The sequence below is a fragment of the Leptosomus discolor genome, chromosome 7 (assembly GCF_034619465.1).
Source record: "Leptosomus discolor isolate bLepDis1 chromosome 7, bLepDis1.hap2, whole genome shotgun sequence".
Lineage (NCBI taxonomy): Eukaryota > Metazoa > Chordata > Aves > Leptosomiformes > Leptosomidae > Leptosomus > Leptosomus discolor.
The window spans coordinates 15,749,140-16,037,497 of record NC_141397.1 but is presented as its reverse complement, the minus strand read 5'-3'; the positions used below and the strand labels follow the sequence as shown (position 1 = coordinate 16,037,497).

The 288,358-nt window shown below is 39.5% G+C and overlaps 1 protein-coding gene across 2 annotated transcripts; it reads right to left on the bottom strand.

Annotated features, from left to right (window-relative positions):
• Positions 1–50,477: 50,477 nt before the first annotated feature.
• Positions 50,478–260,547, bottom strand: LOC104354111 (ubiquitin-conjugating enzyme E2 E2). Of its 2 annotated transcripts, XM_086467885.1 has the most exons (6): positions 260,372–260,547; positions 252,220–252,270; positions 128,605–128,652; positions 87,709–87,841; positions 74,092–74,239; positions 50,478–50,575 (listed from the first exon to the last, which is right to left on the bottom strand). In XM_086467885.1, exons 1-6 carry the CDS (start codon positions 260,545–260,547, stop codon positions 50,478–50,480), a joined length of 654 nt encoding a protein of 217 aa, XP_086324011.1. The 2 variants fall into 2 exon arrangements, with proteins under 2 accessions (XP_086324011.1, XP_086324012.1); XM_086467886.1 differs by lacking the exon at positions 128,605–128,652.
• Positions 260,548–288,358: the final 27,811 nt, after the last annotated feature.

Here is a 288,358-nt window from a genome sequence, read left to right as displayed (position 1 = left end):
AAAAGCATCAACTACCAGTCCCATCATAAAATCACAAGACCAAAGGATCGAGCTCTCTTCTTCAGTATAAATTCAGGATAAGGATATTCAAGTCTGTGCTGTTACACAGAGCAATAGGGGCAGAATTTGGCCTCATGCACAAACTTTCTGCCACACCTTTAGGACTGATGCAAGGCTCAGGCCAAGTTAACATCGAACTTCACGAAGTTAGGATGCTTCCTGAAAAGTTCCTCTTGAACTTGGAGTCACCATGCTTTTTTTTTTTTTTTTTCTTTCACTTTTTTTTTTTACTCTTTTCTCTAAGAAGTCAACTAAGGGCAGAATCTGGGAAAAATTCCCAACCCATCAAAGCACCTTCCTGAAGTCATTTCTCCCTAAGGATGCAGAGGAAATTGCGGCTTTCAGATTGCATTCGTCAAGACAAAACTAACATCAACTTTTATGGAACTAAGCCACAAGGAAAACTTGTATTGATTTCACAGCAGTAGTGAGAGCAGGTTTTCATGACAGAATAAGACGAAGTCCTGCCTATTCTTGCGCACAGTGTACTGGTGCAGTACTGCAGCTGAGCTAGTCTTTAAAATGGACGTTATTTTTCCTACTGCAGACAGCCCTGTAGAGAGCTAATCTCCTAATATTGTAGTGATACATTTGAGAGAGATTTATTTTACCGTCCCCTAAGTGCTTGCATAATTCCCCTGTATTAATTCCATGAAAATTCCCAAATTTGCAATCCAACAATCTCTCATGAGATACTAAGGTAAAATATCCTTCTCCTTATGTGTGAGCTTGTGACCCTCATTATTAGAGCAAGCTGGGCCTATGATTAGAAGAAAAAAAGAGCCTACCACTTGAGCTAGAGGAGAAAGAATCTAGATTGGATTCAAAATCTGTAGTGCCAAATTAAAGAATTTCCCGAGAAGCTCTCCCAGATAGAGGGCTGTATCTTCACTTGCTATGGAATAAGAGCAGGGCTCTCTGCAGGCACAGAAAGCTTTCTACGGATACAGCCCTGTGATACATTTAAAGAGAATGAACCTCATTCTTAAACCTATCTAAAAATGTTAGTGGAATCATGAACACTGACCTTAAAATGAAAAATGATTTGCAACCTTTGCAGAGGTGTCTTTATCATAGTGCCATAATTTAAAGTATTTTATCCACTCAGCTACACAATCTTACCATTCATTTGCAGTTGTCATTTTACCTACAAAAGAGTTCACCTAATATCCCCCAAAGCAAGAGAAACCTACCGAGTATTACAAGGGGAAAGTTATTACTAGTATATTATATAGAAAGGCTGTAAAGTTCAAACAGAGGGAGTTGTGTGTGCACACCACATTTCATGCAAATTACACTTAATAGTTTAACACTGCATTATATTTTGCCTCCTGAATAAAAATGCTTCTTTAGTTATTTTTCTAATAATCTATGTAACTTAGGGGAACTAATTAAGGCAAACCATTTCCAGTGTGACTATTTAGCTGCCTAAATCAAGTGGCCTGATTTTCAAAACTGCTGAGTACTGAAGCTACAGTAGATACTTAGTGTCTCTTACTACCCGTTCATTTTTATGTGGTAAATTTAGGAGCCCTACGTGAACTATCTATGTGATATTTTTTAATTGTTTTAAATGTAAGTCCGTAGCTCATAGTAAGAAAATTAAATCTGAGAAGCATTTGTAGTAAGTTTATTTCTCCTCTCCCTTCCCCCCACCTTTCCAACTTAGCTATAGGAAAAGATGTCGACCTACAAGACTTTCAGCGTGAAGGTGTTTCTGTAGCTGCAGGGAAATGCTGATATTACTTCTTGATTGCAAAATGAACATGTGAAGCATAATTAATCCACATACGGATAAGGATGTCTTCCAAGACTGGAAATGGAAAACTAATCAAGAGTACATATGACACACTGGATCCAATACACATGCTTCACTAGGACTTCTTGGCTGCCTCACATCTGGCCGGCTTGGAGCGCAGGCAGAGCCGCACATGACTGCCTGCCCTCTTTCATGGAGACAGACGCTGAATTGAAGCCTGACTGTGGCTGTAAGGCTTCAGTTTCATCAGCTTAGTGAGTGCTAAAGTATGGTTTATCTTGCCTGGACTAGAGTTTTTGAATATATTAATTTGCTTCCAGAGAAGTAACACCATCCAGTAGGAATATTTTCAATTCTAAACTTTTGGCTTGGTCTGTACACAGATTTTGTACTGATGTAACTAACAAAAGTGCTAGCATGACATTTTTTTTTTTCACCCAGGGACATCTCCCACAGAAGCAAATCCCTGCTGGCAACTGACTTAAAAACCTCATACTAATACCTTACTTTGAAGGGCCAAACTGACTGCTGATACAGATGCCATTCTCATTGACTTTAGCAGGGGATCTGCTTTGGAAAGGATGGAGGTGTCATGTTTTATACCACTGCATTGGCTACTGGAAGCAGCTGTGTTTTCCAGTCACATAGAGAATTACTGCAGTCTCAAAGAGGGTGTTGAGGTTACCATGGCTAGGCACCTCCAGAAAGGTTTAGACCTGGTTCCCCAGGAGCCTATTTATCTCATCAAAATGTAGATGAACACGATGACAAACTATTTCTTCCATGCTGGATGCCATACCTTATAGAAAGATTTACAGAGCTGGTTGTAGCAGGTGCTTTGGCTGTGCTGTTTACTGCTTCAATGAGAGACCAAGTAAGATTTTTATATTCCTCTCCCATAATATTTAATGAGCAATATTTATGCTTATGTCAGAGATATCCTTTGAGCCATGATTATTGGCTGCAATTTTACAGTCTAATGCAATGTCCAACTTCAATATTCACTGTTATGAAGCACTGTTACTAGGCAGTGGTCCTTGTCGACTGATCTTACAAAATGTAGAGAGCAGTTATGGTTTAGGAGGCTGGAAATGTCTGTGAATGTTAATAGTGAATTATGAAACTGTTGACTTTTCGTGTTCTGAATCTGAAGAGCAGCCAACCAAAGCGATGTGCCTACTATATATATATATGTATAAAAATACACACATGCACATAAACAATACAGGTATGGAAACAAAATTCAACTCTGTAAGTATGTGCTGAATCAAATATACTAAAATAAATCTCAGTTACGTTGTCTCAAAAGTGTTGCATAAATAGAAAAGTGCTCAGACATATTTGACCCTGCTGGCAAGGTACCATGCATCAGCTGCTCTGTAATACCTCACTTGAAGTATCTGACTCATCAGTCATGCTACTTCCCTTTTACAATGGGCCAAGGGATGGGTATAATCTTCCATCTCATGGGTGGCTATTTGTTGGGCCCCATAATGCAGGCAGGAGTTTGAGCTCTGTTTCTGAGGGAAAGAGCTGACATGAGGCTAATTCAAAGGAAACATAAAGGACAAGACCCTGGTGGGTCCAAATCACTGTAAGTATCTTAAAATAGAAATTTGCATTAGCTTAAGATGAGGGCTGATGTACTTTGAGAATGCAGAGCCTTAGTGGAGCAGGGGGTCTTTTCTCTTTAAATGTCTGTTACCTGTTGCACGTCAGATCCAATGAGCACTTCAAGATGCAACTGAGGGACAAAGATTGCAAAAGTACTTCAGGCTTCCCCTGAATAATCATCTTGGTAGGACTGTGTTCGAGGTACAAAACTTCCAGAGATCTTTGCAGAGAGAATTTTAATTCTTCCCATGGAAAGACAGTGAAAAGAGAGTAGGGAGTGAGCAATACTCGTGCATGGTTTGTGAGAGGGTGAAGGAGGGGATCTCGCGCCAAGGAAATTGTCAAATCTGGAAAAAACTGTCAAAAAGGGCTTTCACACTAGCTTTCTTTGGGAGCACTATTCTTCAAGCAAGGTCTCTTGAGGCTGTATCACATGATTCATTAGAAAGAATTGGAGGTAAAGTAGTGGCAATGATCTTTGAAAAAAGAAGTCAAATTTCCACTTCCCATTTTGTCATAAGCTGTCAGAAATTGTTACACAGTGCTATTAAACAGCTGTTGCCATTCTCCTTAATGATGGATGAGGTAATGCTGGTAGAGAGCCTTGCGCTCAGTAGATCTGTGAGGTGTGATGGAAGTCCCCCTAACCCTCACCTCACAATACTGTGAAAACTTCCCCCTGGAAGTTTTTTCTTCCTGAATTCAAGGAATTACAATTTTATTCCCTGGGATATTCCTGGGCTGGATTTTAACACTTTTCTTGCAGAGATGGGTGCTGTCACCAACAGCTGTCACTTTGGATGCTTCCAGGTCTGGGTGAGGAGGCAGTAGAGAAACAGGAAAGATGATGGTGGGAGAGGAGGGCACTTGGACTAGTGGAAGAAGTTTTTTAATAGCTGGTCCTAGCAACTACTTCCAGCATGATTTTCTTTGGCTTTTGAAAGCAACAGTTCTGTAGTGGCATCTACACTCTGTTAGGAGACTTGGAGAGGAATTAAGACTGTACTTTAAACCAGATCTCACTGGCCTTTGTTGACATCCTCTTGATGCCAGCATAGATCAGAAGAGAATCTGATCTTAGGGCTTATAAAAAGCCCCCACATTTCTAAACAATTTTTTTTTTTTCGGGTAGTTAAAGCTGGCAGAGTGCTGGTGCTACCTCAGAGAGAACTGAATCAGTACATAGTCACTTGGCTCCACATTCCTTCTGCTCCTCAGGCAGCCAAATGACAGTGAGAGCGGGAGGGAGGAGATATGATGAATGTGTTGCAAAAGCACCAGAGTGCAAGAAGATGGGAGAAGAGGCAGGAAATTCCCTGCTTCAAAGCACTACCCAGCAAGGACTTATAGCTCACACAAAGTTGTGCAGCTGGGGCTGTTAGGCCACATCTGACAGAGGCAGTTTGGAGGGCTACACAGAGTTGCTCAGCGCTCACCCCATTACATGAGCCCAGCTGATGCTACAAGGCTTGTATACCTGAGGTGTCATCAGTGCTGTCATCCCACCGACAAATGGTCCCAGCCAGCAGAACCATCCTCCCACTTCGGTTGTCCTCCCTGCGGTAGCTGAAGGACATCTTTTGTTGTAAGGCATTGCTAGATATGTGTGGGGCAAGCATCTCTCACTGCACATGGCCCTTGTGGTGGGAAAATGCAGTGGACAGCTGAGTTCTTTAACAAACTCGGCATCTCCTGGGTTTGTGTACTGTGAGGACATTTTTATACCTGAAGGCAAATATTAAGTATTACTTTCCAAGAGTTTATATTCAAAAGATTCACAGTCATTAGTTTATATGGACTACCAGCTCTGCATTTCAGATGCTCCCTTCATCACATGGCTGCATAGGAGCAATTGTTAGGACACCTCCACTGCTGATCCACAGCAAAGGTGGTCCAGCAGAGCAGTGGACTATGCAAGCTGAGACTCTTGAGAGGAGCCAGACTCACCCATGCTGCCATTGAGGACAACCTCTACTTGCACAGTGCAAGGGACCAAATGCTGGTGGGAAGAATCAAGTGTTTTGAGGCGTCTCAGAGGAATATTATAAACAAAGCAGAGTAAAAAGAAAGGTGTATAAAATGTCTCAACAGTGCCTTTTAAGTGAGTTGCCATGTGTTATTTTAGCCAAGTCTTTATTCATTTCTACTTAATGCTGTATGCTAAAGGTCTCAAAGCTGCTGGCAATACTCAGTGGAATAATTTTAAAGCAACCTTAATAGAACAAGCAGAATAAAGGATTGTTCAAATACATTCTAGCAAGATAGCTTTTTAATAGAATATGTTATCCGAAACACCAATGGCTGGGGCTTGTGAATGGAAAAAATCTTCCCTGTGTTTAATTACCCCAGCCTGTCTTTATTTCCTTCTCATAATTCTAAATACTGTTTGCTTGTGCTGGACATAGTCCAGTCGGAAAGTTGGTATTTGATCAATGATGTGTCCTATTCACAGGCTGGAGGTCCAAACAGGATGACTACAACCAACCATCCTGTCTGACCTCCTGCATAATGTAGGTTATGACATTCCACCCTGCAAGGCCTGCAGTGGAAGGAATTACTCTTTGCTGCTATTCTGGATTCAGGAAAGCATTTCTATTTAGAGCAGTACTTAAGCATGCACTTAACTTTAATAATATGCTTAATTCCCATTAAAACGTGTGGTTAAGTGTGACTCTCAATCTTTGTAAGCAAACACTATGGGGTCCAGTAACTTGGTCATACTGAAAACTGACTACCAGTGCAAAGTGAAATCATAAGAGTTTATTCAAAAAAGTCAGATGGCTTGCTATTGTATCTCCAGTCAGCAAGTGACCTCCAGAGACTTCCGATTTGCTTGGGGATTTTCAGGTCTATGAGCATTCAATGGTGTCGCCAGTTGCAGTATGAAACTGCTGCAGGAAACGCAAGTGATATCCCCTTCCATTTCACTTATTAGAAAGGCTACATGAATCAATAGTATTTCATTAATTCAGTAACAACCTCTGCTAAACCTCTCAAAAGACAAGAAAGAAAAGAAGCTGATTTTGTCTTAATTTCCAGGGTTTTTTTTTTTTTCACTTGCTTGGAGAATGGAGAAAATCTCTGCTGCACCATAATACTTTACCTAATTGAGCTCTTAGATTAATGTTTAAACTTCATTTGCAAGTCCATTACCAAATCTAATCAGTTACAAAGGTACCATTAAGGAAGGGATTTTTTTTTTTCCAATCCACTTTTAATTCACATTCCCCCCACAACTGTCCAAGGCCCTGGCAGTGACTGCAAGCACTGCGTTATAGATATTGTACTTATACCAGGAGGGGAAAAGAAACCACAGAATATTATCAGTGGATATAATATACAAAACTACAAGGAGTTCATGTGCTGGTATGAGCCAAACAGGGATTGGTTAAATCTTGGATCTACTGAAACTCAGTTATCAAAGGAAAATAATACTAATGTTCAGCCTTTTTTAAAGTGATGATTTAAAAGAGAAGGTGCTGGATTCATTGCAATGAAGGCTTTATCCTAGATCTATTACCTGCAATAGATGTGCAGTACAGTCAGCATTATCCACAGCATCTTCCAGTGTACTGAAATCCTGGCACAGCCCAGAAGTTTCATGTCTGCTTAATTTTCCATGCTCATTTTCTCCTCAGCCTTGTTGCTAATAAATCCCCTTCATGTTGCAAGTAAAATATTCCTTTTGAGCTACACATCAGAATAAGACCACCAACTTCTCAGTACATGGGATAGCGGACAATATAAATGCTAGCACACAGCTGACCTGACCACAGTTGAATGGGTGACTTCAAGCCAAAGACTGTCTCTCCCATTACCTAATCCTTGAGACATCCAGACTCCCATCTTCATCAGCACTTAAAAAAAATAAAAATCTGGATTTTATTTTTGTAACTGTTCTCAGAAGATAAACAAAGCTGAAACTGAGACATAAAAATCAGCAGTGTGATATTCTGCAGACATCACTACTTTCAGGGAAACAAAATTTTTGCTGCTCTGTCCATGTAATTGGGGAAAGCTCTGCCTACCCAAGGTGGTTGGACCCTGGCTTTGGGAGGGAGGAGTGTTTAGACATAGTTGCTAATAATCAGGTATTTAGTCACCTCTTCTAAAATCTCCAATTTACCCAGCCAGCCTAGTAATCTCTGCGGGAAGCAGTGGTTGGGAAGGCATTTTGCTGAGTCCTGAGGCGAAAGTAACTGTTGCTACAGTGCAGATAATATTGTGCTGCGCTGGTTTGTACACTAAAATGTGCAGTGCGGCAGCTCTCAGAATTGCTGTTTAAAAGGACGTCTTCTGCTGGTCAAAGTGTCTTTGATTAAGACCAAGAGAGGCATTTCCACCAGGCTACTTGGCTTAAGAAGCACGTAGCATAACACCCAACATGCTGTATGGAAGGTGTGAGGTCTCTTCCACCATGTATCACTGGCCTGCTGTGCACCCTTGGGTACCTCTCTTAGCCTCACTTCTCTGATTTGACAAACAGCAATGGTAATTGTTATACTAGCACTTACCTTTGTAGAGCACTTTGAGATCTGTGAATAAAAGAAGTGCTGTGTAAGTGCTTCTGCTATGATATGCTACTGCCTTTCTGATTCCCTATATAGAAAAGAACGAGAGCAAAGAACAAAAAAAAAAAAAAAAAAAAGAGAAGCAGGTAAGAATGATTAATAAATATGCAGCCTATGATGGCCTCTCTCCCAAGATAAATGTAATAGTGACAATGAATGCAGAGGAGGAGAGGGGCCAGCATACGGCAGAAATGAAAGTGTAGACAATACTGGCATTATATCCACAGATCCTTGTCTCCACGGACTTCAGTCACCGCTGTGTGTGTGAAGCTGGTCAGAAGAATCCCCAGCAGAGGTATCTGACTACACACCCTTAACATAGGATCACTCTACCTGTTTTAAATGTGAAGAAAAATAAGGAGGGAGAAAGAGCCTCCGGGTTCAACATCAACAAGATCTAAACTGCTTGACATTCTTGTTCTGAAACAACAGCTCTTAAATTATCAAAGCCGCTTTTTTTCTCCCCAGCCCCCGCCCCCCCCAAGTGCCCTGCATTTTCCCGTGTAACAGTGTGCAAATATTTTAAAAGCAAATACCAGGGTGTGGGGCAGTGTGTGTGTGTGTGTGTAAATTGGCTACCTGAAACTGATAAATCAATTTGGCACAGAGGCAGCAGCTATCACTTCTAAATGGGTATGAGCTTTCTGAGGTTTAACAAGTTGCAGGGGTAAAATTCTGGGGATTGACTGCTCCAAGGGTGAACAGGAAGCTGTGCTCACTCACCCCGTGACATTTCTACCTGCTCCACTGCCCACATTACTGGGACTGTGCCCTAATGGAGGGAGTTATACTACGCTGCTGTATAGCAACAGTCCATGACAGTCTGCTAACAGTATGTTTGGGGCCATTACTTAAGTGATAATCTCACTGCTTCTTTGTTTTATGAGGCAATAATCTGATTCCCATGTGCATAAAATGAGGCCAAAGGGTAAATAGTTTGTTATAATGAGGGAACAACATTAAGACTGATGAAAACTAGAGGTCAGTGTTATTATTTCTGTTATGACACCCATTCATTTAATAATCCTTGTGTTATATCCTAACGGCAGGAATCCATGTCCTGGCTTTTCAAGGCAGTATCTGTCCCCTAATAAAGGCAGATATTATCCTGCTGTCTCTCCTATCTAACTCAGCTCGCTCTCAATATGGTTCCTCATTACCATCAGATCTGAGAGACTCACAACATGGCTTTGTGGTGAAGAACTGCTGGAGAGGGACGAGAGACACTGAAGAGGTATTCTCTGCATGGCCTCAAGGCACAGAGCTATCAATGGCAGGACAACCAACTCATCACAGGTTTTCTAATTCATGATGAGCTTCCCACTTTGTGGACTCTCCTTCCTTTCTGCTGCATATTTTTTCCCTCCAAAGTATCTACTCTCTGCTGACAGTTTGTCATTCCCGTCTGAGAAAATATTCCCAGTAGGAGTTAATGCATCAGTGATGCATTTCTGTAGGTCATGTTTTGGTTCCACCCCCCGAGAGACACAACAAAAGCCTAGCTAGTTTACTTAGAATGGGCATGAACATAGCAGTATTACAGGGTTGTCTTAATTACAGAGTAAAATAAGTAGTGTCAGGCTTTCTGAATGGGCAAAGTTTCCATGTGTAATAAATACACATAGGTAAGTATAACTTCATAAGGCAGTTAAATAAAAATATTTTTATCTAGAGAATTTATTATAATATACAGTCTTCAAGTGCCCTGGATCCACCTGTTCTCATCTTATTCTCTTGTCTTGTCACCCAGTTAACCTCCTGTTAGGTAAATCCCTTTTTCATTTTAATACTGGTACATAATTTCCTGCCTGTGGAATATATTAAGTATTATTATTAATGCAATTATCTTAATAATTATTATTGATGCTTTGCTGGCTAGGAGAGGTAAGTATGAACTACTCCAACGCTATGGTGGAGTAATGTACATAGAACAGTAGATACAACTTTTTACATATCAGCTATAGGCAAGAACATTATAATAAAACCAGCCAGGTAATAGAAAACAACTGCTGAAGAATAGGGGCCTTATTATATGTTTTCCAACTCATTTAATGTACAGTATTCAGTACTACTGCTACTAACATAAAAAAAGTTCTTACTGTTACTAATAGTGAGAAAATTTGATTTACATTTCCCAGTGAAATCAGCAGTAGAGCTGGCTCTAACATTCCACATCTTTACTTTGCTTAAATACATTTTTTTTCAAGTACACCTAAAGGCCAAGTTTTCAAGGAGATTTGATGAAGCAGAGAAGCAGGTATGACAGACTGTCTATACTTAGCCTGTACTCAGGGCTAAACTGTAACAGTCACTCTATCACCCAACAACCCCTCACCAGCCAGGAATGAGAATCAGGAAAAGGAGTGAAGATCCATGGGTAGAAGTGAAACAGGTTTAATGAAACAGCACCAATACCAACAGAGACATACAGAGTTATACTTAACCAAATGAATATCCAGTCATCAAAAGTGACCAGGGAGCAGTCCTTAGGAGAAGTCAGAGGAGGTGGAACCCCAGCAGGAAGCCCACAGGAGCTCCCCTTCCTCAGCAAACCTTCTCCCTTTATAATGACCATGACATTATGGTGTGGGCTACCCCTGTAGCTAACTCAGGTCAGCTGCCCTGGCTGACTTGAGTCTGCCTAGCATGGCTGGGCTGTGATTCTAGCCCAGTCAAACCAGGACACAAACAAAAACGAATATTTCAGAAAAGTGTGTTTTTATTGTAGGAGTTAAATGAAAACTACAGGGATGAATTCCCTTCCGGTCTTCTAGAATACTGTCCCTTGCTTTTGGGGAAAACAGGGAAGTTCAAAAACCAAATTGTTTGGTAATGATACTATGAAACTGAACCTTATGATGGAAGTCACTCCCCTCCTAGTTGTGGAAAAGATACTATAACTACAGAATAACTTGAACCTCAGCAAAATATAATTTGCTCCAGAAATGGGTAACAGAATTTTAATGTAATTTTAAGAAGCTTCTGGGTGGTTTATAAAAAAAAAAAAAGGGAAAAGCCTACAGAGTGCAAAATCTGAACCAATGCAGCCAGGCTCCCCAGCTGTGCATCCAGATCTACACCAATGTAGTGAAGTCTATTCTGCTGTCTGAATGTGAATAACAGAAAGCTGCATAATGACTGTCTGAATGTCAGTGAACCTGATAAAACTTCCACTGGAAAAACTCTGTGAAGACTCCCTTTAATTTCAATGGTCTTGGAACTGGGCTTAGTATTTACTATTTATCACAGATAATAATAGGAACCTTCAGCTGATTTGCTTCATTTGCTTAGCAAATGAAGATATTAATTTGCTTAAATGACTGTATTGAAAGCACAAATTTAGAGGGAAGGAAATAAAGAAAATGTGTTTTTCGAGCCTGCTGGTAGGAAAGAATTTAGCAATGGGAATCCCCACAAAAATAAATCAATTTCTTGCCCTCTAACAGTGTTACTAAGGAGGAAAGTCATAACTAAAGTAACAAACTTCTCATTTTTAGAAGCACCCTCCGCTCCTCTCTGGATGCCAAAAGCACGAGTTCATCCTTTCCCAGTTGACAGTATCTCTCTGTAGTACCAGAATTCATTCCTTTTATTCACTGATACCCAGAGGTTAAGGTGAAAAAAGATCATTAGATCATCTGATATAACCTCCCATGCATCACAGGCCATTAAATTCCTTGCAGTTATGTCTGTAATGAAGCCAATAATTTGCATTTGGCTAAGGCACAGCCTGATTTGAAGATGCCATGAGATGGAGAATGTCTTGTTTCTTTGGTCATGTGTTCCAGTGGTTGATCACCTTCACTAAAAAAAAAAAAAAGAAATCCTCAGTTTTCTAATTTGAATTTGCCTGGCCTCAGTTTCCAGCCATTAGTCCTCATTACAGTTTTCTCCACTAGGCTGGGGAACCCTTCTATCTTCTGCCTACAACAAAGGTACTTCTGTGCTATAATTCAGTCCCTTCAATATGCTTTTTGATAAGCTAAAGCACTATCCTCTTGCATCTCTTGCTGCAAGGATTTCTCTCCTTTTGGTGTCCCTTTCCTATTTCAAATATCCTTTAAACATGTGGACACCAAAACCAGATGTTGTATTCCAATATAACTTGCCCCAGTGTTCTACCCAGTAAAATCGCTTCCTTAGTCCTACTTACTAATCATCAGTTTAGAAGTCCCAGGGTAAGACTGCTCATGTTTTATCACAGAATCGCCTTTAGAGTCCATGTTGAATTGCTTTTCTGCTATAATGTTTTTCAGATCCGTTCTTCAACAAGATGAAGTCTGTGACTTTGGCTTGATTCCATGCTACTAAATGAATTACTTTACATTTCGCTGCATAAAACCACATTTTGTTAGAATGATCCAGGATTGCTATGCTCTTGGTCAGTTTGTATGATTGCTCTGTCCTCATCATTGTCTTTATGTCATCTGTGGAATTTATTTGCAGTGATTTTATATTAATTTCCAGGGCATTCATTTGAGATGTTGAATGCCCTCCATCCTAGTGTTGATGCTTGCAGAAACATTGTAGAAGCCCCCCAATACCATGTTATACAGTTACTACTACTTTTTGAAAGCTTAGTAATGTGTTTCCCAGTCCACTGTAGGCATATTCTGTGGAAATTTTATAGTGCTAAATTTAAACAAAACAGCATGAAGTACTATGTCAAAAATATCAGCTGGTAAAAATAACTATATAGATGTAATATATTCAGACATAATACATTCAGGTTTGTTTGACCTGTTTTCCACAACATCTGTTGACTGGCAATAATTATATTTTGGTCCTCTAATTCATTATTAATTGAGCCTCGTGTCATTATTTTCTTTTTCTCTTTACTTTTTTCCCCTGGGATTGAAATCGGCCCAGCCAATCTGTACATCATGTGGTGACCCTGGAACCTTAGGGAGACATCTGCTAACGGCCAGCACAGCAGCTATGCAATTTATTGTCTGATGCATGTGCAAATGTAATACAGGGCAAATCTCATTTATAAAATGAGTTCATAAAACTTCTGTAAAATTTAGCTTTGTAGCAATTGAACTTACAGATGCTCCTGAAGATCAGGCACAGCTTACCATAAAATACCTGAGGACACAAGCTATTGATCCAAATGTATAGGAAGCCAGCCAGGACTGTGGCTTATATGGTCTTGGGATGCTTGCAGTAGCTAGCACAGGCCCATGCTGCGACTGAGGATAGCCTCTCCTATATCACACTAGGACTCTTTCCAGCATCCAAAGCAGACAAGACCAGGGCAGCATTCAGGTAGCACTCTCTTCCCATAGGCAAGAAGTCTTGCACAGCTCCTCTCAGTACACCTTGGGTGGGCTTTTCCTGCCTCTGTACTGCTTGACACAGAGATGTATTAAGAACTTGTTTTCAAGGCTGTCAGTCTGGCACTGTTCACGAGGACTAATATGATGTTTGCTCTCTCTTCTTCATCCCAAAAACAAGCGACACAAAAAGTTAGCATTGAAAATTACAAGGTGGCCAAAGACATTAATGCCTTCATAAAACTTTATACACATCATAAAACATACAAGCAGTACTTATAGGCAACTGACAATATCTTTTGCCCTGTCCTCCTGATAAACAGGCGTTAGCATCTGAGGTATTTTTACTCTGTGCTTGAGAACAAAAATGTAGTGATAAAACCAGAAAATCCACACTAGGAAATAAACACTAATGTTCTTTAGTATATTGAATAAAAACAGAACTCGTTGAAGCCCTATACAATATGGATAGCTGGTGTACCAAGAGTACAGGGTTTTCCTGGTCTAGCTGGAAAGAGCAAAGTTTCCTTTTTTCTTGTTACTTACCTTTATTCCCATGAGTATCCAATTAAAATTGCTTGGATCAGGACTCTGGTTTGTTTGTGGTGACACTGATAGAGAAACTCTAACTTACAATTGGGCCTGAAGCATGGTAGTAGGGAACCACCAAAAAGGTGGGCATGGTACACCTCCTGAGAGCCTATGTGATGGCATGAGTGTTGCATAGTACTGTACGTAGCTCCACAGATGAAGCAAAAGAAAGCCCAGTGGTTCGGGCCAGGGGATTAGAAAACTATGTGGATAAAGATGAAGGGCCATATTTTGCCTTGAAATGACATAGACGGTATGTGCTCCAGATGATGATGGACAACAGGAAGACAAGAGGAGAGAAGTGGCTGAAAGGTGCTACTCCAGTCATTGGCCTTGCTGCCGGAGGTGCTGTGAGCTTGTTTCTCCACCACCAGTCTCATTTGCATTAGACAACAAAGCTTTTTGTACTTAAAAAAAAAAAAACCCTATTAGCAATACGGTATCACAAGGTCAGCTGCAATCATATATGTTATCGGTGGTTATCTGGCAACCACATGAAACAACAATCTCTTTCCTCACACCAGCTCTGCACTGCCTTCTTGTGTAGCAACTGTTTGCAGATGAGGAGCTGAGAGTGGTTTTATTTTTCTTTCCCTCTGTGCAACTCTTTTATGACTTGCACAGCCTTATATCTTGAAAAGTAGCTACAAAGTTGGTCCATTCCCATGAACACTTCTGAAGGCAATAGGAGTGGAAGTGCTGCTGTGGGAAGCCCAGCCATCCCTGCACCCTCTGCAGGCTTTAAACAAGATGTTGGGCCAACAGTTACATAGGGGTCAGAGAAAGGAGTGGTGATGGCCTTCCCTAGTTCTTTCGTGACTCCTCCAAGACACACTCAAGTTCCTACCAGGCAAGATGTGGGCCAGACCTACCTAGTGTTGGTCTAAGATTGTCTCCAAACAGCAGAAACACCCTCCTGGCTCAGCTTCCCTGCTCCAGTGTGGAGACAAATCAATTCTTTGCAACAGATTAAAAAAAAAAAGATGTAATGTAGGCCAGTCTTCCTTCTTCAGCAGGCAGTACACGGAGCATCACAGGTGTTGCAGCTCCAGCTTCTGCTGACCTGCGGCTGTCCCTGGAGGTGAGGTGGGTGGCGGGGGCCAGTGCTGCCGGTGTGGGCAGCCCCCCCGTGGTTTCTGTAGGTGTGCAGTCTGTGCTGGGACTGCAGCAGCAAATTCTTTTCATGGGAGGGGCAGGAAACGACACAGTGGAAAGCAAACCATTCACTGCCGTCAGGGTTTCATCTCCTTACAAATAAGATCTTTGTTTATAAATGTGGCTTCATAGTTCTGTGAGAACTGGTAGAGTTCCACTTTCAGGAAAATATTAGTGATTAATCATGAATACGTAAAGGAGGATGAGACCTCTGTGGTGTCTGCTGAAAGACAGCAGTGTTTTGCCATAGCTGACAAAAAACCCCAAGCCCACAGCCTGTGGATGCTTACTCCAAAATTCCACTTACCCACAAACAAGGAACACACCACATAGCTCCTGTCCAAACTTACCCAGAAAATTGCCTCCCCCCCAGTACACAACCCTGGGGATTCTTACCCCAAACCTCCCTTGTCTCCCTGGCAAATCAAGGGGTAAGGGCTCAAGAGATTTGCCCAGTTTCAGTGAAACTGCACAGTAAACTTTATTAATTTTTCCAAGGTAGGAATTAGTATCTGTTCTTCCTCCTCCTTCCTCCTCCGTCAGCACCAGCTGCTACAATGCATATTGCCCTATAAAACACTTTCAGTTGGATTCTGGTGCCCTCAGGTGCCCTTCTCCTCCCCCCTCCTCCCAGATGAACACCTGTGAGAGGCAGATGGTACAGATAATCCAGAATATATTTCTTGAGTCCATGTAGAGAAGCTGCCAAGCTGCTGATTTTTTGGCACCATGCCTTGCGGCATCCATAGCTGGTGAGAGACGCAGATGCCGCCTGAAAATAGCTGAAGAGGAAATTCTCCCAGTGTCTCCGGAGGTCCGGGGAAGGCGGCTGCTGCTGCAGGGTTTGCGGGCAGACGTCCCGCCGGCACCCCTGCCAGGAACGCCTCACGAGCAGAGCTTCCTCGCTCACATCTTAATCAGTCCTTCCTCCGGCTCTTCTGCAGCGGGCTTCATGGGCCCTGCCTTGCCTTCGCGTAGTTGAGGGGGAGAGGCTGTTTTCAGTCGGACATGGCCTGGCAAAGGGAGGAAACACGTCTGCAGGGAGCTAGGAGCTGTTGTTTCTGCCAGCAGATTTCACCTCCATGCACACTCAGAGGCTGCAGCAACAGATATCTCTGTTCATTTGTTTTCATAAAAGATAAGCACATATTTATGTCTGCCAGAGGTACAATATGCACCCTCTTAACCGCTGAGCTTTGTCTGAGTGGTTGCACAGGGAGGTTGAGTCGGCGTCCAGCCATGCAGGTGAGAGAGGGCTCCCAGCACGACCCCACACCATGCTGCATCCTTCAACAGGCACCATCAGCAGCCCTCTGAACTTCGGCAAAGGGGTCCCCAGGACAAACCACCACCATTAGCGGCTCAGCTCTTTCCTGACAACAGAAGTGCTTTTCTAACATGTGATTGTGCCTGGGAAGAAGCCTGGTTCACAAATGAAGAAATTAACTCTGAGGTAGGAGTCATGTCCAGGCCCAGCCACAGCAGGCCCCCCTGGAATTCAGATATTTGTCGGGGCCTATCACAGCTGAAGCTGGATTATTCCACAGCAATCATCAGGAAAAGGAGCTGAGACCAGCTTACCAGCCCATAAGACCAACAAATACCAAAGAGTAAACACACTGTGCTCTTCTTATTGTGTGGGGCTTCAGGGCAGCGTAAATCCTTGCACTGACTGGCCAGTTCTGAAAGGCATGTTCTTATTACCCAGGGTCTGCCAAACACTTTCTGGACATGGAGGAGAGCGCAGTCCTTGCCTGAAGGGGCTGATGGACAGTGGCAGACTAGCAGTGAGGAAAAGGAACAAGTAAGACAGAAGAAAAAGGTTTGTGAGTGTTGGAAAGTTGTGGTTTCCCTCAGTATGTTTTGAGAAGCTGGAAGAAATGTCGAAACATTAATTTTCTTTCCACTATTTATTCTTTGTTAATTCTATAACCTTCAGATCTGTCATTCAGGGTCTAACATCATTTATTTCCAGTATTCAGTCCTTTTATGCACATTTTGCAGAAAAATGCCTCTTACTCCTCGTCTCCTCTTCCTCCTCCCCCAAAACCAGGACACTACACACAGCTCTGTAAAAACACAGGGGTACCTAAACCCACTGGGGTCAAATAGGCTTAACCAGATTTAGGTGCCTAAATACCTTTGAGGATCTAGGCTTTAATCAGCTCATTTAATGAGCTCCTATAGACAAAATGAACAAACAAGGTCTTAAATCCAGTGGCTCTGAGATCCAGTGGCTCTGAGATCTGGTGCAGAACAGGCCCTCCAAATGCATGCACCAAGACAAAGGGTCAGGGAACGTCCCAGAAAGCAGTGCTGAGATGGAGACAGGTATCATGCTCCTCAGGCAGCAATGCTGTGTCTGCATCAGGTGATGTAGTGGTCAAAAGTGAGCCATGCAGTATTTGCAGCAGACCTGCTTTCTGAATTCCCTGTAAGACAGTTCCTCCTGCTCCTGTTTTCTGAAGGAACCTGTTTTCTCGCTGAAGGCCAGGTGATCCAAAAGCAATAAGGCATCATGGAGAATGTCAGCTATGTCAACAGTTTTGGGGAGGATACTTCTTCCTGTTAAAGGGCACAAGTGACAAATCAACTAACTTCAGTCATAAGCAACTTAGCATAGAGACATGAAAGAACTCATAGCTGTGGCTGCTCTTGCTGCCTTACCACAGAATGAAAAAGAAGCTCCCTCTAAAAAAATAATAACACTATTCTCATTACCACAGAGCTTGCGTGCCAAGCCATGGTATAGGGCTGGGAAACTGTGGGTCCATGCCTTTTAAAATAGTCCTGGAGCATGATGACAATTTTCACTGTGAGGTCACCTAGGAAAAGCCATTTCTTGGTATGATTATGTAAAAGGGAGCCGTGTTACTAAGTTATGTGTGTGAGTTTGGAAAATGAAGAGCAGATTAACAATGTCTAATGTAGGAGCTGGTTTCTACAATAATCAAGAAAGATAGTAGATATGGAGGACCTAGATGATAGTAATAGTTATCTGTGGTGAGTCAGTCCTGTGGATTAACTTGCCCAAAGCAATGGCCAACAAGCTGAAGATATGAATGGAGGCAAAGAGTCAGATCCACAGCTGGCAGAGAGGTCTGGTGCTTCTCCATGCTCCTCAGACAGGTCTGGACTGTAGAAACTATTTGGATAATGACTGCAGCATTACATGATGCGAGAGAGGGTCTGTCTTCTCACCACAATATGACCCTTCAGCATTGCCTGCTGCACTGAACACGCTTCACTTTAACTCACTACGGGGCATAGTCCACCTGTTTCGCTGTTTATCTCATAGCAATGGGCCTTGATACTATAGCAGTGTCTGAAATATAGATTAGAAAGGGGCAGAGGGAGTTGGGGTAATGACTGCTCTACTAATGGTAGTTCTTGGATGAGCTGCCATTTCTGGTTTATTCAAGTTGCAATCCCCAGGCCTAGGGCTGTACTGGGTTTCAGCAGTGGGCCTCCTTCAAGGCAGCTGTTTCAGAAATCCTTGCAGATTTCTTAGATTGCTCTCCATTCAAGTCAGCACACCAGTACTCATTCCAGCCCTTCTCTTGCTCTAAATGATGCAAAGATGCTCAGACCAACAGAGATGGAAAAGACTAAATGGCAGCAAGCATCTTTTCCTGCGCTCTTGCAGAAACACCACTATACCTGATGGTACTCTAGGCTACCACTCTCTGTCAAGGACCTGCTCATTTCTATCCTTCTAGCCCAATCCTCAACCCTCCTGATGCACAGCTTTAGCAAGAACCACCTATTCCTTAGGATGCAGACAAATCCTGCTGGACGAAGGATCCCCTGCTTGCCTGGGAGGCAGGATTTCTCAAGTTACGAAGTTACCTGAACACCAGTTAGGCACTTCTACAAATTCTGCAAAGTGTCAGTGTAGGAGCAATGCATAATTCTTGATGAAATCAAGGAGAGCTGAGGACTTAGCCCGAAAAAATATTTTTAGAGTGGAGATACCTTAAAAATGTGTCTGCATTTTCGGTCAACTATCCGTCTTTCAAAATCTGCCTGCATGGATTCTTTATTGTGCTCAGGTTGTTAGGTAAATGTTGCAGCATTTCCAGTGAAAAGAGGCCTTAGTACAAATCATAATCAGGCCTGAGGATTCAAATCCTCCCTCCAGGTACGTTGGTGTGACCCTGGCTCCAGGGGGGCATCGCTCCAAGCATAAAACGGGGAGTTCTCTGACCTGTCAGGGTCAAGATGGATTAGAAATTCAACTCGAGCCCTGCACAGCTGCACTGTAACCAACAGAGGAATCCCTGCATATGTGTTCAGCTTTTAGGTTAGCTTTCACTGTTATTAATTTCCTTTTATAATCTCCATTTCATGTTTACCAACACAGCACCAGATTCTCAGCTGATGTAAATCAGCAGTGATCCATTGCTGTTAAGTGAGCGGCATTATTTTACAGTGGTTATGGAGATGGCCTCTAGCTATTAATTTTGCTTTGCTCCTCTTTCCTGACAGGAATAATCTCTTTTAGAATTTGAGTCTAAATAAAAAATCACCCCTTGGATAGCTGACTCCTGTAATTCCCTCTTGGCCTCCACTCTCCTTGCTGCCAATGGAAATGAAAAGCACTGAGCACCTGGCAGGATCAGGCCCTCCGGCAGCTCAGTGGCTGTGCCAGCCCTCTAATTCTGGGGTAATGATAATAATCAGGCTTGCACCGAGTGTTGACACATATTTATTAATTGCAAGGTGCGGCTGGCTCTGCAGTTTGCTAAGACAAACACTTGCAGAACAATGTGCACAGAGGAGGCTGGAAACCACCCAGCCATGTGTCAGCGGCAGCTGAAAGGGTAGGAAATTGCTAACTGTCCTAGGCAAGGAGGCAGAGAGATGAAAATCTGGCTGGTGAAGGAAGGATCTCCTATTCTTGGGTTCAGTTTTCCTTTTGGAAAAACCTTTCCTGTTTCATCAGAAAGTCCCAGACTTTGCTGCGGCCCCAGCGGCTTGTGACACAAGACCAAGATGACACAATTGGAGCCAGGCTTCATGCCAGGGCTGGCAGTGATTTAGTGACGTTCCTAGAGAGCAGGGGGAGGCAGGCCCTGGCCCACAAGCCGAAGGTTATTCGTGCAGAGTCATATATTTAAGGCAGCAATCATGTGAGTCCCAGAGTGGTAGGAAGGGAAGGGGAGCCTCCCTGCCTCCCTGCCTGCCTGACTGCGAGGTAGCTGGTCCTGCAGAAGTGAACTGCCAGGTGCTCAAGGGAGAAACCACCAATGAGACCAGGACATAGAAGGACTTTCATTCTTACTTTTGATACTAAAAAAATTATTAACAAGTGACTACACTGTATTTATTTACTGTGCTGTAAACAGTGCCCAGTGACTCATTCCTTTTAGTGCTTTCCTTTATCAGTGATGAAATTACTCTCTCCTATGAGCAGATTCTTTCCTTTCTTTTCCTTCAGCCTGAGGATTTACATAGGGTGATACCAGATATGTGGAGACAGTGCAAGACAGCTCACTGACTTCATACCTCAGCTTTGGTTGAGTTATGCCTGGCAAAACTGCAGCTAGCTTGAATGTGTCTGTAGGCTCTTCTTTGCTGTGCCTCTGCTTGCTTTCCCACACAGCTGAGAGCACTTCGAAGCTGCACTAACTCATGTCACTTAGAGCGATTTTCAAAGCCCACTTAACTTATCTGCCCTGTCATAGCTGTGACCAGCCTCGCACTAATAGGGATGTTCAAGAAATATCAGCCAGTTACACACAGTCCTCTGAATCAGTGAAGAGGAGAAACTTCCTTTCTCATTTTAAGTAGTTTCGATATGTCTAGAGATGTCTTACAGAAACAGAAACGATACCTGATAAAGTGCCAGCATTAATCCATTTGATGTATTTAAGTGTGGCTGTTTAACAGCAACATATCAAGTTAATGTAATACTGATGGAATAAGAAATGGCATCAGAGAGTTTCAAAAGATTTCTTATCACAAGGAAAAAAAAGGATTTTGACTTCCCATTTCATTTCTCTGTGAATGAGAACACCTTTGCTATTTACATTATTTACTGTTTACCGTAGTAGAGTCACTACTAAAAATCAAAGTGATTTGCAGAACCCTGCCAGCTCTTTTTATATCTCCTTTGCTGACTCAATAAACATCTGACACTCCAGTATTGTAACTAAGTACTGTACTGATTCTGCCCTCATTGAAAACATCTTTCTAAGAGAAAGGAATTGTTCTGCTTCTGCTAAAAATGTGATTTGTCTGGTGAAGCATTTGTAAAAGCTTTTTTTCCCCAATGTTACTGTGGCAATTGGAAGCAGTTAGGCATGTACAGTAACTTGAGAAGCTATGTGAAATCTTCTGATATGCAAATATACTGCTGTATACATGGCAAAGAGCTTTGGGCATGCTTACATGAAACAGAGTTAACAAACAATTCCGTTATATGTTATTTTGAGATACAACTTTGTCCTGAAAAATGTTGTGAAGTAAATATTCCAAAAAGTCTGTGCTGGTAGGAGACTGGTTCTGAATTCAGCCCAGTTCTGCCCAAGGCTAGTTCTGTTTCTCCCAGTACAGTCACCTTTAAATAAAACAGAGCAGGATTGAAGCCAAGGAGCCTGGGCAAGGTGCAGCAAGGGAAGACACTCTGGTAGCAGCTGAGGAGGACACGGTATTTCACTTCTTGACCATCACCTGGCAGAATTGAACTGGATGGATGTCCCTATGGGAAAAGATAGCCTTCCAGTCTGAAGAAGACACGTTGCATCTGGTCCGTTTCTGCTCTTGGATCCAAATTCAGGCGAGGAAGAGACAATGGGAAACCAGAAAGAACATCCTAACACGACCACTGTGGTGTTCTTGGATGCCAGCCACAGGCGAGTCTTCCAGGTAAGCACAGAACACAAAGGAATTTATGAGCACATAAATCATAGGAGCTGAAGATGGGAAAGGCCACTGGGGGACTAGTCAATGCAGGCCTGTTTTCTACAGGGAATTTCCCAGTTGACAGCTTTAAGAATTTCAAACAATAGGGCTTTAACTTTCCTCTGGAAGGAATTCAAGGTGGTTAGGCACCTATCTGAACCTTTCAGCATCTCAGTGCATTTCACAGGACTGGCCCTATGCAGATTCCTAGCAGCTCTTGCTGCAGGTCATTACATTCAGGTTTCTTTTTGCTGTTTTTTCCAAGCTTATTCTATTATGAAGCAAAGACAGAAGTGGAGACAGTCCCTTTAGGCTTGCCTACGCTGTGCGTTTCCCCAGACTTCCTCCCAGGGAAACTGAGTCAACAGGAAGAGTAGTTGTGAAAAGCTCCCTGGGTGGACGATCTGGGTTTGGGTTACAGTGAACAGGGAAAACCAATTAAAATCATGGAACAAGGAAGCCTGCATGTGGCTTTCTTGTGGGACAGCTGCAGTGCCTTGCAGTTACACTCTACCATACAGCAGAATGTCCTCCGTGCAGTCAGGTCCCTAAAATTTGAGCCACTTCCACAAATTGCTCCTAGAAACTAGGCTGAGTTTCAACAATGCAGACCACATCTTCAAATGCCTTTGCACTAGGACAGGCTGTGCATCAGCACCTACTCCACAACAGGTTCCTGAAGAAAATGTGAGAAAGAAAGGTCACACAGAAAGATTGAGGAAACCACTTCTGTCCCTAACATCTGAGAGTTAAGGCTGCTAGAGCAAGAACAGAGACCTGCTTGAGCATAAATTCCACTTTATATTCAGATGAACAGAGTATCTTGGCATTTTGCAACGATCGCAAGGAACTTTAGTGGTTAATTATATCCTCTGTTTCTTGCCTCGCTATCTCTGTGCACATTTATGTGAGTCCTAAAAGGAGTTTACTGTTCAAATGCTTAGGCTCTAGGCCAGGAGCAGTGCCTAGATAGAATACTGTGAAACATCTCCTCACGTACCGTGATAAAATGCTCGGGGACATACTATACAGAGCTATGAGTACGTCCACAAAGTCATGAAACGTTATGTCATCAGACCTACAAGAGCTACAAGGTTGTAATCTCAGACCAGTCTATTGGCTAAAGTAGGAAAGTAACAAATCTAAACGGCACTCAGCATTCAAGGACTGTGACACTATTAGATGGTGTCACTTTTCAACCCGGTGCACCAAGAGCTGTAAGGAGGTGGATGGCCAAAATGTGAAGGTTAGTGCAGTGAGAGAAGTGCGGGAGTAAAATAATAGGTACGAAGGAAGGAAAGGGTGAAAAGCAGGTGAGAGTGGTGGTGGCAGGGCTGTGGGAGCCAACAGAAGGCTCCTGAGGCAGTGATGTGCTTAACCATTTCATCTTGCCCTGGGCTGGATGCTTGCTTTTGTCATGTGAAAGGGGAAGATGGTGGTGTGCCAGGTGAGAGTCGGGAAGGGAGGAGCAGAGGGGACTGGGGGTGGGTGATCGTTTAGCCCCAGCTGGAGGAAGATGGTTTGTGTTAGCCTATAGCTTGTCCGAATTGATTACCACTCTTCTCCGTCCCTTTCACTTCGATCTCACCACCATTTAAATCACATTGCTAATAAAATGTAAAGAGGGACAGACACTTTCTACTGAGGTCCCTTGCCCTGGACTGCCAGTCTGCGCATCCGTGCTCAAGCGCAGCCTGCCCTCTCCATGTGCCTTTCCCTCCTGTGTTACAGAGGGATCCTTGCTTGCAAGCAGAGGTGTTCTTGGGGCCCAGCCACTATGGCAGCTCCCTGGGATCCAGGCCAAGTGAAGGGAGAAGGGCAATATACTTAGCTAAGACAGAAAGCGGTAAACACATCCAATGCTGAAATGGAAGAAGAAGAGGGCTTCCCTCCTAGCTTCCCCCCGCATACTAGAATTCCATGGTTAGGCCTTCCTTACCAGATACCCCGCCAGTCCCAAAGTATTCAGCAGTCTTGAGCAACGTGAGGCAATCATAATAAAACATAGTTTAATAGGAATGACCCATGACAAAACCCTCTCTCACCCATCAGAATTTAGCAGGTAGCACAAACCCTGCCAGAGTCTGACTTCTTTGCTTACAAAGCACTTCAGCTCCAAGCTCTTGATTGAGAGCTATGAGGTGCTCTGACACGTTCCTGCTCCAAATATTTATTAGCTGTGGCTTTTTGCAATGATTGCCGTATTGCAGTATTTCTTCCAGGCTTCCTGGCTCTCCCCAGGAGACAAGGAGATGCAGGATCAGTGGCAGGGTGGTGCATCAGGCAGTGCAGTCATGTCCACAGCAGAGCTTTGCTGATGATTCCAGCAGTTTGCAGTGGTGAGCGAGATGAATTTGAGTGCAAGCCTGCACTGAAACAGACTTGGCCGTCTGGCCAACATGATCGCAAATGGGTGGAAGATGTGCAGGTACTGATCAGTTTTGGCATGACACAAAACAGAGTAGGAGGGCAACTGGAGGCCAGTCAAACCAGCAGAGAAGCATTAATCCTCGCATAGTCTGCGTTAGTAGTGAGCAGAGCACAGATTGTCTCCGGCATTAATACCCACTGGAAGTTGTGCTGTGTGGGTGCAGGGCATTTCACTGAGAATGCAGCTGGGCTTGGTGGGAGTCTTGTGTCAACAAGCTCGGAGAGCAATAGCAGGCTTGGGGGTTGGGAGGCATGGGTTTGATTTCCGTGGGTTCCTGGGGCAAGGTCCTTCCTCTTGGCCTTTTGCCCTCCTCCCTGGCACTGGGAAGTGGTGAGTCCTTTGGAGCAGGAGCTGTCCCTTCAAATGGATGCGGACACAGTGGATCAAAGACCTGGTTTGAGTACCTTCATCTGCACACAAGTGAAGTTCAAATAATCATAGTGAGGTCCTCCCTTGCTTGTCTGTCCACCTTTACTAAACCATCTGCCTGTGTATCTGTGTCACGCTGTCAGAGAAAAGTGTGGCAGGAAAGGGTTAATTTGTGGGGTGGGGGAGGTTTGCAGGCAGAAGGGAGGAGCAGGAGAGTACTTCTGTATTAACATGCAGCTGGTTAATGCAGCTGAATAGCCCTGGCTCAGCTGTTACCTTTCTCAAAGCCAATGGCAAATGATGAAAAACCGTGGTAATATCTATTAAAAGTTTGTGGAAGGGGCCTGCTCAGTGGGAGCTTTTCCATCTCACATACAAGTGATGATTTAGAACAGAGAAAGATCCCCCCGAGGGGATTTTGTGAACCATGCAATGCTAATTAACTCCATTGTTGTATTTTGTTTTGAACATAAGAGTCCCTCTGGGATTGCAGCACTCTTTCCTCCTGCAATAGATTTCCATTTTGCACCACTGTATAAAATCTCCTCCACATCCCATCAGCAAAAGGGATTAACAATAGGGAGAAGCATATGTGCATAGTTTTATGGGGTTCTAGGGAGGAATGTGTCTCCCTTCACCTCCCAGATGCATTCTCAAGAGGGGCCATTCTGTACATCCTTGCTTTTGCTGTTTCTTTAACCTTGAATTAAAAACAAGTGTACATCAAACACTGGGCAGCATCTCCCTTTGATCTTCAGCTTATTCAAACTACTTCCGAACATGCTGTGCTGGAGTTTGTTTTAGTGGTTGGGTTGTTTGGGCACAAATGCCAAAAAAAAAAAAAAAAGAAAGAAAAAAAAGGAAAAAAAAAAGAAAAACAAACCCAAACACCCAACAAAATCAACAAAAGCCTTCAATGCCAGGAGTGGAAGCACTGGTGAAAGACTGGTGATTTGCTCATCTACAGTTCATCCGGAAAGGAAAGCAAGAGAATGAAAGCTCCCGTCTGTTTGAAGCCCTTACTGTCTTGAGCCACCAATGTTAGGAAGAAACTTGACTCCCTCTGCGCTGGATCTGCTCTTCATTTTCTGGACTTCTGGTGTCCCACTTTGGCTTGCCCAGACACCCTCCTCTCTGCTCACTCCTTTGTGTTGAACAAAGTGAATCCTCACTCACCCTCCTGCTCTGGCTATCACAATGTAGCATCAACTTCAGTGAGGTTAGAACAAGGACAGGAGCAAGGAGCATCAGGTCTTTCACGTGAATCAAATGGCTGCTTAATTCTTCAGCTTTGGTCTCTGGCCTCCATCAGCTCTGAGAAAGCCCAGATCTCCATGTCTTGGATATTTTCTGCGCTGCCTTAAGTTCTAGCTCTGCACAGGCCAATATTTACAGTGTTGATGTCCATCCTCCTGCTTTAGGCAATTCGTTTGTTTCATGGTAAGAAATATTTAGCAAGCTGTCCTAAGGGAGCAGCTAGTGTACTGGCGTCAGACTGACAATTTCTGAATGAAACTGGAACTGCACTGGGAACTACCTGCCACCAGTTAATGGGATTCTGCATGAACTTGACCAACAGGAGCAGGGATTTGCAAATAAGATACTTTCTCGTGTATGTCATAACACTGTAAATTCTTAAGTTTTGATTCTTAATTCATACTGGAATATATTTAATTATGATCTGGGCAATTTTTGAGTTCTCTGAATGAACAACAGGAAGACATTCAACATCATCTTCAGGAGTGTAAACAACACAAGTCATAGAGGAGCCCAAGCTCCTTTGTACTCAGGCTCCTGGGGGCATGGCTGTGCCACCTCCAGACCCAGGCAGAGCTGCTGCCCATCAGAGACACTGCAGCTCATCAGAAACCCTACCCCCCTGCTGTCTTCAGTCAGCTAAGCAGAATACTGGGTATATTAAACAGGTTTGTCAGGGATCCAGTGGGGATGCTCATTGAGGCAACAGCCTCTGTGGCATCGCTACTAGACTGATGAAATAAAATTTGTCATGTAAAGCCTCCCATTCTCCACACAATATCCCTCGCTTACTGCAAACTCTTCTTTTCCTTTCCAAAAGGAGCAGAATCAATTCCAAAATATTCATACTGCCTCTACCTCAAACCTTCCTGCACCACCATGACTGGAGGGATTTTTCCCTGGGAGTAGTACATTCAGTGATCCCAGCAAAGAGTGCTCCTGAGACCCCTCATGTTAAAAGCTATGACATTATCTTATGCTGTAGGGTCTTGAGGGCTATTACTACAACAGCTGAACTTGTAGTTGCCTGTCTCAAGAGTGGCCTACAGAGTATGCTAGTGTATACAAAGCAACATACTGGAAGGATGTTCAGAGTCATTCTTTCTGAAAATGCTGCTAAATCTTTTCTGCTTGAGTGTTACCGGTCCATGTAAATACAATATTTTTCTTCTTTTCTTTGCAGTCCCTTTATAGCAAATGACAGAACTAAAAAGGTAAAACTCAAGGGGAGGGAGTTCCCATTCTAAAATCCTTAGCTTACTTCAAACACACATGGTGATGTAGTGTCCTTAACATCTTCTTGCTCACATCTGTATATCACCAGAGCATCTCCATAGGTTTACCCCACTCAACATCCTGAGAGGGAAAGGTAGGAGCCAGCCTGTTTACAAAAAGCATTTCCAGTGCAGTGTTCTCAGCAGGAGCACATTTGCCAAGTCTTGCTGTTTTTTTCACCTTTTAATGTATATAGCTACAAGAGAAGATTTCTCTGAACAGAACAAGCCCACAAGTTATTTTTTCCATTCCTTTCTGTAAGCTCATCTTCCTTTAGTGTCACTGACACTGGCTTGTTAATGTGCAGGTATAGAGAGTCAGCAAAAGTGCTATCAGCGTGGTCTTCATCACGTCAGCCAGGATCACCCTCTCTGCTTTTGTGTAGCTCAACACGTTAGCCCTTTATTGAGCTGCCACAGATAGCCATTGCCCCGAGCAGCTCAGGCTTGTGTCCGAAAGCTGACGAACAGTTTCCTGACGAGAGTGCGATGGGGACTCCAAATACCATGTGAGAAAGTGAGCCCTTTTATGACTGCTGAGATCACAGCGAGCCAACGTGCAGCAAAGGTTTTCCACTGAGACTGAGAGCAGGTTTTTCTTGAAGCCGCTCCTGGTCCTGGCACCGCAGAGGCATCGCTCCCCTTGCCCCCTCTCTCCTGGGCTGAGTATAGAAGACACTTGAATTCCCAGGAGTTTCATTCCCACTCTGAGTTCTGCAGTGCAGCTCTCGCCAAGCAAGAGCTCTGCCCAGAGAGGTCCTTGCTGACTCCTCTGGGGCTCTGCAAGGGATTGCACATCCCCAGTGTGCAACCCACTGCCAGGCCTGCCCATCTCTGGTTTCCTTGCTTCAGCAGCAACGTGGAGATATTTTTGTAGCTTCCATGATATAGATGCTTAATGCCAATATCCGTTTGTCCTCTGCGACCTATGATTTTCCACATCCTGCTAGAACGAGTGAGAAGCTACTCTTCTGCAATTTGAGCAGCTTTCACATACTGTTAGGAAGAGGCTGAACATGGGGAAGGGGGGCACAAAGAAGGGTGGGAGCTGCTTTCACAGCTGCTGAGCTTTCTTCCAGCCAGTTTCTGAGCTTTGCATTATCACATGAATATTTTTCCCTGTCAGACAGAAATGAGTGGAAGGGTAGCTAGCCCTGCTCATCACAGAGAGCACACGCTACTTGCAAATATTATTTTAGCGTGTCCCTGCTCTTCTCTGTGTTGGCCTAATATTTGCAGTGGATAATTTCTAAAGTCTAAATAACATAAGCTTGTGATTGAACATGCTTTTCCTGAGCTAAACTCCACCTTGTTCCTAAGTAATTGCTTCCTCTCAGCGCCCCTTGTTAAATCCTCAGGAGAACAGGCAAAAGGTTCAACCTCCGAGTTTTGCAGCCAAACCACCGAGCCCAGTAGTCACCATCACATGTCTGGGGGCTCCAGGGGGATCCTGGATCACACCTCAATCCATCCCTCTTCCTTCCCCTGTCCCTCTCTGCTCCACTGTCAAGAGTCAAGCCCAGCTCTTTTCCTGGAGAATAGGGTTCCCCTGCCTGGGGCTGGCAACCATGCATAGCTCCTACAGGTCAGGTCCCTGAACTGCCCGAAATCTGCCGCTCGCCTGCCAGCTGTGTGACAGGAGGCAGAGGCGGGTGTCAAGCCGGGATGCATTTCAAAGCCAAAGAACCCTTGTTTTAAGTCTGTCGCAAGCTTTGTGCAATAACCTTTCTCCCAGAAGACTGGCGATAAAGCTTTTAAAATTAATTTGCATAATTGGATCTTTAATTCTTTTTAAATGGAAACCAAAATGGCACTGTTCTCAACAAAAAAAGACTTTCACAAAAGCCAAAGGACTGGTTGCAAGGTGGAGATGTGTCACTGAGCTGAAACTAAGCCCAGATAAAAGATAATTAGGCAAACTGTACCAAATTCTGGTTGTGGATAGAACAGGGAAAGTCTGAGGTAACAGCACAGACTTCAATAAAATTACTTCATGCTTGTGTCAGCATAACAGAGACTCGGTCTGCAGTAACTACTTTAACTTTTCAGCTCTGTGGTTAATTAGCAACCCTTTTAGTTCATGATTCTTTTTTTATTCAAAAATTTATTAGATTAATAAGCACTGCAGATATTTTTATAACAGCGGGGCAAAAGTTCCATTTGTGTAAAAGAGCAAGACACTATTTGAGTCATTCTAATGGTGATCATTTAATTCAGCAGAAATTTTGGCCCACTGAGATACTATTAGGAGACCTGTGCATAGAAACCCAGACTTCAGCTAGTGAAAAACTGTTGTCATGTGCTTGTAAACGAAAAGCAAGATTTCTAATGAAGTGCAACATATGTTACCCCCCACCCCTCCCTGAATTACATGTGTGGCTTTATACGGTGTTTTTACCTAAAAATAAAAAAAACCCCATTTTAGTAGGTACAATCCACCACATTTGTTTCTAAAATGCTCTTTTTATTCTTAAAAATATCAAATGGCAAGGTATGAACCTGTTCTACAAGACAGCTTGGTTTTCTCCCCCTGCTTGCAACAATTCATTCTTTAATCAAATATAAAGAAACTCCATCAGTGCCCTCTACTCGCCAGAGCTGTTAGTTACCCAAAGCAGCCTGAATACCAGCTAGAGGCTTATGGCCATAACCTTGTTAGCCTTTGCTTTAAAACAGTAGTGAAATAGAAACATCAGAGCTGGGGCGAGCTAGCAGAATACAAATAGAAGATTTCTGCAACTTGTCAGTCCTCCTGGGTACTCCATCACTGCTTGTGCCATGGAAACACAGCCCAGGCGGCAGGAGCATGCAGGAAGCCCACAGTTAAATTCTGCTCATGGGTACCCTGGTGTAAATCCAGAACAATGCCACCAGAGCCACTGGGTTTAATTGGGATTTTCACCTGGGCAACGAAAATGCCTGAAGAAGTAAGGCATAGCTGGGCTGCGGCAGACCTGCCAGGAATAAAGCTGAGTGGTCAAGGTCAGATGCAAGTACTGCTGCTCAGATCAATTTTAGGCAGTTTAGAGTTCCTGCAGATATCAAAATTGCCAGTATTTTTTTGAAGGGGGGTATTTTTTTGGTACTTTTTCAAGAATCCTTGTAAGAATAAAAACTGTGCTGGTATAAATTAAAAAACCCTCATGAAATACAGTGAGAGCAACACATACCACACCGTGGCACCAGGGATGTGATCTGTTTTAAGAAACACATGGCTTTATGTTTAATGAAGGGAGCCTGTTGAAGGATTGCAGACTAGGAGGGCACACTAGATTTGTTGTTTTATTAGGTTCTGGGTTATGTACTTCTCCTTTTGCTGGGTATCTGACAACATATGCCGTTCTACTCACAACTGAATGAGCTGGAGGAAGAAGGGCATAAAAAAAGCATTTATGAAGGACTGGAACATTTTATTTTCTACCTTTTGAGAAAAGTGTTAAGGAAAAAAAAATGTATCATTTTGTCTAAACTAGAAACAGAAACAGATGGAAAGAGAGATGGAATTTAAGTAGACAGAGAAAAATAATCATTCTCCGCAAGCACACAGAAGGAATTGTTAGAAATACATAAAATACACTCACCAACATCCAGTTCATTGAAATCATGCACTTAAGATGCAGCAAAAACCCTCCAGTATATCAGGGCCAGATCTTGAAAATACTTCACTGCCTGCAAGATGAATTGAAGGCACTTTCCATCACACATGGGATAATTTGAACTTTATGGGGTCAGGAACTACATGGCTATGATCAGACTGCGCTTGCAGGTATATGCTCCATGCTCCATCTTTGGAACTGCCTGAAACGAGTGGGCACTGCTGAGGCTGGTGGTTGCTGCCCCACCTCATCCAGCATCACTGTAGGCCACTGCCAGAAGGGTCAGTTCTGAATTCCTCTGTAACCCTGTCCATCTTCAGCGAGGTGTCCCCACCACTTTATTTTGGACTTTGTGATCCTGCAACCAGCGCTGCTCCCATTTCAAGTCCGCCCAGGTTCATTGCTGATAAAACTCTTCTTTCCACACATGCCTTGGAAACCTCTTGACATCAGGTTAGCAAGCTGTGCTAGTTTGCCCCAAAGACTGAGGTTTGAGGCAAAAAGAGATGAACTGGAATCTGTGGCTGAGGCAGAGGGAAGGGCTGGATCATCTCTTCCAGCAGCAGCCTACACAGCCACACATCTAAAATGTGATCCAAAACACCCCTCAAGAAATCCAGGCCTCCTGCCAGTACACCATGGAGCTGCCAGAATGATCCAACTGAAAATCTGAACAACAGAGGTGGTCTCCAAAGTCCTTCCCCACTCCCAAACTTTAGCAGTGGAGGAGGGCTGCAGGAAGGTTCACTTCTGCTTGTTTGAGTTTCACAGCCCCAAGTCAACTCCTGAAGGACATAGAAACTCTTCTGCAGCCTTTAACATGGTAGCCTTCTATTTAAGACATTGATTCAAGACAATGGGCTCAACTCTGTTCGAACTCAGAAAAGAATTAGACCCACACCTCCTAGAAATTTAAGGAATAGGAGGAAGTGAGAAATCCTCCTCTTGGTAGGTGTGTGGAAATGAATGCATACTCACAGGGCTGCAACTAAGCAGAAGGGAGCATTAACCCCCCTCTCCTCTCCTAGGTCACTGGTTAGGGCAGTGAGTACGAGTGTAACTCAGCTCTTCGCCACAACAAAGATGAACACCTGGATCTGCTCACCTCTTCACAGTAACACGGATTTCATGCATTTGGCACTTGGGTGCTAGCAAAGCACTTAACACTGGCATGATTTTGCCTAGTAATGGCTTCATTAGAGTACTTCAAGCTTGTTGCACAATGAAATCATCATTACGGTACACTGGTTCCATGACACCACCCCCTCAGGTGGCAACTCTGCACGCTTTCCACTCTCAACTCAAGCCCCTTGGAGACCACTTTTTGAACAGTTTGGTATAAGTATTTTGCACAGGATAGTAACAGCTGGAATTTTGAACTCCTACACAATGCAAACAGCCTTTTATTAGATCCTGGAGCTACTGGATACACTGGTGACAATGGAGGCTCTGGTGCTAGTTCAGTTAACACACCTCATATTTACAGTCTTCTGTCTTGGATATATAGATAAACTAAGGCTCTGGGAACAGATGATTTCCCCGTCCCTGCCTCTGCCAAAGAGAAACAGGTGAAGAAGCTGGCCAGGCAGAAGGGCTGGGTGTGATGTTCCCCACTGGGACAGCCTGGGCTCTACTCTGGCGGGGAGCACGGGCACCTCCCTGCTCAAGAGCTCCACACAGCAGCCCTGCGGAGACAGGCACCCATCCCATGGGATCACCCCTGTGGGAACACCCTTCACTTTTAGTGGTAAAGGGAGATTTCAGTTTAAATTCCCTGGCCACTTTTTCCTTGCGAGCTCAGAATAACGAGCTGTGACTCTTCAGCGAGAAAACCAACACATTTTAACATTTCTCTGAAAACATTCGGAGGAATTCCCAAACCCATGGGGGTTTGTTTATAATTGCTGCCAGGCTGATAAATCCTGGAGAGAGGAGTCTATATAAACAAAAAGATTTCCAGTAGCACAGGAAAACTGTGCAATACCAAGCTATCATCACCTTCTGATAGACAAAACATTTATAGTTCATTGTCAGGAGGACTCTGGCTGAAAAGTGTTTCCCTGAGCCAGAATGGACTGACCTTTTGCAGTAGGCACAATAAGGCAGCGAACACCACTGAGCTGTCAGAACTTCCGCAATAAACCCAAATCCCTTTTGATAAGGGGAATCAAAAGCACACAGCTCCCCACCACCTCCTAATAATGCCCGTGACCTCAGTGGTGCCTTACAAATCTGCTACATAGTTTGAGAACTAGATGCACCACTTGCTTCCTGGCAGCAGCCTTTTGTTTTCCTCTGGATAGGTGCTTAGCAATTTCAAATCAAGTTTCCCAAGCGACAGCTTCAGAGCCGTAAGAGAGTTTTCATTTCCTATCATGCCATCCTAACGCAACCTGTCCAAGAAGCCTCATCAGTATTACAGCAGCAAACAGCTTGACAAGTTCCTTGTGTGTAACATGCTCCTACTCTGCTTTGTGCTCTGTGTTTAGTACCGTACTGGATATTTTAGAAATACCAGGAATCTAGTTGAAAGCATGTTTTGCCCATCAAGAGTCAAAGTGCAGGTTGTGTACTCCTAGCACCTTGTGAGTCACTGCTTAATAGAGAAATAACCCAGAGAAGGCTTTAAAGTGTGGGTGTATATAAATATAAATTAAAAAAAAAAACCAAAACAAACCCACTGTATCACATTATGTAGTTTAATAGCTGGTCCTTGCACATACCTAGACTATTGCAGCATCAAAAGCAGCAATCCATTCAAATCTCTTGCTCGATTTGCATTGAAAGAAAACAATTATTTTTATTTCATAAAGAGTCATTGAAAAGGGAGGGAGGGGGAAAAAAAAAGAACATAAGGAAAAAATGAAACAAAGCCAAATAATGTCAGCCTGGTGAGAAGTCACCAGCCTTGGGTGATAGACTTGAAATACAAGTCCACATTCAGAATTAGGGTCTTGGCACCTAAGCCACAGCACACGTGTTCAGGTGTCAGCTCTAAGGGAGTTTAAAATCAAAAGGAGCTTTTTGGGTTTAACTGCTATTTTTTATGGATTTAAATAGTTATTTAGATATTAGGATTCTGCAGACACTCAAGAGCACCTCAGTGCTCACTGTGTCAGGCTGCTCGGTGTCTTGCTTACACTCAAACCCCTTCCTGTGCTTCTTCAGTCATTCCTCCACCTAGGTGGAGGTCATTTGTAAGGCCACCCTGAGCCCAAATAATTTAGTTGAATAACTGGATATGACTCCTCTCCTGACAAAATGAATACAAACTCTGGATCCAAAGAGGACGAGGGTTCTTCCATGTGTCTTCAATTCAGGCAGTGAAATCCTAAGTAGAAGGCAGGCCTCTCTGTTTCACTTTTTTTGCTGGCAAAGTAAAAAATTGTTCACTCAGCACACAGATTTGCTCCAGTTTGCTTACACACGAAGACTCCATCTGCTCTGTCAGGGTTGTAAACCTCTTGCCTTGGGCCTGGGTTCTGCTAGTCCTTTCCTCTCTTGCCTTCTTTCCTTATCTAAGGGTAAGAAATGAAGTGAGGATAATAGCATTTTATTGCTTCACAGCAGGGCTGCGAAGGTAATTAAAGATTCTGAGGTGGGAGTAAAGGGAGATGTATATGTTTCCTAGGTAGATGCATTTATTTTCATTTAAAAATGTAAAACCAAAGATGACTTAACAGTACATGTTTCCCTCCTCCACCCTGAACAACTAAATCCATTTACCTAGAGTTTGATAAAGTTACAGCACAGCAAATCCTGTTTAAAAACAGGGCCCTCCTCTCTCCCTTTTTACTCTTGTCTTAACGCTTTACAAAGCAAAACTCCAGACACTTTGTGAGTCACATATCACTACCAAATAAGAAGCAGTCAGTGAATGGTGCCTCATAAAGGAGGCAGGAAACAGGAAAAGCTCAAAATAAAGCTGTTTGTAAATTAAAGAACTAAGGGGAAGAATGGATAGGAAATGAGCCCTTTATTTTTTCTTCAAAATTATTCTGATTAATGAGGAGAAAGATCAATAGCCTATCTGCAGCTGCCATGAGGAAGACAGGGTGAAGAGTGAATCCAGGCCTAAGTATCCCTGTGGTGCCAACACATCACATTCTGCACAAGCTCGATATAATGAGCTGTAGAGTGAGATCTCATGCGACTGCACTACTTACCTGTCTGTCCATTCAGTTCCTCATTATGGCTTGATGTGATCAGTTATAGGGTACCAAAAGGAGAAATGTATGGGATATATTTGTGAGTAGTCAGAAAAAGGACTGCTTTCCTTCCCGCAATGCTGCTTTCCTCCTGCTGTAACAAGAACCCCAAATACTCCAGATTTCTCTGTGCACTGCATCCAGCTCTGAAGTCATGTGCATCTTTTCCACAAGACACGGCAACACCTGGGCCCATGGCCTGATGCAAAGCATACTGAAAGCAGGAAAACATTCCCACTGACATTTTTTGATTTTGTTTTTTAATCAGCCCCTAAATGAAGTGCCTCAGATACTACTGCTTCCTTTATCAATGTTTGGTTTGAGGACTTCATAATTATGTTTAGCAGCTTTTGTGGGCCAGCAGATTCCGAGGCAAAATGACCTGGCAGGCTGCTGAGGCCATTTCCACTGGTTTTGGAGTGCTGTGTAAGGAGACAATGACTGCTATTTGGACGGAGACCCTGGATGAAACAAGACAAGGCATCATGCTCCCATCCTCTTTGGCTTGCCCCAGCAACAGGGAGAAAGTGCCCAGCACTGTTTCATTAAGGTCTTGGCATGTTCCTTAATGGCACTTGTGGTAGTTACAGGCACAAAGAAAGCACTTATCCCCAGCTTTTCCCATCTGCGGCCATTCATTTGCAGATCTGCCCAGAGATCAATCCACACTGGCATGAGAGATAAGAGGGGACCCTGATGCTGGGTTTCAGAGATTACAGCAGCTAGGCATGCTCCAAGGGCCAATACAGAGCCACAGAAGGGTGCTGTATTTCTGAGCATCCCCTGGTACATGCAGCCCAGAAATGCTGTCACAGTGGACCTGCTCCAGGCTGTGCAGAGAGCCGATGGAGACCAGCACTCAAATGTGGTTAGGGAGTGATTCCTCCTTTCTACAGCAACTGGGAACATACAAAGCAACACACAGAGCAAGCCTAGCGCCAAAAAATATTACCGATACACATTTGTAAGAGAAAACTCTGCTTCCATTGCCAGCTCTCCAGAAGACAGTCTCCTTTCTGGCATTACCCTGCTCCAAACAGGGAAGCAATCAAAGGGCTTTTAGCAGAAACCTCTTAGCAAGAGGCACTGCTCCCGCAGCCGCAGGAGTGACTAGCAGATAATGGGATACAGTTCGTAAAGAGCTGCCTCCTTGGCTATAAATACACACCACATTTAAAACTGCTTCATGTGAGTGTTTGTGAAATCAAGAAAAACAGCTATACAGTGCTCATATTTAGACTTACTGAGGAAAATGCTTTCATTTGGTAGAGTACTTAACTGTATCCCTACACTTGGGCTTAAGCCGCCCCTAAAATTGGCTCAGGCTGCCACAAAACAACAGCTTAAACTAATTTAATTGCTGTCTGCTGCAATCCCACCCGCTTTCCCACCCCTGGTTGCACATTCCCTGTCTCCTTCCTTACACCAGCTCTTGTGCTCGTCTAACCCTGCTCTGAGCCATTTGGGAATGCAAGGCAGACACACACACCCAACACCCCAAACCCCATCCTCTTTCTGCCAATTGAGCATGCTGGAGTGACTCATCACCAGGTCAGGTGCACACTAGAGCCGATGTAAAGAAAGGGCTGGAATTGCTCAGCTGAGGTGGGACCATGAGCTTCAGACGTGAGTTCAGAAACCTGGCAGCTGTCACTGTGGTCCTGCTCCCTCCACCTCCGTCCACACCATTTAACCCCATGCCTTGCTGAGTTATCCAAAACTTAATCTGACCTTCCTCCCTACACACACACACACACACACTTGGTTTCTGCAAGGCCAGTAAATGGAATCAGTTCAGCAAGAGCCCTTACCAGCATGGAAAAGCACGACGAGATGAGAAGGGCTGCTCCGTTTCGAGACCAGGGAGCCATTAAATCAGCTAAGTGGTGGTGTGAAGCCGTACCCTCAGGCTTCTGCATGTATCTGAGTCCCTGTTACCCTAAAGCCGGGGCTACAGGATTGGAGACAAAGCTTTACACCGAAGAGAGCAAGGCACCTGCTGCAGCGAGGAGCTGAGCGATAATCACACTTCCCTGCACAGGCTCCAGCAACCTTGGCTACTCCTCCTTGTAGCAGCTGTCCTAACGGGTCATTCTAATAGCTCTGTTTTAAGATACCATGGATTAAGTCAGATATTTCAGGAAGAGGTGTAGGTCAATTTAAAGGAAATTCAAAGACACTGAAGTAGCCAGAACCTAGTAAAAATAAATGGAAAGGGGGAAAAAGAAACCAAAGAAGAAACAAAGCAAAGCCCCACAGCAGAAGACAGCTGAGGTTTCTGACAGGATACCCTTCACTCAGTGTCTATTTGCTGGTGTTTTGTGACATAGACAGACCCTTAAATATGAGGACAAGTGGTCATCTATAATGAAGTTTTCTGCACACATTATGTAGCACCATCTCTTCCACACTTCACATATAGCTGTCTGTACCTATAAATAGAAACGATGCCTCAGTGCATTATCATATATTACAACCTCTGACGATGTGGTGAAGGAGAGGAAATGAGCAAAGGAAGTGGTGTGCTCTGCCAGAGCATACAAACTTCACAGGGCCTTGGTAAGTCAGCTTCAGGCAAACCAGTGCTGTGAAATTTTTCAAAAACAAGTGGAAAAGCAAAATTATGATCGAAGAGACAGTAAACTGGGGTTTGTTGCATGACAGAACAAAAGACCAAATAATCTTGTGGAGAGCCTAAGAGACCAAAAAGAATCCTTGAATGCCTAGAACCAGAGTATTGCACAAGGTGGCACAGCAAAAGGAGGGAGAAGCAGAATAAACAGGCCAAAGCAGGTCTGCTGGGCAGTGCAGGGAGGAAGATGACAGATGGGATTGCAGCCATGCTGAGGCCAAAGCAGGAGTTGAGCCCTGACTCTGCAAGAGATGGGAGGTTGGGGCTAGAATTGCTGATCTCTTTCTTTTTTCAGAATGTGTCACCTTTGCATTGTGCCCCCCCCCCCCTTTATTTTTCCCTTCAAAAAAGAAGAAAATTCTTCATTCTCACACATTTTATGAACTAATGAAATATCTTCATGACTTGTTCTCATCAGTTTTTTCTTGTTTAGTATTTCAGCCTGACCACTGTGCCTATGGGGATAATGAGCTGTGACTGGCAACACAATTAAAGATAGATTTGATGGCGTCCTAGCAGACAAAAGTCTTTTAATTAAACTGAAAGAAAATTGTTGTTTATCATAGAGTAAGCGAGGAGCACATACTGAAGAGACAAAAGTAAGCCTTTTGATAGGAAAAATCAGTGCCACATCTAAGGGACAGGGAAATTGAGGTTTAATTCTTGGCTTTAGCAGATTTCCAACAGAGCCCATTACTTTGGGCCAAGAGCATGTTTTTACTCGCCTTTTGGAAGACGTGGACAGTTCAGTCTCAGCCTTCTGGGAACTTTCTGGCTATTTTCACTAGGGAGGGCTGAGCAAAGCCCAAAGGAGGGTCTACACTGCTTAGCATCAGGGCCACTTCCTAGTTCTCCCCATTTAATAGCACAACTCAGAAGTCAGTCATGAAAAGGCCAAGCTAGATTTGAGCTAGCCAGGGTTACATTGAAAACCACAAGATTTATAAAAACCAGTTCCTTTCCTCACTCCCTGAAGGCTCAAACAAATAGCAAAACTTTCTTTGACTTTAGAAGAGTAAAGTTAAAGCCTCCAAGTTTGCTATTTAATCAACTTCAGTTAATTCTCATCAGCTTTGAAAGTAGTATAATTTTGAGTAATGCCTGATTCATTGTAGAAACAGTAAATGGAGAGTGAAAGAATGGTAATGAATCAGTTCCTCCAAGATAGAAATATCACATATTTCAAGGCCAGGTAGGCAGCATCCCCTATTGCAGTTGTGCAACAGTTTTCATTTTAATACTATATCATTACCTGCTTCACTTTGTCAGCTTTTACTCCTTGGTCTGAAAGCTCTCACTGGATGCCACAAGTTGATCGAGAAGATACTTTTTCTGGTTTTATCCAAAGCATTTATCTTTTTTTTTTTTTTTTTTTCCAGACTTGTCAGGAAAAAAAAGAAAAAATCTTTAACATTAGCAATTTATATCCCTCCACAGCTGTGATGGTGTGCTTTATTTTCAGAGTCCAATAAAACAATTACGTATGACCTTTATGAAAGATCAGAAAATGAAAGCTGTTATGACTGACAGTGTAGGCCATCTGTTAATGAGATCACCATAATTGAGTGGGAAGTGTCAAAGCAGAGGATCATTTACAGAAGTACTGAAGTTGATTCAAGGCCACCACTGTCTCTCAATGGTCATCTCTTTTTAATTCAGATTTAAAAGCTGTGGTGCTTTACAGGTCTCTCACTTTCTGGGGGTGTCCTTTAAGTTGCACATAAATCCCTCCCATTTACCATCAGTTTTCACCTGAAACAGAAAATACATCCTCCAGTTTTATGAACTGTCATCTAAGAATAGAGGGACCTCCAGAGCCTTGGTTGGTGTAACAAACCAGCTTTTTAATTTGCAAAAAGGCTGATACATAGAAATATTCATAATCCTTTCTTTTTTTTTTTTTTTTCCACTCCACCACATGAGAGGTCAGAAACATTGGTAAGGTTAGGGTTAGGACTAAGTCACCTCCCAGACAAGTGTAGGAGGAAGGTAAGAGTGGGGCAAACCTGGCTGCCCCTCCTGCAGCCACCTCCCAGCAGGAAGACACCGCCCAGCAGCTGTGCAGCTGCAGCATCTCCCAAGTGGCAAAAGACACCCCTCCTTCAGCACAATGCCCTCTAAGGTGGGCTGAGCCACAAGTCCACAACCTCTGGCGACTGGCACCTAAATACACATTGAGAATACATGGTTTTAATTGGAGCCAACTCTGGAAGAACAAGGACTCATCTAAGCTCAGAGAACCAGTTTAAAGAAATTAAAAAAATATAAAAGGATTTCTTACAGCCAAACTTCAATAAATAGAAAGGGAATCATGCCATTAGGCAGCTTTCCTTAACTTCAAGTAAAAGTCCTACTTACCCTGGCTCTAGCTGTTACTCCAGCATCCAACTTTTTTTGGTAGTCTCCTATGCATACCCGGTTGGCAAACGATACCTTCACCCCCTGCCTGCTACCCACCCTTCCACCTCCCACCTCAGGGGCTGCTTGTGGTGGCCATCAGCCCTCGGAGACAAGCCACTGAAAATCTATGCAGCTCACTCCTCTGCTTCCAGGTTCCTTCCTCCTGGCAGAGCAGAGTTGCTTAGAGCACCAGAGCCAGGCTGAACACAACACATAGTAAATCAAAACCTCTCTTTGCTTAAGCTGCTAATGACACCTCAGATTACTAGCACTTAATTGAATTTACTTTTCAGTATGCTTTTTATGTTTTGTTTTTCTATCAGCTGAGACAATAAAAATCAATTCCTGTAGGGCAATTTCATTTAGGTTTATACAGTGTTTTATATTCAGATTTTCAATGCTGCAATATTTGAGTGGCAAATCCATGGAGGACTATTTTTTAAGTAATTCTATGAAATTAAAGCAGACTCATACTGAGGGTAGGCACTTTAACAAGCAAAATACTTTAAAAACAAGTAAATAGAACAATATCCTGGAGAAAAATTACTTGGGCAACTGAAGTAGATTCATTAGAGAGCTCATATATGTGAAGAAATGCAGTTACATGTATAACTACTTGGTGGATTGGTGACACGACACAGATAAATAGTTATTTAATATTTTTTTTTTTTTTTCTGCTGAACTTTACACTAGATTTGATACCAAATACTGCTGAAATCTTTCCCCAGGGCAAAGCTACCTGCCACATAGAAGGTCTTGATCCTGAAAAAATGTCTTCACATGCTCAGCTTCATGGACCAAGGGCAGTCATGCAGATCTGCAAAGCGTGTATAACTCACAGTGCATGAGTTTAACCATGGGACAGGTTGGCTGAGACTCTGCCCGAGTCTTGTGGACTGTCCCTCCAGCTCAGGCAGCGTGGAGCAGTGAAAGGCCTACTGTAGGGAGTACAAGAAGACATCTCAACCACAAGATAGCACCTTACCACTTCCCTGGAAAGTTATTGACTTCAACATATTCTACTTTTCCCAAAGGATTCAGTAAAGATCTGGAGATATTTTTTCTCCCTTGCTGATGCTTTGCTGCTTTCTGGGAGCAGGAATGCTTATTTGGAAGAACAGGCCTTTAAAAGACAAATATTTAATGTTAAGGAGTTCAGCATTAGGAGTGATTTTGCTTTAGCAGCTTTAAATATTCCTAATAATTTTAATAGTTCTAATTAGGCTGTGTAACTGATAGTGCCTCACTATCAGTTCCTGTCAGTGTTATTTTCTTTATTTTGCCTTCTGCAGTGCTGGAACCACCCTCACAGACAGCACTGCAGGCAGCTGCACTTCCACCCACCACCACACTGTTGGGGGCACTTGAAGGTTGAACCAAACCCTCTTTGGTCCTGGAGGTGCCAGCACGTGTCCAAAGCAGGCACATGTATATGTATACAAAACATGCCTCAATACACATATATACACTCTCACATGGGACGGGGAAGCAGCAGGCTGACACCTGGTTTTAAGCTGGGTCTCACAACTGTGAGATTTTTTCTCCTTGGTACCTCTGCCCTGGCTCTCTGCATTGCCTCTCCTCTGGCCCCGCGTTGCTCTGCATGCAGGTCCTGGAGGCAGGGGTGAGCTGAATAATGGCCTGGGCTGAGAGTCACAGGGCTGTGGCCAGCAGCTGTCCCCTCACCCATCACCCCAAGCCTGACTTACAATATAGGAGAAGATTTTACAAATAAGAACACATGCAGCATTACCCTTCAAAACACATTGGCTTGATATAACTGTCTACATTTAGCCTGTACCCAGGGCTAAACCATAACAGTCACACTATCACCCGACAACCCCTCACCAGCCAGGGAGGGGAACCAGGAAAAAGAAGAGTAGACCTGTGGGAAGAAATGAAACAGATTTAATGAAAACACCACCAATACCAACAGGGTTATACAGAGTTATAATCAGCCAAATGAATATCCAGCCATCACAATCCACAGGAGAGGAGTCCTCAGGAGAAGCCAGAAGAGAAGCAGAAGGAACCCCACAAACCCCTCCTTTCCTCAGCAAACCTTCCCCCTTTATAATGACCATGACATTATGGGATGGGCTACCCCTGTACCTAACCCAGGTCAGCTGCCCTGGCTGACTCAAAACTGCTGATGGCCTGCCTGTCCCAGCCAAACCAGGTCAATAACCTAAGAAAAGGCAATGTACGTTCTCCGCAAATAAGGTCCAGCTGTTCGGATAAGCATTGCATTGCCTCAGCTCTGCACACATTTGGCAGGCTCTGGAGGGAAGAAACTTCCTTCTTAATACTTTTCTCACTACTGATTACATCTTTCCCCACTTTTCAAAAAAAATCACTTCTAGAGCCACGCGCCGGCTCTCAGGCCCAGCCTGCCGAGAAATAAGCACCTCAGGTCATTCCTCATTGGATGAGAGGAAAGGACACACGCACAGAGACTGCCCAACATATTTTTTTTTTTAAAAAAAGACAAGAAAACTCTTTGCACCAAAAAAACCGCCACAGAGAGTGTCCTAACATTGCATCTCATGGCTTGCAATGGCCAAAGCTGTGCCATGAACACTAAGTGATGCTGCCAGGGCAGAGGGGTGATAGTCCTGTCCTTGCATGAAGATCTGTTTTACAGGAGAGCCTTACCTGCTGGCAGTTTTGGCTTTACATGTGGCTTCTGGATCCTGGAAAAAAATCCTTTTGGTTCTGCATTAGGTTGAATTTGCCTAGAGGCATGGTGGTACCTCCCTGGGGTCTGAGCAGTGGCAGGGGGGCTGGATGCAAGTGGGGAAAGAGAGGATGGAGGGCTGATCCCTGGGGGCAGCGGTTTCTGCAGGGGGGATAGGGGACTCTGCCCTAAGTGAGCTGCAAGCTGGAATTAAAGCAGGCACCTCAGCTGCAGAGGGAGAACAGAATCACCCAGCCAGGCACAACACCGTGTCCTCCTCCAGCTAGTTTTTCATTACTGCAGTGTCAGCAGAACTGCTGCCAAATTTTGCTGGGCAGGCGCAGGCCCAACAGCATCTGATGAGCGGGATTAGGAGGAAGAGGGAAGCTCCCTTGTTAGGGGCTTGACCTTGTGAGACCAGGAGCAAGGAAGAAGGCACAACTCCCTTGGCTTTGACATTTAACATGCTGACTTCCCAGGGTTACCTGTTCCCATTCACAACCAGGAGTTCGGTATGCAGCAAAACCAGCATGAAGCTGTTGGACCTGGGTGAGGTGCAGCAGTATGTTTGCTCAAATGGTTCAGCATCCTGCAGCTAGCAGAGTTCGTTTTGACCTAAGGGGGATGCTGCAGTGTGTATACATCACCGGAGGACATTTGTAATGCATGAGTGCAGTGTTTATTTCTGTAATTATTTTTCTTTTCATTTCTTCATGAGGTTTGACTGCATCTCTTGTCCTTCTGCCTCCAGTTTCAGTGCCACTCTTTGAAAATTAGACAGAGTTATTATGCCTAACAACTCCAGCCAGCACATCAGCAGGGCTCAAGTGACTGCTGTCATTTTTTGTTTGCAGACTTTGCTCAACCTTTTCTACAAATTGAAAGAAAGAAATTACAAATAGGATTATGTTTTTTAAGACAAGTAAGTCCACACAATACTACACTACACAAGTAACAGTCGTCATCTTCTTCCACTAGAAAACTATTGATTGAAGTTATTCAAATCTGTATTTACTTTAAATAGATAAAATGGCAAATGTACACAGTAATGAAATATAGTATTTCATGATGTATATTATGAAATAGAGGAGAATGAGATTATTTCTTTAAGCCTATCAATTATTAAATTATCATAAAAATGTATGTATATAAATAATTCCATGAGCCTTTCTGATTAGATTATCTTGATATGACAAAGCACGTTTTGATTACTCTTTGATGCTTTGCAATAAGGATTTAAATTCTAAGTAGATTTCAGGAAGATTTTCTTTTAAAACTGCAGCAAGAGGTAGTGGGTGGACAATACATAATGAAGCAGAACAGGAAACAGGAGAGACTTTTTAATTCACACAATTATTTTCTTGTGTAAAAGATGATAAATTTCCCACGAGACACAGATTTTTTTGAAAGTTTCATTGTATTTATTAGATATGTAACATTCAGGGCACTTAATACAAACCATTTTGCTACTACGCTCAATACTCCTAGAAGACCAATGGAGAGTGCTGTCGTGAACTTTGAGACCAGGAGATCTGCAGAGAGTATTGTTCCTTAGTCTAAGTGCTGAGCACTGGGAGCATTACCTCCTCATTCACATGAAGGAGAATAAAGCAGGTTTTCATCCCTCTTTTTGCAAAGAGGGCAGAGATCTCAGGTGCTGGGGTGGGCTTTCCCTTCCTCAGTGAGACATCGGTGCACCGTGGTGACAGTGATGGGCTGTGAGGAGCCTGAAGCAGAGGTGACTTTGGTGTCTAGTGTGTTGGTGGGCTTAGCAAGGGGTTTGGGTCCCTGAAGCCTGAGTGAAGAAGCAGTTTTAGGAACTGGGGAGCAGAGGAGAAGGAGCAGGGATGAAGGTCGCATGTAAAACCAAGGAAGAAGGAAGTAGGATTTTTGCAGGTCCTTGGTGTTGAGGAGTGATTGCTAGGGACTGGCTCTTACAATTGAGAGGTGTCTGAGAAATGTCAACGGGAAGAGTTTGAAGATAGGCAAGAGCACAGTTAAGCTTTGCGAGAGCAAGGTGTTTCCAAAGTGTGGTGGGCGAAAGCACTTTCTTTGCCCCCTTTATGACCAGGGGAGAAAGGAGCAGGGCTGTATTGAAATCTGTGTGGTAGGAGCTCCATTCATGTGAAGAGACTCCATTCAGGGCCTTACAAAGGGTATGAGTCAACTGCAAAGAAAGGAGGCATTTCACAGAAACTGAAGTGTGACCCTTTGTTTTTCCTGACCCCAAGGTCCTCAGTGACACAAAAGGGGACTCCAGCACTGATTCTGCAGCAACAAATGCCTGTTGTGAGTGAGTGTATTTGAGAAGCAGTGACAATAAGGAATGACCCGAGGTGCTTGTTTCCAGTCCTTGTTTCCCAAGGGACTGCCAAGGGGAGAGTCTTGCCTGCAGCCCCACAGAGGTGGAGGAGATGAGGGGGCAGGGAAGCTCTTCCTAGTTGAAGCATTTCTCTAGAAAACCTCTCCTGAAATACATGATCTGACCATCCACGTTTACTATTGGGACAACTGGATAGTGGGTTTTTTGGATTAAGTTCTGAAAAATCCATAGAAGTAAATTCAGCTTTTATTTAGGCATTACGCGAAGTAGGATTTTTCTAATTTAGGACTGGCAAGGGATTAGGAGGGTTTAGTAGCCTTGTCTTTATTTCAGCCTTCCATTAGCTTGTGACTACTTTCTTTCATAATCGAAGTAGACATGAAAGGGATGTTTTGCTTTGGCCTTTTCATTATCCTGAAGTGCTCTATGTCCCTATTAAAGTTCATGATGGAATTAGGGTGCAGAATGATGGATTTAAAGGTATCATAGAACTCTTCCTGATAAAGAGTAGTTCCCAAATATATTCCAGTTGTGACCTAAGAGAGGCTGCTGGAGGCATCCCAAGCAGCCATGCCTTGGCTCTGCAGATCAATTGAGCTGAGGAAATGCATTTGCATATGGATGTTATGCTAAGGAGGCAGGCCAGCCCAGATTTCATTACTGCTAATGACGTGTGTGGGAGAAGTGATTTAGTTTATAGCCAGTGCCAGGCATGCCACAACGAGGAAGTACTTAATTCATACAAAGGTCTTTCTTGCCTCTGAGACCTAAGAGTCAGGGGGTTTCAAGCAGCTCTGGGAGGCCCAGTGTTACGTGACATGTTCTCGTTAGCATTGGGGGAAGAACAGAGCCATCACTGAAGAGATGGAAAAGGGGAGAAGGAATCTTCAAGATTTAGTATTGATGTCGTGGAGGAAAGGATAGGAGGAGAAATTAAAGGGAATGAAAAAGAGAACAGAAGAAGAAGCAACTGAGGATGGAAAACCAGCAGGCAGAGCTGGCTCTGCAGGAATCGTGGCTGCCAAGGCTGGACTGTAGGACTTTGGAGGTGCCAGAATTTTTGTTCTAAGTCCTTGCTTTAGTCTGCCCTACTCAAAATGCAGGCAAGTGCATTGGGCCTGGGGCAAGGTGTCTAACTTCAGAGACAAGAGAAGTTTCTGAGAACTGGAAAGGAGAAAAGGGACGCCAGGATAATGCTGAGGTTGGAGTAACTGGTAGTTGCTGCACTGTCTTGAATCATCTCATGGCCCCTGCTTTGCCTGCTGCAGTAGGCACTGCCTCAGGCAAAGGGGAGCAGAGAGGGGCCTAGGGGCACATTCTGGGCATGTACTTCGAGGGATAAAGGAATTACTATGCTCAGGCAACTTCAGGAAGACCTGTTTGAACTGGGATGAGTATCTTGGGTGGCCTCTCAGCTCAGAATAATGAGTCAGTCAAGCAGAAGAAAGCAGCCAGAGAGAAGGAAAGGGTGAATGAGAAGGAGAAGTAAGTCAGAGGGATTAATGAGGGAGATAAGACAGCCAGCGAGAGGTAGCATGCCTAACAGCAGGCTGAAAGAGCAGCTCAGAGCATGCACCGCACCCAGAGCGTGCGTTGGGCCAAAATTTAAAAGGCTGAGAGGGCCTTGAAGAGGGGCCCTGTTTTGGGGTTTATGGGGCTGGACACCTCTGGTGTTTCATACTTGCACGGTATCATTGCACAGGGTAGCAGGGAAGAAGGGCTGTGAGCTGCTGCCCATTGTCTGGGCATGGGATATGACTGTGTATCCATCTGCAGCTCTCAATATGAAAGACTGAAGAAAGGTCTTTCAAGAGGAATTATTCCTGCCTTATTCATGGCACAGCAGCTGGTTTTAATGCATTTTAACTGTTTGGCTGCAATCACCCACAATGCATGTAATCAGAAGAGTTATGAGCTGCTAAAACTCACTCCTGGAGCAGTCTGGAAATGCTGTCTCCGGAAATATAGGATGGTTCTGCATACCTTAATTTAAGCTATATCATTCTGTGATTTTCTGGAGAGGGAAATCAGCTGGATGGGGAATGTGAAGGCCACTTCAGTAATTCGTGAATGGGTAAACACAGTTCGGAGAGTTCCCTGATTTCTGCTTCAACTGAGTTGAACTCCAATGATATGGGACAGCAACATTTAGCTGGAGTTACTGGAAATCAAATATTGTTTACTTGATATTGCAATCAAATTCAGAAAAGCTGTAAGATACCTTTAAAGAACAAACACCTGTTTTAGCATTTGTGTGTCTCTGAGAACATACTGAGATTTGCTGAAGTGATGGCCTTTATAAGCTGCTTTAGGACAACTGTGTGCTATTGAATGTTTTACTATGTGCGAGCCATTTGAATGATCTCCATACCCAGTTGTAGGAGGGCAGCACACGTGGACTTAACCATCTAGAAGAAATTAGATGATTTGTCATAAAAGAGGAAGCAGGACTCAGCTGAATTTGCAGAGGATCTGAAGAGCAAAGGTGAGACAGAATAACACGCAATATTTTCTAGATGTCAGAAAAAGAAAAGCAGAAAGAGACTAAGCCAATACATTACTGTTCAGTGGGGCTCTGCTGGCAGACAATTCTGTTGAGGATGGCTCATTTCTCCTCAGTGACAACAGCAGGTTTCAAATAACGCTTCATATTTCCCAGGTTTAGCAGATGAAGAAAAAAATTACTTGGGAGGCAAATAGAGCAGATTTGCAAATAGAGGAGAATGTTTTATGGTCAGACTTGCAAACATTTGGCTCCTGCAGATGCCAGAAGACTCTGCATCTGCTTTAATCACCGTGCGTTGATCCTTTCTGATTATTTCTTCTAGATCCCTGTGGCTCTTAAGGCAGTAGTTTTATATTATCTAGGGCAAAGTGACTGTTCAGCTTCACACAGAGGGCAACTTACCTGCAAATTCAAACTGCACAGCGTTTGATTGGTAGGAAAGGCACGTGAGAGCTGATCAACTGAGTAGACATTTATTAAGAATTCTGTGATACCCCCTCCAAGGTATCTCAGCTGTCTTTCAGTTACAGCTTCATTAGAGATACCATAGGCTCTTCTGTTTATAATGTCTTCTTCATATTTTGGAAAGAAAAAAAAAAAGATGATAGTAGGAATTAAAGGCTTCTTTTTCAAGCAGGTTTAAAATATACCTAGGAAACTACTGCATTATGCTCAGGTGAGTGTAAACAAAGGCTGCGGAGTGGCAGATGCTTAAAGTGATTCATAAGAAATCTGAAATTGCCTATTAATTGCTGTCTCAGGGGATACAGGTCTTTTATGGCAGGGATCTCTTCAGCAGATGGGATAAGAGAAGTAATGCAGTTACTGTACTGGGCAACATGCAGTCATTCTTTTTAATCCTTTTACCCCTTTGTTGTATTTTTACTGCAGGAAGGTTCCCTTAAGACATGGAGGTGCTTCGTGGCAAGTTACACGGTGGAAGCAACTTCCCAGGGAAGCACATATAACAGTTGTCCTGAGAAGGTAATCTGGCTCAGAGAAGTCTGGTTTTTGTTTTATTTTTGAACTGTTATTGTTCTTTCCTGCCTGTATTTAGCATCTGTTGGCCTCAAAATGTTTTGTGTCCAGGCCTGTAAACAATTGGCTTTTGCAGACACCAGAAGACTCTGTTTGCTTTGCTCAAAAGAGACATTATTTCTTTTGAGGTCCCTGAGGTGCTTGGGGGGGGGTGTAGTTATATACCACCTACCACAAAGTCAACGTTCAGCTTCTCTTCACACAGAGGACAACTCACCAGTAGATTCAGGCTGTATGTCTGTTCAGTTATTAGCAAATAGCTGAAAGAAAAACAAAACAGCCTGGAAATGCTGAGCAGCGCAGTGGTTGGCGTAGACGCCCTATGGTGTCACCTTGCCTGCTTTAGTTTTCAGGGCAGTTGGATTGGGTTGGAGTGTAATGGGACTGGGTCTCCCTGTATGTTTACACTGTCCCTATTGTAATGTATCTTCTTTAAGATAAGATCTTCTTTAAAGGTCAAGAGAGAGAGGGGAGAGGGCAGGCAAGCACTGTATATAGCATCTGTAACATATAATTATACGAGGCAGGGATTTTCCGATATGCCTTGCAACACAAAGAACATTTAGATATCAGCATCACAGTATATATTTTCTAAATCACAACACCCACACATTTCCTTAGCCAAGTAGAAGTTTTCCTTCTATGGCTGCATATCTAAAATTAGCCTGAAGGTCAAATCTGAATGGAAATACCCTTGCCATTGAACGTGCTGGGGAATGATTGGTGCAATGGGCTTAATTTTCCCATCGAAAACCTTCATTTATTTTTTTAAATAACAAACAGTTGCTTTTACAATTAAAGAGCTTGGAGAAAGGCAAAATGAGGCCTGCTGTATAAAATCATCATCAATATTCTGCTTTCACTGCAAGGCTATTTTTATAGCCAACTATTTTAAATGTAACAAGATGGATATAGTGAAGCCATAGTATAAAAGATGCAGCAAGAGGCTTCTGAATAGCTGAGCAGAGCACCGGCATGTCAAAGAAAGGCCTTAAAATTTGGAACATGTTTGTATATGAAAGACATACACAAAGAAGAATTCTAAGTTATGAAATGCATTGTTGAGAAGAAATGAATAGTTTAGGTCTAAAAATAACCCGCAGTTATATTATGTGAGGACTGTGCAGCCTACACTGCACAAACGCAAAAGCACCGTCTTGCAAGAAGTGCATTTATCAGCCACAGTGTTTTATTGAGTGCTTTAATAATACAAGTGTACATCAACTGATCCACAGTCAAAAGTGGCAGGTCCCTAAGAAATTTACAAGCACTTTTTTTTTAAGTAAATCAAAATACATATTAATTTGTTCAACGCAATAGCCTTTTGTGTGGGAAACAGAAGGCTAGTGATAAACACAGTCTTAGTAATGCACAGTGATTCTTGATTTTAAGCTTTTATACAAAACTTGTTCCCAGTAGCATGCACCCACCATTAAAGACTTCAGTACAAAAAAATAACCCTAAACACTACATTTAAGTAGAAACGAGATATAATTCTGAATTTGTTTGTTTTCCCAAAAACCACATAAAAGAAAAAAAAATCCCACACATTAATACAAAGCTTTGTGACAAAGCTCTATACTATTACAGATCCAACATTCTTTGCACTGATAACCAAAATTCCCTGTCTACATTTGAGGGAAACAACTTTCAAGTTAACAGAACAAAAAACCCCAAAACAAATAAAAATAAAAATAAAACCAAAAAGAAAGTAAAGACAACCTTTTGTCACAAAATGGTTTAAAATTTAATAAAAAATAAGAATGAAGGGAAGGGCTATTGATGCACTTAGTGAATGTGCTTGCACAGGTCCAGCAAATCCTAGAGTAGGTTCCTATGTGGCATACCGCTTGGTCCACTGTCTGGCCATTCTGTCGTGCTCTGCTCTGTTAGTCATATACTGAGTGGCAATACTTCCAACCAGGGGGTCAGCTGAAAAGGAAACACAAACTGTGAAATACTCATCAGCCTCGGTGGGATCAAAAAGCTATTCTTAGATCCACATCCATACACTGCTCTTAGGTTTAACTGTAAGAACAAGGTGCCTACATATACTAGTCCCATTTTGGAAGCACGCGTGCATACAGGAAGAAAGGAGGAAGATGGGGAGGAGCTGGCTAGCATTGACTATACATTTCTGGTGAACATATAACTAAACCCACTTTCTAAAATTCTGCCTCACAAACAGATGTTCCAACGATGTAATTTTGAGCTAAAAGCTGCTTTCAGATGATATGAATAAACACACACTGCCATTTATTTATGGTATTAAGACTCCCAGAAATATCTGTACTATCACCTAAGAAGAGGATGGGCTCTAATTCTACTATCAGCTTCAATGTTGGGGTTTTCTTAAGTACTTTTAGTTACAATGCATAAAAAAAGATAAGGAATGAGGACAGTAAGTACTATTTTCAAAGCAACAAAAGTTAATTCCAAACTTTGGGAACTGGTGTTTAATTTACGGGATCTTTCTGAACATTGATGTGGCCAGAACGCTGCATGATATGGTCTGGATCTACAAATTACTTTACAAATAACTAATCAAAACCAATCAGTCCTCTAAGAAAAACAAACCAAGACAAGACTTTCCCAGAATTGACTGTATGTAATCAATATTTTTCTCTTTCAGACAACATTGTTCTCTTCTCAGTTTAAAGCAGACAAAACATATAGATATTTTCCCTTTTTTGGGGGAACTCGTATTCTTGATATTTCTACTGCAACAGTAAATTTCCTGAGATTGTACCATGCAAGTTCAGAAGCACTGGTATCATGTTTTTTCCTGACTGAGGACAGATGAACATGACTTCTTCTGAAAGCCAGTTAATAACCAGCTTTGTAGTTGACTGAAGATGGTGCCACTGAACAATATGAATCTTGGCTTCCCCAGTACAGTCGTAATCTGAATGTGGTGTTTGCATTATTAACCACTGAAATTCCTGAGACTAGATGCCAGGCTTTTTGCAAAGCAGAGTAAATCTAGGCTTTTTTGTTTGTTTGTTGACAATGAGAGTTTATGATAGGAGGAATATGTTGGTTTAGCCAAAAATCAACTGATTGGCTTACTGCCAACATTACTGAATATTAGTGAATAATATCTAATGAAAAAATCTTTTGCTTTGAATGTATACCCTTTGCTTTCAGGAAGAGCCCGTGATTTGAATCTTAATCTAAATTAGTAAGGCAAGTTATCGCTGTGACTGCAGTGCACTAAGTCCCCTTAGTCTCAGTCCTGCAACCACTGCATATGCTTACCTTCAATATCTTAATATATCCAGAGGAGGTCACCAAGGCCTGGACTTTGCTATTTTTACATGTGTGAGTGTCAAAGAAGTGTATATGACCTAAGATACATTTAAAAAGTTTTAGACTAGAAAGTATATCACCTTTAACTCAGCCACGGAGAAGAACTACATAGGGGATTACCAGAAGGATTTTGTTCTGTGCAAATAGTCTACTGGTAATTAAGGACTGCAAAGCTGTTCATGGGTGGAATGAGGTTTGAGAAGCACTGCAGGGTAAATGGGGAACGGAAATGGGAAAGGGCAGAATTTCTCTTGGCAAAAAATTTAGGGAGTAGCCACAGGGAAACCTTGTCATAGCATAACGTAGCTCAGGGATGAGCCTGACAGATGCAAATTCCCACAACCTCCTTGGACACAACATCACTGTGTGAAGAAACACTTTCAGAGACCCATGGAGAAACAGAGACTAAGGGTAGGACTTGAAAGGAATCCTTGGAGCAACATTTGAGAAATGTACTGGTTTTCATGCTGTTGGGGAAGGTGGGTTTTGGCCTCAGGCATCTGGCTGTGATGGGTTGCAAGAATATCATGGCATGATCATCTGGAACGCAGCAAGTGCTTAATGAGGTTTAGAGTGTATTTAAAGTGCTGCCACTAAGCCCTTTATAAAACCTTATGTGCGTCAGTGAAAAGTGATGTGCTGTAGTAAAGGTTTACCCAGTTCAAATCTGTAAGTCTTTTATGCGCGGGATGAATGTTTCTGTGAAAGCGTGCCTTTCACATTGAGAGCTGTAAATCAATTTCCTTGATACACTGAAAGGGTACTGAGGATCATATCATCATCCTGGATGACAGATTACAATGTTTGGTTTCCTAGTGTGGGTTTCCATCTGTATCTCCTTTTAGAAGCAAGGAAGTATTTCAACAACATACATCTTTGGAAGAATTTGGAAGTTACAGGCTCTGCCTTCCACCTTATTCCAGCATGAGAGGGTGTCTACTTTCTTTTGCGGGGAGAATCAGTAAGAGGAGCTCTTTGTAAGAACATGTGGAAATCTGTGGAAGACCAGTAATGTAGGGAACTGGGCTTTTTATTTATCCATATGTTCAAGCCTTTGTCTTGGCAGTGTTTTGTTTGGCAGTTGGGGAAAGAGTGGAGGTGATGGCCTGCAACATGTCTGAGGTCTACACAGCTGTTGCTGTAGGTGTGTAAATTCCCACCAAGTGAGCGATCTGTGAATCAACTATCATCTTGGGGTGTTTACCTCAAGTCAGTGCCTTCTCCATTGGTGTCTGCCTGTGCGAATCAGGACTGCTGAAGCAAAGAAAGGTCCTGGCCTGCCATAGCATGAACAGGACCAGCTGCACCCACAGCCAGCTGCTGAGCTGACACTACTAAAAGGTGTTCTTGGTAATAACAGCAATAACACTATTCTTTGCAATTTGGCTATACATCTTATTGGTTATAACAATAACAGAACAAACCCACAGTTTGGCAAAGCCACCTGCATGCTTGAGACTTCAAACTGAAGAAACAGAAAAACAGTTATTGCCGGAGAGGCCCAGCTATTTCACATCCCTGTCAGAGTGTCCGGAGGTGTGCTATCATTGCATGTCATTACTTATGAGGACTTTAATAAGAACTCTTCAACACGTGTTTGAAGAACTGGCTTATTTTAGCAGTTCCTACCATCAGGAGGCACATTGCTTTGTTTGGGAAGTCAGGGCAGCTGGTGAGAAGGGAAATTTTAACTTCAGATCAGAGCCATCCAACCAGTGGCACACTGGCCAATTCAGTGCAGCACACTGCACTTGTGCTGGAGGACATAAGGATGGAACTCCAGAAATGCCAGTGATCTCTCTCTGCACTTGTATGGGCACCTTCAAGTCCAAGCCATACTGTTCTTGGTGGAGCAGGGAGCCTGCTGGCAGGCTCAAGCAGACAGATCTCTCACACTTGAGATCTCTCAACACTCAGCTCATGAGTCACCACTGCTACGCAGTTCACAGTGATGGGCCATAAAACAGAGATTACAAGATAAATTGAGGTACCTTAACTAAAACAATTAAAAGATTTAATTCCCAACATGCATGAGCCTTGGTTATAGTTTCCAAGTGCCCCAAAATACCAAATACGAGGAAGAATTAATAGTTCCCATTTACCCCCTAAACTAAGTAGCACATGGCTGAGCACCACCTGGTTCTCAGACGGGCTGCACTATTTAAGGAGTATTGTGAAATCTCTAATAGTAGGGCCAAATATGCATTTATAAAACAACTGCTGTGTAAACTGTCTAATTGAGAGATAAAAAGGAATACTGGATCTCAAAATTCATAAAGGTACTTTTCCCATGTTTCCATTTCTCATTACCATAAAACTGTTTCTTATTTTCCATTTGTATGTATCTGTGGTTTTATTCTTGACGTTAGAAATTTGTTTTTGTAACTAGTAAACCACTCTAGCTTTTTGTTTTATTTTTGTTTTAGAATTAGCGTGATTCATCAGCGAATCAGGGTTCATTTCAGAAATTCACTCCAAATGGGACTGTGTCCAAACAACAATGAAAACCAAGGGATCAGAATATCAAGCTATGCCAGAAATGTGTTATCAGAACAACCTAGTGAAAGAAATGTAAATAAACCCACAATGAATTAATAACAGGAACAGCAAAACTGCAACTCCTGGTCTGGCAGGAGGAACGTACTTTGGGACCTCTCAGATCCCCAGATGCATGGTGCACAGCTTGAGGGTCAGAGGTACCCCATCCCTCAGGGCACCAGCAGCTGGAGAAGCTGGGACAAGGCAGAGCGATCGTGTCCGGCACTCGGCAGCACCGAAACCCAGGAGCAGCATTGTGGGTGGCGCCCGCTGCGATAGCCATGCACGGGGAGCGAGCCGTGTCATGGTGCACGCCATCAGCTCACCAGAGAAGCCGCTGCAACCCTGTGGACCTGGGAATCTTTAAGGTCTCATAATTTACTGTTCTTTCTAGTCCCTGACTCTTACTTCTAGAAATCCACCCTAGGATGCCTCTGTAACATTTAGCTTGTTTAAAGAAAAATTTTTATCCAATACTCTGGTTAGTTCCGTGTAAAATTGGAACACACCAGGAGTTACAGCATCAAATTTCATGTTAAAGGACAACGCAAGATTAATAGAAATACACAAAAAAAGCACCAAATTAAACAAGCACGAACAGAAGCTAAGGTTCAGCAATGTAGCTTACATGGAAAATGTCAGCTAAGATAACTAAAGTATGAAGAAAAGCCTCTCGATGATTTATAGGAAGACTGCAGCTGCTAAATCCCCCCTCACCTCACCATATGTAATCCTCATGTTATATCAGAATTCACAAAATTACCCTGTATTTAAATGTAGTTTTGAAAGCTGGGCAAGCTGGAGCTTGTCCCTAGCTTAAAAAGGTTGGATGCACTGCTCTACAATGCCTTGTCATCTTTTGCAGCCACTCAATATGACTGTATAAGGATGAACATTTGTGTCTCATGTCTGTTGTAAGGCTAATCAAATTTACAGCCCAATTCTAGGGAGTTAATGCTATTGGGGATTTGGATGAGCTGAGGTTTGGTCATTACAAAATTTCAGCTGTGTTTAATGCTAGTTATACTGTTTTATCATTCAGAAGACAGACTATAATTCTTCTTTAAAACTACTTTTCCCCCAAATAAATGAAAATATATTGCTATACTATATTTTTCTCTGCTTGTATTTTTACAGCTATTTCTATGTCAGCAAATAGCAATTTCAGAGCAGAATTCATCTCCTGGGCTTTTCAATGCTCTTTTAAAAATACAGCAAACATACTTTAGTGAAATAAAAAATGGAGATGGTGTGTTTAACAGCTTGATTTCAATGTGCCTTCTCCATCAGCCACATGATATGCAATGAAATTCCAACCAGTAGTGCTAACATGGTTAAAGAGACACACATTTAGACTTAGAACGTACATTATGGGTGTTTGTATGCACTATATGTATTTTTTTATGAGCATTTATAAAGTAGAATTATATTTCTATTGCAGTATCTCACAGTTTTAATAGAGAACAGCTGATGGGGACTGTTATTACACCATCACAAGTGGGCTCTCAGAAAGATTTCTGGAGCACCTTAAAAAACAAAAAAATCTCCACAGCCCTATAAAAATCTCACAGTTTCTTCAGCCAAATATTTACAGTGTATTTTTTTCTTTGGTCCAGGTTTAGATTCAGCTCTGTATCAGGGGGAATTTGGAAGATCTGGTCTCCAGCTGAAGAAGCAGAATTAAACTGGAAGAATTTCCAAAGGTTAGATGCAGCTTGAAAGGTCTTATTCCATCTCCTGAGCTATAAATGACTCTTTCTGATAGCTGTGAAAGGCATCCCATGGAGAGGCTCTATGGAACTACCTGTACCAAAACATCAGTCATCAAAAATTAAATACACTGTGTAAATCTGAAGTGTAAAAGAAAAAAAAAAAAATTTAGTTATTTGGACCTCAGTTACACATTTAAAAGAGTTTTTGGTTTATGGAATACTAATTGTTTTTTTCAGGGCTGCCTCTCTTCCCAAATATTTTGCTGTATTTCTTTTTCAACTAAAAATGGGGAGTGCTTGGGTTTTTTGAGGGTTTTTTTTTAGGAAAAGACCAGGTGCTCTATATGTCATCCACAGGATAGCTGCCTTGGAATTATATTTATACAGCAGCACAGGCAGGATTGGTTACCCCAAAATTAAATCTCCCCAAAACAAAAGTTACTTTCAGTAACTACTTATTGTTTGGTGATTTCAGTGCAAATAGCAGTGCAGGACAGAATATATTCCCATATTGGCTTGCAGTGAAAGCTGAGTTTTCTGAATGCAATTTTTGTGGGTTTTAATATTGTACCAACCTTTAAGAAATAGCTCCCAAAAGGAAACTAAAAAAAAAAAAAAATCATTTAAGATTGGGGAAAAAGCAGAAACTAATAATTCACCAAACCACCAGTTTTCTTAACAGTAAATGCTGACGGCTCAATGCATACCAAAACCATCCTTAAACTAAACTTAAAGAATTTACTTAATATCTAATTATATTTTTTTATGTTGTTTTCAGTGGCATACAGGCTACTGTTATAAGCAGACCAGTCAGTGAAAACTGCAGACAAAAGCAGGGTGAGACATGTTATACCAAATATGCCTTAGAACAATTTAATATTCCAAGAGCAAGGGATTAAGAGAAGATTAATTGTTTGTGAGTAATTTTATTTATAGTGTCACTTTGTTTCACAAAGTTTCCATAGTCAGCCACATGTCATCTGTTTTAAACTTAATGAACTCCTAGAAGACCATGTCAAGGATACTGTGAGTCTTGATGCGGAAAATGAGGTATGTGAAATGCACCATAGTATCCTTCAGTGATCTGAAGCAGTGTTGCTCTCTTTTGCTATCATTTTGCTTTGCACAGACTAAGTAGTTCTTTGGAGGCAGAGACAGGTGAGGTGGCACACTGAATAACTCCACTAACCTTTCAGCTTTGCTCAGAATCAGGGCCCAAGTGAAAACGAGTGCAGCGCAGCACTAATCCCTGTTTGTGCGGCAATAAAACTAGCCTCGCGGTTGGAAGTCTGATCAACACACGCGTACGAACTGGAACAACAGAGTGATTCAAGTCAGAACAAAGGGGGGTAGCAGAGCTCTGAATTGCTTTACACATCCTACAAGCTGAACTACAATTTATTTCTGACTTTATAAAATCACAGTTCCAACTATCCATATAGAATGTATTTTACTATCTACAAGTTTCTTTGAAAACTGCACAGAAAAATGGTAAAGTGATTGATAAACACTATATAAAAAAAAGAGAATAAATAAAATTAATTGTTTCAGTAAAGAAAAAAGGCAATCCTTAGAGGAGAAAGGAACAAATTCTAGAAAGGTCTAATGTCTACTAGGAAAAAAGTCACTGAAGCTAGTATCAATTTTATCAATTATAGTTTACAGCAGAAATCATATGATATGGAGTATAACAAGTCTGCTTCTCATTTCAGGAACTAGTTTTGCAGATTTGGTTGGTCACATCTCAACACTCAGTAAAAAAATTCTAATACATATATAGGCTACATCAGTGTGCTAAAACCTCAAAATATGCCTGCTGAAATTGCCTTAGAGCTCATGTACCTCATTAGGCTGGCTACCATGGTTGGCATGTCTTTGACAATGTGGACAACCATATGACCTTCAAGGGTTGCTCCCACCAAAGGGAAATAAGAAGAGATGCATTAAGATATCCTTTGACATGGTATTCTTATATACAAGGTGATCCAATGTGATGGCGTTAGAAACAAAGGCTGACTTTGTTATGACACTTCCCAGTTTCAGACAAAAAACAGGATTGTCTTTCCAGGTATAATATGGGAAATCTGTAAGTACAGGGCAGATGCATGAGAACTTGAGACACCATCTGCATGTGAAACCGATCTGAATGTTTACACTAACCACCTTCTACATCTAGAGAACTAAGTGAAAACTGTGCTATACACTATATCTTAAAGGCTGTGTTACCTTACAGTCTAAGTTTGCCAAAAGGTTTGTTCCTGAATAGGAAAGCTGGCCTCGTGGTCACTGTGCTAATGCAGGGCTAAAGGAGACTTACAGATGTGCACCAGGCTTCTTGTGAAGTTGTGTTCACCGGTACATCTCATAGTCCTGGTCACTCAGTGATCCAGTCCTTGGCTACCTCTCTAGCTACACACCTGAAGTCTTTTTCCCAGGAGAAATTAGAGCAGATGCAGGAGGAGAAAGGGAGGGTGAGATAAAGCATGGAAGACCCTGAGGTTTAGTTCTGTTGTACAGCCAAAGCGTAGCCAGGGTGCATGTCTGGACAGGGAATAAGTCATGTCATACTGCTCGCAAGAGATGAAACTCCAGAGTGCTTCTAGGTCTTCATGGTTTGCAAGTAGTCATGATGACTCCAGGAAAGTTAAGTGGTCTTACAGTGGTGCCTTAGTTTCCCGTCTGTAAAACTGGACTAATACTTCTCCATCACCCAGGGTATTCTGAGAAGATACATGCTAAAAATTACGAGGTATCTGGATACTGTGGTAAATGTGGCTGCATAGACGTGTATCACAAAGAGACTAATATCCATAACTTGACTCTAAATTTTGAGCACTCTAGAATTGGTAGAAACACATTTGACTTCTGTTAGTTCATACAATGATTGAAGTTACACAAATATTACGGCATGTGTGACTTGATTCCAATGTCCAAACTGTTGTCTGGAGAAAAATATTACCTATCTTCAAAAATAAAAGAACTCTGCAAATCCAGTTTAGAAAACATCCATTTACTAAAATATCCATTTTGGATACATGGAAGGAGGAATTCATTCCTCTCTCTAGACTTGCATTTGATTGCTGTCAGGCTACCTACCACAGATCTCTGTGAAATATGAGGCTGCCTAAGAAAAAGATGTTTCAGAAATAAGGAGTATTATCTGGCCCAATTTTATTAACATGGCTCTTAAAGGAAAGTGTTGGCAGCGATTCATCTCTGTATCTTGCCAAGGAAAATCATTCTTGTTTAAAGAGTAAGGTTTTTTTTCAGTCTTCAGTTTTTTGGGAGAATTTCTATAAACTTCACTGGCTTCTTGGGAGTTAGCTGAGGCAATCATGGATCAATGAGGCAGAGTGTACTGATCTTGAAGAGTTGTCTTTAATTAAAGAAGAATGTGCACCTATTAGAAGTGTCAGCATGCTGGAACAATTAAAGTTCTGAAATAACACACTTCACTTTGATGCTTGGATGCGTCTCAAAATTAAAAGCATAGATGAATTAGCAATGTATATGTTCATAATAATGAACCCAATTGAGAAACAGTCATTGTTACTAGAAAAAAATTAATAAAAAGGTGTTAGTAAATAAGAACTTGATATGAAAGACATTACATGGCATGCGGCTTGATAAAAATTGCAGAAATAGTTACAGCAATATGCATTTACCTTGTGGAAGATGACTATGAGTGGATAATAAGGAAATGGCAGCACTCAGATCTCAAAATGCTGTCAAGCAACCAAAATGCTAAGGTCTATAATGTAACTGGCATGTATCCATAGGGTCATAACTATATTTTCAGAAAAACTCTGTGGATAGTTTTTTGTCTGAAGATTTACTAAGGGAGGAATAGCTATTCTATAGGAATTTCAGTGCGTTTAGCATTTCTTTCATTTAAAGAAAAAAAGAAACAGTTTTCTTCTGGATTTGTCTCTTCTCACTTCACGCTAGCCACCATCTCCAAGCAAAGTAGTGACCTACGGGTCTTACACATCCCGAATGAACAGTAAACCCAAAGCAACTGGGTGTAAAAGTATTCCCTGTGACCATGCTTTGTGCAGTGTTAGACATCCTATAACCACTAAATCCTGCTCTTGAATCTATCCCTTTGTTCCTTTATTGCAATTAATCCTTGGGGCAACTAGAAAAGCCTACATATGTTACAAATGCTGCTTATTTTGGTTTAATCTGATTTCCTCCTTCTCATTCTATTAAATCTCATTATTAATTTGACAAATTTAAATCCAAAACTGTTATACAAAATGTCAAAAGAATACAAGAGGCTTTTATTTACCAAAGGGAGGTCTGGTGAAGAATTTTATCCCTACTAAAGGCCAATAGGACTCTTTTTCACAGGTCAGGGCCTGAAATCCCTTGGCAAGTTGAACATCCCTTGGGACAGGAATAGGAACTTAGGTGTGCCTGGCACTAATACACCTCTTACTGTTACCCAATAACAACTCAAAAAATAGTCAGGCCTGTCCATTCCCTCTCTATACTGCCCCTTCTTCCAGGGAACATGTGGAAGGAAGTAACAGGCTGTGTCTGGCTTAGATGTGTCTAAGTTTATATCTGCATCAAGAGGCAGTGGAAGGTAAATGCTTAGAAAATTGTTTGGGATTTTTGTTGGTACGGCCCAGATGCTTTCTTTGATGGGGCTGGCTTCTTGGGGCTTTTCTGGACTGCAGGCATGGCTCATTTGAGCCTGGTTGTGACGTTGCATCTTGGGACTGTGCCTCATGTTGCCATCTGCATCTGTGATCCATACTATTTTTGAGGAGGTGTCCCAAAATGTCACTGCACTATAAATGTCAGAAATAGGTGCCATCTCAGCAGAGTATGGGACAGGGACCTCTGGAGTCAGTCTCAGTGCTAACATGTACATTTGACAGGTTTCTATCAGTACAGAGTGGTGAAGTCTGATCCCTGCGGACTTTGCAGCAATACTGCCCCACCAAAAGAGGCATCCAAGGAAGATGCTTGTACCAACACACAGCGGTTCAAGAAAGCATGGAGAACAGAGTGCCATCTTGCCCTGAACATTGGTACAGGCCAGTTATTGCAATATTTCTGGAGGCTGATGACTGAGGTGCCTTGGGATATCATATGAAGGCAGCAGGGTGGTGCTACTTCTGGCAATGACTGAGGAATCAGCAGTGAGTGAGAAAATAACCCCATTTTAATAACCAAATGGACCATCCACTTCTAAATTAACAACATGAATTAACTAGAACACAAATATAATCAGGCTTAATTACAAACAGGTTCTAATAGGACTAGAAGGAAAAAACAGGTTAAACAAAATAATTAGCATTCATCATGTAGGCAGGTTTAACTCCTGGATTAGTTGCAATGAAGTTACATGACAACGCTGAATAAAGATTTAATTTATGATATTTGCAGCGATAATTTCATATTTAGTAATGGGTAAAATAACTATTTGGAAATCCTACCTCTCCTGTGTGAGGGATCATACTGACTCCATTGTCATGCCTGACCAAATGATGATCATTTTACCAAGGGATTGGATTTCAGGCATTGGCATGAAAACTCCTAAGATTAAGTCTTAGAAAAGAACCAACAAACTATACAAGGTGGAGATGGAAAAGACATGGAAGGTCATGAAGGTATTCCTTCTGCTAGTATAATATTGTATCTTACAGTAACTCCTATTTCTATGCCACTTTATCTAATTGGTATTATAAAAACCCAAGCGATGAGGATTCCAGCCCTTGAGGATTTTCTGAAATCTAATTCATCTTAAAGCTGCAAATGCTCCATTGCATATAAGGGCTTTTTTTCTAAGCCTTGTACAGATGGAAAATTCCACAAACAATTTACTAATCAGAGCTCTATTTCTGTATCCCACATGAATGTGAAATCTTACAGTACAACCCATCCTCAAATTTGGAACAATTACACCATACATTTTGCTATTTAAGTAACTGTCTGCTACTCCAGTTAACGCACCTGAAGTTAATTTGCTGTGAAAATAGGGATTCTGAAACACACACTGCATATAATTTGTTTTATTTGTTGCCTTTGATAGATCTGCAAAACTAAAAAACAAACAACCATTTCCTCCTCCCCTGCTGAATAATGTAGAAAATTAGCCATGCAAAAAAAAAGAGACATGTCTTGCAGTAGTGTAAATCATCTCTGAAGGTAAAATCTGAATGACTCGGGAATACTAATTTCTGAAATCTTACTCAAGAAAGTGAGAGACTAAATGATTTAATAGCTCACATACTTATATCCAGGATTATAAATTTTGCTTTTCAGGACTGACTACATTCTCATTGTGAATCTGTTAAAGCACCAAATGCAGCAGTCGTCCTTTCAGGAGCTTTAAGAATGTGGAGCAGCATGATTTCTATGGTGAAACAAGAACAATTGTATTTTAAGAACAGGAAGAAGCAGCCTTAAAAATAGTTGTGCTAATCAGGGTCCTGGAGGTGGTTCATAGGCAGTTAGAAACATGGCAAGAAATTTGAAAATCTGTACTTGCCTTCATGTTAAAAAAGGTACATGGGGAAGAAACCCACAAACCCTCAAAACTCCTCATAGTAAAATGGAACAAAGTCTAAATGAAAAATCTGGGGTACAAAAATTCAGTGGAACTAATGCCAGTTTATTCCATCTGGGACTTGAGCTATTCGTACTAACTGGGAATAAAGAATAGTATATTAAATTATTACGAGATTAGAGAATTAAGTGTAGGGATACAATAAAATGTGATGTCTAAATTTATTGACTTTCTAGTTTCAATTATTTTTCACTTAAATATGTACAGTTCTATGTACAGTAAGAAAATACATCCAATAGAATTGGTTAAGCCCAGAAGTGTTGTATCTACTTCATTGAAAAGATTTCAATGTAATTAAGGACACGTCTGTATTGGCTAGACAAAACCTGCATGAAACAGAAAATACACATAATGACTGTAAATGATTGGAGTGTATTTTGAAGGTAAAAGACAGTTTACTTTTTATCTTGGAATTCATTCAAATTAAGCTAGGATTCTATATTTTATGTGTGAGAAATAACTAATAGCTTTATTTAAATACTTCACATTGTTGAACATTCAATATTGATGACTTTGGTCTCAGTTCACACAAAGATTTATTATATGCATGCACTAAATTACCTGTCTTCTCTCTGAGGTAATGGGCATAGGAAACCTCCACTGGTACTATTTTAAATTACACATGTTTATTGGAAGGAAAATGAATTGTAACCTTCGGTATTTGTACCATCCATTATGCATTTTCTCAAGTACTTTTAATTTAACGATGGTTAAGGTAAAGCTCATAAAACCATATGTTTCTTGAGCAGAAATGCACAAACTTTTAAAAACCTTGTATGTATATTTATCATACAGCTTTTATAAGCTTCATGTAAAAAAAAAATCAAAATGCCAGGTGTATTTTTTTCCAGCTTTACTTCGCTTTTATGATAAGACTGAATTTCATATGTTCTAGAAGCCCCTTTTGAGGAATAATATAAATTAGGAACAGTTAAGGGTAGTGTCAAGACTATTTTCTCTCATGAGTGCTAATTACATCCCTTTACATTTATTTCTTGACGCAGATGTACAAAGCCTCTTTAATGATTTGGATTTTAGACAATCTCTGATTTAATCAGATGCCATTTAATAAACTGATGGTTGGGTATTATTATGTCTGAAGGTAATTTTTTCTCACCTCATCTTAAATAAAAACAAAATAGGAGTAGAAAACTTACTGAAAAGGACAAGAAATCATTAGCAGCATGGTCAAACCTTTCCCATTTAAGGAATAGATGAAATTTAAGCTTATTTCTTCTAGGGAAAAAAAAAAGACAAAATAAGATGTGACAGTCAATTTTGTGAAGATGACTATAAAAAAATTGGTCTTGTTTATTTTTTCCGTAGTAAGAAAAGAACACAAACAAAAACCCAACACATTTAGCAAAAATTAAGAGGAAGTAGATGTTTCCTACACCAAATAGTTAAACACATCCAAGAATATAGTGTAGGAATATTAGAAGGTAATTTAGGAAAATTAAAAAAACCACACTAGTCATGGCACCACCTAAGCTACCATTGCAAAAGGCTATTACTGCTCATGCTTCAACACATAATCTGATCGTCAGCTGTGGTCAGGAGGGAATTTCCCCTCCAGTATATTACGGTATGAGCAAAGCGCTTTGAGGGAGTTTTACACTTTTCACTGAACCACTGAGCAATGAGCAGTTGCAGGCAACACACCTGACTGAACTGAGCAGAACTGGTTTTCAGCTAGAGAATGACTATACTCCTCCTTCTAGTGACTATTATTTGTAGAGTTACAGATACATGAGAGAAAAAAAGTATAGGGTAAGGTGTATGTGACTGGTAGCTGGAGCTATAGCTAGTGACTGCTTTATACCTTGGATACCAAAAAATCCATACTGGGTATTTTTCTTTTGAAAAGTAATCTTTCTAAATTACGTAACCTACCAATATTCTGACGTAAATAATTCCAGACACCCTGCAGAGAAAAAAATATTCAGACTGTATACTTCTGAAACCATAATGGGGGGTTTAAAACTAAGTATTTTAAACAACTGCACTTCTATAGTTGTGTTAATCTTTTTAATGATGACTTGTGAGCTCCGAATAGTCTAAATCTAAACATATGAAGTGCCTCTATGCTCAAGAACAATGGTCTTCTACCCATAAGGTGTTGTCAATGTGCAACTGAAAAGAGCAAAGATTTAGGCCAACACAAATAGTAAGCCTGATCCAAGCCTCCGCCTCCTGCACACATAATTAGGAGATATTCCAAGACATTTTTTCCTGGGAACTACTAAAGGGATGACAGTTCACAAATGTTTTTCCTGCTGTTACAATAATCCCCACAGTCATGGGTTCATGTTGAGGGGACTTAGTCAATTGATAAGAACAAAATCTTGTAACATTTTCATCAGGTCTTCATGGCAAAGCAAATTAATTCTCTTTCAATGCTTATCTATGCATCATTTTCATAATGTGCTGCTGCAGTGCTTGCATTTACATGTGTTTAATTTCATGTTTATAGATCACATCCACATAGTTTAACACATATAGGTGTATGTGTCTGCAAATATTTAAAGACCAGATGTATGGAAAGTCTCTTCCTGGCAGTGCAGAGAGAATCCTAGCAGGCATTCATATGCCTAAATCCCACGGGAAGTACTGAAAACGCTGCCTGCTGTCTGCCTAAATGCTTTTAATATATTGGTACTGTGTGTCCATCTCAGAATATGAGAAGCTGTAAGTGATTCAAACTATAAAATAGCAATTAGCATTGTATATATACTATAGTATAGATACTACGGTACAGTATCTTTTAAAAGGAATGGAAAGAGAAACCACCGACAGACTATCAAGAATTTGTAAATATCATCTCTAGAATATATGATGCGATCAGTCCAAATATGTACATATTACTTCAACAAATACATAGCAGGTTCTGCAGAACAGGCAGGGGAACATGCAGTATTTAAAGATAAATAGGTACTATCTAGCAAAAAGAACTTTGTTGCATCTGATAGGACCATTTTGCTCATGTGAATAAAGGTGACGGTGACAAGTTTTTCCCAAGGTAATCCCACCTTTGACGTTGTTCTGCACTCACTGAGAACAGAACAAATCCCATCAGATTTATGCTGCATTTTCCTTTTGTGCTTCTTTAGGACAACTTATTACAACGACCTTTATGTAAAACACCCATCCACTCTGCTCCCAGTTCAGCAGCACCAAGCTAGCAGAGCAACCACATTCTACATTTTGTATTCGCTAAGCAAAAGCCTGCGGAGTGAGCTCATTTCATTTGGAGACAACCCAAGGTAGAGATTTAAAAAGGGACAGAAAGGTTATGTTGCAACTTAGAACAAACCAAAAACCATTACTACATGAATTGATTCCTTGCTGCTCCCTTTCGTTTACCCTCTCTTACTTGTTGCCATACTTGAGTGACATGGCATAGAGTATTTTCCTGTTTCAGATAGAAAGAAAGCATTTTCTGTTGTGCTGAAAGAGCCCAGAAAGCTGCTCGTTTCCTGACACAGCACAGTATACAAACTCTGAAGAAAAGGGAAAAACAGCTCCAAGCTAAAGAATATAAATATTCTCAGACAACAGAGCAATTTCATTGTTTACACGACCCTCTGCTGCTTACAAAAAGGATATATGGCAAAACGAGATTATTTTGTTGTATGTCTGATAGTACTGTGCTGTGACATTGCACCTGGTAGCCTGTGGGTGCCAGGGAAGAATCAAAATAGCAGAGGTTAGCCAGCCTTATAAAATTGGCAAATTAAATGTTGCTTTGCCAGCTTCTAAGTATTTCAGTAATTTTCCAGAATATCCATCACATTTGACAAATCTACTCAAATATATTCTGGATTATTACAGAAGGAGTATTTACGATTTTCCTGTCTTCTATATGCTTTGACAAAAATGTTCTGAAAGGAAACAAAATTTCATTACAAACCAGCACAGAATATATTTGGGCACAGGAAAGACTAGAGTCCTTTTCAAAAAACTGAATGAAGATGTTAAACTGCTAAATAGGAAGGAAAAAAATCAGATTGGATTCTGAAGCACAGTTTCTGATAGTAGCAAAATGTGCAGATTATGGCTTTAAGGAAAAAACCTACAAGAATGAGGAAAATGAGAAGTGGCTCATCCCTTGAACTTGCTGTCATCCAGAGTTTCTAAATTCACTTCACAACTGGGGGTGAGGGGAAAAGAAGGAATGATAATTGGGAAGTCTAAAAAATTGCAGAAGGAACATCTGACGTGAACCGGCACTGACAGAAAGCAGCCTCTGCTATGGAGAAGCCCCAGATGAGGAGAAACATCATACATGCTTCCTGTTAGATCGAGATGTATAGAAGAACAGAGAGAAAAAAGATATATCCAGTCTGCTGAGTGGTGAGGGGCATGGACCTGTTCTTCATTACCCAGGGCTGGGTAGCTATTTTAGAGTTCGAACAGGGAAGCCAAACAGCAGAGCTGTGACCACAAGTCAGCCAAATCCCCACTCAGAGCCAAATGCTCCAGCATGGAACAGATTTTATTTTTACAGCTATGTTACATTTTCCTTTATTAAGCTGTCTTAGATTTATTTTTAAACTTTTTTTCTTGGACAGGCTAGTGCTTTGAAATCTCTCAGTAATTCTGAAAATAGATTTTTTTTTTTATTATTGATACAGTGGACATAAATTAGTGTATTAAAATGCATGTCAGTATGGCTGGAGCTTATTGGCCGAAAAACCAGCTGCTCCTGTTGAACCTAACATGTTGATACACGCTCGCTTTATAAGTGGCCATGGCAATTTTGGATGTTAATGCCCTTGTACCTGAGATGATCAGCCCAAAGCAGAGTCAGGAGAATGGAGTGTATCAATGGGCTTCAAGTCAAAGGCTGGCAGCCTTGCTCCAGCTCCCAGTGGGAGACGGGTTTTCCTGAGAGGATTGAAGTGAACCTACTTCCCTTTGCCTGGGGTGTGCAGAAGACAATACCACAGGTGGTGCAGGGGGCAGGAGCTCCTGGCAGGGTGGCAAGGGACCTCCTTAACTGGCCTATCTAGATTTACCTGTCAATACCTTATGCTAATTGACAGAGATTAAGGACTTGCTACAAGCAAGCATTTGGATGAGGCTTGAATTTCCCAAATGCTAACACAAAGTCAGAATGTGGAGGTGCTCAAAACTTTCCTAACACCAGATCTATCCACGTTGCACTTGTGCCTGTACCCTTGGGCCTCCTGCCAAGCATGGAGGTATGCACCCTGGCCCAAGCAATTCCAGCAGCGAGCTTTGGGGAAGGCTGCTGAAGGCAAAGCTGCCAAGGGATAGGGCAGTGGCATTGCAGCAGGACACCAGCTTCCCTCCGAAAATGGTGTATCTGCTGTCTGAAAGGGAAATGGGCTGAGAAATCGAGACAGTACGCTAATTCAATTCTTCCTCTCACATGTCGTGTGACTTAAATCTCCCCACCTACTACTGTTTTGCCAAGGTCCTGGGAACAGACACCAGCAATTCTAGCAACTCTGTACCATGGCAAATACTGTTCAGGCTTTTAGAGCTTTTATGGTTATGTTGAAAAGTCACTCTCCAAAGTGCTGTTTCAGATCCCATTGAGGAACAAAGATATGCATTAAATTACACTATTGAATCTTTTTCTGCAAAGGATGACAGAACTAGGATTTTGTACTCAACAGGAAGAGTACAGAACCTTGCAAACGTTTAGGAAAATAACAAGGAAAAAAAAAGAAAAAAGAAAAAGAACATAGTCATAACTAAATCCCATTTCCAAAGTTTCTTAAATACTAGCACCCTCATGCAGGTGCAGGTAAGCATGTTCATATTTTTTTGGCAGAAAATTTAGGCAAACCTAAATCATGCCAAACCACATGGATAACTTGTAACTGTACGTATAACAACAACAGTGTGTTACCCAAAGTTACCCATTTCAACTACTCTGTGATGAAAACGAAGTTTCTGAGGAAGATAAAGGTAAAACGTAAGGATGACTCATATAAAGAAAGCTTGAAAGCATGTCTTGTGTCCTTTAGTGAGACAAGTAAAGATCCCCATAACCTTAGGATCTTGTTTGACTTCATTTATCTATGCTTAGATAAATGTAAGTCATTAAATGCACAGCCACGTTACTTAATGTGGGTTAACAAAGTATGAAACCATCCAGTAAATTCATGATTCATAGCAGTACTTGTAAAAAACAGCACATATACATCCAACAGAAGTAAATTATATTTGAAAACCACAATATGGGTGGAGAAGTTTTTTAACATAAGCAGTTTACTTTTCAGACGTGCTGAGCAACTGCAACTGCTATAAAAACTGATGGAGCTCACATCAAAGTAATGTAGCAGTATCTGTCCAACTCATTTACTCTTATAAGTGCATTTACCATGAGGACACGTACGTTTCAACCTCAAAATATGTTCACAGTGAACTTTACATGTAACACTGAACAAACTGTCTCGTAATTTCTAGTGTATTTAAAGGATAACAAGAGCCAAGCAGCTTTACACTGCTAATATAAAGTGCCACTGAAGTATCTGAGATCAGAGTCAGACCAACTAACCTGGCTAACATTGACCCCGGTGAGGTGGGTACTGATGGCATTTGTTTGTGCACTGCCTTTGCCAGAGGTTAATGCCCTTCTTTTAATTAAAAAAACCCAACAACAACAACAACAAAAAACCCAAACAAAAATGCTTTTCCTTTGTTTTGCTCTTCCGGCCTTCTTTTCTTTTTTTCCTTTTCCTTTTCCTCTTCCCATCATTTCACTAAATTGGATTAGAAAGCAGACAAACAGTGAAAATGACAGGGCTAAGTAAGAAATAACCTTTGGTGGGGCTGCCAGTGAGACAGGGACATCCAACGGGGAGCAGTAAATGCTTCCACCTGGATGATGGTGATGATGAGCGGGTTAGTCTGTCTAGCTGTGTTTCATGCCCTGATGAACTCCACACGAGTCAGGCACGTTCAGGAAGGATGACTGCAGCATGACGCAGGGGCATAAGAGGGCTGTGAGGACAAGCAGGGGAACAGAAAGCCTCTTATGGAAGAAGGCTAACAGACACAGGTCTGGTTAGTGTGTAGCAAACAAAAAACAGGAGGAAAGAGGATGGTTCTTCATTAATGTATCGGGAATGAAAACCAGGAAAATGGTCATTTAAGCTATAGGATAAGAGTTGCTTAAAAACAAGTGGGTATAAAATTCCCATTAGTCAATTCAGGCTAGAAATCAAGCAGAGGTTTCTAAAGAGAAAAAAGGAAGCGAGGCTCTGTAGAGCCCCTCAGTAGTTACTCTGGTTACAGCAGCCAGCCAAGTGTTCAGCCTAACCAGGCACAATGGTCCCCATCTCAGGCTGCCCCTCTTATCTTCTGTCTGTGCCCCCATGCACATCCCCATTGCAGGAGCTCGCAGCCAGGCATGGCCTGCCACATGGGGAAGAGGGCCAAGAGCAGCGCTGAGGCATTCAGTTCGGGAACGTCAACTGAGGGATAAAATTTCCACTGACTGTGGAACTTGTGCGTGGGAAAAATGGTAAGGAGCTAGAGGCGGAGTATGACACCAAAAGGGAAAGGCTGGTGTGCGGGAGATGTAGCAGGCTTTGTTCTGATGTCCTAATCAAGGCTTAGCCATGAGTTGTTAAGCAGATATGATTTGATGTTAGACTGTTCAGACATTGGGGATAATCAGGCCAGCCAAGTTCAGGCTTTGAACATGTGAAGGAGGTGGCCACGTGAAGAAAAAAGTTGCAGTGCAACCTCATCAGTGTTTCAATTTATTTTCTCTGAAGCATTTGCAAATGAGAATTTTCCTGGGGTTCAAGAACCTTTGGCCAGGCTGGCATGGCAATGACCAACAGTAAGCATTTTAACCCGGACCAGCATCACCAGCTCTCTAAACGTAAGAATAATTAATTTGGTTTTGTACTTCAAGCTCAGTAAAAGTACAAAACCTCAGAGGCCATCCACACTTGAAAGCTCCTTTGGATTAAGGCAGTGTAGGAATTTACACCCCTGGGCTCTGCTTGAATGCTTAAAGTACAGTTGACTTTTACTCCAATTAAGACAGTTTTTTGTGACTTGACTTAATACATTTTCAAAGAGGGGAGTGTCCACACATGGAGTTACTTTGCAATAACTTACTACCCACGTAGGCAAGCCCTAGCAGCTAGCACTGGAAGTATTTTCAGTGCTCAAGCACAGAGCCTATGAGCACTTACTCACATACTCGGTTTCATGCAGATGAATGCATCTGTCAGGTTTCGTAGGGTTGCTCGTGCACATGCCAAAATATTTACAGGATTGGGGCCCTGCTTTGTAGAAAGAGATGTGTGCTGTGCCCCAGAGTACCACGTTAAAGAAAAACATGAGTCCCTGGATGGAATGCTAGTGTATCCCATCATCTCTCCCATCTCTCTGATACCATTCCAGTTGGCTCTCTCACACTCCTAGATAATTCACACATGTTCACTCATACACAAACCCTACGGCACCCCTTCCCCCCATGAACAAAGTCAGCCAGCTGTTACAAAATTCAGACATTTCATTAACACAGTTTACTGGCGGATACTGCCAAGCAAAATAGAGACAATTAATAATAATCAGGACTGAAGGGTCTGAGGCAGCTTATGAGTAAAAGATCGTATTAGTTGTTTAAAAAGGACAAACTCGCTCCTGCCTGGAGTGATAGGGAACAAAGGGTGGTGATGTATAACTGGAGAGGAAAGAGACTCTCTCCGTGGCTTTTGTAGATTACTGTGTGAATGACAGGAGCGGCAGGAGCAAATACCTCTTTTCATTTGCTCAGCCTGCTGGAGAAGAATAGCAGTGCTTGCCAATGAAGCTGCAGCTGTGCTCCAGCTCCGTTTAATCACTGTGTATGACTGAGGGTTAATTAGCTGCCATTCTTACTGCTATTTGCTGTTCTAATGAAGATTTGCATAAATGTAAGACTAGGGGGTAACCGATACTTGATTTTTCCCTTCAGAGAGGCTGGGGGTGGAAAACTTGCCCATCCCACATGTTTATGTTTGTGGGTGATTCAGTGTTGCCTTTCCATTTGACCTGATCTGCTTCTGGCTGATGAATGGTGAACAAAGAGTCCAAAGTTGCTTATCAAATCGAGACCCCTGTTGGGTTTCTGCCTTTAGAAAGGGGCAGACTAGCTACATGAAGAGAGGACCAAGGGACTAGAAAACTACATCCAGCTGAAAGAGAGGAAAATACATATATGCATGTTTCTGTATTTATACATGTACATATATATGTGATATATTTCGGTGATCAATATCTCAGTGATATATGTATCAGTGATCTCTCTATCTACCTATCTATACATTCATCCATCATGTTCAATCTGGATGGCAAGGAACCAATCATTTGTTAATGATAAAATGTCACAAAATAATAATAGGACAGGCAGTGCAACCAGAACAAACTAGTGTATTAGGCAATACGCTGAAAAGTAAGAACTTGTAAGCTTTTGCAAGCCTTCTGTTGTACATCATTAACATTCGAAGTTCACTTTTTAATACAAAAAAAGAAAGTAACATGAAACAGGTAATCTCAAAGGAAGGCAAAAATTACTCAGCAGTTCACAGCACCTGCCATCAGCACCTCATGAGAGGAGAATTCACAATACAAAATAAGAAGCTGCATATATCCCCCCAAAATTATAGGAAAATTTTAACATGAAGCAGTAACAAAATCCAAAACTACTTTGTAATTAAAGAGAACTTTTGAAAATGAAATGTCATAAAATTGTTTTAATTACTATGATCATGACAGTGCTTACAGCTACTAACTGAAAGAAACTGAAGGGAAGAATAACCTCCCATTTTTGATATAACTTGTTGCATACTGTTTTCAGTGTTCCTCATACACACTTGGTCAGCTAAAACTGCTGCTTGACAGCATCTGTCTAAAATAGTCTAAAGGAAAGAAAAAGATCAAGAGGGCAGAAGTAGTAAATTTCTAGGTTTCAGATCACTACTGGAAAGTGGTCAGCTTTCAAGTTGACTGTAACCCTCCAAAGAAAGGTGACCACAAATGAGCAGATACTTATTTGCCAGTTTCTCAATCCCAACACAGCTCTGCAGTGTCTCCAGCTCTTTACCTGGTTTCTAAGACACATGAGCAAACAGCCATTTGCTTTTCTTTACACTTCTGCCAGCAATTCACCTATGGGCACCTCTGCATATTTTGGGGTAGACACTAGCAGAAGAGACATAAGCAGAGAGCATCCAGTGCACTTGAAATAAATGTGCCTGAAACGGTAACACCGGACTCCTCTGCTGCTCCAGCTCTTAGCTGCAAGGAAGGCCACAGGTTTTAACGCTATATACAGTAACACACCCACATGAAAATAAAAACAGTCAATTGCATTTTTGCCCACCTTATTTTAAACTTTGAAATAATTCAGTCCTTTTGACTCAGCCCCTGATTACACAAGAATCTCACATTCTGCCCTTTGTAAAGCAGTTTTTAGCCCTTTGGTTGGGGAGAAAAGTTTAAAAACAGGAAATCTAGAAGTTTAAAAACTAGATGGCAAATTAAAAAAAAAAAATTGAAGTGTACAATGAAAAACAAACCAGGAACGTGTTTTACAACCTCTGTTTTTTACAACATCTACCACCTCACAATATGTAAATAGATCAACTAATTTTTCTTTAATGATTCTTTAATAATTTCTATATACTACAGTTTTCCAAGGCTACAGTCAGAATCATTCATTGGTAAACAGGGTAAGAGAAAGTGGAAATTACAGATGTAGTGAGTGGTCAATGGCAGAAAACAAATCTAAAAGAGCTGAGGGAAGAGGTTAAGTGCTGTGCTATTTAATAAGAATGACAGCTTGCTTTGAATACTCATACTGGCCATCCAGGATATTGAATAAACCTCATTTAAATTAATTTTCATTATTTGTAGAGTCTGTGTAAGACGTCTATCATTATCAGTACTTTTAATATTCTTTTCAGAGACCATATTATCAGCATATTTAAATGAAAGCTTTCCTTTTCAATATTTATTAACTCATTAATATTTCTTGGTACTAATATCCTGGTTGTAATATACAAATTAGTGCCTACTACAAGGTAGTTTCTACTGATTAAACTTTTTGAATTAAAAGATTTTTATTCTGAAGTACTAAAAATGCACTTGAGGTCCTGAAATTGTGCTTGCTTTCTATCCTATGTCTAAATTTAATTGAATGGCATTTAAAATTTATGGTTTTGTCTTTTTTTAGCAGGTAGCAGTAAAACAGCGCACTGACCACGTCCTCATAGCTGGCCAAGTATGAACTGTGAATGAATGCGAATGTGAAAGTTAAATCGTCTTACCAGGGTTGCAGTCTGTGAGGAGGGAGCAGATGGAGAGGAGAACTTTAGAAATGGTTAATGCTGGACTCCAGTTGTCTTTTAAAATGTCCAGGCAGATGACACCTTGGCTGTTAATATTACAGTGGTAGATTCTTGTCCGAAACGTTACCTAGAAAAGACAGCAAGTCTAAGTACAATGGTTTTCAAGCCAATAATTACACAATTATTAAGCAATTAAAAATTATATTAACTTTCTGCATTCCTGGTTGAAATGTCAGTACTCTACTCCTGTCAGTTAAAGACTGGGCAAGATAGGGATGTTCATAAGAAAATAAAGAAAATGAAAGTCTGCCTCTTCCACCTGTGGCCAGCAGGGTGAAAATGGGACATGTTTCCCGAGATTCCTCTTGTCTTGGTCTCATCAACATCATTATTTTTGTATGGAGCCAAAAAAAAGCTATTGCAGCCCCTGATCTGGCCAAAGCTCATCACTCAGGCCCACAGCTACTGCACACTATGAAGGGAGGCAGAAGAAGATAGATTTTTCTGCTGTTTTCATCTGTTCATCTTTTGACCCAATAGATTAAACAGGAAAAAAAGTGTGGAGGCACCACATCAGTGACTCCTGGAAAAAGTGAAATAAAATATCATTGAGAAATGCTGCTCAAATAAAATGCTTTTATTTCAAAATTTTAAGTTACAGTTGAATCAGTAGAATTGCTTACAAACACCTTTGGGTTTTTTTTTGTGGTTGATTTTGAGGATTTCTGTATCCATTTTATATGGTCTCCCAGGTGATCCTACGTGTATCAAATCAAGGAAGAGATGAGTTATTTAGCCTAGAATGATGGGCTTCTGCTTCAGGTTGAAGATCTAGGCCTTTTATTTTAAAAGAAGTTCACCTATGAAAGTCCATTTTGTAGTTCAGAATGAATACTGGGGCTACTGGATAGGAAGGAACAATATAAAACCCGCACATCTTGGGGGACTTCAAGGACTAATTTCTCCATCAGTTCTACCCAAATAACAAGTCAAACCAGACGGTTTTAGTGACACGTTCATAACATTTAAAATTAAGATGGACAATTTCAGTGGTCTACCTCATCAGCAATAACCCTGCCACAGAGGGGCTGATCAGGCAGAAGACAACAGCAGTCATAGCACACCCCAATTTAGGAAAGCTGTGCTCTTCACTGCAACTGGACAGTAATAACTGAGAGTGCTCATGTACCTGTCCCTGCTCTGCCACACACATAAACATGCTTCTGGAGAGTAATGGAACTGATGATAGGCATGGTCCTGTTTGGATTTTATTCAGTATCAGAAATCTCAGTGATTTCAGTGGGACTGAGATTAGGCCATTTAAGCAGAAGACAGGATACAAGTGAAATAACACAGTACCTGGTTTACTTCTATGTAAAAAAATCCTTCTCTAACAAACACACTGAAAAATTCCTCCCCTTTGGATTAAATTGAGCAGCTTTGACAAAATAACGGAAAGAAAAGGTAGAAGATTTCTGGTATTAAAACACTACATTCAACAAGAAATACTTTTTTCGTAAATACATTTCCACTTAAATCTGGGAAAACACTTTAGGAGCCCACGGTCACACACCGGTGAGTTTTGTAACAAAGATCCCAACAAAGCAAGTTCATATTTTTTTTAAATGCACCCATGTCTAAATGTATTGACAATTAATAGGATAATTTAATCGTTTGCCACTCCATACCCTACATATTTGTAGGTTCTTTCCTTTTCTCCCCCTACAGTTGTGGTTTCACTTATTGTTTTCCAGCCTAAGTGCTTAACTTCCGGGACTTTTATGAGAACTTACAATATTTCTGGCACAATGAGATCAAATCCATCCAAACGCTATAGCCAGCTGATCTATTTTTTTCCGCTCAATAGGAGTCCAAGCACATTCAGCACTTGGAGTGAAGGAAGTCTTCTGCAAGATCAATAAAATAGTATATGTGGTGTAGTAAATGTCTACAAAGGGAAGCTATTTTGAACAAGGGAGGTTACAAATACACAGAAGCAGTAAACCACCTTGCACAAACTGCATGTCAAAAGTGTTTACGAAGGGAGCTGGTGTGGAGGAGCATCCTGTGAACTGTAGATCAGTGCTCATTACGTCCCCAGACAGATTAACTCCTGGCACTCTTATACTTGAGACATAAGTGAATCAGGGAGTGCTTCCTAGCAGGATGTCCTATGACTGTGGCAAACCCTTTAGCACCTGTTTAATTTTAAGTATTAAATGCTTACTACTCACTACATTGTTGGAATAAAGTTTTTGCTTAATTCTTTTTCCTGAACAAAGGTGCTTTCCTGTGTTTCCATGATGAAAAATTCATGGACTCTTATTCAGTGGTATCTGAAGCAATAAGAGATATGTGGTCTCACCAAATGCAGGCGAAACACACCGAATCCATTGCACAGATTAAATTATATCCTCTAAATTATTTATAGACAGGTCACTCTGAGCTTGTAACCTGCTTGAGAGGAGGCCATCAATTTGAGCCTGTATTTTAACATGTAACTCTTTTGTCATCAGCTGAGAGGACAGACACATTGCCACATGTTCCCCTGCCTCAGTTGCTTTTGAAGCATTGAAGCAAGGACAGTGGGAATTTGGCAGGGTTCAGATAGCTGCTGGGATGAATGGAGGTAGTTCATATCTTCCATAAACTTCTCAACACTCTTAGGCTATCTGGTGGATAAACGTAGATGGGACTACACCTGTTTGTAGTTGGAAGGCTATTTTTAGCAAATAATTAATCCTGAAATGTAGTATTTTTTGACTCTGAGCACATCTTAAACCCGTGACACTGAGGAAGGTGCCCACTCACAAGATAAGGCTTGCTGTCTATCACTGACAAATATGTCACCAACTCAACAAACATGCCAGTGCACTTTAATTACACAGAGACATTTTAATGACAAAAAAATCAGTTTTCAGAATCTCAAAAGAATCTATATTAATGTCAGCCTTACACACTGGGAACTGTGGACTGATGGTGGCAGGTAATGGTGTTTTTATCCCAAAGCAGCATAGAGTACAACTGGGATGACACATTGCTTTTCTCATCCAGGTATTGCCTCAAATTGCAGCTAATGTGGGAAATGCTGACATGTAACTTTCTGGATGTTACCTTATCCACATTTTAAAGTTATGCAGGGTTGTTCCTATTATATATGTGGAGAGAAACCAAGTGATAACACCATTCCAGGGGAACTACATTTTCTTTATTATGGTCATATTTTTATGCCACTTAAATAGTTCCTATAAATGGTGCACTCTAATTCTATTTATCCACTAATGAAAGCACCTAAACAATTCCATGAAGGGGCTCAAGGGAGTGTGCGGGTGTATAGAAGTAGTTATCCTCAGAAAATTGAATGGTAGAGGAGTAATTTATCTTTTTTTTTGGACGATAAGTGTCCCCTATGGATTTAGTCTATTTGATCCTGCAGTTTTAAGAAGGTATCTCATTTTTGTTAAACAAAAGTGCAGGCCAGAAAAAATGTGAATTACAGGAAATAGGGAAAAACAGGACTATCTTCTGAAAACTGTAAGAGTACTACAAACAAGCTTTTGAAATGTAATGATAAGGAACTTATATTCAATCGGTTTTGGAAGTAAACAATAATAAATTCATCTGTTTATCTACTGCTGAATGCCAAACCCTTCTGAATACTGTAAAACAGAACTAAACACATAAAAAACACCCATTATATAGTCTCTAAGAAGAAAATAAGGTTATCTATTCAAAAGGGAAGAAAAAATTATTAGAGAGAAAAGAAGTACATGTAAAGCTATGGCTGGCTGTTCATTGATTAAGTTTTAGGACTGAAAAAAGACTGTTCATAAAACCTGGGAAGGATGAATTAAGATGGATTTCAGTTGAGTGATTTGAGGCAATTGGTTGTAGGCAAGATAAGTCACTCCTGGATCTTAGAGTAATTTTGAACACCAGTCTTCCAGCATGATGTAGTCCTAAAATCACTCACTACTTCTCTTCTGCACCGAAAGTTCCTATGCTAGGTCTAAACCTAAGCAGCCACTTCAGCATTGGCATCCACATGTGTGACTTGCTTAAGCTTCGCTGTTAGATTCAGAGACAGGCATGTAAAGGCACTGCAGTTCTGAAAGGGCTGGTCACACAAACACATCTCATGCACTTTCAGACTCCACTGAATTCAGCTGTAATTCTCTTCAAAAACATATCAGGAGGAAGAAATGATTCTTCAGTTTTGCATATAAGCACACAAGGGGTTACAGCGTGCGCTTGGGAACTGCTTTCTTCAGCCTGTTTGGGTTCAAACCACCACCTCCTGTTCCTCATTCCTCCCACTGAAGCCTGGTGACTGTGCAAGGAGAGATGAAAGATTCCCAGAGTCAAGAGGAGAATAAACAAAAACAACTCCCTTTTGCTTGGCCAACACTGGAAGCAGGGCTGAGATCCCAGGGCTCTCATTCCTGCAGTTTTGGAAAGTTCCATTCAAGGTCTTTCATTTCTTACAAGGGTGCAATCCTGCATTCCTGCCTGAGATGAAACTTCTGTCTTCCTCTAATATTCCCCAGGAGTTCTGTTTTAATAAAACTGCGGTGGCACTACCTGAAGTGGAAGAAGTTGTACTGCATACAGAAAAGGTTATATATATATTAAAAAATACGATGCCATTTATGATTATGTTCATGGAGCTCAGGAGGGAGTAAGTAGTTCCCATCTCAGTTTGTCAGACTTTATGAGCAATAGATTTGTCTGCTCAAATAGAGAGACTAATAAAAACAAGATCAGGCCTACGCTTTTTAGTCATATTAGAAAAATACTCTAAAACAACCTAAATGAAAAATATCTATACCTCTGAGTGAGACAATGTTCATGCAATAACCTTTACATCAATTAACATCCTTAAATTTCTTACAGAGTGCACTTCATTTTGTCTATACCCAGCACTAAGGCTGCCTTTCTAAGACAGGGTGCTCCATCTCTGGTTTGTAACTACTGATTTGTAGCATGCACACGAACAATTGTTGAGATACTTAATGGATTATCACACAAAGTACATAACAAATGACTGACCACATGATGCTCACTATTAAAGAGCATGACTTAAATATACACCAAGAAGTGATCTTCAGCCAGCTCTTAAAAAACATGCTCACATCTAATTTTCGATGGAAAGTAGCTATAGTTTATTTTATTGAAGGAAAATATATGTCATCTGCATTAACAGGAAATAATAAACTGTAATTACTTTTGCTTGACCTACAGAAAAGTCTGATATGGAAACTACTCTAGGTTTCTGTGGCAAGACGCACCATGCAAGATATAGTTAGCCAAAAGTGATAGCAATTTAAAAGGGATAGAATAGCATCCACATGATTTAACCTTTAATATCACTGAAAATGAAACAGTATGCAATTTGAGAAATTATTAATTAGATTCATGGAAATTATGAAGCTGAGTAACTACTCACACTGTCTCATTGAACAGACTGTTGCAGGGGAAAAAAAAAATGACTAAGCACAGCAATACTAAACATGTACATTATATAACCGCACCCATTTGTGCACTGATTTAATAGCAGAAAAAGTAAAAAGGGGACCTTGATAATCTTTGACATGCCCGAGAGGCAAATAAAAAATTATCCTAAACTGTACAAAGTTTTCGGTAAATAAAGGAAGAGCAGGAGAGAAAAACGGAAATGGATTATTGTTCGGGTTAGGGATATTCAGAACAGAAACAATATTGTAAAATGCAAAGCATCAAAAGCTTTCTCTGACAAAGTCAATATGAGTTTTTATAAAATGATTTTAATTTAATCAGCATAATCTTTCTTACAATTAGTAATTCCACATGGCAAGTCAGGAAGAGAGCCCTTTTATAGAGAGTAAATTTTTTTAAGATTTACCGGCCATTCAACTTTTATAAATCTCACATCTGTATATGTATCTGTGGGTGCATAAAAGAGGACAAGAAAGAACATTGATATATGACATGTTTTTAGATCACAAGGATTTCATGCAGTAGTAAAACATGCGTGATACGGCAGAATCACATAGTGTCTGAAACATCCAATAGACATCACAAGTCCTCTTTTGAAAAGATATTTGACAAGCAGTATGCCGTCCACTGCTGTGAGGCAGAAGAAATTCCCCCTAAGATGCTTCTACAGGTCCTTTTGAGGAGCTTCGTGTACTGGCTATTTATAAGAAATAGGAAGAAATGATGAACCATCTAAGTTTTGTAGAGGAAAACCAGGAAGAGTTTAGTTGGATAAAGCCAATTTCATTGAGACTAAATAAATCAATACAAACTACTGATATAAATTAGTATATTAAAAACAGAGTGAAAAAGAAGGCTATTCATTGGAAGAAATGACAATCCAATTTGGCAAATACTAGAATAATTACCAGAAAACTGAATTCAAAGGAAATGTCAGAGATTTACACAGTATTGTCCTATCAAATGTGACTTTTGCATTTATTTGCAATAAAATGTAGTTATTGATCCTTTCCTCAGCCTGACGTATATCTGCTTGTATCTCCATTCTCCACTTTACATCTCTGTGATTCTGCCATGTGGAGAGACATTAAAGTTTCTTCAGGAGCTGCCTGGGTTAGTCCTGTCCTGAGCCCTGTACTGCTGCATACTGCCCTGTAGGTTCAGCTTTATGTGAAGATATGGGACCTGTGGAACAAACTGAGTTTCACTGCAGGTGGTGCAAGCGTGGGAACTGCACGCTGTAGTTTGCATGCCTGGGAAAAGCCGCTCTGAGAAGAGAAGGACTTGGGCTGATACCGCTAGCTCTGACAGCGGTGGGTTGTCCATTTCTCCCTCTCAAAGACTCCCATGCATCGGATTTCTGCCTGCAGCCACCCAAGTCTTCGCTCGCTGGCAAAGCCTGCCAACTCCATTTATTGTCATGGATGAAGGATCCACGGGCTGCTCTCAGCAAGAAGATGTAAATAGCAAGGCTGGACGAAGAACAAGCGAGCGCAGAGGCACGGCAAAGGGGCTGGGGGAGGTAGTGGTGTGGGAACGCACCAGGCGACGGACCCCCAGATGATGAGGAGGAGGAGGGTGGGGAGAGCAGGAGGCAGCTGAGAAAAGCTGTGAGCAGCACAGCACAGGACTGAGAGCTAATGTGATATGACAGAGGCTATGAGAGAAGTATGATGAGGCAAAGGAACGTAAGAGATAACAGTGACAGGAGACCATCGCATCTGAAGGCTGGTCATATGACGGCAACATTGGGGCGGGGGGGGGACACACACGAGAGAAGATAGATTGAAGCCCTGCCTGCACCAGGGTTGCAGAGATGGTAAATAGCGATGATCAAATAGGCTGGACTTAAGGTTATTCCAAGTTTGAAAGCTTCACCTGTAAATTGTGATAATAGTGATATACGTAACTTAAAGTGTGGGTCTGCCTTGTAAGGTTCATTTTAGCAATTTATGTTAGAAATATCAAGGAATGCTTATTTTTTCACATCTACTCTTGTAAGCACTGTTTTTCTATTACAATATAGATAAAAGTGTCCTTAACATATAAAATAAGTATGAAAAGTAGAGTAGAAGTCAAGAATAAACACAACTGCCCCTCATACATGAGGCTGAATTTATGAAATAGGTAGAAAGTTTGGACCACAGAAGGTTCCACATAATGGTATTTAGTGCACAGAGATTCGTGTTCTATGACAATTGCATATAAATATGGAAGGGATGCTTGATATTGCCATTAAGACCAGATTCTACAGACACAATGCATTATATTTACAAAGGAAAGAGACCCTCCTTGCAGTCAAGCAGTCGATTTAAAACAGCTAAGCTTTCAAATGCTGAGAACAATTTTTCAGTCAGTCGATAGACATATGAGATTTACAAGGAGGAAATGGAGTTTTCTGTTATTTTAATTTTGATTTAGAGGTGATTTAGCATATTGCAGCTTTCAAGTCCTGTGAACCATTTTTCAGTCAGCTGAGATTAAAGTCCCCAGCAAGATTAATTGTAGAGTTGGGATTAAGAGATTTTATAAATCACTCAAATTCAAAAATAAAGCTAACAGAGTACTAGGATAATGATAGATATATCCATATTGTATCAGCTACAGCTAAATTGAATTGACACTGTAATAGACTGAACGCAATCAAATATGAGAGTAGAAGTTATTAATGAAGATTATTCTTGATGAAAATGCAGACATCACTGCAGTGACAATTCCTGGGGGAAGACTTCTCTTGAAGAGCATTCATTTTTCTACAAACACCTGTATGAAAGACCCTGGTATGGCTCCCTGATTTGTCAAGGCTTCCTGCTCCGGAGGGACAGTATGCAGGATAATGAAATTAACGCCCTTTCTCCAATAACTATAGTGTACATAAAGATGCAGTGTTAATTTGTTGTGATGGTCAAACTTTAAAAGGTTCTCAGATCAAAAGTTTGCATAGTTGGGAAATTCATTGATTTCCTATGTGGACTGAGGACAGAAATTGAGCTGAAATTCTTTCTGTCAGATCAGGCTGATTAAAAAATGTGATACCCCCTATTCATACACATGTGTGTACATATATCTAACACACACATACGTACACCTGCAGATACACCCCCTGCCCTCCCCCCCCCCCCCCAAGACATCTACCTGTGCGTAGCGACATATCCCATTCAATACCCCAAAGAAAGAGACAGAGCAAGAGAGCGAGCTTTCCTTTCTAAAGCCAAGGGGAGAACTGTCTGAATCCATTAAGGATGAAAGGAAGACAGTTAGCAGGAAAAAGAAATCTCAAAGGTATTTCTAAAAAGGGTTGAGGTATCTTTAAGGCACTGGAGAAGGTTATTTCCTTGGCAGACCATTTAAGTATTTTTATTTTTTTCTTGGCTGCTCTAAACAGGGCACAGCTTTCTCTGTTCTTCAGCCCACCACACTACAAGGGAGATGCTGTATTTTGGGGATGAAGCGAAACCTCACCTTGTGATCATGACCGAAGCCCCATCAGTACCCGGCCTTTAGCAGAAGGTGAGATCACGTCCACGTCTATGCCTCGCTTTGTCTGTTCCACACCTTCCTCCTGCCTGGCAGCTCATAAAACCAATGTGACACTTAGGATGCAGCTGAAAAGAGAACAGCGATTCTGCAGACTGCCCGCTTTCTTGCTGACTCAGCCAACTGGGTGCTCAGCTAATTTCTGCAGTGCTACAGAAGCTTCCTCGCAGTGGAGGCGAGGAAATACTTTTAATTGATTAGAGCCTCCCAGAAAGCCAAAGCTAATTTGTCAGTTCTCAGATGAGCTGTTCTAAAAATCGTGTTTGCTGGTTGTAGAGATAAATTGGAGTTAGGCTGTGACGGCCCTCCATCACTCCTCTTCAGGCTGCATCAGTCACAGATAATTTTTTTGGGGAAGAACAACTCCATCCTCTGCATGAGTGTGCTGCAGTTGTGAGTGGAGCCAAATGGCACTGATTTAAAAGGAAAGCAGAGCTGAAAGGGTCAGTGACTTCTGGTTTGGAAAATCTGGAGTCCAGTTTCAAGGCATGAGACAAAGTTAAAAACCAAAATAGATTGACTTTAAAGGGGAAAAAAACGAACATCATGAGAGAAAACTTTACTCTGACTTATCACATGGTATATTCTAATTTGGTGAAGAATAACTTTATTTGATATTAAGCTTATGGCTTAACTTTAGAGTACACTGACAGGTAAGGCCAGACAAAAAGAAAACTATGGACCTTTAGCGGAAAGACTGGCTGCTGCAGGCTGGAAGGGAAACCTGACGGCAGTGACATTTGGCTATACAAAACTAGGAACGTGAACTGGACCACACAGCATAATTAGAGTACGCAAAGAATAGAGATAAAACTTAAAATCTTAAGAGGATGTGATGTTGAAGGCTGCAAAGGTGTAAAAACTGAAGAAATACATAAAAATGAAAGTTTTAGACAGATACTTTTTCTTTGTTTAATGAAAACTTGAATGAATAAGTGATTCAGCTTCTTTCACATGATAAAGACAAGGTGGGAAAGCAGGTTAACTATCTAGAAGAACAAATGAAAATTACTTTATGTATTTTTTAAAAATACCCCCAAAATATAGGTAAAACATCTTTTTTTCATGTGCAAATGTGTTCTCAGGTTTTTTTTTTGTTTTAATTAATGTCTTCCAATGTGCAGCAGGGAGCCCAATGATCAGAATAGGCTTCAACAATGTCTATAGAAGGAATCTGGATCTTTTAGAAAATACTGAGAAGTTAGTATAAAACCAACCAAACAATGGTTACACCACAAAAATATTTAAATAATAATAAAAATAAAAGACGTTTACCCAGAATCCACTTTCAAGAAAATTTTCTTATTTTAAAAATTATTTTACCCTTCCCAAGTGCAACATGCACGTGCATGACAACAGAGTGCACAATATCTGAGAATAGACAAAGAAAAGGGATTGTGGATTTTCTGCAGATTTTAATACACTTTCGATTAGGCCCTTTAACAGTAACTATGTTATGTGACGTGGGCATTTGCCTATGGAACCTCAGGCTGGGTCAAGTAATTGTATCTGGGAAATTCTGTTTCTTCCCAGGTCTTTTGTGGTCACATTTTTGGAAGATCAATTTTGACAGTACTCATTTAAATGTTTCCTTACTTCATAGTAAGGGATGAAAATGGCCACCAGAAATCTCAGGAGTAATATATGAATTCAATCATAGTGAGAAATATGAATTAGACCCTTTCTGCTATGTACTTCCAGGGAGGTAATCTTGCCAACACTGAGGAATACATTTTATGTCTTTCTCAGTACATTCCACAGTCTTGCACTTTATCTCTAGATTTTTAAAGATGATAAAGCCATAAGCAGTGTGACTATACTTAGAAAAAAAAAATCTAAGATGATCTATTCCCATAACCCTAGGACCCATGATTTTGAGAACAGCATCAAATATCACAAATCTTGTGGTGAAGTAGAAGAGATGTCAACACCCAGTGACAGATAGCAATGTACTGTGCGGCCATACATTATGTTCCATGTACTCACTACCTTTCTTTTGCTAGAAATAAGCGTGTGGAGAACATATTTAACCATCATTTCCCAACAATACTGACTGGCAGCAGCTGCCTTATGACAAGCAGTCATCTTCCCACACTGCTCTATTCAAGGGATTTCCCAAACTATTTTACCTATGAATCAGTTTCACAGGGTCTGGAAAATAGGCGTAATGAAATAGCAACAGTGGCTAAAGTGAAAAAGAAGCCATGTGTACAAAATATGCTAGTGACATACCAGTTACATCTGACATTAGTCCCCTGTGATGTGTACTCATTACTTTCTTACAGATAACAATTTCCCTCATCATAAATACTGTCCTTTTAGTAATACAGTATGGCATCATGAACTCTCTCATCCTTTATGAAGCAGTACATTTTCATATGATTCATATGCACGCATTTCTTACTATGACAATTGGCATCAAGACAAAGGCAGACAAAAAAATATATTATGAAGCAGGAGAAGAACCACCTCTTTGCCTGGTTTCATTAATAAGCAATACACAGCTGCATTACTCATGTCTCAAAATAACACATTCGCCAAATACAACTCAGTGTGGATTGAAAAAGTCTTTACCTCGTGGTGAAACAGCAAACTGGACCTTCACCTATTCTAAAAGCATGCCTATTGCATATATTGCCTCAAGACTCAACAGATTCAACAGACAGAATAACAAAAGATATCCCTCCATCTTGCATTTCAGATCTAGTTCTTCACATGTTAGGTTTGGATCTCCGAGAGAACTTCAAGCTCTATTTTATACTCAATAAATCCAACTAATGCCGATATCCCCTAAAAAGTATAATTTCAATTTGCTGGGGGACTGAATGTAGCCCTTGCGTTACAACTACTACAAACAGTCTAAACCCAGCAAAAAGGCAGAAAGGAGGAGCCTGTCAAGATGGATCTTGTAGAGCAAGTAAGAAGTTTGGACAGGAGGGATGCAGGAAGAACAGGGCATTGCCCCAGCTCCATGTGCCCAAAGCTTTATCTAACTGAAGGAGAAATTATAAAGTTTCATATTCTTTCTTTACTGTACAATCAGTTACCTAAATCAGAAAATGTACAGGCAGCAAGGTGTAAAACCCCTGTAAGACTTTGTCAGTAACCTCATACCTTCCCTAAACTGGAACACCAAAAGTGGGAAACAAAGTTAGACCATCTCTAATATTGCTACACTGATCCATCTTTAGGTCACTGGCTGGCAAAGTTCAAATTACAGAATAACAAGTACTTTGAATTCACATCTCTCACCCTTTTTAAAAACTTCTCCTGATAATATCAACATTAACTGCTATAAACATTACTACTGTGGCATTAAAATTCTATCTATAAACACTTCTCTTTCAATACTGTACTCATGGTATTCAAACAGGAATCAGCTACTCTCTCTTTTAATGTAATACTCTTCTATTACAGACCAATGTGGCATACCAACCCTTTCACAAATATGTCAGAAAGAAAGTAAATATTTTCACTCCCATAGCTCCTCCCAGGGAGCTGTTTCAGGCCCTCATTCTCCACACTGGCAAAGGGAACAAATCACCTCTTTTCACTTTGTTTCATAACAGACAGGCTCATCAATTTACTTGATTCTATTAACAGCCCTGCCCGGTAAATTTTCCCAGTTTCTGTTCCTGTTAGTAAACATGTGTATTAAGAATTGCACTCAGTCTTCCAGATAAGGTCTTACAAGTGTCTTGTATATGACATTGTTAATTCCTTATTTCTAGAGGCAACGCCAGAGGATGCTTCTTTAGAGTGTATTTGCCTTTTTTATAGATGCATTAGATGGGTGGTTTGTAATAATCCTGTGATTACCCAGTAAAGCCTCATTTTGACACCCTCCGTCAACAATTATTACTACTGGTTATTGACGACACTCTGCACTACCACATTTCATCCCATTTCTGTTTTTCCTGTCTTCATAATCCCTAGATTTTTTCTGTTTGACATTCTGAGCCTACATGATCATGCTAATGACCGGCCACCTTCATGTTATTGGTACAGTTCTATGTTTGTGGTCAGTGTCGTTATTGACAGCATTAGAAAATGAATCTGTAAGGATCTGTAAATCTCTTTCACTCCAGTTTCTTGCCTTTGCTGCTGTATTCCCACATTCTTCCAGAAAACTGATGTAAAGCAATTACTTATAACTTCATGAATAATAGTGTATCTTGCATGTGCAGAAGTAATTTATATGGAGTAGTGCAAAAGGCGCATATTTTTTCAGACTGCCACAGACCCCTGGGTCAATAGGAAAGATTAAGTATCTTCAGCTGCTTACAAAGGGTGCAACTCAAATATAAATGCTTTCATATTAGAAACAAATCCAAATCAAACAAATAACTGCTGGAAATTATGCAACCATTTGCTAAATAAAGCCATACCCATCCAGCTATACTGGCAACATGCAGGCAAATTTTAGGCAGTTATCAAAATTCTTTCCATCAAAATACTCAGTTTAAATATTCATTATTGTCTTGGAAGTTTTATATTTCATCCTACAATGATATACCAACATCCACATAAAAAAATATCACAAGGAGAGGACTCCTATCAAACTTTCAATATCCTCCTACTAACCTTAGGTGGTTTAAAAGGATAGTCCGGTGAAAAGGTAATGTCAAGGAAGAAAACTCCACCTTCATATACAGACCCTGGAGGCCCCAGTATAGTTGACCTCCATTCATAAATGTTGTCTCCTTTGGGTCCAGCACTAAAATAGAAAACAAAAGTATAACATAATAACCACATACAATCAAGAATATACTGCATCAGTTATACTCTACTAGTAGTACCGCTGGTTTTGCAATAACACTACAAGTTAAAATTGTGTATCACATTCATTAAATTAGTCCTGGATAAAACACGCAACTGGTGTCCTAAGCTCTGTCAGTGAAGTGATACAGTCAGCCAGGAAGAAGTATTAAACTCACATTATAGATTATTCAAATAAGCACGGAAAAATTCCTGACTGCCTTATCTCAAATATTTTAGTGGGCAGATATGAAGTATTTACAGTGCAAGGATACAAAGACTGCTGAGATGTCTTGTCACTGGCTTGCCTCATAAGCCATCCTATTTTCACCTACCTCCTCATCCACCTACCTCCTCAGTCAGTAGCACTTTAATTACACACATTATGATACAGCACAGACTGTACTGACGACTGAGCAGGGTACAAACGACCTTGCAGCTGCACTTTCCAAGTTACTAACCTAAGGTGTCCAGTCACTAGTACAGAAGGCTGCTTTACTCGGCAATTGTTGTTGCAATTATAAACAGGAAGCGGGTTAAAATGTTGGATTATGTTAGTTCAAAGTCCTTGTTCAAAAACACAGTACTGGAACAATACTTAAAATGTATGAAACATAATTCTGTATGTGAAACAAGAAAAAAATCTCTCACCCGCATGGTCAATTCCTGACAAAATCGAATTAAAAACTAATAAAAGTTCTGGACATGACTCTTCCAAAAGCCAACACAGCCTCCTTTCATACAGTATAATGCTTGTCTATAGACATACATATTTTGCTCAGGGTGGCCTCTTAAATAACATAAAGATTTCTATTTGGTTCACAGCCTGCTGATACCAGTCACTGATACAGGACCTGAATTTTAATCAGGATCAAATGGGATGGTGACTTCTAGATATCTGATTAATATTTTTCAGAGGAAGGCAGTGCTGGAAGATATTTGAAATAAGTGACGTGGTATTGTCTTAACACATTTCTTGTGAAACTATTCTTGTTATGTTTGCAATAAAGACTTCCACAGCATGCAGGGGTTTGTGAAATAACTCTGTGTATAGAACAGATGAAAGCTCTTGGCTATGCTCCATGCCTCACAATGTACCCAAGGCATACAATTATTATACAACATCATGTCATGTTCACTGCTCAACTATTCATTTTGTTCACTGAAAGTTAATAAAACCCTCTTTCACCTGAAATTCCTTGGGCTCCCTTCATTAAAACTTCTGACTGCATGATTCCCTGCATACAACTGCGTGACTTAGTACTGCGCAGTGTACTTCATTAGTCATGGTACCTACATCAATTTTCTATAATAGCTGTTAATGCTTCTTGGCTTTCTAAACTACAAGCTTTCTTAACAAAACGGGTTACAGAGACTATAACATTATGGAACGTTCATTTTCCATCAGCCATAGTAACGAAACTAGCAATTGTTTTAAAGATAAAATCTGGCTTTTCAAGTGTCACAATAGCAGAAGTGTTGCCATCCATATTTCACAGTGTCTATAATACATCAGGTTTCTAGCTGCCAAACAAATTTAATTTACCCAGTTCTCAGTTTGCATTAACCTTTGAATAATAAAGCACAGCTGAGACTGCTGTAAGAAACAAACCAGAGAATGAATAATTAAAAACATCTCCACTGCCTTTAGAAAGACCAATCCTGAGTCAACAGGGAAGGTTTAATTGTGACTGAACTAGGCATTAAGGGGCTAATTGAACTCTTTATAAGCCCAAACGAATGTGGTCCTACGTCAGTGCTATGGTATACAAGGTTCACAGAAAGCAAAACCCTTTAAAAAAACAGTCAGGCAATTAGTTCAAATAGAAAAGGCAAGAAGTAGGGGCACTCTAATTCTTACACACAAAAAAGCCCGTAACAGATGAAGGAAATCCTTCCCCATTTTCTGCAGAAAAACATTCTGATACTTGGAGAAGCAATGACGCAGTTGATGCCAGCAGGTTAAAATGGAAGTGATATAAATGTCGATCCCCGAGAAATGGTCTGAAACAGAAAACAGCAAAAGCAAGCCCTGTCTTTTTTAGACCCTATTTAGCCAGTAAGGGATGGTCGGGCCCTTTTTGGGTTTGAGTGAGGCTCACTTTTTTCATCAGAACTCTCTTTGATAGTGGCATTTTCATAACGTATATTATTTTTATTTGTTTTGCCTATTTATTTAACTGCATTAACATTTGAAATGAGCAGTCATTAATTAGAATAGTTGGAAAATGCTCCATCTGCCAGTTGAACTGTTTCGGCACGTCCAGCTACAAACCCAGGCTGATCACATTCTGAGGATGCTGATTAACATTAATTGAAGGCTTTCTTTGCAAATGAGAGATGAAGCTTTATTAAGTATTATTATTAATTTGAAGAATAACTTGAATTGTATGGAGTGTGGAAAGACTGCTGTTATCAATGTTGCCTGTTTGAGTGCTTGCTGCCAGCAAGGCTCTTCAGCTGATGTAAAACACTGATCCATGTGCACAGGCAACAGCTGGTATTAAGGGCAACAGCATGTACAAGCATCACATTTTTTCTCTTGCACATTAACAACACAAAAAGTTTGACAGGTGTATTATCTTTGTTTTCCTTCTTTCCTAATTGTTAAGCCTTTTATTTATCGACATTATTGGCAACAAGAACGACGACTCATCAGGCTTCACCAGAGAAAATTCCCATATGTGCACGACCTCAGCCAGAGCCTTATTCTATAAGGTTTATAATGCAAGAGGATTTAATTGCCCTTCTCTCTACATGGATATCTGCCCAGCACACTGAAGCCCAAATGTTTTACATTCAGTATGATTTATATTCCAGCTCTATTAATGTTACTGGCAACAAGAACACAGATCTCAAAGAAAGCAAACCAAACATCTCAGTGCCTGAAGTTCTATTATCTTTGGAAGGACAGATTCTGATGTGCACCCGCTCGGCAAAGGGCAGACTAAATCTGTCTTGAACTCAACTGACCCAGGGCCAGAGCATATGCACGCTGCCTGCTACTAACCTGCTGCTAAATCAGTCAGCCTCAGGGGACGAATAACGGTGGCTGTGGCAGCTCCTGGTGGAAGTGGCTGAATGATAAGGATAAGGTGGTCAGCAGAAGGACAGCTCTGCCGTCAGACCAGCGGCACAGCCTCCCAGTTTGAGCCCTGATGCTGAAACCCTAGCGAACCTGCAGGAGGCATCGAGGAGCCCAGTGAGAAGCACACGGTGTAACTCTGGAGCTGGCACTCCCCACATTGCCAGTGTTATCTCCCAGGTGGGATTTGTAACATAGGACCGAGGAGACGCAGCTGAACATGAAGGCTTGCTCATGCTGTCATTAGTCCCCTAAAGCTGATGAGACACTGCACAGAATATTGCCTGGTTGACCTGCTGGGGAGGCTTTGTTGACTGGAAGACCCTGGGGTGGGTGGACATGGAGCCAGCCTTCTTCCTCTTCCAGAATGACATCAGCATGGGTGTACGAAATTCAGGACAAAGGAGTTCAAACACATAAAATGGTCTCCTTTGTACTTCACTCGCCTTTGCCTCTCCTTACATATTTTAGTTCTGCCACTGCTTCCCACATGCATACTTACTTCAGGTGAAATGTATGCACATCAGTCACAGTTAGTAGCAAAATACTTTAAATGCTACTATAACTGAATTAATTTTGCTTTAAATATGCTTAATGCACCAAGTATTTTCTATTCCCTCAACATGTTTTCGGCAGGCAGTCACTTGAAAGTAGTGCTGCTAAAAAATGCTTGTCCAGTACAATCGATTATAAACATCAAGCTTTCACCGCATTTAGAATATGCTGAAATATTAGATTTAAAATGATGTACTAGCATAGTTGTATGAAAACAACAGCATCTTTGAGAAATACCAGACGAAAATCTATCTGGAGAAGTTAGGAAAGTACAGTTGATTTTTAGTTTTATCAGAGCTGTGATTTGTATACAAATTTACTCAATTTCCAGAGAATAACCCAAAAAAGTAAAAATACAGAAATTCAAAGAAACAACAGTCCCACATTTATCAAGTAGTCATATGGAATAAATTAGTCAAAATAATATTATTATTTTCTAATCTAATATGTTTCTTGATGAGGGATCCCCTGCTTCCCCAGCACCTATAATGGAGGTAGCATAACCTTATACTGTAGAAAATAAGGACTAGTTCAATGTCTTCCCTTCCATTCTTGGTTTCTGCATCTTGCTGGTATCCACATCTAAAGTGTAACTATACTCTCTAACACAAGGGAAAGGCAAGCCTATAGCAGAAAACAAAGAAGAAAGGAATTGTAATTTAAATTGCCTTCTAGTTCTGACACACTAACGGTGTGTGGGGGGAAGTGATCAGGCCAAATAAAACAGGAAAGTGAGATGGCTGGGAGGCCTTCCCATTCCTCAGGACTCAGAAAGAAATGGAAAGATTCTTCAGGACCGGGTGAGTTTAAGTTCATTTTTATCCTCATCCCTTATGGGAGGTCAGAATAAAGGAGGACCATGGTATTACACAAACTTTGTCCACGAACTCACTTTCCATGGCATTGTCTATGGCAATTCATTCTTGTTACCGCATTAGCTAATCTGAATTGCCTTCGCACACAGTAACACGCAACGGAACTCCACTAGGTGCAGTCCATGGAGGATGCAGATCCTCTCAACTATCTTCAGTAACATAAGACAACAGAAAGAGTGATACACCCAAATCTCTTCTTCTTCCTTTCCTTTTATTACACAGAGCTTTGTCTTTACTGTTTAAGAGATTTTCCTCTGAGGAGAGAAGCTCACCACAATGAAGCTCTTGCAATCCTGTTTCTTGCACATTTAACCGTTACACTGGACCAGATTTGGCCTCTAGCTGCCCTCTGTGAATGCTTCTGGGAAGTCAGTTGCCCAGAGGGCAAAGTGGGTACAAAAATATTGGGAGATTGGCAAAATAATGTAAGAGCACAGCTGGTGAGGGAAAAGGATAGATGTGACAAAACAGAAGATTGCAGATTCAGTTTTCAGTGAGGTATGTCTCTTGAGAAGCTCATGTGATGCCTCATTAAAATAAACCCACTACATACCTCTGCTCTCTGTTTTGAACACGGTGCCAATACTGAAACTGGTCCCAAGCGAAAACGTTGCTTTGGTCTGTACCACTGATCAGGGCTATCTCCGTGCTTGGGGCCAGCCACGAGACCAGCAGCAGGGCTGTGCTGGCAAAGTGGTTGCTGGATAATCTCAATCAGCAGGCACTATGCTGACACTAACACCAACAGGTGACTCACACCCACCTGCACACCCAGCTGAGGCCCCGTGCAACAAAATGCAAAAATAGTGCCATTGAGGAGCTTTGGCACCACAGCCCCACGAGCAACTGTAGTTCTCAGCCCTGCTTTCCCACAGCCGTGTTTCTGTGGCTTCAGAACAGATAGAGACAGTGCCAGCAGCACTGGTCATCTGCTGAATTTCTTCTGCTCTTCTCCCAATTCTATTGCCTCTCCATTCTGGAGGCCCACCTGATCGAACACCTTTTGAACCTTCACCCTTTCTCTTCCCTTGTTACTGACCATTCTTCTTTGTAGAACCTGTGTTCTCTCTTTTCTGCTTGAGGGTGGTTTCTCTCCCACCCCCTCTCTGTATGGTGATAATTCATTGCCCCTTCTTCATGGTGAATCCTTCCTTCCCTCAGGTACATGCAGATCCCGCTCCCCTGAACATCCCCTGTCTTTTTCTCTCATCAACAGCCATCAACACAACCTGCTATTTTTCATCTTTCTCCAGAAAGGAGGAGGGGGTGGAAAATAGTGCAAGGGGATTTTATTACAATACAGCAGTTACTCATTTTGTTTCTTTCCCTCCCTGTTGCCCTTCTTCTGAGACATACAAAATGAAGAGCAAGCAGAGCGAGTGCTGCAACAGCAGCAGCATAGGGAAAGGAAAGGGAGTCACAGCTGCCTACCCAGATGCTACAGTGATATCAGTAGGTACTTTTATAAATGTATGTAATAAACAGTTGCCACAGCAGCCAAAGGAATATATTTCTACAAAACAAAAACAAAGAAATAGCAGCGAGCACTGAGACTGCCTGTGGCAATGGGCACAGTTGTATGGCTAATAACACCTCTGCTATGAATAAAATTAGCAGGCTAGTCTCCAAGAAGTAAAATTAAAGAATGATTAAAGAAATAAACCCCTTCAGAATTAGAGATAAGTGCTTAGTTCGGCTATAATATTGGTGACAAACTCTCATAAAAAATATATCCTCCCCAAATTTGTACCTTTGGAATGCATAACCTTTTCTTAATTTCCTTTTTTTCCTGAAAATCTGCTGAAAACTCCTAAAATCTTATTTATTTATTTATTTTTAATTCATCCTCATCTGAATTCCTTTATCCAGATGGTGCAAAGAGTGGAAAATTATCAAAATACTGGAAGATGCTCTGTTTCGAACCAAAGTTCGAAATTTTTCAGCATTAAATTTGAGGCCCAAAAAATCTGCGTTACTCTAAGAAAATTAACAATATATATACATCTTTAAAGAGTTTTCATTTTACTTTAAGTAGACACTATATCTAGTGAAAAAGCTTGGCTTTTCATGATCTAATACTCAAATTTGGGTCTATGCTAGATCCAGTATTTTTGATCGCCCTGCAATATTACTGGGAATTTGTGTCTTACATGTGTTGGAATATCAACATAATTAGACGAAGTAAGCACAATTTTTTGGTAGGTATCTTTCATTAGACTTCATTATTCATAATGGAAACTGAGGGTGAAGTGGCTGGGCCACTTGTCACTCAGAAAGGCTTTGGCAGAACAAGAAACTTCAGACAAATCCCTTGCACCACTAGGTTTCCATTACAGCAAGAGAATTCTGATGAGAAGTTTGGAACAGACTTTCTTCCAGTTCCAGTCTTCTGACTGAGACAATCTTTCTATAAGAAACTTTAAAAAAAAATACTTTGAGGCAAGCAGTAAGAGAAGGAGGATATTAAGACATTTTTCTAACTCATGCTACAATTCTTTCAAAGTGGTTATATCCTGCTTTTATCAAGTGCTTTTTATTGAAGCCAGTTGCCGTTTTCATCTACACTCTGGAGCAAATATGTTTGTGGTAAACATGATGGGAAGAACAGGCAAACTGATCCCAATGAGCCATTAAAGAGCAGCAACATATTACAGGACAGCACAAGATACTGCTTCTTATGCTTATTGAGAGTGACTGAATTCAGTATGGTACGGCATTTTTTCACTGTGAATCTTCTCTATTTTTAGCAAGTTGTTTCTAGTGATATACAGTTTAACTTTGGGGCTTCCTGCCACTTTCTTGCAGCAAACCCACAGCACACCAGGTCAGTGTGTGGGAAGTCTGTATGAGTCAAATCCTTTTTTTCTTGTGATTAACTTTCTTTGCCCTCCTGTCACTGGAGCCATTAAAAATTATCGGCTGAAGCTGCTGAAACTGTGTTGTGTTTAGTAAGTTGTGGCCACAATAAAAATACCAAATAGATTAAGACCTAAGCGAATATCACCTAGTTGATTTTATTATTCACTTCTAAATAATACCACTAAAAATTATTAAAAGTATCCTAGCACTTTAGGATACCTGTATTATTCAAAGAGTACTTTGATGTTTTTATTCTCTAAAGTCCTGTCTTCAGAGCGCTCCTGAGATAGAAACTACCATGAAGATAACTGCTTCTTAATGCACAAACCAGTTATTTATATTATAGTATCTACAGCAATTTATTCATTGCAAACACCATTACACAGTGTATGATCACAGCATGCTGAGTATTCACAATGAGATTTTAAAAATGGCAATTTTGTTAAGTATTCTCTACTTCGTTCAGCTGAACAAAATTACATAAAACCCTTCATAGAAGGCTTTCCTTGTTCAGTGCCGGAAACAATCATTTGCCCCTTATTACACATCTATGGGCTCGATTCCCTTTTGCCACATCTTTTGTTTCTTTTTCTTCTAAAGTAATACGACTAACTGCAGTTCCAGCTCTTTTATACCACCAGAAACAGACTGTACAGTTTAAATAAGATGAAATATTTATCAGCCTGATTTGCCTCTATGATGATTTATATCAAGCATGATTTGTAGCCATATTTTAGCAAAAGATGAAAACACAAATAACTAGAAATGAAAAACACTACAAAAAAAATGAATAGACTGTCCTGGGACCTTCTAATATGACCTCCAACCTTGCAATTTGCCAAGTGATATTATTTCCATGTTACTCCTAATTTGCTTTTCCTTGAGTTCTTTTCTTTCCCAGAATTGTAATTTATTTTTCAAAACAACTACTTTTTAATTTCACAACATTTCCCCTTACCCACAACAGTTGTAATTTACCATTCTATCTTTTCCAAGTTAAACAGAAAACATGACACACAACAGTGGGGTAGCATCGTTAGGCACTATATTTTTAAATTCTAAATCTAATTTAAAAGGATGAGGTGACTGAGTGTGGACAGATAGCACAGAAACCCCACAGCAGCTGGAAGATTTAAGAGGTGTAGCAGGGAAGAAAGCATTCTTTAAAACAGCATTGACTTTTTAGTTTCTGTGGAAACCTCAGAGGCAATGCAGGGGAGAGAGGTAGACCGGACTAAAGCAGACCAGCTCAAACAGACTAGAAAGACTTGTCATGAAAGGGTGCAATATACTGAAAGCTCTGGATTTGAAATCCATTTGATATGTTGATTTGATCACTTACAAAAAAATTATTTCAAACTCCTGCTCTTCATCAGAAATGATGAAAAATTAAAAAAAGAGAAAAAAAAATCATGTGCAATGTATTAACAATGAATGGATCAGGTGAACTTCAACTAACATCTCCACTTTCTGATGACGGACTGATGATTTCATGTAAGAATTTATTTTAAGTCTTATCCAAAAAAGATCTCTACAGTATCTTACTTTAAGAAATACTAGTGCAAAGATATCTGCAGTAGTCAGCCATTTCAGTAATTGAGAATTATTTATACAAGATTATTTCTAAAATATGTGCACATGCATTTTCTGATTGTTAAGAATACTATAAGCAAGGCAGTAATATTTTTCAACAACTGCATATTCTCTGTTCCTCAGAAAGCTGGTTTTCTGTATAACCACTAGTCATTGTATCTTTCCCCTACTTGGAAATGATTTATCCAACTGCCTATAAAGAGGTTTGATTTGCTCAAGACTGTCATCTTTCATAATCCTGTCTACAGGCAGTTGCTTAAATAGGAGCCTGGAAATTTTGAAACCTTATGCAACAAGAATAATTTTGTAGCTTTTTTCCTGAAGGGGCCCGATTCTGAGATTTCCTCTTGAGACGTTTTAGAGACTTTAGTTTCTACACATAAGCTGCTAGTAAAACTGTCCCAAAACATTAATGAGGAAAAGTAACGAGAGGAAAATTTAAAGCAGTTAGTATTTACAGAGAGATATCTCAAACATACAATACAGCTGTGTAACCAACAAGCCTGCTTTTCTCTCTATCCTGTAAACAGATGAACAGGTTTGAATACAGACTCCCCTCATTTCAGTGAGAGATTCACACATGCTTACATGTGAAATTCTTGCTTACACAAAGAAACAACTCTATATTATGGCATAGATTAACTAACATGATGTTAAACACATTATAAAACAAGTCATTTCCTCCTGAGTAAACAAGCCTATAAAGCCAACAGGCACAGAAAAAGGAAATTTGATTCTGAAATCCATATACTTCAAAAGCAGGTTCCTTTTATTCAGTCAATTTAGTTAAGAGGCTGTCTTACTTCTCCAGTTCTCTGGTAGACAGAAGAAAACACACTGGAAATTACTGGCAAACAGACGCATTTTCACAACACTCGTTCTTCATTTGAAATTATTCTCTCCAAATATGGAGACCAGGTCCAAGGTGAGAGAAAACTTAAAATGTCTCAACTTGTGATTGAGACTGATTTACCTCCATTGCAGGCCACATTCTGACTTACCAGAAGAACACACCACTTATAGACAATTTTCTTTGCAGTATCTGTGAGGACTGAGCAATTTACACCACTTCACTGATCAGTCAAAATAAATGGGGATCTGGCAGATTCTTGGGGAGTGTTTATGTGAGACTGGGACCTGATAATGTGATTTCTTCTACTTCATTAGAATATCGTTAAGACTTTTTAACGTACCCCTTCCCTGGGGTGGGGGACTTATCTGGATCCATGACAGAGTGAACAGAAAATAAAATATACAGAAATTTCTCATTTTTCTATCAGGATAATTTTCTCATAGGATCTTTTGGGAAGAGTCTTTGGGGCTGAGGTCAGGCAGGGGCTTACATAGGATCGCGCTTTCTGTGCTGAGGTTGCTGGAAATCCTTTCAAAGTCAGATGTGGAGTTATCAAGTGAACTTGATAAAACAGTCCTGGAAACTGGTTATGCCACAGACTTCACTATAAGAACAGGGTCATTCCAATGTGTTTTTCAGTAAATGTGAGCTTATTTAGGACAACTGAGACTAGTTCAGTGGTACTTCTGTACACAGACCTGCTCACAGGATCAGGACTTCCGATTAGAAGGCCTTTCCCTATAAATGGCTTAGTTTCATTCCTTGCTTTATTCAAAAGCATTAGGATGGAAAGACTGCAAGTGGTCCCAGGAAGGATGATGGCAAAATGGTTCAAGAAAAGTAGGATGCTCGCTTGTCATTTAAAAGCCATAATGAAAGCGTATGGCTGGAAGGAGAAGTCCTGAGCCTGCGTTCTCAGGATGGGAAGGCAAACAATCAGTGTGCATGTACCAGCTTGTGAAAGCTGTCTTCAACTTACAGGTGGAGTTGGGGAACTCTGGGCTCCGTAAAATCCCTCTCAGGTTTTCAAGTGACACTTCCACTGCTGTAGGCCTCACACATGATCTACTCCCTAAATGATGACTTGTCTAATGAAGTATTGACATTTCTAATTAGTAAGGAAGAACCAGCATTCTAATCTGTAAGTCGTAATCAACGACTCTGTCACAGAAGAATTAAACTTCACATATATGAGACCTGGGGTTTTTTTATAACCACAGCGTATGTTCCCTACATCAAGATACAACAACAACAACTGAAATTGCCATTATAATTTCCTTGGCAACAACAATTTGGAATCCTCACTCACACAGATGTTTTTTGCATGATAAAAATTACATTTGTGTTATTTTCTTTCCCATTTTCGGTTCCAGCTCATCTCCTCAGTTCAGCTGCCAGTGATACCTTCTCTCATCATTGTTTATTCACTTGTAACATGACTGGCTGTGTGCATTAAGTGACAAATGACCAGTCTTTAAGTCAGAGCTATCACCACAAGGAGAACCACAGAACACTACACTAGTCATGCTGAAATTGGCAACATAAAAATAACATGTAGCTTAACCTATGAACACTAGAGTTATATTACTTATCTTTACCATGCATTACTGCTTATCTTTATTATCCTAATCATGTCTACTTAAGTCTCATGTATTCAAAGCAAACAGCTGGAGCAAATGGTTATGAAATACAGAAATGTTCATCTTGTGGCCTCTGGTTCAGCATTAGCCTAGATGACTTCTGTCCAAATTGCTCATACTTGGAGGTTCTTTGTTGACCCGCATCTAATGAATAGGTTTTTTACAAATCCATTTCTTAGTGGACAAACGTCACAAGTTATAAGAGCATCACTGCTGACTGCAGCCTCACTGGCAACTCTGACTGGATGGAGGAGGAAATACTCTTTGGCCACATGTGCTAGCTCTTGATTGAGGCCCTGATAATGCTGTGGGAACACATGCCAGACAGCTGCCTGTCTTTACTGATTGTTCACAGGTTAATTAGGAATGTATCTGTACTAGTTGCTGTAACAGTCAGTTGGGTACTCGTCACAAACATCACATCGGGTGTAAGAGTTTTAATAGAAAAATGCGCTGGGTTTGTCTAATGCAGACAGAAGACATGGTGGAGATATTTCAAGTCATATTACTGTTTAAATAATCTGGATATGATTAAAATCAGCAATGGTTCACCTGTACTGCTTGTGGTAATTTAGCAGAAATCTAGCTGCCTGAGAAAGATTTAAATATATCACTTCATGTATTAAGAGGAAAAAGTGTTCCTCTGTCAGATCATATTGAATCACAACAGTGCATATGTATTCTTGTCACAGTTTCTGCACTTTTACTGGTTTTGATGCCTTCAAAATAATCTTTTTTAAAATTAATGTACTTGCCAATTGCATATTCTGGAAGGAGAGCAGCTGTTTCCTCACAACTGTATGCATAGTGTTTTGGAAAAAAAATTGTGTATTAATGGTAATCTGTTTTTCATAGCTTTGCAATGTCTTAGATAATAGGGTAAAACACAATTTTCCTTTCATGTTTCCTTCCCTGCATATGAAGAGACAGATGCAAGTGCAAGAGACTACTTGCGCTGAGGGCAAACTTGGTACTGCTTAATGTGACTTAATGACTAAAAAATGTATTTTATTTATAGATGACATCTAGTACTCAGCAGATATTATGGTCAATGAGTACTCTTCCCTGCCAGTTAGTAAAAGGATTTGGAATTAAATCTGGTTTTATTTTACTTCTTCAAGTAGACATACTGAAAGCAAGCGAGGTAACCACATGAGTAACACAAATGGGATTTAGTCCTTGCTCTTAATCTTTTTCTAGACAGAAGCTCACGTATAACAATGTATGTTTTAACTTGAAACACAGAACTGAGAGAAAAAGGGAAAAAAGCCCAGGACTGAAGAAAGGCTATTTCACAGCTACAGAGACATGTAAACACCTCCAGGAACTTTGCTTAATAAGGCCAGCTACTTTCAGCTATCACTCCATGGCCCGTGACAATCTTTGCATGAAAGTATTTCTTTCTCCCCCAGGCAACACTATCAAGTTAGTGCAGTTCCCTCGAAATACACAAATGCTGTATTTAAAGCTAAATGTATAACATATGGAGGACTGGAGCTGCACTCTGGAGAGCACCTCCCTCACCCACCCCACGGCACTCAGCCATGCCAACAAACGTCCCTACAAAATGTGGCAAATATGACAAGGAAAATGTTAGAAATTTCCTGTAGGTTTTAACTCACGTCAAGAGACACCACAGGGGCCACAACTGATCTTGAATTACCTCAAGACACAACGTACACAGTGAAGCAGTCAACTCAGCAGTATTTAATGCATAAGCACTCTTACCCTTATAGGATACACTACTTAGCTTTTCCTAAAGATACCAAGGTGATTTACATGTTTCTTTACCAAACTAGGACTATTCAACCCCAGCACAGAGAAGCTGTGAAAGACAGTCATCTTTCCTGGGAAGAAAAGGCTCAATCTAGTGCACTCAAGAGTTGAGCTTGTGCTCAGTGATGCCAGCGATAAAACTCCCATTGACTTCAATACGTTGAAATGCACGAAGAAGAGCACTTAGGATCCACTTGTAAGCACATAAAATGTGCATGCAGTTGCACTTGTTGTTTTAAAATCTCTTATTTTTAGCAAGTCTTGTTAAAAAAAAAAAGTCTTGTGTATGCAATTGTACATTCAAATTTATGTTGACCTGCTTTAAATTGTTTTCAGTTTATCATGTTAGGAATCACATTCCAAAACTGTATCCTCAGATGATCAAAAAACCACTACCCCAAACCTTTAAAATCAAAAAGCATCAGTCCCCGCAACCACCAAGCTTTGATCAAGACAAACATGTTTTTCTGTTACAGCAATATTTTAGAATCATGCAAAAATATGAACCAAACTTGTCGTTTGACTTCCGTTCCTATCACTTCTGTGGGGGTCTGAGATTGTGCAGAACAATTTAAATAAAATTCTCTGGCATCCAGAATTGAAATGTCAGTCCCGGTGTGAAATAAGAGAGTGCAGTAATTCAGAAAGTCTATTAATTTGTTTGACAAAACTAATTTATTACATTCTTGGCGTATCTTCTTTCATAAGCTAATATTCTCTATTTAAAGAATTTTTCTATTTTCATTTTCATTTTTACACTTATTTTCAAGTAATTTTCTCACTAATAGCAGTTATTGTTGTGTTCAGGACTTAAGTCTTAGAAAAATTTAAAAAACCTGGAACACTGCTATTTGAATATTTCCTCTGCAGAGGTAAAAGGTTAAACCGTATAGCTCTAGACATGAGAACATGAATTACTAAACTGAAAGAAAGATAATCAGTCTGGCTTCAAGGTGAGCTTCCTGTTATTTATTGTAGTTTGGGTTTGTTTTTTTTTTTTTTTTTTTAACTTCTAACAGTACGCCAGTCCAGTGCTCTGGCTTGCTGCACTACCACAGCAGAAACTACATAAACAGAAACAATGTCTAAAAATCACACTTCCTTTCAGAAACCCACCCCTGCCCTGCGGACACTTCCTCCTAAAAAATCCGGAGCAAAGAAATACCCTTTGTGTTGAAAATCAGGAAACTGATGTCCTGACAAACTGACAGGTAAAGTAAATTTATCTTCCTCAAAAACATGATTGTGTGAATAAGAGGTGTTCACAAATGTGAGCGGCCAGCTGCCTCCTCGGACTGAGTTTCAATACAGAATCATAATATTTACAAACAGAAATTACACACAGTGTTTGAAAATCTGTCTGCCCTTTTCCAGTGGTAAACAAATCAGCATAAACAGTGGGAAGTAAAAGTGTTTTTAAAATAATTTTATTTTTTGCAGATGAAGTAGTATTAGCAACATCAGCAGCTACTACTTTTGTATTGACACTGCTGTCTTATTTTATTCCTCTCACTTTAACTTTATAAAACCAATAAGTATATCTTACATCACTAATTGAGAAAAGCCTGCAAAAAGCAACTTTTTCTCACTTTGTAATCTTTGGAGAATTTATCTAAAGAACTGTAACACTCAGAAGCCCATACATCTTATTGTATAAATAATTTTATGTCTGAACTTCCATGTACTTCCAAAAAATGACAGGAGAGATTTAGTGTGAGCTAGATGGCACTGCCCTAAGTACAAATTCAATTTATGGTTAACAATTTAGGCAAATTAGGATTTCCCAACAACATTAATTAAAAGTTTTGCATTAACATATCTCTTGTCCAAAAAATCAGACACTTTTTTCACCCCTTTTCATCTCTGTTTCCCTATAATAGCCACAAGTATTTTCCATTTGTGGGCTATAAAACGTTACAGTTATTCATTACATATGGCATTGGCATACTTGTTATAGGTACCTAGTGTACTTTTCAATCCCAAAATACATTTCTCAGTTTAATACACTGCTAATGAATCAAATAAAATTCAAGTGGTTTGAGGCTTCAACTAACACTTTAACTTATTACCCCCATAATCACATCATGAGCAGAAGTGGCCCTGTACCTGTTACTCCATGTTTAGGCGCTTGCAGTAAAACTCACCATAATATTCTCGCTCTGTGGTTTATAGTTACTTCCAAATTTCAGAAAATGTATGTACATGCTCATTGATATTATTTTTTCAGGTGGGTTATGCTAGCCACCATAGATGCCCAAAAACAAACATCCCAAAAATGCATATTCAAATATACATCCAAAATTTATTTTTTTAGCATTTTAAACAAGTGACTTTGCTTGGTTAAAATTCTTCACACCAGACCTCATCAGAGGCTGACCCAGAACCAGAAACTCCTGACTGGGGTGTGGGGGCGGGCAGCCCTTCCTTTGCCAAATAGATTTTCAAACCCTTTGACTACCAACGCTCAAGATGTTCTTCATTAATTCAATAACATCACTGTGGTGGTTTGGCCCTGGCCAGATGCCAGGTGCCCATCAAAGCCACTCTATCACTCTCACCTCCTCAGGTGGACAGGGGTCAGAAAACATAACAGCAGGCACGTGGGTCAGATAAAGACAGTTTAACGAAGCAAAAGCAAAACAAAATTTCTGATTCTCTACTCCTCATCAGCAGGCGATGTCCAGCCACTGTCTGGGAAGCAGGGCTCTGGTACGCGTAGTGGTTGCTCTGTACGACAAACGCGAAATGAATGTGTGTCCCCCTTCTTCCTGTTTTCCCCAGCTTATATTGCTGAGCAGATGTCACGTGGTATGGAACATCCCTTTGGTCAGTCTGGGTCAGCTGTCCTGGCTATAGCCCCTCCCAAGTTTGTACCCACTCCCAGCCTACTGGGGAAGTATTGGGGAAACAGCCTTGGTGCCGTGTGAGCCCTGCTCAGCAGCAGTCAAAACACTGGTGTGTTATCTAGCTGCCACTGCACAGCATGGTGAGGGCTGCACCTCAGGCAGACCCATTACAATAACTTATACAGGCACATGGAAGAAAAAAGAGAAAGGTTCAGAGCAATACTCAGTCCTTTGCTGTGGGCCCCCCACCTCGGCTGAAGAGAAGACCTGGACTCTAGGTGTTATGGAAAAGTTTTGTAAAATTACTTCTCTGCAGTCACATATAGCACAGCTTGCAGTCATTGCTCTACAATATTTAAGGCTTAATAACATGTTGCTGCAAATACTTTCTACTGGGTGACGCCAACGAAAATATTCACCATACTATTAATTATCTTCAGGTCTTACAAAATGTTAGTACCAAAAATATATATGGATGTGAACAACAATATTTTGTGCGCATAAAGCCACTTAAGGACACAAGCTCTTCAGGACTCACGCTTCCCAGCTGCAGCTTTCTGGTTTTGACAGCAGAGTGAAAAGTCGCATTCCAGGAATTGAAATACATTTTTTTATAGCATTATTTTTCAGCCAGTACATTACCAGGAGGCACTAATAAGCAAGGCCTATTTAGTTCTGTTGGGCAATGAATAAACTCAATTATCCAAGAATGGAATATTTCAGAACAAGTCCTAGGAGTTCCCTGTTGGATTTTCAGGTGGGGGTGTTGCTTTTTCTGAATATAGACCATGAGATCACTACCCACAGCAGGCACAGAGTCCAAGGCTTGTTATCAGCTCAGGGGAATGTTACAATCAGGTTTTCATTCGTTCAGCAGAAGTTCAAACCCAGGATGTCCTGTGTTGAACTTCTGCATCTGCTGCAGATGAGTGGGAAACCAGTTCTAGAGCTTGAGGTGAAGGGCTCTAACCTCCTCATCACAGCACCTCAGTGTGCTGGTGGCTGTCTGTCGTAATTGACTCTTTTAACTGCAGAAATAGGTTCAGCCTCATTGCAATATATCCTGCAGGGAGGGGAAAACGCCAAAACAGACTGTGGTCCCTCTAAGGAGTAGAATACTTCAGCCCATATTTAGTCAGATTCACTGATTGTAAGGAATCTATTTACTCTTAGCTGGACAAGCAAATTCTCTGTCAACGGGCAGAATAAACACTATTCAGAGCAGAACCATTTGTAATACACTTTAATGGTCAACTTTCACTTAATGAATATTCTAACATCTTTCATATGAGGATACTGCTGCTCTGTGATTTTTTTGTCCCTGTATTAAGGCATATGAAAACTGACGCACAGAACAAATTTTCTTAATAACAGAGCTTAGAATAATACATCCATTATCACAGGGATCACACTTGTCTTCTACAACCACATGAACGCAACCAGAGCAAGAAAGTAATGTAAAACACCCACAAACTTAAAATCAACATCTTTGCTTCAGAACAGATGGCAATACAAAATATGAATTGAGTAACTTCACATAAATGAAGGAAAAAACTTCTTTTGAATAGTAGAAGATATCTGACTGTTTAGGAACTGTGTTTACACTTACAATGTTTCTTCTGCATGAAGGTATGGCCAGGAGGTTCAGTCAACGAAGAAGGAATTGTGTATGTTTTTTGTAGCCTACAGACAGACAGACTAGACAGACTGACAATGCCAAAATGTCACTGAGGCTGTCTTTCAAAAGGGCAGCTGAAGGAGTTCTGCACAAATTTAATTTTCTCCAGGGAAAAGGTAACCTGAAATGATGAAGTCCAGTTGACTGGCTGCATCCAGGAGCTGGAACATACACAGAAAACTGCTGGGTATTGATAAAGTGAGTTTCATTGGTAGCTATACTGTACAGTATAAAGTAAATGGAAAGTCTCAACTGAAGAAAGTTTTAATTCTTTATCTTTTAAAAAGGCTTCTATATGCTCTGTTCTTCTCACTTAAATTGGGCAGGACCTATCCCTCAAGGGTCTGTACTTGGACTAATGCTATTCAATATCTTCATCAATGACACAGACAGTGGGATTCAGTGCACCCTCAGCAAGTCTGCAGATGGCACCAAGCCGAGTGGTGTGGTCGACACTCTTGGCTGAAGAATGCCATCTAGAGGGACCCTGACAGGCTTGAGGAGTGGGCCCATGTGAACCTCAGGAGGTTGAACAAGGCCAAGGGCAAGGTCCTGCATATGGGCTGGGTCAAGCCCCAGTATCAATACAGACAGGGCTATGAATGGATTAAGAGCAGCCCTGCAGAGAAGAACTTGGGGGTATCGGCAAAATTTGGCATAAGCCGGCAATGTGTGCTCGCAGCCCAGAAAGCCAAGTGTTTCCTGGGCTGCATCAAAAGAAGCCTGGCCAGCAGGTCGAGGGAGGTGATTCTGCCTTTCTACTCCACTCTAATGAGAGCTCACCTGGAAGGCTGTGTTCAGCTCTGGGACGCCCAGCATAAGAAAGACATGGACCTGGTAGAGCAGGTCCAGAGGAGGGCCATGAAAATAATCAGGGGGCTGGAACGCCCCTCCTATGAAGAAAAGCTGAGAGAGTTGGGGTTGTTCAGCCGGGAGGAAGCTCTGGGAAGACCTTATTCCTGCTTTTCAATATGTAAAGAGGGCTTATAAGAAAGATGGAGAGAGATTTTTTACCAGGACCTGCAGTGACAGGACAAGGGCCAACAGTTTTAAACTGAAAGAAGGTAGATGTAGATTTGATATAAGAAAGAATATTTTTATGAGAGTGGTGAGACCCTGGAATAGGTTGTCCAGAGAAGCTGTGGATGCCACCTCCCTGGAAGTGTTCAAGGTCAGGTTGGACGGGGCTTTGAACAACCTGATCTGGTGAAAGATATCCCTTACCATGTCCCCTAGTCCAAGGGCTGGACTAGGTGATCTTTAAAGATCCTTTCCAATCCACACCATTCTGTTTTTCTATGATCCTATCATTTTGCTCTGTATTAAAAAATAAACTGGTCATCATACTCTATGAGGACACACACATTTCCAAGATTTCATTTTCACTAGAATAAACACCTATTTTTCTTTGTGTTTCCCAGTGTGTTATTATCAGAATATATAATTTTTCAAGCGTTTACCACTACCAACTAGAGCTGCTTGTAGCAGAATGAAAAAAACCGCTTCTAATACATGCATATGTAAAAAAGGTCTTGTTAATTAAAGTAGAAAGGTCTCGTTAATTAAAGTAATGGGTCAAACGTTGTCGTGATACAATTCACTGACTTCCATGGAGCTGTACGATCTTACTTAACAATTAAACTTGTCTCAGTAAGATCACTAGGAAAATAAAGGGTTGCAGAAATTATTTTTTTAAATCATGAAAGTGGATTGTGTAAGACCACAATAGAGTAAAAACTGTAAATAGCAGGATAAAGATAATTACACAAATGGTTACCAAACTCTGTATGGGTACCCAGACCAATATTGTCAGAATGTGATCTGATGTAAAGAAACACATGTACACTGCCACAAAACCAAGAATAAAATAACTTCTCACAGGTTCAATGCAAAAGACCTTTTCCCTGTAGTGAAAACCTTGTAACAGGCTTCCTCTCTTCAGAGAAGGCAACAGAATGGAAGGGAGTGAAAAATGGCAGGTAAAACCTCTGCATCTCCAAACATTATTCAAAGTTAGAAAACGAAAATGTTTCCTTACAAGATGAGGAAAAAGACATACCTGATCAAAGCCAGTCAACTCGCTTATTTCTATCTCAGCAAACACCTTGGGTCTGCACTTTGTCAATCCGCAGGAAGGAAAAGATGTTTCTGACCTTATAAATTGGCAAGAAAGGGCTTGTGTACTGATCTATTCAGCTCAGCAGATACTTGGCACCATTTATCCAAGCTCTCACAGAACCAAATACACCTACCATCAGAGCTAAAGTACACAACGGAGCTGAAGCACAGCGAGGCAGGACTTCTAAAAAATTATTGGCAATGCCATATTAAAAAGAGAAGATGACACTTTGTTTATGGCCTGGAGGTTTCATTCAGCTTCCCAAATCATTTGCTTTCCAGAGATCACCACTAAAAGTTGCAATACAACGCTGTATTGGCACAGAAGCATCTAAAGAGGATGACATGTCTAAACATACAGGAGCAGCTGAATTTGTCCTGGTAATATATAGTCACATTCACATTCATCAAGAATAACTTGGTATGTGAATAGGAAATAAAGTGTTTATTCACCAGCCTAAATGAGATTTTGCAGTATCATATGCATTCACTCTTAGTGAAATATGCATGCTGGCAAGATCCATGTATGCATTATATGCTTGGACTAGACTGTAGACAGAATTTATTATTTTAAAAAATATGTATCTTGAAGGAAACTCTTTCAAAATTTTCATTCTGTAGCTTAAAACTCTGGAGCCTCTCTCCTGTTTGAACTGGGCACTTTTGATGTACAACCCTACTGTCTCCAGTTCTACATCAGACCGTCATGCACATCCGCTGATAGGCAAAGATGTCAGACCTGTGGCTATGGAGGAAGAGCTTCTTTTGTTTCTAAATTGTTTCTAAAATTAGTACAACTATTTTGTACCTTCTATATGTGTTCTACATACATATAAAAAAATTATTTATATATACATCTTCAGAACAGATGTAGCCTCAGACTCCTTTTCAGATCACTTGGTTTTCTGTATCCTGATGGTTTTCTTTAAACAAATACCAGCATGGCCAGTTGGCTCCACTACATTAGTGCAGCCTCTAGAGCGAGCGGTACTGGTCACTGAGCAGATGCTGTGACAGCTACCCTTTTAAGCAAAAATAAAAGGCTGTAAATGAAGATGCACATGTTTTTATTTAAGATTTCACATTACCCCTTCAATTGTTTCTGCTTTCTGACAAGCAAACACAGGACCTGGGCACCAGCAGGTTTTATAGAATTACCTATTCACTGAAAGTGTGTATTTGCTGACTTAACGTGATTAGCATTTGTCATGTACACAGAGGAGCTGTCAAATACAATCTTCTTGTCCTTACTTAATAATTTTGTGGAGCAAGAAATGACTCAGTACATTCTTCTTCCTTACTTTACTTGTTCCTAACTATGGTAGCGCACCAAAAACCAGCTCACAGCCATTTCCCTTCACTAACATACAAAGTCAAAGTAAATTTCCAGCTGGCAAATGAAATGCAATGTTGATTTGGAATGCAATATATTTGAAACATTTGACCTTCAAAGCACAAAAACCTTGCATCTGAAATATAGTAAGTCTGTCACATATCCATAAAGCCATATAAAATCAAGAAATGCAGTTGTTAAGAGTTGATTAATGCTGACTTTGCAATTTCATGATTTTTGTATGTATGTGTCATAGTCCTAACTCTGTGGAAGGAACACTGCCAAGTCCTTGACTTCCCAAATATGTTCTACTTTTAAACTGCTATCCTCTTGTGAAATTATGTTAAATATATTGCAACTATATTATGTTTAATTAAGAGCTCAGATTTTACTTTCAAACTGACAAAGTGTATCAAAAAAAAAACATTTGAGAGCTTGACATTGAAATACACTCTAAATCTTACTAGTTTCATGGTATCGATAATTGCTGTGTCAAAAGTCATCGAACTCTGAACTTCCTTCATACTATTTGGAAACTCATCCCTCAAAATTACAAGTTCTAGAAAGAGCTTGAAATTTTTTTCCCCTGCTGATACAAACTGATTTGTGTGCTCAGACATCAGGTGTTTAACAATAAGGACAAAAATCGAGAACACTGAACATGAGAAACTTTTAGTTATGTACCATTCAGTCACTCATATTCAAGTGATTTCCTCATTCTATGTAAGTGTGGACTCAATTTTTATCCATATGGAGGAAGGCTTATTCAGACCTTATTCAGACCAGTTAGCTCTACCGAGGACTTTCTGCCTGGATCTGGGAGAAAACAAAGGCTTGAAAAAGTGGAAAGAGTTCAGGTATACAGATGTTCTCCAGCTCTTCCTTTTGTGTTACAAGCTGCAATAGGAAACATACGCCTATGGTGATAAAAAAATAGCAGCAAAATTTCTCTTACAAAGCCTATTATGCCAGGTTGAGTATTATTCCTGTTGAATACAGGCAAGTTGGCAGTACAGGCTCCTGGTAAACTGTATTGTATTTGGAACATATTCTGGGATTCAGACTTTCCCCTTAGAGATTAAAAACATTCACCATTTGTCCCAATCCTGCTTTAACAAGACTGGGAAGAACTTTATACTGATTTCAATAAAAATTAAGCTCTTTGCAAATACAGTTTGGTATTTTGATTAGTTGAATACGCAAGCATGATTGCCAGTAGAGGCGGTATAGCTCAACCATTTCTCTTCCTACAAGGGGCTGTCACAACTGAGGGCAATATAAAGAAGAGGTAAACAGGAAAGCTGTGCAAATTTACATGCCTTTAGAAAGATGAGCTGCAAGGGGAGAAGGGCTTCTGAAATGCAAAAGAAAAAAGCAGTAGGAAAATAAATATTCACTTCAAGCTTCTAGCAGTTTAATATAAGCCAATCCAAAGACAGAAAAAAATCACAAGTACCTTCAATTGATTTCAGACTGAAACCTCTTATGTTAAGTATTTTAGCTCAACAGTGTACATATCCTACTTATTTTGAATACAGAAGTTTTGCATGTTAAAAATTCCAGGAATAAACTCAAGCATCATGTAATTCAATGAGTTCCTGCATTACAGCAAAATAAGATGTTGATGTATTCTCCTTGAGAAATGATGGGTAAAAAACTTAATACCATTAAGTGAGTCCAATCTAGTTGAACTGGAACAGTTGTATGACACTTTGCTATGTCTGCATTGTTAACAGCAAATTCTGGTGAGGAAAATTCCCTCCCTAAAAAATGGAACACACCTCAAAGACAGACAGAAGATGCACTGTTATGTTACAGAATCCCTGGCTGCCATTAAACCAACAGCAACTAGCAAAAGGAAATTTTTCAGATTTCTAAAAATATTCTTCAAGAATGTTGACAAATATATGAGCTGTCATTAACAAGCAAGTTCAGGCTAAAACTACCAAACCAATCTCTCATTTAAGAGGCCTGGGGTTTTCAGTAACTAAATTAGACATTTTTATGTGAAGACCTCACAAATACCTTTGAGGCCAAGGTGTGGTTGCCCAGCACTTCCCAAATTAGACTATTAGGTCATGACTAAAGATAGCTCTTTAAAAACTGCTTACTTACTAACCCAAATGCATAGGTGTTATTCTGACCTTCAAAGTCAGACTCCGGAAACGGCAGCACCCAACACAGGAAACCCTTTTTGAGGCTCCAGCCCAGTAAGTGAAGGTGCCTTGGAGAGTGTGTCCAGAAGGACGCCTGGACAGTTTTAAATTCTGCAGAAGTTTTGTAACACTTCAGAGACATATCCGTGTATTCTCAGACTTCAACTGCGGTGTAGTTTAAGATAAAAAAAAAACCTGCTACAATGTCTTAGAAAGTTAAAAAGTTTTGTTATAGACCAGAGCAACTAATATTTAAAAGGCATAATACCCTGATGCCATATATCAAGCTATTCCTATACTGTAAAAGTGAAATAAATTGTAGTGTTGAGTCTTACAGCCCATGGATTCAAATGCAGTTAAAGGGATGCAATTCATGACAACATTAGCTCAATTGTCGTCACTCAATCTGGGTGACTAAAACCAGTATTAGATGGTTAACCACGCATATCTGTTCTATTCACTCAATATAGGCATCTATCAGTTAAAGAAATAACTTTAAGTGTACCTGTGCTACCTAGTTCACTGTATCTCCATTAATGATGTTCAAGGTAATCCCAAGGGGTGGTTCTTCTTACAGGCCACACACACACGGGATGATTGTCAACCACAGTGATACAAACTTAGAAATAATTTTTCCCATGGGAAGGTGACTGACCAGTGTACACTGCACAGCCACTACCCAGCTAAAGGCTTATAAAATGCAAGTCTACTTTGTCCTTATAGAAACCAGAGGAAGAAAGAAAGAAAGAGGAACAAAGAAACAGGAGACAACACTGTAGTAAAGAACATAATTATTTATTTTCTCGCACTAGGCCGAACAGACTCTCTTAATCTCCCCAGTTGCTCCGTTTTCCCTTTAATCTTTTGTAACTGCAATACTCTCAGGCAGTCCTTCTTGCCTCTAGTAAACTGCACCTTGCATCTCACATGCTACCCAGAAGGAGAGGACGAAAAACAAAGGCAGAAGTCTCCACTTTGCCCAGCAAAAGGGTCACACAATTTTCTGGATCTAAAATGTATATCCACAATAAATTCTTTTCAAGTGCCAGGAGGCTAATTATATAATTAATGGAAGGTCTGACATTAAATGAGTTAATTTTGTTCTCCTCACTGTGGGTAACATCTAAACTAGAAATTTCCTCTCAAATCGTTAATTAATTTTTCTAATACAGACTGTAATTCTCTCAAGTGAGGGAAACCAAAGAGAAGCACTTTTGGAGCCCAGGAGCGCGTCTGCCTAACAAACTCCCGGGGTCAACACTGAATGGGGGAACATCAATCTCCACTGTAACTAAAGCAAAGAGGAGAACTGTGGCTAGTTTGCTGCAAAAGTTTCTGGAAAAAGCTGGGGGTAGTCTGTTCAAAGGATGTGTTCTGGCTTTAGCGGGGCCTGGCTGTTTTCATACCAGTCTGGACTGAAATCTGAGAGATCTGGGTTCAGTTCCTGACAGTCACAGGCTCCTGGGCCATCAAACCAGGCAAAAGAGTCAATTTCACTGTGTCTCCTTTCCAGTTGTAACATGAAGATACAAAGCTCCTTTATGAGGGGGGGAGGAGAGGAAGAACAATCACTTATGAAAATGTATAAGAATAACTGAATATCCTTCCCTAGCACCAAGTTAATACACTTTCATAAAAAAAATTAATGCTCTTAATTCATTAAGAGAAACAAAAGAAATCAGTATATATATATTTTCCAGCAAAAAATCTGGTTTATGGAAAAAAATATTTTTTGTTAAAAAAAAAGAGGAACAAATGGCAAATTTCACCGAGTTCTACTCACTTAGGCTTACCCACAGGTTCAAGGATTTGAAAAAATAAATCTTATCTTGATTTAGATTTTGTCTCACACCCAGGCTGCAGTTTCATGAGTAACTTCACCTTTTTTACTGCTATTGAGAGCAACAGACCTGCCCTCCCTGTTGTCCATGTTTGTGTGCTCCAGTGCCCTTGGTTGGGCAGCTGTGCAGCTGGACTGAAAATTAATCTGACCACAGAAAAAAAAAGGCTTTTTTTTCAGCTGAAGCAGCTCCTCAAACTGACAAGCCATGTGCTGACACAGAGAGGGGCAGCAATGAATGGCTGAAGAGTAAAGCAGAGGGAGGGACAACCTCTTTCAGTGACCCTAGGGATTTAAATAGGCTTAAATCCATCATGAAACCACTTCCTCAGCCTTATCCCTACTGGCCAGAGGATCCTTTTGTATCTTTGGTGGGGGAGAGCATCTTCGCACAGACAGAAGGCTAACAAGTTACTTCCCACAGATGCCATCGGTGCATACATAGGAAATGCAAAGCTAGTCAAGACAATTTGGCCTGGAATAAAAGAGGTAAGTGACATTGCATTTACCATGGGACAGACCCTGGCCATGGTCAGTCACCCCTGCAGTATCACACGTGCTTGGCTTATGTCCCTTTTGGGAATATGCATTTTTACTTAGCAAAAAAACGTATGACAACTCAGTATTTTAAGTCCCCAAATAATGTTAAGAAAGGATTTATTAGACACAAGTTAATGCAGTAAAAGGTATCATAAAACCGATTTAATTAGAAAAAAAATAATGGTTTTGGGCTATGCAAAATAATTTGTGCAGGGAAATACGGAAACATTCTAAAAGTAATAATCTAAATATTCCTACAAGGGATCCCCAGTGTTACATTTACAGCACTCCTAACATTTTTCCCTTCCATGTGTCCTTGACAGAGTAGTGATTTTAATACAAATACTAACATCATTAGGATAATGTCATACTTTATTTTGAAAAGACTTACTTTTCCTAAAATTTAATTTTGATAATAAATGTTTGGTCCTAGATAAAACTTTTATTTCTCAGACTCCAGTAAGAATTTAAAAAAAGGATCTCTAGTGACATTAGCTGTATATTCTTTACAGAATAATAAAATATTTTGCAACAGAATTGTCATAGAAAGTAGAGCAAGTAGAGTAACCTTTCACTGAAAGTCAAAACATAATTCAGTAATGTCCTCAACCTTAATTTTTAATGAAGTCAGTACCACATTGATCCTTCAGTCTTGCGTTGATTACATTTCTAATACTCTTATGAGCAGCTTAAAAATAGGAGTAAGAACAATGTCTTCATGTGATTTAAAAACACCAACAACTGAAATGAATCTGCTGTGTAGTCATGCTTAAATCAATTAAATAGATCCAGATCTTAGAAAGTTCTCTAATTATACTTCAATTATTACCTAAACTTTAAAAAAATACAGAAAGAGAAAGAAAAAAAGATTAAAATTATCAGGAGCCTCATCTTCCTTGTCATTACTTCAAATATGCAACGTTAAAAGACATCGTATGCTAAAAGACACCAATAATGAGTTCTTCATTTATGCCAAGTGAGCTGATCATTTTCTTATGATGAAAGCATTTCTCTGAGCAGTAACACTTACTTAAATAGAAATATTCACAATCTTCTTCTCCAGCTAATTAAAAGCACTCGGTCTGATTAAACATGAATCTGAACAATGTTTTCCATCTCTATCCCTCCCTATTCCATTATAAATCAGTGCTCTTGAGTGAACCGAGGCTCTTGTTTTAAGTACTGTCCCTACACTAATTCCATTTTTATTATTTTAAGAGTTCTTAAAAGTATTAGCTCAAGCAAAACATGAAGGCATGAAGTCTTTGCATGAAGTCCTAACAGATGTTTTCCAGCTTATTGTTTCTAACACTTTAATGAATGACCACTTCCACAAAATGAAATAGATAACATTTTGTGCTGCTGCTGAACAGTTGCATGGGCCATTCAGTAATTGGAAAGAAATTAGCTGACTCCCTCCACAACATGTGTGTTCCTCTTAGACCTCACACAGCAATTCACCCTATGGCTCAGGGACTCGGGGCAAGTTACAGAAGCTGGTATGGACAGACAGCAAACCCTCCATACATTGTGCTTCGCTTGCAGCTCCCGTGACCCCTAATTCGATGGTCTTCCAGTGGCAATAGCTCTGTGGCAGTCATGTCGGCTGTTATGGATAGATGTTAGATTTCATCTGGTGCTTGCAACTTTCCCTCCACACAACACGGGGTCAGACGGAGCTGGTGGCAGGGAAGTTGGCCTCCCCACCCGGGCAGCCCCAGGCTGGCAGCTGGTCACCAAGCAGCCAGCTCAGCTTTGCCTCCTCCTCTCTTTGCATCTCTAACTGCTGCGCTCGGCAGCAGCCAGAAGGCTTTAGGAGCCTTTGAATGGCTCTTGTCAGGCAGTTGTTCCTACAAATTGGGCTGGTAACCTGGCAGACTAAAAGCAACTTTCCTGGCATTAAGAGTAACTTGAAGACTATGCTCTAAACCATAAAAAACTAAAGGATATTAAAAAAAAGACCTGCCTGCAACCTCTCCATCATGAGTATCAGGACAGGGTTCAGATGAACATGGTTGAATTAACATACTACCTACACTTTTCCCAATTTTATTATACGAATTCACCTGGTTAACTTTCTTGGCTGTAACAAACCCAAACAAGCCCTGCCACAAAGCCAGGTATTGCTATTTAAACTATCAATAAACAGAGCTTTTAAAACAGTTTTATTTCAGTCAGTAGTGTCTGTTAACATGTCTGAGAGTTGCAGTTAATTTTCCTAATGAAAAAAAAAACAAAAAATGTTTTTAAAAATATTGTTTTAAATTTTTTGAATGTTATCACTGTAAATACTTGAACAGGTTACTACAAAAAGCCAGAATAAGACTTTAGTGCATCATTTACTGCTTAGTGTACCATTTGCTGTTAAATTTATAGTACGATGAAAAACCTTTTTGTTAAAAACCAAGGAATTAGGCACACAGTATATTTTCAAAGGAAGTCCTAATCCAAGTGAACAAAACACCACACCGCCAGTTTAGCTCTCTGAAAAAATAGATGTCTAAAGATTGTGGCTAAAAAGATCTTTTTTAATTTTGCCTGCGGAGCTCCCATTCACATTATGCAGCCTGAGAGATGATTGAGACAACATCCAAGAAACATGATAATTATTACTTTTCATAAAAGAGAGAAAGCATAGCTGTAAGATTACCTTCTAAAATGCCTTCAGCTATCTCAATTTGGAGTAACACCTTTCCAAGAGTAGAAGGTAACATCTCACAGTATCAGAGGCTGGGGGGAAACACAGGAGTTTAAAGAAAAACAGCAGCTCCTCCTTTTTGAATTTGCAGCCTAAAAAGTTTGAGGTAATTGTACAACTAACAGGCCATGTTTAACCTTTGAAAGAATGTTTGACAGATCAAACACAGAAGCTGTAAATTACCAGTAATGACAGTAATCTTTTCATTTAACTATCAGTGTATCAAACCGCAAACTCACTGAACACAATAATAACTCAGAGATAGGAATCTAAGGAGACTCAGCCTGTATATTTATTTGGTTCTCAGGTACACCATTAAGTTGGAAAAGACAAATATGTCTGGTTTTCTCAGCAGTAATAGGGATATAAAGAAAGATCTACGCAAGAACTAAAATCCTGAGTGCCAAAATCAGTTACATTTCCCAAACACTGCAGGTATAGGGCCAGGTGCAAAAGAGCAGTTTGAGCTAGAACACCCACATGAAGGGAACAGCTGAGGGTTATTTCAGTGCAGCTACCGAAACAGGGGGGGAGCCCCAAAGGCTGATCTTGCTCGTTTTTCAGTGCACTCCGCCTGCCTGATCACAAGACCACAACCTTGAGGGAAGAATGGGACCATGTGAAATACGGAGACGAACAGCTCTCGGATACTGGGCTATGGCTTCTGTATCACAGGGAGCACCTGCTGGTCTATTACTGGTATTCATGACTCGGGATGTGAGCTCGGTATTTTTGAGAAAGTTTGCTGGCATCATTTGTAAGCTTGGGAGTCTGGCCTGGTTCATACCTGAGAATTCTTCCTGTGCAATGAATTTACTCACATGTGCATTATTTTGGTACCAAGACATTTCTACTTGGAAAAGGCTTAGTGAGCATATAACTGTAGGGCTTTATTGGTACCTCAGCAGTGTTGTTATTTCACTTGCTATAGCAAAAAAATATACAAACATAAGGAATCTCTGTATCAGTATGAGTGAACAAAATGATGGCAACTATTTAAATACATGTATGGATTTAATTAAAGTGATAACATTTTATAATGTAAATAACGCAAAACCAATCAATGATAACCAGCCATAATTTACGCTGCAATAAAAATAATAAAAACAGGCAGTAAAAACCATGAGCTATTTCAATGACAACTGCTTCTGTTTTTCCTGACAGTGAGGCACTTGATACAAATACTGCACTTCCCGTGCTCAGTGTTGAAGTCTACAAAGGAGAATCACGAACATACAGCAATCTGATTTTATTCTTCCCCCTTTTTTCTCTCCCGTGAAGTCTCTTTGTGAAAGCAGTATTCTCTGAAATTGTTTCACATCAGTCAGAGCCCACAGTTTCCAATCTACACATCCCATCCTTTTTAAGGCATGGCTACTGTAACTTTGCTTAGAACTTTAATACTGCACTACGCATCTACAAAGTCTACATTATTATCTAACCAAACACCATATCCATCTTTAATGGATGGGCTAACACGTTTTTCTTCTTATGATAGAGACAGTGCTGTGTACAGCTTGTGGACAGTTTATTACTGAATGACTGGGGATGTTTTCTGCAGCAGCAGCAGATTAGCATGTGTTTGGCATTAAATGTGCGAAGGAATTTGGGCCCAGCAATACTGAAGGTCATTACTTTTCATCTGAACTGCCTGGCATCCAGATCGAGTTGCTCAGGACCAGTTAGGTGCCTGAGGTCCCTGCCAGTGGGACAATTGGATGCCTTAGAGAGGAATTCAGAGCAGACAGTAAGGCTGAGCTGGGAGCTGTTGAAACTAGCCAAGAGAAACATTAAGGGAAGGGTGTGCCTCAAATTCTTCTCCTTTTGCAGCTTAGGTATCTCTTTTATGGCCTGCAAGGCAATGCCTATGTCAGATAGGGTTTCAAAGCCCCAAATCCACGTTAACTTCTTCATGTGCCTCGCTTCCTCCTTTCACAACCAAAACACGATTAAGTGCCTACTCTTTAAATACTGTTGTAGGGCCAGAATACAGAGGACATGGGATTAATTCCTGGTTTAATACACTTCTCACTTCCCAGCAGAATGTTTTAACCCCATTACTCTGGGGAAAAAACAGGGGTGGGAGAGAGGAGGAGGTCACTGGCCCCTTTCTGCCTAAATTATGCCAGTACTGCAATGAAGGCAATTACTTAGTTAAAGCAAAACGTAGTTTACAGTTGTCTATTGCTTGGTGGACTGAAGTCCAAAGTCGATGGGATTTTAGATTATATTACCCATTACTCTCATACTCTTACCCCTCCTTGGTATGTGACAGTCTCTTGGGATTCTTCACGCTTCTACTTAAATTCCAGGGACACACTGTTCAGCAGTGACATTCAATTAGTTCTCCACTTAATAAATAACTGTATATAATTGAATATTTTTGTAAGTATTAAACATAGAATATATCCATTGTTAAAATTTAAAATCTTTAGTTATATATGCTTGGAGCCAGAGAATGCATTGTTCACATTAAAATAAAATCAAGGGATTATAACACAGAATGCTTGTGTTTAGAAATGGATCATTTGCAGTTTCAGAAAATAGATAATTTATAAAGTTTAAAATAAAATGCATGATTGCATTGTTCTAAGCATTGAGGGACTGAACAAAAGGCTGTATGAATGAGTATGAGTAATATGAATTGTGATTGAATAATTACTACCATTTTTGCATAAATTTCCACTTTCACTCCACCAATATAACATTTTAATAAAAGATAAAATTATAAGTCTTCTAAAAGCCATAAAGAAAAACTACAGAGCTTGATCTGTGACAATCTTTAAGCAGAAGATACAGAAATTTTCTCTATCCCTATCAGTTATAGCTAGTAACACCCCTGGATTGTATTTCCCAGCCATCATCCCCCATGCAGAAGGCCTTCACCTCAGCTTTGATGAAGCCACAATTGGGACAAAGTTCTCCTTCTGCAGCCTTTTAAAGCAGTCCTTCTTAAACTTTCAAGAGTCAGAATCTAGGGACCAGGTCTGCCACACAACCTCTGTGCCAACAGGATTTGTTTGCTCTTTCTTGAAGCCACACTAGGTGCAGAAAGAGAAACTGGCTTGCTTTTGGCCTGTGTTATAGGGATACACCCAGCTACAGGGAAAACTGAATAGCATCTGTTGGGAGGACATAAATTGTGGTGTTATGTGTGTGTGAGGCACAGCCAGGTAGGCATTGAAGCCTATCAACGTGGGGGATGGGAGGAGTGATCAATCCTGTGTTAATTATGAAGCCAGCAGATTTTCAGCAGCTAATACTTCTTTTGTCTGGAAGGTGACTTGAAACAGTGACAGCAAACGATGATTACCATATAAACACTGTACATTCCAATACCTCTCAAATGTAAGCCTTAATTTGGACCAGGAAAAAGATAAGATTAAGAGGAACTTACACTTAAAGCATATGATAATCAATCATCCAGAAAAAAAAAATGATTATATGTATTGTGTTACTTAAGTGCTCTTTGAAGGCAGATGAGATGAAACATATGTTTAAGTATGTCAAACATGTTCAAGGAATATTTTAAACAGCTATTGCACACCGAGATGTCTTAAGGGATGGGCTCAGGGGACCATAGACTTAGGCCCTCATTTCGAAGTGGAATACACCGAGAGGCTGGACTCCAGGTTGCACAAATCACCCCACACGTGTGCATATGGGGACCAGGCACTGTAGCACAGCCATTTTGCTACATTTTGAAGTGAAAGTGTTGGTTTTTCTAAAAGTCAACGCACTGAAAGAACCCACAGAATGGAGCAAGAAGCAATGTAATACTGTTTTTGACAATGATTTCTCTCCATGTTTGTGCACTTGTCTCTCTGAGGATCATCTGTTGTGAGGTTTTCTTTTGGAGCCTCTGGATTGATAAAAAGGCTTTTAGATTTTCTGTTCTCTGATGTTTATAATTTTTGTCATGTATCAAAGGGACTACTGATGCATATAAATCATTAAACAAAATTTAATGAAGGACAATGCAGATGTTTAACTAAACACCTGCTATAAATCTTTCAAGGAACTCTGGAAAGTAGAGGGCACAGATTTATCAGGGTCTTACTTGTGGAGGCATCTTCATTTGAATAAAACTAAGTAAAGCACAAAGGAAAGATTTGTAAGATAAAAAACTTGTGTTATTATTACAAGGAGAAGTTTCTTCTATCACATAAAGGAGTGACAAGTGTAAGCCAGGTTTCCTGCTTTACTCAAATGAAAACAAAAAGTTGCACAGTTACTTAAGCACTTTCCGAAAGAAATTTTATATGAAGGCTCCAAATTTCTTTATGTTACACAAAAGGATAAAGCAGCCTAGGTGAACATTCAGCCTTTTGGCACTCACTGTAGAAATTAACTGTGTTAAGATGAGAACAGGGCCCTTCCCAGTAATAATGCCTGAAGATGCTGAATGGACAATTCCAATCTACTGAAAAAGAAAAAAAATCAGCATCTAAGAAACTTGCAGAAGACAAGGAAGAAGCTGATTATGGAGAGATGCTTTACAGTTCTGTTTTACAACCCAACAAGGACACTGGAAAGAATGCCTGATGATTGGAATAACTGCATAAACAAACACACTGATAATCAGTTAAGTTTACAGATATATTAGTATGACTTTCCTAGGGAACTCGGTTGTTTCAAAAGCTCAAATTACGGCAGATGGCTGTAAGATGTTCTCCTTTACAGACCTGTGCTACCAAATGTGCAGTTGAAACATAACCTGCTTATTCTACACCCTTCATTTAGGTGGGTCTCTCCTTGGAATTGAATGGATTCCCCTTGAACATCCAGAGGCAGTGACACAGAGTCTTATTATCCAGAGTGCTGCCTCCATGCATCTGGGCTCTACGGTATTATTCAAAATGAAACGAGCACTTCCTAAGCTTCCTCGTGTTTAGCTGTTCTGTATGACATTTTCCTTGCTTCCCAATTGTCTTACCATGCTCGTGTGGTTTTATGCATACTTTCTTCATTGCACTGCAGCCTTCTTGTAGAGCATCTTTTGTAGGCTAGCATGAACGGCTGCTATGCAAATTGGGAGGCTCTTTATGGAGGACGCCCTTTGTGATGCTGCTTCCCACTACTTTCTGTGCACACTTCTGAAATCACAGCCAAGCTGCGTAATTTGTTATTCAGAAGCTACATGCAGAGCTTTTTCTAACTGTAAGGACTCACTCCTCCCTGGAACTTGTAAGAGTATTAGTTTCTTAAAAACACATTTTTCAAAGCAATTACTTAACAAGTCCATCTTAGATATGGCTATGGCCATTATCATCCCTTTGCGTGAAGGTGCTGGCAATCAGCTTCATCCCATAGCGTATCAGGACCAACCCCATTGGCACATGCAGGCACAAATACTTAACTACACAGACACACCTATGACCTCAGTAGTCCACGAAGGTGTCTCGCTCCCCATGGTGCCAAGTATAGCCATTGCCCTCAGAGGACCTGGGATGGGGAAGGGGCATATGCACCACGACCCTTCATCCTCTGTACTGCCAAGCAGGTGGACTTGGTCCATGGGACCCTGGGGAGGCACCGTACCATGTGAGTGAGTTAGTGTGGGCCTGTGCCTTAGCACGTGCTATGGTCTCTTCTACTTTCCTAGGATTTTTTATGGCTTTCTCAATGATGTTCAGTTTGGTACTAACCAGGGTGTGAATTTGTGGACTTCATTTCTTAGTCAGAGCATTCTTTCTTTTGTAAAGGTAGTGCAAAAACATGTAATACCTTTTTCGAATAGTCTTTACTAATCTTAAAACAAACTGCAACAAACTTCCTCATCTCGGTCTTCTTTTATGGACACCATGCCATACCAAGATGTAATTTGGTTTTTTAATATCCTTTTTTCCCTGTAACTTTTTTACTGTAATGCTCAATAAATACTTAAGTGCCAGCATGAAGTGGATTATTGTTAACATGTTGCAGGAAAATTGCACAGTGCTAAAGCTTGCAATAAAAATAAGCAGAACGCCCACTGTTAATACACTGTAGTTAAGTGTATTAGCTGTTTTCAAAAGCATTAACTCCCACACAAATAGCAATGCTATTTTGTCCAATATATTATTATCAGATAGTGAAAATCAGTTGGGGACTATCTAAAGCCTTTATGCCCATATGTATTAAAACAAAATTGTTTCACAAAATTAGGAAATTGTGTGGGGACAGCACTTAAGATTTTACTAGGTGTAAACAAATAATAATAAAACCTGATGAAATAACATACTAGTCATGCAAACGACTCTTCCCTGTTCCCCATCTGGTATTCAAAATCATTGAAAAAAAAAAATATCTTTTTTTCTCCACCTCTCACTTTTTATTGTATTTTCTGTCTCATTAGCTGGTTAGACTTCATAAATTTTGAGCTGTTGTACTTTTCCCTTCACCTGAGTTGGAAAACTAATATTGGATAAAAGTGATACATAGGAAGCAGCAATTTTTAATGATCCTAATGTGGCAGTGGAAGCTCTTCACAAGTTTACTGATTATCCTTTTGTTTCTACTTCCCATTCATCTGTCTCAGCAGCGAAATCATGGAAATAATAATAATTTGCACCCAGATTCTCAAAGTGGTTTGCAAATATTAATTAATTGCAAACCTAATTAAGCCTCTGAGACACATTTTATGCTTCTATTGTGCTCTGGAGACCTACGTGCATCTCTCCTTAAAGCATATTTCTTCTCCTTAAGGGGCTATTCAAAACCTGCTGAAGTTAAGGGGGAAAAAAAAAAGAAAATTAAGGGGCAGGAGAGAGGGAGGGAGAGAAGAGGGGAGCAGGGGAAGGACAGAGGGAAAGGGAAAAACAGATACAGCAACCCCCTCATTTTACTAGGCATTGTACTGGGCTATACCTATCTGATATGGGCAAAATACTGTGTTTTCATAGCTTTTCTGTTAGCAGTAGCATTAAAGATGACTATGTTTTGCCCTGAGGTACTGTTATATGACAGAAAGTAAAAACATGACTAAAATGGTAAAAACTGTCAAACTGTGTCTTAATTTTACACATTCTCAGATGACGACCATCATCTGGCACCCAGCAAGCTCTGCTTCACACGTGGCTGTGGTTTTGGGTTTGGACTGAGCTGCAGGGGTGCAGTGTCATGCCATCGGGCATGCTGTCACATAGCAGGTGTAAACCCTGACACATCCCCTTTCTGGTGTCAAACCGTCACAAGCTCAAACAACAACAGAAAAATGCTTTAAAATTTAAAAGTATCTAGGGAAGATACTGAGGATTTTCCTTTCTTTTGGCGAAGCATACTTCAGCGTAAAGCCAGGATGCGTGTCCTTTGGAATAACTATTACAAGATATTACTATCTGTTTGTCCTAATGGAAACACACATACTTCCATAACATAAGTGGTTTACCAAAGAAAAAAAAAATACACAGTCCTCCAGATATCTTACCAAAATGAAATATCCCCTCTGTAAATGGCACACAGGCTGAAGCAGAGCAACACAAGAACTAGAGCTCAAGTGATGTTTAGGACACTGAAAGAGTACAGAAAATTCAAGTAAAGCTGGGAGGACAAGTTTAAGACATTTTCTTTAAAACTGAAACAATTAAAAGTGTTTGAAATCACGTGTCCTTGCTAGCAGAATACGAAAACATGAATATTCTTTGAAAACATCAATCTCATTTAAATTTTTTTTTTTTTCCTTTCTTCACCTAATAGCATTCAAGTGGACTGTGTGGTGGTCAAAAGGATTTATAAATAATCTATTCAATTAATTCAACTAAAAGCATGCTCTATAATGAGTATTTGACTTAGAAAATTAAAGCAACTTCCCTGATACTTTGGTCACATTTAGTAATTTGGTTCACTCATTTTGTTTCTGAGAAGTTGAACAGATGACAGTGGTCCTGTTCCTCCTAGTGTTTCCACAAACTATAGATATGGTTTTAGAGGTGAAGTTCATATGAGATTAAATAGTTGAATGCATTGTAGGATTTCATAAAATGAAAAAAAGATAAAAAAACCCAACTTGTAGCTTTTTCACCCAATCGTTCCATAAATCTTTAAACCCATATTTTTTTTTAATTAAAAACCAACCTACAGGCTTATAAATCAGAACATAATTCTTTAAGAAACTGAAAGCCTGAGATTTGAAACTGTATGAGAGTCTTGCAGAAAGGGAGCTGTAACATGCTGGCAACGATCTCTGGGGCAGCAGATGGCAGGAGTAACTCTGTCTCTTACCTTTATTCACCATATGCCATTTGACAGATTAAACTGTATTTTTGCAGCAAAAAATAATATAAAACAACACACATAACTGAAGCTCTTCAGTGCACATCATCCCACTAATTTTTTTTTTTTTGGTGTTCTGGTAATCCATCTGCAAACCTCATGCATTTTTGCCCGTTTCCCCTCCCTGCATGAAGGCACTTTATGTTTCTGCACCCCTGCAAAATAACACCTAACTCCGAACAGTTAAAGCCGCAATCTTCCTATCTAGCTGAGTAAACATGGCTGATTCTAGAAGAGGAGGGAAGACCTGTAGAAAGGATCAGGGCACTTCAGAAAGTCTTGATAATTCAACAGGTAGCAACTTTCTTCCTCCACAAGAATCTGTACTGCCAGACAGTGCAGGAAGAATACCACTGCATCTTTCATTTAAGAATGAGTTTCTGGCATTTTGACTGATTTGATTACTGCAGGGACAGCCAGGTAAGCATCAGATCTCTCCTTACGCAGCCTTACACAACAGCTTTTCCCTTTCTGCTCAAATACTCAACTCTGTCATTCCTCTTCTCCTTCTCTGAATACCAGCCTTCATCCCCTCCCATCTCCTTCAGAAGCACTCCCGCTCACCTCCAGGGCTAACGTGGCACCACCTGCCCACGACAGGCTCAGTGCTGCCTGCCCCACTGCAAGGCATGGCAGTGCCCCACGTCTCTCACCCAAGCTACCCAGTCTTACATCGGTAAGACAACAGCAGCTGGGAGCAAAAGGAGGAGTGGATGTGTGTCACTGGTTTGGGTCAAAACTGTCAGTGACGCACTCTAACTTTCCAATCAAACACAGCCGCTTGTTTAGCTGAACTCTGTTGAGCCCAGCAGGTAGTCTAGCACATCCCTGTGGCTGCTGCTCTTGACCTTGGACCTGGCACGTGGGCTAGGCACACCATCCCCTGTGGAGCTCTCCCCGGGTTGGTCTTTTATTTGTAAAAATGGCAATAATCTATAAGAAAACAGTTAAAGGCCTGTAGATATGAGGTGAAGATTAATTTGCTTCACTCCAACCTGATTTTCTCATTTTCCTGAGGTGAGGATCATTCCACCCAGAGAAGCTGTGGATGCCCCCTCCCTGGAAGTGTTCAAGGCCAGGCTGGATGGGGCTTTGAGCAACCTGGACTAGTGGAAGGTGTCCCTTCCAACCCATTCTATGATTCTATGATGAAGGCTCCACTGACATCAGTTATAGCCTGGAGTCAACCGGGCCAGACCAGAGCGGCTTGGTAGTTAAGAGTGAATATAGGAAGTATAAGAAAAAACCACCAGGAGTAATGCATGTGGAAGGCAGCAGGCTGTAAGAAGTGTGAGAGAAAGACACCAGATATCCACCCAGCCAATTCTATTTAAACCAGCCAAAACCTCGCTCTCATAAGCGAGCTAAGACTTCCCTGCAAAACTGACAGAATCAGCAAACTGGGAACAACTGGTTCCAGTGATTGCATGAAGAACTCCTCAGTTTGACTTCAGCAGGGATTAACCATCTGCATCAGTCGACAATTGTAGCCCATTGTTAAAATCTCCTTCTAATAGCTTTGGTCCATTATTCTTTGTCTTGATATCTTCACAAACTGGGAATAATTCCTTCCTTCGTCTACACAGTTACTCTGAAAGTATTTATAAATGATAATTGGGTCCATTCCTTCCATTCTACTGAGTTTTCTCTAGGCTGTAGAACTGTTATAATTTGTTATATTATCCTACCCTTCAATCGCATAGGTATTTTAAAAAAATGCAGCTTCAGATGTAAAGGAAATCAGAACCACATAATACTTTAAATACTAAAATGTTGCAGGATCCAATAACATGAAATACACATTTATAAACTGTAGATAATAAAGCCAAAAAAGAGAAAGTGAAATAAAATAGCGCTCTCTCCACATTCAAAAGATTGGATGGGGTCTGTGAATATTCATTATGCAGGTTGAAATTTCTGTCAGTTAAAGCCAATAAAATACACAAAGGAAAAAATAACAAAGATTTTAATAACATTCAGCTATCAAGTTAGTGCAGCTCCTGCTAGTTATTAAACTAGTGGCAGGCTTCTTATAAAATATTCCAAATTACTTAAACATACAACTGAAATGTTGAATCAGAATGTCTTGCCAAAATGTCTTCAAGGATATAGATAATTTGAACTATACACAAATCTTTTTTTGTTTTTAATTCCAAAATGTTATTAATTCTCCTTTCTCTTTAAGTAATAAACCAGATTATTTTAGCTAGCTCTGGATTAAATGTGGAGTATTCTCATTGAAAATTACAATTTTAAAAGATGGCCTAAAGTATACTGATTAAAGAAGTATTACTATTTTTCAGGTATTTTTAGGGATTTGGACTCAAAACTTTGACACAGGTGTACTAATCTGAAACAGGTACTTAAAAGGGGGATTAAAATTTCCCTGGTACACAGAAACCAACACAAACTAGTAAAGCTAATTAAACTGTCCCTATAAAAAGTTCCTCATTTCTATTTAACACCACCAATTTTCAGGCTATTCATGAACAATTTTCAACGCTCCCAAAGATGGTTACATGTTGCCAAGATTTTTTCACCCTCCCCTTTCCAACAACAGAAATTAGACTCCTTTCCATGCTGATTGTCTACCAGTTTATTTGGTGACAGAGTATTATTAACTATCTTCAAAAGAAGAAAACACTGTCTTACTTGCACACATCTGGTAATGACATTCCTGGGTCTAGACAAGTGATATAGGAGTTAGGCAAGGTATGTTAGTTAACTTAGTTCTCTATTTCCAAAAGAATGAGGTAAAACTTGAGAAAAGTGATGTAGTTCAGTACAGTTAAAAAAATTAAAAATGCCAGTAAGAAGTTTTATTCAAGCCTTTGGAAATTTAAATAGGGATTCTTATAATCTATAGTGGTTCAGTAAAATTAAACATTTCATATCAAATTAAGCATTAAACTGAAACAACAAACCCACTCTAGTTAAGTAAAGGAATAAATAATGACAAACATATTTTATTATAAAAACATACAGAAAAAAATCATTATCTTTTATTCCAAGATCTAGCCAATATAACATCCTGCATTTCGATTCATTTCCCTATCTCCACACTATGAGGCATGAGATTATTTCAGTAAGATTTACCCCGGACAAATCACAGACGGATTCCCAATCCACTTAAACTATTAACTCCATGGATTACATGTATTATGTGAAAAAATTTAACAAACAAACCTGAGCCCTCCTGAACATAAATATAGTATTTTTGTTTTTAAAAGCCCCAGATAGTTTTATCAAGTGAGAGAAGAATTTGTCTCAGAGTAGATCTGTTTTGGACATAAAGGTCTTTGTCCCATATAATGACAAAAATATTAGAGTTGGTGGTATTATTATGCATTGTTCTCCTTATTAAAAGTTATCAATAGTCTGGTTTCATACCTTTTGTAAAACTATAATAATCATACAACTCTAAGAACTTGCTCTTAGCTAGCACAGTTTGGAATCTTTAATTATCTATTTGGTTTTTATGAGAACATTTAATTGATTTTATTATTTATATACATATATTAAATGGCTTTAGCATCCTATACACTGTAAGTGTATTTATCTGTATGATTTATTTGTGAATTTAAGAATAATTGTACTAGAGTCAATGCAATTATAATACAAATTGCTAATTTGATAACAATTAAATTTATATAACATCCCAACTGCACTGAAGTCAGGTAAATAGAACTTGTTTCCTCCTATCTGAGCCTTGGCTCCAGCGACAGCTAAAACTGTGCAGAGACTCGTCAGATGTAAGTCTATTCCCTCCAAGTAGGTCACCTGCATAAAGCCCATTTCTTCGGATTTGCCAAGGCAACAAGGATTTTATCATAATATTTAGAACTAAACTGATTATCTTTAGAAGTCTCCTCAAATCCTTCCAGCTAGTTACATGAGACTGTCATTACAGTGTCTTTCCTCCACGGAGGACTACAATATCTTGTTTCTGTGGTGTCCCCCCCGTCCCGTCCCCCCGTCCCCGCCCCCCAGTTCAGAAAACCCTACAGTGCTTTAGTTCATTTACTTTAGTCCTGTAGTTTTAAATAAAACACTGCCTTGGGCTAAGAAGCTTCTGTTAATGATAATACAAGGTTACAAAAATTAGTCCAGATAGCAGAAATCAGATTAAGACTGTGTTAATCTAAATACCAGACCCCAGATTTCCACCATCACACATTTTTATATGTATTTATCCCAATGAAAACAGATCACTATCTTTATCATCTCTGTTTTTCCTGGAGAACAGATGATAGCGTAATCAAGCCAAACTTGTTATTTACACAAATCCTCCAAGAACAATGATAACCCTGTGATTTAAAGTACAACAGTGTAATTTGTGTGTCCTGAACCAAGTTATAACCACCAGGCAAGTACAGAGACTATTGCTGAGAAGCCTCTATCACATCGGAGCCTGGCTGTGAAAGCAGAACATGGAGCTTTAGCTTCTGTTTGGTTACTGAGAAGATGTCTGGAGACACTGAGTAGGGCCAGGATACAGGCATAGGAAAGGGGAAGAAGTGGAAGGTAGACCCAGTGAGGACAGCTACTACTCTGAAAGAATTTCACTAGGAATTTCTCAAACTCATTTCATTCATTCAAATTCATTCTCGAACTAAACAGACCACAGCGAGGAATGCCTGCATCTTGTATCAGTGGGAACCAGCCTATGTCCTCCTCTTCCGATTTGCAGAACACTCATGTGACATTACTGCAGCTTTTGGAAAATACACAATGTCTTAGGTAAGCACATATGTATTTTTAATCATCTTTCAATGCATGCTAGTAGGGATCAAAGCCAGCTGTTCATGAGTGGCAATGACCATTTGGAACATTACAAGCATTTCATCGTTAACAGTCTGGGGGCCTGTTTTCAATTTGGTTACATTTTCTGGAGTTTGTTCAGCATGATGATATTTTTAATGGAGTTCTGAAATATTATATGTATCAATGTACAAAACTGGAAACAAGATGATCTCAAAGTCAGCCCCTAAAAGTGATTTAACATGAGAGTACTGGGAGTGAGAGGTAGAACTAGTTGCTTACTATTTTCTGACTACAAGGCATTCTTGAATATGTATGATTTTATTCTGTTTGGATCTTATGAGGCTCAAACATATCTGAATTCAACAATCAGCAAACAAAGCCACTGAGCTAAGAACAAAGACAACAGTTTATTTGTCCGTGAAATAGGAATTTCAGCATCAAGACCCTAGACTCTTGCAACTGAAAAGTGCGTAAAATGAAATTAACACTCCTAAGCCCAAATCACTGACTTGTAACAAATTGTCTATGTTTTATATAACTTCTACATAAGATTTTTATATAAGGTTTTTTGTATTGATCTATTCTTTCTCATTATTATATTAACATAGAATAGTAATTATTTACAGGAAGAAAGGTAATAAAAACTACACCCGGAAAGTGTCTTATTTACATCTCATTTTATTTCTTTTCTGTCTTTCAGTCTATTTGTTAAGCATTTTTCTAGTTTACATCCTCACTCTCTCCACAAAATATTTTTAAATGGCCCAGGAATAAACAAGCAAAAGAAAACTACACAGCCAAAAAGAAACAAGTTTTAAATTTTTTGACTCATCTTCAGCTAAGTTCTGGGGTATTTCAAGCACTCTACAAACTGTATGCAGCACGAGGCCCATTGCTCAAATTTGGCTGAAGATTGCTCTTTGCCATCAACCACTTGAGCTGTATCTTTTACTTTTAACATTTCCTGTCTGAACAAACAAGCTTCTCAGGAATGAAATTATTTTTGCACAAAACAAAATTGTAGTTGAGATTTAAGTTTACTGTGGCACTTCCTTGAATAAATCAGCTTTAGTTTTTTCTTCAACCACAGAAAACCCCACTTGTTGCATGAAGATGTTTTTCATATAGTACCATGGATATCAGGCTAAATGAAATATTCTGCTGCCTGATAATTATCCTTAAAAGATTAAATTATTTATTTGTACCTTCTATGATATCCTGCACTTTTCCCTTAAATACTTTAAGGTCACTTAAAAGAAGCAGTAATTTAAACATCTTTGCTCCTTTTCATTTGTGACACAAACTTACAACTATTTTAAAGGTAGCTATTTAAATTGCCTTTGTGGTTATTTCAGTGATACCATAAAAATAAAAAGCAGCTGACTTCTATATTAGTGTAATTGGGCTTTTTATAATTTCTTTTAATGTCTAGTTACTATATTGTTTGTGGTTAGTCTGAACTACTGATACTGCTTACTTCTGATGACTGTGCTAGAATTTCTTATGAAATGTTTGTATTTTTTCTCTTTTTCTCATTCTTAATTTATATAACTGAAAAGGTAACAATCACAATTAAATCAATCATGGTATATTCAGTATGTATGCATAGATCTGGATTTTCAAGGAAACAGATATTGTATATTTTCATTTTCCTATTTTTCCCAAGACACTAAGAAATAGCAATGCTGATATTCAAGTACAGCATCTGGTTCAACTGGGCAAACAGAATCTTACCATCAGAGAAGACTGTAATTTTCATTAATAAAAGAAATCCCTTTATTAGGTATGCTAATCAGTTTTACATCCATCCATGAAGTAAGCATGAGAAGAAATACCTTACCTTCCTTAGTGATCATAAATCATAAAAGTGTTTTGTAATCTGAAAAATGAAACATGCCATTGGAGGCAAATTTTCTTAACAAAGCATTAGGTTACACGAACCCTATTTTTGCAAGTATATGGTTTAACAACTCATAGTGTCAAGGCCTGAACAATACAGGTATTGTAAAATGAAGGTCTATGTTTAGACAGGTGCTAACTCTTTAATCTCACTTTTATATTACTAAGCATATTTTAACAATTAAAGTAGCATTTTCAAAGTAACACCAAGTATTGATTTGAATAGGACCAAAATTGGCACTTGGAGACATTAACAGTCATTATAATGTTGTACAACCTCATGTTTGCTTTAAAAATTCATAGAAACCCTACATTAGCACAAGCTTGCTTTTCACTATAGCAGGGATTAAATGATCCAGCACTCAAAAAGCCCTTCTTGATGCATCATTCAGTACCTAAATGTGCATGATTCTTGGGTAGGTCCTTGAGTGCATCCCTACAAGACATGGTCAAAGAACTCAAAACATGAGTAACAAGGCTGAATATCTAACCCATGTGATATTATGCTAAATATATTCTGAATGTTTCCCCAAATGGCAGTTATGCTCTTGAAAATATTAAATCAGCATCGAGATCGAAACATGTCAAAATTACTGACAGCTAAAATTGAAGCCATATTAACTTTTATTTTGTTTGTACTTAATTGAGCAATAATTTTGAAGATTGGCTTTTATTAAATATCTTGGGGAAATGGTCTCTATCTTTCTCTGTAATGACAAGAAAGATCAAACATAATAAATAAATACATTTAAGAAATTTACAAATATTTCTGTAATATCCGACTGCTACAACTGAAATACTTCTGCAACAAGAAACCAAAGGAGTTGCTGTCCAAAGACCAAATTACAGAGTTCTAGGTACCTGTTTCTTATTGCATTTAGTGAAATACATTCGATTAAATGGACCAGAAATACAGAGCTCAATATCAATTTATTCTCTTGTAAAATTATTTATTTCACACATTCTCTACATATTTCCTGCTTGCTCTTGTAAACACATCATCTTTAGTCTCCTGATACTTCTTTGCATAGTGATCCCCCTGAGTAAGCTTAAACAGTTATACTGAAGATTATCCTGCAAAAAAGAGCTTTATTAAATGAAATTGCTATCAAAATACCAGTTTGCCAGAAACTTAAACTCTTTTGTTAAATTTAGATACTTTACATCTTACTGATGAAGCCAATAGCTTCCTAAAGCTATTATAGTAGTTAGTTGCCATTGAAGCACAGCCTGCAGAGCTCAATTTCCAGGCTATGAAAGCAAGCCGGCTCTTCGGGCTGGGTTTTAGAGATATTTAGGCATTGATGGCCAAGAATTTCAGTAACAAAGTTTTGTTTTCAAACATGACACATGCAGAAATGAAAAAGGCAAAAAATGACACAAGCCTAACCTCACTGAATGTTACAAACCTTCTCTGCTAAAATACTGTATAAAAAGCAAGGCTAAAAAAAAGCAGGACTAAATATATTTAAAACATGACAGCTTAATTCAGAGAGGGGATTATAATATCAGAGCAACAGAGTTCAGACTGTATGGCTTATGAAATTGTGTAGCCACAACAAAGAACAAGACAAACAACTGCACAAAAGAACTCCTGCATGCATAACCATTGAAGAAGACAATCATGTTTAAGATGCCTACTTAAAAAATGCAGCTGTTATGGAAGCTGTAATTGCTGTTTGGTTTTGTATTTCACCTGCTCACTATAGGCAAGCACAGAAAGCTACAGAGATGGGCAACATCTTCATTGTCAGCGGATATCCAGAAGCTTAGTTCCCCTCAGCTTTCAAAACCTGTGCTTCTAAGAATGTTTTTTTCCCTCAAGCATCCTACTAAGTAGACTTGACTGACATCTTTGCAATTCTAACTCTAAATATGTGTATGACATACGTCCTTTTGCTAACACTGACTTATCACAAGGTAGTCAAATAGGATTAGTAGTACCTCATCTGTCCAGTAACTAGGGCTAAACACACTGATCTCATCAAATCCATGAGAGCTGCTTATTATTTTTCACATAGCAATGACAAGGGTCCAAATCAAAGGTCAATAATACAGTCATTTCAGTAATACAGTCATTGCATTTAATGAAAGCATGGTCTCAGTCCAAAAAGATAATACAGTATTTTTCTAAACAAAGGAGCAGTGACTCATACTAATCTGAATAAATCTTAATGTAAACTAATTCAAAGAAGCCAGTGTACACATAGGTGAATACAAGTTCAAGGAAGTAAGAATTTCTTTCATTAGATCAACTGATGCAGGTGGAGAGAAAAAGCATGCTTTTAGATATACATGCTATTCTTCACTTACACACACATACTTACCACAGGGCAAGCCAATTGTAATTTATCAGTGATCTGCTCTGCAGACATAGGGCAAAGAGAGCAGGGCAGTGCAGGAAGTCAGCCAGCGGAAGAAGTGGGTGACCATGAGAGTTCAAAGCTCTCCTTCTGGACAGGGTTGCCTTTCAGTTGTTCATGGCAGACCACATTTCAGTCAAATGAAGTTGTTTTTATGATTACAGAAACTATATCGAATGTATTTTAAGCACTATTTTACACATGCCCATTAAACTGATAAAGGCAACACATTAAGAGGTTACAGAACTCTGACAATCTGTAAAAGGTCTTATCCACTACACATGACATCCATAGAGGAGAAACAATGACACACATAAAGGGACCTGTTTTTTCCTGACCATGTTGTATTCCTCAAACAATAGTTACTTCAGTGTCTCCAAGGTTCTCATAGTAGTTTCTTTCCTTTGGTAAAGAGGCAACAGATCTTGGCAAATACATGAAACATCAGTCTGTTCATTTGCTACTTTAATTGAAACTATCATATCTGATACAATTATGATTTCCTTTTCCCAATGTTTAACCAAAATTCAGGATCATAAGCATGGGCCTTTTTCTTGCCCAGACTTTAAAGAAACTGGACTTTTTGTGGTTTCCTTTGACCACGTTGGTGGAATTTGATTAGACACAAACGCTTACCACAAGTCATACTTTTATGAGACTACAAAACTATGAAAATATTTATCATCCTGTTTAATGAACAACTGTTAACCAACAAAAGACAGCTGTTATGACACAATTGTGGTTGGAAAAATGACTAAGTAAAAGCAACAATATTTTTTCTCAGCAGTTTTACTTCTGAATGAGTTTGCAATCTATTGAGTTTTGCAGCAAAATTTCCATCTTTTTACTGCACTTTATTCACTTGTACTGCAGCATCAGCACAGGCATCAGAGACAGGGAGCAGTAACTGTTATCACCTCACATTTTAACAAGTAGGTGGCAACCATCCCCCAATGTCTTTGAACTAGGAAATGTGAAGGTGAGGAAAGTGCTTTTAAGTGTTATCTTCTCTGCTACATCCCACAGAAACACTTAAGATGAAATGAGAATCTCCTCTGGAAGGGAGTAGTAAATATAAGAATAGCCTTTTTGTTTATCAACTGACTATGCTATTTCCTAAATAAGTAAATTTGGCCATTCTGAATTTTTAGGATACTGCTTTTTTTACATTGACAACCATCACTGCAAAACTGACATATTCAGTGTCACAGCTTTTTTTGGTGGTATTTTCACACTATTAATAAGTGTTTTGTGGAATGAGATTGCTCAGCTTTTTGGTAGTACTTTTCAAAATATGCCTCTTTTATTAAATCAACCATAATTCAGTACAGACTAAACAATGCTAAACTACCTCCATTCATGTTCATTTATTTTCTAAAGGTAACCTAAATTTCATTTGTAGTATTTTTCATCACTTTTTCTCCTCCTTGGACTCCCAGTCTAATTTGCTGACAGGTCAGTGATCTGCTTTTAAATGTTAACTACAATACACATACAGCCCCCTTTCCTGCCTTTTCAAACTTCATTTTATTAGGCAGTCTTCAGATGTCTTTCTCTTTTGGCTGTCACTGAGACAGACTGGTAGTGCAAATCTGGCAAATGTTCAGGCTGCATGGGTAAGCTTTAAAAGCTGGAGTTCTACACACAGGAACATTCAATTTAATGAGAAATGATAAAACAGAAAATGGGAGATAAATGACACCTTTTTACACAAGAATTAACTTACAGATCACAGTTTTTCAGAGATCAAGGAAGTCTAATGCTTCACAAGCTTAAAAAAAGTAGATGCATAGAGATGAAGGGAAACCTGATTTGTCTTATTGATTGTCTTCTTGTGCCCTTTTCCATTTATCTTTCAACGCAAAGCACTGGCCTCCGAGTATGGCTGCCTATATGCTTCCTAAACATGCAGCAGGATTAGATACCCAGAATAAGTGCCCTTAAAGATTTTAAGTACTACTGTGATAATAAGGGACTTACCAAGTTTACAAATCTGAATTATCTTCCCTCAATTTTTTACTATGTGATGATATCTGCAGATTGACTTGGAAATCCATTGTGGCAGATACTATGCACCCAGACAGGGTGAATTGCTTCCTCCTCCGGGGAGTTTATAGTTGCAATCTGACATTAATGGATGGTCTTTCTGGTCCTTATGAAAGTAGCAGCTCAAATGAAATAGACATAAAATTTCAACAGCTATGAAAAACATTCCTCCATAATATTTACTGTCATTGCTATATTATTTAAATATTATGTTTATTACTTGATTGGACTTCTGAGGCTTTACCTTTACTCCTCAGGGTTAAGAACTACACACATTTTCTCCCAAGAGTTTGGGCACAAAGCATTATGTTCTGTTAGTCCATATGAATACTACCATGTATTATTACACGTGATTAAATCACGTATCTACTACATGAGATTTTCTTTCCTTCACTTATATTTCCCCCTGTCCCTTGTGGCAGATAATGTTACATAAATTTGGATAGAAAGCTGGGAATGAATAATACTACTTCTGCTGAGTAGAGTAAGACTTCCTCAAAAAAAGGGCAAAATAAACCACCCCCCAATATTTTGTTCCTGTTGCTGTACAGCACAATTTGGACAAGGTCACCTTGGGATTTCTCCCTCTGCAAAGTTGCAGCAATAAGGAAGTGACAGGAATAATGAACATAACAGTGAAGCAGCTGTCCAGTTTTTTGATTTTTAGATGACCTGCCTACCCTGGCAGGATGGATCCTTCTCTTCGCTTTTCTGCAGCAGCACCAGTCAAAAAGGTACATGAGGCATACACCTGTATATGAAAATGGCAATTTATGTATAGTCATAAAAAAGTTAGCCAATACCTACAAAAGCATCAGCTGAACTCAATTTACTTAAAGAGGCTATAATATCTGCCATTTACAGCATCCTATAATCTAGTTCCTAATATATGAAATATTTAGTCTACTAATAAGATCTCAAGGCCATAGTTATCTATTAATAAATCCATTTTAATATCTTGATTTGTGAGATAAGGACAAAACCCCCATTGCTTGCTTGTGTCATGTGATACCAGAAGCTTAATTAAAGCTCTTTAAAAATAAAATCCATTGGACGCCATAAAAGTGCCAGGTGTACAAGTCATTATCTCAGGAGAGAAAAAGACACATTTTACTGGCCATAAAAGCTAAATTTTTCTAATACCAGCACCAATAAACCCTTCAGTTAATCTGAAAATGCACAGTGCTTGTTAAAGGTAAAGCACAATGAAAGTATTATCTAGGACAATTTTTCCTCTAATGAACAAAATAAAATTAACTACAAGAGAGCTTGCAGTATTGACTGAACATAAACAACTGGAGACTGCTGCTACTGCATAAGTACATACATTGTGGAACAGTCAGGTTTAAATAACCACCAATTTATCAGTTATTCTAGATCAATCTCACATACTTAAGTATTAAGGAAAAAAAATACAGCATCGCAGCCCTTTCAGTAAAGGCAGCTTGGGATACCCAGTTAAGAATGATGGTAAGAACTCAAAGTCCGTTAGCATAGGTAATAAGTCTAAAGCAATTACTACCTGCTACGGAAACACTCTATTGATTTGGCCACTTAAGTTTGATAAATGGGTGTCATACAGCAGAACACATAAGAAGGAAGAAGCTCATAATCTTGGCACTGAATCTTAATTTATTGCAAGAATGTCAAAGTCAATATTTAAAAAAAATACTGGTATTTGTGATAATGCAGGCTGCTTTCAAATGACACCCTCTTCCCCTCAGCATGGCAAAATGTCAGAAGCATTAATATTTCATTGTAAACTGCTTCTTCCATCAAAGAACTTGCAATATACACCACATAATTGTCTGCAATTCAGAATACAGAAATAATACTTGTGTACTTATCAATAAAGATTATTTTAGAAATTTTCGTATCATCTGCTGGCAACAACAACATCCACATGCCATTAGTGTTTTCACATCTTCAGTTTACTTCTTCCTCTGTGATTTACTATATATAATCCACATGCCCAAAGCACTGCACCACAGAACTGATGAAAGTACTCTGCACGTAGGAGAAACTTCTTCCAAACTTTAACAGCCTACTGAAATAGCTTGCCTTATTATTGGTTTAAGTAGTTAATACCTGTAAGAACCACTTTAAAACGTACATACTCAAATCACTACCAGATACAGTTGCACGCTTTAAGAATGTTGTGGAGAACTTCTAGTATTAGCAGTTTGCAAAACCAGAATAAATAATGAATTCATAAACCTAATTAATGAGAAAAGGAGATTTACTCCCCCAAAACGCACTAGGCAGTTTCTAGATCATCAGTATACAAGCTTGGGATGGAAATGATGGGGAAGTGCTCTGAAACAGAACATTTGAGTAAGGTAGAGTCCTACATCTGTAAACTTCTGGTTCAGCTATTAATTTAACTACACCCCAAAACATCCACTACAGGTTTTGCATTCACTAATGGACAAGAACAAGGAATAGCTCATGATTAAATAGGTGTTTCTAATACCCTAATACACTATTCTATCATTTTCATCAGCGATCCAAATGACGTTTTCTGATAAAACCATAGAATGCCCAAAGATTTGTGAGAAGTGAAACATTAAGAGGACATTGCAGTCACACAGGGCTTGTCCACAAGGTGCAGTGACAGAGGTACCCAAAGCTCATGAAAACCTAACAGGAATTGGTAAGTATTGCCAGCACACTGCAGTGTGGTGAGGACTGAGCATCTGGGAACGCGAAGCAGCGCGGCACACTGATGCTGACTCAGCAACGCAACTTTTAAATTGAGGCACCTCACAGGATTCCAGGTTGGGGTTGTCTAACACAGACACAACTGAAGAGTATCTGGATCTCTGGTGCAAAAATGACTGCAGAGCAATCTGGATTATACCATAAACTGAGCCAAATCACAGTATATTTTAACACATAGAAGACTATTAGGGACACACCACACATGCCAGGTATTCAAAATGGGGGACTGTAAAGTTGTGGTTCTAAAAAAATTGCACTGGATAAGCAAGACCACACCAATATTCAGTGTTGTGCAGTGGCAAAAAGGACATATAGTCAACAGAGAAATAACTACTTATATAGATGGCGTTGGATTACTATATAGTATTCTGGCGCTCATATTTTCAAGAGATACTTGAAAAACTGGAGAGTGTAAGGAAAAGAAACATAGATACGAGTCAAGGTCTGGAAAAAACGCCTTACTGTAAAAGATATAAACTGCTGAATAGTGGACTCCAAAGAAAGCTTATTTAGCAAAGTAAAATACATATGTGAAAGCCAAAGCCAGATTTATTCAAATTGGAAAGAAAACATGAATTTTTAGTGAAAGTGATAATTCACTGGAATAAACTGCCAAGGGAAGTGGCAGATCTTCCAATCACAAGATCTCTTTCTGGAGGACCAAGCATGAGATCAGTCCTGCAGCAAAGGCAAATGGTGGAAATCAGGGTCTGTGATAAACAGGAGGTTTGGCTCTTGGTCTCCTCTGTTGTAAACCCTGTGAATCCAAAAAAAAACGTGAAAAGCAGGTAACAACAGCATAAGTGTCTCCTGTATCCTTCCATTTAACAGTTATACTTTAAGGTATCGATTCCATTTTCCTCTGGAGAGAAATGGATCAATAGAACAGGCTCACAGAAACAGAACAAAGTTTGGCTCTGAAACTGGTAACTACACCTTCTAAAAGTAACAAGTTAGCTTCTGTGTTTTGACCGAGAACACATTCTACAAACAATTGTAAAGTTTGATAAAATGGGAAGAGCTATGAAACTCAGGGCTGATATTTTTAGGTAACTTGAGGCAAACTCAGGGGATTGAGACCTATCACTGATGCAGTGAAACTATTTTATACAGAATTTACTTGCTAGATCAGGAAAAAGAACATGACTTCAAACTAGTCGTTGAGCCAGGGAATTATTTCATAGTGGTGCATAACATTGTGAAGGTTGCCTAAGAACTGGTAAACATGTACTCGAGATGACAGAAAGGAAGAATGGGCAGATACAGCAGTGAGATGTTTTTTCCACTGATAGCCAGAGGTCAGTAATTACACAGAAAAATCTGTAAGCAATGTCACACAGGAGGTGAGAGAGGAAATGAAATATGATTAAGAGTCCTATTTAGGCATTCTGTATGAAAGGCCTGTCTGTTTGCCACCTTAGATACAGCTGTTGAAGATATCACATTATAGAAAGGTCTTTTTAGAAAAATATTCTTCTGATTCATATCATGACTAGTGTTCCATATGCCTGAACTGAGTACAGGTCATTAGAAATTCAGTCACATTAATGAGTCTTGTAAATTCATCATCTCATGCATGTCTCTTTTGGCCAATTTTACCACTGTTCTGCCATACAGATTAGCAGGAGAGACATCCCTGCACAGCAGTTTTCAGATGCAGAGTGCCATTTTGACCAAGCCAGTGGAGGGTACCAGGGTTGCCACTGCTCCATGACACCATGGTTCACCCAGAGTAGACAGAACTCAAACGTGTGCCCAAACAACAGTTCCATTTCTTCCCACAAGGACATAAAGCTCCACGCTGAGCTGCTGGATCACGCCATAGTGAGTAATAGTGTGAGTAGTCACTCCATAGGCTCAGATGTATGTCTGAGAGAATAGACTGAAGTTTCACTTTCAAACTGTAGGAGGAGTCAATTTCTGTCCATAAGAGTGCTTAGAAGAGATAAGCAGAACCATTATACTATGAAGAGTGGTTGAATCCCCAATAGCCTGGCTCTCCTCAGGGCCCAAACACCTCCTAAAAAGTTACTAAAAAGCCATGCAGAAAGAATATCGGAATTGCTGATTCTTTGTCTCATGCAGAGTCCAGCATTCACCAGCTACTACCATGGGCAAAGTACGGCATATGTTTGACAGCATCAGGTACAGTCAGACATGCACCTCCAGCCATGATAGTTTTTTGAGTGAAAAAGCAAGAGCAGGAACTTACATTATTTTTAGGTAAAATAGTCTTAAACTGTACATTCAGGCCGTAACCTGGGTGCAATACCTCCATAGAGGAACAAAGAAGGAATTTCCCCAAGTAGTCATCAACATCAGGACCCCATTGGGATAACCAGACTTAGGAATATACAACTCTGCCACACACACCACCATGACACAAAGTACATGACATTAACATTTATGAGACTCCTCTAAATATTTTTATTTTTCACCCATGCAAAATGGAAGGTCAATGAAGACAGATAACACCTTTTTAGATCAACTGATGCATCTGGAGGAAAAAAAAAAAGACAAGTTTCCAGTCACTTAGCTCCTTTTTCAGTTCTGAATTAGATGCAGCCATCAACAGGGACAACTGTTCTAACTAGATACATTGATCAGTCAGAGCATCCAAAATGAAAGGGATATAATATATGGGGAGTAGAGGGAGCATTAGCAGGAAGAGGGCTGATAAGGTGCTTATCTCTATAAGAAGGAAAGAGACAGGTAAATTAAGGCAAATGTTTAATTCTTCACTGTTTGAAGCTTCTCTATTTGGATGAATGGCCAAGACCTTGAGTAGGAGATATTAAGACTGCTTTTTAGTAACATATGCCTTCTTGATGTCTATACATGCACAAAGAATGACTTCAAGGATTAATATGTTTATAACAGCTTGGAGATTCACACAACATAATGAACACAAGCAACAAATCTGAACTTCAATCTGCTACAGCTGCAGTGTTCCATACATTGCTAAGCAATATATCACAGAATGGTTTGGGTTGGAAGGGACCTTAAAGACCATCTGGTTCCAACCCCCCAGCCATGGGCAGGGACACCTTCCACTAGACCAGGTTGCTCAAAGCCCCATCCAACCTGGCCTTGAACACTGCCAGGGAGGGGGCAGCCACAGCTTCTCTGGGAAACCTGTTCCAGTGTCTCACCACCCTCACAGCAATGAATTTATTCCTAATGTCTAATACAAATCTCCCCTTTCAGTTTGAAATCATTACTCCTCATCCTGTCACTACACTCTCTGATAAAAAGGCCCTCCCCATCTTTCCTATAGGCTCCATGTAAGTACCAAAAAGTCTTGTACTGGTTTGGCTGGGACAGAATCCTAGCCCAGCCATGCCAGGCAGGCCCTTAGCAGTTTCGAGTCAGCCAGGGCAGCTGACCTGAGTGAGCTACAGGGGTAGCCCATACCATAATGTCATGGTCATTATAAAGGGGGAAGGTCTGCTGAGGAAGGGGAGCTCCTGTGGGGTTCCTGCTGGGGTTCCTCCAGCTTCTCCCTGCTCCTGGGGGCTGCTCTACTGTCAGTCATGATGGCTGGATATTAATTTGGCCAAGTATAACTTTGTATACCTTTTTTGACATGTCATTAAATCTGTTTTTGCTTCAACCCACAGGTCTTCTCTCCTTTTCCCAATTCCCCTCCCTGGCTGGTGAGGGGTTGTTGGGTGACAGAGGAACTGTTATAGTTTAGCCCCAGGTACAGGCTATACAGAGACAGGTCTCTCAGTCTCAGTTTGTTATATTGTTAATTTTAGGTTGGTTTTTTTTTTTTTTTTTTTTTTTGTCTTAGAAAAGGAATGTATTAAGAATCTTTGAACACTGAGAAACTGTGCCTCACTTTCCTGGGTAACTTCTCTGGGGCACAATGTTACTGGAGAAATGTCTCTGTTTCAGGTTGAGAACTCAATATTTGTACTTTAAAGAACACTCACCATTTAGCTCCTGCACCCAGGCATTAAAAGAACACATTTAATCAAGAAATGTATCACTGCAATATAGAGTAATAGGAAAGCTGTGCCTTTTCTTAGTAAGAATCAATATTAGGATAAATTAGTCCTTTAATTCTTTTGCTTCTATCAGGAGTAATAGACAATGCAAGAATAACTATTTAAACCCTGAAAGCTATGGACTTAAATGCTAAATTAACCTAATTCTAATTTATCCTCATCCTAATCCTAAATTACCGTCAACAGTTTAGTATTTGATTATTCCATTTTTTTATTCTGTTTGTTTTGCAACAGAAATACCATTCTCATTCAGAACACAAAACATTGTTTAATTGTCAATTAGATGATTTTGATAAAAACTCTACCTTTTCTGTTGAACATACTGTAGTAGTAGTTGTAATTGAGGCACTCCATGATATTTAAAGGACAGCTTTTAAAAGTTTATTGGATGATTTCCTAATTCAGATGTTTTGCCTAGTATTTTTCTCTTTCTGCAGAACAAAGTACATCATATCCTCACAGGAATTCCTTTACTTCCATTCCATAATATGTCAGCAGTGGCTTTTAAAAATTATTTTTACATGACTGCAGCTTCTCTTTTTAAACATATGATTTTCACTGTCAAACGGGAAAAGTGACTGAAATAGCACAGACTTACTCTCATATCTGTTATGCTATTTTTTCATGCTTGGAAGTATTGTAATGTTCAAGGGAGCAATTAAAATTGTTCTCCTGTGTAGTAATAACGAATATGATTCTTAAGTCAAGTGACAGCCAAGAAGGTTTTGTAAACTAAGAGAACACTGAATTTCTGGATTTTATAATATGTTATGTAGGTATTTACTCTCAAATTAAACTTAACTATAGTTTTAAAGTTTTAACAAAAAAAAAGGCAAGAAAATAATTTACACAGTGTCCATAGCATTACACCAATGCAATGGACCACATAGAAGGCAAAACATTTGAGCAATAAGATTAAAAATCTATAAATATAAATAATGTTGGTTTATAACGCAAACATTTTCTTTCAGGAATGTTTTAATTTTATATCACATACCATAAAATATATTTGGTTTCAGTGGCTTCACTAACCTCTACAACATTGCATTTTTCTACTTAGACAAATTTTATCCTATTTCTCCTTCTATTACGTATTAATGTTTACGAAATTATTGTACCCATGAGAGTTATATTTCTAGGATTCAATTTCAGTACTTGAAACAGCACTGATTCAAAGGCTTTTATAGAAATAATATGTGAAAGCATTTCAATGAAACATAACTGCTTTAGGATTTCCCTTCAGTCCCTTCATGGCACACTTAACAGTATTTCTCACATTTTGAAGAAGACCTGGTCTCTTAAGGAAAATACAGACAAAACCCATAAAAATAAAGAATTTTGACAAGTATCAAACTTAAAGCAAAGTGCAGTAACAATAACACATGGCAAATCATACCTCTCTACTATGCACAAATCCTTTTGCAAGAAAAACAGTAACTTGTAACACCATCCATTCCTCTCTGCCTTTTAGTTTTTCCCAAGATCTCAATCTGATGCAACTCCTGAGCCACATGCACTCCAGCTTGGCATTACACTCACAACTGAGGCCAGGTATTCCAGATAACTGCTCTGGGCAGCGCAGGCAGGACTGCAAAAGACCTTTCTTTATTCCAAAACCATGCAACTTGCACACATTAAACCCAAGTTTTTATAACCGTCCAGTTCAATGGGAGGAAAGATATCGATATCAGTGGACATGTGTAACAAGGGAGCTAAGGTTGCATCAAAAGCTCCAGTACTTTTGTGTACTGTGTCTACAGTGTAGTTGCATCACATTTCTTCAGCGATGACTGTCTCCTATGTTGCAACCATCTGCAAGTTATAATTTCTAACCCATAAAATGGCTCTTTCTACATGGAATCTTTTCATTACTATTTATTACGAACATACTAAGTGTAGACTTGACATAAGATCTAGACAGGCTATTCTGGAACCACAGAGCCAAGTAACTTCCATGTTACATTTTGCAGGTGAAGAGCTGAAGCAGCATTGTGTAGCACTGTTCAGAGTTCTCATTCAGTTAAATGCTCTAACACTCTAGTTTTGTAAATTTTATAAAAGTAATTCTGTTCTTTTGCGTAATTGTGTCTCAGAACAAGCTGACTGGGTACAGAGCACACTCACTGGGATCACGGATCACTTTACTTACGCTAGATATCCCTTCAGCAATGTACTCTGAACAAGTGCTGGTAGATAAGCAAGTCCTCAGCCATGTTGAACAAGTACAGACTTCATCTATGCATCATGCTCAAGACTCCCCCTGTCTGGGGGTGGTAGAGATACCCAAATTTCAGGCACCTCCACAGAACAGCACATACTTCTACTGTTCACTCTCACCTCTGCGATGGAAGGCAAAAGAGACTGGCCTGACAAACACAACCAGTTGCTCTTCTCTGTTGTCTTTACACTTGTGGAGCATGAGTCCCTTGCAGTGACCACAAGGATAAACACTGAAGTGTGCACAGGGATGGAGAAGTATTACACAGTAAAGAAAAAACCTTGATATTTTCTTTCCAGTATTTTAGTAGTATTATGTTTTGAAATAATGGTACATAAATGAGAATTTTGAGAAGTATCTTTCTATATACAAGGTAATATCCTGAAGAGATTTATTTCTATTTAAAAATTTAAAATAATATGGGTATCAACAGAAGGGTCTAAAGACAGCTACAGTATAGCCATACTAAGAGTACGTATCAGTTACTACTAGAGTCACACTGTGTTGTAGTTTGGCAAAAAGCTCAAAATTCCTGAACCCTGGCCCAGGGGATCAAAAGGTGAAGATCTGAACATCTGGCTGATGGTGGGAGAGAAGACAGTTTAAGTTTCCATTCTCTTCAAGCTGGCTAATATGCCAAGCTGCATTTTCTGCACAGTAATTGATCTCTTGATTAGAACAAAGTGTTCCAGATTTTAAAGAAGTCTGGAGTTCTCAAAGCATACAAATCTTGTGTCTAACCAAGTCCAACTCGAAAATTAAAGTCAACCTTCCTATGAAGTTGACTGTATATTTTTATTTAAATATTTGAGGTAAACTTAATAGGTATCCTTTACTTCAAAAATATTAAAGAATAGCAAGTAGTATTTTTGCATACTAAAATAGCTTTGTTTAGTGTTTGGCATAGAGAACACTCAAACAATGTATATTAAGGGAATTTCACACCATCTTTTTATCAATTTTACAGTGGGTCAATTTAACAGTGTGTGAGCAAGTAACACCTACAATGAAAAAATCCAATAGTAATGAAATAACCATAGTCTTTCATCTTTTCCTTTATAATATTCTTGTGTGCATACACAGAAAGTGTTACTTTGACTTGAGTAATGACTGCAAGACAGAGGTGTCAAAACAGTGCCTAAACCAAAATAATATCTAGTTTTCCTTCAAATAAACAAAAAAAAAGCTTTGCATGAAAGAAAGTATCCTGTGCTGTGGAAGACTACTAAAATGGGATGGGAAAAACCAAGCATTTAAAAAATCTGTAAAGATATCCTAAGAATTAAAAATAAAATTGAGTTGGCATACAAATAAAATTTGAGTGCTAGACTAATCACTAAGAGCACAGCTGGAACAGCAAGGACAGAGATCTGGTTCTCTGCCATTCTTCATAAAGTAATGCTTTCCATGCTTTTATAGCCAAGGATGCCATGCTTTGAGAGCTGTCTTACCATTATGCGGAGGCCACCCAAAGCAATACAAGGCCCTCTGACTTCTCTAGAGTCACATAACCAACCAGTTTAAGACAGGAAAAATCCATCCCATATTTCTTCTTGCCTACTCCTATGCTCTCGGGTTGTGTGCTACTCCACCCCACCTTTCAACACATGTATCAGTTTGCTTAAAGTCATCTGTCAGGCAGCTATAATGAACTCTTTTGAGCTTCATAGCCAAAAAAAAACACTTGAGCAATTAAAGACACTAAGTAACACAGAAAAGTGAAAACAACAAAATAAATCCTCAACGGGCTAGGTTAGGTTCTGCTGCTGGAATTTTGAGCCTTGCTGGACTCACTTCCTCACTGGCTGTTTCAGAGCAGATGGAGCTCTACCAAAGTCTGCATTAACTTCCCACACTTACCAAAGTCAAGGAAAGAAACACAGTGATGAGATGAAAATTATATCCTGTTAGAGACTGCAGTAGTCAAATGGCATAGCAAATGCACAGGAATTGGCTCTGCACTTCTCAGCTTACTCAGGCTGGCAGAAAGGAGAGGTTCAAACTGGGGATCAAAGCGATGATTTTATGTGAGATGTGACAAAATGCAGAGAAGGGTAGACCTGCTGAAATAATTTTTTTTTTTTTTTTTTAAGAAAGTGAAGCTCTCAGATTTCTTAATAAAAGATTTTTTTTTTTTTTTTTTTTTATTAGGGATAACAATGATAAGAGGGTTTTCCACTTTCTAGATGTAACTAAGATCTCTGGGTTTGATTTATTCAGCTCCTTTATTCTAACCTTCAAATGACTCCTGTAGTCTTTTTTGTACAGTCTGAATACAAGAAATGGAAAGCTTCACAAATAAGAATAAACTGTCATCAGTTGAAACTGGAAATTTGGAACTCAAATACCTCAAGACTGTAAATGGCACAAAAACTCAGCCTCCCTTATCCTTGAAGGCCATTTGTATAGCTACAAATCATAGGAAAAATCTTTTGAGGTGAAATATGAAAAATGAAAAAATATGATAACAGAAAGTAATTGCTTAACACATGCATAAAAGTATGACCTGAGCAGTAACGCTATGATTACATTTACTACCTGAATAAATGCCTGGATTTGAGAAAAAGATATTTTCTTGTACAACTCCTTTGAAATGAATGTTGTACACGTCTTTAAAAAACATTACACACAACTTAATAACTCCTGCAGCTAATATACAGCAGAGCCTGAAAGCCCTCGGTACATGTTGCATCAAAACACGAACTTTGACTCTTCATTAATTCCTCTGAAAAGTCCATACCTCTCTGGGAATGATCCTTTCTTTACTTTGTTATTTTTTACGTGCATAAATACTACTAGAGAGAGGAAAAGGTGGGTGGATACTTTTGGAGGATGTGAACACTAGCTAACCATAACTTTAGTAAAACTTCTGCAATAAACAACTGTATCTATGCAAAAAAAATTGCATCACTTTTTGCTGCCTGTGCAAATACATCTTGGTAACTGATCTTTTGCTATTACACTTTTGTTATTTTTAGTTAACCCTCAGCAGGATGCCCTCGGGAGCCACAAACTCCAGTTATAATTGCAGCTACAGGTTTGAATCTGTCTCCTCCTGTGTACAATGCCTGAAAGTGACCACCAAATAAATGTTATACACAGAGATTTCTCATATGATTCAATAGAGCAAGGTGACCTCCACACGGTAATTATATTAATTCCATTTTATTGTAGGCTCTGCCTTGAGTGTTTGTTTAGCATTGTCCTGCTGAGTGGAAGATGCACATGCTCATACAACCCTTCTCCACCTTTGGGCAGTCCATCACCTCCTCTGACTTTCCCACTAAGTAGCTACCTACTCCAACAGACAGCTGCATAGTCATTGACTCTTGACAAACGTGGCAAGAATTTGTTTCTAAGTTATATAATGATCTAAAAATGTATCTTACTGGTTACTTCAAGTCAGCTGATATTTCACAAAATAAATTGTGTGGGCTATGCTGTGGGGAGTCTGGAATAAAGAGCAGCAACACCCAAGAAATGCAGAGAAAAGTAGCAATACTTAAAGTTAAGTACTTTTGGGGGTTTTCAGTCTTTTCTTCCATTATGCAACTTTTTCATGAAGTTGTAAGTATTTCCTCAGTTCTTAAAAGATGACCACATTAAATATGTGCATTTCTATTTTACACATATGTAAAAATCTCTGATATAGAGATACAGGTCATTAACAGTGTTTTATGGTGCCCAACCTATTGCAAACACTGAGAGAAGAGCTGGTGCTTTCTGAAAAGACACTGGGGCCAAATGCAGCCAAACCCTTCTAACACTTAGGCAGGATCCGCCGCTTCTCCTGCACTTGGACAAAGTCTCCCACATGCTGCTTTCAGCCTGGCATCTACTTGTAAAGAAACTACTCCCATTAGTGAAATTCAGATAAAATGCAGAAGTAAAACACATATACTAAATATTAACCACAAAGCCATTGCAAGTAATTTATTCCCAAACCTAACACCAATCCTACAGTTGTTCCAAGCTCTTTTCAGCAACTACACATACTCTGCTCTCTTTTCCACCCTTCATGTGGACCATCCAGAATATTTCAACCAGAAAGTTCCTATCCAAACCATCTACCTCCTTCTATACAGATTTGGGAAAAAAAAAAAAAAAACAACACAAGCCTTGATCACACCTTCAGAGGGAGCATTCCTTATCCCCTGCAGCTGCCATTTCTGCAGTCTCCTTATCTATTCTGGCATAACTGCTCCATACAACTGTTTGATGAACTGATACCGCTACAAAGCAATAAGCAATAATAATGGCAATGTCAACATTAAATAGAGGCTGGAGCTGCTGCTGAAGAAAGACCTGGGTAAGTATGGTTATAGTGGTAGAACATATACAACAGTTACTTGTGCACCAGCCAATGCAGATAAATCACACTCTCCAGGTGTACACAAATATTTACGAGACAGCAGCAAACAAAGGTACGTAATGTACTGGCTGGTAAACTTGATGATTCTGAGTATAACCCCATTACTAGTTCCTGCTACATTGATTTATTATCTGCATTTGCCTACCGCAGAATCCTAGCACTTTCTTTCCGAGGGCACAGTTGGAGACTAAGGAAGATGCTCACAAAGCAGGACCCAACATGACTACTCCTTTCTAACTTGCTTCCAAGCTGGAGAGTTGTAATGTGATTGATATTGGGTTAGAGTCAAAATCAGAAGGATCTCTGACCTCTGAAATGTTACATGGGCAATTTTTGCTAAATTAGGACTCAAATCTCAATGAGTTTGACACACATATGTTGTGCGACAGATAGGTTTTACAACTAATACGTTACTTAAACACATGCAGCATAAAATACGGTTAAGTGTTTCAGTAAAACTTAAATAACCACAAAGCACCAGAAAAATGCTGTAACACACCCATAAGGGCTTAGTTCAAATAGCAGAAAACAAGAAATTACGGGGTTGAGGCTTGGAACCGTCAGATAATCCCTTAAAACCATATGAATTTCAGGGAATTAAAAAGATGGTCCCAGGCTATGCTTTGAATTTGGGGGCATCTACCACCATGAAACAGGTCATTAACAGTATTTAAAACTGATCTTCATGCAAAAGTGTTGATGTTTTTAGGTGCACAACATCATAAAAATAAAAATAGCCAAGGGCAAATTTGATGTTTTAATGTATGAAATGGCAACTGGAAATCCTGCTTTGCTTATGCACCTGACCTTGCTACACTCACAGTGTCTCTTTGCAGAACTGCTGAATACTAATTTTTAAGCATATCGTCCTTCAAGTGCTGTTTCAAGCACCCCCTAGTACACAAACAGATGAAGCAAACTGCCGACAAACTGCGGTGCATGTAATGCACACAATGCGGTTAACAAATAGCGCTCTGTACAGCCACAAAGGCCAACTAAGTCTCTGATTAAGTCAAGTGAAATCAGTATTGTTACACCAGGATTACACTTACCTCTAACTTGGTTTTAATAATCTCTCTCTATTTAAACAGAGATCTCAAAAATTTCTTACCCTTTCCATGAAAATATTAGGCAAAAGTAAGCCCGACCTTGGAGAAAACTTGTAGAAGGGGAATGAAGCAGCAATTAACCCCTAAAACTTACACTTCCATTTTCTACCCTCCCACTGCTGACTTTGTCCTTGCTCTAATATCAGAAAGATTTTCCAGATTTCTAGTCCACTAACCAACAGCTTATAGACACCAAGCAGCAGACAGGAGAAGGCACATTAGAACTAGGTTTTGTTCAGGAAGGAAAAAACTACAAAATGCTGTACATAACTGTACAGAAAGGAAGACTGTATCAGACCAATTTAAAATCTGAAGCTTTTAAAAGTATTTAAGGATGTTTCTATGGCTTTACAGGACTAAGGCTTTAGGGTCCTGTTGTTAACCAGGACTTCTTTCTGCAGAAATTCTACCTGCTTTACCATGAAGAATTAAAATATAGTATTTAAAATATTTGAAAAATACTACAGAATCATTCTTAGTATCTGACACCTTAAAGCTAAAAAATGCAGATTGTCTACATTTAGTCTGTACCTGTACAGGGGCTAAACTGTAACAGTTGCACTGTTACCCAACAGAGCCCTCACCAGCCAGGAAGGGGAATGGGGAAAAGGAGAGCAGATCCACAGGCAGAAGTGAAACATTTAATGAAAACACCACCAATACCATCAGGGATACACATAGTTATACTCAGACAAACGAATATCCAGTCCTTACAATCAACAGGAGAGCAGTCCTCAGGAGTAGCCAGAGGAGGAGCAGAAGGAACCCCAGACAGAAACCCACAAGAGCTTTTCTTCTTAGCAAACCCTCCCCCTTTATAATGACCATGACAATATGGGATGGGCTACCCCTGTAGCTCACTCAGGTCAGCTGCCCTGGCTGACCTGAAACTGCTGATGGCCTGGCTAGCAGGCCTGGGCTGGGATTCTGTCCCAGCCAAACCAGGACACAGATGTACTGAATTTTATAATTTAAATGTTACCTTAACACTTTACTGATTCAGTGTGTAACACAATATATCTATAGATACTAAATTCTACTATCAAATGCACTAGAATAATTATTTTGTAAAAACACTGTCAATTTTCATGGCTTTATTTTATGTATTTAATCGAGCTTTCTACATTGTAAATTACATTCTTAAGGGACAACGTCTTACATTTCATCAGATTAATGCTCTGCCAATTTAATATGCTCACTAAGAGCAGTAGTTTTCATAACAATCAACTAGCTCTCTGAATCCTCTTTTGGATGTTAAAAAGACATTTCTATTCCTAAGATCTTTGCTATTACTCTCTCCAGACATAGCCTTGCTCATAGCATTAGCTATCAGGAGATTAACATAATGTGCTAAACAGCTAATAAAATCTTTTATATGTTTTGTATTTATTATTTGAGAATTTTTACTTTCTCTCTTTATCAACACGGTGCTATGACAAAGATTTGGACAGCAATTCTACGCATCGTTCTAAGTTTATGATGAAACATTAACCGAGATCTGTATCCAGGTTATAAACTGACTCCACTAAATCTTCTTGAGCTCCCTGTAGGGAAATGAGAATTAAGAAATAGAAATTCCTCTGAGGTTATAAAGTTTCTGGTGTCTGATAGAGGAGAGAGGGAGAGAACAAGAGCTGTTCTTCTCCCTCCCAAGTCAATTCACAAACACACACACAAAATGAAAGACAGGCAGCCCTGAAACGCCCAAGCTCCATTTCCTGCTCCAGTCAAGGACTGATTATCTATACAAATCCAGATAGCATCCCAAGGATAGAGCAAGACTACACCTCCCTGGAATACGCCACAGCACAGGACTTCCCCAGACATCTTCACTGGAAAAGGAAAGTGCAGATTCAGTCTACTCATAGAATCATAGAGTCATAGAACAGTTTTGGTTGGAAGAGACCTCCAAGATCATCGAGTCCAACCTTTGTCCTAGCTCTATCAACACCACTAAACCATGTCCCAAAGTACAACACTACCCATCTCTTAAACACCTCCAGGGATGGTGACTCCACCACCTCCCTGGGCAGGCTGTTCCAATGCCTGACAACCCTTTCAGTAAAGAAATTCTTCCTGATATCCAGCCTGAACCTCCCCTCGTGCAGCTTAAGGCCATTTCCCCTTGTTCTATCACTTATTACTAGGGCGAACAGACTCAGGCCATAAAGGAAACTGCATGAGGCTTTCCTGCATCTGGATGTATTTCTCCCTTTTAAGGGATGGAAAGAACACCAGGTCTCCTTCTGCTTTTATACATATACTCAATTTTGTTTTTCTTAGAATTTCATGAGGACAATTTTGAAAATATCTGCATTTTTTCACAGAAAAAAATGAAAGGAAATCAAAAGAAAACTGAAAGAATCTGAAAACTTTCATGTCAAGTGTCTCCCTCTTTCCCTTCCCAAATAGTCTTCTCCCACTCAATTTTGGTTCGAGTGTGAAATTATATATTCCCAACGAGATTTCCCACCGTATTAACTTTTGCACCAAACATTTTTGAGTGGTTGCATTCCCTGCATGTCAGAATAGAGCACAAACACTATAAGCCTCATCCAAAGGCTCATAGCCCTAGAGTTCAAATTTAGAACTTTATTTTTCATTTAAATGACAAAATACATTTTTGTCCCTCATTTACAAGGAAGCTGCATTTCATACCTTTATATTTACACAAATCTACAAAAAGTCCAAGACCACAGCTTTCTGGATGTTAATTCTAGGGAATCCCACTAGAGCACAAGCAGGAAGCCATACACGTGCCAGGAGATTAAGTACAAAACAACCTACTACCTATAGCTGGAGATACATTTCAACTACTAATTTAGCATTTAGAGGGTTTCCTTTGTAGATGTACCTGCTTAAGGAAATCTGCTTTTTCCAGGGAAAGCAGACTATTGCTCTATCAGATGCAAAGACATCCCTTGCCACTGCCCCTGCCTTCGACATGAAGAGTCTCACAGCAGCTCTTGCATGATTAACAGAGCCATGAAGCAATGGCTGGTCTTAAGATTGACTTAATTAACCCTGATTCCCCTCACCGCTTCTTTTACCTTTGTGATCCACAGATCTGAGAAAGCACTTCCAATCCCCTTCCACGCCTTCAGAAGTCTCTTTAAAAGGTGGCAGCTGACAGTGTCACTCTCCTCAAATTAATCTAAGTAGCTTCATGGGGATATCTGTCACTTGGTCTTGTGATGCCAATGGTCCCATTACTACAGGACTGAAATTCCCACAGCAAAGTGCAATTTTAGGAGGAACCACTCTTAATCTCTGAAGTATCTCTCTGTCACAAGGAAACAAAGCTACACAAGTTGGAGAGAACCGCCTTCTCCCTCCCCAATCTCTGCAATAGGAAGAAGCTCACAGATCTCTTCCCCGTCTCCTTATCAAAGCAGAAGAGAGCAGGATACGTTTTTTGCTCCTTGCACATAGTTGAATGGAGAAAAAGCATCAGCTGGATCCATGCAGCTCAAACTCACTGCTGACAGCAAGAACGTTGCTCTTTTTCTCAACATAAGATAACCACAACCTGGCAGATTAATATTCAGACAACACTTAACCTTACAGACCAAGGGGCACTTATCTAACTACTTATGCTCTGCATCAATAAATATCAAAGTTTATACATCCCCACAACTGACAGATTTTTTCCATGGAAAGATTCATGTTACTCATTTAGTCACATATTTCTTCAACTTGTTAAATTCTATGAGGCACTAACACAGATGCACACAAATATGCCATGTATATATCAACAATGGACTAAAGCAATTACAGAGTATTTTTAAATGTTATAGCACATACTGTATTATGCAAGTGAGGAACAATATATCAATCTCACTGTTCTCCTAGCTGAATATAAATGTAGTATCGGTATAATTCAACCATTCATATCTCAGACAAATCTCATAATTACTTACTTTGTATATGTTGCTCTGCACTATCTTATAGCAGGATGGTATCATTTACAACAAATGGCATGGTATAGGCATTTATAAAGAGCAGCCTTGGAATATATATGTATAGCATGGTTTGGGGAGCCATTCTTAACATAAACTGCAGGACATGTATGGGAAGATCACCTGCCAGATTATCCCAGGGGGAAAGGAGCTGGACTACTGCAGATCATTGGATATGACATACTCATCACCATTATGGCTGTGAAGAAAATGAGGGAAGACGAACTGTCACAGGAGATGCTACAGAAAGAACTCAGTAACACAGTATCATATATAGGCAAAAGTAAACAAAAAAGAACTGCTCAGTGTTCAAAGAATCCTAATTAAGTTAAAAAAATCAAGCGCTTGAAAGTTCAGGAATGTCAGATTTATGGTTTTCTGTGCAATTCTATTTTCTACTCATTGTGCAGTCATCTTCTGTACTACATAAAGAAAACCTACCCATCTTGCCACTTTATTTACACAAACACACAGAAGAATTACCCTGAATTCTTCTTTGTTCACATTTTCAGTGTGTGGTTATTGGTTCTACCGAATTTATTTGCATTTACTACTAACAGACATGGATGTCTCATATTCACCAACAATGATAATCTAAGGACTTCTAGAGATAAGGACAGAAAAGAAACAAATGTAAAAACTACATACACAATCTCAGAAGTATTCCTCACTTTCTATTTTCTCTCACAAGTGGATGGGAACTGAAGTAGAGCAAGGATTTACTAAAGACACTCACTGTTCTAAGATGAATCATTTCACCGCACTCTCAAACGTAATTAGCAATATGTTAGAGGGTGGAGAGAACAGATAACAGGCACCTAATCTGCCAAATGCTGCACCCACAGAGGCCCATTTATCTAACCTGTGTGGTGTTTGGTGAAAATCTGGACAGATTGCTACGCCCTTAGAGAAGCCTGCCTTTGTAAACGTGACCTTGCAATTTCTGAAACACCAGGTTTAAGTTCCAAGTACTGAATGCTTGAGTATAAAATATTGAGCTCTGAGGTAACACGAAAAATTGATTCACAGTCATGCATATTATATTAAAAAAATAATCTCATTGGTCATTTGGGAGCCATTATTACTGCTACCTCATGAAGGTGATCAATCTTTTCCAAAATTACCGGGTTTATAGTTTGGGACCCATTTTATTTCATATTTTAGTTAATGACCTCGGGATGAAAACAGAGATGCCCTAATGTAGTTTGTTGAGCATACAAAGCTAGGAGGTAGTTTTCCTAGAGGAGGATGATCTGAATGTCCTGTGGGAGAAAATGCATGGTCTTGAAGACCCCAGAAACAGAACTGGGTTGAAAGTAATAGTCCAAAGGGCACTCGGGACTAATAACAAGAATTCCTGATACATACTGGAAGCTCATTATTTGGAAATAGCAGCCTATTTTAGTCAGTCACAGGATGACTATAAGCCACTTAATTGAATCTGACCATGAAAAGGGCATGGCAAGGTATTTTCCTAAAGAAGAGGGAGTATTCATACTATTGTATAGCCTGTACTGAGACCTCATCTGAAGTATTTCGTATCATTCTAGTTACATATGTTCAAAAAAAAGATGAATTCAAATTTGAACAGGTGTTGAACAGGACTATTACAGAGATCAAACATAAACCTATCTTATGGGAGGAGACTGGGTTTTTTATGCTGAAAAAATGAAGCCCAGGAAGAAAGATGATTGCTTGCAGCAAATGCACTGGGGCAAAAGATTCGTTAAATGTATGAGAGAATGTTGGTGTTAGAATAAGTGGATAGAAACTGGTCATAGACAAATTAAGGATGAAAACTGGAAGAAGGTTTGTAATCACCATTACAGGAGTGTGGTCCTACAATAACCTTCCAAAAGGAGAGATTGGGGAAGGAAAATCTAATAGGTGGAACCTAACCAGTCTATGAAACAGACTGTGTAATGTTGCATGCCACAGCAAAGGACTGGCTTTAGTGACCTCTAAAGTTTCTTAAAATCCAGTGTTTCTATTGGCTTAGCTGAAAGCCCTCATGTCTCTAAAGAACTGTTTGCAGATAGAAGCACCACAGCCACCACAGCCCATATAGTGATTAAATTTATTTTAAACAGTCTTTTTCATTCTGTACTATATTTATACTTCAAAATAGCCATTTGTAAAACCTTAATGAGGCACAATTGCTCAGTCATACTTTCGGTACCCACAACAGAATTATGGTCATGCAGTTCAAGATCAGATTTGATATCACAAGCTGTCTACGTCTGAAGGATACAAGTTGGAAGCGCTCTGCATCTAGTGGGCATGCTTGGCTTTTAAATTTGATACCTTGTTTGAAGCAGCCAGCCCATCTCAGGAAAAATTGAGACTACAAAAAAGAAGTCATCTTAACCTGTAAAAGGGAGGATGCTAATAGCTAGGACAATGACCTCTGGGTATTTATTCAATTTTTTACTAAACAAAGTGTCTAAATAAACCAAAAGTGAGAGAAAAAAGAAACTCTTCCAGCATGATACACGATAAACAATAATTTCATAGTAAATCATTATCATCAATCTCCTTTTGTTTAACAATTACAGCAGGTGTGCTTACAGGGTCTCATAATCCAAGCTAAGCAGTCTGTATACAACTAAAATTTGATCAATGTCAATTTCCAGCACTATTCCTTTTTGTCTCACTAACATAGTTTTTTGTGATTTTTCTGTGTTTCTGCTATATAAAATTTCTTCTAGACAAAATACGGTATCTCAAGATAGAAATGGAGTAATTTGTTCAGTTATGAGTTACAGTATGGGAGGGAGAAAGAAACTTCACGACCTCCTGTAATATTAAGATTTCTAAATGAGCATTTCTATAATGTTGACTGAACTTTCTAAGTATTTAAAGATGCGAACAGTTAATATCGCAATATTTGAAAGGCATCAGTTAGTCAATGTTCAAATTCAGAGACCATTAGAGAGCTGTCTCCTCACGTAGAAGAAAATTCATGGCAGCCTAAGTAATTTCTCAAGACACAAGGCTTTACTAAAGAGTTGTTCGAACAGTTGTGCTGTCTGTACAAGACTTATATAAACACAACCGGAGAAGATAAGCACTCAATAATTTAGTCCAACAACAATATAATATCTTCTAAAACAGCTTGTTGGAAACTCTCCAATTTTAATTCTATGGAAAGAGCTTGTCATCCCTTTATTAAGGCCTGCCAGAATAAAGTAAATAATGACACAAAAGCTAGAGTTCTTAATATTAATCCAAATGTAAATTTTCAGCAAAATTATTCTCTACTCAAAAAGTAATTCCATTTTGTTAGAAGAAGATACAGTATTTTTCATACAGCACAAACCACTTTGATTCCTGTTCTAAGTGTAAAGAAAAGCTACTCAGTCAAAGCCAGTTGGTACCTCCAAAATGCAAAGTCACGTCACACAGCTTCAGAATACACTTTGAACGCACATTTGGAGCTTTACCTAAAACAGAACCATGTATACACAGCCTGTGACTCTTAATGAGAAAGATAATGTTTCCATTCATCAGAACACAGTAAAGCATTTTACAATAATAAATTACTAAACAAATATTACAAATACAGCTACATAATGTGTAATTTCTTGATAGACAAAGTCTTCAAGGACTATCTGAACCAAGGGCATGTGTCTCTTAAAAAAGAAGACAAAATATCACACCAGATAATTTTTGTACACAATCCAGTGCCCAACACAAATATTTTTATACACTTAAAAATCTGTACATATAGTGAAACTCCATAATATACATAGGGATGTGTAGATGGCTGTGATTCTGAAGAACTGGGTTCACTTTTACATAATGCGATGGAATTGTTTCATTGGAAAAAAGATGGTTAACTTCGCTAGATTTGCTCAACTAAGGAAAGAACGGGATCATGTCAAATACATGCCTGACTGTAAAGAATTAAGCCTTCCTGGCTGGTGAGGGGTGATAGAGCAACTGTTATAGCTTAGCCCTGTATATGGGCTAAACATAGACAATAGTTTACAATTGTTCAGACCAACTCAAAGAGGTAGAAGAATTTCTAAGAATGGTATGCTGTATTTAATTTGCCATTTGTAGTCAAAACTATTTAATCCTGATAACTTAATTTACATTTATTTCTTATCTGTGCTCATTTTTTTCCCTTCTCTTGCCTGAGCTTTTTTCCTGTTTTAATTTTAAGGCACAGCAAGGTTCCTGCTCTGTTCCTAATAGCTCTCACTGACAAAAGAACACATGCCTATAATACAATAGTGAAAAAAATATAAGCAGAAAGCAAACCAGCACCCAAACACTCACATGTATCAGCTGGGGAATTCTCACTGACTTCAGCTGCTGCTAGCTTTTTCTTTGTCAGCTTTCTGTTCCGCTGCAAAGCTCCAACCTCATTTAAAAGCTCGCTAAGTATGTTCAGCAGTAATTCCACTTTGTGTTAGTTTTAAGTGGCTAATAACAGGATGTTTCCATACAGATGCCTGGAAACTCTGCAGTGGTCCAAGGCATGACTTTTGATTCACTTGAGGAATTGGTCCTGGAAGTTAGTTCAAGTTCCTAAGACAGTGGTGCCCCCACCTGAATCAAGAGAGGCAAAGAGATACTCCCCCATTATACCACAGGCAAGCAAGGCCCCTAAAAGAGCTTCTAGGTCACCTACCCTTCGGAAGTGAGGATTTTTCTATAGATGAAATTCTCCACTGACTCCTCTACAAACATTAAGTCCCATCATTGTGTCTATGCAATACAATATATCTCCAGTAGATCAAATATTCTAGTTTCTATATTCTGCCACTTGATTACTATATATCTATATATCTACACGAACAGCTGGGAAGTTCATAGTACAGTATTACAGACTGATGAACAAACCACAAATATATGTTTCCATGTGAAATGCATCTATACCTGTAACAAATTTAATGATGCATCATCTACATCAGCCATTTGTCAGTCAGCCATTATAAAAGCACAAATTTAGATCAACTTGAAACACCTGCAATTGAAATTCTGTGTTAGCAGCAAGCTGATAACATAAGAGGAAAGGAGTCTTTCGTGTTAATAAACAATGTAATGGAACTGATATGATGTGTGGCTATTGTCCTTTCAAGTTGCTTTGAGAACATCTACATAAATTAAATGCTCCTTTTTTCATTATCAAATCTCTGAGGTTATGATGTACTGTATTTTATTAGTTCAGCAGTCTCATTCAAATAGTAGCTATCTAACACGATCCCTGCAATTAGTACCTTATGTACATTCTTGAACCAAATTCCTCCTCTGGGACTTAAAGAAAACCCAGGGTCTCATTTGAGTCTCTCCTGTAATTCAGCTACACACTACACTTTTACAGCTATGCAAATTAGCTTCAAGGAAAACTGTGATGTACAGCAAAGGAAGAGATCTGAAAATTAAAATCCTGCAGGAGAGAAAATATTTAAAATTTCCTTTACATTTTTTCTTTTGTTTAGCTAATCTCTAAAGGCATTAGGGCACCATGTTCCATCTTGAAAGTCCCTGTAGAATCATGTACTATTGAGCATAACTACAAATGTGACGCTTTGAGCAGCCAGATAATGGTTTTTAATTGGCTCATCATTGCAGCTTCAGCCCAAAAGCACAAAAATGAATTTAGAACCAATATTAACAGGTGATAATTAAATTATGGGGTCTGCATGCTTAATATATTGGAATAAGGCAGATGAGGCAACTAAGACCATTAACTTTAATAATGGAAATCAGTATCTACCTTAAGTAGTATTTTATAGCACATTAGCAATGGTTGATTAGTGTTAAATCATAAAGTAAATTTTGTTTTCTTACTAAAGCTTTTTTTCACTTTTTCTACTCTATACCCATGTATTTAGCATGCACACTAAACTAAGGATGCCCATTTAAACCATTGGGCAAATGAGCAAAACCCACAAATAAACCAGCTAATTAATTCATTGTGATGACTTGAGTACTTTATTTGTTACTTGAGTAAGTTATTTACTACCCCTTAATATTAAAGCATATGTAGATCAAACAACGAGTACAGTGGGAAACTGTTTTCAAATAGCTTTAGTAAAAGTATTTGACATGGTCAGCAAGGTCCATAACCAGATTTCCCATTCTCCCCTGGTAAAGCAGAATTGCTGTTCTTATGACTGTAAGAAACGATGCCATGTACAGATAAACTGTACACTTCCTTAGAGCAGCAAAACCCAACTTTGGTGATGTCTCAGCATCATGTGAACTCAATAAAAGAATACGCTGTTTTCTCTTTTTCCATGCTTTCTTTTCCATGCCTTTACACCTGAGGAAAGAGGCAGGCTTTGAATTTTCCTGTCTTCTTCAGACGGGCACTCCACTCACTGTATGTCTTTTTCTCCAACTCTACCCTCTTCTCCATTCAATTTGCCTTATCTAATGCAGCACTATCTCCTCAATCTTGCAAAACTCTGTATCATCACCTATTCTGAGTCTCCCACTGTCTCCAAATTAAAGCTTTCATTCTGCTTGCCTTCCTGCTGCTACCTACACTCTTTTGTCTTTTCTGCAGTCTGTCCTGTCAACTCGTTCTTTCCCTGCACACCTTTTTCTACTTCTGTGTCTGCCTCTTCAGCTTGAGCTCAGCCATCAGCTTCCCTTATTTCCAATCCTACTTACAGAGTGTGAGATATCAAGTGTTTTAGGAAACTTAGTTTTTCGGTGACACTTCCCTCCATTTGTGAAATCTCTCATTTTTGCTTCTCTCTTCCTGCTTGAGCTTAGTTTTGATCAGCACTTGTACCTTCCATGCTATTGAAGAATTTCCATGTACAGTCTCCATCTGAAACAACCTTCTTCAAAACATAGCCATTCATTCTCTGTTACTTTCTTTTCCTGCCTTTAAATTTTTTCTAACATCTTTTATCCGGATGGACATATATGAATTCCCTTCCTCCCTATAAAAAACAACATAAAAATGGTCCATGAATCAATAGAGTGAGGCAGCCAAAAGTTATTACAAAGCTACCCATTTCCACTACTGGATTCAGGAACATATGTAAATTAAGCCATGGAGGAGAGATATGGAGGTGTAACCACTTGTTTAGGCAGCTATGTATGAATTTAGAAGCCTGGGTTCCTAATTCTGAATAAAATCACCTATTAAGCTTGAAGGATTGAAATAATCTGCGGAACATGAACCACAAGGTTATCACTGGCCTTCAGGGAATATATTCCATAACTCTTTTCAAAGGTGCATGGTTTATTAATATATACTCTTAATATCCTAAGTACTGAAGTCAGACTTTATGTAAAATGCAGAAGCTGGAGGTAAGGAGGTGGAAATGGCACTTCAGAATATGAAAATCAAAATCTTGAAGCAATTACCTAGAAGTCAAATGTGATCCACACAAGTTTCTTATGACATCATTGCCACCCTACTGTTGTTAATGTTGAATTCCAATGGAGTGCCATTAAGCAATTGAACAAAGATTGCACAAAGACTAAACAATTGAACTAAAGAAATGATTCTTCAAAGAACAGCAATTAATTTCAAACTGGAAATTTTATATCCAAAAATAATTGTCAAATTTTAAATCCAAACAACACAAAATTGGTGCAACACCTGTGATTTTCACCAAAACCAAAGTTAAACAAATGCTTAATATGCCCGATACAGCTGTGGTAAAGGCTAAAGATAGAACAGATCTTGAATGAAAATGAGGTTTGTCAGTTGTATAACAAAAGTTAAATACATATATGTGACTGCAACACACCCTCATGGCTATGAATTGTTACATTCATCCCCATGAATTGTACAGCTAAGGTTTTACGATATACGAGCCCAGCAATATTGCCTTACTTTAATGTAGCTCATCCCAAGGGAGTGCTCATAATACCTCTGTTTTGCACCACCGTTTATCATATTTACAACACATATTTTGCAGACAATCTATTTTAGATCTGTGTTAGAGAGATTTACTTTTTTATTGATAATATTTCTTATATATCTACATGTAAAGCCACTTGATTTTATTACCATGAGTTCAACTTTATAGGCCTTAAAGGGAGAACAAAATGATAATGAATATATTTCAATAACCTATGAAAATTATTAAAATATATTCCCTATAAGTCATGGTACTACGGTTTTAACATCCAATAACTCAGAATCTACCATGAATTGAAAAGAATATCTTTGCAATACCAGAAAACATATTTTTCAGCTTTATTGATTAACCTTTAATGGCTTACAAAATATTGGCTCTTAGACCACTGAATAAGGCAAAACAAGGCAAAAGCATTTTACTTTTTTTTTTCCAAAATGCATATCGTGCAGGGGAAAATAAACATTTCCATTTTACAGGGTGATACTTCCACATAACACGGAATCCAAATGAAAGTAGGGATGAGAATGAAGGTAAGGCAGTCAAACATGCATTAAAAATGAAATTTATCTCATGGTTCCCCAGTCTGTGACAAAAATCCCACTGCCAAACATATGATGTATGCACAAAGCATATCCTGCGTGCTGAGTATCCTTCAAAAACACTGCAATACTCAACACTGAGGGGCATTTGCATTCAACATGCAGAGAAACACAGCAGAGAAAATTAATTATAAAAATGTATTTATGTATCTTTCAAAACAAATCAGTAAAAGCTTCGAAACAATGTTCATTAAAGAACCTCCAGCTAGTGCTAAAGAAATTCCTTTGAACTTCCAGCAGCAGGATCGAAAGTTCATTCAATGAAACTACTCTGTAGTCATTGTACCATTCATTCGCAGAGTATCTTACATGCTACCATGGTCTTTTGTGACCTGGTAAGAAATATCAGCATTATGGGGCCAGTAATACTTATGTGAAGTGACAGCAACACAGAACTCATTGAATTCTTTTGCAGTTTTCATTGATTTTGACAGCAGTGTCATCTATGCTACTGAGAGACATATCTAGTTGTTCCATGGTTTTTAAAATGCACTTTTATTCTCACGTTGTAGAAGTCTTAAGCACACAAACAATGTTCAATCCAGCATTGCCAGCTCCAAGTACTCAAATGAAAATGAAAAAATAACATGTACTTAGAATTCCATTTATTTAACTTCATTATTAAATTTTAGGAACAGATTTTCCTGGTTTTCTCCAAAATCATAGGAATTAGACATCTTTATTCTTCTTAAACAAAGGCTGAGTTTTTAATGTGTACATATCTCCTAAAGCACTGCACTTACACACAAGAAATGAGACTCGCAGGGAAGTGTAAAGATTTGTCAACATTGTGTATACATGCATAGATCTCCTCCAAAGGGAAAGTATATAATGAAGCTAAATAGTAGCAAAGCTTAAAAAAAAAGTTACAGAACAAAGGTCAGTTGTAGCAAGCAAGATCAAATCAGTAAGTGTCAAATAATGTGGAGTGAAACGTCACTTCTGAAGTCCAGCAAACATGCTTCTACTCAAACGCTGCAGCCACAGAGTCTCAGATTGTTCACAAATTCATCTAATTGAATACATTCTTTGGGCTTGCTGTTCAGAAAATATGTTTTTAATTCAGAGTCAGTCTGGTGAAATGCCACATTCAGAATTCCTGTTTCATCTATGCCTGGAGCTCACAAAAATGGAAAGTATCCAGGCCGACCTCTGTTTGCATGGAAGTAACCATGAGCGGAGGCAAATTTTGGCCACTCGTGAGAACAGAACATGAGATAGTCCATTTGCTTTTTCAGAGGAACAAGAAGCGCTACTAATAGGGTCCAAAAGCCCTTTATCTTTGACCACTTTATTGCAGATTCCTCTTCTCAGGACCTTCCATGCAACACTGCAAGGAATCTGGAGAGATCCCAAACCTCCTGCACAGTCCTGGGGCAGCAAATGCTGAAGCAAACAAAACCTGGCAGGGAAGAGTGAGCAGCTACAGGGAGATCAGAGTAGCAAAGAGAAGAAGAGCTAAAGGATATATTTAGATAAAGTGTTCGCAGAGAAAGTAACATAGAAGGAATTCAAGGCTACGTGTCTCACTGGCTTTTGTTGAATCAATGGATCTTGCTGTAAATAGCAAATGATTTCCTCTGTGCAGCTTTTTACTTCAGGACTTAATAATCTGAGACTCATATGCCTCTTCTATTATTACCTAATATTACTATTATTGATTTATATAGCACTGCCAAACAGAGAATTTAACAGACGCAGCTGATTTCAATAAATGCCTTTATTAAAACGACAGTATATAATTATAAAATAAAATTGAAGTTTTAATTTTAAAACATTAAACAAATGGAAAATGAAGAATTCATATTCATGAAAGAAGGAGATTGCAGTTAACACACAAAACCTTGACAAATCACTACAGTCATAAGTTTAGAAACGGAGAATCCCTGGCAGCAAAATGTGTGAAGACAGAATGTTTATTTATTAGTGTTATTTTTAAAAGGATTTTCCAAGTCAAACTCGACAGCTTGTTTACAGTGGGGTCCTGCCCAAGGGTGGCTTAAAAGATATTAAACAGGCATACAACCAGAATATCATGTTACTGTACAAGATATAAGTTTGCCTGTGGCTTGATTTTACCGTGACTGCTTTAGCAATTTCTTATTTATTTTTCAGGAAGCACTAATCTGTTCTAGCTTTCCCTCTCTCTGAAAAGAAAAAGAAATGCAAGACAAAACTAGTCACGTATGTAAATATATAGAAAATATATAATCATAGAATCAATAAAATATAAATACACGCTCATATTTCTATATGAATGAACTAATAGAACAATGCATAGAATCCATGCCAAGTGTTGCTACTGTTTCCAGGTGTTGGCTTTCTTCACAGAGTATTAGCTTTTTAATACCTGTAATAATTTTAAGGAAAACCAAGATTTTTTCCAGATTTCCCATTTTTCAAAATGGGTCTTAAAAGGATGGTGATTTCATTACAGAAAAGTGTTTGGTAGTCCTTCCCACCATACAGGTTTGGAAAGGGAACAGCTTTAAGAAGGGATGAATTTCAAGCAGGCAGTACTCTTGGTAACATCATATAGGTGAGAGTTATTTTGGAAATATAGCAGCTGTTTCTGAGGCTGGGAACATCAAGTTGGAAACTGAGAGTGGGCTAATAGGAAACTACCATGCCAAACCTGACAGAATTACTTAATTTTAGAAAAGCTTGTCTTCAAGGAATATTTAAGTCATCATAAAAATATTTTCCCTGTTTTACAAAATGGGCTTTCTGAAGACCTCTAACACTGTTAAGATTTACAACTCAAAAAAGAAAAACAACTTCGTAGAAGATATGTCCCTGACTCCAGGACCTCCAATCTAAACTGGCCTCAACTTTACATTATTTTAGAGCTGCAGCTTCTGAGCAGAATTTAGCTGAGCAGAATTTACTAGAGGCTGATTATTAAAATCCCACACTATTTCCCCAGTGTTGCGAATGCCCTCATCCCAACATCATACCACATGCTGCTTGCTGAACCTTCAGACAAGACAAAAGTGAAATATTATGGCACAGTGGGTAAGTTTAATATTAGTACTTTCTAATTTTTTGAGGTGTGGTTACATAAAATCAAAATTCATGTAGAAGATGTTACATGTGACATATGCCAGGTAATTTTTGTATGCACATATGCTGCATACAGCTACAAAATTGAAAATGGGTCTGGTCTACAGAAGAGAAAAAGTGGAAAGGAAATATATATGTCAACTTCTAAACCACCACACCAGAATTTCCTTTTACTACTGCACATGCCTACAGAAATAATGCGCAACACAAATCCCTACAGGGCTTGAAAATAAAATACTTATATGAAGCCATAGATTAGCACAGATTATATTAAAAGATATGCAATGAGTGCTTTGTATATAAGGACTAAACTGAAATTTTTCAGACAATTTTCTCATTAAATTACTTTTTAATCAGCATCACTGAAGTAAATGAGAATACACAGGTATAACTGAGGCATAATCTAGTCCCTTGTAGGTGTGTTTGGGTTTTTCACTTGAAGCAGAATCTAATCTGCAATATTAAAATGGCATTATCAATCATGTATGAAATATAACAATAAATTTACCACCTCTCCAGAACAATAATAATGTTTACCAAATAATTAGTCCAAGCTTAAAAAATGAGTTTTGCATTCTAGATCAATTTGTCAAGATGGTAATTTCTACTTTGACGATAACAAAGAGCTTTCCCAAATTACCATTTAATGTTGATGTTTAGATGAAGCAATCTTTTACACTGCACTGGAAGTTTGCATTGAAAACATGGCCTGACATGCCTCCATTTCAATGGTATGCTGGCACTAGATCTCATTTTTTCCCTGCTTTTTTGTTGCTGCCTCCAGTTTGCCAGTACAAGGAACTGTTCTAGCTCAAAATTAACCTTATTAATTTTTTTTTCCTGTAACTTGGCTCAGATCCCTGATCTGGTTCACTGCATGGCTGCACAAGTACTTCTACCAACACAACCAAGGAGCTACAAGGGTGTGTAAGCCTGAACTGTAGCCCAAACCAATCAGATGTTAAGCTAGGGTCTATGTTTGAGCAGACAGTTTCAATGTACTAGATGTAAAAGATGCTGAGAGGTCTGTAAATGTTATGATTACATAGCTAGCCGATAATACTGGTTTATGTTGTCTGCTGTCAGAGGAGTGTAAGGGTTTAATTCAAGTGCATTATTTAAAGGGGGTGGGCCCAACAGTTTCATACTGGCCCATCTGAGAAAGCAGATGTCCCCGAGTTTTAAGTTTTACAACTGTAAATGGTTCACATATATGAACTTTTAAAGTCTGGCTGAGTTCTAATATATACCATGCCAGAAGTACCCCAGCAGCAAGGACTTGTACAAAGACTTTAGGAATAAATAAAATGCCCAGCCTCCAGAGACAATAGAAGAAGGCTGACTGAACAGTGTAGCATTGGAGAAGAACGACACCTCTCTCAATACTTTTTGCCTTTTTTTCCTGATCACAGTTCCAAACTGCTCTTCTAAATCTTTTGTGAGCAAGAAGCCAGGGTAGAAAAGTGACCCTTCACTAAACCAATTCAAAAAAACCCTGAAAGCAAACTCATCTCTTACTACCAGGTACTAAAGAATCCACACAAAGAAGAGAGTCCTTCTGTCACTCACTTCTCTGCTATGAAATGCTCATCAGGAAATAAAGAACAAAAAGGCAATTGCATGCTCTTCTGCATACTTGTTCATCACCAATTCTTCTGGTGCACACCTACTGTTGGGTCTAAAGTGCATTATGAAGGAGTTTCATAAAAGTTAACTTTAGCGTATGGAGACTAGTTTTCCTTTTCAATTAGTGGTTAAGGACCTCAAGAGAACAATTAAATTAGACACCGGTTCTCTATAATTGCCTTTTAGATATATCTCTCTGTTCTAGAGAAAGGCCAAAGGATAACCTACCCAAGGAAGGCTATCCACTAGTTCTACCCATCACCATGTCACCATGCGCTCTGAGCAAGTGTAGTCAGAAGTCCCAATAGCTTAGCAGTCACAGTTAGCACTTAAAAATAATCTTAGGGCCCAAACTAACAGGAAAGGAACGACAGGCTCCTTCCCGTTGACACAGAGAACAGCCTCTTCTCTGCAGAGAGAACAATGTATGGCTGCTCTGTGAATTGCAGGACGCTGAGCAAGTCCATGCAGGTGGCTGTGCAGCGAGCTAAGGGTGTGAAATTGCAGTGCACGTACAATGTGAAGTGTCAGGAAATTTGCAAATTCACAACCTCAGCTACTGTGCTGGGCCCCAAAGCCCTGTGAACCCAACACGACACGACGCCGGTGCATGGTGTATCGCCTCTCCGACACCACCAACTCTGGCAGTACAATACAGCGCTTCAGCACTATCGACTCGGGTCACAGCTGATGGTTTTAGAGTCTAGATATTGTTAACTGCAATTGCTGTGTTGGCCGCGTATGACAGAAATAGATCTGAACATAGTTTTTTCCTTTTATAAATTCTATCTGTAGTGTGCTTTTAAAAGATAGTATTTCCTTAATCTAAGATGATCACAAGTAGTACATCTCTGTTAGTTTCAAACGTGAGAGCCAAGATTCATGACACCATAGTTTAATACTGCTCTTATCAGAAACCTGCAGAGATTAGAAACTGTAAGAAAAACATTGATGGACGTTTTCAGGCTTTCTGGATTAGTTCGGAATTAACCACCGGTGGCTTGCTTTCTCTGACAACTCTTTTATAATTGGGCACAGATGGACGAAAATACACTACAAACACAGTGAGATTTTCTTTAATCATTAATTTTCACTTAATTTGCCAGATGGCTTTGGTTTCCAGTGTACATTTTATTTGCCATTGTGTCATTTGCAGGGTAAGTTTTTTCTGGTTAAAGTTTTATGTCTCCTGAAACCCTTATTTTATTATTGTCTCCTGATCTCTTTCTAAAACCTAAAGAAGAGAAATTTGTGTATTTGACTATTTTACTGTTAATTTCTTGTAAGTACTTCAGTTTTCCCTCTCAGAAACAGAAGATTTTTACACTATCCATAAAGTTTTAATACTGAAAGTTAAAATCTAATACATTGCTTTCCTAAGCTGATGTATAAAACATGACTCTAAACACAGCCTGATTTTTAAGGCATACATGCCTTTCCTAATCATAGATGTGTATCGTTCATGAAAACGGCGCATTTTCATTTACACATTTGCATCACTTTTCCTATGTATTCTTCTCTCTGCCTTGCCTCACACTGTAATTGTTGAATTCACACCCCTTTCTGAAAGTCTTTGAACAGAAAAGTTAAATACTCTGTTCAGAAAAAAGTGTTCCTTAAACCTGAACTTATTCCACGGTGAGGAGTCACTTCAGAAATCATTTCTGCTTCATGTCAATTAATCTTCTGAGGCTTTGCTTATTCTTCACATAAGCCAAGATGCTCCTTTATAAGCTTTTCATTAAAAGTCCTTTTCTTTAACCAGGATAATATGATGCTGCTGTTCTTTTGGTTAAAAAGGAGGTGATTGTTTAAGTAAGTGGAAAACTTTTTCTGATGTTGATCTATGTGTGTTGGAATTTCCTAGTCTTTTTACAGCCCAAGATTTACTCTGAGCTGTATGTTGCCACAGGTCCCTGCAGGAAGATGTCTGGTGCTGTGAGAAATGTGCTGGACACAAGAGAGGGCAGCATGTGGAGTGAAGAGCTTTCCATCATAGGTGAAAATACTTCTTTTAAGAAGCGTCAAGTCTCTGATAAGCAAAAGGACTAAAGGAAATGCTAAATTTGAACCTGTGCATTTTCCTGCAATAGGGTTCTCCTCTGCGATTATACAACCTTGGTTTGCTCTTAGCGACTCTTCCTTCAATGAGGCACTGATGAGATTATGTCTGAAGGTCTTTGTTACGCTTTCTGCTGATACACTGGATGTAACATTGTTCTGAACTGATGAATGAAGGCAGAAAGAAGAATGGAGAAAGTGTTAAACGGATATGAAATGGAATATTCAGAAAACAGCCCCAGGCAATCAGAACAGGCCAGAGACGAGTGAACAAAAGAACAAGGTTATCTACTCTCATATGGTAAAAATTCTCAGGGGGCTCTGTGTCAACCTTTAAAAAAACAAATCAGAACAATGCAGCAACAGAAACAAGAAAGGAAGAAAGGAAAAATTCCCCATTTCTTTGCTGTCTGCAAATGTTACTTTATCTTCTATTGCAGCAATGGATGCCTTTACAAGAACAAAAGGAAATGAACAGGATGTATAATTAGAATTTCCAACACTTCAACAGTTAACAAAACTATTTTTTTTTTCCCTAGAGAAAGATGATTCAAGTTTCTTAATACATGGTATTTAACTTAAATAATGTAGGGAGCAATGCTGCTTGCTGCTACAGCACAGGCTGAGAGCCAAGATTCTTTTCACATAAAACTGGTAGGCAAAGTCATTCTGTAGAGCAGTCTGCCTGCTCAGGAATACAGGCAGCTCTCAAAGTGAAGAAGAAATCGGAGCAATATCAAAATAGAGAGTGTGCATTTCCATTGAGATTCCTAAGGCTTTTACTGGAAATTCCCCTTTGATATGCACTCATATTTATAATAAGAAAACAAACCCTCTGATGAGTTAGAATTACAACTATGATGGCAAATTTCTATTGATTTTCACACAATTCCTATTTTTTCCTGTTTCTTTTCGACAAAAAATAAAATCACACCAAGAAAATGTTCCCCAATGTAATCACTAATACTAAAATTCCAGTGAATAGTTCAAATTCATGCTTCTGTAAAATTTAAATAATACATCAGAAGTTTTCAAATGCTATAAAGAAAAAAAAAAAGAAAAACAGTTGTATGCAGAATCCAAATGGTACAGGTGGCTATATCAGTTGTACCATGTCCTGCAGGAAACACACTGGATGCTGTTGATATCAATGGAAGATCCACATGCAGAACTGAGAAGAGGTTTTGGCATTGGACTGCAGCTGATGGCAAATGTTTACATCATTTTAGTCACATCTGATACATTAACGGCAGATATGGATTTCAAGGTACATATAAATCAAGAATAATGAGCTCTGGGTGTGATACTTCAAAGAAGGAGAATCATAAGTATAAGAAATGCACAACTGTATTTAAGTAGTTTGGCCTTTCTTTTTAATGAAGAAAGAAAATTTAAGGCTCAATAAACTAACAAAATTTTTATTTGACTAATATTAACTTCAAATAGAATGTGTTGTTAGCAATGGCATTTAAGAACGAGGAAAAACCAGAGTTAGTGAGGCTTAAAATCAGCAAGGGAGTAGAATATGTTCCAGTAAGAAAGCACACGAATCACAGAAAACTGCTTTCTGTTATAGCAACAAGATCAATTAGATCTGCAACAGCTGAAAACCATTAACTGCTGTTGGCTGCTGTTAGTGTAATGGGTTTTTTTCTGCTCAGTATTCTGGTGTCAGTTTATCACTTTACTACCCAAACAGTTCTGCCTGAAGCCCTGGTAATCTTAAATATAGAATTGTTAGGAACAAAAGAAAATCTCCCAGCATACAAATTGAAGTATTAAATATTACTAACCTGTTTATAGATTAAACACAGCTTCAGCTGCCACAATTGTTCAGTACGGTGTCAGAGATGTCTATGTTTTCATTTTTTATTTTGTGAGAAGCAGAGATGGTTGCATAATGTTAGTCAAGTTAATTAATTTCTAGCCAGACATATAAGGTGGAAAAAAATTCGGGCAAGAAAAGCTTCCCTAGAGCAGCCAGCAACAACCGTTCTTCTTTCTTCTCCCACTTTATGGAAAATAATCAAAATTAAGTTTGTGAGACTGCTGTTCTTATTGTCCCAGGGTCCTGGGGTTCTGCACTAGTACTGCAAAGTTCTGTACCAACTGCACTTGATCCTTTTCTCTTTCAAATTAGCAACTCATCACCTCTAAAACCACAGCATCTTTTTACATAGTTTATCTACAGCACAATTCATTAGTTTCTGATTTTTAGATGACAAAAATTGTATGTCTTTTTTAATGTTTTAATTTAAATATTCGTAGCACAACATCCAAAGTGACACGCGGTCGTCTTCTAGATGACGTTTGTTTTCTTTTGCTCATTAATAGCTCAACCTCAGGCAGCATTATTTCTGTAACTTGTCAACTTGTTTTTCTCAGTTCAGTGCTGCTCCCTTTCTTCATCATCTTGGTGGCTGCTTTTACAGGCTTTCAAATTGTGGGGTGGGAAATATCAGGAACACCACTGCTTACCTTGGGCTAAATTAATGCCTTCCATATGAGGAGCCATGTAAGCAAGTGTTGGGGTTTTTTTGGTAGCGCAGGGTAGGGGAAATGAAATGCCAACACTGATTTATGTTCACAGGGTTTAATTGAGAGATAAGACTGTCTGCTTCAACAATGAGATGTGGTGAAGAGATCCACAAGATAGTACTGAACCAACAAGAAATGTCTGCACAGGACATTCAGACGCTATGCTGACCTAGCCAGGGTGTGCGAAGTACAACGGACCCCAGCTTTGATTAAGAGACAGCACAGCTAACATTGCCATGGTGCCACGCTGAAGCTAATAGGCTGTGTCTTTTCAGACTCCTCAGTTTAGGTACCTGCACTGCCTGCAGTTTTGGAGTAAGTCACCAGCAGTTTGTACAGAGCTCTGATGCCCAGCGTAAGTGAACTTGGGTGACAGTCCCTGCAGAAGGGATACGCTTAACATTCCTATCTCTGTCCCAGGCATCATAACATTATGACCCCCTTGGACTAGAGGGGCAATAAAAAGCTGTTTTCTTTATCGTTTTCATTGATATTCTCTGCACTCAATCGTTGTGTCTCAGACAGAGCTCTCTCCATGGTTAGAATGGGACTGAGAAGTACAAACGTCTGCAGTGTGCTTTCGAGCCCTTAATATGTATATATTTAAAGGAATATCCCACTCCTCCACTTCATCATTTGGCTGCTTGGAATCATCAGAATACCTGAGTACCTATAACTCAGCAGAAATTGTATGAAATGACAGAAAATCATGTAGCCAAGAGCCACCTGTAAATACAAAAAGGAAATTGGTAGTGACAGCCTCCACCCTACCCTTCGTGCACGAATAATGACAGATAAATAGTAAAAAAAAAGAAAAATTGCAGCATTAATGATAATTTATATAGCAGCTAACGCACATTTCTTTAGTTGTCCTAACTTACATTCAAACTTACAATGCTACAGCTTCACACTTCAATGACATTTAGTATTTGCTTGTGTCTTAGAAATAAAAACAATTAGGGACAGTCCTTGTGCAGCTGAGGCAGTGGGGTGGAGAGGAGATAAGGTGGAGACAGAGAATAATGCAACCATCTATCAAAGGATCAGTTAAATGCCGAATTTTGTTTTCACTTCACATGTGTACTCGTGTTAATCAGTGAAGTGTGCACTTACAATAGCCAGCCGGGACTGCGAACAATGTTTCATTTTGTTTTTCTGCACAGACATGGATTTTTTATAAAAAAGGAAGAGTACTTTCAAAGCTTTCAAGAGTTATCTCTCAAAACCTGTTCTTAGTGCACAAGTCAGTCCTGTAAGAAGAGACCTGTGCTTGCTGCAGTATCAGAAGCACTAGGTATGATAATGTGGACCGAGGCTTGAGCTCTCCGGCACGAAACACAGGAGCATTCTGCCAGCTACAAGGCCCCCATTATCACAGTCTGCGTGCTTGAAACTACATGACTAAATAAATGTTTAATATCCCCCTGAAGTATCCTGACTTCAAAAGGCAGCTCGGGAGCTTAATAAACATGCATCCCAGGAGCTTTTGAAATTGCCCCAAATGGGTGATTTTCATCTTTTCTGGGGGACATTGAACAAGGGCTTTTGTAGATTTTATGTCTCAGAGTTTTAAAGTAACAGCTTTCGTACCTACAAAAATATCATTGATAATTTCATAGGTTCTTAGGTGTTTCAATGTCACGACTTCAGGGAGCTCCTGCTATTGAATTCTGCAAAGAAAAGAGACAATACTAGAGGGACAAAATACTAAGCCAATCTTTTTTTTTGAAACTGCTATTAACTGTATACGTTACACAGAAGATAAACAAGAGGCTGTGTATGCCTTTTGCGGGGTGGGGTGATGGTGGGGTAAATCACAATTCCCCCCACACTCCCAATTTAGGGAAAACTCTTAAATTCGCTGGTGTGAGCAGGGACTTGAACAACTGGCTAAGACACTTTTTGAAAAAGGACTCCTTAATTCGGGACAGAAGAAAATTTAATGTAGAAGATCTGTTCCTCAATAGTGATGTAATACAAAACATTGCATTTTTGCTGTAAAAAAATATTCTATCTGTCTTGTTTAATATTGAAAGCTAAAAGTAAGAAACAATTTCAAGAAGTAATTACAACCCTTCATATGTAGGTTTAAATGAACTGCAACCCATGATTAAAAACAAACCCAAAAAACTTAATGCAGATGTTGCACAAACGGTTTAATGTCTTCTTTCCTTAATATAACCAAATCCAGTCTATTCTAAATTAACCTTGCTTTTTTTCTATTTAAATATCAAAGCTAGGAGGCATTCCTTAAAATTCTGGTGGTGGGCAGCCTTTGAACAATATGAACTACTGTGAAATGGCTGACAAATACATGCTTATAAATTACCATGAAACAGCAGAGAAATCACTCTGTTAGCTAATGCATATTGAGATGTTCCTTTATATTGTACCTGTTAATCAGATACTTGAATGGCAAGGCATAAAAACAGAGGAGATATTGCCCATATAAATTGGCTCATGATGGCCTGTTTTTAAATCAAAAATTAAATCTATATCGACAGAACTGTTACAGATAAAAATATAGATCTCTGGCATTGTAATACAAAACAGTGTGTCTCAGTGAAATAATGGGTTCATTTTTATTCTAATTAATAACAAAATACCAGTTTAGTATTTAGTACATGTAGGAAATGTACTATCATGGTGCAGAAGCATCCTGCTCTAGAGTAAGTACTATAAATCAAACTCTTTAGAACAGGAACTAAACAACTATTCAAATACCAATGACTGAAGTTTTAGTGCAGACTAATATATCACATTTAAAATTTTAAAGTGTTGGCTTATTTTAAATGTAGGCAGAATATTTTAAATGATAATGAGATAAAAATGGGATTTAATAGGACCAACATAATTTTGACATGCAGAACCCTAGCTAACTCTCAGTATCTGCTGTAGTACTCTATTAGCTGTGCAGTTAAATATTAAGGTATTGCCTGAAAAATTTCACAAATCCTTACTCTTCCCTGGCATTATTAATAGCGTGAACGCTGATTTTTCTTTGCCATAATAGACAATTTGTCTATTAAAACAAACACACAAAAGTCTACTAAAACAAATATTTTCTTCTATTAAAACAATCATGAGCAGAGGCAAAGTATATGCCTGTGTTTATTTTGGAAAACATACAGTGAATATTGACTACTATTAAGCCCTTGACCTCAGGAAAATTATTCTTCTAGACTTTGGCATCAGAGGGCTTGCAACTCTTAAGAAACTTAGATGCAGGATGAAAAAAGTGGTTTTTTGTTTTAAATCCAGGAAATATATCACATTTCCCAAATTTCATATAAAAAATAATGTAAGAATCTAGAGCCTAGCTGGAAAATGACAACAAAACCGCCTAGACAGGCAGATAGACATATACATACATAATTAGTGTTCTGCTAAACAATTAGGCTTGCATTAATTCTGTTTTAATAGGCATATGATTACTGACTTTTTCTTGCCACCCTTCTTTTTCCCAAATACATAAACATTGGGAAATCCTGTCTCATCACAAGTAATACCAAAGAACAAACATTTTCTCTTTTTCTTTGCTACTATTACAAGGAACACAATAAAAGCAAGAATTTAATTTGATAAAATCTATTTCGAGATTTTCACCATTTTTAGCAAAATTTTTCTTAAGTCAAATATTTGTATTTTGAAAGCATCTTGTTTGTGAAGCAAAGTGCAAGTAAGAAATAAATCAGGTGCAAACAAGTACATTTTCTCAGGAGAAAGTGTTCAAATGTGAGTCCTGGCCCTAATCCCCCTGGCAGCTCACAGACTAATACTGCCCAAATTAGAGAGTGGTGATGACTCTCGATTGCCCTCAGTACAAAGAAAGAGATGTTACAATGCTTCCATAGACTTTTTACCCTCCTTCCTGCCTCGAAGAACATCCACTGACTGACTAATCTGGCAAACTATCCAACTTGATCATCTATTTTATATGATCACCAGGTTAGATTAAAATGAGAACTGCTTTGGAACTTGCAGAGTTGGCACCCTTCTGCGTATAGCATTTCAGGAGCTGAAAAAAAACATGCTGCCAAGATAACAGTGTAGATCGAATAACAAGAAAGTATTTCGGACATGAATTTAATTTTCAGTTCATAATTAAGTTTCAATGAAAGTTTCAGTGAAAGTTACTGTCTGGGGAGAAATCCAAGCCTCAGGCCACTACAGTCCTCCTTACCTGTATGCGAAATATCCTACCACTGTATACTTAGTTTACATTATCAGTATAGGGTTTGATGACAACCTGTACCATACATAAAAGAAAAAAATCACATTAAGGTCTTTCTTAACTGCCAATGTAATCAATAATTTCTGTTAGAAATTTGTATGTGATGTCATTAAGGGGAAATTATCTTATGTTATCACTGAAAGATCTTATATCTTCCCCCAAAGCAGATAGTTTTGACTCTGAATGACATGTTAAATTCTACCTTCCCATGGCAAAGAACATAGTAAGAAGGCAGTAGAATCAACTGTGTAAAACATAATAAAAAAAATTTTTAAAAGGGAGGAAGGAAGAATTAGTTAATTTGATGAGAGGGAGAAGACAGACTTAGGGTACTTGAATTTACCTCTCTGGCGATAGTAGTCTTACCATCCTATCTAGAACAGCAGAGTGAAGGATCAACACAACAATTTTAGATCTCTCTCCTTGTACCCAAAAGATTATAATATGAAAGGAAAAAGAGACAAGCTTGTTGAAGAAGGGAGAAATTATAACTTAACAAAGAGACATCCCACGGCTGTCATTCAGGAAGCAGACTGGAAAATGTTCTGGTATATTACTATTTCTGCAAGGTTTATTTTTGTAAAACTGAGGGTAATCTCAATGTCTACAATACCAGCTACAGATACCAGGAATAAAGCATTAAACAACAGTTAAAGTATAGCACCTAAATAAATACCATTTTCAGAAGCACATTCACCTTGTTACATTCACCTACTTCTGTTTTGGAAATCTATGCTTCAAATTTAAATGTAAATGGATTAAGCATAATGCTGAAGCCCTCCTAAGTGTATATAAAAAAAAAATACTAATCTTGGTTATCAGTGTGTTTATAGGATTTGAAAAATCACCTGCAACCATAAAAGACTTTCTAAGCCCTCTTCTCTGACAGTTGTGTGAAATATCTTAATTCATAAGAATGGATTTTTTATTTGAAAACTTGATGGTTTTACTTAGTTTTAGTATCTGACTTCATGAAGTACCTTGTGTTAAAAATCTTTAGTGGACTCCACAAACCATCACCTAGCATTTCTCTCCTTCTGTAAAAGAAATAATATGCCAAGAGTGTTCTTATGAATTCCCTCTTTTGCCTCGCTCCTCACTGACAGGCGGGAGGATTTCTTGCGGTAAGGGTCTGGGACGAGGGGAACACCCCTGTTCTGAACACTGTCTTTTCTGTGAGATGAAGCTTTTTTGAAGAGAATCGTTTTGCAGATGTTTCCTAAGACTGTTTACACTCTGGATTCATGTAATTACTCAGGGATATTTATTTTGCACAGAGACTGTGCTGGTGGAGGGTCTTCATCCCCACTTCTCACATGTTTTGTCTTGGGTATTGTCTGAGTGAAAACTAATCATTTCACCATTGATCACTTTATTAAAGCTGCCATCTGAAGTAAAGTATATCCATGCTTGAGAGACTACAGCTTTGAGGAAAGAAAGCTGTAAGCAGGGAAAGGAAAGCATTTCCTTGCCCTGGAGCTTACATCAGTGCCTTGGACGGGATACAGCACTTCATCAGAGAGGGAGCTGCTTTCACACAGTCTTAACTGCAGCTCAACCAAGAGTTTTTGCCATTGGAGCTACGTGTGGTTGTGGCACAGTGTTTTCCACCTTGTGACTGAAATGATCGCAATTGCCGAACTTGAAAGCATAAACCAGCCCGAGTTTCATGAATGAGATCAAAGCCACATCTTTTTTTTTTTTTTTTTTAAATTTTGCTGGAAGGCTTTGTTCTAATAGTAATAGTCAGCAGAAAAGCGGAGTAGCCTGATGATTGCTCTGTTTTTAACAGATGACTCATCCTTTGATGAATCGTGAGGGAAAAGAGCACTGGGTTTGCTTATGTCTTTCCTGGAGTAGCTTCAGGCCTTAGTGAGTCAAGCCTCATGCGCTTAGAAGCACAAGTCTACAGCATTTACCACTGTGTTAGTAATGAGCATGTTTTGCATCAGCTAGCATACATTCCTTCTCGAGGCATATATTTAAACCATATTACTTCAGCAAACATTAGATAATTAGTAGTTCTTAATTCTAGTTCCATTTCTTACCTTTTCCTTTAAGTTTTAAAATGCTATCAGAAACAAAAGCTGTTTCAGTGCTTCAGAGTTGTTTCGTCTTGCATTATTCCACCAAATACATCTATCAGGAACCCAGTTAAAATGTTTTGCAAGTTCCTCACTGGGCTACACAAGGGTTAAATATCTGAGCCAAAAAGCCCTTAATGAAAATGCTACAATGACTTTGATTTAATTTCACAATAAACCTAGCTATTTATAGATTTTCTGTGCACTAAGAACGCAAGATACAGTTGGGCCAGGTACCAAGTACGGTTTAACCTTACAGTTCAGTGTGTTTAGCTCTGTAACGTATGTGGGTACATGGCAGACAATCGTGTCGCTGGTCTCTTGACAAAGTCTACGCCAGCTCAGATATGGTTAAGGACAGGTGGTTTGAATAGGGAACATAGCTTTTTACAGTGAGGAGCTGCTTATACTAATTAGGTTCTCATACGTTCAAGACACTTTCGTGATTCAGTCACTTAATTTGAATGTTCAGATGTGTCCTACACATAAGATCACAGCAAAACACAAGAAGTGAGGGAGCGAGGGAATAAAGCTTTCTTGGTCATTTTAACTTCCTACCATTGCATCTCATTTTTCAACTCCAATACCTTCCAGATTCCGAAATCCTTTTTCTATATTTTGCATTACACCAGTCTATTAAATGATTTTAATTGAAATTTAATTATATTGAGTGCATATTTCAGTTGTAGTGGAATTTTTCTGCACGTTTTCATGTACTAGTGACCACTAAAGTTTGCTGTTAAGAAGTCTTGTAGAATATTTCAGTTGTTCATTTGTTTGCTTGCCAACTCTCTTCTTAAAAGATGGCAAATAAAAAACCCCAAATCTGTGATGGTATAATTGTTATCTAGGCTTTAAAAAGCAGACAGGGAAGTATTTGAAAACATTTTTATATGAAATATTATTGGAAGATAATGTATTTAAATGGCTCCCACTGTTCTAGCATCATTGCATATAAAAAATTTCAGGAAATTTATCTTTACAACAATCCTGCAAGGTAGGAAAACTCATTATTCCCATTTTACACATAGGCAATTAAAACACCCCAAGACTAAGAAACATGCCATGTAGAACTGAACTTTTGTCTTCAAAATCACACTCTAGCACTCATATCATACAAGCCTAATTGCTTTTTTTTCTAGAGATAAATAGCGACCAGCCTAACTAAAGGAGTACATTAGAAAGTTCAACTGCAGAAATAATCTTTCACACAGAATGTATTCCTGATGTATTTTTCAGATCTAACAATTCTTTAACTATTTTTCCCCATCAATTTAACCCACCCCCAACAACTACCCAAATCTACAAATAAGGCCAACAAAAACTATCTCAACTATGAATCAAAGTTCCAAACTGACCATATAGCAACCCAGACTGAGGATGTTAGCCTTTCTAAATGATTACATTGGGAGTTCAAGTTCAGGAGATGTCCTTTGCTTGTTCCCTCAAAATGACACACTGCATGTAAATATTTCACTTGCTCACACCCAGTTTATCCGTTATCTATGTTATTCTGTAAGAATCACCCACGTTGTTCATTAGCACTCCACCAATCACTTGCATGAATCAAACAGTGCTAGTATTTATTTATTTCTACTGGCTAATTGATTAAAATGTTACACAAAACGGAGTGAAGAACTGATTTCAACAAGATTTCAATAGAAAATGTGACTTGTTTACAGGTGTATTGACATCCCTTTGTTTGCCAATTTCTAATCCAGTTAGAATGCCAGATTGATCTATTATCATTATTTTTAAATAAAAATGTTAGACAGTACTATGTCAAGCCTTACAGAATTCTGTATATCTCATAGTAACAATATTAGCTTTCATCAGCCAGTTTTAATCTAATAAAGATGGATGTACAGTTAAATGAATATTGATTGGCATATGTTACACCCCTCTCCTTTACTTCTGTATTAGTGGAGACCTGCACCAGGCTTTTCATTACTTCACCTCAGAACGGTGTCAAGGACAGGCTATAATCACATCAATAATTTTTGTTAACGTTAAATACTTGCTCACGGACAAGAGTAAGATACCAAATTCTGGCTAAATTAAAAAGAGGGGGAAAGGACCTGAATAAGAGCTTGCTGGACTAAAGACTTCTGAATATCAGCTTCAAATCCTGAACTAGTTTCCCCATTTCTCCAGGAACTTATGACAGGCCTCACAGAAGGAAGACAGGGAAAGATTTTGGTCATTGTCATCAAAGTAATTTCTGATGCTGCATTTGTCATAATGGTGCAGGGAATTGTCTGAAGAGGGAGGAAAGAAAGAAGAAAGAGGAGGACTAAAGGGGAAAAAGGGAGAACAACAATTTATTTTAATTGCTCTCTTCCCATGGAAGCAGAAACACCTCTAAGGTCAGGCTTCAAGAGTTTTGGTTGCAGGCTGGCTGGTCTCCCTGTCCGTAAACTTGCAGAGCATTCCCATGGCATTAACATTAAAAGTTCGCTAAAGCAGAGCAATTTTAAATGTCCAAAACTCGTATGTGCAGTTACTCATTTTAAGTGAATACAATGCATTTTCTTTGTCATCCTTGTTAATGCTCAGTCATAAATCTTATTTCTCTGCCTTTATGAATATGGCTTCTAAATCAAGATTCATGTAGGAAGCAACCCAAGGCAAGTAGTGTATCTATGCTGTATTTTAATTCCCCATATTCTGACATGTACAATTCTCAGTTATGCCTTGGTTGCACTCAGGACATAGAACAGAGGACCCAGATGTAGGTTCTTGAACAACTCTGTAGAATAATAAGATAACACCTTGAAGAAACTTAAGACTGCCTTCAAATCAACCACATATGCAAAACATACATTATCTAGAAACTCCTCTACACAGGAAAAATAATTAGGCCTGGTTGTGTCAAACAGAAGATAAAGAAAATACTTACAAGGACATTACTATAAGGAATGTGAGCAGATTGTCCTCCTTCATTCACAGTCTTATCATGGAAAAGAGGATATACTAGATGTAAAACTGTATTTGGCTAGACTTAGACTGGCTGAATGAATCTAAGCCACCATTTCAGTTTATTTAATTTAAAAAGCAGGTCAAAGTGCTGCTTTCACCTACCTATTAATATTGAAAGGATCTTTTGGTTATTGCAGTTATGCTCCAAAATGTCTTCAAAGCATTACGATTATACTAAATTGTATGTCTTGATGAACAAAAAAGAATGATGACTAAATAAATTTTTTTAATACTTAAGAGTGCAAAGAAATCATTAAAAACATTAGACTAAAAAAGAACCAACTTATCACTGCCTCATGTTTTCAACCAAATGTATCTGAACTTTAGACTAATGGGAAAGAAATGTTTCTGTTAAAAATTTCGCCCTGCTCCTCTCCCTTCCCTCCTACTCTGGTGGTTGTCATTTATTTACTTTGTCAGCTTCTCTTTCCTCCATACAGCAAATCCTAATAAAATCATTAACCAAAGAGTTAAAAATTCTGGAAACATTATTTAAAATTATGTTCTAATAAAAATAATTACAGCATTAAATTTAACCTTATACAATTAAAAAAGACTGATTTTGTTTTAATTTGAGGGATCAGAGATCAAAACAGTGAACAACAAAAGTTGACTTCTAGCAACATTACACCATGCATCCTGCTACTCCATTTCACTACGTCCTTCTGCTGTTTGTTCATACTTCATTTACAGCAATATTAAAATGGGATAAAAAGCTCGAATACTTCCATAGTAGAGCTTGATACACACTTTGCTGCAAGTGATGTAAAGACTGAGAGAAGATACTCTTTGCACTACAAGCTGGTATTAGACCCTGGCTTTGAAAACTTGTATACACTCTGGAAAGTGAAGAGGACTAGGCAGAGTGAGTAAAGTTAAGCAGGTGCCTAAGTTTTTGTAGAATCACAACCTTATTACAACTTTAAGTGTGGTTTGCTAATTTCTAAGGACTAGAAGGTTACTATAAGCTCAGTTTTGGCTTTCTCGAGATCAGATTCACTATAACGTGGTGTCTGTGATGTTCCTCTTAATCACACCATAAACATGAGAATGTCCTTTTTTAAGAGAGAGAGAGACAGAGAGAGAGAGAATTGAGTATTATTTCAGCTAATTATTATTAGCTAATCAAAACGGAAATTCCCAGGCTATTTACCATTAACAGTATAAGCGGATTGCTTTGTGGAGAGAAAAACTGACAATCGTTCAATATTCTTGTAATAATACAGCAGTATTATTTGATAACAGCAGTAGTCTCATTTGTTCCATTTATAACTAATCAACAGCAATCATTTAATATTTTGAAGTAAAGAATTCTATTAAGAAAATGCCATTGTGTGCAAGATGATAAAAGCTATCTGTTCACAAATTAATGCTTTCCTTCAGAATTAAACATCAAGAGTTGTCCTCCAAACAAGGACAGATTTGATGGGGAGGCTGAGGGGAGTACAGTACAGCCCATGTGCTCGAGGCAATTTCCCCATCTGTATCATAGATGCATCCAGCCCTGTCCAATCCCAAACTCTCCAAGTCTGAAAAAAAAATAGAAGACTGAACTAAGTGACTTTGAACTTGTATGCTTCACGCAGTTGCAAACCTTGTCTACTTCTACTGCAGAGAAAATGATACATTTTTGGCATAAATTGTTCTACCTATACGTAAAAAAAACATGTAATAAAAAATTACTCACACCAAAATTAACACAAATACAGAAACAAAGACTTATCCAGATATGTTTTTCATGAACCTCTGGTTTTCCTGGGCAGAATCTGAGATGTCCAAGCTGTCATCAAGTTCGTATATGAAAGTCAAGTGTGACAACCCACAACTTAAAGCAAACCATTCCTTTTTCTTTTTTTTTTTTTTTAAAAAGGTCATTTAGAAGAAAGTAAAATGTTATAACCTTAATTTGACATTGTAAATCTTTCAACCTCTTTTTGTACTAAGTAGCCTCTGTTTCCACAAAGAAGGAAAAACTAAAGTATTAACCATTTAGAAGAAAAGGTTTGCAGAAGCAATATCCAAACTATGTAACTAAATTCTTCTCAGACAACAGAATGAGTATCAAACAGCTTGCTGGACAGCACTGGAGTAAAATCCATCTAATTTAATAACTATAGATTTGTGAGAACTTAGAGGGGGCCTCTAAATATCTATTCACATTTTCATCAGACTAAAAGGTCTTGGTTTGACTGTGTATTGGGTTTGCACGGCAAGGTTTTGGTAGCGGCGGGGCTGCAGGGGTGGCTTCTGTAAGAAGCTGCTAGAACCTTCCCCAGTGTCTGACAGAACCAATGCCAGCCGGCTCCAAGTTGGACTCACTCCTGGCCAAGGCTGAGCCCATCAGCAACGGTGGTAGCGCCTCTGTGTAACATAGTTAAGAAGGGAAAAAACCTGCTGTGCAACAGCAGCCAGAGAAGAGAGAACTGAAAATATGTGAGAGAAACAACCCTGCAGACACTAAGCTCAGTGAAGGAGGGCGGGTAGAAGGTGCTTCAGGCGGCAGAGCAGCGATTCCCCTGCAGTGTGTGGTGAAGGCCATGGTGAGGCAGGCTGTGCCCCTGTAGCCTGTGGAGGTTAACGGTGGAGCAGATATCTGCCTGCAGCCCATGGAGGACCCCATGTCAGAGCAGGTGGATACTTGAAGGAGGCAGTGACCCCATGGGAAGCCCACGCTGGAGCAGACTTCTGGCAAGACTTGTGACTCCGTTGGGGACGCACGCTGGAGCAGTCTGTTCCTGAAGGACTGCACCCCATGGAAGGGACCTATGCTGAGGCAGTTCATGAAGAGCTGCAGCCCATGGGAAGGACTCATGTTGGAGAAGTCATGGAGGACTGTCTGCCGTTGAAGGGACCCCATGTTGAATCAGGGGAAGAGTGTGAGAAGTCCTCCCCCTGAGGAGGAAGGAGTGGCAGAGACAAAGTGTGATGAACCGACCACAACCCCCATTCCGTGTCCCCCTGTGCCATTCACGGAGAGGAGGCAGAGAAATTAGGAGTGAAGTTGAGCCTGGGAAGAAGGGAGGGGTGGGGGTAGGGTGTTTTTTAAGATTTGGTTTTATTTCTCATTATCCTACTCTGACTTGATTGGTAATAAATTAATTAATTTCCCCAAACTGAGTCTGCTTTGCACGTGACAGTAATTGCTGAGTGATCTCCCTGTCCTTATCTCAACCCATGAGTCTTTCATCATATTTTTTCTCTCCCCTGTCCAGCTGAGGAGGGGGAGTGACAGAGTGGCTTTGGCGGGCAGCTGGCATCCAGCCAGCATCAACCCACCACAGACTGTTTATATCTTGCTGCTTATAGTGATAATTTTCAATATATGATCACAGCATCGAACAAACACACAGAAAAATTATTTCCCTCATATATTTGAACTGACAAAACACTGAAATATTAAATACATTATCTGAAACAAGTTATTACTTAAGCATTAAGCTAATGAGACAGTCAAAATACTGGAAAATTATAATCTCATCACAAATCAGATCACAATGTATCTCAGCTAATTAGCTGCAGAAAAGCTGTAATAAATTACTTGTATTTCTTGTTGTCCACTAAATCGGCTTTCAACATATTCTAAACAGTTCTAAATATGAAACCGTTGCTTCTTACTAATAAAGAGTTGTTAAAATACCAAATTTGTATTGTTTTAAAATGTTTAGTCTTTGAAAGCTCTACAGAAAACAACAGTTTCTTTTGAGCGGAGGAGCAATGGATGTTTTCAGAACATCTGGTAATAGTAGCATTTACCTAACATAACTAAAATATGTGCTGGTATCTAATACCTAAAGGCACAAAGACACTACAGATAATACTTCCCAAGCATTTCAAGCCCAAATTCAAGTGCAGGTCCCCAAGGCAGCAAGAATATTCACTTAAAGTTCAGGTCTAGGATACGGCTGGTAGCTCTGCTGTTCCCAGAGGAGGCACTGTGTTTCTCATAACTCCCCAAACTGGGGCTTCTCAAATCAAATGATGACTATACTTCTGATCAGTCCAACATTTGGAGATAATCCACAGGGTTCATTTTCACCAGCTGTCCTGTGTAAGTATTTGTTTCATTGCATGGCTGCAGATTGGTGTGATGACTTGATTGCCTCCTTGTTATTCCATAAGACTATTTTTCAGACTTCCAGTCTCATTTACTGCTTTTTTAATGTGATGCTACAGAAAATGAGGTAGGACTGTTGCCTTCTGGGACATTCACCCACTGAAGAGCTGCACTGCTATAGATGAAGGCACTAAGCAACACCTTCTGATGAATTTGGGGAAGGCGAATGAGTAACAGTTGATGCTGATCCTGATGCTGGGGAAAAAAAAAGTATCTATGAATTTTATTCAGACTCTACAGGGTAAATAAGCAGATCAGTGACACATACTTCTTACACAGTCAAATATCATTTAGTTGAGGACGGGAATGTGCAGAGGAAGAACATTAGTGTTAAAAAGCCTAGTGAAAGTGGTTGTGGTAGAGAAATAGCGAGAGAAATTGTTTTCACTCTGCACCACATTTCACTTCTTTCACTGTTCAGCTTCATGTCCTTTGTCATGGGAGTACCTGCCACATGAGATGCACTCACGAGGGGAAAGTCCCTAACCTGAGAAGATCCCTGTGTCAGGACAGACAGACACTGGTGAAAGAGGAACGAAGATGATGACTACTACTTTTCAGCAAAGTGAATGGAAACACTTTATGAGGTTGAGTCAGAGCACTGACACACTTTCCAACGCATGCATGCCCCCTCCTCCAGCACTTCCTACGCAGAAAACTGCTCAGTTATCAATTCAAAGTGGCAACTGCATCCCAAATTTAATTTAAATAGCCAGACTTGCCACCCTTCTGCTTGTTAGTTCTGGGTCTCCCTGCCCTGTAACCACAATCTTCCCTCAATTTGCTTTCTTTTCAGTCACTTCTAGTCCAAGCATCCCCAAGTCTCCAAAGTGGTTTTATTTTCCTTTTCTTCTTGCCATAGACCTGATATACCCCAGAAGACTTTATTTGCATCTGTAAACGATAAAGATCCTCTAAAGGGTTAGCAGTGGATGGGGAATGAGTGGTGGCTGGGGAACTCTGAAGAGGTGAGCGGTGCTGAAAGCAGAGAAGCAGTTGGAACAGACGATTAGACAGAGTAGGAGAAAATACTTATTTTAGACTTTTAAGCTGTGCTGGAAAGGGTACAGTTGCCCCCTGTAAAGCAGTTCCCTGGGGAAAGGCTCATTGTCCTAGGAGTGGGAAACATGAAGGCAGGGGAAGTATGAGCTCAGATGCAGAGACAATGAGCCCAAGGCTCCTTCCAGAGTGACTCATCCAGCCTCGGACAGAGGAAACCGATCACTCCATAAATCAGCATCTTTTGCTAACTATCCAAGTAGTGGCACTTGGCAGGGGGGAGAGCAGATGTTTGCTGCTTCTAACAGCTCATGGGATGGTGCTGGCAAGTGGCAGTTAAATAGAGGTTCAGGGGAAACGACATTTGGTGACAAGCTGAGAACGAAATAGTACAGTAAAATACTTAAAGGAATTAATTTGCCTTTGCATAAATAATAGGTAACTGGATCAAAGTAATATTCCAGTAACACTAAGGTTCTGCTAGAGCAAATGACATTTTTTCAAATTGTGGGCCATTTTTCTTGTAAACAAGAGTTCATTTTTACATAATGTATGTGCCAGTAATGTAGTTTTCTCATAAGAAAGCCCAGTCTAGTATTTAACAGAAACAGTGAGAGTTATTTTGGAAAAACATGCACTTTCACATGGTTATTAGATTTTAAGTAATAAAATCACATGTAAACTAATTGGGAAAAAAATCCTAGCATTTATTCCTTGTCTTTACTACTTTTAGCATGGTAGTGCTTAGCAGTCTGCTGGGAGGAGTCCCTTTTCTCATGAGCATTGTTGTCATCTCCTGCCTTGAAAAGCTAAAGAGCAAGTAACACACCAGAACACTGAATTAAGTGATGCACCAAATATTACATTAGTTTCACTATTAATTAGTCAGGGCCAATGGTTTGAGTATAAGATTTTTTACTAGAAGTGGCTGCTTTCACATCTTCTCTTACAGCCTAGCAGTTATGGATGTCTCTTCTGAGCAGTTTCTCTCAACTCCCTCTAGCCCCAGAAGAATTGTAAAAAAACCCCACCAAAACCCAGTTTTATTTTATACTGATTGTTTTTATTTATTATCTTCTAAAAATATCAAGGTTACAACCTAAAGTAGCATAAAGTTTTTCAATTATATTAACTGAACAAATCTGATGTAGATAACTGAGCCAGGAAAGCTCACCCTAGATGATGAGAATCAGACTGGGTCATCTGTAGCTTACCCATCACCTCCAGCTGCGTGTAGATGCCTGCGACCCAGCTACACACGCAGCAGCTCTCAAGGAGGACCAGGACTACTGATACTTGAAGTTCATTTCTTCTACAACTATCAGCAGGACACAGGTGCCAGCTGGAACTGTTCGATCCCCTATGATCTCGTTTCACACATGGCGAGCTGAAGCAAAGGACAAGTGAGTTTCCTACTACAACAAAAGTTTTGAAAATAAAAAATCCTCTCCCTCCCAGATTCTTACCAGGAGCCGTAAAAATAATAATTAAAAAAAAAAAGTGAGAGGTTAGTTCACAAGCAATGGTCGTTCCTGATGAACTACATTCAGCCATTTCAGAGATGACTAAACATTCTGAAAACCATTTAGCTGGTTCTGTGTTGGAAAAAGGCAAAAAAAAAGAGACAAGCACTCTCTCCTCTCCTCTCCTCTCCTCTCCTCTCCTCTCCTCTCCTCTCCTCTCCTCTCCTCTCCTCTCCTCTCCTCTCCTCTCCTCTCCTCTCCTCTCCTCTCCTCTCCTCTCCTCTCCTCTCCTCTCCTCTCCTCTCCTCTCCTCTCCTCTCCTCTCCTCTCCTCTCCTCTCCTCTCCTCTCCTCTCCTCTCCTCTCCTCTCCTCTCCTCTCCTCTCCTCTCCTCTCCTCTCCTCTCCTCTCCTCTCCTCTCCTCTCCTCTCCTCTCCTCTCCTCTCCTCTCCTCTCCTCTCCTCTCCTCTCCTCTCCTCTTTCCCAGGAAATGCAATTTCCTTTCAAGAACTGGGATCATATATCAAAACCAGAGGTTACTCCTTTAGAAACAGAAGCCTGTGACTAATGAACCCAAGCCATTTTGGTTGAAATAGCCATATTTACGTAACAACTGCTCACCAATATCCCATCCCTGAAACCAAGAGAAATAATCCCAGTGTGAATACTGAAATATCTAACTTTTTTCAGAAAAACTTTGTAAGACAGCCTTGTTTGAGAAAGAGAACTCATAACATCATTAGGAAATCTTTCTTTGGCTGGGAAAAATATTTCTTCAGCTTTGACAATCTGGGAAAACTTTAGCCGTTATAGTCAGGACAAAATGAAAATGAAAAAATAACCGTGAAGCAAACAATCTCACTTTTAGCATTTCACACATTCTCAGTGTTTGAATGTCTCCTACCAAGAGTAGAACAGCCTTGAAAGGATGAGCAGCAGTGTCTGAAACCATGGAAACTGTAGTTTGCCTGTTTTTCTTAAGAGTTGGGCAATAGGCCCTGTCTGAAATCTTGTTTCCACAAGGTTTTGCAATTAGAGAAGTCAAGTATGAATGCAGCAAGTTAGGGAACAAAAATAAACAGCATTTCATACTTCATCCTAAGAGTTTCTCAGTTATTATGAAAGTCTTTTCAAAACCACCCCTTTGAGACTGAAATGACTGGGTTATCATCTGATTTTCTGACCAAGAGCACTTTGCAATTTAAAGAAAAGCAGGACAGAGAGTTGTACCGATGTGAGACAGTTACTTTGCAAGACAGAATTTATATACTTTCTTTTTTGGTATTTGATGTCTTATTTCAAATAAAACTTTTATTGAGACAATATAGAGCAAGAATTCAGTTCTGTAATTTGCCTGGAGAAAGACACATGCCGACTGATGGAAAAGAGGAGCTATGGTCAAAGCCTTTCAAGACAAAATCCTTCATGAATGTTGACTAGAATTTCCTCCTGCCACCCATGCAGAAACTGGTTAGATATTCAGAATGGGGTACCACAGAAAAGACATCAACTATCAGACAACTACTGCAGCAACCTACACTTTTAGTTTTCAAAATTACAAATAAATCTGCATTACCTTTTGCCCAGTCCTTTGACTTCCTACTTTGAATTTTACAGAAGAGAGGACAAAGAGGACAGAAGAGATCAGTTAAGACCTTCAGAGTACTCTGGTTTGTTGCACAGCTTCTTCTGCCCCTCTTCATACCCTCTAATATGCTGGCAGAGGGTAAGCAAGATTCAGCTACAGAAACCAGAGAAGGAATCCCAGTTTCTGCTGCATCCGCAGACCTGAAGTTCCTTCTTCAGAGGCAGACTTTGCTGTGATACATATACAAGACTCACCAATGTAAGTGAGCTGACCTTGTCAGACTGAACAATTTCATCTCTATGCCTCTGTTTCTTTACATTTTGCAGCTTTGCAGCTGTTCTTTTGTTTCTGATTGTACATGACTTATTAGTCCATCATGAGCCCAGTAAGCACTCCACTGTAATAAGAATGGATAGCAGGAGAAAAAGATCAGCTGTCCACTTCCTAATACTACCCTATGACTCCACTAATGCTTTGAAGCTCATATTTTTGTGGATAGTACTGCAGTTTCTTTCCCTCTCAAGAACAGGACACACACACGTGTGTAATTTGCTGACCCACTAAGTCCAACACATGGGTCCACAAAAAGGAAAGTGGTAACCTGGATACCCAAAACTACAAGGCAGCAGAACAGCACTATGGCCTTTCTCTTAATAATATGACTACTCTGCTCTTCCCTCATGGATAGAAGTCACACAAGGAGGTATCTGTTCCCATTATTTAGCCCCAAGACCAAGTATCATGCCTTGCATTTCCAAGACTATGGCAAGTCTTCTATGGATAGCTTTTACTAATACCTAAGTCAATGAACAGTGAAAGAAGGAAACTATATTTGAGGTTTATGAATATGAAGTTATTGCTTCACTAAAGACACAAGCCAGGAGAACGAAGCTGGCATTTTGCTGAAGTACAAATGAATAAAGAAGACTTTTCAAGAACCTCTGCATGAGCAGAATTATAAGCATTACAAATTTGAAGGGTTACTTTGAATCATGATACAGTGCAACAGAGAACAGATTTACTGAAAAGAAAAAAGTGCACAAGCCAAACACAATCACCACACTTATTCCTAAGACCATATATTTTTATAATACCTGCACAGCAGTTGTGCTTGTCTGTAAAACTGCTTACACATAACTTAAAAATTTATACAAAAGGTATTACTACACCAGTGCTGGATAAAGGAATTCTTGGATTCCCTAACTTGTTCATTAGAGAGGTGCATCTTATCTCTGCTAGAACAGGGGCAACAGCTATTAAATCTTAGCACAGACAAGCTCCCTTGTCAGGTAGAAACATACTGGAAAAATACTCAGCTGAAGACTTGGAAAACCAAATTTGAAGTGATGTATGAGAAACTGAGTTTCAGAGCACAGTGACTGAAAGCAGCAAAGAAAACACCACCTTCCCCCTTCCAGCATTTTTACTGCTGCCCCTTCACCCGGAATTTTTGGAAGATGTAGCAATGATATAGGCATTTCTTTTCATATATATACCTTAGAGTCAGCTTAACAGACCTTTTGGTTTGCTGGAAAAAATAGGTTGCAGTTTAGTAAAGATGTTGATTAAGATATACAGTTCACTTACTTCCTTAGCTGACCAGACCTTTAAGTGCAAAACTTTGGGGTTTTCACTTTTACTGCCCAAAAGCTTAACAGACAAGGTGAAGAACATGCTTGGTTTCTCTTTTCTTTTAAATAAAGTGACATCTTCATGAGGAAAACTGTTCACAGGCTCAATATATCAGCAAAGACCCAGGAACAACGAGAGAGACTTGCATTCAAACACTGACCTACTTCCTATTATAGCTTTCCTCATAGCAGAAGAACACGCAGCGCTTCTTTAGTAAACCGAAATGCTGTGGCATATGCTTCTGTAGACAAATAAAATGCTGACAGGCAATGCAGTAAACTGAGCCACGCCACTTTTTCCTCCTGTGAAAGCCCTTTAAACATTGGTATTACATTATTCACTGGGATAAAGACCAAATACTTTATAAATGGGACAGAAAGTCGATTATTCTACACATTCACCATCACAAGCAAGAGGGCAAGATCAATGTGCCTATAACCTATTTTGTAAATACTTTAACAAAAAAAACAAAAAAGAGAATTAAGTTCGTAGTTGCTTAACACTTTCCGGAGATGCTAATGTATGTACTATAACTCACAAAGGCTATTTATAGAGGCGAGCTTCTGCACAGCATTCTTAGAAAATCGTTTTTATTAACCCTCAGATACCATGTTTGTTGAAGCCCTGAGGATGTGTTACAATTAATAATTGGTGTGAAATCTGAATTTCAACAGTGTTTTTTATTACCCAGACATAAAAAGCCAATTGACACTTCATGATTAAGATGAAACACTAAGTATTATTTGATTAAAATCAACAAAAGAGCAATAAAAGCTACCAGTCCTAAATACCCTGGTGTTAAATGCAACACGTCTCTCAGTCATTGGGATGTGCAGAGGTCATACTTGTTGAGAAACCTGCAGAGCATAGCTGTGACTTTCAAACAAGCAAATTTAAAAGATCAGGATGTATTTTGAAGCGACGTAGTATAGGTTTAATATTAAATACCTTTTTCTTCGTCAGTTTGGAAATGAACACATTTGCTAGCATTCATTGCCTCAATTTTCATCTGCAAAAATAATTTCTTTTTTTTTTTTTTTGTTTGTAAAGCAGAGTATACCTTAGTTCTGGTATGAAAAATAACACAAATTCGATGGAGATCCATTTGTTCGTTTATCCTAATTATTACAGTAAAACATGTTTATTATTTTGTTGTCTACATGCAAAACATTAAATCTACTTACAGTTGATAAATTTATATTTATCACTAGATGGGTATATTAAGCCTGAAAATGAAATTATTCTAGAATATGTTACCAAATTTCTTTAAATAACTGACATGTATATATTCATTAAGTATATGCTGTTCCAATGGATAACTCCTCTATTATAAATAAATGTTTAGGGGTGCAACCATTAAATCTAATTAAAGAGACCTTACCAACAGTTTCTTTCTGCAAATTCACACCAATCTCTTAGTCAGAAGATAGTTAAATGTGTTTAGTAAAGAAACATACTAAAGGGAAGTTTTTTGTTAGCCTTCTAAAAATACTCTCTGCCAAATATCTTTGCCATATCCTAAAATTTCACTGGGAATGCTTTTAAGCAATTTCCTCTCAATGCATTGCCTAAAAATACAGTATAGTACAGTAAAAATACTGTCTAAATAATATGGAATATTTAGGAAATTTCATTGAATATCTTAAAAATTCATAAAAATCTGCAATAGCATTTTCTGCTGCACCTTGCTAAACCTACACTTAGTCTTGCATATTAAAAAATAAAAGGTAGAACTGAATTCCAATAAACATCCTCAATTAAGGAAAGACAGATGAACAAATGCTTTTGAAAATAGTTTAAGTAATAAAAAAGACTAAAAGAACATTCCTGCAAAAACTGAAATTAAAATATTATTCAAGTTCTTGAATATGAAAGATATTCCAACAATTCTGGGCATAGTATGTTTTCTCCAGTATGAACACTCCTATCTAATGGTAAGGCTATACACAACTTTCCTTTGCAAAGGTTACCAGAAGGTATCGGAGTGGCTATCAATATATTAACTTTCTCATATGGAAATGCAAGTAGAACCCAATATGAAAGTCTGTCACAAGAGCATATGAAATCCCAGACTATATTAGTGATTCTATGCTATGATACCAATAATTAAAATTGAGAATTTGCAGAACCCACTGCTTGATCAGCACAGGTAATGAATTATAATTAGAGAAGTATACTTAAAAAACATTGATGATAATGACTAGGTAATTTCTAGTTATATTCTCAGAGACTAATTAACAATTTGAACTTCAACCATGTCTGCTTCAATGTCCGCTAGCTGCAACCATTCTGTGATAAGGTTTGGGAGAGAGGAGCAAGCAGTTTGCACCTGTAAAATCTAGCCCCTATTGAGACCGTGCTAACATGTGCTGGAGCAAGTCCTGTTTTGCACACTACAGTTTAGCCCAGAACAAACAGCCCTGGCTTAGCTGCCTACATACATGCAAAGTGAATCCCAAAACCGGCAGGCCCAAGTATACTATTAATGTATTTGTCACAATGTAGTGGTATTTCAAAATCCTGCACCTAAACTATATAAAAAGGAAGATAAGAGTCTGCTTTAGAAATCCAGTGTAGTTGTATGAATCAAAAGTTAATAGAAGCAGATATTTCAGCCCTTTTTACATTCAGAAGCATTTAAGGAGGTGAAAATACAATCTGTTCAGGAAATCTTTAGTTTAGTTTAGTTTTAAAAACTCCTACAGGGAAACTGATGATAAAGAGCAAGTACAATTGAGTAGATGCAGAATTCATTAGAGAAACAGATTCACTATGTGCAAATATTGTAGGTGGTTGTAGATTAGTATTTAGAAAATGTGCCGCCTTAGGTTTTGCATTCCAAATGTTTAACGTGTTTTTTTCAACTAGTCAATATTGTAACAACATCTTATTGTTGCTTTATAACTAACAATTAACCACACTGTGTTTTGGGGACAAATATGCACAGGCACACAGTAGTATGACTCATGTGAGGACCAGAGAAGAACTCAGAATCATTGGTATCTGTAACTACCCTGGTGGCCCTCGTAGGTTTGGAATCTACTCAGGAAAATTTAAAGTTGGAGAAGTCCATCAGCAGCACGCTGTAAGAGACCTGTAATTTCTGTAACAAAATCAGTCGGAGGCCAATTCAAAGTGGAGTAATTCCAATCCAAAATGAATAAGGAGTCAAGCTGCTGCTGATGCAACTTGTCATGGTCAGAACAACTGAATTTATATGTCTGGATAAAAAAAATGTTTTCACACTTTGTGTTTTCTTTTTATTTTAAGCATGACAATATTATTTATTCAGTTTTTAGAAGTACATAACTTGGACTTGACCCCAGTCTGAAATTGGAAAAGAAAGAAAGAAATCTATATCAATCCATTCACTTTTAAAGGGTATATATTGCTGATTCTACAACTACCGTAATCAATGTTATAAAGATTATAAATCTCAAAGGAATAGCCTGACCATTATTACTGTTTCAAAGGAAATTTAATAGCAGTAGTAGCCATGTAGAAAACCATGACTCCAGCAATAAAGATAAACAATTCTTATTTTTTATACTTGAATTTTATTTTCATATACCTGGCTTGAAATATTGTAGCTGTGTTATGATCTTTGACACCCTGTCTCGTGAAAGCTCCTCTTTCTAAATTCTGACGACAGGAGATGAGACGGTGTCTAACAGCATCCAACAACACATCAGCTAAGAATTCCATTTTTACAGCTCCTTGCTTTTACGGAGAAGTAGTGAGAGCTTTGTAAACAAGCTTTAAATGTTAAGCATCAGCATCCAAAAATAAATGCTCATCTATTCAGAAACAACAACCAAAAAGAGCTTTAAAAAGAAAAATCATTTAAGAGTTTATTTTTAAACAGTTATTTTTAAAGTGATCAGCCTTGACATCAGAACATTCTTCTGTCATCATAAGAAAAAGGCGTTTAATTCTGAGGGATCAAGCTGCTTGCTTTACTTTGAGTTCCATAATTCTTCCTTTCCAAAAGGTACCAGAGTATAACTGCTCAGCAGTAATTGACTTAAACATTCAGAGAAAATAACAATTAAAAAGGTACAAAGGGTTCCCCACTGTACAAATACATTAAAGTAGGTAAATATGAATTCTGAATAAATGAATTTTTAATATATTCACTCTTTGAAAAGAACTCTTTTATTCCGTATACACAAGCATCACAAAGTGTTTATGAAAACAATTGTTTTGAAAAGTAAATAAGACACTGGCAAAGAGTGTGTTGTGTCCTACTTCTGCAGCTGATCTAATAGTTGATAATTCACTTCTGTATTTTTGGTTTCACTCCTTTAGCTCAAGCATTACAGTGGGTGGATTGAAGGGTCATCTTCAGGGAGACATTGTATTCCAATAACTTATTTCAATGTTCATAATATCCAAAGTGGAAATACCGATGGACAATAGCATGTGATGACATATGTCAACCATGGGAGGGAAGTTTAATAAAGCAGGACATGCCATAAGGAAATCTGGCTTCAATTTCTGGCTCTGATACAGCTTTTCTTTATGTGACAAATCATTTCATCTGCCTGAATTGCTTTTCCCACAATTTAAATCGGATAATATTTGTTTACTTTTCCAGATACTGTGAGAATTAATTTATTCATACTTGGGAAAGCATTTCAAACTCGTAAAATGGGAGCCTCTACTGGACCTTAGCACAAAGCTGACCTGTAGACTGGGAATAGTTCTCGTCAACAGCAAGCAGTCAGACTCAAATATGCTTACTGCAATTTGAAACCCCTTTCATACAACTTCTGCCACAACTATTAACAGAAAATGCTTATTCCTGGCACACTGTCTTTAGCACTTAATTATACCAGTCTTATTTGTGAACAGAAAGAACAGTAACCAAATTAAATTTATTACAGTGCAACTGGATTAAATTTATGGCACTTTCATGGTCACTAGCACAAATACAGTAGGTGGTTTTAACATCTGGAGAATTTCTCATTCTACCACCTATCCTTACCTCACCCACATAGCCCCGGAGCTCCTTTTTTACCTGCTTGGTAAAGACTTAAGGCTCAGATATAACTGCCCCAACATGTGGTACTCCTCGTTGCCAATGGTCTGAGTATAAGCTACGAGTAGTAAAATGTAAAAATACACATAATGTTTTAAAACTCTCAAGATAAAGGCTGAAGAGATTAAGGGGAAAAAAAAAAAAATCTATTTGTGGCACATTGTGGAATCAGAACCTGAGAACTCTCCTGAATCATTATCAGAAAAAACTGTCTCAATAAATTCACTGGGGACTGAGTAGACCAAGAAGGTTCGCTACATGCATATCCCATCAACCAAAAGGAAGATGGATTTGCTCATCAAATGATAAATCAATTATGAGTAACCGAGCTCTCAAGAAAACACAAATTAAAATGATGGCTTCGAAACTCCAAATATACCTAGTTTAACAGCTGCTAAAGAGCAGGAAACATACAAAGAGGCTTACTGTCAAGAGGGCAAAATTACAGAATCTAACAGTGTGAATGGCCAAACCAATTCTCCTGATATCACAGTTAGGTGCTGCTAAAAAAGACAGTCTAATCCTAGATTAATTTTTATTCCAAATAATTGGAAGAAAGCTCTTGATAACAGTCTTGCATTCCTGGCAAGGATCCAGATGGTCCCAGGTAAAGTATTTATCATTCACACAGCATTCTGCTATCTAGAAAAAAGCATGACTATTTTAATTGACTGCAATTATATTTCTATACCAGCAGTACCACATTCACTTAGCTTAGAAGCTGAAACTAATATAAGTTGGTATGATTTAGGAAGGAACCATATGTTTTCCTTGTAAAAAAATAATCTGAATATTTATAATTACAGTTTTTAAAGAAAACAACTAATTTTGAAAACAAACAAACAAACAAATTTGTACCCCAGTCGAAATTTCAAATACTTTTTTTCTTCCCAATCAGGTACTTCTAGAAAAAGTGAGATAATTCAAATCAGTTCACTCATATTTCATTATCTTGAAAGACCTTGCTTTTGCCACTGGTTAACAGTACATATGGGGACAGATCAACTTGTATTCCCTATTTGTTTATCTGCCTAAATCTACAAATGAAGACTAAGGAAAAGAATTATCCACAATTCCAGTGTGTATGAGTTTTAGCCAGTTTGCCATGAAATATGGATTCAAAGCTGTTGTTGCTATTCCCTATTCTCCCTAAAATAGTAAATAGCAAGAAGTGTCAAAAGAACAAAGTGCTCACTGAAAAAAGGCCAGCTCTGATGCAAATCCAATTCTGTTAAATTATGAAGTGGCAGTAATGAAGTACAGATTGTCACCTGCTGCTCTTTTATTCTTAAAAACTGAAAACAACAATTAATTAATTCTAAATTAGAAACGGATGTTCCAGTCACTGAAGGACTGCAAATATACACACTACAAAAAAGACAAAGCAAAACCATTAGCACAAGATGGGATCCTACAAGTTGCTGCTGCTTTAGGAAAACAATGACGTTCCTTCAGAAGGAAACAATGGCCACGAGCAGCAGAGGTGTCACAAAATGTGCGCTAACAGATGCTAGTGTAACTGCTGATCAGGACTGAACGACAGAAAAATAACCAACCTTTCTACAACTTTCAGAAGAGAGTGAGATACAGAATGCTCAGCAGGACAGCTTGCCTGAAAAGGTGTAGACCATTGAGCCCCAACAGAGACCATGACGACAGATGTATTATTTATCTTTTTTGTCTACAATAGAAGAGCTACAAATCCAACACAGAGAACTCCCTGTGCTCCTCTTTGGTTTGTTTAGTTAAAAATTACTTTGAATTCCATGTTATACTAATGGTGATTTTTAACTAGTAATTTATGCCCGAGTCGGAGTACTGCACCTGTATGGTACGCTCATTGAAACTGTTTCCTGTGCAGCAGCTGGTGGCACAAAGTCCTTTAGAATTCAGACAACCAAGGAAGCAGACCTCTATGAGATGTCCTGCTCTGAAGTATCACTAAATAACTCTAATATTCCCAAAATGAAAAGATAATTTCACAACTATCTAGCCTCAAAGTATTTTTTTAATGTCTCTATGTGATTATCTTATCCAATTAAGAGTACTAAAATTCCGAAGAAAAGAATAAATCTATGGCTGTATATGTATTATGCTTACGAAATGGGATGGGACAACCTTTATCCAAAGGATGTTGGACATCCTTCGCTGTGATGAAGCAGCAGCAGCAGCAGAGCAGCTCACCGTATACCTTGAATTTAACGTACATACACTCTTTCCATGGGGAAATACACCTAAGGGATCATATAATGATGGAAGTGGGCCAGGGCCTGATCGTAAAAGGTGGGGGAGGATTCAGCTTAAGGAGCATGGCTCTTGATCACTCTCTGTCCTCTCCTTCTGTTATGTTTCTATGGCTTTTCTATACCATCAGTCCAAGTTATTGCCAGGGAATGATAACAAAAAAGAAAGACGTAAAAATCCTACAGCTGATGTTCTCCTGCCTCGGATTCTGAACAGAGCAAGAGATTCTCATCTTAATTCAGTGAAGCAGAATTTATATAAAACTTCAAACACTTAGTTTAGGTTATTTGACCACATCGAATGCTTAATCTGCACCTAACAAAAAATCCAAGCACAGTCTTGGTTTACAAAGAAAATGGAGTAATTTAGAGAAAGTACTAGAAGACTGTTACATTCTGGAGAGGTTTTTTGTTTAGAATGTGGCAATGCCAGGTAGCAGGGATTGACCTGCAGATTTTCCCTCGTTAAATCACCTGCTTTTGGAAATTCTGCCATTTACAGAGTTCTGCCACCTAGTAAGCCCCCTCACTGTAAACACAAAAGAAACCCTAGATGATTTAGACAATTTTAATTCTTTCTGAAAATTTCCAGATCCTTAGCAACTCATTAATAGATTTAACTTGTCCTTATTTTTAAGCGCTGTGCATGCTGGTGATTTATGTTTTGTAACACTGAAGAAAAATAAGATAAATGCACCATCATTTTGTTACTTTCCTTCCTTAGGAGTGTATCCATCCAAAAAAGACCGTATTGATGGATTTTTCCTTGTTTCTTAATGTAACATACTTCAACTATTTTCTCTGAAAAAAAAATACCAACACATCAGCAGCCAAATTCTCATGCACAACCTAGATGCAACAAATCCTTATATAGGCAATATAGGGGAAGAAGAAAATCAGGGAAATATCTCAGTTTTAAGCTTTTGTTGATTACAACAGATGACAAAGTTTTGAATCAGTACAAAAATAGTAACTATGTCTTGGTTTGTTAGAACAACAAACTCCTAAACAATGATATGTTTTCTGAGTGCCTGACCTAGTGATACCATCAGCTGAGAATCTGATGACTCAGAACACTGTCAATTTTGTTTGCCAACATTGTTAAGCTCAGTCCCCTATGTCACAACTTTTGAGTAGTTTGTCTACAGTAAGCCGAAAGAATGTGAACTTTATTATTCAAAATTATTTGCTATGCCTAAATATTTAGGAAGAAATGTCAAATTTCAAACACACTGAAGTATTTCTCATAATTTAAAGTCAAGCCGACAGATGGAGGCAATATAAATTCACTACCTAAAGTAGAATTACTTGCATGAAAGACATCTTATGTCATATACCATGCACTGGGTCTGGGCTGAACCATCTGAGCAACTGCTGCCTTGTCCCGAATGCAGCTGCTCAACAGGCTCTAGTGACCACAGCAGAGTGATGGGAGGGAGCCCAGCTCCTCCCCTGCCTCGGGAGCGCTGTGGCTCCCTCTGGAAACCACTGCTCGTGTATGGCATGTGCTTCCCCACAATGAGTTGTTTCTTACTTCACCCACATAGTCAGCCTAGCAGAGGGCCAGTGCAGAACCTGGGAACTAAAAAGCATTGCCTCCTCCTCCTTCCCAGGCAGGCCATAGAAGAAATTATTCTGCCTTAGGTCATCAGAGAGTTGTGGATAAAAACAGAGGTACTGTCCTCCCAGAGTACCCTGGGTTCTGCCTGCTTCTGGGTTTCACCAGTGTTGGCTCTGCACTGCTGGGCTAGCTATCCTTGTTGGGGTCTTCAGTGCAACTCACATTATATTTTGTGCAAAAACGTAAAACAAAACATGCTAGAGAAAGCATGTCAAAATACTATTTGTGGTCTCTTAACCTTTTGGTAAGAGGAGTATGTTCAACCCTCAGGCTGCAAACCATAAGCGTCACTGTAATATACGCTTCACCGATATATGTGATAACATCCTCCCTGTGCACCACTTTTTATTATAGCTGGGGAAGAGGAGGAAGCTAAACAAATCCACTTAAAAGAATTGCATATTTCTTTTAACTGCTGATTTCCCTGACAATTATTAATGAAATATTTCACGGTCCTGTTCTTTTTATGTAAAATATACTCCCAAATACAATCTCTTTCTTCTTCAGCCTTCTCATTTATTTTACACACATGGACAATTATACACTTATATCTTCCCGGTACCTCACCATTTTCTCTACCAGACCAATTTATGGTGAAAAGAAAGGTTGTGGAGATAACAGGGATGGGGAAGATGGACATATGAGTATGAAATGTATATCTACCCTTTCACACTCCCCCCCTCCACCCCCATCTCCCTCTTCATCTTCTAATCTTTGTTTCTCTTAAAAAATAAATGTCACACATTTTTCATTAAGTAGTATAGAAAGAAACTTACCTTTCCACATCCACTTGTCCCTCTGAATACTTTCCTCCACAATGATAAACTGACAAATGATGAGTCTTACAAGTAAGGAATCTTCCTGCCCCTCTTACAGTATAGATTTGCATTCTGCCTTTCATCACCTCTAGCCTCCACCAGTGTCAAAAATGATTGATTTGCTGTTGAAATATTAATACTTTCATCTCCTTTTCCATTTTGGTCTTTCGAACTGATGTAAAATGAGATCACAGCCCAATACCGTAGGTTACATGTGACATAAACTGTCACATCTCCTGACTTCCTACTTCTCTAATCAATTGTTCAAGCATGTCCTTAGAAAGAGCTTCTCCATCTGGACTCAAGAACCAAAGCCCCCCTTCAGGTAAAGAGGACACATTCTGCAAGTCTTTTTCTAATTAATTCCCTTCATTCTCTGCACGTTATCTCTGGATAACCACTAAACAAACTCAGCTACAACTCAATTGCCACTTCTCAAAGACCACTCGGACATCTGCCATTATTTTAGATACGCTGCATTCTCTTGACCAAATCAAAATATACCTCCATTTCTCTAACCATCTGCCAGCTAATATCTAGCCATCAGCCCTGTCTCCTTCCTTCATCTCTCCAAGCATTATCCTCACCCTTCTATTATGCAAGATGATAGTTAAGGTGATGTTTTTTTTATTTGGGTCTTCTAGTTCTTAGTATTTGAGTCATATCTAAATGCCTTCTTTGTCACTGCCCCATGACTTACGTTTTCCCACCCTTCACCAAGCATATTCCCATTTCGCACCTTCTATTTCTCTGGCCTTTTTCTTTCTCATTTCTTTAGCAAATACAGTTTACCACATTCACAACTGCTCAGACTGCACCTGCAAGGATCAGTTTCCTCAGCTCTTTTAATCACCATGTAACCCTCTTTGTAAGTTCCTCCCCCTAACACCTGCTTCTCCATCTTACTAAATACAAACTATTTGTCTTCATGTCCTGTTTCCACTTGACCTTTTCTCATTTTTATCAGCTCTTATCTGCAACTGGCCAATATTACTTCCCTCCATCATTCATTTGCAAAATTCCTAAGTGCTGTTGTCTAGGGTGCTAGCCCATGCTTACGCTTACCTCGTACTGTGGTAAAATTAATAATGTTAATTCTATAGGTTCGTTGAGGATTGCCATGCAGATGTAGTAGAACAGGTCTCAATCTAATTTAAAAAAAAAAAAAAATTTGACTTTCTTACCTGTTTCCTGGCAAATATATCATAGAATCATAGACTGGTTTGGGTTGGAAGGGACCTTAAAGATCATCCAGTTCCAACCCCCCTGCCATGGGCAAGGGCACCTACCACTAGACCAGGTTGCTCAAAGCCCCATTCAACCTGGCCTTGTCCTACTCTTCTTTTTTAAATCTGGCATTCCAACCACTGCTGGCAATCTTTGTTGATCGTTTAAATCTTCCTGTTTTCTTTTGGTTAGGTGACAGCCTGTGCTTACCTGAGGATGGGTTAATTAAATCTTACTCATTGACCCACCACAACAACAGTTGCTTTTATTATGAAGCCTTTTCAACTGAAATAAAGCTAAGCTATTCGCACTTAAGAATTTGAAAGTCACATTGTAAATGACAACAAATATTTTAAAACACTTCTAAATCTTGTATATAACACCCTATAACCTTCTAAAGGGTTATGTTTACAATAAACTATTAGTATTTGTACTCAATTATTTTGAAATATTATTAAAGATTTTCGTAACATATTCTACTGCACTGCCTGCAGCAATATCTCAAAATCCCTCCTTCTTTGAATCTTAACTTTCTTTCTCCATTATAATCCCCATTCAATCTTACATCTTTGCATAAGGAAATGGTTGCAATGATCTTTCCATTTGTTACCTCCAGGCTGGACTACTGCAATTCACACAAGAAAAGGCAGCAGACGCCTGCATGGATGAACAAGTAGCTCCTGTCAAAACTCAAGCACAAAAAGGAAGTGTACAAGAGGTGGAAGCAGGGCCAAGGTGACCCAGGAGAAATACAGGGATACTCTAAGCTTGCAGAGATGGGGTTAGAAAAGCCAAAGCAATCCAGAATTGAGTCTGGTGAAGGGTCATGGAAGGCGAAAAGGGCTTCTACATCAGCAGCAACAGGAGGACAAAGGAAAATATGGGCCTGCTGCTGAATGGACATGGGGCCTGGTCACAAAGGATATGGAAATGGCCAACATACTCAATGTCTTCTTTGCCTCTGTAAAGCAGGTAAGACCTGCCTTCAGGAATCTGAAGCTCCTGCAAGCACAGGGAAAGTGTGGAGGAATGAAGACTTTCAGTGGAGAAAGATCGGGTTAAGGAACACTTAAACTGGACACACACAAGTCCATGGGACCAGATGGGATGCAACAAAGAGTGCTGAGGGAGCTGGCTGATGTCGTTGCAAGGCCACTCTCAAAATTGTCTTTAAAAAGTCACAGCAATTGGGAGAGGTTCTGGATGACTGGAAGAAAGTTAACTGCACTCCTATCTTCAAGAAGGGCAGGAAGGAGGATCCAGGAACTACAAGTAGGTCAATCTCAGCTTGATTCCATCTGAACACAAGAAAACACTTTTTTTACTGTGAGGGTGGTCAAACACTGCAACAAGTTTCACAAATACGTTGCAGAGTCTCCATCTTTGGAGATAATCAGCTAACAGGACACATTCTCAGGCAACCTGCTCTACCTGATCCTGCTTTGAACAAAGAAGTTGGACTAGATGATCTTCCAAGGTACCTTCCAAACCCAGGCAGGTTGTGATTCTGCAAAATAGTCACCTTTAAGAATGAATAATGAGTCCCAAATATGAGCACTTTTCCAGACCATCTTTCTATATAATAACCCAGAACTATGTATCTTCCATTAGATGGTATTGGTTTTCATTTGCCAAATCTTAGGCCAAGTGTCCGTCCTTTCAAAGCACTCAGTGGACCTTACACCAGCTACAAAAGCATCTACTTCTATCAGAACAAAGCATGTGTTTTTTTTCAGCAAATGCAACTAAGAAAACTGGCACAACCCATGGGAGAGCAAGTGAAGACATTCACAGTGGAGGGAGTCTGGAACAAACTTGCAAATCGAACCAGATTAAAAATGCCTCGTTAGCTTTAAAACATAACAGAAAATTGCTCCTCAGGCTACAGCTTTCCTAACATCACGTAGAAATTATACAGAAGAGAACCGTATTTACTTTTACTTACAAAAATTACATTAAAAAGATATTCAGAATTGGGAAAAGCACCATTCCATAAGAAAACCTGCTGGTATTCCAAAACTACTTAAACCGCAGTATGAAAGCAGCCCAGAAGGTACTTTAAGGGGTTTGATGCTGCCTGCTGGCAAACGGCTATCGTGGTGGAAAAGAAGCTGGTACGGGCTCCAGAGCTGGCAGCTCTGAAATTATCACTGAGAGATTTTATCTTCTTTGTCAGGACAGATTTTGCCTGACTCAGAAATCAGGGTTTGTTTTCAATTAAAGCATTAAAAAATGAGGGCAAAAATTTTAATCAAGAAACTTATTTATCCCATAGCCAAAGAATACTACGTGGATTAATCATTTCTGTTTGCATGCTTTTGTTGGTTTTATCAGGGGCAGGAGAGTTAATAGCATATTTGGGCATAAACAGTGAGCACATGACAGTTGAGATGCTCTAAAAGACAACTCATGTATGACCTTATTTCAGACTAAGACTTGGATCCATTTAGCTGATTTAACAGTGCTACAGTAAACAACATGGATAATTTCCTGCTTTGTCTTAGGTAGGAGAAGCTGGCAGCTATACGCAGAGTGAATCAGAGATTTTTCAGCATTACACTTTGGGGCATAACAAGTGTGGCAAGTATGACTGAGCTTTCTTTCCCCTTTTACAAAGCCTTAAAAAATTACTGTAAATATTTTTCGGTAAATAGATAACTAACGCTATTGTTATTTAATAGGCCTGTTTTCCAGGCACAGTTATTTTTATTTTGTATATCTACATTTTTCTTTAGAGTTAAATCAGAAATACAAAAGAAGTCTTTATTGAAACCATGTAACATAATAAGCCAATGAGAACAGATACTGTGAATCTCTATGTATGCTCTACACTGAGGACAAAAATAACAGTGTCCATAAGAATGATTTACCAGTCTAAAAGGATGTGATATTTCTTTAAAACAAACCCAAACCCCCAATACCCTGACAGAAAAACCTATTAATATTTAATGCAATATTCTCTGGGCTTCTTTTTTGTTGAACTGCTAGACTTTAATAAAACCAAATTAATATTTTCAGTGAAATAAAAGTTGTCTCCTATTACTCTAGGAAACACTTAAAAATAGTCTAAATGTAACTGGCAGACGTGTATAAAAACTCATTTAATTTTCACGAAAGCTTTTAAGTACTGTTGCAGTGAGAAATCAATATTACCTAGCTGACATAACAGTGAAATAGCTAGGTGCAAAGCAAAAAAAGTAAGTGCAATCAAAGTAAATGAACTGTGATCATACCAGCAGGTCTAGCAAAATTAGCTTTAATCTTGACAATATTTATGAAGTATATGTGTAATTTTTCATGATAAAATGTCACCTACAGTTCAAGGCATACCAGTAAAACACTTTTGGATAGGTACACAAAACTGGTTGGAACTACTTATCTACCAAATGAACTTACACTAGAAAACAGACAAATTTCAGAAGTGAACAGAATGGTTTTTTGTCTCAAATTCTGGTTTTTCATCTGCTTATTAGGACTGTCTCCTGAGTGAATTAATTATCATTGAGGAACCACACACATTGCATCCTGTCCCATTAATAATATCTTTTAAAATAACCCTTCAGGTATCTTGGCAGACATGGCAAAATTAGTATTTAATATTTCTCCATTGAACTAATTAGGATGAACATAAAATATGAAATACAGGATTTGTAAAAATATTTTCTTATGAAATTACACATAATTATAGTCTTTTTCAGCTATGTGTGCCTTTTAATACAGTACTTAATCTCTCTTCTACAAAAAATGTGGAATAATAGCAGGACCTATAAAGCTCTTCGTGTACCAGTTGAAGAAAGCTCATCTTGAGCTGAAGAAAACTCATCTGTATTTAATGCAATATTCCCTTTGTATTTGTCATTATGAACACATTTATAGTATAGAAGTTGCACTAAATTAGAGATTGCATAAATATTTTCTATACATTATTCACTACAGTTTCCATGTGTCAGTAATTTCAAGCCTCACCAAACAATTTTGTGTCTGTTAGAATCAATCTGACCTTTTTGATTCCCTCTTTCCCCAATTTAGATCATGAATAATATACTCGTATTGGCTAACTACACTGCCATTATATTAAGTTTTTACATAAAAATATTTCTTTGCTGAAGACCAATGATAGGCATGCATTCTGCAATAAAGCAGAATGGCCATCACAGCAATAAAAAACCACCAGAGCCCTGTGCATCTTTGATTTTTCTAGTCTTCCTTTTGTCCACCTGACAAGTCACCTGCCAGCAGAGCTTTGTAGTGGAGTACCTACAACCTTCATATTAGAAAAGCAACCATTTTTCTCCTATATAAATGTCCTTACTTCAGTAAGGACTATATAAGCCCTCAATAAAGCCTTTGTTGAAAGCAAGATCCACTTTAGAGAGAGATTTTGGCAATGGAAGTAGAAAATACGCTACCACATATAATAAAGAACAACACGGGGAATAAACTGATGAGATAAAAGAGACAAACAGACAGAAGTGGGAAAGATTTGGAATTTCCCTGGAAAAGAGGGGGTTCTGCTTTACTAATAATGTGATATACACCTTGGAATAAGCACCTGCTAGTTATAAAAGTCAGCAAAGAGAAAATGGAGTAATTAAGGTATCCACAAACAGAATATAGAATAAATGCGGGAGAAGAAAACACAACTGCTTCTGGTCCAGCACTACAGTATTTAAATTCAGTTTCGGAAATACCTGTTCCAATGCCTGGCTGTCGGCGCATCAAGTGGCCATGCAAGGGAGGACCTCTGCATACCATGGGAGGCACGAGCTGAGGCAGCTTGGCTGGAAGAAGAATTGAAGGCCTCAAAAGAAAGGTCTGGGCCAAAGCAACTCATTTCACAAGATGCAATGGGAGAGACTGTGGTAATGGTTATTTGCTGACACTCGGTTCTGATGGGTTTTTTAAACGATACAAAACAGCTTATAGCGCTGTCACCATGGCAAGTCTACAATTGTTCCCATGGTATTGCTGAATTACCTTGTTTGCTCCTTCTGAAAACCAAAAAATTCTATGGGGTGTCTCACTTCACTCAGCAATCCTTACTCTTCATGAAAATTTCTCATGTGTTTGGTGGCCTTTTCTTTGTCAAAACCATACAATCTCCATACATGTAAATATTTTTCCCCTGTGAAAATACCATATTGCCAGAAGATCAATTTCATGGGGAAGATACATTGTACAGGTAAAACTGTATTTGGTTGTAAATTCTTGGTGTTCTTTAAATACAAAATTTCATCTCGAGTAAACGGACAGTGGCATGTGGAAATATACCTTATGTGAACAAGAAATGCTGCCTTACAGAGCAGAGGAGGTAAAAACTTACTGTATATGTAGAAGGTCATCTGGTGCTAATGCAACCAAGAAGCAGAAAGCAGAGGGGAAGATGAAAATTCCAAATTCTCAGAACATTCTCTCTTCTGATTACTGTTGCCTGCTCTAATTTCAGTAAAGCTTTTATTTTGAGAAGGAGAGGGTAGGGAGGAAAAGGAAGGCAAAAAAAGAAACACAGCAAAAGAAGAGTTTAACTTTCAAAAATTGCAAAATCATCTATTTTTCATTTTTGTAACAGATTCTGTAAACCTAGCCAAATTCTGTGCTTAGTTAAAAACAGAACAAGTAAAAATAGATGCTAGAAACCAGAAAGATACTACAAAGGTGAAGCCAAACAATGAATTCATATAAAATCACGGGATATGGTTTGTGAACGATAACACTGTGGAATAACTCAGGATGTTTTATCACCAAAATAAAGTTGGTCTTCCTAGAATGCATAAAATAGTAGTGCTTGCTGGTACTAAAGCGGTGGAGTTGAACTTCCTCAATGGTTATTTTTTGTGGTTAAGGGAAAATGTTTGTGTACCCTATCAGTAGCTCATGCAAGCTGTCAAGTACCTCACTGTATTCTGATATTTCATGACAGCAGATTTTAAACTAACCCTTGTGAGTGTGCTTGATGTTAAATTTTATTACTGCTATCAACCTGACATTAACATTGTCACTAGGCTTTTTGAGCTTTTGTGAACTATGCTTTGTGCCACTAAGCCAAGATGTTACATTAAAACTTTCATATTTTGATGGCAATAAATTATAATAGAAAAAAATTCAAATGAAGGTACAAGCTACCTTCTGTGTTTTATTCACCCTCTCTTTTGCCAATTTTTCTATGCTAACTTCCTTACAGATTATCCTTTCTTTTGGCAGTTAAACTGAGCTTGCTTCTCGAAAATAATGAAAAGCAAAACTAAAAAGATATCCCTCTTTCATACAAATGTCTGGAAGCTGGCACTAGTGGTAACCACAAAAGCCCTATTTACATACACAGTTGTGAAGAGCTCTGCACAGCACTGGGTCATTCCACTTGGATGATGCAAACCTGTTCCAGCTGCCATTGCTGTTTGCAGGCGGTTAAGAAGGGAGCTTGCAAGCCTCCAGAAATACAGCAAAGAGAAGGAAACCTCCAACATTAAGTGCTGTACGAGACAGTCTAAACATGCTCCTGTATTCATATGCACATAATGCCTCCATTTTAGCATTTGGTGTGTCACTGGGATTTAAATAGGATACTTCACAAGGACTGTCAGGATTCTGCTCTACTCCCACTCATGCCATCAAAAGGTAAGGCTTAGGCCTCAATTAAGCAAATACTTTCTACAACTTCTACTTTAACTACATCTCCGAAGTTAACAATTTGTTCTGCACTAAATGACAGAGCACATGCTACTGTGCAAGACAACACAATAAAGGTTTGCCATATCAGAAACCTCACAGGATGAGCTCATAAAAGTTTCTGCCCCCAAAATGTGAATCAAAAAAACCCCAGAATTATGGGTTTGATTTCATCTATCAAAGTTAGTATGTTCTAGCAAAAACCAATCTACCTAATGCATTCAAAAATGGAACATGACTCTCAAGTTGTGGAGACTATTATGGCCACGAGTATCCTTTCTTTCCCAATTAATCCACAGAACTTCCACTTGTGTTAATGTGAGTGGAGCAATATTGAATATACTCTCATCTCTACCTACAAGCATAAAGGCAGCCAGCCTAGGTCAGGATCTTGTTTCTGACAGTGGCCAAAAGGCACGTGCAGGGGAGATCACAGCAGGGTCACCATACAAGACACGTTTTCCAGTGCTTCCCATTCTGCAACTGAGGGACCTTCTGCAGCCAAGGCAAATGTGGTTTCTACATGCATTGTGGATGTAGCAAGAGTTTACCTTCTGGGCACTTTTCCAATCTCTCCTCAATTCCACATAGTTTTAGCATCCACAGCAACTGTCAGAAGTGACCTCCCTAACTTAAATAGGTATTCTGTGAAACCTCCATAAATGAGTCAGCTGCTAATTTCATTTGATGATCATTAATTCCTGTATCTGAAAATGTGGAGAACTATTACCTCCTTACAGAATGTATGACTTTACACAATTCTTAATATATCAGCTCTTTGATAGTCCTTATTTCACACTGAAGAACCTTATTCACTTTTTTTTTTTTTTTTTTTAATTGGGAGAAACTGTTCTTTTCCAGAATACATTAGGAGAATTTAGAAATCTGACCTTAATTCACAAACATCAGAGCACATATTCACTTGAGTATCTCCAGAGCTAGAAACACAAAGTTTAAAATAATAGTTAAAAGTTATATTTTAACAGTTCATATGCTCAAAGTTTTGAATCTCTTAAATTGTCCAAAGAATCAAGTCAAATTTATATTAGTACCAAAGAAATTAAACTGACCTCCAAAATGGGTGAGGGTTATTCATAGCAATACAAGTTATTTGACATGGAATCACAGAAATCTCTTAACATCATTAAAATAGAATTCTATACTACATAAAAAATGATAAAGGGGTGTTAATTTTCTTAGTGTATGAAACAGAATTGAAGCTAAATGATCTTTTCATTATTTTTTCAGTTTCATTATTCTTGCACCAATAATATAATTAAATAAAATAGTTACTGTTGCTATTTCACAAGTCAGTGTCACAGCCTCTCTTTAAATTAATTTAATTCTGCAGGACAGAGGATAACAAGCTTTTTCAGTTCTGACCACAGTTCTAATTATGAAAGCCACTTCAAATGGCCTTACAAACCCAAATATTAATACAAAAAAAATATTTAATTTCTTTTGGGTCACGATCTCTGATGTGGATCTGTTAAAAATGAGTAGCACTTTCATGTAAATCTTTTCGTGGAAGCTGCGACCCAAGACAAATTGAAATCTTGAAAACTTCTCAAAATACACAGTAAACCAGATACATCTCTCCATCTGATGAATATGGAAAACATGAAGTAAAATTTTAAATCCAGAGACTGACATAAAAAGAAGAATATATAGGGTTAATATTGGTGTAGACAGCAGCTAGCAGGTGAAGAGTCTTGCAAAAAACTGAGAATATAGCTACACCATGAGTAATTGCATAATGGCTTCACTATTTACCTTATTCAATTATTTATTCACTTTGCACTGCAAGCACTGTTGCCTAATTATTAAGAAAGAAAAGAGACAAGCAGCGCAAAACATCGGTTCATTATATTTCATATATCCAACTGCATTCTTTACAGAAATATAAATTGCTTAATTGGCTAATACCATTGCTGCAAAGGTGATCAACAGCAACCTTCTCAGCAATTATATGACAGAAAAACAGAACAGGCTGAAGATGAAGCACTAATCACTTCAGTTTATCCTTTTGCCCTGTCTGTGTTGGGGGAAACCACTAGGAAGTTAAATATAACAATCTGAACTTATTTTAATAATACCATTTATAATTTAACACAATAGGCATCCCTATTCCAACTCAAAACTGCCTTTCTTGAAACTAGGCTTTGAAACGTTCATGTATTTTCTTGCTGTACACTCTGCTCAACAGCCTCTCTCTTCTCTAAGGTTTCACTTACATATGCAGAAGAGCATGTCTATTAGAGAAAAAAAATATTAGCAAGAGTATATTATGTATTAAAACAACCAATTGTGAATTAAGTTTTTTTAAAAAAACAGTAGTAACATTTTATGACAGCACATGATCTTATGACATGATGGCTTGGCTGCAGGCACCCTATCAAGTGTAGAAAGGGAACAAGAACTGAACACAGTAGAGAAATAATGCACTTCCCCATCAGGGGCAAAACGAGAAAGCCAGTTGTCCATAAAGTAGTAGCAGACTGTCTGAACCATACTAGCCTTGCGTTAGTAGTTTTCCAAATTTGTTTATCATTATAGATGAGGGAACAGTGCTATGATGCAGACAACAAGGAGTAGTGAAGTTGGTATGCCTGAACATGCATCAATGCCACAACATGACAGCAAAATTTTCAGAGCAAATGAAATGACAGGAACTATGCAATCTTTCCACTTCTTGTTTTCCTATTTTGATTAGCAACCTTCTGCCACGTTTATGGTGAACCAGAACAGTTCTATCATCTCTGAGGGATACAGATATTCTCTTTACTTGAATATATTTTCTGTTCTTGGAAAAAGTCAGTATTCCAGCAAAGGTGCGTACATTTCTTAACTTATATTTATTTTTCTGCAAATACACAATTTGGACTTTGGACCAATGACACAAAACAGCTAAATGCCAGAAAATTAGATAGGTCATTTTGTCTGAATGAGTGTTAAGTAAGTGTCCACTTCCAACAGAAGCCCAGCTGTAAATTCCTAGTTAAAGTCTAGCTGCGTATCTGTTAACAAATGAGCTTAGGTCCATTTCGTAGAAGGAGTTTGAGAGAAGCTCATCCACAGCTCCCTGCCCACCTATCAATGCCACAACAAAACAGGGCATATCTCATACTGACTCCTGCATTTACAGCATGGCATCATGGTGAAAAAATAATTTTTAACAAAGGACAGCCCTCTCCCAGGTACTAAGTTGCCAGCAGAGAGATCAGAAGCATCTGGGGATGGTAACACCTTAAGCTGTTGCACTACAATCTGCCAGAACTCATTTGTCAGAGCCCAGAGGCAGTGGGAAGCTGCCGTTGTCTGTCCAGATGCGGGTCAGACAAGATGTGTACAATTCCACAGGCCTGAGGGATGCAGCGTCCTTTTCAAGGCTGTTTTCCCCCCTCAACCTCTTGGCTTTCAATGTCAGTTGTAACTAAAAGCAAAAGTTAAAGATTAAGTCCCAACAAAAGGATTTCTTTCAGCCAGATTCCTACCTCCACCCCTAAAATAGAAAAGGAAATCTAATGCAGTACGTAATAGGTCACTCATCTCTTCCCTCAGAGCTACTTGAATTAATTTTCACAATGCAGAGCTGGTTTTAGGGGACCAGCTGGGAGCAGACTGTGGCTAAGCAGCAGGGCACTTCCTCCCCAGAGCAGCCAGCGAGGCAGCCAGGGAAGGGGGCAAAAGCCTGCAGAGCTCAGGGGCAGGCAGCGGGGCAGGCAGCCCCACCAGAGCTGCCGCAGGAGCAGAGAGTGAATGGGACCAGACAGAAAACACCCACCACCACCTTGTAACAGTACACTTCACCAAGCTATTTAAAACAGCATCTTGAAGTCCTCAAACAGAGATTTATGAAAATGTAGTATACAGGCGTGAACATTTCAAAGGAACTAAAGTCGAAACCTCCATAAATGGTCTCTTCCTTTGATGGATTGCATGTAGCTATTTTTTTTAAATCAACACCTGTTAAGAATCCTCTGACAAAAGCAGGGGAATTGTAGCAGATTTATTGTCAGAAATTAGAGCATGTCCACTTCAGATTCAGAATGATTGCCTGTCATGCTACCGGGCAAGTATGATAAGTTTTCTTTCTTAATATAAATAGAACAGTACATTAATATTACAGTTTTTAAATGCAAACTTTGTAAAACACACTTTAAATTTTAAGGAGTATTCACAAGCTCTATTCTGAAGTTATACCCATGTAAGAAAAGATAAAAAGAGAAAATAAAGTACCTCCACCCTAGCTGTCTTGTTTTGAAACTATTTACTCTGTAAAACCATACCCTTAAATCACTTGAATTTACACAACAGAGATTTAGGAACTACTAGATGCTTAAAAGTCTGTTTCACTAGCACTAATAGACATATATACAAAGAGGTTCCCTGGTTTTGTTACCCTAATGCCTTCACGACAAACAGGAGGAAGAGACTTAATGACTGGTCACAGGTCTGGCAAAAATACATCATCTTTAAATTACACCACTTCACATCATTGTATTTTTATTTGTCAAAGGGCACCTACTGCATAAATAGCGACTTCAAAGATGATTGTGCAGAGAAGGTAAACGAACAAATACTTGACAACTGATAAGAAGTTAGGCTGTTTGATTTAATAAACCTGCCAACTACAATTTTGTAATATAAAGCCAAACAAAATAAGCCTGAAACTTGCAACAGAGCGGATTAACATGGAGGTGAATTAGCAAAGCAGGTTTTGTAACAAACTATAGCTAATAGCAGAGTTAACTAACATATCAACAATAGCTAATGCATTTATTACCTATATGCAATGAATACATCAGCAAATGAGCTGCTGGTATACACATGTATGCATGTGTACCCAGATACACATGCACGTAATTATCAACAGAATGGACCATTGTAAGGGAGCTAACCATTCTTGCCTCCCTACTCCAGTGAACGCCTTTAACACCACCCAGGGCTGATGGCATTCACCAGTGTACAGCCTCTCCAATGCACCTGTTCAGAGTAGCAGAGCAGTAGCACACAGACTGGAACCACACCTTCTTTATTCTATATATCTCCAGCCCAAAAAACACGTCTGGAAACTACTCTGACCTACAGCAGATGACAAGCCCCTGCCCTTTTCTTCCTGCCCTTCTTTTTGTACCAGACAGCTAAAATCAGAAGTCAAAAGCACTATAGATACATTTCCACCACAGGGACTGTGGGGTGGGGGAGCAGCTTTATAGTCAATATGAAGTTTTCTTCCTCTAAGAGGGTAGGCAGAATTTGCAGCCAGCCAAAACAAGCCAGATCTTATGTGTCAGGGACAATAATCTTACCTCAAATTATTAAAAATATAAGTTAACAGGAAGAAAAATAAATGTGTGGACTGGAAAATTATAAAACCAAAGAACTTTCAATGTAGAATTTGTAAGGTGTGTTTGAAGGCTTAAAGCAAAAGGCCGAGGTGGTTTTTTTTTTAATAAATTCATTACTTTTAGGATTAAAGAATGGATACGAACCCACATTTATACAGACACACTACTGCAGAACTATGGATACATATCACTACAGCAGAAATAGTTACACTGGAGTTTCCTGTACCAAGAAATTATGCAAACATATAGCACTTCATGTGCAGTCATTTTTTGTTTGTTACTTGAGGAGTGATTCAAATCAGAGTTAAAATTCAGTGCATTATCTGACATTTCTGATTGGTATTAAAAAAAGTAAAATCTTCATGGATTAGTCAAGCAAAAAACCAGCAGCCTGGAGTAGCAAACAGTGTCATACAGAAACTGAGGGAATGAATGTTTTATCAAGTGAGCCATCTCTTTTATACTTAGAATCCATTCCAACTCCAATTTTGCTTGTGAAGTACAGGTGAAGTTAGAAAGGCCTGCTTAATCATCTTGAGAGGTGCAATAAGCCAAAAAATTGCAACAAATTCAGAAGAGAGATAACTATCCAAACAGTCACTCCAAAGAGCTAGATAGTTTCACAAGGGAATGAGGGAGAGAGCACAGACAACTACAACAGAAGGCTATGTCCCCTGTTGGAGGCTCTCCTGGTCTGTGCTGCTCCTCTGCTTGCTGGCCTTTGTTCAGATTGATGGCTTCCGTGTTTCAGCCTGGTCTTGCAAAAGCTGTTGCCTCCATGAGAAGGGGTGACACAAGCTACCACTGCACTCAGTATGCTCTTGTGCATGCAATTTTCTTTCGGGTAAGAAAAGAGAAGCACTTCGTACCAATGTTGTAAAAATTCCCTTCCCTAACTATTACACCAACCAGTCTTTACAGTATGAAAGTGTTTCAACTTTGTTAATGTATACATTAGTTCACATTCCACATTGTCATGTAATGAAGTAGCGGAATTTTAGTGGAGGCTTTGGTATTGTTCATACTGTGAAACAAACTGAAGAACAGTCCAGCCCTGGAAAGAAGGACTTTGCTTCTTGGAAGCTTAGAGCTGTCCATGAAGGATAAAAGAGACTCCCTGCACAACCAAGATAATGCCACCATCCTAGCCCCTCTAACATCTTTGAAACCCTCCCAGAGTCATCTGGCATCATAGATAAGTAACTGTAGCAAGACTGACTCCAGGGATGTCTGAATCAACAGAATGCTGCAGCAACAGAGTTGCTTTGCAGTTTTACTATGATTAGTAATCACTAGTGTGAGTGCTAGTGATTAGTCAAATTGTGTTGCACCTGAACATTTGAATGTGTAAAACCACATTTGGGGTGCCCCCGCTTGGCTGGGACACCTCACATGTATGAATAAACATTTACTCTAGTAATTTGCTACTTTGTGCCCCAGCCTCTCTCCTTGGTTGGCACTGGCTGGCTGCAAATTGCTGTAACACCAGTCATTGCTGTAACTGCTCCACAAGGAGGGAAAACCCACCACAGGGAGCAGACGCTTCCTATCTTCTGTGCTAATGGGCTTTGTCCCAGGTATTAGGCAAGTCCGCAACATCACAGTTATCGGTATAAAGGGAAAGTACTCTCTGGGAGAACAGGTGATATTACAGATCCAAATGTTTGCTCATGATTCATGAAATTCATGCATGAAAGACAAGATTCCTATTTCCTCTCACAGGACAAAGTACTTTGAGGATATATTCTTGCAGACTGAAAATAACCAGTGTTTAAAAGTTTATTGTTAATTCACACTACCTGTGTTCATTTTTCTTTTTTTTTTTCTTTTTTTTTTTTTCTTATTTACAAAAGAAGAAAAAAAGCCTTGCTTAGAGTTCATGAAAGTTGTTTTATTGGGCCAGTTAACCACAGCTAACCTAGTCCGTTTAGTCTAGCCATCTACTTTATTTACACAATACCAAAGCCTTTTTTAAACTTCTGGAATACATTAAGTAGTTTTGTTACAAAAAGTCCTTAAGGAGAATTTGCTGAAGCCATTTTTGAAAACAGGATATTTCTTTTCTGTATCTGGAGATACTAAGCAGGATAGATTCACAATATTGACACATAAAATATCACATATGCTTTTTAATCACAGTACCAAAAAAAAAAATTATATTTAAAAAAAGATTGATGCTTTTTTAATCCAGCCTGAACAAAGGTGATGAGCTGAACTGCAAGCCAGTGTGAAAATACCACGAAAGTGTATAATACTATGTATTAATTATTGTTTTAAAAATAAATACTATAGGATTTGTATGATATGATACATTTAAGGAACATGGGTTTTGTTGGAGATTTAAAAAAAAAAAATAATGCACTTATATAGAAGAGTTTGGGTCGGAAGGGACCTTTAAAGCTCATCTAGTCCAACCCCCCTGCAGGGAGCAGGGACATCTTCAGCTGGATCAGGTTGCTCAGAGCCCCGTCCAGCCTGGCCTTGAATGTTTCCAGGGATGGGGCTTCTACCATCTCTCTGGGCAGCCCGTTGCAGTGTTTCACCACCCTCCTTGTAAAACATTTCTTCCTTCTATCTAGCCTAAATCTACCCTCCTTTAGTTTAAAACCATTACTCCCTGTCCTATCACTACCCTCCCTGTTAAAGAGTCCTTCCCCACCTTTCCTGCAGGCCCCCTTTAAGTACTGGAAGGCCACTGTAAGGTCTCCTCGGAGCCTTCTCTTCTTGAGGCTGAACAATCTCAGCTCTCTCAGCCTGTCCTCATAGGAGAGGTGTTCCAACCTCCTGATCACTTTTGTGTCCCTCCTCTGGGCTCGCTCCAACAGGTCCATGTCTTTCCTGTGCTGAGGACTCTAGAGCTGTATGCAGCACTCCAGGTGGGGTCTCACCAGCACAGAGCAGAGGGGGAGAATCACCTCTCTCAACCCGCCAGCCACATTTCTTCTGATGCAGCCATACCTACATACATTCTTCCATTTTTGTGACATAGTAGTAACACATAGTACTACTGGGTCTTTCAAAATTACATTCCTGATGGTCTGAATCAGTTCATACCGAATGAAATCTCTTGTCTCAGAAAGTATAACTGAATCCAGTTACCTATGTATGGGAGCAGGGGCTTTAGTCCTTTGGTTACATTACTTTCCTTTGCTGAGGCAGTCATTTCTCAACCCATTTGTTTAGAGAATATATATACGTATAGGTTGAGTTCAGGCATAAAAATTGCAACACAAAACCTGCAATTGCTGCATCGCGTTTTGAAACTAAGGGCATAAACTCTATCTTTTACACCATATAACTGTGTATTCAGAGTTCGAACAATCCTTTGCAAAACTGGCACCATAATTTTAATATCTACATTTGTCCCTTATACCTTGTTTCATTTTTGTGATACATGTAATTGAAGATGGAGTCGTAAAATGAATGCTACAACCCCTACTTGAGTCTAAGCTTAACAAGAAGTGAGAAAAATAATGGTATACTCAATAGAATAACTCCAATTATTGGTTGCAAGAACATAGCTTTTTAAAATGGCAGGTTAGCACATTAACTAGGATGACATTACTGTTTTGTTGTCTTGAAATCCAGTTGAATCAGCAGCAGCGTGACTTCCACAAAGATCAAACTTAACATTGCATTTTTGAAACAACTGATTTTAGCGTGCTTAGTGTATGTAAGGACAAAGTTGATGCGGTAAGGAGGAACTTCTTCCGTCCGAAGGCACTCGCTGCATCACTAGATAAATAGATTACTTTGCTGCCTTCAACTATAATGCCTATGTTAATCATTATACTCTGAAGACATCCTAGTATGATGAAAACTGAAAATCTTGTATGAGCTGGTGGGCAAGGCATACTCACTTTAACCAGAAGAAATGTAAGAGGTAATTAAGCTTCTCAAAGTGAGCAATTCAAGAACAGTATGAATCACTGGCTCAACCACAGCCCGTAAAAAGCTGCCTAGAGGTAGAGCTGCATGGGCTTTTGCTGGAGGTTCAAAGCTACCTTAAGGATCCTGGCTGGTTTGACATTCCTCTGATACTGTGGTCATTCGCACAGAAAAACGTTGAAGTGCTAAGGATACTCTGAGAAAAACTTAAATAGTGTGCCTCCCATAGTCCTGATGACAAAATTTCTTTGCTTGCAGCTGGGACTGTGCGCTCTGGCCTACAGTATTGATCCACCCTCTCTGGCACGCTTCCTGGAGACACAGGCTCTATCTGAAAATCCTTCAAGAAAAGATGACCTTAGGTGCTGGCTCACAGATGCTTCAGCAATCTAATCACACTCTCCCAGGGCTTCATCCTTGCATTTATAGCTCATGTCTCTTGAGACACGCAGACACAAAAGTTAAGCAAATAGACATTTTGGGCATGTATGGAGCCCTCTAGAAATCATTCTGCCTGTATTTTAAGCAGTACAGGATAAGTACAGCTCTAGCCAAAGCAGTGAAACACCCACTTCGCCACTTCCCTGCAGGTTTCACTATTTCCTAATTGAATAATTTTAAGGTTCAGAAAACAGGAGCCCAGTCTATCCACACTGCTTTTTCTCTCCCCCCTCTTCTCAACTGCCAGTTTTTGTTGTGATTTGTTATGCAATTACAAGCACTCATCTGTGAAGAAACCATTCCTATCTGTTCCTTTCTTTTGTCCATGCTTTTTCGGCCTCCAGTTTCTTCCAAGATCTATTTCTGTAGCTGAATCCCCTGACTAGCCTAACTGAGCAATCAATAGTTGCTTTTGTTACTTCTCCCTAAGGATGAAACTTGAAAAGTTCGTTTCTACAAGATAATTGACATCCTTTTGTCCCACTGATACTCCGTCTGAAACAGGATCAAAGTTTAAAAACTAAAATAAAGCAACTCCACCCTGCCCCGAAGCTTAGTAACAGTATCCGTCACAAAAATTTATCCTGACACTGTCTTGCAGTTTGTATCTGAACAGAGGAAAAATGCAGTGGGGGATGCAACCTGCTCTCTTAATGCATCTGTTAGTGAAATTTGCATTCTGACCCAGAGAGACCTGGGCAATCCTCAGCACTGAGGAGAATAACAATTCTTAGGATTGCCACAGTAGCCTAGAAAGTCAAAGTAGAACAATTCTGTGGAAAAGAATTAAACAGAGAGAAACTTGTAATTATTGAAAATGTTTTCCTCATTGTTGAGATGCTTATTTACAAGATTTGTAAATAAAGTGGTGTCAGAGCCATGAATTTTTCCCAAAAGGCATCTTGGCAACCCTGAATACTGCCAATGGTCTGAGTTAGGAAAAAAAAAAAAAGAGTAATGATGTGATTGGTAAGAGACTTAACATTCAAAGCCTCAAACAATACCGTATTGGTACTGGGAATGTTTAATTGAAAAAAGTACTCGAATTTGGCTAAAATATATTTTTAGAAGCTGTAACTATTTGAAACTGTTTAAGCTACTTAGATCTGCATGGGCAGTTGTTACTTTTTGGTTTTATTAGTGTGTCTTTCAGTGTATGAAAAAATCAGTTTATTAACATTTTCAGACGATTATTTAAATCTTTATTTTCTTCAGTATTTAAAATAACAGCATATAAAAGCAGAGCATTGTAGTTTTGAATGTTAAATAAATAGCTGCAATATAAAATTACATAATAAATATGTTAAATATAGTAAGTTACTTAGCATTGTCCACAATTGAATATGCTCATTTAAGGTAAATGGTTGATTAAAACACGATCCTGATCAAGACTTCCAGAACCCTGACCTGGAGCTTCACAAAGCTGCCGGAAAGTCAGCTGAGATTTGAATTAAAAAGCTATACTCACGAAAACCAGAAGTGATGCATATATTAGATATGCTACCACAGTTTTCATTTCCTACTATGCTTTTCATTCTTTAAGGCACTTTTATTGGTGTAAATTTAGGGTAAGCGATATCAATGTGGTAATCAGCCAACCATGCCTATCTCTCCCTTGTCTAGCTCCATCATTTTACATAAAAATGGTGATTGCTTCCCGGATGGACACAGTTTTTAGTTCTATGAGAACTCTCAGAAAGTCCAAGATTGTTAATAAAAACGTGTAAAGAGAAGCCCTCAATGTTTACCTATCTCCCTAAGCATTTGCAATCATCTTCTCGCCCACACAGTTCTATTAGCTGTTTATTTTGCCACAGTTGCAATCTTTCAAACACAGAATTCTGTACAACGCTGAGATCAGATCAGCTTACCCTCGCTTACAGCCAGCTACACGAGTCAGCTTCCCAGCCACCGAAGGGAGGAATCAATTATTTAGTTGAGATAAAATGCCACCAAATTCTTGATACATTTTCCCAAGAGAGGAACAATTTAACACTCTTTATGATAATACAACATAATTCCAATGCCCTTCTTGCAAAGTTAATGGATATAGCATGCCTTGACTGACATTGCAAGCCATTTTATCTCTCCTTTTTTTAATAAAGCTTGAAGAATACAGATTTTTTAGATCCCGTGACAGAACTCTTCTAATCTGCGGTGACATTCTTCCCAAGGATCGGTAAACATGTGAACAGATGCATAATCGATTTTGCTTTCCTGTACATTAATGGATTTTCAATACTATTCTACAAAACAATTAACAGCTTCTTTATACCAAATAAAAATTAGCATTTTAGCTTCAAGACTGCCACACCACTAAAATAAAAGTAATCCCCTCCCCCTCCAAACAGCAGAAACTTTCTTCACTTTTGTTCAATGCCCAAACTTGAGGAACAACGATTGCTCCATTGTTTCACTACTTTAAAAAGAATTAAAGTATTTCTAAAAGAATATTAAAATGAATAATTCTGCTGTAATGATCAGACCCAAATTATCAGAAATTACTTCTATTTATTTTAGAGATATAATTCATAGCAAAAGGAAAACCTTTTCTTTTGATGCAAGACCTGCTCCCGTAAGGAGATTGTCAATGTATCTCTTACTGTATTTGCTTCAATATTGGAGTGAAAATGAAAATTAGAGGAATGAACACATCTACCAGCATGCTGAGTTCACTATAACACATCTATTGATGAGAGCTGTTTTCTCTCATTCTTTGTCCTTTCATATTCAGTTATTTTTTCCCTGGATATTATGCAAGAGACTACTGTTGCTTTCTATGACAATTACAATCTTTGTCATCAGATATAAAGTTCTGCCATTTTTAAGACAGTAAATAAATAGAGCCCTCCATCCTACTAGAAAGTGTATGATCTTTTATTTAGGATTACATTTCCAGGATTTATTTGCCCTATCTTTGAGTCCCAACTCAACTGCCTAAAACAAAATTTGATGGTTCATGGCAATAGTGCTGTAAAAACCCACTCTTCTGATTACTAGTGATAAGTGGAAAATGGTTTATAACCACTTTGTCATCTAACTCAATAATTGTTTTTGTGAAAAATAATTACATTTTGCAGCAAAAATAGCTTCCTCTCTTTCTAGGGTAAAAATGTAATTTTCCAATTATGAACTTAATAACCAACAGTAAACCAGTAAGGCTGTATTCCCAAGCCTAAAGAAAATTCTATCTGGCTGCACACAGGAGCAGAATGAAAATTAACTTTTTTTTTAGTGATTCTTTTCTTCAGTCATACGCCAAAACCAAACCAGCAATAAGTATGTGAATTGCACTCTACCAGTGAAAAAAACCAAAACGTATCATGAGTAGTAGCAGTGACTCATTGGAAAGAGAGATAACTCAGGATAACCCAGATAACCATGGGGAACTCTGTGAAAGACTTCAAAAATCCCCTTTTAAAGCAACAGCAGGCAGGCTGCAAAAGAAGCAAGCGATCTAATCCTAGCATTCAGCCTCACAGGCTCCAAAATAGTTTGGACAGCCTGTTCCTTCCAGCTGCTAGAGGCAAGTGGAGCTTCAAATTCATAAAATACTTTGTGTTCAGAGACTAATACTAAAGGCAAAAATCCTTTACAAAAATCTAAGCGGCAAAGAAGGCAAGTCTCTAACCAGGCATTTCCCTAAAATCTCTTATTAGTACAGATAATACATTATCTTTGAGTAATTTTAAGTAGCTGGTTAGTTATTTAGCTGGTCTGATGCATACATGAAGTTCTTTTTGCAATAACTAAATTCGCTGATTTATTACTGACTTTTTAAATTTATCCTGGTAATGTAATTTATGTTATTCTCTCCAGAGCAGGTGATACTCATGGGGACATAGTGCAAAACATCTACCAGCAAGTAGAGAACGTGACTAATCAATCTTTGTGTCCCGTATGTTACGTTGTGAAGTAGCGAACGAATCTCCTCTGTAATTTCAGAGAATCTGTTCTTTCTTCTGCCTTACTGATGACACCTGAATCCACGTTACATCGCATTGGATTATATGAACCCCTTCAATGTAGCTTCCAGTGCTAAATTCAGTAAGTTTGACCTGATAAAAGTACCACACAGATACTAGTGAGGAGACCTTGAACAGTCAGGGCTATTCACGTCTATACTGAACAAGCCAAAATAGCAACTACAAAAACTGGAAATACCAATTTAGGTGTAGCAATCACATAACACTAGGTGAAATAAATGTCTGTAAAAGGTTTGTTTGAATTGCCACTCTTATTTGTATTAATTTTTTTAATCAGGGGACTTAGTCTGATCCGCAAACTAATTTAATTAGGCCTTAAGTAAAACAGAGAATTAAGGCATGAAACAACAAATGAGAATTGTAAACAATACACTTTTTCTAGTTCACAGTAAATACATATAAGCACTCCCTATAGGGCTCCCAGAACACCAGATTGGTAACAATTTTATCTATTGTAAGAGTGCCATGGAACTATATTTTTCTGTCACAGGCAAAGGAAAGCAATGTGTAAAACCATGTCACCCAAAAGCAGTTTCAAAACATGTTCACGATCTGCAAGGCAGCCCCAGAGGTACTAAACTGGCAAACAAGACGGATGTGAAATGAAAAAATCCACAACAACAAAAGCACGACAAGAACTAAAAAACCATTTTTATGCATGTTTTATAATTTGCTGCCTTCCTGGGCAATTGCTACTTAAATATACATTGTCATAAATTACATGACTGTCAGTTGCCAATGTCTACTGTGACGTTAGTAATATTCTGCTTAAACATTTGCTTTTTCTCAGAAGCATTTCCTCTTTGTACCTGACATATTCATCAACTTACTATCTTTCCCACCTCCCTCCCCCTCAAGTATGCAGAAATACGGGAGAACTGTCAGCACTTTTGATGATTCTTACTGCATCACATTGAAATCACAATATTTTTGAACTGCTTAAATGCTAATTTGATTTGCCTGAATGTATGTTATTATTGATTCTCTTTCACCTCTGCTATCATGATCAATGCTCATCTATTTTATAGGTCTCCGACAGCGCTTTCCCGTGTAATTACAAATATATTCAAAATAATTTCTCTTTGCTTGCTTACACTATATAAATGGAATTTCTCAGTGATACATAACGAAGCACACACAGTTGTCATTGATGAGATGCTTCTACTATAAACTCAGCAAAGCAACATTACCATGGCAGTAGCTGTAATATCACTTCAGCAATAATCACTACCATTTGGAGTGAGAAGTTTGGTATTCTGGAAAAAACCCGTAATTTAGATTTCTATGAAGTAATTCGCATATTTCATTACAATTTTATTATTTATAAGAACTTTTAATAATTTCGTCACCTAACATAAAGCCAATTATTTTGTTCTGTTTCAGCAATGATAGTACAGGTAGACATGAATCTCTCTGAATTTGAGGATTTGCCAGATCATCAAAATATAAATAAGGATTTGTCCAAGCAACAGCTAATTGCCTCATTCCCTTTTCTGTAAAGCTCACTCATGTAGTACCTATCACCTAGAATCTGAGACAGGAATAAAAAACCAGACAGGACACTAATTCCACAAGCTAGAGACTAAATTCTTCTTCCAATTACGTATTTAGCAATGTGAAGGCTATTTATAAATAATTTTCCACAAAATTTGAAAAACAGATTCTAATGAGGAAATGATTCTTTAAGTGCAATTCAGTCTAGCATACCAGCTATGGGATGTCAGTCATCTAAGACTCGCAATCTGGAAGACGTTAAGAAGAGAGGAAAGAAGAGAGAGAAGTCCATACTCTTCCAGTCCTCTTGTAATATAAGAAATGCAGAAAATAAGATGGCAGGGCTTTTTGTTCAGTTGGAAAAGGAGGAATTGAAACAGTCTAGGAGCAACCTGTAAGATCAGGTCTTGGTGCTCTGTGGTTTTACATTTATATTCATGACCTCAAGTGAACTAAATTGTCACAATACACAACACATCACATAACAATTACAGTTTCAACAGAGATGGAGGAGATGGAAAACACTGAACTGCCTAGGTAAAGCAACTCGAATTTCTTGATAAGGTAAGTACAAGCAAATAGCAGGATTTGGAACATAAAGAAACACAAGTCTTACATGGAAGATACAAAAATGAAAGCTGCACTTTCAGAATAACAAAAAAATCTGATTTGGAAGGGAAGACTCACAAATGTGCCACAGCAACCAGCTGAACACCAGCACCTTTCATGATAATACTTAAAACCTCAAAAGCTTACTTTAGAACAAGAACACTCCAGGAACTTGAATTATTCTGCTTTCAAAGAGAAAGTTAATGGAGAAACACAAAACGTGGAAAGTTAATGGAAAACACAAAGTACCAACAGCAGAATCAGTGTTTAACTATATTTTAAAAAATCTCTAAAATAACTATAAAATAACAGTAGCAAAGTTCTACTGTATTTTAACTATGGTAGGAAGATAGAATGAAATGGAAGTTAAACAAATCCAGACTGCAATTCTCCTGAAGGATATCTGATTTCTGAGACAAATGGCCAAGGACTGTGGTTGTCCCTTCATTAATTTGTTTGAACCAAAACTCAATCTTTTCAAGAAGGCATGCTTTAGTTCAAACAGGAATGAACTCAGAAAAGTCTTAATGTCACACAATAGGCAGAAGGTCACACTTGGTGATCACAGTTGTCCCTCCTGACCTATTGATCTATGAATGAATGTTACATTAACATCTTTGAGGCCTGCATTCTACTTATTAATACTGTGAGTACTCTGCGTCAAATGAAACTAAAGCAATGTGTCATAATATGGCATTTGACTTGAAAAGGACAGAGCAGAAAATTCAACTATCATCACTTTGTCACATACACAAATGCTTAAATCTGTAGCTACAAAATGGTTTTTACTATTTTTCTGCTTAAGTCATTGAGTCTCAAATGATTTCTTGGCCTCTGAATCTCAAAAGAATAGCTACCTTTAAAATACACTCCCATTAACTACCAAAGGAGAATCTGAAGAAGGTCAGTATTTGGAACTGACGACAACGGAAAATTTGGGAAAGCATGATCCAAAAGAGATCTGAGATTCTCTGAGCAATGTGCAGGTTTCCCTTCTCATTGCATTAGTACTAGAAATAATGATAATTTTTATGGTACATTTTTGAGTTTCATGTTTAATACAGCTTATAAAAGAAGTTCAATATTACTCCCTGATGTATTACTATTCTGCCAGTGTACAGCTGCCAACGGTAGTTAAATCTGATTAAAGCCCCCTGCCGAGTTAATCAATCTGATAATGTCAGACATTATTAAGGAAGCATACATGATACGGTCACACTGTCTATTATCAGTGGCATGTACACCAGTGCCTTTGTCTTCACAGAGCACTGAAGCTACTTAAAATAGATAAGCATAGAAAGGATAAAAGGCATTATAAACTTTCAGTCTCAAACATTTGTATGCTAAATCCTGCTAAAATACAGCTATTTAATACAAGATACCTTCATTATTTTAGGGGTTTGGGGAATAACAAAAAATACTTAAATTTTAGAGCAACAAAGTGCAGCTTAAGAATACATCATTCTGATCAATGCCAACTTGTTTCTAAATAAGAAAGTCTTTTTGGTTTAGAATGTCTCAGTTTGAGCCATACTCATGCACAAAAAACCACGGGTCTTCAAAACACTTGTGTGCCACTTGACCTGCTAAGAAGTCAGCAGACTGCTTCTATGCTACCCCTTCACCAATACATCTTACTGCTAAAATAATTTGCATTTTCAAATGGAGCTGCTTCTTTTTTGTTTACATTATATTAAAAAGTAATGTCATATCCATTTACACTGAGCTGCGTTTAGTCTTTGGATTTCAGCACTATCAGCAAAAATATCTATAATTAGCTCTAATGCTAATCAGTTCCTCAACAGATGAAGCCTTTCTAACACCTGATCCAGTACAGTTCCTTTCCAAAACGTGTGAAAAATTGCAGAGGACAGGACACACCATGTTTATTTCAGAACAACAGACAGCACACACACAAGGTGGGGCCGGGGGGGAACAAGGGCAAAAGAAAGGTGGCCAGTGAAACACAAGTTGCAACTCTTAAGGGTTCAGTAATTATAGCTAGCATAAAAGAGAGGTTGAGACCAACTCCTCTCCTAGAACTGGTGGGAAGGCAATTCCTGTAGCGGCTTACAATACAAGAGAAGTTGGAGGCTAAGCTCTATTCTACCTACAAACAATTTCCTGGGTACCCAGCTGAAGCACAAGAGTCCTAGGTAAATACCTATAACGAAATCTATTCAATTGTTCCTGACTTGGTTCGGCACTGTAAGTAACACCAATTATTCCTTCTATACAGCTACCTGTTTTACTGATATCACCTATCAATCTAATGTTCATGAATGAAATAATCAGTAGCTCACAGGACACCTACACCTAAGAATCATAAATGTAGGCCAGATCTAGATCTAGTCAAGAAAGACTACCTAAATCGTTATTTTGGGGGGACACACAGACTATTACATCACAAACTTGAAGACTGAGTATATACAGTTTGGCAAAAATTCTGTACAGCATCTTCCTATGTTTTTCTGGAAGCAAAAATGATGTACATAGTGTTATGTAATGTACATACAGGTTATGTGTCTTTGGTAGATTCAAGATCCCTGTGCATTAAGTCAATACCTTGACCAGGAAGAAACTCTCAGTTTTGGTGCACAGCGAGATAGTCATTACAGACCAGTCTGAAATATATACATATGTTTATACAGATACAACCAGCACTTTCCATAACTGCAAATCACAAATATAGAATTTAGCAGCATATTATTTCTTATTCCAACATTTTTTTCTTTGAGAAGGTTTTTCTGCCCCATGTTTGTTTCTTAATATTCAGCTGCACTTTAATTGCAGTATTTTTATCCCCCCCCCTTTAAGAATATATGAGAAATAAATCACAACGCTGCCTGACTGCTAGATTAACTCTAGTTTAAGAACTGAGATGCAACAGGTGTTTCCAGTTACAACTGTCATAGAAAGCTTAAAGCGTGTAATTTTTCAAAGAAAAGACTGCAACCTATGTTTACTCAGGGACACCCAATCCTTATCATACTGCCTTTTAGAAGAAAAGGCAGATTTAGCCAACATCAGTTCTTTAAAGAACAGCAACCACATTTTCAAAACATGCTACAGTTTTAAAAGAAATAGAAGTGAAACAGTTTATTTTTACAGAGCATCCTCTTTTCCTCTTTTTTCTGCCCTGCCCTCACAGAGAAACCAAACTGGAGATCAACTAGTAAAAATGGGAAACAAACAAGATAGTGCCAGTAAGCAATAGTTTATTACGGGTTTGTGCCTCAGGGATGAGGTCCCATGTGGATTCTCTAATGTCTAATATGAGTTGTATTTGCATATTAATATTCCCACAGGGCAAAAGTCTCTTCTTTATCATACATCTTATCTTTAGGAACCTGGTGTGAATTTAATATATTTGAAACCTCTTTACCTCTGTCAACTTTGGTTGAAATTTGGCCAGTGACTGGGGGAGGGAACAGTATTGAGAAGAAAGGAGCAGCTGACCGGATTGACAAGGATACATAGGCAAATGAAGTGCATAAACTGCATTTCACATGAACGCTTTCCCAACATCACATCATCTGAGCAAGACATTAAAAATTCACACCTCTACGAAGACCAAAGGTAAGAAAAGAAAACTAGAATTCAGGACTTCAACACCAGTAAAACTGTTCCCCTCACAATAGTTAGACTAATTAGGAGGCATATTCTGAAATTCCGATTTCCTTAATAATAATAAGCATCTTGCTGTCTCTTCTTCCTTCTCCATAATGCACCAACCACTATAACATAATACATTATTTTTTAATTCTCTTTTCTATCAATAAATGTGGTCTATACTAAAGTGATATAGCTGTATGAATTGGAAGGTGAATATTCATTCCACACACCTGACAGCTAAATTAGTAACAAATGTCATTTTGCACATATGCTCAAATACAAGGAGAGTATGCTATTAATTCCAGTCAAGCTTTTTGGGAAGTACGAAAATTGCAATGGATGCTCTTTTACCTCACTGGCTACAGCATACCAAAAGGTATGTCACTTATCTGTCAATCCAGAAAGACACTGCAAAGTCTTTTTGTCAAAAATATAATTAAGGAACTGACAGGGTGATCACAGTTCTGCAGGAATGAGTATCTTCCCACCCTTGTTCACCAAAGGAAACACGAATCTCAGTTGAATCAGGAACTTCACTGACAGTCAATTGCCTTACCAGAAACCAGACCCGAGACTACAGCCCCTTACAAAAGCACACCTTTTCTTAAAGTTACTGCCTGCATAATAACAGCACTATCATATCTCTAAAGGCTGAAGTTCAAAGAACTCCGTAACACCAAAAGAATGCCAGTCAGCTCACTGTCCTCCCACAATACCTGGTATTTGGCAGCCTGAGGCACAGAGAAAGAGAAAGAAGGTACCGGGGAAACTGTCTGTCTAAACCAGCAGATCCCTCTTAATATTATGTGTGGTGAGCACAGATGGAGGTACTTCCAAAACCCAGTTCCCTCTTAATATTAAACACGTCCTAAACAGGAAATTCTGCCTAACCAAAGAGAGTGGAGAAGTGTGTTTCAGCCCTTTGTGTTGCTTCTGAGGTTATTTCGCTAGAGAAGCTGTTGGAAGAAATCAGCTCTCCTGTTTTATGGACGTTGAGTATGTGATGAGAGGGAACATGTTGCCCCCTGGCCACTGGCACATGAAACCAATAGCTGCAAGGATTACATGTGGGCTCTGGGCCATATGGTGTGTAGGCTTATTGTAGGAATTTAGCATTTTTTAGACTCCTACTTTCCTGTCAAATTGGTTGAAATTAGCCTCTCTAAAAACTTTGGAAACAACGCTGTGATTGTATAATCTTTTGCCATTGAAAATCAGATTAAAAGGTAAACAAAACATAAAAACTGTATTTCTATTCTTCAGAAAGGGAAGAAGTTATAGGAGATGCTTTCATAAACAGTGATATTTACTGGAAGCTGGAGCTTTAATAAATGTAAGCCTAGCATTACAGAAATGAGCATATATTACAGCATACAAGCTTACTGCTATGAAGGTTTAAAATAGAGTCCACAAGCTAAGCCAGTTTAAGCCACAGAGTAGTATTCCATTATCCTTCCAGAGAATAGTACAGAGTATATTTGACTGACATGCAAAAACATAATCTTATTTGCTATTTAGCTATTTCTAGAAACCAAATATTATGCTAGGATGTCTACAAACAATAGAAATGCTGTTTTGTGAATGAAACAATACATCAAATAAAATAATGTTGAGGTCTATACCTGATGAAGTGCTTCTAGCCTCCAGATAGTCATGCTGGAAATGAATTTATTTTAAATGTATTATGACTACACCTATTCAAGATATTTATGCTTTATTGATAGTCAGTCTGGAGAGGATATAAACTGTAAATCAGGATTGTAGACAAAGTGGTATGGGTGTAGACAGGTGGGAGGGGGGTTGTTTTAAACAGGACAGTTTTCCTTATGCACTGATGTAAACAGCACTAGTTTGGCATTTCATTTTAGTTGAAGAAGTTTCATCATGTAGCAACCAACTTAACAACATTGCCTATTCATCTGTGCCAGTGTTCTGAATTATTTTAATGCACCTTAAATTGTCTAGCAAAATGCCTTTCCATCCTGTCCCCAATCAAAATGTGAAGCTCAACTCCACAGATTTCTCATTAATAAACCCCAAAACCTAATCCTAGGGTCCAGCTTGTTTTGGCTTTAACAGAAGTTTTGCAATATGCCCTAGTACTCATGCTGAAGGTAGGTAATAAAGCCATCGACCCATTCAGACTACAAAAATTTATGTACCACCTTCTGGCCTCTACTGGAACACACATAGGCACAAGAAGTTTAAAGCTATGAACCGGAATACTTTTTGGAGCACACTATGGCGTTATACAATCATTTAAGACCAACTTGGCAACTGAAGATTTCTCATGAAGATGTGTAACATGTATACCATGTATGCACCTGTACACACCTGTTGCAGGCAGCTTATAGATGCCAGGGATAAAAACACTCTCCTTTGAAGACAGTTTGGCCAAATGGAAAAAAAACCCAAACAAACCAAAAACCCAAAACCACCCCAAAACAAAACACACAAAGACAGAGAGATACATCAACAAGAGGGTTAGGGAGACAACACAGAACAATTGACGTCCAGGATGTTATTCCCTATTACTGATGATCAGGAGAAAAAATGTCCTGCAGCGGGAAGGAAAGGGGACAGGGGGCTACTTGTCAAACACACAACTAGTTTAATGATGTCAGGGAAGACCATATGGTGACCAGCCTTCTAAGCACCAAAGTAGCAGACCTGACTTGGCATCTCTGTAGTATCCCAGAGACTGTTTGTGGAGAATTACTCTCCATGGCTCCTAAGAGTATTGACAATGGAGAAAGGACTAGGAGAGATCTGGAAGCAAGATTTAGGAGTTTGGCTGAAGCTTGGGGCTCAAGGTACAGAGCTGTATTCTCTGAAGTGTTCCTAGCACTATCCCCTGGGCTAGACAGACAGCACAGTGGAGTAACTGGTGTAGGGAAGAGTTCAGATTTATCTTGAGAGGGACAAGTTTTGCATTGAATAGAATTGATACAGGAAGAAGAGACATGGGGCGGGGGCAGGGGGGGGTGGGGTGGGGGGTGTGTGTCTGTGTGGGATCATTCCATTTGCAATCTCTTGAAACATGGAAGAAGCCAAGCTTTCCACCTCATGTCTTCAGGCAGAACTTCTCTTTTCTTTTATGGGAAAATACCTAAAAGGATGTTAAGCTTTTACTATACTCCCTGATCAAATCAGTTCCCAAAAGTAGTAATAATATATGCTCTCTCAAAGGAGAAAAAGTTTGTTCAACTTGCAAGTACATGATACTACCATTGACTGATCTATTTTAGGTTAGAGAAAGGCTGGTAGGGCAGAGATAACACGTACTACGCTCCAACCATATTCAGGGCTCAGTGAACTCTGAAATGAAAGTGGTTAAAAAAAAAATCTCCAAGGAAAAACAAACAAGAAATATGGTGGATAGAAATTGTCTCTTGTTCTCCCTGCAGACACCCAAAGAAAGAAACGTCCAACAATATTTTGATTGCTGGACATCACCATACACAAAGGTATGTCTAGGAATCAAGCACAGTCACAGAATTCCTGTCAAGACTGAAGATGAAGAGAGAGTGGAAGAGACTCAAAGCTGATGAATCATGAACTACAACTGAGGCAAAAAAGAAAGAAAGAAAAAAAATGGTAGTTAGGCAGAATCAGCCAAATTTAGCTAAAGATAGTTATCCTCACATCAAGCAAAGACACTTAGAAGAATAAAGGCTATTATAACATCTTAATTTATTGACCATGTCATTTTACTACAAAGCAATCATCATAATTATCGGAGTCAAATAAGTTCTTTTTCACCACATGAAATGACAAAATGCAGTTTGACTTCAAAATGGTAAATACAAGTGTAAATTTCTTTTAAAGTTAAACTACAAGAAAATGAAACTAAATCAAATTCAGAATTAAACAAGTGAGTTTCACACTCTTCATGTCATAAGTAAACAAATAAATAAACCCAGTAAAGCCAACACTGGAGCTATGTAACTAGCATTGGTTATTTCAGGCACACAAAGTTTAATAATTGCCTTTTAAGCATGTTTTTGGTCCACACACAGTGAGAGGAAAAATATGCTGTGGGATGGTCAATAACTCAAATTCAATTTTTATACATGGTAAAAAGTGACAAGACTGATAGCAATACGCCATCCATTCTCATCAGTCACACTTAGTCCTCAGACTTCTATTATCCACAAATCCTGCTATACAATCAAAGAGAAGGAACTACTGAATTATTTATTAAAACTGACACCATCAATTATGGTCCCATGTAAAAAGTCACTGAGCAGCCATTTAAAGAATTAGAATGCAAATTTTGGTAACTTTTGATGAGGTTAACAACTGCTCTGCTTTGGGAGAGGATGGAAGCTCTTCTCAGACATTTTACATCTGAGAAGCTGAACTTGCAAAAGCATCATTTGCTGCCGCTGCAAAGCGAAGTCTCATATTTCTAGCCAACAAAAGCTGAAAGTGCGACACCAATACCATCCCCCGCTCCGCCCCCACCACACCACCTTTTAACATAATCTGAAAAGTCTACAGAGGCATACCTAAAGTGACAGCTTTGGAATACTCTTTCCACATTGCAAGGCCAGCAACAGGGACTATCACCAATGCCAACAACCCCAAATAACAAAATGAGGTATGGGTGATATTTCTTGGCAGACAGCTGGACTCACACGCCAAACTTCTGATCTTTCCATACAAGCCAGGCACACAGTTGCCTTGTTCCCTTTTGGCACACGGGGTCTTTTTAAATTCACACATGATTTTAATGAAATTTCTATCACTTTAACATCAGTGTTATTAAGTTCATGTTTTAAGAGACATTAGTACCTGTATTATTGCTGCGTGGCAATACCAAAATACTGCATTCTGAAGAGTTAAGTTACATTCCCAAAACATCCTGTCTAGACAATTATGCAAAACCATGTCCCACCGAAGTATTTCCTAGTGTCACCTGGTGGCCCTTGCACGGAGTAAATACAGCCCAATCACAGCTGTATTGAAACTTACTCTTTCAACAGCACCCAGCAGTAAAGGGGAAACCTGGAAGTAATCTAATAGACCAATGACAAATAACCCCTCATATATATGCCCTCGGCATGGAAAGGTGCCTAGATTTGCACAGTTTCTGCTCGTGGCGGTGTACAAGACAAAGGCTGTGCCTATGACAGTAAATTAAACATGCCAGGACTGTCTGCTGGCACTAAGGCCAGCTGGCACAGAACAGCTTGTGTCCGTACTTCCTTACCCTTCAAAGTATGCAACTGGGATGGGAATGTCTTTCGGCCTTCCTTCTCCCTCGCCATGCTCAGGGTTTCTTCAGGAGAATAGCAATTGATGCTGTTCAAAGCCTTACCAGATTGTTCAAAAACCTAAGTAATGTGCCCTCATGGACAAGAAGGCCACTGGCATCCTGGGGTGTATTAGAAGAGGTGTGGTCAGTAGGTCGAGAGAGGTTCTCCTCCCCCTCTACTCTGCCCTGGTGAGACCGCATCTAGAATATTGTGTCCAATTCTGGGCCCCTCAGTTCAAGAAGGACAGGGAACTGCTTGGAAGAGTCCAGTGCAGAGCCACAAAGGTGATTATGGGGGTGGAACATCTCCCTTATGATGAAAGGCTGAGGGAGCTGGGTCTCTTTAGCTTCGAGGAGACTGATGGGCGACCTCATCAATGTTTATAAACACGTGAAAGGCGAATGTCAGGAGGATGGAGCTGGGCTCTTCTCGGTGATGACCAATGATAGGACAAGGGGCAACGGGTGCAAGCTGGAGCATAGGCGGTTCCACGTTAACATAAGGAAAAACTTTTTCACCGTGAGGGTGACAGAGCACTGGGACAGGCTGCCCAGCGAGGTTCTGGAGTCTTCTTCTCTGGAGACATTCAAAACCCTCCTGGACGCGTTCCTGTGTGACCTACTCTAGGTGGTCCTGCTCTGGCAGGGGGGTTGGACCAGATGATCTTTCGAGGTCCCTTCCAACCCCCAATACTCTGTGGCTCTGTGATTCAGTGATGTTAACAACTGAGTTTTATAGTCCAAGATTGCACTCTGGTATCGCTCATTTTAGAAGCAACAAGCAACCTAAGTGACAAGTCCAGAGGGTTCACCTCCCCTTTATAACACGAAGTTGCAGAACACAAATCAACAAAGGGAGGTAACTGAAGTGGCCAGAGTAAACCATGAAACACCACAAGAGATGGACATCTTGTTACCAAAAACGTTGAATAGCTGGTTTTCCAAGTATTTAGGAAGAAAGAATGGAAGCTATCAGAGTAAGAAAGGTGCTCTCAGCTTCAGGTACCCAAGATATTTTTTATTTTTCTTAATGCCATTGGGGGAATTACCATCACAAGGAGTATTTTTCCCAAATTCTGCTGCAGACAATCTACGGTCCAAAAGCAACTACAATTCAGTGGTTGATCTTGATATACACTCTTGCCTTTTTCATAGAACCTAGTGAAGTCTCAATGAATACACTCAGTTTCCCTCCTAATTTCAACATTTATCTGGATTACTTGGTTGATATAGTTTCTGTGGTATGAAAATGACACTGCTATGTCACATGCTCTATTACTGGCACTTTTAATGATGAACAGGCCCACTAACCACAAGGTCTAAATAGAGTTCTTGCTTAAACATATGACTGTTTACAATATGAATGTTTATACAAGAACAAATTGGCAGCAAAGGTATCCCTGTTATATTTATCCTCTAGATTGGTTACTTCAAATTGGATAGCAATTTAAAAGATATTTTCAAAAGCTTTTTCAGGAATCTTTACTTATTACATGAGGAATCACGTGGCTCTTTAGACAGGGCTAACTCAGGAAAACATCTGTTTTAAGCAGCACTTGGAGTGTCAGCAACAGCACATCCCTCTTCCAGTGTTATGGCCCAGATAGGGCAAATCAGGGGGTTGCATTGTTTGGAAATTCCCCTGGACTAAATTAAGGTGAAATGACACTGAATGATCAACTAAAGTTTAAGAATGCTTTATTTGAGGCAGAAGCAACTTGAATGTGGGAAGTTGTAACAGTGGGCTGTGGGGGAAGGGGATTCCACCATGACCAGGCCAGGCACGGCCCCCTCCGGCAGGGGGCACACGTGAGGATGCGGGGCCTTGTGCCTTTTCCAGCCTAGTCCCCATGCCTCAGTGGCAGCAGGCATGACCCTTGAGGGCTGATGGCACTTGGTTCTGTTGTGCAGGCACCCCTGGGGGGTGGGCAGGGAAGGGCTGTTGGGGGGGCCATGAGCCCCCTCCTCAGGGGAAGTGCCGGTGAGCTGTGCAGGCACATGGCGGCTGTCCTGTCCCACGCCTCAGGACGTGGCCCTTGCACCCTCTGGCACCACCTGCTCCTCCACCCTCTCACCGCTGCTGGGGAGAGAACTTCTGGAGCATAACGTCCAAGATGTTTAACCACTTCTGTCTGTCACACCCCGCATTACCTTCATCTGAAATAGTGCTGAAGTTAATTCCTCTGCTCTCCATTAATCTGTAATTAAATAATAACATTTCAACTTTAATAATGAACTTACTGGGACCACGACGACCAAATGAAAGTTGCAAGCGTTAACTGTTAAGCCTTGAAAATCAGAAAATCAAAGCTTTGCAGTAACAAGAATGAACCAAATCATCCACAAATTAAATCCAAGTGGTTTATAAAGTTAATGGAATGCAAGGAACAACAAAATTTTTGGGTTTATTTGGTTAAATTGAAGGAAGAAAAAAAAAACCAAACCACCAAAATGACATAAAACCTGCATTCCAGATTGGTCAATATACTTAGCCTTAACATGCAGCTTCAGAAGGACTCTTTAATGGGTTTGGTTGGTTGGTTTGGGGTTGTTTTGGTTTTTTTTGCTTGTTTTTTCACAAAAAGTGCTGAAACAGAAGAAACTTTTTTTTTTTTTTTAAAATGCATGGCCATAATTTTTTAAACTTCATTCTTAAACTTTGTAAACTTTTAAATAAAATAAGTTCAGCCCCAAATTACAGTATATTATATTAATCTGAAACAGCCTTTCAAATTCATGTATGTGCATTATTTGTCAAACAAAAAAATCATTGCATAACTGTATTTTTTAAAGCAGTCTGTATGCTAAATTCATGTCTCCTAACCTCTTAGAAGGTGAATTTGTCCCTATGAAATCATCAGTGTTCCATACATCCCTCAGAGCATTTCTTCCTCCCCACCTTCGGTGAAAGATGCTTCTATTTTCCATCTCAGGAATGCCATTCCTGACTCTGAATTATCTTCAGAAACTTTGTACAGTGGCTGATGACATGATGATACAGAGCCAGCACAGGACTAGTCTTTTTATTTGCTTATTCAATGCCAGTTCTTCATCTAACCTCCAAGATGCTCAATGTCTCATCAGCAAAGCCTTTTTTGCTGATTGAATACCATTGTAAGGCAATTAAAAGTTTAAGCATATCATTTGTTCCTTTTTGTTGAGCTATTTAGTTACTGCTTTTACAAGCGAATAAAAGGGCTGGAATGTTTACTGTTCTGATGTAGAAGAACATTTTGAGTAATATGGGTGGGGGGTTTTTAAACCACTTACTACCATTCTGGCATGCTAGGACAGACAGGGATCCTCCATTACGCAGACCAGGAGTCACACCACTGCTGGTAACAAGGGGTGGGCAATTCTGCAGGATGGCTCTGAGGTTAGTCATTGATCAATCTCTTCCTGTGTCTGGGGTTAGATGTGTCTGAGTATATGAAACAGGTTACACGTTTAAAAGGGATTTCAGCTGCATGGATTTAGAAGCCTTCAGGAACTGGCTGGCTCTTGGGTTTTGATTCAAAAGGAAATGTAATAAATGCAAAGGAGTCCAGTAACTTTCAAGTGCGGAAATAAAAATTATTCAGGATAAAGAACAGAGTTCTTCATGACGGTGTTTACGCTTCACTGAAACAAGCAAGTGAAAGCACTTAACAGCATTAAACTTCGCTGTTAAAAGACTACAGTCAGCCAGTTTCATTTATTAAAAAATCTAAATATAAAATAGTACAATCCAGATGAGGAAAGTAGTTGCATGTTGCTCAAAAAAATAGTTCTTCAAACTTTTCAATCGAAGATTTAATTAGCAAATTAAAAAAATTAACAGTCAATTCAAAAAGGGCAAAAGTTTTGCACATCCATTCCACTTCTAAGTTCATCCTTTAGTTTCAATCAGTTATCTGCAAGCACAAGCTATACTGGGCTCTAACAAGAAACACTGCACATGATTTCTTAAGGTACAACAAAAGCAAAATTTGCAATGAGCATGTTTATCTATGAAATAAAGTTAAACTCACGTGAGAATGTGAGCCAACCACCACGTGGCTGTCATGCTTTTCAACACAGAAAAAAAAAAGCAACAAAAATTACACTGCAATTACGACAGATTCACAGAACTGCTGAGGTTGGAAGGCACCTCTGGAGGTCATCTGGTCCCATCCTCCTGCTCAAGCAGGGCCACCTACAGCTAGTTGCCCAGGATCACATCCAGATGGCTTTTGAATATCTCCAAGGATGGAGAAACTACAACCTCCCTGGGCAACCTATGCCAGTGCTTGGTCACACTCACAGTGGAAAAAGTGTTTTCTGATGTTCAGATGTGGAACCTCCTGTGTTTCAGTTTGTGCCCACTGCCTCTGGTCTTGTCACTGGGCACCACTGGAAAGAGCTTGGCTCGATCTTCTTTACACCCTCTAAGTATTTATACACTTCTATGAGATCCCTCTGACCCTCCTCTTCTCTATAGAATTTAATTTTAACGGAAACTGTACAGCACATGCCATCAAAAATGATGTTGTACAACATATGTTGACCTTGCCTCCAAAGGTACCTTTTGTGTTAAAATAAAGCTCCTGTCAAATAAATTCATTGAAACCGATAAAATTTGTGAAGGTGATGAAGTTAACTATGTGATATTTCTCCAACACACTACTTAAATCCTGAACTTTCTGGTTTTTTCTTCAGGAGGAACTATGGAAGAAAGAAGCAAAATGGACACTTGGCTGAAGGCTTGCTTGTGCATAAACCTGCACTGTTCAAGAAAAACACATAATTTAAGACTATTTTCAGCTAAACCAGTCAAAAAGCTGAAGGAACATTTAGAAATAAGGTTTACATTGATCCAGTTTGAAATCAATAGACTTAATATAACCCTAAATAAGACAGAAACTAAAGAATTCAAAAATCTATCTGGACACTTTTTAATTAAAATCAGTTTAAAACTAATTCAAGCAATTCATCAGCTTTCGTAGCCTTCATATTTAGATAAAGCTGATGATTCAAGTCGCTGTATCAAGGAGATGAAAGAACATGTAGCAGAAGCTGGAAGAAACGGCATAAAGCTTGCAAGCCAATTGTTTTGCTAAAGGGCGAGTGAAATAGTATGCAAATTTAATCTGTAAACTCAAAGGAAATTTTAGGATTGAATAGCATTTACTCTTGAAAACCAGACACTAATATATTGTCTCTCTACAGATAAGCAAAAAATGTACCTTTTTCTATTCACTATACAAGAATTCTATATTTGATACAGAATTCTCAAGAGAATGACCACTTTCTACCACCGAGATGAAGACAGTAAGAATTCACAGAAGAATGCTATCTTCAAGCTTGCCACAGAAGGACACAGAATGATATCTGAAATAGTTAGGGACAACAAAAATTCTGAAAGTGAAATACAAGAAGTTTTATTCAACCGACTGAGCAATAGCACAGTTTTATGAATCAAATACATTTGGATTCTTGTATAAACTCAGTAACAGCTTTGGGGTTTGGTTTTTTTTCCTTCCTCATTGTGTTTTGAGTGTTGTTTTTGTTTTGTTTGGTTGGGGTTTTTTTGTGTTTCAGAGTTCGCTTTCAACAAATTCAGCAAAATAAATTGAAAAGCGGTATCAAAAACTATTATGCAATTGAGTCTTCTCTCCATTACTCACCACACTGCATTGCTACTTCCAATTCCATTTTTTCATTTGAATCAATACTCAGTCAGAAAGGATGCTCATTTTGTAGTCTTTGTAATTGCTACAATATAAACCCTGAAGTCACTTATCTGTATCTTTGATAAACACTTTATTGATTAAAAGTAACTCTTACTGCCAGAATTTTTTCACCTTTTCAAATTTGCACAAAGTGAGCTCTATTCGGTTTGGTAGTTTGAACAACATGTAGCACTTGTGACACTTCTACAACACATCCATTTATCCAAGCAAAAAAACTTTTCATTTATTTCTTCTTAGTAACTCAGTGTAAATGGCTACTAAAATTAGGCATTATTAGTGCCCCTTATGATATGAAAAATGAAAGCATATACTGAAGTATTCATATGAATAACCCAGCCAGACTGCTTCTGTAGTCGGACAGTCTCACATCACTATGATACTTACTAATCAGCTCTGTGTGTTTTCTCTCTGAAACGTTGTTCTATTGCTGAGCTATAACGAACAAGCCGTGTACGGCTGATTATGCTATTGCACTAACAATTACAAGCTGGCCCTTTTCCATTTTGTTTGTTAAAATCTTCATTAGTCATGTGGAGAGCTACTAACCCATACAGAATCTAAAAGTGTTACAAAAACATATGGAAGTGTTTAGGAGTGAAAACAATCCATTTAAGAATTTATGCTGCTTAGCTGCAGGACTATAATGCATATTAAATAACAAAATTAAATTAAAAAGTAAGTGGTCTCGTACCAGTAAGTAATGAACTGTCCTCCTACAAAGTAATAATATGCAAAGACCTTAGCCAGGAATTTATGGATGGCCATGGCAAAAGTCATTCCCTTTACATAAACCACAAAGGTAAGTTTATTTTATCTTTACTACTTAAAGTCTTAATAGTAACTATTGTACCATTTTTCTGTGCTTTGTGCAAATTTTTGGCATATTTACAATGTAGTGTGTACAGTAGAGTTACTTCAGTTATTAATTTAGTCCCAAAATTGCATCAAATTAACATTCTAAAAATAAACACCCCCATACAAACAGAGCTCTCTTCACTGCAATATTAGCAACAAACAGATCACTGAACATAAACCTGAAGTTTTCACGTGAATAAGGAAAAAGTCAGTTTAGCAGTGTAGAAAACAACAACAGAACAAATATCAAGATACAGGTACTGCTGCACCAAAATAAATTAAAATTTATCAAGGCTAAGAGATCCCTGCATCTAACAATTTTTAAATAGCACAGGGAAAAAAAAAAAAATTCCCCAGGGTGTAGTGTAGGGGGCGGGGGGGGGAGCAGGTGGAACAAACTGCATGCATTCTATTCAATTAAAACATTTCAAAAAGAGGGAAAGCTACATGGTAAAAATCTTAATTTTGAAGACCCTAGGGTGAAAGAGGTCATGTAACTTAAAGAAAGCCGATCCCAGACTTTGGGACAGCCGAATGGCTCCTTGGGATATAGGACTACACTGTTGCATACAGCTGACCAGCTCCCTTAAAAAGTTGTGCTGCTACCAAGAATGCAAAAAAACCCAACCTTAACCTGCTAATTTATAATAATATTTACATGTTTCTGCATTATTTCTCTGTCCACTGGGCTGCTTACAATTCCCCAAATCTAGAGGGTAAAAAAATGAAAAAGTTAACTTTTGAATTGATGCGAGATAGGCAGTGCACGGAGTAACCCTAAGAACTTTCAAGGCATAGTACAAATTTTAAACTTCACAGATGCATCAATAAGGTCAGGTCATGGTGCATAAGGAGTCATATATAAGGTAACAGTACAACTGCTAAAAGCAACCACAGGCATAAAAGAATTAGGATGTGTTGACAAGAGGAACTCAATCTTAAAGTATTTCCCCACAGCCCACATGGGGGGAAACCCACTCGTTTTAAGTTCTGTGAATACTCATCATGTTTTTACTACAGCGTCCATTAGTGATATTTATACACAGCAATGACCTCATTCTCTAGCACAGTGAATGAACATGAGAGTAAAAAAATAAAATATTTTGGTTGTGTATTTATCAGCATTTGGGCTCATTTAAATACTACTTGAATAACAATTATCTTTCTCAGCTGAGCAGAGCATCAGGTTGGCAGACTGTGCTTCACTTCTTCTCAAAGTGACAATTAACCTTGATATCAGTCTGCAAAGTGCTCTGTACTGGCAGCAGAATAAAATTAGCATTATCATATAAATCATAAAGATTCTACTGCAATTGAGATGGATGCCATCCCTCAGCTGTTTGTATTCAGTGAGGAGCAAAGCAAGTTGTTGGAGAATATCTTAAAAATACGTCATCCTACAGCCACCATGTTGTGGACTTTCAAGGCTGTATTTGTGGCTACCTGAAAATACATGCCACACATACATGCCAAAACACTCACAGTTAATATACATTATTAATTAAATATCTCTCAGGGAGGTTTGCAATGCAGGAGGTCATTATACTTGAATCATGAATTTAAATCTGATTTACACTACAGTAATTCCAGACTCAAATGAGATTTTCAAGTTGATTATGTGATGCCTATCAGCTAGACAGTTTCCCATCCCAATGATACTTGTGATCACCTGATCTTATTCTTCAAAGACTAGTTTACAAATTTAAAAAGAAAAAAAAGAACACAACAAATAAAAAACCCCAACCTAACCTAAACCAAGCCACAAAACCCCAAACGTATAATTCCGTTAATGCTGGATCAAAACTCGAAACAGTCCTCTTGCACTGACACCTAATTGCTGTGTTGATAGACTGTTGAGGAACTTACTCACACAACCAGGATTATAGTAGCTGTGCCCATGACAGCCCACTGAAATACCATATTAAGTACATGTTTCTTCCCTTCTAGGCAGCCCAGACATGCAGGGAAGGAATAAAACTGAGCTACCTTCTCTAAAATTTTCCCACGTTCCAACGTGCAATGACAAGTGACTGTGAAAATGTTTACAGCCATTTCTGATATGACGCTTCATTTTTGTAATGTGCACACTGTGTGTCCAAGTGTTTTACTGTTCTTGCTGCTACCGACAGGACATTGCTGTGAATAAGACATGGCAGTGAAGCAAGCCCTCTTTCAAAAATATTTTTATAGACTTGACAGGTCTTATTTTAACTGTAATAGAACACAAATAAGCAAACAGCTAATTACAGGGGGTGGGTAGCACGCTGGGTGTTGGGTGTTGGGTTCCCCCCCCCCCCCGCTAGAGCTGGCTATTTTCTCTGAGCCAAACTATGGCAGATCTTATACAACCACCTCAGGAAAGGGAGAGGCAAGACAAAGAACCTGCTCTTTCTACCCTAGGCACAATGACTCCAGAGGATTGTTTTTGGCAGGCAACGTGGCAGAACGCACGCAAGAGATACAAGAAGCCATGGTTGTGTTTCTGACCCAGCCAGCAAAATCAGTCCTCCGGGATGGGAGAGGTACAATGCAAAAAAGTGCACTCCCACAAAGTATTTTGAATGAGCAAGCCTGAGTGTCTCCTATGATGTCTGCTGCAGAAAAATTAACTTACTCCAATATAACCTAGATCAAGGCTAACACTTATCCAGTAATCAAAAGCTAGACACTCTTCCATAAAAAGTCCAGTCAAGAATGCCCTTCTTTTCAAGCTATCCAACAATAACCTGAAATAACAAGAATGGTCCACTTTCACACTAGAGACTCAGACAAAATTCCTGTGCAACGTTCAAGCCCAGTTATCTCCAGCCAACAGTTTAACCCAGAACACTTAACGAATCCCGTCCACGGTTACTTTGTGTTACTGCAAAAGCCAGCACTGCATTTACTGTAGCAGTTCTGAAACCAGTTTTCCTGTGAACCCACCCTGGCTGCAAGCCCCAAATTTGAAACGTTTTTTTATCCCTAGTTTGCAACTCTAAATGCCACAGCTATGAGCTCAGCAATCAACTATTTACATGAAGAAATCTGAAATTGCATGCTAGGCAGACATCTATTTTTTCCATCAAACTCCTCTGAAAATTAAATGTGTTACCCACATTCTGTCCATCCTCTTTTGAAGGGTTATAACATGCCTAATTTTATAGGTAATACATGTATTTATTCTATTTAGGCTACCTAAGATACCGTAAGACAGCATTTTTAAATTCTCTGGAAAAAAAAAATCTATTTATCTCAGAAGTATAAAATCCTAAACACTGCCTTCTTATGTGTAAACAGACTAATCATAAATTAGTGTAATAAAATGCTTATTTGCCATTTTAGAATTAGAACACCTTAAAATGTAAAATAAATCCAATTTGTTACTACAGGTTTATACACATTACCCATATATTTATGACTGATGCAGAAGATATTGCACTGGTGTCATAGAAAGAAAAGAATTTCCTTTGGCAATTTTAAAGTTATAGTAAGAAAGGTAATAGTGTCTATTAGATTTATGACATGTATTTGCAGTGGTGATTACTGTCAACACCTCCTAAACACAAGTTGAACTGAACATCAGCTAATCTTGCAGAAATAAAAAGCCCTCCTCCTACAAAAAACAACCTGTACTAAAAATAAGTCAACAATTTCAAATAATTAAATTATTCACTGTTTCTCCACCAAAGAACAATATTATTTTCTGATAAAGAAATTTCATCATGAAGAGCCACTGCTGAATTTTATACAAAAAGACTGTCTACAGCCAGACAAGCCAGAACAAATGCCTTTAAAAAGCTCTAAATTTCATAACGTTTATACTGTTTTAAATAACAAAAAAATCAAAACAACACCCAAACCAGAAAAAAACCTTGAGAAATATAAGCTTTGTCAGCTGTGTCAACTGTTACTCAAAGAGTAATTGCCGTAACTATGTACTGCTTATTCTTCAAATATAATTCAGTCTCCCAAATTAAGCGCAAACCCTTATATTTCAGTCTTAGCTACAGAGTCACCATCTTGGCCTCTACAATATTTACAACATTAAAAGGCTAAAAGTGTCAAGAAAGCATATTATCACTCACCTATACCCTTCTCTAGGCACAGTATGCATCTCAACTTAATAAAGGCCACATAAATATGGCTTTTGTGCAGAGCAGACAGTAAATTATGTATTTAATTACATATTTCTCTGTAAAAAACAGAAACAGTTGGCTCTCTGCTATTTTTGTTAACATTAATCAGAGGAAACTTCAGATTCTGGCATAAATTTGACTATCGTATAAAAGGTAATATTTAAAATACATAATGCCTTACCACACAAACACGAGCTGCCATATGTGAGGCACTGCTAAGCATGGTTTCTATTAAGGCGATACACAGTAACTGGCTTCTTTCCAAGCAACATGGAAGTGTTTAAAAAACCCTGTTTAATCCAATTCCACAGCTTTGAAACAAAAATAAAGTGCTGCAAGAACTGTTAAAATGAAAAATTAAAGGCATGTAAATAAGTGAAAAAATAAATTGTCAGAGAAAATGAAAAAGATTATTTCAAGTAGATATCTTAATTGTAATTAGCAACATTTGGCATGTGTTATGATATGGTTCAAAGCTGCAGCCAATTAGATACCCCAAAAAGCTTGTAACAAAGCTGCAAATGTGTAACTACAGCATAAATAAGTTTTATTGCACACCAAGAAAACAGCACCCAGATCAATTTCACAGTTTGTTTCTGAAACGCTGTAAAGTATGCTCTGTTACTAGTTCATAACTTTTTAGTCTCAAACGGCAGCTTTTCTGGCAGAGATTTAGAAAACAGTTTCATTAAATTCAGACTATTAATTGTAACTCTGTACACACTCCATGTATACCAAGAATAAAAGATAAATTGCAGCATTGCCTTAGACTGTCATGCCTACGTAAAACCAACACAAAATCAGCAACAGAAAAGCAAAAAAAAACCCAACCCAAAAACCCACAAAAGAAAAAAGTTAACAGCTGTTAAAAAGCTGTAGAATTGTGGTATTGGAACTAAGAAAGATTGGGTTTGGGTTTTGTTTTTTTTTTTAATATATTTCCAAGGAAACAGTAAAATACTGCTTTTTCTTTGGAAGGAATAAGAGGTACATAATGGTATTCAGGAAATAACATTAATTTGTCAGATTTTTAAGCTTTTAAAAAAACCTTTTTTTTAAAAGTTTTTTAAAAAGTTTTTTAAAGTTCTCTTAGAAAGGAAATAATTATTAAGTATTACATAGAGACCAGAGCTCAAATTCTGATCAAATGTGGGTGTACTGAAGACAACAGCATTAGGCACTTCTGAGATTGTGTCATTTATTTAAAGAAACAAATACTTCATTATCAGTAATGCTGTCAGTCCCAACCAACAGACCAAGTACCTTCCATTTCCCCCATTTATTCAATAATGAGTAATTTACTAAAGGGTAATGAGTTGCTAATAAAAGCATGTTTCTTACATGATTATCATGAAATGGCAGTGACTGCTTGTTCAGTGCAATAGTACCTACTACAGTCACACTTTCAAACAACTCTGCTCTAACAAATTCCTGTAAAGAAATTGATGCTTACATAGATTTTATACAAGATATTAGTCTACACTTAGAAAAAAAATAGGAAAACCACCCCCACAGAAATAGCTAATTAAATTTAAAAGCTACACATTTAGGTGTTTCTTTGCAAAATCTCCTAACAATGATGCAAAGCCTCAGCCAATGTGGTTTTGTTTCCCTTGCTGGCAAGCAAAGACTGTTTATTTAACACACTTATTTTAGGGTTTGGTGGGGGGAGAGATTTTTTTGGTGTTTTATGAGGGCTGTACCAAGATGATTACAAAAGCATGCATATATAATATCAGTTTTATGTTCTAAACCAAATTCAGTCTCGCCGGGGGGGGGGGGCACAAACAACAACTTTCTTTAGCTATGTAGGAAAGGGCAAAAGAAATGTCTATGGAAGTCAGGCTGAAAAATCCTGGAGCTGAAAGCATCAGGGATTGCCCTTGTACTTTCTAGGAGACTGACTTACAAAGACCAGCTTCAACTCGACACAAAACCACTGGAAGAAAATCTCTCTGTTCAGAATTCCCCACACTAAAAGCACCAGTGTTTCTTTTTACCCTTGTTACAGTCCTTCACTCCACCTTCCCCACACTTGCAATTTAAACCAGAGCTTTAATCTTGTACACAGTAAACCAGTGTAATATTGTAAACTAAGCATATTAGAAATATCAAGGATCCCTTCCATATCCATCACAGGCTTCTTTTTGGGCATGTTTCTGCCCTTTTCTTCTTCTTCAAGGAATGTGTGATTGTCACAACCCCTCCTTATGCCCCAATGTCCTCAATCTTATGCCCCATTTCCCTACTTCAGCTGTCCCATGGGATGTGCTCTGGCATCACCCTGACCTTCCAAATCCGCACTCACAGTGCTTGCTGAAGTACTCTTGTTCTCCTTTAATACTATTTTCTCTTTTCTTCTGCTGGGAGAGAAGTTGTCACCATTAGAAAACCGGGAGAACAGGCAGAAACCGCGTGGAGGTATTAATGGGTGTTGCCAGCCAGTTCCTTACTTCGCCATCAGTGAGTGAAGCTGGCAGTCCTGGCAAGCAGCCCGCGGTAGGCTCCCTTTACTGCCTTTTTTTTTCTCCCCTCCTGTCTTCATGAAAGTTGCTAAGGTTTCTAGCCACCAATGCCTGCAATACATCCTGAAGCTTCTGAGTGCTGCATCTCATCAATCCTAAAATCACCCCATGACGACAAGCAGAAATGGAATCAAGTAGATATTCAGAATTCAGTTTATTCAATGAAAAGAAAAAAAAAAAAGCTCAGTGCTGTCTAATAGTTTTTCATATCAAACATACATTTACAAAGATATCAGATCACTAAAGAAACATCAGCTATATTTTAGGTGTCCCTCCAAGTGCACTGCACCCTGACACATGGAAGACCCACGAAAAGAAACATCTGGGTGTTATTTTTTAAAAACAAATGCTTTGTCAACAATATGACATTGAAAGGTCACTTTTACAGTGAAAATAAAACTTTTTTTTTCAATATCTGTTTAATACAGTTACGTACTTCAGAACTTAATGCACAAGTGACACTGTCCTGAACTGTCTTAAAAGAAAATAGCTAAAGGAATAAAAAGATTACATATTAAAAAGTAACCTGACACTCTGCATCCGAGGTCCCAACGTAATAAATCTAAAAAAAACATCAGTTATCAAACACAGGCAAGCTAACTCAACTGATAAAATATAGTATGGTTGCTATTATAAAATATAATCCTAGTGCGATCACTAACTTGCATGTTTTTGTGACATGTTTCTTGCTGCTTTTGAAGCAGAAAGTGAACAAAAATTAAAAAATAAAGCAGTTGCAATGAGCACTCAGATACATTTTACATTCATTCTTATCCTCAAATGAATGTTGATACATCATGGATTTAAAAGCAACAGGATTCTGCACATTAATATCAACCACTTCTATGCGTATCTTTTTGATTGTTTTGCTATTTGCTGTAAATTCTTAAGAGGCCTAGCCAGGCAAAGTTACATCCAATTTTCTGTGTCATCATTTTCTCTAGAAGGTTACAGAAAACTAGCAGCAGATCAAAGTAAGCCTATACAGGCAGAAGGTAAACTCCATGGATAACATAACATAATGGGAAGAGAGCTCAGATTCATACCAAGGAGGCTGGAAACGTTTGTGAGGAAAAACGTTCAAAGAAAGCTTTCCTTATTCCTGTTTTCATCCCGCTCACGCATTAGCATCACATGAATCGCAGTCATGTGCCTGTGGCAACAGACTGATGCATCCCTTACTCGAACAATCAAAATCACTGATTGCAGTTCCTTTTAAAATAAAAGCATAAGTCAAGACTATTCAGACTCCCCCATCCCCAAGTCAAATTGATGCTGTGAGCATATGATCTAAGAAAATGTAAGGCATCTCCTTACTCACACCAGAAGGCTACGTGAGCGTCCATGTGCTTGTATGCAGAGGGAAGAGGGACAGACCTCCTTAAGTTCCTCGAGTGAGGGGGAAGGAAGGAGACTCGAGTAGGCCAGGGCAGCACGATAGGTACTTACCGTACCTGCTGCTCTAGGTCCTACACTTCTGGCTCTCTGCATCGTAAAGCAAGGCTGACAATCTTCTCCCTCCCAGTCTTCTCATGAAATTATGCTAACATTTGTTTTCTGCACCTGACACTTGTACCATCTCCTTAGCTTTAACATAGCACTAGGCAAGAGCTTAAACAAATAGCCCCAAGAATAACTTAAACTGATGGAATTCACATAATAATCCCTAAATGTTGTGAAGATCCTGGACTCACCATTTCAGCAAAAACAGTCAGAGCAATATTGAACAGGAATGTCAGACTCCATACTGTCATTAATAGCGCAAGAAGCAGCCATGAGGCATGCTGACCCCTGTCCCTAAGCCAAGTTGAATAATTTGCCATTCCACTTGGCTCTTCTTCACATCACCCCCAAAACAACTGTTGTTTAATGCTTTTCAGTGTGATTAGTTTTCACAAGCAAAACACTAGGATCAGATCTGTTGGTTATCAATTTTGCAGAGAGTATAAGAAGCAAGGAATTAATGTAATGACTCAAAACTAATAGAATAGATAAGACTACATGCAGGGTTTTAAATCTATTGTTTTGGAACTAGGCAATTTGCGCACTAAGCTGCACCGACCTCTAAACTATAGTTCTGAGCCTCAAGCCTCACCCATATTGCTACAAGAAAAAAGAAATAAAACGTATAACACATAAAAGGAATTGCAGTAAATACACAGAAAAGAGAAGAATGGTGACAAATATGCCAGAGAACTTCAAAAGAAAACACGAAGAGAAAGACAGGTAACAAGTGACCTAATAGAAAAATTTTGAGCAGTTGCTCCAAGTGGTGTCCACAGAGAGCTACTATTCACTTTGTGCTGGCTCTCCTTGTTTCCAGCTGCTAAGTTCACACTGAAAGAAGCTAAAAATACATTGAATACTTCCAAATATTATTTTCCCAAGTAAGCAATTGGTATAAGTTGTCACAGAGGTGTTATTCTCTTGCCAGTGAGAAGGGAAACTGTATACAATGCCGACAATAGAAGCCATATTCTGTGAAATCTATTGTCTTGGACAAGATGGAGTCCAAAATATGGAAAAGTTTGAAAAGGCATTATTGTAGCTAAAAGAATTCCTGACTATTCCCCACTTCCAGCAAGGCAATATATGAAAATGATACTTAAAGATGAAGTTTTTATGACCCATGAGAAAAGGTATACTCTGCAATACTCAGAAGTATAGTATGTGCAACATTTCTAGCAATCAAGCCTTGGTATTTCAATGAGGAGGAAAAAAAAAAAAAAAACAGAAAAAAAAAGAGAAAAGTAGTAAAATCTAAAATCTAGGTACACCGTCTCCTGACAAACCAAAATTTCACAAAGTTACAGACTTAAAATACAAATATACACGGCTTAGCATTCAAGGTTCTCCTTGATGGTAAATTCAGCTCTATACAAAAGTAAAGGGACACACACAACACCTACCAAAAACCATCCAGTTCTTTCTGTTAACGTGAAGTATAACAGGCTTTCATATGACACGCCTTCCTCCAAAAATAGCAACGATTACACTGCTCAACTCCCACATGCCCCCCTGCTTGACTTTTTGATACTTAGAACATCATACACTCTCAGTCCTGAGGAACAATCCAAAGTTCGTGGAGTCAAGGGGACCCTTTCCATTGCTCAGAACCCAAACTACAGAATATGAATGCCTAGGGAGATATGCAACTTCGATGTCTTACAACATTAAATCTTCTTTTAAAGCCAAATGTGACAGATTTTTTAGGAACTCTGAAATCCACAGCTTTCCACAGTTTTGGAAAGATGCTGCAAGTCACAGCAGTGATAATCTGCTGATTACAAGGCACATGTGCAAGTAACACTTTTTTTGTCTTCCAGACAAACAAGAAGATTATACAGCCTATTCTCTTCATGGGGATGAGGTGGGGGAAGCATTAAGATTGCAGCTGCTGCAGAAGTGGAAGCTGCAACTCCCTTGGAGCTTGTACTGACTGTGTAGCCTAGCATGCCATTAAGGGATGCTACTGTACTACAGATACTGTTCCGTTTTTTCTTCCTAAATGAGACAAACATGAAGCTTTGGCCTGCTGCTGTTAATGGAAAGTCTTACAACACATCTTTCAACATTCCACTCAAGTTCCAACTCAGCTCAATATCCTGCCTATCAGAACTTCCTAAATAACTACCCAGAGAGTATTCTTGAATAATACAGCTTTCCTTCATGTCTTCCCTGACATTTAGTTTTGAGATTTATTACATTCCTATTGCCCAATCATGATTTATTATATATATAAAAGAGGACACATAGTGAAGGTAAGCTGGAATCACAACCATTTCAAGTAGACTACATCTGTAAGGAACTTAACTTCATAAAATATATTTTTTTAATAGAAATTCTAACACCTCTTATAACAATGATGTAAATTTCACTAAAAACCATGAAAAGACATATCAATACTTCAGGGTAAGACACACTGTACTACAGCTTGGCTTTCTTCATTATGCTGAAGAATCATGTCTGGCTGATGTATCTAGTTTATAATGTTTAACTATAATAGAAAATAGATGAAGTTCAAATGAAAACACTTGTTTAGACTACGTCAACAGAGCATAAAACTAAATGAAGTGATTCTGTACCAACTATAAAAACATATTTGCTAATACTAAAGTTAATAATGGTTATCTATCAAGATCACAACATGAAATAATTCTGCATCTTAAGAGCTGTGTTAAAGCATCAGACACATGAATGTAACTTTTTGATTTTGCAAAACAGCATCATGCAGTGCACTTTATTGCTATTTTATCATTAGTGTAAATAATTCGAAAAAACAGGAAATCTCCAGCTCACTTTTTAAATTGCAAGTCACCAAAGGACTTTCCAGTAAGACTGCCAATGCCCACTTTACACTGGCTAGCAAAAGAAAATCAAATAACAGTGTCTTGTATACTGAAACAACTGCTTTGTTACAAAGGGAAGGATTCAGAAAACTAGAACAAATGACACTGCTGTAAAAACTATAAGCCTTTTAGACTCAGTTCAAAGACTTATGCATTCTTCTACAAGAGGCTGAAGTTTTATATTCATCTCAGCAAATCAATCCACTAATAGGCATCAGTCATCAACACCTAAGTAAAGATCTGCCATATGAAACAGCTTTGATGTGATTGAAGACTTGCACACAGTCGTAAGTATGACAGAACAGCTTAGCTATTAAAATGTTTTATCTAGCAAAGAACTGTTCATCCTAATTGACTGAAATATTCTTTGAACGCTATTATTGCAAGGCTACTTCACTATGCAGCGCTTTAGCACATAGCCACTTGACTTATATCTTGAGATGCAGCACAACCACATCAAATCTTATTAGAATATTTTCTCACACATACTTTTGTCAAGAAACCAAAACAATAAAGCTGACTGTCATTTTTACTACCAGTTGCTTAGTTAATTTGATACTGAAACGTACTGGGATTCTTTATAAAAGCTGCGTGCGATCAGCCATTTCTATCAATCTTTCTTTTTACTGCACTAATAGAATGAATCCTACTAACCACATCAGTTGAAATGGGTTGGCAGGACTGGATGGAAGCTATTCTTTCGCACAGAGCCTGACCTCTCACTGTGAGAGGTGCAGCGGCAAGGGCTCCCTTAAGCAGCACTGCGCAGCCCTGGCCCGGCTCCAACACTGACCATATGTCAAGCTGACAGATAAGAAGCCCGAGACAGCCATCTGAAAACAACAGTATACCACCTAGGCCACCAGGCAGCAAGGGTTTCTAGGCCTAGCTCATTACTCATTTCAAAGCCAATTTTAAACACACCAAAAGCAAATGTACCTGACAAAAACAAACAAACCAACCAACCAACCCAAACAACAAAAACCAACCAACCAACCAAAACCCCCAAAACCACAAACAAGTACAAAGCCATTATTAAAAAGCTTATGTGACAATATACTCTATTACAGGAAGTTTCCACTGAACGTCACAAGTGATCACCAGAAACACAGTTGGAAGATTAATAATAGTCTGTGCCTATAACATCTTTCCTTCTCCATTATATTCACAGTGTGTTAACAATTTGCAAGAAAAAGCAATCGAACATACCAGCAACTGCCATCAAGATTACATTTTACAGAACCGAACAACATGCTATTGATTTAATACCTCAAACAAAGGGCAATTTCATTTTCACCCTGCATCTATTAACGCATCATAGGGTTCATCAGTTTTTATCATTACTTTTGTTACCAGGAAGTATATCATATCAATTTCTTGTATGTAGGCAAACATTATCTATCAGCTTTTATTCCAAAATTACTAAATTATCAGCACAAAAGAACAGCTAAAACTTACTCCAGTCCCCTATGCAATTTCCATCATTCCATATATTCCATTTCCATATTCAGAATTAATAAAATCCAGGTGAACTTACCTACAGTTTGGAGGAGGGTCTAATGTAATTTCCGCAAGTTCTTTCTGAATTCTTAAGAGGAAAAAAAAGAAAAAATTATCAGGATTTTTTTGCAATACATTTCTTTCAACATGATAAACATGTCTACAGGAATCAATAATGAAAAAAATATAATTTCTGATGGAAAGCTGAAGCTATAAAGTTTCATGAAACTCCTCAAGAAAATGTGGAGTTAAAAAAATCAAGTATTTTCTGAAAAATGAACTTCCAATCTGAGACAAATTATGCCACAAGCAGCCACCTAGAAAATCCTACTTTTTCTATAGGGCAGGGTTCTCGGCTCCTTTGCTCACACAACAATTAAATGTCTCACATACCCTCCTTCTCTATTTCCCCTCTGCCTGTATGTCTCATAGTTCTTGCTCTCCAGAATATTTAGGTCCTTAATGTATCTCATACTTGCAGGGCAAAAACCCACAACTTCATAGGATAGGTGTCTCTCACCCTCCTGGAAAGAGCCCATCCTGGTCTCCTCCATAACCTCCTCCTAGGTATTGGCAGGCTGCTATCAGGTCCCCCCAAAGCCTATCCTCAAAGGGAAGTGCTCCAGCTCCCTGGCCAGGCTGGGGACCTGCTGCTGGACTTGCTCCAACATGCACCTTCTTTGTACTGGGGGGCCCAAAACTAGGTACATGTTATTCCAGAGAGCTGAGTAAAGGGAGATAAACCACTTTCATCTACCTACTGACTGTGTTCCTGCTAATACATCCCGGGAGGCAGTTAGCCTTTGCTGCTGCTTCACACTGAGCTTGCTGCCTGCCAGGGGTCCCATGTCCTTCTCAGCAGAGCTGCTCCCCAGCCCGTATCGTTACACGAGGTTAGTCCTTCCCACACGCACGATGCGAAATTCGACAAGGACAAATATAACAAGTTCCCTGTCAACCCTCTCTTGCAGCCTTCCAAGTAGCAGTAGCCTCTGAGCAGTAGCCCTGCCCCTGCGTGTACCAGCTGCTTCCCCCCAACTTGTTGTCATCCGTAAACTTGAGAGTGCACTCTGCTATCCTCCAGGTCACTGATAAAGATGTGAAGCTGGGCTTGTCCAGTCCAGATCCTGGCAGTACTGCACTCGTTATGGGCATCCTGCTGGAGGTCCTCCTCCAGGCAGAGCAACTTCGTTAAGGATTTATGGCTATTCCCAGGATGATGCTCCCATGCCAAGTCCTTGAATTCCTGATCTCTGCCATATCTGGCAATGCGGGCTCTTTTCTGTTATACCAGCATCTGCATGAAAGCCAGCATCTCCCCCTCTGAAGAAATATAAATGTGCAGAGCAGGAGTTTACAGAGTTCCCAAAGGAACTTGTAAGAGTTTACAGTTCCCAAAGACTTGCCAGAGTATGATGCCATAAGCAGGACTGCAATGGCCACCTTCCCTATAAACTATGCCCATGGCTTTTTTATAGGCTGCTTTAGTGCAAAAACATGAACATTTAGAAGGAGGACGGAAAAGAAAAACAATTCAGTGTATCCTCAGTATTTTCTTCTTCACTTCTTCCCAAGATTTCATGTACAGAAGCAGATTGCTATTCCTGTTATTCCCTCCACTAAGAAAGAAAACCTGCACAATAATACCTGTGACACATGCAAAGGCCATGACCCAAATGTTCAGGCCTGACCTGAAGTATATTGTTAAAAGTTACTACCACCCATTTCGCACATAAATACAGGCAAAGAAAATGGTTTATCAAAATAAACATTCAGGTATATTGGCATACATAGCACAAAAATGAGCCGTTTAATTCTCTATAGAATGTTAAGATCCAAATACAATCTTCCATGCTAAGGAGTCTCACAGCCACTATCAAAATTCCCCTTATGCCACTATGAGTTGATTTTATGGCTAAAATGAATAAACGAACCAAAGGCAGTTGAGGAACTGACCTGAACCAGAAACGCCAACCCTTTATCATTCACATTCTGAAATAATTAGGACATACGTAGGCAAGATTTGTAGGTAGAGGTAATAACCGTTTATTAGACCAGCTGATATAGTTGAAAGGATAAAAACACCCTTTCAGATGCTTAGCTTTTCTTCGAACCTCTATGCACTCCAGCCCTACAGACACACAACTAGTTACTCCTGTAGAGGGGGCGAAATTCAATGTCTACTTGCTTTTTCTACTCATTGAAATATTTACATCTCCAGTACATAGAATTTTCACAATAAATATCATACCTTTCTTGTAAAAATACGGGCACAGGCTGCTTAATCAATATTTGCAGCAAGTCATCGTAGTAACACTGAAAATTCATCACATTTTTTTAAAAGGTAAAATCTGATTAGTGAAGTCTAAGGACAAACAAACATGTTGCTTTTAAAAAGCTACTCAATCTAAACAATCCCCAAAGTTCACACCTTTTAGAAGGGAGTTCTCACAAGTGTGGGAGATGCTTAAAATACTTCTTATGTACATGTCAAATTTCTACTGTGTTTTTGAAATTTATACTATCACAAATTTAAATCACGGAAAATCTAGGTACCGTGGAATCTCCTTCAATTTCATGTTTTATGTGTTGTTTTGCTTTTTCTGCCTTTTGGGAAGTTACAGAATGATGACATTGAACATCTACAGAGTCAGGGATTATTCCTTTACTGTACATACAGCGGTAAGAGCAGTTACTATTTCATTGCATTAGAATGAGTCCGAGACACATCAAGAATTGATTGACAAAAGCAGCTTAAGTCCTAGATCAAAAACCTTCCATTCTTCCTCCGAAATCCCAACTGATGTCCCTTCCATTCTGAAAACAAAAGGGTACAGAGGTCTCTCCCTCTGTTCTAGTTCAACCCAAAATTCCTAACTTCTAATGCCAAGAGCACTAAAATGGTCCTTTATCAAGCTTTTCCTGTGATTGAACAAACACGAACAAAACATCTTTCTGCTTGAAGCGATAATTGATCAGATGGTACTTTCTATTTATGTTCAAAAGTCCTAATTCCTTTTACAAGCATCAAAGATAAAGAGACCTTGCATTCATGATTATTTTCATACAAACAAGATACAACATGCTAATATGATACTGTCCATCAATTGCTCCTCGGCAAGTTGTCCCTATTTATTCTCCTACTCTGTGGCATCCCAAACTAAAATTAATATACACACCTTACACCTCTTTTGTTGCAACCTTAATTTACCTTGCATTCATGCTGAGAGCACATTCATAAACAGTTTCTGTAGAGCAGCTGACACGCAATAGCTTGTTCACATGTCACAGCATTCAAAGTTACAATTAAATCGTCAGACAACATCCCAGAGAGCCTTGCACTGATAAAGACCTCCAATGTGCAAGCTGGCCTTTGTCTGCATGAGTTATTCCACTGCTCCGGCACTTGTTTCATATCTCCATTGAGTTGCCCTTAGAATCTGGCATAGGGGAGGATGTGCCTCATTTCCTTCGCTGGCCACAGAGGGTTCACCACGAGAATATGTGGCCTCTGGCAATAAAATGTTTTTTGCAGGGTCCTTTCTGCGACCTCTTTCTTCTTTTCTGCCTCAGTACAGTTATGATGAGCTATGTCAGAGAGGAAAAAGGACTCTAAATTCAAATCATTGTATACATCCAGTTTATATTTAAACTAATGACATATTGGTTTACTATATGCTGGGGAGTGGGGTGACGGCAGGGGGAGAAGCCCTTCCTAGTAATCAAAGCCCTAGGCTGTATACATAGGATGTTTAATTTGCAGTGTCAGATCTGATACTCTTTGTTTGGTCTTAAAGAAGTCATTTGACCCCCTCTCTCTCATATATATATATATATACACACACACACACACACACATACATACACACACACACAAATATTTTCCCCCTCCATTTTACTAACAGAAAAGAACAAATATAGTTGCCCTCCAGTAATAGTGCAAAGGTTAATCTACCCCTACATTCAGAAGCATGAAAGTACTTTGTGGATTTCAAATATTATTAATTCTCACAGACACATATTTACTATAGTTCCAAGCCTAGAGGGACTGTATGTTGTTTCTTTCATAAAACAGCTAAAGTTCTTTAAAGCTAAGAAAGAACGTGACAGAGGATTTCCCAAAACGATTAATACAAGAAGCAAAATAAAGGACTATATGACAATGAACTATTTTTACCACATCTACTTTTCTAAAACACATGCCTTTTTATCCATAAAAGCCAGGTGAACCAATACTCCATACTGAAGAATATGCTATTTAGAAATACTAAGAAATACAATCACCAATACGTATTTCAGTCTTACATAGTAACTGTGACTGAGCAGGAAATTGATCTAAAGATGGTTAGATTCATGCCAGAGGAAAAGAAATATTCTCACCTCTATACTACACGCACAAAAAATGACACTGATATTTCTTACGAGAAAAAGCACTCTATATTTTGCTGTCATATTGAACATGCTAAATATCATTCCCAGACTCCTTGAAAATAGTACTGTGATAAACTTCTCTCAGAAGAAAAGAGAGCAGGGCGGGGGGGCGGGGGAAGCTCACTTTTGTTTTGTTGAATTTCAGACAAATTTAATCCATTACCTAATTGCTACTATATGGTTGTAACTTCCTTCAATAAGGAAAAGATTGCAACTAAGGTTTTAAAGTTCACAATTCATTGTAGGCACAGATATTTATAAAAAAGTTCCAGGACTAGACACAAAGGTTGACAGATTTTCAGCTATCAACTTCAGGAGCCAAGCAAAACAATACATTTATTTGTTGAGCTACTATGTCAGCCAAGAATGGTTACACTTCTCTCAATCCAAAGGTCACACTAAGATTTGCTACTTAAGAGGTAACAAGATGCCTGCTGTTTTCAAGGACAGCAATTCAATTCTGTGTCTGAACTGTAATTGTGATATGCAGCGAGTTTCTCAATCTTGACATGTTAGGTAAGAAAGGTTGCTATTTAAGGTGATGCCCTCTGGGTGAGGAAAATTGAAGGACCGGTACACTGTATGACATATGCTGTAAGCTATTACACCTGTATAGCAGCTAGTCCTAAAGTATTAACAGAGAAGGACGACATGTGATGGCATTCTGCCTTCTTGATGCCATCTATAGCAATGCAAACAGAAGAAACCCTGTATCTTAAAAATAATTTTTAAAAAACCCCAAACTTACTCAGCTATGAATTCAAGTGGTTTCATAAAGCCTCCATAATCAGAGCATTTCAGAAAGCAGTAAGCTGCGGGAGTAGTATATTCATACACGAGACATGGTAGCAGTTTACTTTTATACAAGCAAAAGTCAGCACACTAAATCTTGATTTATATAAAGCCTAACGCTTCTGAAAATTCTTTAAATCTAACTGACTATATAAACATATAAATGAAAAGCAGAACAGAAGTATTCCAGATACAGATGCACAAATCTTCACTCTAATCCAAGATATACAGTAGGTCTCATTATGTAATCCAAAAATACCATGACTACAATTCTGCATGCATGAAAAAGCTTTCCAAGTGAGAAAACGTGACGTCCAAACTCAGGTTAGACTCAAGTTGTAATCTGTGACTTCAGTTCCAGTGCTACGTTAACTTGCTGGTGTTCTCTGCTTCAAACAGGAATTAAGGAATCTTGACCAAAGCCACAACTGCTCTACACTCCATTGTTTGGGGATTTTACTGACTTTAGCAGAGTTGACTCCTTTAACTATAATGGTGTGATTAGAGGGAATTACATAATGAAACATTTAAGTGAAGATTATTGTGACTTTAGAGTAATGCCACACAAACCCGCAGAATTAAAAAGCTAGAAAAGGAAAAAGTTGCTAAGCATACATTCAGTCTTTTTTCACTAGGACAGCTGAATTACTTCAATTCATTTCGATTTCTAAAAGATCAGGTTTTTAACCTGGTCAAGAACAACATTCCCACTGAAGTAGAGCCTTATTCCTGCACTACTTTTCATTTCTAATGAACAAAAATAATATTACTACGAAGATATTTTATAGAGACAGTTTCTGTAATACTTTCTCACATATTGAGGACTCTGCCATTTTTCCTTTCTTCATGTTACTCCTTTCCTCTTTATCCTCTAATTTCTGATTTTCCTTTCTTGAAACATTACTGATTATAATCAAAAAGCAAAGAAACAAAACCTGTAATATGAAAGCATGGCCAGATTAAGAATGTTTATAGAAATGTAATCCCAATTCAAACACAGTGACAATACTGGATACTAAAAAATAAATAAATAAATAACACCATGATACCATTAAAAAACCCTCTATTACTATAAAAACTATGTCGCTGTGATCCTTCCACAAAGTGCTGTGGCAATCAGCACTCCTAAAATACATTTTTTCAAAAATATTATTTATTGTGCATATATCTACAGAACTCTTACAACAGCTTTTAAAATGCATAATCAAAGGCTTTCCTTCAATATTAGTACCATGTGAAACTGGCTTTAGAGTCTAACTGGCAAATGTACTGATGTCAGCAACCGGCATAATTAGTTTCAGCAGAACCATAAGCAGACATGATTAAACTTTAAAAGGTTTAAGTAATTTTATCACTGTGAAATGCATGTTGATAAAAGCTCTAAGCTTTGAAGATACAAAGCTAAGATTAATAGACCAATTTCTGACATATCATTATTAATTTTTTAATAGGACAGTGTCCACAGGCCCTTGTCGGAATTGTGGCATCATTACATTAGGCATTGTACAAAGTTCAGAATACACAGACTCTTTTTTAAAGATGCTAAAAACTGGTTTTTATGACCTTAAAAGTCATGACTAGTCCAATATTCCTAATATTTAAAAAATAACAATAGCAGGAAGCAGATGAAAGAGAAGGCGGCCAGAAACCATAGCAGCTCTGAGGATTAACTACATGAATAACATCATGGTTTGAAGTGAAAGCTGGGTGGTTGTTTTTTTATTTTCCTCTTAGTCATAAAAGGAAACACGGGCACGCTTTGCTGGCCATCCTGTAAGTGATATGACTAGGTAATCTCCTAATAGCGTCATACTAGGAACGGGTCTTCAGAAAGCCATTCACTGAGGAAGAAAAAAAGAAGAAAGGCTAGCTGTAAGGAAGGGGTCTATGGCAGAAGCAAAGCATGACAATACCTCACTGGAAAGACAGGAGACTTCAGTTCAGAAACGTACGTAAATGGTAAGGGATAGGTTAAGCCAAGACAAAGACTTGAATCCTGAAGAGATGTACATGCACGTTTATATACTGGACTATATATGGACTCCTATTACATGCATATGTTATAAATTATGGCAATAGGGCCTTGATGCTTCTCCTTTACCACAGCACCATAGTGGCACAACTCTGATGTTTTTTCTTGTAGTTTACACAGCTTTGAATTAACCAGGAAACAGGATCTGGGAATTCTGCATCAGGACAGTCTGCAGACTTGGTCTCCTGTCAGATCGTTTTAAGTGTTTTTTAACTTCAATCACTATAATCCCATTTGAATTCTGTTGCCTAGACTAGCACCCCTACATGTACTAGTGGAGCAACACTAAGCTGTAAATTTTTTCTGCCTGGTTCAAGCAAGACAATTGTTATCTGGAGATTGACATGATAGCATAGAATAATTTAAATAGCTATTCTGCAAACCCACCTTTCCTCTCAAGCAGAAAAAGAGAAGGAAAAGAAATGGGTATTAAAACAGACCACAGTTTAAAGTAATGAAACCAATATGCGTCTGTTGTTCACTCAAATAGTTCCGACCTGACCATCTGGGAAAAGGAAACGCAGCACTTTACAGCAATAGGTATTACGGCAGTCCTAACATGCTGAGTTACTGAACTGTCTGAAATGTTTATGGTTAATTAACTGTAAGTTACACTGACAAGTTTCAACATCAGTCATATATACACATACAGAGATATATTTTATAAGGCTACAAAACTGTCTGAGTTTTACTAGCAATAAAAAAATGTCAGCTTTTATCATGCAAGCTACTATTAAAACCATGTGAAAGAGCCAATCTGTCAAAGAAAGGAAAAAAGTATACAGGTCTCATTGTGACCAGTCTCAAAAGGCTATTACACTGACACAGTACTGTTATAATAAACAATGAGAAAATTAATATATTGAGTCAATACATACAGCTGATGGTCAGCTAAAAGAGAAAGGAAAATAAATGGCCAGAAAGAACACTGTACCTTTTAGCACTAGTTGACAGTTTAGCAGCTGTTTTGCTTGATATTTTGCCCTCTTTTTTCTTGGGTTGAACTTGCTCCCTTTCTTGTTCCTGCTGAACACCTTCACGCTGATCTCCATCAGAGCTGCCTCCACTAGTGCTTGGACTATCATCAACTCTCTGCCCCTCTGTAGACATGGCAGGTGCTGCACTGAACAAAACACAAACAATAAAAGTTAGCTTTTTCAGATTAAACTATCCAGTAGTATTTCCAACAGGCCTACAAGGAAATAACACATGAGATTTACGCCTTTGTCATAATACATAATGCTTGTGTTACAGTACTTCAGTAATCTTAGTACTGAAGAGTTTTGCCATAAGCATCTTAACAATAAATCAGGAGTTAGTCATTTTAAACCTCATACCAAATAAATAATAAACCCTTATACATATGAAAAGCGTAAGTTATTGCAGTCAAGTGGGAAACATAGAATCACAGAATAGTTTGGGCTGGAAGGACCTTTAAAGCTCATCTAGTCCAACTCCCCTGCAGTGAGCAGGGACATCTTTAGCTGAGTCAGGTTGCTCAGAGCCCCGTCCAGCCTGGCCTTGAATGTTTCCAGGGATGGGGCTTCTACCATCTCTCTGGGCAGCCCGCTGCAGTGTTTCACCACCCTCCTTGTAAAACATTTCTTCCTTATGTCTAGTCTAAATCTGCTCTCTTTTAGTTTAAAACCATTACTCCTTGTCCTATTTCAACAGGCCCTGCTAACAAGATTGTCCCCATCATTCCTATAGGCCTGCTTTAAGTACTGGAAGGCCACTGTAAGGTCCCCTCAGAGCCTTCTCTTCTTGAGGCTGAACAACCTCAGCTCTCTCATCCTGTCCTCATAGAAGAGGTATTCCAGCCCCCTGATCACTTTTGTGTCCCTCCTCTGGGCTCTCTCCAACAAGTCTTTCTTGTACTGAGGACTCCAGAGCAGGTGGGGTCTCAACGTAACACTGCAGTCATAATTCTGCAGGTATACCACCACTCACTGTGAATGATACTTTTCAACAGCTCAGCAATGTCGTGAGTTAGCTGTCTCATCACTATGCCACCACTTCAAATAGAGCATAGTTTGTTAAAAACTGAGAGCTATTACTATCTTAGGACTCTCTGTTATCCCATATGAAATAAATCTGTGGGCTCATTCCAAGACTATAATGTGGGTTTCCACATTACAAAATCCACATCTTGGCATGCTCGATGGAAACATTCACAGAACCAAAAGGCACTAACACTGTTTGTATTTACTAAAATGGTACGCTTCCAGAGCGGTAAGCACGCTGGTAGAGGATATAAGGAAGTTTTTTCCTAATAAATTCTGTTCAGGCAACATGAGGCAACACAGCTGTCAGAGAACACGAATGACAAGAAATCTCAGTATATTTCAAAAGTTGAGTTAATGCTTTATTTGCACACTTCTGATACTAGTTAGCCACTTTCATTTCTTCCTTCATTTTAAATAGTATAACAATATGCCGACAGATGAGGAATTACAAGCCCACTGTTACAGCTGTCGTGACTTCTCAAACTGTTCTAATGAAGGGCAGATGTCCATGAAAAACTCCTACCGAATTAGCATATGCATTGGCAACGACTGTTAGAAAAATTTACAGACCCAAACCCAGGTCTTTCCTTTAACTCTAATTTATATACGTATTTTATGTATCCTTCTCTAGAGATCTTAATAAAAGAGCTACCTTCAAAGCACACAGGCCCAAACATTACTTGCTAACACCCACACAATCCCCATAGGTCTGGGTGGTTTTCTGATCGAATCTGTCTGAATCAAGAATTTGCTCTCTCATACACAAAGAGTTTTAAATTGCTGTGAACTTCAACTTGCTTTTCCTCTAACTATGTACAGACACCATCACAATTAAGAACAAAACTATTCACCTTGACTATTACATGTTTTAATACTCTCTCAAGGGAGAATAATGAGATTGCAGGCTCAGGTTCAACCATGTTCATTCAGTGGATTAAACAAAGTTCATCTCCCTGCATGTATTTATGGAAAGGGAAAGTAAAGCAACATCAATGCTAACAGGGTTATGTTGAAAAGGATGCTTTTTCAAAAGGCCGTAAACGTTCTAGTTATAGATGCATGTAAGAAAATAAATTTACTCCTATTCTGCAAAAGCCTTACCAAGGCCTAATTCTATCAAACAGTGCACACCCTGGAGTGGAAGAACTAATTTTTTCAGGCTTTATTAACACAATCCAACTAACTTCAGGAGGAATTAGATATTTTTGTCTAATTTATGAAGCTATACTGAAAAGGAAGTGTAGAAGTATGGCATCCTTCAAAATGCTTAGATGCAAAATGAAACAGCAAGTAATAGCAAGTGATGGATATGGGACTAGGTTTCCCTTAATCAGCTTAAGCTACATTTTGGATTTTACAAATATATTTTCATATATAAATTTATATAAAAACACAACACCTAGCCTGCTCATTGAAGTAACTGAAATAATGCATAGTTTGCACCCTAAAATTAAAATACAAAACCTCTTCATTCTTAAGAGAGCAATTTTTCCTATGGTACAGCTACAACATTATATTTAACATAATTCATATATTTACACAGGCTAATGTTTAGACATGTACATCCTGGTTGTCAGATTTTAAGAGAAAAGCAACAGAAAATTTAGAGATAATAAAACACAAAATTACCATATTCTGACAAGTCAAAATATACGTTTAATAAGTATAATGCAATTTGGATAGTAGGTACCTGTTTTCTTTGCTTCTACATACAGTAAAATACGATCTCATCTTTTTTTATAACACTTTTGATGGCCTTCATTTACTCAAGATTGTAGTTCTGATCTTTGCTTAATACATCTAAATGTTAAAGAGAAATACTCTCTTCACAATGTACATAGGCTTTAACATCGCAGGCCAGAAAGTTAAAAGCATATTTAATAAAGCCTACATGCATAGGACAGCTGCTGTGAATAATCTTGGCTATAAATATTACTATTATCCAAAAACAACTGTATTCACTTCATAAGTTCAGGTTACTATCCAGCAGACAAATACTGTAACAGTAGCCCAGAGCATATAATTACTGTAACGTGTAATGCCAGCATTTACAACAGGAAAACGCTTAAATCTGTCATTTGATGTCTGGCTAGTTTCTTGGGGTTTTTTCTCTCTCCTTCTCTCTCTGTTTCCCTTTCTGACATCCAGGGAGTTCTTTCCATGCCCTCTCCTCACAATATCTGCAATTTTAGTAATTTTGCATAGTTCAAGCGATGCTCAGTATGGTGGCAAAAGTGCATTTTAAAGGGCCTGAAGTTAGACACTTCAAACGTGGTCAAACTTAAAAGACAAACACATGAACGAATAAGAGAATGGAAAAAAAAATAATCAACTGCAGGGATGACACTGTTACAAAAACATTTCACTGCCACAAACACAGAGAAATACAAGATACTCCGTGAATCTGGACAGCTATGAGCATGTTTGCAACTGTCACAGGGAGTGAATGACACACGATTGCCCAGGTCCCCGGCTGCCAGGCTATTCTACATGCAGACGAGGGTTGCTAACCTCCCCGCTGTTGTGCTGAGAAAAATGAGCAGAGGGGACAGAGGAAGGAGTGTACCCTTTAACGTCAGATGATTCAGCAGAGACACAGACTACAAGTGTAACTACAACTATCAATTCCAAGTGAAGAGTGTCCAAAAGATCCTGCTTCTGTCACATACACCCACTGGCACCTTCCCTTCCCTCCTCAAAGGGAAAAAAAAAAAAAAAAAAAAACAAACCCCGAAACAAAAACAAACCACAACAAAAAAAAAACCCAACCACCACCACCCCCCAAAAAATAAAATAATCCAGATCCAGCAGTCAGGGACAGAGAGATCCTGGCAACGTGCAGATGAGTCCCTAGGGCGGCAGAGCTAGTGATGATGTCTTTCTAAAGCGGTCTTAATTTCCTATAAGCCAAGATAAATTGAATATTTCTGCAGGGTCCTCGAAGAGCAGCAACAGCAGCAGCCGCCTTACTTCATCTTCATTAGAAACCGTAAAGGGCAAAAGGACCAGAACATCACGGGAGGGGACGCAGAAGGAGCCCGGTTTCTGGCCAGGCAGGGTCCGCCTCTGCGAGGGGCACCCGGAGGGACGGGACGGCCCCGCCGCCCGGGTGGGCACACACGCGACTCGCCCGTCTCCCCCCGCCCGTCGGGAAGACCCACCGTGCGGCATCGGGCCGTACCGGGGGGCGGGGGCATGGGCACCCCCAAACGCCACACACACCCCCCCAGCCGGGCAGGCGGCGGCCGGGCCGGCGTGAGAAGTAGGAGACAACCGGGGAGAGGAGGAGGAGGTGGAGACTACGAGAGGAAGACGTCGGGGGCACATGAGGGAAGGGAGGGGGTTGGGCTGCGGGGCTCCTCAGGGCCCTCGGGGGGGGGGGGGGGGGGCGGGGGGGCGGCGGGGGGGTACTGCCCCTCCCGAGGGGCTCCAGCCTGGGGCATCCAGCCGGGGGGGGTGTGGGGATGGTGTACCCCGGGAGGGTCGGTCATGGCGGGGGGGGGGGGGCGGGCAGGGGGTACCCCGGCGCCGGAGCAACCCAGGGGCGCAGCGAGTGCGGCGAGGACCACGCGATGGGTGCGGAGCGGGGCCGGGGTGGGGAGCGGGGGTGGCCGCTGCTCCCGCCCGCAGCGGGGCGAGCAGGACGAAGGGACACGGAAGAGTTGTTGAAAGGGGGGGGGGGGGGGTGGTGTGCTGAGGAGCAATGGAGGCTAAAGCGATGACCGGAGGATGGATGGAGCCGGGGGGAGCGGAGGTGGCGGGGGGCGGACGGGACTGTTGCTAAGAAAGGGCACGGCTGGGAATGACGAGGGGGGGAAGGGGGTACCAGGCAGCGCCGGGGGGGGATGCGGAGGAGGGCGGGGGGGATGAAGGATAAGGCAGAAACCGAGGGTCGCAGTTAAACGGGAGAGCAGGAGGGGTTGCCGTGAGGGAGGGATGGCGGGGGGGGGGGGGGGGGGGGGGCGAGGAGCCTGGCGGGGGGAGGGGAGGCAGACGGGGACTGAAGCCGGGGCAGAGGTGTACCTCGGGAGGTACGGGGCGGCTGGGGGGGGGGGGGGGTGGGGGGTGGTGTGCGGTACGGACCGCTGCTACCTGCAGGCGAGCGCAGGTCTCTCTCTCGCTGGTGCCGGGCACAGGCTGCGGGACAATCCAACGCGGTCGCCCCGACTCCGTCCGGGCGCGGGGCTGTAAAGGGGCTGCAGCCGCTCACTGAGTCATGAGCCCGCTCCTCCGCGCTCCTCGCCCTCGTCTTTCTTCCCCCTCTCTCCCGAGCAGCAGCGGCAGCCGCTGCTGCTGCTTCTCCCACCGCCGCCGCTCCTGCCCCCGCTGCCCGAAGAGAAGTGAAGCCGTGCGCGCGCCGCCGCCGCCTCCGCGCGCGCGCGCTCCCCCGCCCGCCCGGCCAAGCGCCGCGCGCGCGGGCGCGCCCCCGCCCGCCAATTAGCCAGGGCGCTCGCGGATCGCTAAGGGAGGGGCGGGGTGGCTGGGCGGGCGGGCGCGAGCGCTTTCGGCGAGGGGCGGGGGGGGGAAAGTGACAAGAGGGCGGAGCGGGGGGAGGGGGGGGGGGGAAGTGGGGCGCGGGCGCGCGCCCGCGGGGGCCCTTCGAGGGCGCGCGCCGCCGGGGCGGGAGGCGGGGGAAGAGGCGCCGGCGGGAGCGCGCGTTAAAGGGAAGCACGGGCGAGGGGGGGCGGGGGCTGGGCGGGGTCAGCGGGCCGAGTCGGAAGGAGGCGTGAGGGGATGGGGGTAGCGGGGAGCCCCAGCGGGGGTCGGGCGGGGGCGGCGGGGCTGCAGGTCAGCGCAGGCGGCTCGCGGCCCGTAACCGCGGCCCCGCGCCGCCGCGTGTGCCCGGCTGCGCCGCCAGTCCCCCGCCAGAGTCCGGGCGGCGGCGGGGGCCGGTGTCAACTTTCTTTGCCCTTCTCGCCTTTTTCTGCTTCTTTGTTCCCTCCGCCGGTCCTGCCGGCCCGCACCTCCCCGCGGCCTTTGTCTCCGCTAAGCCACCGCGTCCTGTCCGCCTGACGGAGCAGCCGGAGCCACGCTGGGTGCCCCGGGGGAACGAAGGGTCCGGGCAGCTGCGGGGAGGGACGTGTTACCTGGGCCGGGGGCCGTGCGAGGGCACCTCCAGCGCGGGGAGAGGGCCGAGGCCGGTACTTTATGGCCACAGTTTTGTGTTTATCGTGGCAGCCTCGACCACACGGCTCCTGCGTCGCGTGTAGCCCAGCTCGATGGCACAAAAAGCCCCCGGCCACTAAGGACGCGCGATGACGTGCGGCGTCCCGGCTGGAGATAGGTGCTGCAGCGCGGCTGCGGTCAGGTGAACGAACCTCACCTCCCACGCAAGTAGGCATTGCCTCCGTGGCGAAGGAATGGGAGAGGCCACGAGAGAGCCGTGCCTAAATGTGACATGTTTAGTATGAATAATATCAACCTGGAACAAGCCAAACCTCTAACAGAACTGGCTGTCAGGTAACTGGCTGTGTTGGCCTAACCGAGATACTTCTGTCCCTGTGCTGACCCTGCTGCTTTAATCTTTACATAACCTGCAGTTTACGCTCAGCTCCATTATGTAATCTTTTATCACCTCAAACCTTTCTCTGTCCTACAGGGAAATATACTAGCCAAGGGTAAACGGGTAACGGCAAGTCAAAATGTTTCCCCCCTTTTAACAGCTAAAGGAAATTTAAAAATGAAATGTATTCTCGCCATTCCACATGCGCAAGGAAAAGTTTCTCCCTGCTTAGCTGTGAAGTATTGTACTTTTTCTGACTCATGGTTACGGTGTAGGTGGAGTCCATGCTACCAAACGTACAGAAATTGTGAACCTGCAGCACTGCTGAGATATTTAAGGATTAGGAACATTATTGGCACCTGCTCTTGTGTTATATCCGGACAATAGAAGTGATTTTTGCAGTTTACCTGTATATAAAATTAACCTTTTTCTTTCTTGAGTAATTGTTTTGAAATAACTTGGTTTATTGTCTTTATTTCTTTGTTAAATAGTCTCAGTGACATTTCACCTAAACTTAAAAATCCTGCAGTCAGCTAGTTCTCCCAGTTCATGTGCGTCTACAAGATATTTTCCTGTTTCTGATGAATTAGTGGAGGAAAGCTCCTCATGTCAGCTAGGTGGGTTTCTGTCTGCTAGCATGCATTGACGTCTCACAAGGACTAATAATTAAGTAATTAACAGAATATGATGCGTAAAAATAATTTAAAGAATGGAAATCTCCTGCAAGTAATGCTTCTTATCGCACTGAAAGGCTGCTGGCTTCATTGCGTGCTTTTGACATCACGGTCCCCTTTTCTAAAATCACTTAAATCGTGCCTTCTCCTTTCAGTTGTTCCAAAACAGACCTCCTGAAAACCATCCAGGAAGCAATGAAATTCGCTTCTAAATGACTCTTCTACAGTATTTCCTTAATGTTGCTCTGATTGCTTAAAGGTCCCTTAAAGGAGGCATCCATTTTCCTGTTCGATTACCCCATCTGTTGAAACTCCTCAGCCCGCATCAGGACTTCACTCCAGTGACACTTCGGTGTGCTTCGTTATAGTTCTTCTCTTCTGCTAGGACCTGCAGGAAGCACAGAGAGAGGAGCTCAGTGAATAGCCTAATTCAGACAGGGGTAGGATGGGGCCATGCAGTGTCCCAGAATCTGGGTCATAAATTCCTGGTGCCAAAAAAATCAAGGGAGCGCTGAAGTGTTCCAGCACCAAGTGAAGGGTTTGAGTCATCGAGAGTCAGGCCCTGAGTTTTCTTTTGGTGTGTAACCTCTGGCCCAAAGCCCTAAATGGTAGGGCTTAAATTAAGGACAACTAAACTAGGGAGAAGGTTTGTACTGCCTTATGAATAGAACATGCACACTGAGGTGTGCCCTGTGGTTTTAAAAGTGGAGGTTTTGAATGAGCCCTACCTATGCAATGTAAAGAGAGTAGGGCAGGGTAGTCAACTGTTACCAGTTTTATCCTTTTGACCTTTCAAAATAATATGTTTTGCCCTTGGATGTTAAGGTTGTGTAATATTGTATTATTCAAAATCCTTTGGAAGACTTTTGTAAGTTTGGATCATATATAGGGTGAAATCCTGGCCCATTTGAAGTGTTACTGAAGCAATACTTCAGTGTTAGATTTCACCCATGCTGGAGTGGTAAGGCACACACATTACTTTTTTTTTTTCTTTTCCTGCTTAATTTGTGTTGTTTCTAAAAGCTGACACTATTTACAACACCGGACACATCCAAAAAACCCCCAAATGCTTTACTCTCACAAAAGCTTACAGCTTCCTCAGAAAGACAGACCAGAGTTCAGCTCACCTGGCACAGACAGTCAGGCTTTAAGACTGTTACAGTTAAGGACACTTCTGTTAAGTCCCCTTGATTTAGAGTGTCTGTTATAAGGACAGATATGTCAATCAAAATCCATGAAGTTGGAGAAACCTGAGCCAAGTTTCCATTTGAAAGTGTTTGATTTAAAGAAGCATTGGATCAATTTAGATTTTTAGACTTATTTAGCTGTGCTGAGATCTCATTTATGGCAAGTTTTATCCGTTTCTATACAGTTAAAACCAGGGAAATTAAATTACAAATTATTGCTACCTGTCAAAATAAGAAATATGAAAATGCAACTTTGAGGTTTCTTCTGCATTTCTGTTTATGAATTATTTTTCATTCCCATTTAAAAGGACATGTCATTTTAATATTGCTATTTAAGTTGTGAAATGAACATTGTCGTCAAATTACAACTGATAAAGAGGAATTGGTGTTCTGAGGTGGAAAAAAGATGAGGAATTAACTCTGATACAGCTGAAAACATAACAGTATCTCTCTTGTGATAGCATATCTCACTTTCAAAACTTTAATACTTGGTGTTAAAAAGTGAGATGGAAATATTTGGTTGTCCGTGGTGTGCCCTGTTGTTCTATCAATCTCTTTCAACCAAACCCTAATGAACCAGACCATTTCACCCATCAGAACTGTTACCAGCACAGGACTAGAGGAATGGGGACAAAGGTGCCTTTATTCGTTCTTTACCTGATTCCACTTCTCAGCTCCACAGGATCTATCCCAGCCTGTGTCATTCCCCCCATTTCTTCTTCCCTGCTGAGTCTTGGGCCCCATGGGGCTGTTTGGAGAGCAAATAGCAGGCAGTCTCAGCAGCAGGCCCTCTCTTTCGCAATCTTGTCCTCCACCCTGAGCTGAGGCGGGAACGCGGAATGGCATGAGTCTCTGCAGCAGCTTTATGCTGTTAGGGGGTTTTTCTCTCATAGCTGGCTTTCCTCATACTACTGTGATGGCACAAAGCCGTAAGGATAGTCCAGAGGATCTGGCAGGTTCTCTGTTCTTTTTCCCTCTCTGATCATTCTTTTTTTCGCGTTGATAGATCGTTTATTCTCACACTGCAACTATTTTTTTTTTTTTTCCCCCTACAATCTTGCTTTGCTTTTGTTGCCACTTGGATGAGTCCCACTCTGTATGTTGGCAAATGTAAACTGAAATTCACAGGTACCCTGATCTCTGAAGCACCAGCTGTGTCTGAAAATACAGCATTTGAGTGATTCAGAGATCAGGATTCTTCACTTTGTTTTTCTGCAGTCAGCATGTCGAATGAAGTGCAATAGCAAGGAAAGTATCTGCAGCAGAAATTTTGTTAGAGTTTTCAGTTAATTGCATATGTCTTCATCCCTTAAAAAATTACACCCTGTATCAAGGAATACATGATTGAATCCAGTACACCAGGTAAGCCTGTTATTTAAATAGTGCCTTGACAGAAATCTGTTTAAAGTATTTTCATGGCATTCTGAAGTAAAATGGTTGTGTGGGCACAGAGACAAATTATTACTAGCCTGACTTCTTTATTTGCTCTACAATAGTGTAAACCCCCAAATCATTAGAATTTATTCAGATTAATCTTTTCAAACCATTAAATATGAAAAGAGTTGTAAGTTGTGAGCCAAACGGCTTTTAAGATCTCTCTCACTCTAACCTAAAAACCTAAGAATTTGCAGCTCCTCCTCCTCCCCTTTGCCCAGAAGCAGAACAGCTCCCACTATCATTCAGCTGGAACCAGAAGAAACAACTGGGACAATAACCATGTGGCATCAGAGATCCTGATGGCTCTCAGCTGCTTCTCTATCCAGGATTGTAAAGAATAAAGATAAAACATATTAGGGATGGGTGGGAGGGAGGTAATAACTTGCTTCCGTGTCCTTAATGAAAGCCTGGCTTTTTCTTTAAGGTAGGGAATAAATCACTGCTTACTGTCTGAAATAGAGGTTTGCTTCTATGTGCTGGTTTAGAGCCCAACTTAAGATAATTGCACAGGATAATTCTCTGATAGTTTCTAGACAGAAAGCGTTGACAACTGAATCCTAGACTAAGCCACTGCTTTAAAAATCTCATCTTGTATGTACCGAAGGGAAAAATCTTTATTTCCAAAGCTATTGTAATGCAGTGACCTGTAACTGGAAAAATTCCCTGCACTGCCTGTCTTAATTCATCACCATACGTGGGAGAGAATGTTGAAAAGTGAAGATAGGTTAGAAAAGAAAATTGGGGTTTTTTAGGTGTTATTTCCACACACTTTTCAGCACCTCCGCATTCCTATTATTTTCTGTTGGTTTCATAACATCTTAATTCACAGGATCAGGGCTTGGTTTTCTGATTAAAGATGGGTAAAATTCTGAGGACTCTCGTGGTTCTGTAGGGAAAGCTACATCTTTGCACAGAAAGAGAAGCCGTGGGCACTCATGTTCCCTTTTAATAAAGTTAAGGTTCCAGAAGAATGTGGGCTAATGTCCTCTATGGTTAATGCATGATTAATGTATGCTTAAGGAGTCAGCTAGTGCATCCACCACAGCAAACCAAACCCCATACAGCAGGCTTGTTCAGTCCTTTCAATATGAATGACCAAATATATTTCAGGAACCCAAGGGATCACAATCAGTCTGAAGCAGTTTGTCTGCCTTGTACAGAGTGAAAATTACCCGCATGTTCTCTGCAGGGGATTCCCCCAGTGAATTGGAAGTCCCCTGAAGAAGTAAGTCAGACTAGTCATGTTTTGCACTTCTTTCCTGAAGATCCCTGCCAAAGAGCCCGATCTTGGAAGGGATAAAGGGGAACGTCTGCAGTTTGATAAACCTAAATTATCCCTTCTGCTTTATGGAACCTTATACCCAACTAGTGCCAATACAGCAGCCGCCAGTGGCTAAGTCCAAGGAAAATAGAGGAAGAAAAAACCCAGACGTCTTTTGCCTCATCTGTGGTGGTAACTGTTGCAGGGAATAAATGACATCTTTTGCCTATAGGTCTAGGCAGAGCCTGACAAAGTTGTTCCTGCTCTTCCCTGAGCTGCTTCTGCAGAACTTCAGGGAGCAGGAAATGGAACAGCTGGTGCTCATCTTCTTCACCTACCCAAAATGAAGCAGGCAAGCAGCGGAAGCAGCAACTTCAGGGAAGGGACACGCTTTCTTAATCACACTGCATCTGTTCCTGAGGCTGCAAAGTCATGGGGAGGCGGTGGAGAGGACACAGGTGAGGCATACACTTCATTTAAAAAAGCTGCAAAGCACAGCACAGGAACACATGTCTACTTACTAAGTAAGCAGACTTTTACTGAGTATCCATATTGCAGTTCAGAGCCCTAAGCAACACAAATCAGCTCTTGAACATCTTAATCTTATCATAATGAGTGTTTAAAGGAATTTTGCTTAACATTATAACTAAGTTCAGAGCCTACCTAGCTATATTTATTACTGTGTTTTAATCCAAGTAGACCCTTATTTTGACCAGCTTTGCACCTCACATAGCCGTTTCCATCTCTGCAAAGTGTATGGTTCTTGCATTTTACAGTTAATTTGGAAAAGTGGAAAGCAATCAGAGAATCCAACACACAGTTTCTCTTTTAAATGTTGCTTTGTCTCGATTTCCTGTGTTCGGCAGAGTTCTTTGAACTGGAACCCACGGCATAGCTGAGGTCTAGACCCACAAAGGCAATTTGGTATCTCTGTTGCAATTTCTAACTATTGATGCTGTATTGGCTAGTGAAGTTCACAATTCTCAGGGAAGGCCATACATTTCAAGTGAAATACATTAGCAGAGCTAGATATTTAGACAGTAGAAGTCCACAAATGTTTGGCTGAGTAGCGAGCCACTTCACCTAGTCATTAGGAAGTGGCAAGGAGAAAGATGACATTGGCACAGTGTCTTCCACAAATGTAAGTACCTATCTCTGGTTGGGGCTTCTAGCTACAGGGTTTTGAGATCTGTCTCTTGGATCTAGCAGAAGACCCTTACCCCTTCAGTCTTCTGGTGGTGGAGGCATCACTGATAATGTGGGAAATCGAAATTTAATTCTGTCTGCTGACTGAAAGGACAAAGCCACACAGTTTCTAACTCCCTTAAGTATGTCCTGACCACTACAGAGTTTTGATGCTTGGCTTGTTTGTTTTCTCTCATTGCATCTCTTCTCTCTAAAAAATGCCTACATCTACACTGGATTGGAACTGCAAACGTGAGAGGCCTAACAAACAGGCTAAAAGTCGTTTTCTATCTTTTGATCTTTCACTCTTTTAATATTTAATGATCCCATTCAAAATGGAACAGCATTAGCAAGAGAGATTAAGTCCCCTGTCCCCTTCCCATGCCGTTGCCTGTTTTCAAGACAGCAACCCGAGATAACGTGTTCCTATAGGAAAACAGGCAGTTTATGCCCATGTCTCTGGCATGCTCGGTGAAAGGTCTAACTGCTCCATATTTCAATGAAGTGCTTTAGTGAAGGTGGGAGTGCTTGCTCTTCTAGGCCAACATCCGCAGGCAAGATAGCAGGATCCTTAACTTGTGAATCATCATTGTCGGGGTCACAAATAGGTGTTAAATTGTTTGGTGGCATCAAGACTTTGGGTATCTACTCATGAGATCAAAGACATTACTGACTTAAAACCAGAAAACACCACAATCCACCATTACCTGGAAAAATACATTAAAGTAACAAAATAGGTGTTACTGATTCAAACATGCTGTGCGGCTGTGTGCTGATGCAGTAATGAGGTGTTCAAGCATCCAGTTCAGACCGAATGGGACTGACACACCTGACATGACAGGTGAATGGTCAGTCTCAGCAAAGACATCTTTTTTTCAAAAATTCTTGCAGTGCTCTGTGCTGGCCTGTCCCAGGCATCGGGCACCTCCCTGGGGATGGGGACAGGCCAAAGCTGTGGGCCTGGCTTGGCAGAGCCCGTGGCCAGGCCAGGCAGGGCTGCGGGGACTTGGAGACCGGCCCTGCTGTTGCATGGCTGGGGCAGGGGCTGACAGTCCCGGGGGCCTGACATGGGGCCCTGGGGCCTGGGCAGGATGGAGGAATCCCCAGGGGAGGTCAGACAAGGAGAGTCGGGGCTGGCAAGTGCCCTCAGGGCACTGACACTATGTCAGTGGAAACTGCTTTCAACAGCCATATATTTTTGCTAAAGAGCATTTTATTTTGACTATGAACACACAAGGAGTATAATTCTGAATATTACCACTTCTAAATTTCTTTAGTTTTCATGTAGTTATGTATAGAGAAGTCCTGTTTTTCAGATAAGAAGAGCAATTATCTTGGAAAAAAAAATGCTGTTTGGTAAAAGCAGAAATCAGTCACTCCCAAGAATGCCCACTAATTCAGCTAGGTGATTATTATATTCCACAATCAGCCAGACAAGGTTTATTATTCCTTTGAGACAATGGAAGATATAATTTGGTTTTGGAAGAGTTTCAACGATAGCTTTTCACTCCTGTGCGCCGGCAGCTTGGATTGCACTGTGTTACCAAACCAGAGTTCCCAGTTGCGGGGGACGCCAGCTAAATGGTTTGCTATGCTACATCTCCTGTGAGGTGAAACGCCGTGGAAGCTGTGAGCTGCACAGCTGCCTTGGCATCTGCTCACAGAGCCCACAGATCTGAAACAATGGACCAGAAATTGGCCGGCAATTTAAATATAATGTTCTGGCCATTACTGGTAATTAAAAATCCATTGGTAAGGGCCCAGAAGGTAAGGGAGGCATGTGAAACATACACAGGTTTCCTCTCAACTGGGAGGTCTAGGATAGGCCTAGAAATGGGTGTACATCTTTTTTTTTTTCATGTGGACCTTCTTCAAACTCCTTTGAAATCAATGGAAACATTCCCCTTGACATTAATGGACTTTGGATCAAATCCTAATTGCCACTATAAAACCTTTTTATTGATGCCATACATTATTTGCCATGTATGTATTTTAATAAAGTGGTCCTGAATGTACCATAGGGAATGTGCTCCTTAAAATGGGTATCTTTTTTTAAACTCTGACAAGGGTAAGCCCTCTGACAGGAGAATTTAGTTTTACTTTATTTTTGAAGGGAGTCTTAAAGCACTGTTTAGTTTTTTTAGGGAAAATAGGGAACTGTGCAAAAGTCTGTGGGTTTTTTTAGGGAGAACCTCAGATAAGCATTTTCTTTACTCCGATTCAGAACAGTTCATTCCCTCAACTATGGCTTTGGTCTGAAACTCAAAATGCAAACCAAAACTAAGAGGCATCAAAGCTTGGATTATCTGGTTTCATGTACTTTACACAGTTTGGTTGCCAAACTAGATCTATAGGCAAGATTGCTCGAAACAGTATCTAGATTAATTCAAAAATTCATGAATGTCATAGTAAGTCTTTTTTCTAAAAATAAGGTAAGTTTTAAACTTACACTGAAAATCTAAACCAGCCTAGTTTCATGTGATTTCAGATTTTGTTATGAGTGTCTTGGAGGAAGAATGGTCTTTTCTGGTAAAACTTAGGATACAAAGTGAGGAGAGCTAAGATGACTTGTGTAGCTACACAAACTGAGTAACTTTTCCTCCATTTCCCTTTCACAAAATATACATGATAGTCACATGGATGTCAAAAAGCTCAGACCCCTTGATATTTGTATAGCTTTGTGAGTCCTTCAGGTTAAGATGCAAAATATTAATGTGACTCTTGAAAGCATCAATGAATACTACAAGAGCTTTCATGTTCCACAGCGTAGCTGTAAAGGTGAATTACGATACCATTTTTCACTCCAGGAATGGAAGGAAACATCTGTAAGCATGTAGAGGAAAAGAAGGTTATCAGGAGTAGTCAACATGGATTCACCAAGGGGAAATCGTGCTTGACCAATCCGATAGCCTTCTATGACGGCGTGACTGGCTAGGTAGATGAGGGGAGAGCAGTGGATGTTGTCTACCTTGACTTCAGCAAGGCTTTTGACGCTGTATCCCATCACATCCTCATAGGTAAACTTAGGAATTGTGGGTTAGATGAGTGGGTAGTGAGGTGGATTGAGAACTGGCTGAAGGACAGAGCTCAGAGGGTTGTGATCAGTGGTACTGAGTCCAGTTGGAGGCCTGTAACTAGTGGTGTTCCCCAGGGGTCAGTACTGGGTCCAGCCTTGTTCAGCATATTCATCAATGACCTGGATGAAGGGACAGAGTGCACCCTCAGCAAGTTTGCTGATGATACAAAGCTGGTCGGAGTGGCTGACACACCAGAAGGCTGTGCTGCCATTCAGTGAGACTGGGACAGGCTGGAGAGCTGGTCGGAGAGGAACCTAATGAAGTTCAACAATAAGGGCAAGTGTAGGGTCCTGCACCTGGGAAGGAATAACCCTGTGCACGAGTATAGGTTGGGGGTTGACTGGCTGGTGAGCAGCTCTGCGGAGAAGGACCTGGGAGTCCTGGTGGGCAACAAGTTGGCCATAAGCCAGCAATGTGCCCTTGTGGCCAAGAAGGCCAATGGTATCCTGGGGTGCATTAAGAAGAATGTGGCCAGCAGGTCGAGGGAGGTTCTCCTCCCCCTCTACTCTGCCCTGGTGAAGCCACATCTGCAGTACTGTGTCCAGCTCTGGGCTCCCCAGTTTGAGAGAGGCAAGGAACTACTGGAGAGAGTCCAGTGGAGGGCTGTCAAGATAATGAGGGGACTGGAACATCTCTCTTATGAGGAAAGGTTAAGAGATCTGAGGCTGTTTAGCGTGGAGAAGAGAAGGCTGAGAGGGGACCTTATCAACGCTTATTTAAAGGGTGGGTGTCAAGAGGATGGGGCCAGGCTCTTTTCAGTGGTGCCCAGTGACAGGACAAAGGGCAACGGGCACAAACTGGAGCACAGGAAGTTCCACCTGAACATGAGGAAAAAATTCTTTATTTTGAGGGTGGCAGAGCACTGGAAGAGGCTGCCCAGGGAGGTTGCGGAGTCTCCTCCTCTGGAGATACTCAAAACCCGCCTGGGCACTATCCTGTGCAACCTGCTTTAGGTGAACCTGCTTTGGCAGGGGGGTTGGACTATGAGCTCTAGAGGTCTTTTCCAACCCCTACCATTCTGTGATTCTGTGATAACATCCAAGATCTCATGTTGCAGATGTATTCTTGGTAACAACAATAATGTACATTTTTTAAAATGACATGGGAAGACAGGGATTCTAAGTAAGCTACAAATTATTATTATCACAGTTTCACACTAACCTGTAACTTTCTGTTTGTTGTTTTTTTGTGGTCTTCTCCACAGGGAACTCCTTGTAAACATATTGGCACACAGCTAATGACAGTTTAAAATTCAGTGGCTGAAGCAATTAATGCCCCCAGCACTGCTCTCTTCCAGAGGCATCTGCCCTGTGGCAGGGGTGGCTGAATGGCTCGTGAATCAGCTCCTGAACCTTACAGTTTAGCATAAACCAAAATCAATGTTGGTTTGCCTTAATAGGCCAAGCTGTAAGCTGCAGTGGTTTAGAGCTGATTCATGAGCTGTTCAGCTCCCCCCTCTTAGGAGGTGGCAACCTCTGGGAGAAGCCTGGTAACCTCTGTAAGGATTCCTGGAAGAAAAGCAGCCAACACTTCAACCCCTTCAGTTTAGTTTGCCACCATTTACAAGCTGTAGCTCTTTAGTTATCATCTTCTTTTAGATGGGATCAAGATTAGGACCTGTGTTCCCCACTGCTCATAGCGTAGATTTATGGCTGCATGCCCCGATGTGTTATCCCAGGGGATCTCAGTTTAGATCAGCATCTAGCCTTGAATCTCAGGGACAAAAATAGAATTAATCAGCAACCAACCAGCTTTACTATTTACTGAAAGAAAAAAATATTATGGAAAAGATATATTTCAAAACAATAATCAGTCAACAAACATGTTTCACTTACCAGACATTTCCCTTCCGCCTGAGCGCCTGCCAGGTCCCATGTATAGGTCTGTCACCTTTGTCCATAGTGAATGCCTCCATGTTTCAGATGAAATCTGTTTCTGTTTTCTTTCTACTGCCAGTCTTTCACATCAATCCAATAAGTTTTGAAATCTCTGTGTGTCCAAACCTCACTTCTGTCATGGTTTATGTTCTAAAGCCACATACTATTGTAGAGCCTCATGGTACCAAGAGCACCCTGGGAGGGCACATGCCTCAGCAAAACCTTCCTCTTCTTTTGCTCACAATCTCTTTTAAATTTTCCAGGTACACAAAGCACCAGGTAGCCTGCTATCTGCCTCAGAGGACTCCTTGCATAGTTACCTCAGTAGCAAAGCCACAGCCCCATCTCACTCCCCTGTGCTTTCTTGCAAAGTGTCACACTTCATTGTTTGAAGACAGGGATTGTTTTTGTAGCTGGCCTTCTGCAGCCAATGTGACTATCACAGCAACTCTGTGTAATGCCTGCTTTCCGCATGAAGTCGCTTAAAAAGGTTGTGAGCCAAGGCAAAATGTGTCTTTGCACAAATAAACTATTTTATCCCTTCTATCCCTTCAGCGAACAGATGATAATGTATTATAAATTTTACTTGTCTGTCAGCTTATGCCCTTATTCATTTATTTATTTAGTAGCAAACAGATTTTAGCATCTGGAATGAAGATCTCTGTCATTAACTACCTTGAGAAAACTGATAGAGTTGAGTATTTTAGGCTTTAAAACTTCACAAAACTAAAGCAAAGGCCCCTACAGCAAGTGGAGGAGAGTTGTACTAGGGAGAAAAAAGCTATGGTGAGTAATAAGAGCGTCTCACAGTCTAATTCTGTTTGAGTAAGCCTCCCATTGCCTTTTCACACATTTCTGTACCTTTGCTTTCATTTCACCTTTTTTGTCACTTTTACATTCTGCTGTTTCCCTGTTTTTCTTTGAATAAGGCTTTTGTACCTGAACTGCTTGTTATTTTTCTGCCTCCCTTCTTCCCTTTCCTTTTCCAGCAACTCTATCTTCCCCCGTTGTCTCTTTGCACATGTTCTTTTTCTTGACTTTGACCCTGCGTAATCTTCCCTCCCCCAATCCAATCTGTTGTGCATTTTTTCCTTCCAGATGTGTAAGTGCGTGCCTTAGTCCCTCACTTCACAAACTGTAACTCACAGACCATTGGTTGATGACAAATTGGGAGGATGTTAACCAGAGAGAAATGTTCTCTTCCAGATATTGACTATCTAAACTACCTTCAAAGACAGAACACCTCAGATACGTATCTAGTACTATTTCCTGCATAACTGTATAACATCATGAGGGTACAAGTCTATGCGGTTGTGCATAAAAGCAGATATTTATGCTCCGTGCATGAAGTCTACTAAGATGCCATCTACACTAAAAGTCAGAGTTGATAAAAATCCAAGGCAGTAATTGAAATTGCAGCCCTCCGTATATTGGGGCATATAATAATCTAGTGATATGGTGTCTCCAACCTCTCAAAATATAGCATTTATGACCAGGTGGTCTTCCTTTTTAGTCTGAACACTTCATGATGGCCTTGGTTCATTAGCAGCAACTCCCAAAGATATTAGAAGTACTGTAAGGGGGAGAGTTTGATTAAAAGAGGAATAGTACTGTCAGAATAGGGTCTTCTGTAACTAATTATAATATTTTGGGGTTATATGGATAATGGGCCTGACATAAACTATACATTAGATCTGAGTTGTGTGGATCTGCAGGGTCAAAGCAAAAGTGACTGCCTTACCTTTTCATTACTTTCTTGGGCACTGCCCAAGACAAGAAGAGCCCCAACTCTTAGGAGACTCTCTACTCCCTTCAGTGTGCTGGTCAGCAAAATGAAGAGGTTTGCTGAGCAGTATTAGAGCAATGAAAATTACAAGGACACTTGTCTCTCTGGGTCTTTTCTTTCCTGTGTTGCTCTCTGAGCAATACCTGTGTGTTCTGCCATGACCCGGGCTGTAATTTTACAGTTTAGCACAAATGTTTTGGTCCAAGACACCATTTGAGTGCTGAACTGGAATGCTTTGATTAATCAGTCTTACTAAGGAGGGAGACGTTGTGAAATACTGACAAAGAGTTTCCTTTAACTTTGAGCCATAATAAAATGATTTCTTAAAGTCAGTTTACATGCAGAACAAAAACAATCTGTTTGATTAAACACAAAACACCAACTGTATTTCCAGAATCATTTGGAATATTCTTTAATTAAATTTCAGCAAGACTCACAGGGTAGGCATAGGTCAAGAGGAGAATTGTTTGAACAAGCTAGCCCTAAGTATCCTGTTGCTAATTGATTTATTACAGCTCCTTCAACACACTTGGAGGGGGGGGAGGGATTCTTTCTGTTCTGTAAAATAAATATTTTTAGGTTTAGAAACAAGATACACAAACAAAGGGCACATAACACATTTCAAGCTGAAACAGACCAGTTTTGGAAATGTGATGTTATGGCAAGCCTTAACCATGCTTGATTCAGCTGGGTAGTATGCCATTCCTTGGGGAATACTTCAAAAAATGACGCAGAGTGGCAGCAACTGGGAGGATACAGACAATTCACACAAACTGCGTGCTTTCACACCCTTGTCCCAGATCAGCAATCCCAGATGGTGATCACCCAGAAGAGTCTCAATCTTTTTATAGTCAATACTCTGCAGTCACAAAGTGATTTAACACATAAACTCAGTAAACTCAGATGGGATTGACGTTACCTTCACTAGGCTAAGCACTCTTCTACATCCACTTACTGAACGAAATTAACATGATCACTCAGGGACAGTTCATACCTCTGTAATTAACGGTAGTACAAAGTGGGTACAAGAACACGTTCTTAAACACTGTTGCTGGAGGGGTCTGGGCCTAGGAAACTAATACACATCTCAGCATCAGTAAGCCTAGCAGAACGTAACAATCGATTACACCAGATTAATTTAGCTGACTCCATGAGATACATATTATCATAGTTAACACCAGGACGGTATTTTCAGTAAAGAAAATAGACTGATTTTGACATCTCCTCTGCCAGAGTGAAGCACTCTGTTTCGCTTCCAGTGGGCATTGTTTATCAGTATTTATTCTTTCATGTAGGTTAAGCCTTAGATTTTTTGCCCGTTTCTTATCTCAAGTCTCTTGAGAATGTGTTAAGACAGCAGAAATTTCTTATTTTCTATCTCTTTTATGTAAACAAAAAATTCAACAACTTTTTGCTCTTAGCTGCCACCCAGTTCAACCTGGCTATTGTGGCTTTGGTCATCTATATTACTGCATAATGTGATTCCAAATTATTTTCTGCTTTGGTAGAAAATGGGTTTGTCCATATGTTTGTAATGTTTGCCTGGCATGGGTGATCCCATTGGTGTAGAGACTCTATCTCCAAGCTAAATGACTCCTTGGCAGAAGTCGTCATTCACAGCACCGTGATAATATGAATTGCTTCCTCCCAGCAATGGAACCAGTGTGGCTTCCTCTACCTCAAACATCTTTACACCACCCTCCAGTGTGTCTTTATTTCCACTGAGAGGTCTATGAAGGACAATAATTCCTGATAATGGAATGCTCATGTTAATTACAAACTATTAATTTAAACAAATCTCATTATCAAAGAAGACTATTACTATAGCACCACGGTTTTTTTTTGTGTGAAAACAATGGAATTCCTCCACCACTCTGGGCCTTCTAGAATGCCTCTCCATCCCATATCCTGTCATTTAAAAATAATTCTACAGTAAAAATACATTTTCTTTAATAACTTGTTACCTTTTTATAAACTGATTCAATTTAAAATTATATTTTAATCACTTTTTCACAGTAAAGAGAAGATATTAAACCATGTAATTTGTATTCATGACAGCAGCCATCATTGCATCCAGACAATGCTGTGAAAATTTTGTCAGACAGAGATAGGCAAATCAATTATAATGAAACTTTTGTTTACTGAATTATTCCTGTTGGATTTTAATGTCTGGACATATATCACATATGTATAAGCTATTTTGAAATTATTTAAAATTATTTGTGAGACTCATAAAAAAATAAATTAGTCTGAAATTTGCACTTTTGGGATTAGATTAAGCTGTCTGCTCTGTCCCCTTTGTGAAGTGCAAAAGGGGAGATTTTGGCTAGAAACGCAGTGTTTACAGAAAGCCAACATGAAAGAGTTGTGGACAGATCCACTTTGAAATTGTAACAAATATTATAAGTATTCTTTTGTTCAGTCTCTAAGATGCTTTGGAGCCAAAAAATTACAAGCATTAGAAAAACACAGCAAGAAAAGCAGAAGTAATTTCCAACTTTCCACAAGACAGTTACTATTGTGGCTGCTAGATATTACATTATTTAGACCTCCGATCTCCTCTTGGGTGCTTGCATTGAATTTGTTTTATTCCACCCATGCAAATAATTTTGGGATCATCAGAGCTCATATTTGTATACTATAGAAATCAATTGTGCTGCTTAAAACAAAGATCTCGAATCAGCCAGGCCAGTTATAGCAGGGAATCCTGAACTGCTTATTAAGCAGATCCCTTTTTTTTTTTTTTTTTCTATTATAAAGATTGTCTTCACTTGTGTGTTCTGGGAGAAAGGAGACTTAAAGGCATAGATGTAAAAGATACTGGGCCAAATCAGATATCTTTACTAACTCAATAGTTGGACAAACACACTTTGCCAGTAGTAAAGATTTGAAGATCTGGCCCATAACAATCCTTACAATAGTAGACAGTATTTTGTTCTTGGCAGAGCATCAAATCTAATTTATTCTGAATTTACAGGAGAAAAAAAAAAAGTGCTCTGCTTCCCATTTGTTACAGCAGTGTCTTGAGCAGTGAACTGCCGATCTGAATGGCAGCAAAAGAAGCAAAAGAGGAATGCTCTGCGCTGCCCATGTTGGTGCCGGTGACGTCAGGAAATCAGTCTCCTGAGGACAAACAGCCAGCACAGCAACCAGCCTTTGTTCTACTTGTTTTTTTCCCTCATCTGGCACATTAGCTTTAGCAGACAGATTTAAATGTTAACAAAACACTAGTGTTTACACATGTTTTCCACTTCATCTTCAGAACTAAACAACAATAATCGGGAGCCCCTGGCTGCCTTGGCTCGTGTGCTAAGGACTGCAGAGCCGTATCACAAGTGACTTCCTATAAAGAGTGCCTGCAGATGCCATGTGGCAGGAGAGACTGCTATGATGTAATACTGTGTGACAACAACAGTTCCTTGTACCTGGGGCTCGCAGGCAGGGAAGAAGAGCTCCATGGTCAGTACAGAAATGCAAGAAGCCAAAGTCAGTATAATGCCCCTGAAAAGCTGCCCAGCTCTCCATGGGGAGGCACAGGAAGCTACTGCTCTTCCAAGCAGTCATAATTTGCATGTAGCAGCCTATGCACTTAGATATCTCTCAGGACCAGGGGAGCCATCGCTGAATGCTAGCATAAAACTCATGGGACTAGTGTGAGAGTGCAGGCACCATACACATGCAGAGGCCTGATGCCTGAAGAGACTGATAGGCCTTGCCTCCATTCCTTTATTTTCAATAACACTGAAGTGCCATTTTTGAAGGCAGATGTCTGGCTCCTGAAAGAGTGCCTGCAGGAGCTCAGCCTGGAGGCAGGATGCAGCTGATCAGCTGCTCCCAAGGCAATGGCTTCAGCTCCTGATAAATTCCTGCAGACAGTGCAGGGCAGCCTGGTTTGACAGTCGCCATGTAGGTCCAGAACCCTGTCCCTATTGAAGTACCATCCCTTCACTTTACTTTCTCTGAAAACTAAGTAGGAACCCTATAGAGTTCAGCCATATTTCTCTGTTTTTATGTCAGCATCATTGATTCAAAAACCTATCACACCACCCTTTTGCTGTTATGCCTTTTATGATGATTGGGCAAAGGTATTTTGAAGGTGAGGCTCTCTATGGTCTCCCCACCAATTTCCAATAATGGCTAACATGGGTCTTCCTGTATATCCACCTACTCACCTCAAAAAATAAATTACCTTGAAAGCAAGAAATTTTGGAAGAATGCACATCCCAAACTGACCCGAGGAGACACAGATTAAAAAGAAAGTAATGGAGAAGGAGCTCCCTCACAGACAAAACCAATGAGGTGATGAAGGGTCTTATCATCTGGGGCCATTCCTGCAGAAGCTGTCTTCAACTCCCCCACAGACACATCAGTATCTTTAAAAAAAGAAACCCTTCTATCCTGGCCTACTATGTTCAAGTCAGGTTACCTTAGTTGTGGTTTGGAGGCTTGTGAATTTCTTTGCCATTGCTATGAGATATGGAAATTTTTATCCCAGGATAAAGATGTTTAATACAGAAGAGATGAAGATTTATTTGAGCACCCGCTAAACCATAACAGATTTGCAATTCCCTGCTGTAGAGCTCTGTTTTCCTTTTCGGCCTTGTACTATATAATTTTGGCTGGACAGATTTTTAAGTCTGTATTTACTATCAAAAAGACAGCAGCTCCCACTGAAGCAGCTCTGACTGTGTGTTCAGAATCTTTATGTATGGTGGCAGAATGGAAGCTGCTGGTGGCTTTTGAAGCACCACTATCAGCTGTAGAAGGTCAAACCTGTTGGGGGTTCTTGGACATAAAATTTCCCCTCCACCCCCTTTTTTTGCTAAAGGTTGTAGAAAATGCAGTTTTTTCTTAGCTCTCAGAGGGAACAACTCCTCAGTCTTATAAACTACCTTGATGAAGAATTCTGAGCACCTAAATTGTCAATTGTTTTTCCTTAGTACTTACCATTATCGGATGTGGATTGAATAGTTCCCACAGTTACATTTTCATGACATAAGGTTCTCATTTGGCACCACTCATATATTTATGTTAATGCAATCTTGCTATGTGACTTTGTGTATCTTTGTGTTTTGAAGCCTTCAGATGAAATGGAAAAAAATGCTATTCACCCATTTTATTAGCACTGTAATCAGATTTTCATAGAGCTCCACAATAACAGAAGAAGCTTGAAAAGTAATTAAGAGATTCTCCAACACAGCAGGAGTTTTTGTTAAAGGAGAAAACTAATTCAGACTGTAGTTTGCAGATACAAGAGGAGTTAGGGCTTGAGTCCAAGAGACTCCTAATCTTCAAGAAAAGTAGCTGCTCTGAAAGCCATGGGGAAGGAGAGGTCATTCACATACTTTTGTTTTCCTTTCAAAAAAAAGCAAACTATTAGGAGCTTATCTAACAATTAAAACATCTGCTTCACAAAAGAGAGCACATGCCAGCCTGCCTTGTCTTGATTGAAAGGATGTGTTTCATTACATAACTTAATTTGGAAATGTAAAAAGTAGTATATTAATTTGTGTTTGTAAGAAACACAGTTGATTTCCAAAGATTAATAACAGACTATATGTACGCCTCTGAGAAAGCACCCAACCACATAAATGACGGTTTCCAAATGCTCGTTTATTTAGCTTTAATCAGATCCCGTATACCCTGCTGTATGTAACGTGCTTGTAAGTCACGCTGAAGATTTTGGTGTTCAGTTTTGATATTATCATAATGCACTGACATTTTCAAAACTGTGAATCTTCTACACTACATTTTTCCCTGATGCAGATATAGATGGTAATGGATGGCAACAAGTAACTCATTTGTAAATCTTTGCTATCTCCTGCTATCTCATGCCTCCCTTGTAACTGCTTTCCCTATCTCATCTGCCCTTTTCTGTGGCTAGCTGCCACCTCTACTACTGCTTTGATTCTGCTATGCAGACACAGGTTTCATTAATGCATTTCAGCAGCTGTGCTTGGCTTTAAGCTTTTAGTTTCCTAACAAAAAGGCATTGTGAAAAACTGCTTTAATAGAAAAAGAAATAGGTGCGGTCTCTTGTGCTAAATAAGGTACTGAGATCATTCAGAATGTGGCTTCATTTCTTTAAATGTAATGATTAGCTTTTAAAACGTGCATGTGGCTTAATCTTTTTGTGCTGTATGATATTGGAGGAACTTTATACGATTCACTGATGAGTGATGATACATGTACACTGTGGATTATTGCTGTATCACCACACGTTTGAAGAGAGCTCCCCTATGGCGGTAAAATTATAATGAAACTGATTGCCTGCCCTAAAACCCACCGGAAAACATTGCTCTGGATTATTTTAGGGCATAACACAGAGATTTGTTCTCCTTTGTGCTTCCTTATTGCTCTTAGGAGGTAAGGAGACTCAGCTGCACTGTGGGAGGCACTGTGCTCTGCAGTTTGTCTAGGTCTGATGGTCCACACCAGAAGGTCCTTGCCCAAAAGTTGTGTGTTGGCTTTTACTTTCTTTACAGCTCTCTAGGACTGCTTTTGTAACTGGAAGCTAACCAGTGGTCCCTTGCTAATTCGGGACCCAACTGCAGGAACAGGGATATGGAGGGAAGGAGGAACATATGGAAAGAAGCAGAAAATTAAAATATAGTGTAGGAGGTCAGTGGGAGACTGGTGTGCACCCACTTGCTGCTTTTGTTCCCTCCCATCTCTCTCTAGTGTGAGAGAGAACTGCTCTTCAGGCATGTGGCATTTCCTACAGGAATAAGCGTGGCTGAGCCAACACCACTGGAGTCATATGGACTGAAATACGTAGATTTAAAACAGCTTTTCACACTCACCAAATGCCATGTCATTTTCACCTGCAGTTCCCAAGAAATCTGTGTTGAGGAAGTGTGTTGTAAAGTATTAATAGAAACGGAAGAATGGGCAATGATTTTATCAGAGATGTTTATTTTAAAAGCAGAACAAATCAGACAGTTGAGGGTTGCCAAACGATGCAGACAGATCTGGACCACAGCAGGAATCAATCATGAGGACTGGGACAGAGGGTATGGCCAAATGTGATACAGGACAACAGTACTGTGCATGTGTAACCCCCTTAAAATCTGCTTCAGTTACCACTGTAAAACTGCACCCAGCCAGTGTTCATCTCACCTGTCTCAGTCTTCTTGTCACCTTTGTCCAGTGATATTCATTGGGGTTGTAAATCAGAAAAGAAAAATTACTGCCACCTAAATTTTACAGGGCACTCAATTTAGCCAGTTTGAAACACTGAACCTTTTCAAGCCAGAATGAAATATTGATGCAAAATGCAAGAAGGGAGGACATGGAGTAGCGTAACCATCCTTTGTCACACAGGCAATGATGCGTGCACATCGCCAGGAGATGCTAAGAGGAGCTCCATCTCCCTTCACTTCTCCTTTTCCTCTCTCCCCTGCAGGAATTCCCGCCATGTTGCTCTGCTGTTGAACCAAGTTCCCTGCAGCCCCAGAAGAAGATTTCTGCTGGCAGTGCTGCAGAGCCAAGCTGGCAGTCTGAGTATTAACATTTTTAGTGATGTTTAGTGCTTTCCTGAAGTCATCAGCTCCAGATGTTCTGAGACCATGGGAAGAATCTCAGATTTACATAAACCGTGAAGAAAAGTTTGGAAAAGTGAATCCTATAGTTTCAAAATCTTTAGTAAGAGCACCCACCCCCCACCCCAGTGTCAGGCTTGTCAAGCCCAAGTAGTGATTTTTGCTTCACTGTTTTTGAATGCTCGGGGGTAGCAAGTTGTGTCACTATGGCTGCTGCCTTAGGCCTGTTTGGGAGAATTTGGGTCTAAGGTTAAATCAAGGATTGTAGGCAAAAACCTGTTTCTTGTTTTGCAATGCCTTTTATTTAGCTCTGTTTTGCATCTGTTCAGTTAACCTCTAATTGCAGAGGTGATTTAGGGTGAATCCTCACTAGAAGCTGTTTTACATGACCTGGAGAAGTGCTGGAAAAAGACCAGGATTTCATTGACATAATCCTATCTCATGGTTTGCAAAAATTTACCTTTGCTGCAGTTGAGTCAGTATTCACGACTTTGATTTGAGGAGGCTGCTATTCCACACAATGGTTCACAAAAAAATTCTGTGAAAATGGGAATTTGCCAGGAGTTCACGGGGTATCTTCTGAATCCCAGAGTTCACTGTAGGTTTTCAACTGGCTGGTTCAGAGGTTTTCACCTTCAGGGATGTACTATTTCTTCCAGGAAAACATAGAAGTTTTGTAATAAATAATGCTTCTTCTGTGCTCTTGAAAACTACATACCAAGCTGAGGGATTGTGATATGCTTTACTCTGATTATTTAAAAAAATATACGTATTTCTTACAGGAAAAAGGTAGAGTCATGCAAAATATTGCTTTCAATTGACTGTTTTTTATTTCCTGCCTATAAATTTATGACATAGCTCAGAGCTGACATAAGTCAATAGCTGGTAACCTAGTTATAGACTATGGAAAGGGACCAGGCAGGGAATAGTTCTATGCTATTACGTCTGGAAGGAAACTACATTGTGCAGAAATGACTACCACATGTGAGGGAGATGAGTCTTGGAGGAAAGCTGTCTATATTTCTGCATCCTACAGTGATGGTTTGTGGAAACAGCACAGTGGTCTCTAAAATACCCTGTTAATTCATCATGCTCTGTGGCATTAGCAGAACTTGGTGCATAGTGAAGTTACATTGGAACTGAGACTGGCAAATCTTCCTGTTCTCTGCTGTTTCTTTTGTTTATCCTGTAACTGGTTTACGCAGTATTGCCATCACCTGCTGTCCTGTCCTTCAGTCTTCAGGGCCACATTTGTGATCTCTGTGTGGGGAGCAGAGGATGAGGAATTGCACTGTACCTGTTCTAGTCTTCCTGCTGGCGATAAGGGCAACAAGCACCTCACACAAACTTGTGCTGATGACAGCTGGACGGTAGCTCACTTAGGGAA

Excerpts from the sequence above, each read along its gene's own strand:
- LOC104354111 (XM_086467885.1), bottom strand. The coding sequence starts at position 260,547 with ATGTCTACAGAGGGGCAGAGAGTTGATGATAGTCCAAGCACTAGTGGA. Across the intron at positions 128,653-252,219 it reads GACCCTCCTCCAAACTGTAG|AAGCTTCTTAGCCCAAGGCA; the intron begins GTAAGTTCACCT and ends TATCATTAACAG. Across the intron at positions 87,842-128,604 it reads TTTAAAACTACAGGACTAAA|TGCTGGACCCAAAGGAGACA; the intron begins GTAAATGAACTA and ends TTTCTATTTTAG.